This window comes from Ochlerotatus camptorhynchus, unplaced genomic scaffold (genome assembly GCF_037179485.1).
Source record: "Ochlerotatus camptorhynchus isolate MF236.1 unplaced genomic scaffold, CSIRO-AGI_Acam_v1.1 ptg000182l, whole genome shotgun sequence".
Lineage (NCBI taxonomy): Eukaryota > Metazoa > Arthropoda > Insecta > Diptera > Culicidae > Ochlerotatus > Ochlerotatus camptorhynchus.
The window spans coordinates 2062178-2350535 of NW_027040672.1; the positions used below are offsets into that span (position 1 = coordinate 2062178).

The 288358-nt window shown below is 39.1% G+C and overlaps 2 protein-coding genes across 3 annotated transcripts; one reads left to right on the forward strand and one right to left on the reverse strand.

Moving 5' to 3' along the window:
• The first annotated feature begins 103422 nt into the window (after positions 1-103422).
• On the forward strand, positions 103423-122399 carry LOC135702007 (smoothelin-like). Its single transcript, XM_065222955.1, has 3 exons — positions 103423-103852; positions 121424-121553; positions 122225-122399. Exons 1-3 carry the CDS (start codon positions 103423-103425, stop codon positions 122397-122399), a joined length of 735 nt encoding a protein of 244 aa, XP_065079027.1.
• An 18332-nt stretch (positions 122400-140731) lies between these two features.
• On the reverse strand, positions 140732-242636 carry LOC135702019 (uncharacterized). 2 transcript variants are annotated; one of them, XM_065222976.1, is made up of 4 exons: positions 241890-242636; positions 217658-217688; positions 195222-195253; positions 140732-147090 (listed from the first exon to the last, which is right to left on the reverse strand). In XM_065222976.1, exon 4 carries the CDS (start codon positions 146986-146988, stop codon positions 142000-142002), a length of 4989 nt encoding a protein of 1662 aa, XP_065079048.1. In that variant the 5' UTR covers positions 146989-147090; positions 195222-195253; positions 217658-217688; positions 241890-242636; the 3' UTR covers positions 140732-141999. The 2 variants fall into 2 exon arrangements, with proteins under 2 accessions (XP_065079048.1, XP_065079049.1); XM_065222977.1 differs by lacking the exons at positions 195222-195253; positions 217658-217688; positions 241890-242636 and adding an exon at positions 164179-165967.
• Between the last annotated feature and the right edge of the window lie 45722 nt (positions 242637-288358).

The window sequence follows — 288358 nt, forward strand, 5'->3', positions numbered from 1 at the left end:
ATGTTAGCCGGGTTTCAGGCTTGAATTGCAAAAAGGCGAATTAGCGGGCTTGTTGGTTACTTGGGTAGGTCGATCGTCGTTTATCCGAAACTGAATTTTCAGTCATACTTCGGCATATTTTTTTTTTACTAGTTCGTTTATTTACGAGGCTCAGTCGTGTGTGACACTTTGCGGAGCCAAAATCAGTAATGTTTGAATTTACATTTTAAATAGCAGTTGTTCTAGGTTAGTATTGGGTACCAATTAATCGTGGCAGGCTCGAGGTTAATGGGTAACAATTTCGATTGGAAGGAGCTAGGTAGGAAACTGGTTTCTGAAGCCTCCTTCAGATACTACTCTCGGACGGTTGACCAAATCCTGGCTGGGCAGGGGCAAGTAGCACAGGAACAGCAGGATAATAAGACTGGCACTCAATGGCGGGAAATTGTTTGGAAAGGAGGGGATGGTCACATCAAACTCTAACATAAGACAAACAAAGGAATTCGTAGATCACTTGCATGTAGGGAAGATCACGTGTTCCCAATACGTCTCTTACTTCACGGAAGGGTTGTCTACTTTGCGCCACAAGGGTATCCAACAGTCGTGCTCTGGAGGCGTCATTACCCGGGCAATACCAAACTGCGTGATCGATGTCATCATAACCGGTTCTGCACCTACATATATTGCTGTCAACGAGGTTTATTCTATAGAGATGTGCGTCTAGCGAGTAGTGGTTGGACATCACTTGAATGAATCCCCGACTTACATCCAGACCTTTGACCACGCTCTCGAAGAAACATTCGGAATAATGGAATGTAACCACCGCCCAAGAGAATTACTTGCCCAATCGTTTTGCCAACTTAAAAGAGAACTCTGACGTACTAATGGGAAAAATTCATCATGTGAAATTCTTCTATCATAAATCTCGCCTTGTTGTGCGCCCACCTTTGCGAGAGAGTCTGCCTTCTCATTGCCTGGGATTGCGCAATGTGAGGGGACCCTTACAAAGGTAATCATATATGATCTTTCGACCAGCAAACTCATCTGCTCCCTTACCTTTGAAAGGAAATAAGATGAGTGCCTACCTTGTTTCATCGACCGAATAGCCTCAATCGAACTGAGACTATCCGAGAAGATGAAGTAATGGTCTATGGGCATATCGGAAATCATCCCCAATGCGAAGTTGATTGCTGCTAGCTCAGCAACATAAACGGAACAAGGTTCCTGAAGTTTCCGAAAGGCGGTTGGGTATTCGTATTTGGCATATGTCATCGGTATTTTATGAATTTGTATAAAAATATAACATTTTTGTATATAATGTATCCAGGTTGCCAGAGCCTTTCAAAATTCTAGGGATTGTCTTCAAGTTAAAAGTTTTTTTCTAATCGTATTAAAATTAAGTTAGCTTTAAGTCTTACAATCCTCTGATTTTCCACTCCCGGATCTTTTTTATTTCCCTAGAAATCCCTTACAACATATTTTTTTTTAATTTTCCCAAGAATTTTCTTAGCAAAAAGTTTTAAGTCATCTCATTCAAATTATTTATAAAGATGACCAAAATTAATAATTAACCAGGGTGGAAAAGCGATAAATATTAATTGTTCAACGAATATTAAGCTTGCAAGAAATTCAGATACAAAGAATAGATTTATTAAGGTGTTTACAACCTCATGTTTTGCTCGATATCTGAGTGTTATTTTCACCAGACAGTGACAGATTTTTAAAATTCAGAGTCTAATATAATTTTAATTTTTTCCTGCTCGGGTAAATGTTGAGGACATCGAACATATTTTTTTTAACCTTATAAAGACTTATAAAGGATCATAACCTTGCAATACTAGTCCTTTTATTGATGTCTATATAATCAACTATAAACCATTAGCAGTAAGAAATTTTTACAATACTTTGTGACTCCGACAATTGAGCAAAGCAAAATGATAAATCATCTTTAGTATCCCTAATTTATTAAAATCTTCAAAATACGTATAATTATAAAGATGTTGAGTGTTTTTTTTTTGCATAAAAAGGATTTTAATATTCTAATAATAATAACTTCTGTTCAGGCTTTGTTCACACGAATCTGGAGAATTTATTCAACCACAACATTGAACTACTGGTGTTGTATAAGGTATGTCGAGAAGCTTTTATTCGACTTATATGAGTTGTAACAGAGTTTATACGATAAAATTTTTGATTATTCAGCGTTCAGTGATGTCTAACTGCATCTTTTTTTTTTAATTTATTAGGGAGATTTTTAGCCTTTGGCTAGTTCATCTCCACTAACTGCTTCCTTAAAAACAGTGATTCTTTGTATACGCTTGATTCTCATGTGAAGTAACGTTTAATTAGACATTATTATACATTTATTAAGCGATTATTCAACTGTGGGAAAATTAACACGAAAATAAGAGGACAGGACAGGGACAGGGACAGGTGTGTGTGTTTCTTAAGTGTATTGTATTTCAATATTTCTGACGTGGCTCGCACCACACAGATATTAGAAAATTTATACTCATACATGCCGTTGTATGGGATTCGAACCATGTACCTTCCGATCACCAGCTGCTTGTATTGTCATCTGAGATATCCTAGAATTCATCATATGGGCAACTCAATAATCTATCAAAGCTTGCATGAAAGTAAATACCTATCAGCACTTCCGATCGCAGCTCTAGCTCCTTCAAGGCCCTGTGGGAATGATTAATTCATTCATCGTTATTTTAAATGAGACCAATGTTGCCTCTTCACATCTCCAAGTCGAAAGAAAGGATGCTCGGTTATATTTTAAACTAGACCAATGCATTCATTATCGTGAGTCATGTGATCGATGATTCCTATTCAAATTAATTATGTTCTACACAAATTAAAAAAGGGTTGAGCTTGGGATTGAACTCACAACCTTCTAATTGGAAAGCGGAAACGGTAACCACTACTCTACTGATTTCGCCTTGTTGTAAGACTGAATCAGTGTTGTCGAATAATGAATTTAATACGTCATTTATAAAGCATTTCCAAATCATGTGATTGCAACATGGACGCATAGTGGTATGAGAGCTATTATGCTGACTGTATTCATCTTTATTCAGCAATATTGTAAAGTAATGCATTGAAATCTAATAAAGGAGCTGGAGAGCATTTATTAGACGTCTAATAAAGCATGTTATTAAATCAATTTAAAACAGTCGAATTAAAGTGTCAATGTATGTACAAATTACACTTATTCAGTTTGTTATTAGATCGAACTTCTGGCGTTGAATTGGAAAGCATTAAACACTTTTACAGCTTTTAATAAGTAAATTAATCAGATCAGAGCAAACAGTGGAACAGTGAGCTTTTTCAGCACATAATTCGACAGCTCTTTTTATTCAGCATTGTACACTGTTATACAACATTTATGCAATATATATCCTTATTTGTGACTTTGAATTGTTTGTTGGGTGGTATAAGAGCTATTTTGCTGAGTGTATTCATCTTTAAACAACAATATTGTTAAGCAATGCAATGAAATCTAGTAATGGAGCAAGAAAACATTTAAAAGACGTCAAATAAAGCATTTTATTCAATCAATTGAAAACAGCCGAATAAAAGCGACAATGTATGTGTAAACTACACTTATTCGGGTTGTTCTAGTTCTTAATAAGGAAGACAGTCAACGTTTATAAAGCTTTTCATAAGGAAATTAATCCTATCAGAGCAAACGGCGGAATAAAATCCCATCTATCGATCTCAATGAGCTTTGTTCAGCACATAATTCGATATCCTGTTTTATTCAGCACACTGTTATACAGCATTTATTCAATGTGCATGCTTATTTGTGACTTTGAATTGTTTGTTTGGCGTTCAATACTTCACGATTTCTTATTTTACCGAAGACATTCTCAATTTCTCATCTCATCTCATCCATTTATCTCTAACAACTTACAAAATTATGTTTGAAAACTTAGTCTCGGTAGAGATCTACCATTTTATTCGATAACAGTTTTTCAATAATCATCATTAAATTTAACATTTGTTAGAAACATTTTATTTTAGATTTTTATTAAAGTATGGGTTAAGATAAGATAAAATAAAAGGCATATATGAATATTTTTAGACCATCCTGGAATGAAGTTCAGAAAAGTCGCAAAAATCGACAATTTTATTTTATTTTCCACCCAATTGTGATGATTTAAAAAATATATATTCACAAGTAAAGTTTCTGAAACACTAGAAACAATTTGGATTCTAATTGAAATTCCCGTCAAACTTTCACCTTCTGCTGAAGTTTTTTGAATTTAACTCTCCAGTATTGTTGGTATTCTCATGAAGCCTCACACTTCAGTTTATTCTATGTATAAAATACTCTTGTTAAATTGATCACAGTTTCTTTGGTAATTTCTTCAGATTTACCTATTAGCATTTTTCAGAAACCTATTGAACTTCACCTCCGACCAGCTACTGAAGTATGCTAATATTTTTTTTTTAACTTTCCTCAGAACATTCCTGAAAATATCCTCAGAAAACTGTTGAAATTTTTCTTACAATGTTGCAAGGGTTTTCCTTGAAATTATCTCTCGAGCTAAACAAATATTTAGAATTCTAGCCAACATTGTCAATCTTTGGAGTGTCAGACTGTCGAAAAACAAGCTTATTAAAAGTTTAAAGATATTTGTCAGATCTCAGATTTTTTGGAAAGTTTTAGAGAAAATTCTAAGTTACATATTGGATTTACGGAACAATATATTTTAATATTTTAATATCTAAATAATAATACACACTCCTTGAACAAAATCAAAGAATCATGAGGATTTTCGTAGTCTGTATTTATCAAGAAAAAAAAAGAAGTAATAATAAACAAAAGTCAAAGTACATAACTCTGGATGGGAGCATACCATCAATTACTGTCATTGGTCGAAATGTACAGTAGCAGCACCTACCCCACCCGTGTCCCCTCGAGATCGTCAAGTCGACGATGACAGGAGCACATATCGTGGTAGGGGTAAACAATAGTTGCAATTTCCAAACCTACGACTGGATGCCTTCCTTCAAATAACAACTGAAGTGCGGTAAAAATCGGTAAAACTGTTTCAAACACACCGTTGGTACTTGAACGGTCGGCGTTCATCTCTTTTTGCCAGTGGTGGCGGGGGGACACACCCCTCACCATCCCTCTCCAAAGGGGGAGTTTGGTAAAGAGAGATGATAAAACCGATTTGTACCTTCCTAAAAAGTTGTCCTAGCTCACTATCTACTATCTATATGCAATTTTCACACTGCCGTACTCTAACGGAACTATCAACTCTATACTTTCACCTCCTCCATCTATTTATCGTATAAAAATTACCACTATAGTCTGTTATTTGAAATTAGCATCTTCAACTAAAGATAAGAAAGGTTTGCTGCTTTTTTTTTCGAGTTCACTAAAAAATAATTAATCTAACTTCAATCTGATTCGGAAACTCAAACAAATGTGGAAGATAAAAATTAAAAAAAAAGTTGACAAAAGCTAGTTAAACTATAAATTTAAACGTGTATCTATGAAATTAAAAAAAATATATTCTGCAGCTGAGTTAGGGGGGGGGGAAAATTTGCCCCCTGCCTTCTGGCTACGCCTATGACAGTTAAAATACGTCATAGGCGTAGCCAGAAGGCAGGGGAAAATTCCCCTCCCCCCTCTCCCCCCTAACTCAGCTACAAAATATATTTTTTAGATTCGACGAAGTTATAGTAAATTCTCTTTGATACGCTAAACATTTTTATGCTGAGCACAGTTATATTTTTAAAGTCTTCAACGTCTAGATAATTGTTGAGACTATTCGGACTTGGAAATCATTTTGAGAGAGCTCGGATTACGATTTCAATGTGCGACTCATGCTGAAAAAATCTTCATTTTCAAATTTTCAAATCTGAATAAATAAGAGAACATACAGTTAGAAAAACGTAGTGTAAATTTCCGTTCAGTATGATGCAGATAAAGGGAGCGTCACATATCATATAAGCTTACATCATATAACATGTAAAGTTCTGAGACATTTCATGCAATGTAGCAAATATTGTATACAAAAGCCCATTGTTGCAAACAACATTGTTTACAAGTTGCTCGGTTGCGTGAAATGAAATACAAGTTTACGTTAAAGAATGTTTACATCACTATTAAAATTCAGAATTTTTATCTGTGCGTATTTCAGAACTATTATTTCAAGGATACTTCTGGGGTACAATCAGGTATCATCTCTAATCGTCCTGAAAACTACGTATCCAGAATAATTCCGCGAGTTGAGTGAATAAGTAATCTATTCTTTCTTACGACCTTTGAGCTCAACGATAACAATTGGAATTTCACTCACCCCTTAAAACTTCTATTACAGCACTACCCTAAAGTAACCACTAATGCAACAAGTGCAATATAGTGCTAATATAAGATTAATATAAAATTTCAGCCATATGTTGCTGGGGCCTCCATTAGTTTAGTCGGCAAAGGCGCAACTACAAACCAAGATCATGCTGGAGGTGGCTGGGTACGATTCCCGGTCCGGACTAGGATTTTTTCGGGTTGGAAAATTTCTCGACTCCCCTGGGCACATGTGGAAGTGCATCTAGAACACTAAGTTGAGAGCACGCAATAAGCTAATATGCGATAAGGAATAAGCATGAAATGCGAGGAAGAAGCCAAGCCATAGGTTGCAAAAAGGGTCTTTGTCGGGTTATTAACGGGCTATTAACGGGCTTAGTGGTTACTTAGGTGTCTCAATATCTCAAAATGTCTGTGTAAAACCAAAATATATTGGAACTAAGCAAATATTAAAACTTTGCTTTCCAAGGTATCCAATTATTTGCCTTCTATGCAATCTGCTGAATAGAGGGTCCAATTTCCCGGGTCTAAAAAAATCCCGGGATTCGGGATTTATTTTTTTAATCCCGGGAAATCTTGATATGCTTTAAAAAAAAAACATTATTTTCCAAAAATTAACGCTTTTATTCAACTTTAAAACTTAACAATGAGTAAATGAATGAATGAATATAGACTCAAACATGTTATAATCAGTTGCTCCTCTTTAAATAAGATTTCAAGCAGCAAAGTTCATGGATACTTGCATCTGACAGTGATGATCTCTTTTTGGAACAGATGTTCGCCGAATCCGAAAAAACTCTCTCGCTATTCGTTGAAGTTGGCTTGATGGATTTGAGAGCAGTTAACAAGATTTTCAGACCAGCTGTTAGGTCTCCGGTCAACTCGTAACGAGAAATCTCTTTTTAGACGACCTTTTGAGCAATGTTTCCGCGATCGGATTTTTCTATCGTTGGCATGCTACTAGATCCAGCATGCTGTTGGATAATGGTTTCCAACTCGTCCTTCAAAGATTGATGTTGGTTCTTACTCGTGTCATCCACCGTTGCTTCATGTTGGTCGTCGGAAGTACATGTGAAAAAACGAGTACATTCTTCTTTGACGAACTTGAACAGCTGGTTGCGTGAAATCACAGGTAGCTCAACAGATGATGTTAAGGCAATGCTTTTCTGAAGAAATTTTAGAAGTGAAACCAATTTGATGTTACGCCTCTCATTGATTCTCTTCAGAACCGCCTCGTTGAGTTTCGTTGAAATAGGGTTGCCCATACTCTTAAGTTTTGATAACAAAAAGCTCAGACTACCTTCCGCCGTCAAAAACGTAGAATCTCGACGTCCTAAGGCTTCCGAAACGAGTCGTATTGGCTGCAAAGCTTCAAAGAGGGATCTGACCGAAATAAAATCTTCACTGGATACAAAGGAACTTTCTCCCAACTCTTCGAGTGCTTCCTCTACACAATCATGTAATTTGATATACCGCTCCAGCATTTTTTTCGGTGCTATTCCATCTGGTTTTTACGTCCAGCAAAAAGCTGAAGAGGTTCCTTGAATCTTCCAACAACTTTATTTTGCAGCACCGAGTGAATGACGAAACATCCGAACTACATTTCGGATCTGCTTAAGAGTTTTTCCAAATGTTTTGGTATTGTAGCAATCTGAAAAATAAATGACAAAATAATGTTAGAAAAATAGTAATATGAAAAACAAATAACAGAAGTTCATAGCGTACCGGATGAATAGAACTTTTCGTTATCAGAATAATCGTGTCGGTCTTCGTTGTCACTATCTTCGTCATCAAAATCCTGAATTTCAGAAGAAGAATGTTCTTCACTTGCCGTGGATTCGGATTCGTTGGAGTTCATTTGATTGATGACGTCTTGTACGGCAAGGTGCAATGCGTGGTTGTAGCATAGCTGGTGGAAATATGGCACGATTTTCCCAAATTTTACCATTACCGAAGCTGCGTCAGATGTTACGGCCGTTATAGAGCCAATGTCAATGCCGAAGTCCTTGATAACTTGTTCGATAGCATGGGCAATCTTTTCTGCTGGGAAAGATCCGTCAATCCGAGACAATCCTAGGTTGTAACATGAACCATCTGCGAAATGAACGTTAATGTTCAAGTATCGCTTGTTAGCAGAACTGGTCCACTCATCTGTTGTAAGACTGACGAGCTCCTTTTTTTCAACGATCCTGTCGTGAAATTCCTTCTTGGTCTGATTTTTATTTTCATCGTAGAACTCATGGATGCGTTTGATTATCGTGGATTTGGATGTTGGCAGTTTAAATCCTCTAGCTGACACAGACTCTCAAATAAACTTGCTCTTCGTAATGGCAGCAATCGATATCCCGTCCAATGCAGCTAGACGTGCAACAATCTCGCGAAGTGAACTTCATTTCAGAAACGGATCCAACGACGATTGCTTCACGGTTGAATTAACGGACAACTTGGGCTGCTTCGCCGGTACCGGAGTTGGTTCTGCACTTGGCAAATTATGCTTATTTTTTAGATGCCGCCACAAACCACTAGTTGAAGCACCTTTGCATAACAGAATTTGCGGACACTTCAAACACTGGGCACGCTCGTCGGGAAGTTTCTTAAAATGTTGCCACACGTCTGCCATAGCTTCTACAATTAATTTAAGACAAATCACGTAAGACCAACGCTTTGAGGATAAAAAAAAAACATTGTAATTACGACGCGAATCAGTATTTGTACCGGAAATATGGAACGTTATGCTTGCGAATGCAGTGAATCCAGGAGCCTCCTTTGTTATTGTTGTGTTTTTTTTTTCATTCCTTTTGTTTTCAAGCCTGTCACACACCAATGATGCTTATATAAGGTCTGGTGGCACGAACATTACGATGAAATCTCGACGAATATTGAAAATGGTCCTATCTGTTTATATCGATTCTTTTCACCTATTTTCTCTTTCACTAACCACAGAGATGTAAACACAATCTCGAATATGTTTGCATAAGAGATTGAAATAGAAAAAAATCGGGAAATCCCGGGATTCGAGTAAAAATCGCGGGATTCGGGATAATTGGACCCTCTACTGCTGAACAGCACTGTTTGTTCTTTTTGTTGATCAATGAGTCGAAATCATACCAACTGCAACTATACAACCAATTTCCACTAGTTAACGGCACCGGTGGTGTATTGGTAAGCGTGATTGCCTCTCAACCCAGCAGGCCTAGGTTCAGTCCCAGTCGGCGCCGCCGGGATGTTCTGAGGCATAACATCTCTGATCACAAGGGAAGTAAAGCCGTTGGCCCCCGGTTCATGAGTTGATGGCTCGATAGGAAGGGTCCAGGTGTGGAAACTGCCTTCCTGGCGTCGGTAGCATTGGTTGGGAAAAAAAATTCCACTAGTTGGGTGATAAAGTGAAATCTTCCTCATCAGAACTGTAAAGCAATCAGCGGACAGACGCGAAAACACCATATATTGATCTAGTAGGCCATTTAGTTAAAATCACCATGGAGATAAACTTGTCCACTCAATTCAATTAGAGCTAGGTAACACGTTTCTACAGTAGCAGCAAAGATGATTCGTTCACTCGATCCCACAAAGTTCCATCAGCACCGTAATCCATTATTAATCCTCTTGTAAGCAAATGAGGGAGACAATTTAGTGCTAACCATGTGGCAAATACGGTAGGAGTAAGTTTGGTAACATTTTCAACTTTCCCGACGAACAAATCCCGGATAGAGTGGATGAACGATGGTCAGTTGTTTCGCAAACAACTTTCCCGGTGCTGCCATGAGATATTTATCATGTAAACTTTGCCCTACGGAAATGGCCAACTTTCGACAGATTTTGTCTGCTCCGTCCGTGTAGCTATAGTTATGATCTAGTTGCCTTTGCACTCCACTTCCGGTGCAGAATATGTTATTGAATTGAAAGAATAATTAAAACCTAATTATTGAAATTTCAAAACAAAAAGTTTACGATGAAAGAGTAAAGTGCTCTGGCGAAAGTTGATAAGAAATTTTGATGTGATTACTTTGCAGAAAAATTAAATCAACATCATCATCACATAAAATTCAGCAGGGTTTAATGAACTTGATTTATTTCTGCAAGAGCATTTAAACAAGCCATATCGTTCTAGTTGTTTGCTTGAATTCTATCCTAGCAACCCAGTCATCTCCGGTCATTGTCATCACCAGCCTACTGCGATAGTCATAACCATCAAATGAAGGCACATTCACTTCTCGCAAAGTCTCAAATGAAGTGAAAACCCGAGTCGAATCTGAGATCATATCGGAAACAAAACTAGAGGTTGTGATGTTCTTGATATTTATTTCTCAGGTTGCTCTCATTTTGGTTGGGTTATCAGTTAATAATACAAAATTGAGAGCAAAACATTCCAGATCAAATTACTGATGTCAATGAAAGCAAAATGAAGACCCTTTTTTAAAAAAGAGAGTTAACGAAAAATAAAGCAAAATTATTATTTCAATTTGAAGCTAAAATCAAATAGTTATGTAAGCAACAAGTTGCGATAAGAAGACTTTATCAGCACGAGTAGTTGTTTATCCAACGAGGTTTGCTGAGTTGGTTGATTACGACGAGTGCTGAAAAATCGAATTTGCAACGAGTTGCATACAAAATGTTTTTGCAGTTTTGAAAAATAACCTTTGTGTTTTAATTATTTATATCTGTATAGAACGCAGTTCCAAGCGTAACAGCATATGATCGTTTTTCAAGCTCTCGGTCGCCTAGGGGCTATACCGTGGGCTATACTTAGAAAAAAAGTCTTTTCCGCACGCTTTTGAGTTTGGAATCGTAAAGGCCCAAGCGCAATGACAGCGGAAGCGAAAAGGCAGTGAAAAAGCCTGATATGAGTAAGCCAAATTGTCGGATTGAAAACTAGTTTGAACCAAATCGACTTCGGTTAAGCACCTTGATGTCATTTGTGACAACTGTCAAACATTACGTTTCCGTTCTGCTTCCACTCACATTGCGTTTGGGCCTTAACTATTGCGCACGCTTGTTTAAGTTAGGAATAGTAGGCCGTTATGTTACTCTACCGCGTGATGAAAAAAAAATAGGTATTATGATGCGATATTGCAAAAAATATTAACACTATGCTTGCATTCATTTTGATGCTCGACTTTTCTCGGGATGCTTGCGTATACAAGAGAAATATGTTGAAAAGGTGATGAAAACCCCTGCAGCAATTCATTCCCATCATCTTTTTTTTTTTTCCCTTTATTATAGAGATTTTTAGCCATAGGCTAGTTCATCTCTTATTCCCATCATCTGTCATGAACACTTGTGTTTTGAACCTAACAGCTCCGACACTCAGATGTACCATCGTTTTATCCTTTTAAGTGTTTAGTTTTGTTCTACTGAGCCATGTAGATGACGCGTCTTTTTTCAAACATGGAAACTATAAACGTCAATCAAATCACAGTTTAATCTTAAATCAGCTTGCATTGAATTCTAATTTCACGTTTTATAAACCAACTTTCCGATAATTTTCCGATCAATGAGCTCCAATCTGCATGCTTTAATTTTACTCTCATCAGTTTAAGTGTAGACTCAGGCTTAAAATGATTTCTTATGTTATCAATTCGACACAAAAACATATGAATAAGGAGAAATCAGGTGAAAGGTGAAAAATGGCAACGTTTGCTTCACTTCCAACGGTACGACATATTTCCTCAGATTTTCTTTTCCATTTACCCTCCTTTTACAAAACTCGAGGCGAACAAGTGGGAAAATCTTTTTCCATATGGTTTCTTGGCTGCACTCAACGGTTGAGTCCCAAATGAAAATTGACAGATTAATGTTTTTCTTTCGCGACTGTGACAAATGAGACGGTAAATGCAAATGAAATGGAATTCAGATCGGAGAATTGAATAAATTTATACGATCGAAAGTTTTTGGCGGTCGTCACAAGGACAATCAATAAAAAGTCACAGCCCACTTTGTCGTTGTCTGTTCTCTCTGGAGAAACTATGGAATGTAGCAGGTGCAAAGTAAGCGACGATGGTAGACTATGACGACGGGATGATTGTCGACAGAGGTGAGCATCGTTGCAACTCGAATTGGATAGTGAATTGAGCGACACAAATCAAATGCAAATGGTGTAGAAATTTGAAAAATGATTCAATTTGTTTGACCTTGAAGATTTTACTGCAGTAAAGTGTGGATTATGTTTATGTTAGACACATGAAAATTATGTGGAATTTGACATGAAAATTCGTCAGTAAAAATATGTCGAATTTTAGCAGCGTAGGATGAAGAACATCTTATTCTATGGAGTACCTAATCCAAGCAATCCGTGCTTTCATTTTTAGTCTTTTGTCACTTTTTGTTGCTACGTTGCCAAAACAGCAATTCTACTAAAAGTTGCATTGCTAATACCCACACGCTTTCGTTTCATTTGAAGATTAACCTGAAATGTGGTAGACTATTTACTTGGCACTTAACAGTTTGATTTTATGTTCAAAACTATATTCCAATGATAACCTATAAACCTTGTTTACACGTTGGTTTTATTTCTTTATAATATAGACTTTCAACCTTTGACTGGTTCGTCTCTTTTAAATTTAATTGGGTTCCTTAAGGGAGACTCCAAATTACCGAGTTGGCGTTAGAACTCCAAATGAGAATCGCCCGAAAAAAAAAAAACGGAGTGGTCGGGGTGGGGATTCCAGAGGGAGGTCCCCCATAATACAGAGTTTGGTACACAGAGTTATGAATTGAAGAGCAAAATATGGCACAATTGCTGTCGTGAAAGCTGGTAAGGTTTCTCAACATGTTAATAAATCCGGTTTCCATTATCGTAATTCAGTTTCTGGTGTCCTTCTGCGCGTTTTAATACTGATCGAAGTTCCAATCGTGTTCCTGGGCGCTGGCAAAGTTTAAGTAATGGGGTTGAGATGGTTCAAAGGTCGTGATACAATCCGGCGTCTGTAATGAAAAATAGGAGTGCGGCTTCGATGAACGAATCGTTTCTCAGGGCGTCCCGGAAACTAGATGGCATTTCATATACGTCCCGGATGCCCCGAAAAGCAGGGATAGCTGATCACTATGTGGTCCACGGTAATTGTAAATCCAAGGTGGGTGCACTTCCCATGTTATGTGTAACTCGTGTATGGCCGGAACACAAACGAGACATGACACATTGGGCCCACCAGTTTGGAACATCTTGTTGTTTCTCCCTTAAGCTTGCGGATAAATGACTCTGTTCAGGAAGCCCTCTAACTAGCCCAAGCTTCGAGAAGTATTGATTTACCCCACTCTTTTGCGTCCGGACCGGGGACGCTCGTTGTAACCATGTGACCTCCACGACCGCTGGTAGCGAGGTGATCTACTTCAATATTTTCCCTGATCCCACAAAGACCAGAGATCCAGAGGAAGATGCTATTCGGTGGGGCTGACTTTTGAATAACTTTAATCGATGGATGACGAGTTACCAGTGATTTCAATGCAAGAACACTGACGGAGTCAGTTAAAATACATAGAAATTTATCGGTACGAGTGGTGACCACGTGGTGAATCACCGAACACTGGTCTGGGAGCTGGAAGAAGGTATAACTACCGTACAGGTAGGTACAGTGTAGTGTAGGTTTCGTATCCTCCCGTTCAGCAGTTCCTGGCTATCGATGAGTCAATCCGGAGGCAAGAGGGGTCCCATTCTCTGGCTCCAATCCAGTGTACCTCAGCCACTGGGGGGAGCTCCTGATGGGTTAGGTTCCTGAGGATACTATTCCCCTCCTTGAGGAGAAAGACCTCGTTAGTCGCAGTCGCTTTCTCCATGTAGCTAATGGCCCTGCAGCATATAGTTTCCGCTACCTGGTATCTTAAAGGAAGGGTTCCCAGCTCAACACAGGTGGCGTCGGCCAGTGTCGAGGGCAAGAGACCCGCCACAATTCTGACGGTTTGGATATTTATGGGTGTCAGCCTGGAGGATAAGCAGTCGTTAGCAGCACATCTGATATCAACCCCATAAAAGAGCCTGCTATGAATGACCGCTTTGGCCACCTTAAGCAGGGTTTCGCGGTTGTTTCTCTGGTGCGGCTTAGAAATTGTCTGGAGTAGGTTCAGCTGAGTGATTACTCCAAGTATTGAAATCGTTTTCCTGAAAGGTATCGCACCGCATTTGATGGCTGTTCGTAGGGGACTGTGGGAGGAACGGCAGATGTAGGAGACCACACTTTTCAGGGCAGAGAGCACGAAGCCTACCTGTGTAGCCCATCTTTGGGTTGCTGAAACGGCTGCCTGTAGCTTTTTTTTGCAATGCATTAAGAGTGTGGCCATCGACACTGTCATCCGCGTAAACGAAAACATAAATAGCTTTGGGAAGAGCACTGAAGATTCCGTTTATAGCAACCAAGAAATGAGTGACGGCTATGACGGAACCCTGTGGTACCCCGGGTTCTTCCACCCTGATGGAGGGGTGGTGATCTCCGACTAGCACCTGGAAGGATCTGTTGAGGAGGAAATTTTTCAAAAAGTTCAGAATATGACCCCAGGCGGCAATTCGTTGAATAACACAAGACATTGGCCAAATTCAAGGATGCAGTAAATAGCAGTAAATACACGTAGGGTTTATCATAAGGTAAACCGAAAGCTTCGTTATATAAAAGTAAATCCATTGTCGTAGCTTTAATGTAACTCCCTTTATAATTGTTACTACAATTACTTATTTTCCATATTCTTCAAAATTGTTTGCTAATTGCCTACTTGAGAAGCTCGAAACATAAATTTAGAATCCCTCTCCCCCCTATGATTTTTCATTAGTTATGCCAATGAGTAAATGAACTTATGTTTTGAATCTGTATACATTGTTGGTTCGAGTGCTCTGCACCTAAAAACCTCCACTTCTGTTTATTATTTTCAAAAGTTATCCAGACAGTTGTTAGATAAATGGGCGTGATCAGATATCAGGTTTGCAATTACTAAAAAAATTGTGAGTTGACAGAATCAGTCTCTACCAAATAAAATTATCTATACATAATTCACTCGGAGCTTGTTTTCTGCTAAAAACACTGAAGAAAAAAAACATTGTAGAATATAGGGCTAAACTAATACTATGGAAATCAAAATTGTAACATCCGGAGGCGCATTCACCGTTTCCAACGCCGGAAACACAAAGCATAAAATGTGTACAATTCCCCTACCGCCGAGTAAAAGGGATGGGAAACTTGTTCTTATCAAAATTTAAATGACACTCGCTCCAGATACCTACGACGGTGACGGCTACCATAACGACAAAACTACAACGTGGTTGCTGCGATCAGCCAGCAGTTGGATTATTATTTTAAGGCTAGGTGCCCACTAGTGTGGTGGCGATCCGGTATAATAGAACATGTCCAAACTTCATGTCGATGTCGTGTGGTGTAAGGACATCGTTGAGATGATGCTTTGATATGCTAGTAGATGCCACCCCACCGCCATAACAGTGGGCGCCTAGCCTAAGTCTGTACAAAGTGTATGGATATGTAGTACAATTCTGCCGGCGAAGGATGGAATAATTAAACAACCACGTTTCCCATAGCTTGTAGCTTCCGTGAAGCAGGTTTTGAAGGTTCAGGAAGCGTAATCCGGGAGGAATAATGCTTCTACCTATTTCAATTATCCTGTGTTGATACTGATGATGTTTTTGACGTAGACTACGTCTTACGGGAAAGTACAGGGGGTTAAATGGAAATCTAAAATTACGACCGTCACGAGACCCGAGCAAAGCTGGAGATCAAATTGAAATCAGTATTTACTGTTATGATGTACCTAATTTTAAATACTCCAGTTGATCTCAGTTTTATAGACTTAACGCACAGCAAAAATGAAAGCAAAATGTTACACTGTTGAATCAAACGGAAAACTAATTCTTCTCTCAAAGAAATCAATTTGATTAATGATTTTGTATTCATAATATTAAACTGAATACGGGCCTGGCGTAATTGGCCCTGTCCAAGGATGAGGGGTTTGTTGATGATTTGTCAAGTGTAGCTTTGATTTTTTTTTGCAATTTGTTAAATTGTAGTTTTTCTCCAGTTCATTGATTTGAAAGGTTCAAGCGAGTTGATTTCATGGAGCCGTAAATTGTAGTTTTATCATAATTTTAATATTAGCATAAAATAAAATAGTAGATTTAAATTGTCTTTTGTAATTTTTTTTTTTTTTTTTGTTAATTACTTTATTTGTACAGGCTCATTCGAATAAACTTTACAGAGCCAAGTTATCATTTTCTTTATACATTATAAATGTCTTAAATCTAAAATTAAAGGATTGGAACCGATTACTCGCGGTCTTCTCGAGGTTAGTGGATGACAATTGTTTGGATCGGGAGAGGGAAAAGGAGATTTGGAATATGATTTATGATTAAAAAATGTCACTATTTCTAAAACATATACTTAATCCTATCGACGTTATATCAACTCTGTAATTATACAATTATTACAGAAACAAATCTACAAAAAAAAAATACACACACACACATACAAAACACAAACTAAACACAAGGTTAATTAAACTTACAATCTATGGTTAATATTCTTCAAGAAAACATATATGAGTTGCATAAACTCCAGATCGGGTCTAGCCAAAATATCCCGAACTGGAACATTAGGTTGTCTACCTCGAGCCCGAAGGGAATCGTACAACTCGGATCTGACTCCACGGTGCTCAGCACATGACCAAATAATGTGATCTGCGTCCTGGTAACCTTGTCCACATTCACAGAGATTACTGTCCCCCAGCTCAACACGGAACAAGTGAGCGTTTAATGAGTAGTGATTGGACATGAGGCGAGACATCATACGAATGAAGTCTCGACCCACATCCAACCCCTTAAACCAAGGACACTTCGACACCTTAGGGATAATTGAATACAACCATCGTCCCAAACTCCCTTCACTCCATTTATTTTGCCAGCTGGCGAGTGACTGTTGACGATAAATGAAGAAAAATTCGTCGTAGGCGATTTGTCGATCGTAAATATCGCCTTCCATAGCGCCCACCTTTGCAAGCGAGTCCGCCTTCTCATTGCCCGCAATTGAGCAATGAGATGGGACCCATGCAAAGGTGATGACAAAAGATCTTAAAGATAAACCACTTAAAAGCTCTCGTATTTTCATGAGAAAATACGAGGAGTGCTTTACCGGCCTCATGGATCGAATAGCCTCGACAGAACTGAGACTATCCGTAAAAATAAAATAATGATCTGGTGCAAGTGAGGCGATCGTTTCTAGCGTATAATGTATTGCCGCCAGTTCAGCAACATATACGGAACAAGGAGCATGAAGCATTCGAGAGGCGCTATGAAATTCGTTATAAATACCAAAACCAGCGGACGCCTCTATTAGTGATCCATCTGTGAAGAACGATCTTGCGGAATCAACTTGGCCAAACTTTGCAGCGAAAATTGACGGAGCAATCATGGAACGATGATGCTCTGGGATTCCGCGAATCTCTTGCGTCATTGATAAATCAAAATGAACAGAACTGTCGAAGTCGGAGAAGCAAACACGATAGGGATTATGCTGCGAAGGGCTGACATCCTGTGTTATGTACACGTAGTACAATGACATAAAACGAGTTTGATGGTTTAGCTCAAGAAGCTTCTCAAAGTTTGCAATCACCAGTGGGTTCATAATTTCACAACGGGTGAGGAGCCTGAGGGATAATTCCGAAAACCGATCAGAGAGTGGCAACATGCCCGCTAACACTTCGAGACTCATCGTATGAGTCGAGTGCATGCATCCTAATGCAATACGAAGACAGCGATACTGGATCCGTTCCAGTTTGATGATGTGCGTTTTAGCCGCCGACTGGAAGCAAAAACTACCGTACTCTAAAACCGATAAAATCGTTGTCCGGTACAACGTTAGAAGATCTTGCGGATGGGCTCCCCACCACGTTCCGGTAATTGTTCGGAGAAAATTGATCCTTTGTTGGCATTTCCGCTTCAGATACTCAATGTGGGATCTCCAGGTGCATTTTGAATCGAACCAGACCCCAAGATATTTGAAGGATATAGAATGAGCGATCGGTTTACCCAAAAGTTGAAGCTTTGGTTGTGCTGGGCTATGCTTCCTAGAAAAAACGACCAACTCAGTTTTCTCCGTGGAGAATTCGATACCTAGCTGGATAGCCCAAGTAGACAAATTGTCTAAGGTATCCTGTAAGGGTCCTTGCAGGTCGGCCTCTCTGGGTCCTGTCATAGACACTACTCCGTCATCTGCAAGTTGTCTCAACGTGCAGTTGTCCCTTAGACAATTGTCAATTTCTCTGACGTAGAAATTATACAGAAGGGGGCTTAAACATGAGCCCTGGGGGAGACCCATGTAGCTAAATCGTGAAGCTGTAGAGTTTCCATGAGAAAAGCTCATATTTTTCTCTGACAGCAAATTGTACAAAAAGTTATTAATTAATGGAGAAAGGCCACAAGCGTGGAGTTTGTCTGAAAGGACTTCAACCGATACTGAATCAAAAGCCCCCTTAATATCCAAGAAGACAGAAGCCATTTGCTCTTTATTAGCAAAAGCCAACTGAATTTCAGTGGAAAGCAACGCGAGACAGTCGTTCGTTCCCTTGCCCCTACGGAAACCAAATTGAGTATCTGAGAGTAGGTGGTTCAACTCAACCCATTTGTCCAGGCGAAAAAGGATCATTTTCTCCAACAATTTTCGAATACACGATAACATCGCAATGGGACGATACGAGTTGTGATCTGACGCGGATTTTCCAGGCTTTTTAATGGCTATAACTCTCACCCGCCTCCAATCATCCGGAACAATATTAAGCTCCAAGAACTGACCAAACAAGTTCAACATGCGCCTCTTAGCGACGTCTGGGAGGTTCTTCAACAAGTTGAACTTGATTCTATCAGCCCCCGGAGCCGAATTGCCACACGAAAGGAGCGCGAGTGAGAGCTCCAGCATTGAAAAAGGCTGGCTGATCTCGTCTACCGAATTCGTCGTTTCACGAGGAATCATCTGTGCCGGCACAGAATCAGGACATACTTTTCGCGCGAACTTGAGAATCCAACTATCCGAGTACTCCTCGCTCTCGTTGTTTGAAGACAGGTTACGCATCCTTCGCGCCGCATTCCAAAGCGTATTCATCGACGTTTCGCGCGATAATCCGTCCACGAATTGCCGCCAGTATCCGCGTTTCTTGCCTTTGATGAGGCTCTTGAGTTCGCGTTCAAGAGCCGAGTACGCTTCGAAATGTACGGGTGTTCCACGTTTCCGGAAAAGCTTAAACGCGTCGGACTTTTTACGATAAACCTCAGTGCATTGCTGGTCCCACCAAGGGGAAGGAGGTTTCCTACGGAAAGACGTTCCTGGAACCGGCCGAGTTTGAGCTTGAAGCGCGCTGTCCAAGATCAGATTGGAGAGGAAGTTATATTCCTCCAACGGTGGAAGCCCTTCTACCGACGTTAGGGCATCTTCTATCACATTCTTGAACTTTGTCCAATCGATATTACGGGTAAGATCGTACGCGACGTTAAAGGGTTCCGACGGATTGAACCCACTGGCAAGTGAAACTTTGATCGGCAAGTGATCACTACCGTGGGGATCTTGGATCACATTCCACGTGCAATCCAACGATAATGAGTTAGAGCAAAGTGTGAGGTCTAATCTACTTCCATTCGAGGATGGGCCAGCCAAACGTGTTACTTCTCCATTGTTAAGAATTGTCATATTAAAGCTGTCGCAGAGGTCATATATCAAAGTAGAACGGTTGTCATCATACAGTTCCCCCCAGCCTGTACCGTGGGAATTAAAATCTCCCATAATCAACCGTGGAGCAGGAAGTACTGAACATATATCTGAAAGTTGTTTTCGATTAACAACGGCTCTAGGAGGAATATAAACAGAAGCAATACAAAGACTCTTACCTTTAATAATAGCCTGACATGCGACAACTTCAATACCTGTAAATTGTGGAAGATTCACTCTATAGAAAGAATGGCACTTTTTGATCCCCAAAAGTACCCTTCCTCCACGCGAATCCTCACGATCCAGTCGAATAATGTTAAAATCATAAAAAGGAAGATCGATATCTGAAGAGAGCCAAGTTTCACAAACAGCAAATGCATCACAATCATTATTGTGAATTAAAAACTTAAAAGAATCTAATTTAGGAATGAGACTTCGACAATTCCACTGTAGAACAGTGATCAAATCCCCGACCTCGTTTGGAAAATTATCCATCGAAGGAAATGATTGCTGCAATGAGGGGCCACTTCAATGTCAACTGCTTCAAGAGGGTTTTCACAGTAGGAAGCATTGCCAGAACAATGCTTTTGAGAGGATCAGAAATATTGAGGTACTTGAGAATATCGTCCACAATTTTATCAAATGAGAACAACCCGGATGAAGAAGGGGTTTCTGTTCTTAAAAATGGGCCATCAGGGGTTTTTGATGTCCCCGGGAGAGATGGAAAGTTCTGGTTATAGTCAGTTCTGCGGAAACCAGGAGGAGTTGAAACTTCCTTTTTTCCATCACTCCTTGATTTGGGCAAGCTGATTTGGGGTTCCTTATCTGCAACTTTCCGCGAACGGATGCGTTTTCGTTTCCGTGCAGAACCTTCCGGAAAACTGAAAGAAACTCCCTCCTCAGCCAAGTCAGAGTCAGACTCGTCATCAGACAAAACAGCAAAGGGATTTTTGTCGTTGGTTGATGGTGTGGCTGTTTTTAGCATTGCTGCAAAAGACTGCCTGGAACGCTCCTTAAGAGAGCGTTCTAGTTTCTCCCCGCGTTGTTTGTACGCCGGGCACGATGAGAGACCATGAGGAGTTCCCTTACAGTTCACGCATTTTGGTGCAGTGACTGTGCAGGCGCCATCCTCGTGCTTCTCCCCGCATTTGGAACAGCGTGCCTTGCTGCCACAGTGAGAGGCCGTATGTCCCAACTGTTTGCAGTTTTGGCAGTTCATGACCCGAGGAACAAACAAACGCACAGGTAGCCGAAGTTTTCCCAACTCGATGTAGTGAGGAAGGGCTGAACCAGAAAAGGTCACTCGAAACGAGTCTGTGGGGGTAAAGCTCTTTTTACCCTCGCTGAAAGATACTGAGTTCAGCTTCTGGACTTCCAGTATCTCAACCGTGGGAAGCAAGGGGTTCTTGAAACGGCCAACCGCTTGCTTCGCCAAGATCTCGGGGGTCAGACTCGCTTCGGTGACCACACCTTCGATCTCCACATTACGAGCTGGGATGTACACTCTATACTCGAGTGTAAAGAGTTGGGAGGCAGCAATCTCGTTAGCTTGTTTCAGGTTAGAGACGACAACGCGATGTTTATTGTACCTCACCTTCGAGATTTCGGTCACGGCCGAGAACCGCTTCGTCAGATCATTAGTAATTTGCATTACATTCAAAGGTTTCTTTTTGGGCTGAAAGTAAACAACCCATGGGCCAGTCGAGTCTTCTGGGTAGGCTCGCGATCGGGGGCTTATCTGTCCCTGTCCATTACCAGACTGAGATGACGAAGCAGGGATGGCATCATCTGATTTCTGGGATGACAGACGTTTTCGACCCTTCTTGCTATCGCGTGGCAAAGTGGTGTCATCTTCCGACAAAACGTCCATTTCGTCTTCCGACAAAATGTCCATTTTGCCGTACTAGTGGGAGCGAAAAACGCTCTACCACTGCAACGATAATCAAAATTACTCGGACACAATACACGAGAAAAAAAAATACAAACACAGAAACACAAACTTAAAATTTAACTGATGGGAGAAAGAAAGAAACAAGAACAAAAACTTATCTGATAATCCTATACTACTACCACCGAGCGTTTACACAGCAGCAGCGGAGCGACGCGCAGCTTTGATGATCTTCGATCCGCGTGTGCGGGCGGTCTTCGTTGGTGTGTGCTTGTATGAAGCTCGGCACTCAGCTGAACACACGATGATGGATGAGCGGTTTGAATGTGGAGGCAGATGCTGACACTCGATGACGATGATCCGTGTGCACAGGTATGCGTGACCACGCACCGATGGTGCGCAAAATGGTTGGCGAATTGGCAATCGCAAAAACAATTTTCCTTCCGATGATGCCGAAAACACACTTTCTTCTCAGAAAAAAACTCACTTTTTGATAAATTTATCGGGAATTATGCCAGGAATCACTAAGCGAGAAAAAACTGATTATTTACGTCAGATAATAGCGAGAAAACTTCCAAATTAACGGAGCGCGAAACAAGTTGACCGTTCTTCTTGCTAGGACGCAGTGAGATCTATATATTATTATTTTTTCATATAAGTTGAAGAGCCAGCAACCAAAGTTATTAACTAAATGTTAATATACCATGTATTTAGAGGTTACTCACTCTGAGCCCTCTCCTTTCTTCGGAAATGAACTAGCCATAGGCTAAAAATCTCCTTAATAAAGAACTAAAAAAAAAAAAAAACTCTAACACTAACATGACCCCGAAACCAACGTTCATCCATTGCACTAATAGTTATAATGTAGTTGTACTTTCCTAATAACTAATCGAACACGCATTTGGCGGTCAATTTGAGTGTTTTTGGTTGGTGGTGCCGCCAGCTGTGGCGCGCACGGTCGGTTCCCTTGCGTTTGACGTCTGCACACTAGTGCCATCTGTTCAGCGTACTATCCATCACATGATACTGAACAGATGGCGTTAGTGTTTTAGTGACTATGTTTTGTGGAGATGAATATAAATGTGTTATTTCTGATTGTCTGTGCATCTATGTTTCTTTTTCGTTGTGTGTGTGTGTGTGGGGGGGGGGGGTCCTAATGTTACAAATAGAAATACCTTTGTTCTTTATTTGTTTTCTATATCACTTCACCATCACCCCATATCCCATCATCTTGACGATAGATGAGTTACTTGCATGGTGCACGCCCAAGTCGTACTACATGGTAATATGCCGAGAGTGGTTATATCACAAAAACCACGCAGGAACGAAAATCGATGCAGCTGAGGAATAATGAGGTAAATTATACACAGTATTTTAAAGGAGCCAACTCTAAGCAGGTAATATGTAATAGCAATTAATAATCAAACAAGCATAAAAAGGTAAGAATGAATTTATTTATTTTGAATACAGTAATGACCCGATTTTGTCAGCCCCTTCGCGCTTTAGACTTTTTTCCTTCAATAATTTCACATAACCATAAATCTAAATTTTTCTATTCATCGTTATGAGGGATATTTTAAGTATACTTTGGTGCAATAGGTTCAAGAAGATTACTGAACAGGGGCATGGGTTTTGTAGAACATTGGAAAACATTTTCAAAAGAGGGGGCTGACAAAATCAGGACATTACTGTATACCATTTACATTAACATGATTTATCACATATTTATGGACGTAATCTAATACACAGATTTGATCACAATACGAGCCTAAAAGCTGCAGTGAACTAGTGAGCACCATAGCTCGAGTCGTCTGTTAGTATTGTGTATCGCATGGAAAGCGCAACCAAGATGCTAGCCTATTAAGATTAAGACTACAGTTGGTCAACTCTCGAAAAAAAATGGAACGGGTCTGGCGTAATTGGTTAGCATCGATGCCTCTCACGCTTAAAGACTTGAGCTCAAATCTCACCCCGGACAAGAATGACCTAAAATGTTTCATACAAAACCAATAAATAATAATTGTTAGTTCAACGACAGATGCGCTTAAATTAAATTTTCAACAAGACTTTAACAGCAGAACTTGATGTTAAGTTACATTAATTTAAAAAAAACTCTTGAATGCAAAATAAAAACACAACTTATGTCGTGACAATTGAAATTTTATTATAGTCACTTTAACGCTCTTGGGTCATTCATGACTTGTCTGGGGGGTGAGATTTGAACTCGTGACTTTGGCATGAGAGGTATTGATGCTAACCATTACGCCGGGTTCGCCCCCTCATGATAGGATAGGATAGGATAGGATAGGATAGGATAGGAACTGCAAACTTTAATATTTAATTGCCATTATTTTGATAACGGACTTGCCACGGGAAAGGTGTTAAGTTTTGAACGCTTATAACTTTGTCATTTATAGATGAAATCTAAATCCAAATACACACTGTCGATAGGAAATGTCTCTACGAATCTGCTAATATAAGTTTTTTTTACAAAATTTCATAATAGACTTTAGAAAAATGTTCAAATAAAAAGTGACCTAAGCCAGTCATCATAATCGAGTTCCACTTGATTGCGCACCGTTCTGCTTGAACCTGTAAAGTTTTAAATGAGCGCTGCTGTTGCAATTCCGCTCATTTTTTCATCTCTCCTTGTGTACTGCATTTTAGCAAATGTGAAGTTCCAATTTCATTGTTGTATGTTTTGTGAGCGCTGATATTTGTGTTCTTGAAATTTTGAGGTGGTAATGAGGTTGAACAGAAAAAAAGGTTTCCACAGCGATTCATGGGGTACACAATTTTGCATCTATTTTATGCGACATTTCGTAATTGATCACGAATATCCCGGTTAGCCATAAATCCTTCCAAACAATTCTCGGCACATCTCTTAGCTACTAATAGGACTAAAATTTTTACTAAATATTACTGTTTTTTTTAGATTTCGTGCGTTTTCTGAACGCACATCCATTATTTTACATAAGAAAACGGGGTGTTTCTGTGGTGGGAAAAAAAGTGATTTCCCTATCACAGATTACAGATTTCAGTACCAAGCGCTGAAATTATCAGACGGTACTCTATTTATGCTTTTATATAAGCTTTGTGAGTACCACGTACCGATGAAAGGAGCACATACAGCCGTAGAGGTGACAACAGCTGCAATTTCCAAACCTATCGACTAGATGCTTACGTCACATGACGACCTGAGTGTGAAACAATCGATAGAACTGTTTCCGCACATCGAAGGTACGTGAGCAAATCGACGATCATCTATTTTGCCAGTGGTTGCGAGGGGAGATACCCTTCATCATCCCTTCCCAATTCATGCCTTCCTCACAATTGACCTTTGCTCGCTTTCTACTCTGTATATACAATTTCACACTGCCGTACTCTAACGAAACTATCAACTCTATTGTTCATCTCCTCATATTTCGTATAAAATGACTACTCTAAAGTCTGATATGTTATGTTAAGCATCTCCAACTATGTAAATTTTAAAGTGTTGATGGTACCTATTCCAGAAAAAAAAATGTATTTTTGATGAGCATACATACATTTTAAAATCTTACATGCACTCTTTTTGTTAACAATATTTTTAACAGGTTTTTTTTTAATTTTATTGGAAAATGTCGAATACGCCACTTTGAAAATTTAAGCGGGAAAAAAATAGCTAAATCCTAGCATGATTAATTGCCCCTAGTCAACAATTATGCGAAGTTTGTTGGAATTCGGAGAGGGAAAATAAAATTGATTCGTCGGTTTACATGGAACTGCTCAGTAGCAGTGCTGATAAAAAAAAACATTTCTTCTACACTCAACTTAGCTGAAAATGAAGACAACCTTAACAGATAGACCAACTACTTGCATGAATCTGAATTTTGACATTTTGACGACAACATTCTCTTGATAAAGGCTACCTCTGAGTATCGTAGTCTACATTTATTTTTCTTCATTCGTGGCTGGATGTTCATTATCGCCTCCGTTGTTGTCAATATTCGTCTTCATCTTGGTGGGGATGATTTTGAGGGTCAAATGCAAAATGATTATTTTCATTTTACACAAATATTGCGCTGAAGGACGTTTCGTGTTAGGTTTTGCACACAAACCGATGGCAAATTATTGCCTCATGCTGAATTGATGATAAAATCCCGGTTTTAGGCTCTGGAGTCAACAATATTCAAAATAATTATTTTGCCCAAAATGAATTTGAATATTTTGCTTTTGAGGATCATTTCTGATTTGGACAATTTCGGATTGGATAATCAAGTACTGGAGAACATCAACAAACGCGTATTTGTTGATGTATAATGAACTCATTTGTTCATTTCATTGGTATGTAACAGCGAAGATTTTCAAAACAAACACAATTCATCTACACTGGGTTGAAGCGTTACTCCTTGCGTGTGATGGTAAATGATAAAAACAGACACTGAGTCAATAGACACATTTTGGGACCAAACACCCGAGCACAGATTTATACCAAATTGATAACAAATTTTAATACCAGGTTATCAAGGTTTGATATCATTGTGGGTGAATAAACAGGCAACATAACAAAAAATATAACATAAATTGAAACTAATTTTGTAATTATTTAAATCCCCTGGTACTGGACTTCCTAAGTTGCTTTTTACTTTTATTATAAAGTTGATTCCAAACCAGACAATAGTGAGACAGATCAACATCAAGAATCAAAAAAGCCTAAACTCCATTTTGTAAACAAACCTTGTAAGGCAATTTTGTCGCGGAACGAAATCCTCCAACGCAAACCAACCAAATGAACAGGTAGAGGAAATTTTCCTCTATCCGATTGTGTTTTAGGTTTGCGAATGTAGATTTTGGTTCGCGAAAAAATGACCTTACAAGGTTTGTTTACAAAATGGAGTTCCGGCCTTTCAATTAATGGTCTTGATGAGTGCAAACCTCTAGATTAAAAAAAAAATGAATTTAGAGCTTTTACAGCAAATATGTAATGCCGAAATTCTTACATTGAAAACCTAAAGCAGCCACCTGAATAGGAATGTAGTCTCTGGTGGGACAAAAGTAATCAAATGTTGTCAACTCAGCAACGCCTTCGCTGTACGAAATATGAATCTTCTATCACTTCTTCCATCGGAAATTGAATAACGCTACCATATTTTTTTTTTTTTTTTTTCGTCGGATGTTCAGCTTATTCCAATATTCAAAAAGCTTTTAGCTAAGTGACTAGTGAAAAAATCGTATGTGAAGCCATCAATTCTAAAAATGAAATTATGTTTCCTTCAACAGTGATCAATCTCCATTCTGAGCCATTTCTTCATGGAGAACTTTCAAATACGGTCTCTAAAACTACTTCCGTCCTATTTTCACCATCGCAATTTCAACTGAGCATAAGAGACCCAGCAAGCTCAACCATCAGTGTGTCTCCGCTACCCGACATAAATAGGTTACCGCGATACCAATCACAATTTTCTTCCGACAATGTGGTGCCTTATGCCTATTTCATTCCTTCGCCAACATCGCCTACTGGCTGGTATCGCGCCAAACGAAGATGGAATGACGCCATCATCTGTTGATCGTCATAGCACCCTTCGAAATACTTGCTCTGTCTGTTATTCTCATGCTTCCATTTACGTACCTAGTTGTCAATGTCATTTTAGGAAGGGAAAAGGAGTAGCGTTGTAGCAATTGCAAAATACAATCCGTTCAGACTATTTTGATCAGTAAAAACTGATAACAGTTGTTTCTTTGAAATACTGGGCCCGTTAGCTGTATTTATCAACATATTTTTTTTAATACTCAAGTATTCTCGTTAATATTTAGAAATATGTTATGCTATTTTCAAAAATATCTAAGTTGTCTTGTCCCTTGATGGCAGCTTAATTAGATTTTCAATGACGTGGAAAATGCACTCCATGTCAGAAGTGAAAATTTCAATCCACTTAACATAAAATTCCGCCTGGGTCAAGCAAAACTAGGCAACAAATCAACTGATGAGAATGTTTCACCTGCTGAGGAAACAAAAGGGACAATTTGCATTATAGTTCCCACAATGAATCAAACCTTCTTACCCGGTACACAGATGCCCTGTGCATCTGAACCTTTTACGTCAAATTTGCATTTTTCACTACCGTCCAAGCTACCAAAGCAACGGTAAAGTACCATTATGATGTTGGCGCTTCCGTAGAAACTGCCTTTTCCCCATGGCATGCTATCTATCGACAGTTTTGTCGAATCCGAAGAGCGCAGCAGCTTCAATCGAAGAAGGCAAGTGGAAATTTATGCGCACATTAGGGCCAATTCCAGTGTTTCAGCAATAATTTTCCATCTCTTTTGATGGCAAAGTAGAATGTTCCAGTGCTTTTCGAAATCGAACAGTGCGGTTGCAAGACAGGACGTTTTTGTGTGAATCTGTGCATAATTTTCCATTCATTTACGTTTCTTGCATGATTGGAAAATAATGGCAAAATGAATCACTGGCTGTGGACACTAGGGTTGATCAAGAGAAAGACGTAGGAAGGTTTAATTTTAAAATTTAGATGCTATGAAGTGGTTGGTGAAAGGGTAAAAACTAACAACATCAACGACTGAATTTAAAAGTCTAGACACAACTTATTTCAAAGAACCTTGATTAATTCATCGTAGTAAATACAACTTCCATATCAAAAAAAAAATCCATTTAACGCAACACCTCACACAGTTGCTTTGCAAAAAACTCTTCGCTAATTCCAAAGACAACATATTTTGAAATGAAGTTTGTACTGTCCAGTGTCCGCATTGAGATTGTTACAGTCTGACCTAAAACACAAACAACCAAGACTAACAACTAGAGCAAACGTGTGTGCAATGCAGCAGAAAATGTGGAATACCCCATTCCCATCCACTGCAGTCCATATGCCAATAAATGATTCAAAGTTAGAAGGGCTACACTATTTACTTAGATGAGCAGAGGCTATGATATATGAAATATGTTTTCAACCCTAAGATTTGAAATTGTATGATTTGTTATTGTTTTTAGAATTCATGTTTTTTCGTTAAGAAATAAGTCGAACGGCTGCCAAATCAATTATTTAACAACCCTTCCCTTTATTGGGAACTCGGGATGGAAAGCCTGCCTCTGTTCAGGTAAAAGAAATAATTATTCAGGTGGAACATTCCCTGACCCTCGTATGCAAATTCACTGCACCTCTTGTACATCAGTCAAGATGGCTTCCAAGCCTAAAGGTAAATGATCCCTTGTCGTCTCAGCTGGACGATTCCCACACGCCGCTGGCCTTATAGTACGTTCAGACTACAGAGTTATAACATGTTATAGCGCTATCTTGATGGTGGTTTCTGTGTTGCAATTAGTTGACAACCGTTATAACATGTCCAGTCTGGACAGCGTTTTATGCCTTGTTCAGACTGGAGAGTTATAACATGTTATAACGGCTGTCAAATAATTGCAACACAGAGACCACCATCAAGATAGCGCTATAACATGTTATAACTTTGTACTCTGAACGTACTATTAGTCCTCAAGGTGGGCACCTTCTCAGCTCAACCAAGGTGGCCATGCCTCGGTCAGCCGATTTCCACCAAAGAAGGAAGACGACTGCCAGCCAAACGACCCAGCAACGCCTGCTATGTGGGTGACCGCCATTCTCCCAATTCAGCAACAAACCACAGATTGCAGCCCGCGTTACAAGTTTCCGGCCACACAGTAGTGCAAGAGCAATGTGAATGTGAATTTCCGTTGTATCGCGTCCCTTGATCACCCGGTAGGAAGCCGACTCTGAGACCCGGTTCGAGGAGTCTCTTGCTACCGCTGGACTGTCGGGTTAACTGTTGGGAATTAGCTAGTTACATCCATTTTAAATTTTTTAGGACTCACATTTCAAAACCATCATTGCTCGCAGTTCTAGTAGAAACAATTTCATAATATTGCTCCGTGGTAAAGTTCAAGTGATAGGAGATGTCATTTTGAATTGTTCGAATGATGTGATTACACTAACTTTTACGGGATTTTTGCCATCCGTATTTTTGATCGTGTGATTTCATATTGCACCCAAATTTGGTGCAGCAGTCTTAAAATGACGGGAAAAGTCTCCTCTTTCGAAAAGTGAATGTCTGAGCGCTTGTAAAAAAAACAGGTCCAAATGTGAGTTCAATGCAACATTTAGCTTTCACCGTTCAAATTCAAATTCACATCAAAATTGTAGGATGTCGTGTCACATTTTCATGAATGTCAATAAAATACTCATATCATTCAATGTAAAAAAATCACCAACAGAGGAAATCTTTTCATCCACAAATCGCATACACAGAAAGCAAATGCGAGAAACCATTCATCAAAGCAGTCGGGAAAATTATGCCACCATGCAAGCTTGAGAGAACACCTGCAATGAAGTGCGAGCTTTTTCATTTCGTAATTTCGAATAGCAACCCGGTGGCAGATGCCGTGCTCAGGGAAACGGCAAGTGCATTTCATCTGCCGTTTGCCCTACTGTGGTTTATGTGCTACCCTTCACAATGCAATAAAAAATGAGGAAACTCTTGATGGAAAGAGTTTAAAATGAAGTCTCTTATAAAAATAAAAATATATATATATTTATAGCTATTCGTTCTGACACGTTGTTGTGCCACTAATATGTTTATGTAAATCAGGTTATCTTATTCCCAACACATCAATTATGATTTTTTAATTGAAATGCAGTAACTTACCCTGCGTATACTCATAAGAACAATAACGTGCTCTGTGGATTCCCTCCAGTTCCCTCCCTGTTTATGCTTCTCTTCTCCATGTTCTGATTCCCTGAGGGACCTTTTTGGCGAGCATCAACGTTTATCTCGGCTCCTGCACTGATGATTTGCACTGCATTATGTTACGCAAGGAGCCAATTTAATCACAGCTAATGTTATATTTTACTCTGAGGCTGTCTATAAAATACTTAAATGGGTTTAAACCTCCACCCCCTCTGCCTTGCGTATCCAAATCTTCATCCAAATGTATCTACAATTTGTAACAACCGTAGACTCTCACTGGCCCCCTCCCTCTCTAAGCTGTCCATGCAGTTTATGAGCAGCCCCTCTGCTAAATCCCATTACGGTTGGAAAATTATGTTGCTCACAATGGCAACTGCGCGCAATGCATTTCCAGCCCGTGCCCTCTAACTATAATACTCAAATCTTATGCCGAGAAGTTGCCTATTCGGGCATTATTCCTATTCGGTCAATAGTCCAATTTCATATCGTAAATACAATAGAAGCTTACCATGATTAATACCCAGTAGTAAACTGATAAGACAAGGAACGTGTCAAGCTGTAGTCTCACAACTTAATTCTTCTTCGTGGTCTTTTATTTTTATTAAAGAGATAATATTTGATTCGATTGCCTTAGAGATCGAAGTGTGCCCTGCTTCTAAACGGACGCGAAAATATTCCGGTTGTCAAATTGTTCGTCTATATGTTCTTTCGTCGCGTTTCTAACTTCGATTTTTGGCCGGATAATATGTTTCTGGAGAAGATCGCTTGTGTGGGATTTTATGGCCGAGCTAAGAATATTTCCAGATAAGTTTTCAACGGGATTCTGGTCGTTGGAGCTGTGAATCGGGTTTCCGATGTTTTTGGTTTCATCGGAAGAGTAGTATTTTCTCCTGTATGAGCGGAATAGTTTGTCACAATGTTTCTCGCCATGTTTATCTTGGTGCGTTAGATGATCGAGTGATGTTCTGTGTACCTTTGAAGTAGGAGCGGAACTGCGATCGTTGTTGAGTTTCAATGCCAATTTGCAATCGACAGGATGCGATTAATGGGTATCATAGAAGATATCTGGTGAAACCTTTCTATTATTGTTATGTTTATGTCATGATTGGTGACATAGCGGCGCCGGTGGTGTAGTGGTAAGCGTGATTCCTTCTCACTCCAGCAGGCCTGGATTCAATCCTAGTAGGCGCCGCCGGGATGTTCTGAAGTAAAGCCGTTGGTCCCCGGTTCATGAGTTGATGGGTCGATAGGTTGGGTCCAGGTGTAGGAGCTGCTTCCCTGGTGTCGGTAGCATTGGTGCTCAGCACGGAAAACAAGATCAACGGAACACAAATCAAGGAAAAAAATATTGGTAACATATACTTCATTGAAACTCGGAGCGTTTTGTTCTGATTTTACCTTATTTAAAACTAGAGTGGTGCCGGTGATGTAGTGGTAACCGTGACTGATTTCTTACCCCAATGGGTCTGGGTTCAATCCCAGCCGAGGTCGGTGGGATTTTTCTGAGGCATAAAAATCTCAGGTAACGTCTTCCTTCGGAAGGGAAGTACCGCCGTTGGTCCCGGCCCATGTGTGTTTGAATGGGTGCGATATCCTACGCAGGTGTGGAAGCTACCTTCCTGCACATTCGATTGCCGTCAATGGATGGCAATCTATGTCCGTCGGTGATCGGCACTAGATTGCGGAACAGAGACCGACGTTAAATAAATGAAAGAAAGCAAAGAAGGCTAGAATGGCAGATTGTACTGACCTGCGCAAATTGAAGACATTTATATCAGGTTTATTTTAAGCATCACTATCAAAAGTTTTAAGAGCCAATCAAGAATTTTAGGTATTTTGGAAAAATTACCTAAAACGTCAACTGTATTATCCTGCGAAAGAGGAAATCAGTTTTGTAGAGTTCTGCCTTCCGGAGGAAAGAACTCCCACAACGGACACCAAACCACACCCTGGAACAATCGGACTTTCCTCCGGAAGGCGGAACTCCACAAATTTCATTCCATTCCTGATACTTTTTCCTCTAAGAAGGATTAATTTGATCAAGTTTCTTCAGCGAGAACAGTAGTTGTTGAATTTCAAGACATTTTTTGGTTTTTTTATCGCCAGTGTGCAGTGGCAAATAACGGTTCTCACTAGAAGGAATTGCATGAAACGTTAGTAAAAGTAAATATTAGATCTTAAAGTACAATTGTTGTTTTTTTTTTTAATGAAATTGAAGATCACCGTCAACTTAAATTAATATCAATTTCATAGAAATTCTAACAATTTTTTTTCGTGGTTTGTTTTCCGTCGATCATGTTTTCCATACTGAGTACCAATTTTACCGAGACCAAGAGCTCCAATACCTGTACCCTAGCTGTCGACCCATCAACTCATAGACCAGGGACCAACGGCTTTACTTCCCGTTATCAGAGATGTTATGCATCAGAAAATCCCTGTGGTGCTGACTGGGATTCAGTCCAGGCCCTTTGGGGTGAGAGGCAATCACGATTACCACTATACCACCGGCGCCGCTATTTTAACAAATTTTCGTTGGCAAGTTTCGAGGTTTACGATCCTCCAACTAAATTATCCTCACTCAAGAATTCCGGAAGATCATAACTGAATTTTCATTTTTGCATCAAAACCATTCATCAACGCCAACAAGATGCTTCCAATAACGGTGCAGAATAAAATTAGCTAACTGTGGATGACGAGTTAAAACATCTCAGATGAATAAGTTTATCAAAACATTAAAATAAGTGAAAATAGCACGGCACAAATTTCTGCTCTCAACGTTCTTTTTCACTACTAACTACCTCATTAGAAGCCTCCAAACAAATTGAAATTGATGCAATTCAATTTTCCTTCGCAAACGAATACAATTTATTCAAGCCGCAACTTGAAGCAAACGGTCCTTTTCTGATGCTGACTAACTACAATTTGGATCTTAATTGCTTTTCCTGTCAACTTCCCAGCCAATCGAAAAAGGAGTCAATTCGCAAGCTAGATCGGAAAGTTTTTAATTGGATTTAAATTTTACTCAACGATTATCTAGCGATTTGGCTCCATTCGATGTGATTCTCAACAGCTTTAAGGCTCATTGGATGATGTATTATGAGTAGTAACAATTTCTTATTTTTAACAATGCGATTTTGAATTAACCCAATCGAACTTAATTTCATCCCGAGTTGATAGAAATAACCAAATTCTGATATTACAAACATGAGTTCTGGTGAACTCGGTTTGATGAGGTAAAATATTATGAATCAGAAAGCCTACGAACTGAATAATAGCAATAGCAAATATTGGCATATGAACAGAGGTAGCTTCAAAACATCAAACCAATGCAAAAAGATCAAGTACACAAAAATAATCATAATTTTCTAAAGCCTGCATAACTGTCTCAAGTGTTGACAACTCAGCAATATCTTCTTGTATAAGATAGGGGGAAATATGATGATGAGTTTCCATGTTTATCAAGGGTATAATGATTCAGAGATAAAGAAAATAATGCAGAACGCGTGTCGCTTGATCTTTCAACAAAGGGTAAATTTCAAAAAGTTCAACAATATCTCTATCAATATTGTATTTAGCGTACGAGATATTATTATAATGAATGTAGTTGTTCGCAAATATGTTTATGCTGGAACTCTTTGTGAATTCTATGAAGTAACGGAATCTGCTTATTCCGGAAGAAGATCTGGGTAGCTGAGCAGAGTTGGATACCAAAATATTATCAAAATTATACCAAATTTTGTTTTTAAAAGCATCTCGAGCAGGAGAAAATAACTTATGAACACCAAATATAGGTATACAGGACTGAAAAAGTCACGTTGTGTTGATTATGTGGGTATATTAGAGAGTATTTACCTATAAACTTGTTTCTCTTCCGCAGCGTCTAAATAAAAACGGGTAAGTCTAACAGCTACAATATCTGAGAATGAATTGTTTGTTTTGTAATATGCAATCATGGACAACACATTCCGCTGCTGGACATCACGACTAACATTTGAAAATGGTATAATTAATGGTTATTTCTATTATTATTATTTCGCATTAACTTGCAAACGGCTGGACTTGCAAAAAAGTTATTTTTAAAACATTTATTGAAAATTATGTGCAAAACTCAAATAAATTATTATTTTACTTAAACTAATGCAATATCGTAATTATTAAAAAATAAGCAAAAAATTAAAAAGATATAATTTTTTTTAAAGCAAGCTACCAGCGTACAGTTTTCACCAAGTTTTAGAACATTTCTTCAGCCTTATTGATTAAAAAAATGTATTATGATAGAAAGGGGAGCTGTTTTGAGCTAATCAACGTTTTACATTTTTTTTTATATTAAATATTCCTTAAAAACGATTTAACTACCTACAACTTCTTTTCACATGTCATCTTGATCAGATCAATAGTTTCCATGTTATGATTTTTTGTAAAAATATAATCATTTTTTTAATACGCCCTTTTCAAAAGTTACTGTGAAGAAAAACATCGTATATATATTTATTTATTTTTATTTATTTATTTAACCACCATCTGTTTGAAGTGACTCAATCCTATTCTTCAAAAACTGGTCTACTTATATTAAAACCAAAAACATCACACACATCATTAAACAATCTGCAACATCTATCGAGAGGATTGTTATAACCGTAAGTAGTACGATGTCCGGGAGTCCACAGAAAGAAATAGTTACGGAGACGGCGAGCTGGAGTGTGGAAATTGATGTTCCCGAGCAAACAACTGCAGTCAATATGATTACTAATCATGTCAAATATGAACATCCTCTGGAGAAAGACTCGGCGATTTGTTAGTGTTTGCAGTCCTATAAGCGCACATCTATGCTCGTACGGAGGTAAGCTATCTGGATTTGTCCATGGCAGACGTCGTAATGCAAACTTTATAAACTGTTTCTGGATTCTCTCGACGCGCAGTACATGAACAGCATGATATGGAGCCCAAATTTTTACTCCATATTCAAGAACACTGCGGACCATAGAGCAATACAGCGCTTTCAGGGCGTACACGTCGTCGAATTGTGCAGTATTGCGGCGCAAAAATCCTAGCATGGAGTTGGCCTTTGCAACTGTCATGGATGTGCTCGTTAAACCGTAGTTTGCCAAGATGAGCCGAAGATCATTAATGGCATTAACCCTTTCCAGCGGCGATTGATTCATAGAGTAATCAAAAATGATCGGAGAGTGCATTTAGCAGCATTGGCTTGCATTCCATTCATCTGGCACCAGGATGACAATCGCTCTATATCAGCTTGTAGTGCGCAACAATCCACGATCGATTTGATCACACGGTACAGCTTAAGATCATCCGCATGTAGCAACTTACAGGAACTTAGCATATCACACACGTCGTTAATAAACAGAACGAAAATGAGAGGTCCTAGGTGACTCCCTTGTGGAACCCCCGATGGTATATGGAATACCTCGGATCTGGAATCACGTACCTTAACGAAAGCCTTCCTTGATGATAAGTATGATTTCAGCAAACAAACGATCCACGGTGGAAGACTAAGGCGGTTTAGCTTCATAATGGGTAGGTCGTGAGGGACTTTGTCAAAAGTCTTAGAGAAGTCGATGTAAACGTAGTCCACTTGCTGACGCTTCTCGATACTATATATGCGATACCTATAAGAGTGTTCGTGTAAGTCATCAAGTTAGAGACTGTCGAGCGCTTTTTCATGAATCCATGCTGAAACTCTGAGATTATGGGTTGAACATCTGGACACAACTTCTCATGCAGAAGACTTTCGAGAAATTTGGCCAAGCCAGGATCGAGATAGGTCGGTAATTTTCCACTTTGTGGAATGGCGTTTTGAAGACTGATGAATGATGACTTAGGCAAAGTGGTGACTCTTCTTAAGAATTCAAAACTCCACAGCGTACTGTTTTCGAGTTATATGGAATTACAGAAAAAATATGAAAATAAGTGTTTTAATTTTAAATATATTGTTTAAATGCATATAACTCGAAAACAGTAGGCTGTGGAGTTGTGACTTCTTCAGAAGAGTTGTTTATTTTATCAAGATAAACCACTTTGCCTAAGTCATCAAGTCTTCAAAACGCAATTCCACAAAGTGGAAAATTACCGACCTATCTCGATCCTGAACTGCTTGGCCAAAGTTTTCGAAAGTCTTCTGCATGAGAAGTTGTATCCAGCTGTAAGTCGTCAAGTCTTCAAAATGCCATTTCAATGCATTAAAAAAGTTATAGAAAAAAAATACATGCTCCACTAAAATGATGAAATCTCAAAAACACCAAAATATACCTCTCTTAAATTTTGATATTTTGTTTATCGAGCATTGCTTAATTTTTGCTGAAAATGTCAGATTGCGATTTTTTACGCTTTGGGAGATATGAAAGTTCCAAAACTATTTTTTTTTCCGGCTTTTCAACAATATCTTTAAAATTTTAAGCTTAAACCAGTATGTTTCTTGACAAAAGTTATTTATTAATTGCATTTGCATAAGAGAAAAATATGAAATTATATGGTTGTCACCAAAAAAAAAACGAAACAGATAGAAAAAACCACATTTTCGACATTTTTTCTTTAACTCGATATAACTCGGAACTAGTAGGCTGTGGAAATTTTACGTCTTCAAAAGAGTTGTTTATTTTGTCAAGGCAAACAACTTTGCCCAAGGCATCAAGTCTCCATAACGTCAGAGAAATAAGTTAGATTGTGGCGCCATCTTTGCGGAATAGATTTGAACTATTTGTTTATGTCAATAGATGTTCCTTATTATGATGAGAAACCTTACCGAAAACACCAAGTCGTGGAAATGCTTCGTTTCAGAGTTATTAATTTTGCTCCGCTAGATTGCATTTCTGGTCCAGTGTGCATTGGTAGCAGCAAAGATATGAGTAAAGTTTCATTGAAATCGGAAAAAAAAACTCATGTCCAACCGGTTTGTGTTTTGGGCTGGAAATGCTCATGCTGTCATCTCATTTGAAAATTGCGATGGCGTTTGCTTCGATGATGTTCGAGTGATGCTTGTAATAGATAGGGGAAATGGCTCTTATGTTGGCCTATGGATCTAAGATTGGGCCCATTGCTAAAGATCTGCTATTTATCAATTTAATCTATGAAGAGCTTTGAGTGGGTTGGTTTATTTCCTTTAAATTCCGTTATAATTGCTTATCTTTTGACAGATACGCGTATTTCGTCTACTACTAGCAGACTTTATCAGTGCCAAGTACTCAACACCACTGTACTCAAATCTGTCAAAAGATAAGCAATTATAACGGAATTTAAAGGAAATAAACCAACCCACTCAAAGCTCTTCATAAAGGGATTTCGTTAAGAGGTTCGACAAATTAAAAGGATTAATTTTATCTAGATGAACGTGTCATTGGGACGGTACATATAGATATTTTTGGTCGCTATTGAAAATTTAGTCGATTGCTGAATTTATGTATGGGCCCAAATTAGGGGCATTAAAGCTGACATAACATCCATTTCCCCTACAATATCAAACCAATACAACACAGGTATTCTTTTGGTAACCGAATATAACTTTTTGTTGTTTGAAAAGTATTTTGCATGCAATTCTGTGATATTTCCCTTTGGTATATTACCTCTTATGTCAAGCTGATCAACACCAAATTTTGGTATCTTCCCTATTCCCGGGATACAGATCATTTCCAATTCCCGGAAGCATTTTAGTTTCTATGGTCTCAATTCCACCCAGGTCTGCTAATCCTAAACTAGGGTATCACAATACTGGTACCACTGTTGGCAGGAGAAAAACCGTCGGCATCCGCCAATGTGGAAGCACCGGCACGAACACATTCTGGCAGAAGGCTCACCGGAAATGAGCTGTATGCGTACATTGCTGAAAGTTTCTAATTTGCATGAATGTTTGCTCGTCGTTTCGCATCATTACAGCGAAGGTAGTCATGGCACTCCATTAGCACATTAAATGAAACTCAACCATGCGTTCCGATGAAGGTTTCATTGGCGAGTTTGATGATGCGTGGTGGCTGCTTCGACGTGGATACTAAATATGAACCAAATTCAATGCTCGTTACATTTCGCTGCACATGAAAGGATACCTTGTATGGTTTTTTTTTCCTTGATTAGTTTTCCGTGCTGAGTACCAATGCTACCGACGCCAGGGAAGCAGCTCCCACACCTGAACCCTACACATCGACCGGGGACCAACGGCTTTACTTCCCTTTCGAAGGAAGGTGTGATCAGAGATTTTATGTCTCAGAAAATCCCAGCGGTGCCGACTGGGATTGAACCCTGGCCTGCTGGGGGTGAGAAGAAATCACGCTTACCGCTACACCACCGGTGCCGCTGACAAATTCAACACATGCAGTAGAAAGAGATAGCAAACTATACTTTCTCTTTCTAAGAAAACGAAGTGCAGTGGAATCATCTTTGTGTCGAGTCAACTCTCAGCTTGATTTTTGCACGTTGTGGATAGTCTCGCAATATCAAAGGAGCTTGTAAAATCAACATCAAGCATGATATTTTGTTCTAAAATCACGCGTGATATTGCGAGCGCATTAGAGCGGGAAAATATCAATTGATTTCTGATTTTGCCAACACTGCAAGCCACAAACTACCGATAATGAATGTACAATTGACCTCATGCGTAGACATAATGTAGAATGGTTGGAACACATTGAATATACTGTCAACTGTTTCTTGAGAAACTCATAAAGGCAATCATTGTAGTCTCAATCAAAATTTATCTTGATATCAATCACCAAAAACTGTATCGAAAACTGCAAGGCCTTATGATCAATTACACCCCGGTGGTCAATCTGCCCCCGCATTTTGGTATTTATGATACAGCAGCATATTTTTTTTTTTTTTTTTTTTTTATTCTTTATTAAAGAGATTTTTAGCCTTAGGCTAGTTCATCTCTAAGATACAGCAGCATTACGGTGAATACTTTTGGGCAGCAGAGAAGGGGCTTATAAAACGCATGCTTTCACACTTACTGCACCAACCAAAACAATCCCATAAAGGGTATTCTGTAAGTTAGCGCTAAATGCAATCATCACATTAGAATAACCAATTAGCTAGAACAAAGATGAAGAGCCAAAGGCTAATCAATTGAAATGTTAAACCAAATGTTGAAACATAAAAAACAGAAAATAAACGTAAATTTTACTACTACTACACTTGATGCACCACTATCGAGGCAAGCTGATCTGGATGAGGTACATTTGATTGATACTAGAATATTGCTCAGCAGGCTTTGCAAGCTGGTAGAAGCGCTAGAAGGCATTTCAAATGGAACCAGATCCAAATGATCGGTCTGAATTTCGAATTTCACGGCAAGCGTTTGGAAGAACGGCTTGTCGCACACACTACATATAATTAAATCACGAGAGATTAATCAGTTATGCTTGGATATTTAAGCGTGCAATATAAATAATTTATCGCTGATAATTTGACACACCAAATAAAATCTATTGCAAGCCTATTAATCTAAATTTTCATTCCTGCAACCTATAGTTTAATAATTTCAAAACAAACAAAGCTCATAAATTGAAATATAAACTCCCGGATGCAGTTCCACATCCATTCATTGCATTGAGCATGTAAAATACTCCATATCCCGCACGTAAATTAAATTTAGCAATCACCCGGTGCAACAAAACATGACTAATTGCTAAACGAAAACGGGGAAAACTCATATTTCGAATTTTATCTGCTTTATGTTTTCGTATCTCACATAGGTAAGGGTGGTTCAACATATCGATTTTGCTCCACCCACTCACTTGACTCTAAACGAAGACATCATATCAAGAAGAGTGGCAACTTTGCCAGAATCTAAGCGACAGATACATTAGATGGATGTAATCTTTGCTATCAAATACGTTCGAAGCATTTACCGTTGAGCGGCAGATGACGTGATTGTACCTGTCTCATAACATTTGTATGAGAAAATGGAAGAGTTGCCAGTCTTCTTGATTTGTTGTCTGCGCTCTGAAGCAGGTCCTGATAATTCTCCCAAAATTTGAGCTCATTTAGTTAACATTCTGATATAATCAATCGACTGCTTTCAGGGCAACACTGCTACTTCATCCATTCCATGGCAAAACAATATATGTAGTGGTTCTCTGAATTCATTTCAAATGACCATTTTTTTTTAATTTTTTTGATCGACCTTCTACGATTATGTTGAAACTTTGCACAGTTGTTCGTTATTGTCCAACATGCCATTTAACATATTTGGTTCCCTTGTTTTGTACACGATTAACATTTGAAAAGGGCTTATGCAAAAATTAAAAATTGAGTTACTTATCGTAAAATATTATTTTTTATTTTGTCATTAGGGTGGTTCGCAAAATAGATTTTTTTCAAAAATGACTTTTTCTTAAATTAACTTTTTAACCACTGAGCCGATTTCAAAGATCATAATATTAAATGAAAGGTAATTAAATATACTTATTAGCGAAATATAATTAAAGCATTTTTTGTTTTTGTTTTTTTTATGGCTTGCATGGTTTGTAGACAGAGAAATTTAGGCTTATCAGCTTTGTGTTTTTTTCGTTATTGAGTTTAATATTTTTTAAGTTATCAAATTTTGGGCTTTCGCTGACATGCAAAAGGACTCTATTTCAATTCTACTCAGTGACTGAGTAGAATTTTATGGTGCTCTTTCTCTTTCTCTCCTGGAAATATTAATCAGTTGTGGATCAAAATGAAACTTACCCTGTCACTGAGTAAACTATCTTTCGAACTGCAACTGAGTAAAATTTCCTTGACAGAAAAGAGAGCGCAATAATGTTCTACTTAGTCACTGAGTAGAACTGAAATAGAGTGATGGCATACACAGGTGTCTGATTTTCTTTTATTTATCATATACTTCACACCAAGTTAACCAATGTTGCCAATAAGCAGATAATGCTGCTCGTCAGATTTTTGTTTTTTTTTTCTTTTTTTTACGTAGACTACGTCTTACGGGAAGGTACTGGGGGTTAATCGAAAATCTAAAATTGCGACCGTCACGAAAAGGCGTCATTTTTTGAACGCTATAAGCTTTGTCATTTATAGATGAAATTAAAATCCGAATACACTAATCGATAGGAAATACCTTTCGTGGTGCAATATAAACTTTTTTTCAATTTTTCATAAAAAAAACTGTTTTAAAAATGGACAAATAAAAAGTGATAATTTTATCACTGTTTTCGTGAAATAAACGTTCTCCCCAAACCCAGTCCTCATAATCAAGTACAATTTGGTTGCACATCGTGCTGCTTGAATCAGAAAAGTTATAAAACAGCGCTGCTAATGTGCTTCAGCTCATATCACATTCGCTGCCAGACTGTTGAGCAGTTCAGTCGATTTGAATTCTCTCTAGTTTCGTTCGTTCGTTCGCAAGTCGAATTAGCTCCGCGTTGTGTAGTGACGCTCTCGCTGACCCAGCCATGGGTAAGAAATCGCGCGGTAACGCGAGTGCCGGTTTACCGGGAAAACAGACTCTCCCAGGAGACGGCGCGACCACCGAGCCAGCCCAGAAGAAGCAGAAGAAAACCCCATTGCCCATCCCGACAGGCGTTGCGGACCCGCAGCCGGGGCCTCCCGGAACTAAACGACCCAGACCTGAAGACAGCAGCGCCACCGTATCAGCAGCAAAAAAGCTACTGAGCAACAATCCGTTCTCCGCCCTGCAGAACGGAGCGCAGCCGCAGTCGGACCCTGAGACGGTGCCGAAAAAAGTTAAGTTGCCACCCTTCTATGTGAAGGGCTTCCCTCCCGGGCTATGGGAGCAGCTGGATTTCTACATTAAGCAGGGCCTTCGCTGCACCATTCAACGGTGCACGGAAGGCTACAAACTGATGGTCCCGGCCGAAAAACACTTCAACGCAGTTCAGGCCCTCTTGGACAGAATGAAGCTGGAGTACTTCTCCCACGACATCGAGGCCACCAAGCCGCTGAAAGTGGTGCTGCGCGGGCTCCACGACATGGACACCACCACCTTAATGGACTAGATTAAGGCGAACGGCCTCAAGCCGGTCGAAGTCCACAAGATGACCCGCAGCAAGGCCATCAAGTATCGTGACCAGCTCTACCTGGTCCATCTGGAGAAGAACTCCACAACCGTGAAGGATCTCCAGACGACACGCACACTGTTCCACATCGTAGTGAAGTGGGAGCGGTATAAACCCACCCACCGTGGCGTCACTCAGTGCTCGAACTGCCTATTGTTCGGGCACGGCACCAGGAATTGCCGCATGGCCAGCCGCTGCATCAAATGCGGCAAAAACCACAAGATCGACAACTGCGACAGCATCGAGGAAGCCACTCCCACATGCGCCAACTGCGGTGCCGCCCACAAGGCCACGAGTAAGGCCTGTCCGAAGCGGGCCGAATACGCCGAGATCCGGAAGAAGGCCTCGTCCAACAGCCAGCCCGGTCGCAAGAAGGTTCCAGAAAACAACGCGCAGAACTTTCCTCCGTTATCACCGGTCCAATCACGGCCAATTCCAGTGTTGCCGCCGCTCCCGCTCAACCAACAGTTGGCTGCCGCTGCAGTACCCGGTCAAGCCTCCGGCCCATCGACGGATCCCCCTGCTCCGGGATTGGCCGGTACAACCGGTGAAGCTACAGACGATTCTCCGCTGTCAACGGATGAGATCGTCACACTGTTGGCCCAGGCCATCATCATCAAGCGCACCTGCGCAACAAGAACACAACAGCTCCAAGCTATCATCTCCTTCGTCGCTAATTATGGACCGTGAACCCATAAAGATCGCCAACTGGAACGCTCGCTCCGTAGGGGCGAAAAACATTGAGCTTGCAGACTTCCTCCGCAAGCACGACATCGACGTGGGCCTTCTCACCGAGACCCACCTCAAGACCGGTGACAGCTTCTGGCTGCCCGACCACAGCATTGTCCGGCTTGATCGCACCAGCTCCAGGGGGGGCGGTGTCGCGGTCATCATCAAGAAAGGCATCAAGTACTGCACCCTACCCCACTACCGCACTTCCATCATCGAGGCCGTCGGCGTTGAGGTGGAAACATCGACCGGAAACGTCCGGTTCATCGTTGTCTACTGCCCCCGGCAATGTATCGTTAGCAATGGTACAGCACAGCAGTTCAAGAACGACCTTGCCATCATAACCCGCACCAATGCCCGCTTCGTAATCGGAGGGGACCTGAACGCCCGGCACGAGGCCTGGCGGAACTACCAGCAGAACCAGAACGGCCGCCTTGCTATTCGACCATTCCCAGCATGGTCTCTATTCCGTCTGGTTTCCGGACGAACCAACCTTCACATCACCGACGGGCAACCCATCGACGCTGGACCTGTTCTTGGCAAACACCAGATTAGCCAAGCCGGTTGCCGTCAACGACCTGAGTTCGGACCACCAACCGGTGCTGACCGAGCTGGGCTACAACGTGGCCCCTGCACCGTGCCAGCGGAAGGACTACCATCGAGTCAACTGGGTCCAGTTTCGACGCGTGGTCGACCGCCACATCGACGACAACCCACCGCTCGACACAGTGGATGACATCGACCGGGCCCTGGAGGGTCTCCATCAAGCCATATCCGTGGCTGACGAAGAGTGCGTTCGACGAGTTCCTGTGAGGGGTAAGTTTCAAGCAATTGATTCCCACACCAAATTCTTGATTCGGCTCAAAAATGTTCGTAGACGCCAGTTTCAGCGGACTGGGGATCTGCAGCGTAAATACGAAATGGTCGATCTGAATCGGCAGATCGCTTCCAGAATGGTCTCAATCCGGAACGAGAGTTTCGGGCGGCTCGTTCAGAACCTGGACGACCGTTCCAGACCATTCTGGAAGGTTGCCAAGGTGCTGAAGTCTCACCCCAAGCCCATTCCACCACTTAGAGTCAATGACGAACGGCTTATCACCAACGAAGAGAAGGCCAATGCAATTGGGGAGCACATTGCCCAGTCGCATTTGCTTGGCTCTACAATCCCAAGTCCACTCGAGAACCAGGTTGTGCAGTGCGTCCAGACGTTAGATGCCTCCCCTTGTGCCGTCCCTCCAGAAGAACGGATTACAGAGGAACAAATTTGCTCAGCGCTGAAACACAGTACGAACATGAAGGCTCCCGGGTTTGACGGAATATTCAACCTAGAGTTGAAAAATCTCAGCGCGAGGGTGCACTCGCTGCTGGCTGCCATCCTCAACAGATGCTTGGAGCTGCACTACTTTCCAAGCACAGATGCTTGGAAAGTAGTGCAGCTCCAAGCATCTGTTGAGGATGGCAGCCAGCAGCGAGTGCACCCTCGCGCTGAGATTTTTCAACTCTAGGTTGAATATTCCGTCAAACCCGGGAGCCTTCCAGAGAAGGTGGCAAAAATCATCCCGATCCGCAAACCTGGGAAAGACCCTTCACTACCGTCAAGCTACAGACCGATTAGCCTGCTCTCAGCGCTGAGCAAGCTGTTCGAAAAATTGATCCTCAGCCGACTAAACAAGTTTGTGGAGGAACATGACATTCTTCTTCCGGAACAGTTCGGGTTCCGTAAGGGGCATTCCACCAATCATCAGCTAGTGCGGGTGATGAATAACATCCGGAGTAACAAAGCTGTATCCAAGTCCACAGCCATGGCCTTGTTAGACGTCGAAAAGGCGTTTGACAATGTCTGGCACGACGGATTTATATACAAGCTTTGTAACTCCAACTTTCCACCATACCTTGTGAAAATCACCCGTAACTATCTCCAGCAAAGGTCGTTCAGGGTGTCGTTGAATAGTTCCCTTTCGGGACAATTTCCGATCCCAGCAGGTGTTCCGCAAGGGAGTCTGCTGGGACCACTGCTTTACAGCATCTACACGTCGGACATCCCTCCTCTAGGAGACGGTTGCGTGTTCTTTCTGTTTGCAGATGACACTGCGATAGCTGTCAAGGGTAGGATGCCTCGTGAAATTACGAACAAGCTCCAACGATGCCTTGACACCTTTACTGATTATGCCACCACGTGGAAAATCAAAATCAACGCCTCGAAAACCCAAGCGATCATGTTCCTTCACAGACAATCATTAAAACTTAAACCGTCTCCCTCCTGTACCGTAATAATGGATGGTACAAGGGTCGAGTGGTCCACTGATGTTACTTATCTCGGGATGTTGTTCGATGAGAAGCTCCTGTTCCGCTCGCACATAGAGAAAACCCTAGTTAAGTGCTCCGCCTTGGTTAGGTGTTTGTATCCGCTCATTTGCCGCAGATCCCGCCTCTCAAGGCAAAACAAACTGGCTGTTTACAAACAGATCATAGCCCCCGCGATCTTCTATGCCGCCCCGGTGTGGGAATCGTGCGCTCAGACCCACAGGAACAAAATCCAGGTTGCACAGAATAGAGTGTTGAGGATGATCCTAGATCGTCCATTCGACACAAGAATAGCAGACCTCCATCAAGAGGCAGAAATTCCCAAAGTAGATTCCAAAATTGATGATATGACAACTCAATTTATTCAAAAATGCAATCTTTCTGAACATGCTTTAATAAGCAATTTGTACATAGTAGGTTAAGTGTATATAGTAGAGTAGGTTAGTTTTAAGCTGTAAATAGTAGTATTAAGTAGTTTCTCTTCAAATTCTAAAAACAAAACAAACCAATCCCACCAAGGTGGTCGACCGTCTAGGACTAATTCTGTAAAACAAATTTTGAATTTTGCCCATACCTAAAGATGAAGAAAGCAATTAAATCACTTAGTAAAAATTTATATGGTAATCGTCCAAGTTAAACTAAAATAAAGATCATTTAAACTAAAAACTAACTGCTTCAGCTCATTTTCGCTTCGAACGGCGGGTAAACAGGTAGCAGCAGCAGCAGCAGCAGCAACAGCAGAAGCAGTAGGAAGGCGATTCCTGTCAAGCGCGCAGAGTTCGAGTTTTGCACCTGCCTACTACTACTACTACTGCCTCAACTCATTTTCGCTTCGGACGGCGGGTAAGCAGGTAGCAGAAGCAGTAGTAGTAGCAGCAGTAGGAAGGCGGTTCCTGTCAAGCGCGCAGAGTTCGAGTTTTGCACCTCGAACTTTGCGCGTCGCTCCCGTCGAGATCATTGGCTGCTGGTACCGGCGTCGCCTCGATGGCGCAAGCGCTCCTTGCCTGAATGATAACTACAAATCTCGATTACTTTTCGGAAGGACATATCAGCTTTTGTAAACAACGCATTTTATCGTCGGTTTCGCATAACTAATAGCTCGCCCCACATACTAACACCGTTAACAGGTTGGGAAAACTTTCCCCTATCTGATGGTAGTACTAGCATGCGTGGGCGAGCTACCAGTTACGCCAAATCGACGATCAAATGCGTTGTTTACAAAAGCTGATACGGTCCTTCGAAAAATTAATCGAGAAATACTTCTTGGGCTGTGAACCAATGGATCATTGAAGATGCTGATATTTTACATTGGTTCGTCCGTATACAATAGCGCCAAATGAAAGCTGTGGTGGTTTCAAAACTCAGCCATCTAAAATGATCCATTGACGAGTTACATTTAACTCGTGGTTTAACGTGACATTTCGTAAGTTATTTTCAATGTTCGAAAATGCCGGAAATTGATCAGTTTTCAAACAGAAGTCAGCCACGGTTACCTAAATTTAACTTCTAGTCGGTCCGAAATAACTACGCTCGTATAGCAGGGTTATTCGATAACTCATCTGTCACTTTTAACCACTCGCCCATTGCGACACAGCCTTGGAAGTAAAATTAGGGCCATCCATAAATTACGTATATTTTTGACCAATTAACCCCTCTTCGTCGGAGCGTGTTTTGCAATACACCTAATACATGGAAGGTCCCAACTTCTGAAACCCCCCTCCTCCCTCAACTACTACGTTATTAATGAAAGTTCCCTAATCATTGAGCAACACTGAAAATCAGCAGCTCACACCACACAAAATGGGTTGGACATTTATGCGAAATTTCGGTATTGCTCATGAATATTTGGCGATCAGAACATTTTAGCTTGAAATCCCTCCATTTAATTATCAGTACATCTTTAATCTATTGATTGAATTAAAAAAAATCTTGATATGGTTTTTTAAGATTTCGTGCGTTTTGTGAACGCACATTCATTCACCCCTATGCTGTATTCCGTTTCGAACGAAATTCTCACACAAGAAAATATTATGATTATTTTGCATAAGAAAACGGGAACGGGGTGTTTCTGTGGTGATAAGAAGGATTTTCCTACACAGATTGCAGTTTTCTGTTCCAAGCACTGAAATTATCAGACAGTTCCTCTATTTATGCTTTTAGATTAGCTATGAAAGTCCCTCCTACTTGGAAAATTATGCTATAGAACGGTTTATACAACCCCAGTTTTTTTTTTTTTTTTTTTACTGATAGGGTGAGGCATAGCCAGCCATTCAACTGCATAATTCTTCAAGTAGGAGGGACTTGCAATGCTTATCTCTTAGCATAAATGGAGGCGAACCAGCCCAGGCTGAAAGCCTCCCTAATAAAGATAAATCAATCAATCAATCTTAGCATAAATAGAGGTACCCCCAAGTAACCCTAGGCTCGTTATTTCGCCTTTTTGGCTATATACAGCTGAACAACGACTAGACCAGTGTTTGTAAGTTCTGATGACGCCCGTATATAGCCAAAAAAGCGAAATAACGTGCCTATGGTTACTTGGGCCGTCGAGTTTTTTCAGTGCTAGGTTCTGAAATTCGAAAGTGAGCGTTCAAAAGGGCCTACTTGTAATGTTCGATTCTCTTCGTCGATTTTCTGTTTAAATTGCTACAGCTAAGCAAAACAATTCAATCTGAACATTTCATTAGGTCCTAAGTAACACTGACAAGATTCTCTTCTTCGACTTTCTCCTTGAATCCACTCGGCCCAGGTATTTTCAGCACACATATCGATAAAAGAAGATTTTATCTCGCATCTAATACAACAAACACAACAAGAAACGATTCTGTGCTCAAGCTATTAAGGCTGTGTTCCATTTGGTGAATGTTTACTTAAATTTGACTGATGAAAAATTTTCAAATAAACCTGCTTATCCAGCAGACTTATTTCTGACAGACAAGGAATCAAGTGTGACAGACGCTTTCTCGAAAATCGGCCGATCAACAATAGGGATTTTCGAACATCTTAATTTATTTTCGAAGTGTCAAATCTAAGTGAAAATTTTCCAAATGGAACACAGCCAACAATCACAGGAACAGTCGGTAGATAAAAGATGTACCGAGAACTTATTGGATGGTTTCATGGCTAATTGATATCCCGATCAACTATGAAATGTTGCATAACATTGGTGCAAAATGGTGCACTTCGTTTAGCGTTTTGAAGTTGAATCACTGAGGAAACCTTATTTCTGATCATTCTCATTACCACATCAAAATTTCAAGAGTACAGATATCAGCTCTCACAAAACTTATAACAAAGATACTGGAACTTCACGTTTGTTGCAGTCCAGTACACAAGAAGTTTCAATTTCATGAGTGATGTCACAACCGTCCAAGATTTATGTCCCAGAAATCTTGAAGTGATAGGGAATATCAGCTATCATGACAGTCATTGTTGGACGCTTCAATGAATCACCTGAAGAAAGCCTAACTCATATCTGATTGTTATTTAGGAACCAAATGAAATAGAATATGTATTCGCATTTTTATGAAGTCCTGAATTTAACCAAGAAATCCAAAATATGTACATAGGACCGAAATCATAGGTTACTTCTACTGTATTTTAAATCAATATCTAGAAAAACGCACGAGAATTTCACTAAACAGCTTAACGTAGTCTACGTCAACCATGCGGTCGTGTCTTGTACACAACCCCACCAATTTTTTTTTTGCATCCTTAAGCCCTCTAAAATATTGTGTCAAAATGCCAATTCGATACAAAAAATCGTTACAAAGATAAAGCGAGAATTAGGGACCTTGTCCAACGCACTTAAATGTAAGCTCAAATCTTTTAACGCGTTTTTCTGGAATCCGTATATTTTGTCTTGCGAGACAGGGATCTCGGAGACTATTCGATAAATTTAGCTTATTCTTCTGTCCGTGATGTAAAAATGAATAACAGGGAATACTCAAAATAACTAGGATAGGCAAATTTTTGGTCAAATTTTGGTTTGGAGTGTTGTAACTTCGTCAAATATAGTCCGATTTTAATTCTTCCAAAAACATTCGATTGCAAAACTAATAAAGTGTGTAGCCACGAATATAATCAGCTACTACCGGATATATTCCGGGTTTCAAGTGGGCTTGTGATGAGATTTTCTTTGGATGCCAAGAAGATATTTTTAATGCATATACAACCGTTTTTAAAGCAAAGAACTAAGCCAAGAACTAAAATCGGCTTATAATCAACCGAGATATGGCCATTTCCCTGGAATCGGTTCTGAATGCGGTCAGATCTTTTAATCACTGAAAACATACCGGGCGACAGCTCATTCTTCATATTGTTTCATGAATCGGCTTTCCACCAACTTTAAATTAAACCCTGCGCTTTGATCAGATAGCGTATAGGGCGTCGTTGTGCCAATTTGGTCGTGGTACATTTCGAGTATGAGAGAGTGAAGTGCCTGATTAAAATGCAAGTACTTTCGATGATTACGTTGTTACAGTGAAGATATATACCCATATTCTCGTTTACATCTGGACGTGTTTGTCATACAGAAACATTTTTATTTGATTTTGTGTGGTGGATGGGTTTCGGGCGTGGACGGGCATGTGGGTGATAATATTAAGCTTACGTTAGGATAACGGTGAAAAATTGAGAAATGTATCGCTTCAGTTTGAGAAGCACTTCACTTCGCAACCGATGAACCATTCTGACGGCCCACATTACCGTGTGTTGGCAGGGTCCAATATTGGACAGTTTAATGTTTATAAAGTACCATCAGTTAAAACTGTATTTTGAGTTTATCTCTATACATTCTTAGGTGTTTCTTAGAAGATTATCATGTTGGTGTACGCTGATTCAAAAAGGAAATGGTATTAACATTGAGCTGTCCATAATTGGGCGTTGTTGAACATGTGGTATTTGCACAATATTTCATGTGAGTACCAAAGTAACCATATAATCACAAAATAACTTTTAATGTAGGTTCAGAGTGAGAAAATGTCACTGAGATATGGTTAGTTGGGTATTCAGATGACTATTACTTTAAAAACTAATCCTGGTTGTATCTCTTTTTCGTTTGCATATAACACTGTTTAATATTACTAACCGCACCGAGCCTTCATTCCAGGTGTTGAGCGAACCTGAAGAAGAAGAAGATGACCATGAACCCCTTCTCGGAATGAGTGTATTGTTGACGGACCTGGCCTACGATTCAAGATTGGTTTCTGTAATGATAAGTATCACGATCTTCATCGAAATGTAAGTATTATTGACAATAATCATAACAATCAACTCGTATATACATTGAAATACATTTTAAAAGGGAAGGGACGGTCCAACAGGGCACCCGATTGAAGCGATTTGGACGGGGAAAGTGGGAATGCCAACTCCCTGTTGATAACATTTCGTGGATAAAGGGCGGGCTCTTCTCCCCACTCATTGGGGCATCTTCCTGTTTGGGGGCTTGTCTTTTTGACCAATTGGCTAATCAAGTTGCTGGAAGGAGATTCTTTATTGTTCCGTAGACGCGTATAGGCGACTTTGCCTATCGATCTACCCAATCCGTTTTTGGCCCTTCATACAGTGACATTTTGAGGACAATCAGAGGTTATTAAGCTTGATCAAGATAAACAGAGCAGAGAGCCTACTGCTGTCGGACTTAGTTTCCGTACTACAATGGGTGGTAAACCACTATCATCACATCATCATATCATCCATCAACTTTAAATTAATCATTGACCACATTGACTTCTCTTGGAGCCACGGGAACATGTAGCCGGGACAATTGCATTTTTACACCAAAACATGCCGTGTGATAGCTCTTTCTTTATGGTTGGTTGCCGAAAATGCACGAAAGAAATTCAATTTTTTTTTTTTTTTTCAAACCCATTAACAGGTGTCCCCTCTTAATAGGCTAAAAGTCTCTCTCAGTCTTGTAAGCGGTCACGGTAGTCGACACATTTTCTGTGATAATTGACTGCCTTTGCCTCCGACACTTGCAAAACAAGCTATCATAGTACAGTACCAAACTAAAATGTCATATGAAAGGCTCTGTCATACGACACTGTCGCCGAAGACCGTCACGAATGTATGTTTTTTAGTTTTACTCATAATAAGAGCTGCTGATGGTGTGCTTGTGTGAATTCTGAAAATAGCAAGCAATGATGTCCTAGTAATAATACTTCTGATCAGAAATGGTTTGATTTACACCAAATTGAGGAATTACAACGAAATCACACATGTCATATGATAGCTATTTTGATAATTTTCTTTTAGCTCGAATGTTATTCTACCGCTCGTGTTGTGTGAGAGAGACGACGGTAGAGCATGAGTGTTCGAATACAAAAAGACTGTCGCGCACGACAACGAAGCGAGTGTAGTAAAAAACGTCAACTGTTTCAACCCCTGGTCTCTCTAAAAAAGCAAAACAAATTAACAAATATTGTCAATGGGATTCAAAGACAATAATTAAATGTATACGTTATAATAAAATTTAAAACTACAACAAACCAGTCGAGATAGTTTTTTGACTGGGTCATGAATTGCAACTCTCACTAGGGTGAAAAACAACACAGTACAGATGAGTCTAACCCTGGTGGAAAATCAACCAACTGCCAACAAACATTTCCGTTCAGTGTTTACTGAGTGGAAAGTGCAGTTGCAGCTCACGGACATCCAGCAGTGGAATAAGTTTCATTTCGATTTTCCTCTACTAGCCCTTTGAAGGTGTTTGTATCAACCTAATGAAAACATATAGCGAGTTAAGTAAACAAATTCGTTCATTTCGCATGAAAGCTCTTCGAAGTTTAGAAATAAAAAATAAAAAATGGTTGCTAGAAATCGCACTGTGCCATGGAAATCAAGTTGATTCCAAGTATATTATGTGTTCGGGTCTACCTTTGAGTGATATTGAGTGCAAAATTTGTTTCCCAGTACCGAAACGTACACAATAAACCAAATCTGGGCCTCAACCATGAGTCTAACGAACCACACAACCAAATTTTCTCCAAACTGTGCGGTTGGGTGAGTCGAAAGAAAAGGAAGTAAGTAGGAGCTCGCAGCAGGCCTTGCTTACCGAGAGTTTATATTTTTAGCTAGCGGTTCATCTACATGCGGCTGGGTGGAAAATTGTGCCACTTTCTGGTGTACCGCATAAGAGACATCCAGGACGGGTCCTTCACAGGTGTAGAAAATGTTTCCACTCGAGGGAATAATGGCGAAGGCATCATCTTCAGTGTGAGGATACAGGAGGAGTTGTGAAGCAAGGGGAACTGTCAGCGGTTGCGATTTATGCGAACTTCGGAATGATTTATTGTGTGAAATATTAGTTTGTCTGTGCTGAAATGCTTTATTTTACTATTTGGGAAAATGAGATCTCTTAGAATTTTTCGTTATCCCTCAACCCACATTATTGGAGGTCGAAGCGTGCCCTGCTTCTAAACGGGCGCGAAAAATTTCCGGTTGTCAAACGTCTATGTATCGCAGGCTGCGACGTTTCAAAAAAAAATCTATCGCATCATGCACGCTCAAACGAGAAAATTAGAAATATGACTAATGTAGTTCACCCTGACAAGAGCAAACACTTGATTTACCATGTTGCCTTGTACAATTTGTTTCATTTTATCAACAGCAAGTTAAATTCCCAGATGAATTTCAGGAAGTATTTTGTTTGAATTAGTTGAACAGTTCCTTCGCAAATTAATTCATATACAAACAGAGTAGTATTTTCTGAAGAATTAAAACTTGGCTCTCTATTTATCTGTCTGCTGTTGCGGTTTAAGGAAAGTTATCCGGTAGCATCTGGCACAAGTCAGCTGGATTTTCAGTTGATGCAACTTTTCTTCCATTCCTTGGATTAAACTCGTGAAACTTTGTGTGTTATTCAAATAAAAGTGCGAAACAAAGTGTGCTAACTTGGTCCAATAAAACAACATTTGCACAATGCCTACATTCACATTTACCAGGTTTCAAACTGTGTTTTAATTTAAAAATTCTATGTTTTCATGCACTGCAATACATTGTAAAAGGTTATAGATTCGCTTCTATGACAGCATTATAGAATGGTTACTGTGTGCGTGCCAAATTCCATGGCCAACATAGATTGCAGATTCTCTACAGCAAGCATAAAAACTTGACAACACCATTGATGGTGCCACTTGACCAGTTACGATCTCTGACCACTCATCAGACAAAAGTGCCACTTTTCACTCATGGGTTACTATCACATTTTCCGGTAGAGATAGGAAAGGATTCAGTAAGGCTAACTATCCTGCTAACAGCTCAAATACCATGGCTCTTTTTTTCCACTAGCTTTCTACGCTTCAAAGGAACCGTAAATATCTTCCATCACGTACGAAATAAATATGGTACACCGTTCGAAAAATTCATGTAAATTTCTGCGATATATAGCGCACATAAAATTAACACTAGAATTGGCATAAGTTCACGCGATATTTCGTGTTAATTTCAGCGCAATATCGCATAAATTAGCAATATTGTATGCAAGCTTGTAAACGATTTCGCTGTTTATGCCAAGGAAAGCTCGAAATTAAACGAAGGGAGATTTTACGCGATAGTTAAAATCCAGATTTTTTTTCTGTGTAGAGTTAGTGTATATTCGGCATATAATGTCATGCACAAAAATTCATCTACATAGAAAAACAAAAAGTTGTCGGTATAAAATTAATTTCGTCTCCACAAACCAGCTAACGTTTGACTCCAGTGTTCCTTCTCGATGACAAAAGAGCAAACAAAACCGTCGAGGAAGATCAGGAGAAAGTTTACGCCCGACTAGGAGGCGCCCAATATTCAACAGAAAGCATAAAAATAATCGCTCTCTCCTTCCAGCTAAGCAAGATAGTCGTTGGGTTTATCCGTCCCCAGCTTAATTGCTCGTTTTCCAGAGCAATCTATTTTGCTTGGTGATGTCATCTGCACGGCTGATTTACCATCAAAGCACTCCGTTTATCGTTTTAGCTAATGGACAACGTCATTGCGCAGTAGGCGGGTTGTGGCAATAATTTATTATGGTCACTTTAACACTCTTGCGTTATTCGTGACTTGTCCGGGTATGAGATTTGAACTCGTGACTTTGGCGTGAGAGGCATGTTTGTTAACCACTTCGCCGGGGCCGTCCTCCGGCAATTATTGTTGACACGGATAAGAGACCGAAATTCAGTCAGACACTGGAATGTGAAATTTGTATTCAATGCTGGAGTCGGCTGTTGATTTGCTGGATCGGTGTCACTATTTTGCTATTATGTGGGTTTGTTTATTATTGCTTATCTACAATTTCTAATGAAATTAGACTTAATTTTCAATTATGTTTATTAAGAGTAGATAATACCCAATCTTGTCAAGAACAATTCTTACGTGACTGGACAGCCGATTGACATAACTGTGAACCGTTGTGTTTAGCTGGGATTAGCAGGAATAAATAGTTTTTAATCATTAATATAAGATAAACAGTTTCTTCGAGAAGTTCCTCAATTTATTTGAGCCAATATTTTGATGTAAGAGAAATAAGGAGTAAACATACGATTAAGGTAACGTTTATTGCGTAAGATTGCACTTTAGGGAGATAAGGTCTCATTTTTGATTTGACATCAAAAAGCTCAGCTCCATAAAATTTACCAAATTGGTGACTATCAGCCAAATTGTTCACCGTAGTACTTCCGCTATTTGGTGTTGCTGGGGCGTTGAATAGGACACACAAAGCATGGCTACTATTTCACACTGCAAAATACAGTGTTGCCTACAGAGCAGCTGCTGGATCATGTCATAAGTTAACCAATCTCTTAAATAATTAATAACTTTTTCCTGTCTCGTTTTACATAGAAACAATCTTCAGCAAAGTTGTAGTTGAGAAAATTTCAAAACTGTTTCGCAGCTCAATATGGAAAAAGAGTAGAAGGCAATGAACAAAAAGTTGAAATTTCCCATAGTAATTTACATGTAAACTTCAAATGGCTTGTGTGAAGTCTGTTTCTAACCATATGTGTTGTAACTTTGAGAGGCTAATCAGGACCCGATTTGAAACCATTTAAGCACTGTGGAGCGAAAAAGTCAAAATTTGCATCTGTCCAGTGCGATATCCTACGCAGGTGTGGAAACTGCCTTCCTGCACATTCGGTTGCCGTCAATGGATGGCAATCGATGTCCGTCGGTGATTGGCACTAGATTGCGGAACAGAGACCGACGTTAAATAAAGGAAAGAAGTACTACGGTATGAGCTATAGGTAACGTGCATGCAAAGAAAACCAAGGCATTGTATGCCCAGGTGAAACGGGAACCTTATTTGTACGATGGTGCAAACATTATCACGCATTCGGTTAAACACATTTTCGAAGACACTTTGTACCTAAAACTAATGATTTAGGCACAATCAATTTATTCCCCCTAAAATTTTGTGAACCACTGTGCACTGTGCACTATTCTACCACTGATAAAAATTCGAATGTCTGGGTATTGAGTCTGGTAACTACTGTAACTTAGATACAAACCTGTAATTAATGTTTTAAGTTATTCGCAACAAGAGAAGATTCCACCATTTGCAGCATGGGTGCGGTCGATTATGCTGGTACCCGCTTTCCGCGGTGACAATGCACATCATGATCTTCTCAAACTTTCCATTGACAGATGTGGTGACAGTAAAGACAAAAACAAGTACGACTTTCACACGAGTATGCTTTTATCTCCTCCCATAACGTCATGACGCCAACATCTCCGGCTTGTTTGAAAAATACAACCCACCTTTTCCACCCAATGTTTGTTTTTCGACATCAAATTGAGCTTTCTCGTTTGTACGGTAAACGCAAAATACTCAATAATTACTATAAAGTACACACTAATGACTACAAAGTATGCAATTTTGAGGGAAAATGAGACTACCAATTGAAAGAGTAATTTTTAAACCCATTTATGACTAATTGTCACTCTCATTCCTATTGTAAAAATTACTCATTTATGGGTAAAATCTTACTCTTTGAATAGGTAGTCCCATTTCTTTTAAAAATTGCACACATTATATTCATTATTGAGTATTTTTCGGCTACCGTGTGCGGTCAGAGTTGCAGGAAAAGTGCGAATAAACGGGGAAGAAGACATTTCCGGCATACGATACACTGTCGCGCTTTCGCCGTCGTTTGGTCGTGGCTGTTGTTTTTGTCTACCATCAATTTTGTGCAGTATTTCAAGTGACGATGACGACGACTATCCTTTTTTGCGGGCATGATGACACCAACAACAACGTAGCAGGCTGATGCTACACAAAACAGCACAAGCTTGCTACGTTCGAGGAGGTTGAGCCGCGATACACTCAGAGTGGGTAAAAGGAAAGGATTGTCATTTTCACTTCGTGGAGCATGAAAATGGGCTAAATGCGTGTTGATGTATCACAATTTGGTGGTTGATAGGAGTGATGGAAGCGGAACAAACAGTGAAACTTATCGTTTTCATCTTTTGATACATTTTATGCCGTTTAATATTTGAAAGAGGCAATTTGGTATGGTATTTTTTAACTTCATTATTTAAGAATTTTCAAAAAATATTAATACATGTAAAAGATAGAGGTTTTGTTTGTTTGTTCTATGGATACTTCAAATATCATAAATTATTTCGATATATTCAGCCAAGTTGCACCGCCTCATGAACATTTCCAATTATGTCACAAAAGAACAGTATTCTTCTAAGAATACTGTTCTTTTGTGACCAGGGATGCCAAATATGAAAACATATCTTCATTTTGAAGACATTTGAAATCCTCCCGCCGACAATTCGACGACACTTGAACAATTGACAAATGAAGAATTTTGCTACAGAAACGATGATTTTGACTTCATATTTAATACTCCTTTTTGAAAACTATTGAATATGAAAAATGTAATCAAAATTAGATTTCACTGAACTTTTCGGTCATCTGGATATCTTTTGAATACTTTTTGATCATGCGTCTAGGACGAATATCATCATTTGATTTTTTTAAGGGTTGATGGTCTTCAGAATAATACTAGGGTTAACGCACCAGTTTTGGCCAAAGGTTCATATTTTGGTCGTGCCTCACCGATTGAGTCACAATTTTCGTGCGTTTAGACGGCGATATGTATATGTATTCATCGGGGTGAATATGGTTTGCATGTTTGGCATACACAGTTGTACACACTGCTCATTTGTTAATAACTTTTCACTCAGTTGTTGAAATTTGTTTTTATTTAAAGTAATTGATAGATTAGGATCATAGTTTACTATAGATATGCAAAGAGTAGGTAAATCATAACATTTGCATCAATGCTAATGATTTTTTACACTTAAAGTACGAGATGTGCAGCGAGCATTTCTCACTTCATTTTTACAACGCAAAAAAAAATACAGTTCATTACTAGAATTTAAATCTACTTGTTTTTACGTATCTATAACAAGCTTAAACTCTATTCTATCTACTGCTTAAAAAAGAACTATATTACGTCAACTGTGTGCGAAGTTATTAGCAAATGAGTATTTCCCAACTAACAAGTTTTGCTGCAAATTAGCTAATACAGCCAACAATTGCCTTAAAAAGCTAATTATTGCCTGTATAAGCTAGTCTACAGTTAAAATTGTTTATTGGGTTGGTGTGTACAACTGTGTATGCCAAGTATGATGATTTAAATCAACAATCTTAACAGAACTCAAGACCTCGAAAAAAAATTGAAAATCGCCGACACATGGCAAAAATAGGATCATGGCGAAGACTACAAATCAAGAAGACTGGCAACTCTGCCAAAAATCAGGAGACAGTAACGGCAACGCCTCTTCTGAGCAAAAGTGGAACCTGTGTATGATGGTGTGTATTAATTCACGAGTGCATTCACACACATAGGTAGAAATAATTAGCTGTCAATTATTGGGTTTGTTATGATTGTCGTAAAAAGTGAAACGTTTCTTTCTTTGCTTTATGCTGACAACGAGTTATTTTTTTTTTTTTTTTTTTTTTGTGTGTTATAGTCACTTTAACACTCTTGGGTCATTCGCGACTTGTCCGGGGGTGAGATTTGAACTCGTGACTTTGGCGTGAGAGGTATGGATGTTAACCACTACGCCGGGGTCGCCCCCCACAACGAGTTAAAAATCCAGCTGAAACTGAACAGATGCGTATGTAAATTTTTTTTGAAAATTAAAACTATGGCAAAGATTCCATTCACAATGATGATGGGACCTTCCTCGATCATTAATTTGCTATCTCAGAATTATCTTCCACTTTTCCTAAGCCCTTTAGTGATGCATTTATGGGCATTCGTATGGTGCATTAGTAAAATACATGCCCGTTCCGCATGGCTTTGGCACTTGGCCACAACGGGGGGAGTTAAGTTGTGACGCTCGGCAACTTGGCACAGTACTCACTGGCCAATCCGACACTGTTGTTATCATTCTATGGAAGGGGTTGGTCGATTCCAACATTTGTTAAAGCATACAGAGGATCGCTATTCGGTGGTTTCATGTTCTGACAGCATCTATATATGGAAATATATTCTTTATCAATACGTACCGTTTGGGATTGTATTCCTTCAACCTTTCATTTTCATTTTCTCCAACATTAGATCATGCTACGCCTTCCGTTGGATCGTGACGCAGGTACCGGATATTTCTTCTTTTCGAATCCATGAATTTTCAGCAGCTTTAGAATGACGGTGCCAATTCCTTATATTTGATTGCTTCCAACAAGCAAAGTAAACAATATTTCGGTTCATCGTACACAAGTAACAGTTACTTTCACTAGGTATCGATCCGAGTTTCAATCCTCTACTTGATCCAACATGACAAGTTTTTCGGTTTGGAGTTGGAAAACAACCGGCTTGCTGTGATTAGGATACAAATTGCCGTGAAATTGTGTAGAGCATAATAAAAAAAACGAGTAGGGTTAACTATCCCATTTCCGGCCTATTAAGCACAACCCGCACTTAGTATTTCTTAATATAGCGTAGTTTAGCACCAAACGGAATGTTATTATTACTGATGGCTTCCAAATGTATTCACCATTCCATATGTACCGTTAGATTTGATAAAGAGAAACCAATCGTTGAGATATTGTCAAAAGTCTAACACTACTTTTTGACGCTAATCTCGGCCTACGGATTCTAAACTCGGCCTAACATTTAAGAGATGAACTAGCCTATGGCTAAAAATCTCTTTAATATAGAAAAAAAAAAACTCGGCCTAACGCATTGAAACGCTATTGAAACACCAATGAATTCACTTCGGCCTATCGGATGAAGATAAAAAATGATTCGGTCGGAGCGCTTCTTTTGTTTTTGGGAATAATGGGTGCAAACCTTCATATCACACGTTATTATTGACTTCTTTCCGTAGCTTATAAACTAAAGTATCGTACCAAACGCATGATTGATTTGTTAACTCTGAAATCATGGATTTATTTGAAGTTTTCTGCTCGATAGGCCCAAAATGGGTGATTAAGCCGAAGTAGTTCTCTACCCTACCGTGTCACTGTTAATGAGCAGTCTCACTAACACTTGTGCTTCAAAGTTCCACCTTTGATTGTCAGAGGCGCTGTTATCAGTGACGTTTGACATTTGTATGGGAGAAGGGAACAGTTGTCAGTCTTCTTGATTTGTAGACTTCGATCATGGTCAATATAGGAACGATTCCCCTTGAATTCTTGAAAAAATATATAAACATGGGATTTTAGTGATTTTCTATCGAGATATTTTAAATACATACTGACCAACCTGACATCTTAGCGGCGCCGGTGGTGTAGTGGTACTGAGTTCCAATGCTACTAACGCCATGGAGACTGGACCCAACCCAAGGTGTGATCAGAGATTTTATACTTTAGAAAATCCCGGTGGCGCCGACTGGGATTGAACCCAGACCTGCATCACCGGCACCGCTGTAAATTGTTTTAGATTAGTTAAATTAACTCTAATACCTTGATCGAACTAAGAGCTGTAACGTGTTATGTTATAAGTTGATTTTAAGATACCAGACAATTGTGATACATTATTCTAAAGAGCCTAAACATTGTATAAAAGTTATCTCATTTTCAACATCTTTGAAAATGTATTAGATTTAATGATTTCTTATGAAATATTTCGATAGTCCTCAGCTGACTCATCATTTTGAGTCCCTTGGGGGCATATTTAGTAAGAATTGAAAAAATGTATAGCCTACCCTACAAAACTTAACTCAACATAACGTTCTAGATCTAGAGTAAAAAATCCAGTCACGCCATTTTTGAAGATCACACTTGAATTTTATTTTTTTTTTAATTTGACGTTTCAGAAAATACGTTTCAATAACATGATGGCATATCACGTGCCCATATTGCCCATAGAGGCTATTTTCCTGAGTGCTTTGTTCATTACATGCAGCTCGGTCGGTCGGTGTAGCAAATTAAATTTGATAATGTCTGGAGTTAAGGACAGGAACACGTTCGTTTTGACTTTCAAAAAAAAATGCGGAACCGTCATTGGGTAAAATTTCCAATATCTTCAAGATGCTGGATGAGAATGCTGCTGAAATGGAAGCAAGCTGTTGGATATCGGAGGAGAAAGCCCGATTTATCAAGTTTATTGTTTCAGTTCCAATTTCTTTAAGGTAGATTTTACGGAACTTTGTTAGAATTAAGCTATAATAGTATAAAAACAGACAAATGTTCAGAAAAATGCTTTTTGGGATAGTCTAGGACGTACAAATTATTCTGTGTTTAGTCCTTTATCTTTAGAAGATCAACAAAGACTCAAAAGAGATGGTCTGCAAAGAAGTTTTCAAAAATGCTCGTAAATCCCAACACATCGTATGAAATCAAGAACAGCAAATATGTGGTATAATAAGATCATAAACCATACTTAAGAATTGATCTTGAACTACAACATGCTCAAAAAAGTTTTTCTCGATGTTCCATCATTATGTATGACTCCAGAGAGCATTGTAAGAGTTCATTACATCAGATAGAGGATATATTTATGATAACAAAATATCTAAGATTTTCCAAATCATCCTGGAGTTCAGGTCTTGATGCTCTACAGACTTAAAGAGATGTACGATGCTCCGGCTAAATTTTAGCATCCGTAGAGCCCCGTTGAAATGACAAGATGATGGTTTATGATAATTAGTGATCTGTTTTTCAACATTGCGAAGAGATACTTTTCTTTTGACATACATGTAAACAATATCAATAAATCATATTCAGAATTATCATGAAATTATTTTCAATGTGAAAGGGGGTGTCATTAATTTAAAAAAAAAAATCAATAGGGAAACGCTCCTATAGTTGCGGTACATTAGAAGCGTTAGGTTCCTATAGTTGTGCATAAAGACTCAATGCACAACTATAGGAACCTAACGCTTCTAACGTACCGAAACTATAGGAGCGTTTACCCTACCAGAATTACGTTCATGAAAATGTGTTCATTGCATTCTACTTACCTACCGAAACATAGAGAACTCATTTTCATTGACAGAATTCTAGTTTTAAACAAAAAACTGTTTCTGATTTTCCAAAAACTAATGACCCCATTCCACTAAGACTTACTAGTAAATTCCCTAGCTTCGATCTATGAAATAACCTTGGGATTAGCTTTGGAATTCCTTAAAATTTTTCTTAATAATTACCTTGGAATCCTTCTTAAAATTCCTTTACAACTACATGTTTCAATAGTTAAATTCCTTTGAAATTATTTTCATTTTTTTAACTAATAATGTTCATCCAAAATTCTTTGGAATTATCATCGGAAATCCCTTGGAATTTCCTTCTGAATTTTTCTGAAATATAAATCTTAAAGTCTCTTCTGAATAACAGAGGAATTCAATCCAGAACTTTCTATCCTCACCCTCTTGGAATTCAACTCATTATTTCTTAGAACTATACATCAAAATTATCTTGCAATTATGGATAGAGCTTCTTAAGAATATTACCATTGATTTTTAAGGAATCGACCACAACATTTTCTTTGAATTATAAAATACTGTTGGAGCAGGTTCGTGATTTCTGTTAACGGGAAAATCAAATGTGCACTGTAATTATGCTGAGTGGAGGTGTGAGCATCGGATAACACTCCAGTTGATTATTGCAACGAACTTTTAGGTTTGCGACCACCACTAGGAGTCACTTCTTCTTTTTAAAGGAAACACCTTGCAACCTTGGATTATAAATTATTAAGTATTAAATTGGGATACACTTTAGGTCTGGTTTTCTTTTTTATATCTCTGTTTGGATTAATGAATTACTAAACATTCAATTAACTCTTAACCTAATTTGCTACTACTACTAACGTAATTAATTTTTATTCTACTTATTTCCAGTACTACTACATTTCTTCTTTCCTTTATTTAACGTCGGTCTCTGTTCCGCAATCTAGTGCCAATCACCGACGGACATCGATTACCATCCATTGACGGCAATCGAATGTGCAGGAAGGCAGCTTCCACACCTGCGTAGGATATCGCACCCATTCAAACACACATGGGCCGGGACCAACGGCTTTACTTCCCTTCCGAAGGAAGACGTGACCAGAGATTTTTATGCCTCCGAAAAATCCCACCGACCTCGACTGGGATTGAACCCAGACCCATCGGGGTGTTATAAAGCAGTCACGCTTACCACTACACCACCGGCGCCAGCTACCACTGCATTTGTATAGCACTCATTTGTAGTACCAGAATGGTGGGTTTGGCGCGAATCAAAAATTAAATTTAGAAACTGGTTGAGAACAAACAAATACTTTAAGCCTTTTTAAATTTCCCCTACAATTTCATAGAAAATGATTAAATTGTCAAATCCCGGAAAGTTCTTACAAGTTCCAAAGCCTAGAAAATTTGTCAGGAGGGAAATCTGGGATCTTGAATTTTTTCCAAATCCCACATTTTGAATATTCCCTCAGTCCCGGATTGATTTGTTCTTATGTCGAAAACAGTCTTGAAATTTTTTTTAAATCCCAAATATACTGAATACTTTCATTTTCTTATATATATTAACAACCGGGAAATTGTTGAGGTTTGCACCGGGAAAATTTAAAATTCACTGGCCACCCTCGATATTTTTAAGAAGATCTGCGTTTTGTAAATCACTGGTCTTTGATGTTTTGGATTGCATTTCTCAATGCACAACTTTACCCAAGAAACCATAGGACGCTCAATTGAAAAGATAGAATGAAGTGCCTTCTAGCGGCGCACAGTGGGATGAAATTAAAAATACTGGTACATGGATATGGACACGAAACTATTAAGTGTAGCATTTTGATGTCTTTTAGAATATTTCTTTATTTTTTGAGAACTTTTATTGAGAAGTGAATAATTTTACTAAGGGGGGTATACACTAAGATAAAAAAAAATAACTTTTTTATGTCTTGTTGAAACTGATGAACATCTATGGAAACATTGTAGATGAAGGCATTTTAAAAAACTTTATCCAAAACGTCAATTTTCTATCTCTCAAGTGGATGAAGTTAAAGGGTGAAAATGGAGTACTAACGCTAGTACCACCTTTAAAACTTTTTCACCATAACTTTTTAGTTTGAATTTTTCAATTTTTTCAATGTTCTACAAAGTTGTTAGTGCTCTAAAAATGCACATTTTCTCTTTAAGAAGCAAATCGCTATATCTTCATGTAAAGGATTTTTATACGTATTTATAATTTTTCAATACTAACTTTAAAGGGGTGTATCTTGCAGGTTAGCAGGTATTAGCAGCTAAGCTCGACGTAATTTCGTTCGGAAACTTATACCCTACTATTACATAAACAAATCATATGGGATTCAAAGGGATGCCTAATGAATTTCCTAATATAGTACCTCATACGTTTTCCTGTTTTCATGACAATTTTTCCAAGTATGTACATTAGAGTGGATTGTACCTTCGATAAAGTTGTTTGGTATAGTATTCTCAATCTAAGTCCGAGTTTTGATGAAATTTGAGCAATATTTGGATTTTTGGTAAGCAAATAAATAGGATCGGTCCGTTTCCCATACAAAATTTAAAATTCTCCCGCAAATCGAGAAATGGGAAACCTACTCTAATGTAAACACTTGGAAAAATGGTCGTGAAAACAGCAAAACGTAACAAAACATTCAGGTACTTTTTAGAAAATTTATTATGCATCCCCTTGGATCACCTCATGAATTGTATATGGAACAGAACACTAGAAGATGCTGAACAAAATAACGTTGAGATTAGCTGCTAATACCTACTAACCTGCAAGACACACACCCTTACAGATAGTGTTAAAAAATATAAAAGGGACTTAAACCCTTTAAAATCAAAGAGATAGCAATTTTGTTTTGCAGCAAAAATGTGCAGCTTTAGAGCACTTACAACTTTATCTAGAAGACATCAAAATGTTACACTCAATAGTTTCGTCGCAAATGGCCATATTTCCTCTTACAAAGTTTTCTGAACGTCTATAACATTTGCTGCCATTCTAGAAAGTTCAACGCAGTTCCTTAAACATCTACGAAGTTCCTTGAAGTTGTACGAAGTTTCCTGAAGATCTACTATGATCCCCGAAATCAAATGAAGTTCCTTTAGCTTTCCTGGATTTCTGCAAAGATTCAGTTTTATAAATCTGAAATATTGAAAATACGCCTCAGCTCCCCTCCCCTCTTAAATTGTAAAAGTAGTGATGAAGACATTTCATTCATCTCGTTGAAGATTTCTTCTAAGTACACTTGGCATCCCTGTTGTGGTGTAACTACACCAGAACTGCATCGCTTTACACCAATAAGTCCCTTCGAAAAAACAGTCGACAAATGATGATGAATTGTCAATAAGCTTCATAAATATTGAGATTTGTAACACTTGCAATGTATTACAACAAAAAAGGACTTTACAAGGAAAAACCAATTTTAAAATTCACTTCCCTTATTGAAATGGTCCTCTACCCCAAGGCGAAGTGATCCTTTGAGTCACAGACATTAGCAGATTAGTTGAAATATTTCTGTCAATAAATCAATCTACATTTAAATTTAACAATAGCTCGCTTATAGGTTCTTGAAATTTCATATTGATACTAGCGTGTTTTCAAATTGTAAATCAAAATGTTTGAATTCATCTGTATGCTTGATGAATGTGGGGAAAATTATTGGAGATTCCATGAAAATCTTCCGTCAACTGTCATTTATAAATCATCACTGCCATTAAACAGGTAAGAGTCCAACGTCAAACCGGGAGGTGATTGATTTGAAAATCTGGAATCGATCGATCTTCTTCAATTAATTTCGCTTAGATTAAGCCCGAAAGCATGAACTAATTACTGACAATTGTTTTTCAATTAAGGTTGACAGGAGATTTTTTTTTTAATTTGTATCTAAATTAACAAATTCAATGGGAAATGCTTTTTCAGCAGAATTATTCAGGAAAGAGAAAATCGATGAAGAGAATCGTCGAACAAACAATTTTGCAGCAGGTAAAAATTAACTCGACAGTGAGCATTCATAAGGGCGTATACGCGATGATCGATTCTCTTCATCGATTTTCTCTTTTGTTAATAACTCGCTAGATTTAACGTTTGTCGGTACGTTTGCTGTTGCTTTTGATAGCCAATACAACCTGTTACAACTCTACATTGACCAAATTCTACAAAATTGTTTCGCTTAGCTGTAGCAATGCAAAGAGAAAATCGATAAAGAGAATCGATCATCGCGTATACGCCCTTATGCATGCTCACTGTCGAACTGCGTAAGCTAGATACCAAAAACAAGTTCGATCATGCAGTGTTTGAGTCTTGGCCTTATTTTATAAACAATGCGAATACAGAATATTTGAAGTGTCTGTTTTATAATTTGTGTAGTATTTTTAACACACTTATGGTCATTCGTTATCTGGGGATGAGTATTGAACTCATGTATATCAGCGGGAGATGCTAACCAGTACTCAGGGTCCGTTCTTAGGTGGAGTGTTCCTCCCGACATCTTCAATATTAAACAGGAAAGCACCTTAATCGGATTATTTCCGAACCTGAATCACCATTTATCAGCAACCTACCGATTTTCAGAACCGAAGAAAGGAGGTTTTCCTAAGCAGTCGAGCGCATTCGCATTCAAGAGGATATTCAGCCTCACTACTGTGGCCAATTTTTAATCTGTTATTGTCGTTGCCACCGTACAATAATGCCGAACGGAAGAGGTGGAAACCCTGAACTGCTATGGAAAATTATACGTTCGAATCGGACTGAGCACCTTCGAATGTCAGCTCTGTTTTAAGATATCCTGATTTGTGTTTTGCAACATCGATAGATGCAGTAAACTGTGCGTCAATTTGCATATCCGGTGAAAGAAAGCACACTAGTAGTAGTAGGCTACGACAAACAGATTAGCAATGTTTGCTGAGCTCTTGAGCAAATTGTTCGTTTTCTTAGTTAAATTGAGTGGCATTGATAGGGTTATAAGTCTACAGAAATTGGTGAGCAATTAAACTGAAAATTAAAGCTAATTTTTCTTTTGCCTATAATGAGTTTTGCATAAGAATTTCTGCACCACAGTTCATAATGCGGATAATGCCAATATTGTAAATAACTGAAACAAAAGTATGAATTGAATACGTTTCAAACATTGAATTCTAATTCCGTATTTGAATTATTCAGGCTCATAAAATCGTTCCAATTAAATTTGTATGAAGCTCGCGTAATATTTAAAAAGGGCTGATCAGCATTTTTAAGCAAAACTTGAAATGTTTTTTTTTGCGTGACACATCACCATCAAGTAAAGGAAATTACCCCTTATTTAAAAACAAGGTTGATGGAATCCACAAATAGCCGCTATCATGACTGATTTTACAAACCAAATCAACGGCCATTTGTGGATTCTAAATGCTGATAGGTCCTTTTCAAATGTAACGCGAAATAATGTTTCCCACACAATTATGAATACTTTATGACTACCCCAGGTTACCCACACGTACCAAAACGCAGGAATCGGTTCTCGTAATTGACACACGGAATAAAGTTGACTTTAATAGGATCCGATGTGCGATCCATGAATTAAGCCCATCACACAAATGGCCAGATATTCACTAGAAAGCATACCATCAATAATTCACCATCTACCAGATGGGTTGACGCTCACCTATTGCAATACTCACCAAACTGATTTTACATTGTGGTTGGCACATTTTCCCCCTCTCCATCTGAGTTTTCTCCGTGTCTTCATTTTGAAGCTATCAAAAATTTACGAATAGATTTTGCTGCTCCGTTGAGGATTGTACAGAAGATAAGAACAATTCGCTTTTAACAAAGATATGAATTTTCCAATTAGTGTGTCATGCCTCTAATGACCATGCAGTAGGCAAAAAAGTGATATAACTTTTGCAAACATTTGGTACTATATCTTACCTCAAGAAGCGATTAGCTTTCAAAGTTAAATTCAAAATCACACTAACCCAGCTGTACAGCACCATCCTCTTTCACTAGGTGATGAGCTGGAATAAATTATGAGCCTATAACTCCAAAGCATTTTGGTTTAATTGCACCACCATGACACTTTCCCTCGATAGCAATTCTTGGCTTTCTGGGATTCAGTTCATTCGCGTGCCGGTGCAATTGCAACGGAGGCGAACAGAGATCATAAATTCTAATTAATTCGATCACAGCATGCTGTGAGGTATTTAAAGGAGTTCTGCACACAAGTGACGTTTTTGTGTTTTGCTGAGGAGTTTCCATGCCAAAATATTAAAACTCTACATTTCAAATACTCCCTGAAATGTCAGAAATTTAACAAAATTTCCCTTATTATACAACAGTTTGTTCATAAATTAAACTTCCCCGGAATCAACGGTATTTCTTTTCATTCCTTGATACTTCTTCCAACAATGTTAGTAAACCACCTTGATGTTGTCTAATCTTTCCAGAAGTTCATGCTACTTTTCTGATGATTTGCCCTGAAATTAATGAAGCAGCCTTAAGTTATCAAAATGTTCCCACAATTTTTCAGATGTTTATGGAACTTAACTGAAGCTCTCAGAGTTTTTTTGTGAATCCGTGCACCTACCTTATTTTTTATATGCATTAAGATCTTTTATAGTTCTTGATTATTATCTTTTTAATCAATGGAATGTAGTTTTCTAATCTCAATCTAAGTTCCTGAAATTCGTGGAAGTATTATGAAGACTTTGGAACTTTCCCTTAACGATCTTTGAACTTCTCTAAGTTATGGACATTTTTGTTGTTCTAGGAACATTCCAGAATTTTTTAAACTTGTATAAATGTTTCGGATATTCCCAAAAAAAATATTGGAATATACCTGAAGTTTTTAAAATTTCTACAAGAGCTCTGAACTTCTCTGATACTTTCTGAACTTCCCTGAATTTCTTAAAGATTCTATGATTTATTTGTAATTTTCCTGACGCTGATGAAACTGTTTTGAAGTTCTCTGATAAATATGTACCATGTAAATAGGACGACCAAAACTAACAAGTGAAAATATTTTTATCAAATATACCTATTTACCAAGCGTTAGTTTTGATCACTAGGGGCGAAGCAATATTTTTTTCCATTCCGAGAGCGCCTAGTAGACATTTAAAATAAATCCTTAATGCCTTTGAAAATTTAGGTACCTGTCTTTACCGCAGTGCGTGAACATTCATAAGGCGGCCCAAATAAAATCAAACTGTTAGTATCTGATGAGCGCAAAAATGTTCCTAGCACATCTGAAGATACATTTGTTAATGAATTTCCAATATTTTAACTCGAGTTTTAAAGACACTGATTGAATCCATGTTTTTTAAGGTGCGATTGCAGTGGAATTTTGATCATATGAGCGTTCAGTAAAAGGTGGGCATCCAAAAGTTTCCACAGCTTTTAAAAGAGAAGCGCATGTAGATCGATATTTCAGCGTATTTTCGGAGCTGGTTACTTATCGTTACACCATGACAGACTGCTTGGTACTGTTAATTAGGAATGATTTCAACATGACTTCGAAGGCAGCGGAAATAAGGGGCGGTCCTTTAAATATTCCACGCTATAACGAGAGAAGGAAGCTTACCATGATGTGTCATGCAATGTATAAGGTAGAAGAACCGTGACAAAGTGTATGGATCGCCCCTAAACGATAACGAATGCTTATGAATATGAAAATACCTCACCGAAACGCTCTGACAGGGTAAACGAAAAACCAAGGGATCCAGCGGTGATTAGTCACCTTGAAAGGTTATTCCCAGCTTCATTAGACATGCAAATGGAATATTAGTTTATTCTAGCACCCGGAGCTACGGTGAAAACATACGGGTTTCATTTGTGCTGAATATTTCATCACTCTGAATCTGACGAGCACTTATACCTTAATCAGAAAGGAATTAATCAAATCTACACCATGTTAAAGGTTGTCACGTGTGTTCTCGGCTGCTATGTTTGTAATCAAGAGAGAAAAAACGTGAGTTTGATACAAATTAAGCCTGCTTTGATGAGTTTTCCCTTACCCACGTGTACACAGTGCGTTCGATAATATTATCTCAACTTCTCCTGACGTAGACAAAGAGTATCAATGTGATTGCTACACTTTGAATAAATTGTAATACTTGTACGGGTTTAGAAATCTCACATTCATCAACAGTAAAATTGCTCAAACATCACTATGTTGAGAGCCAGCGGTGAAGTTTAAATTCGATTTGAGAATTTAAGATGAGAAAGAATAAGCTGGATTTAAGTCCTATTATTTTTTACTGTACGCAAACTCATTCCATCTACTGAATCAATTCGCCCGTTTACATGGTTTTTATTCTGTCAAATTGTAGTTACCAAGTAACAACAATGTAATGTGAAGGTACAATGTTTTGACGGGATAACCACTTTTTAGATTGATCACCACCAAATTAACGAACTCCTAACTAAAAAGCGACCTGACGACAAAACCTCTAATGACCGAATAATGCCTGTGGCAGCAAAGTGACTATGGCTAATTTTCGATTTTTTCATTCGACCATCCTAGGGAAGTTTGTTCTACGAACGTCACTTTGTAACAAAATGTCGATTTGTTATCTCGTTTTTGCAGCAAAATGACATTCGTAGAAAACAATTAAAAAAAATAAGATTGATTTATCCTGGTGTTTGCTTGCATTAAGAGGTCCATTACGGACAGCCTAATATAGGGTTATAATCATCAATTGAAATCAAAAGAACGATCGAAGTAGGCCGTGCAGTGGAAATGACGTGAATTGTTTTTTACTTTATTTTTCACAAATGTTGCTTAGTGTTTAGTGAAAATTTAGTTAAAAATATGTAAAACTCCCTCAGATGGAGGATTTATGACCAACGGAAACTTTTTCAATAATATACCCACCGGATTTCAAAACTTCCCGTTTTGAAATCTGTAAGTGTGTTGGAATACCATTATCCATATAATAGCGGTAGTGTTTACATGCGGGGCTTGTTGCATGTGAAAGTGACCTCGGAATGGACATGAATTACCAGGAATTCTGAAATGGGTTGATGGAACTGCAGTAGAACTATCCCCGGACTAAATCTGCTTTCAATTGTCACTTCAAAGATTATTACTAGCAGTTTTCTTCCATAATACAACTGCCGGCCGGTGGGGGTTAGAGATACATCGCACATACACTCACATAATCACCAATTGAAAACAAACTGTGGCGCAAATTTACCTATGTATGGGAAAATGGCTCTAATGTTGGCCAATGGATCTAAAGATGGAGCTTATCGATAAAAATCTCCTGTTCTTCAATTTTTCGTAGAACAATGAACAATTCAAATATAAACTTTTGCATTCTCTGAAAAACAATGGTGGTTTTTGTTTACTCTGATTCATCATGCATAAGAGATAAAGATTTGAACAAGTTCACAAAAACTGTAGCTAATGTCAAAACCTACAAGCTCGTCTTATGGATTTAGAATCAAGAAGCAGTGTTATATTTTCACAAAATATAAACAATTTGTAATTCTTTATCAAAGCCAATGATATATATGGAAAGGGGAATAAATTTAGAAGTTATTGCACTTGTTTTATTCCATTTGTTGCACGAGTCCGTTCGAAAAAGAATGGAAAAGCGAGGGTTGTGCTTAGTAGGCCGGAAATTAGATCAAAAACGTTATTTATGATTTGCACCCCAAGTAGCATACTTGTTGCAAAATTGTTTAGTAACTTCTATGCAACTTATTTTAAACAAAATCATGTTGCTACAATTTTTCTGACTGACTGAAGTGAACTACTTGAGCCCCCCATGACCTATTTGAGTGATGTCAGACATACAATAAAAATAATATTTGCATCAGCCTTATACCATTAATTCTAATCAATCATGATTTCAGCAAACTTCATTTTTTTCTTGATTAGTTTTCCGTCGATCTTGTTTTCCGTGCTGAGCAGCTCCCACACCTGGACCCTAACTATCGACCCATCAACTCATAAACCGGGGACCAACGGCTTTACTTTCCTTCCGAAGGAGAGATGTTTTGCCTCAGACCATCCTGGCGGTGCTGACTGGGATTGAACCCAGGCCTACTGGGGTGCGAGGTAATCACGCTAGCGAACTTCATTGTTTCATTAAAACTAAAAGCTAAAATGTTATTTTCGGATTTATGAAGCTATGCGATATTTTAATGATAATTCTTATTAACAAGATGCTTTACTAACTACAGTTCCCCCTTTGACTATGATCTCTCCATGAAACAGGCTATTCAAGGGAGTTCCAGATCAACATCGACCTATCTCAATTCCCCGTATTTTTGCTGAAATGTACCAACAAGTCAATTGCAATAGAAGATTTTTCATTGATGGATCACGCATTGATGGATCCACTGGCTTCGGTGTCTTCGATGAATACTCAACCGCCTTCCGGAAACTTCAGGAATTTTGTTCCGTTTATGTTGCTGAACTAGCAGCAATCAACTTTGTGGGGATGATTTTCGACATGCCCACAGACCATTACTTCATCTTCTCGGATAGTCTCAGTTTGATTGAGGCTATTCGGTCGATGAAACAAGGTAGGCACTCATCTTATTTCCTTTCAAAGAAGGGAGCAGATGAGTTTGCTGGTCGAAAGATCATATATGATTACCTTTGTATGGGTCCCCTCACATTGCTCAATCCCAGACAATGAGAAGGCAGACTCTCTTGCAAAGGTGGGCGCACAACAAGGCGAGATTTATGATAGAAGAATTTCACATGATGAATTTTTCCCATTAGTACGTCAGAGTTCTCTTAAGTTGGCAAAACGATTGGACAAATAATTCTCTTGGGCGGTGGTTACATTCCATTATTCCAAATGTTTCTTCGAGAGCGTGGTACAAAGGTCTGGATGTAAGTCGGGGATTCATTCGAGTGATGTCAAGACTTATGTCCAACCACTACTCGCTAGACGCACATCTCTATAGAATAAATCTCGTTGACAGCAATATATCAGTGCCAACATTTCAAAGGGGCGTAATTGCTTTTGTAAATAAAGGCTTTAGCCGTCGATTTCTCGCAAATAAAAGCTCACTCCTCCAAATTAACAATGCTAGCTGGAAGAGGAAACATTCCTCTACCTGTTGGTGCAATCAATTTTCATGAGTGAGCTTTTATTTGCGAGAAATCAACGGCTAAAGACAATGTTTACAAATGCAATTACGCCCCTTTGAAATGTTGGCACTGATATGTAGGTGCAGAACCGGTTATGATGGCATCGATCACGCAGTTTGGTATTGCCCGGGTAATAATGACGCCTTCAGAGCACGACTGTTGGATACCCTTGTGACCCAAGGTAGACAACCCTTCCGTGAAGTAAGAGATGTATTGGGAGCCAATGATCTTCCCTACATGCAGGCGGTCTATGAATCCCTTTGTTTGTCTGATGTTAGAGCTTGATGTAAGCATTCCTTCCTTTCCAAACAATTTCCAGCCATTGTGTCCCAGGCTTATTATCTTTCTGTTTCTGTGCTACTTGCCCCTGCCCAGCCAACATTTCGTCAACCGTCCGAGAGTTCTGAAGGAGGCTTTAGAAACCAGTTTCTTACCTAGATCCTTCCAATCAACCCATTTACCTCGAGCCCGCCACGAGTAAAAGGTACTAACCTAGAACTACTGATGTTTAAACGTAAATTCAAGCATTACTGATTTTTGACTCCGCAAAGTGTCACACACGACTGAGCCTAGTAAATAAACGAACTAGTTAAAAAAAGAAGAGAAGGTAAAGTGTGTGTACATCACACATAAAACCTGTCAATTTACCTTTCAGAGGGTCACAATAGCCTCCCTTATCTCAGTCGGTAAAGGCGCAGCTACAAAGCAAGACCATGCTGGAGGTGGCTGGGTTCAATTTCCGGTCCGGTCTAGGAATTTTTCGGGTTGGAAAATTTCTCGACTTCCCTGGACATAGAAGTATGATTGGACTTGCCACACAATTATACCAATGCAAAAATGGTACAGGCATCGAAAGCTCTCATTTGATAACTGTGGAAGTGCATCTAGAACACAAAGTTTAGAGCACGCAATAAGCTAATATGCGATATGCAATAAGCTTGAAATGCGAAGAAGAAGAAGAAGGGTCACAATAGCGGTTAACTGTAACGATGAACAACGCGATGAGCGAACAATCAGCGATCATAAAATCGCTAGTTGTGACCTTCTGAAAGCAAAATTTAAAAATTTTAACCGTCATACACAAACTTAACTACCTCTTCTTGCTTCCTACAAATAAAAATTTTCATTTTAGTATCCCATCGTTTCATAATTACGAAAAATATCATTTTAGCTGTAATGAGCAATTGCAAGCCTGGTTTTCATTTTTTTACATAAGTCACAATCACTTCCACGGCATCTAGAATACCTAAAAGATGAACTAGCCTATGGCTAAAAATCTCTATAATAAAGTAAAAAAAAAAAAAAAATCTAGAATACCTGGAACGATTTTGAATTTGACAAATACCTTAAATGAATTTCATTAAAATCCAAGTTATAGATTCACCTCGCTGGATTAATTTTTCACTGGCAATCTAAATTCGATTTGCATTGTTTAATTTATTGCTGGATTTCCCTGCATTACTTTCTTCGTTATTCGTGTCATAAAGTTCCATGAAAAAGAACTGACGCGTAAGATGCATCTTTCTGCTTTCAAATGCACAATCAAATTTCGACAAATGTATGCTGAGCAAGCAAGATTTCGTTGACATTTATCTAGCATTTCCAGGTAGGGGACAATGGTATACAACGCACCCCCTGAGCAGAACGCACCAGCTGATTTTCATTTTTGTTTTTCATGGCTTTGACGTAGCTGTTTTGTTGCCTTATCAAGCAGCACTTCTAGCATAGCATCTGAAATCAAAATTCTGAATGACAAATCCTAGAAATGGATTCAAAATCCTAAGAAAATCTCAAAACAAAATGAAAAAGTGCGTCCTACCCCGGGGGTGCGTTATGTACCGTACTCCCCTAGTTCCAATTGTCCCGTGCAAAAGGGGGGCAAATGCATCTGATCTGTCGATATCTATTTTGGAAGCATGGCTCTGTCCAAACGAGCATTTTCCGAAATGCTTTTTCTCCATTAAATCTGTGATACCGGCAAGGCCACTGGAAACGTTGAAGACGAATCGATGCAGAGATATTTTTTATCACTCCCTAGCCTCCAGTTTGTTATGGATTGAATCATAGTGGAGCATGAATTTGATCACCTTTCAGGAGAATCTTTTAAATGCTATGCCCATACAAAAAAGATTGTTAAAAGAAATGATTGAAAAATGTAGTGTTTATTGCCTTGACAATTACTGGGAGATATTTAGAATACACGAAACCGTTGTTGTCGATTCGAATAACCAGGTTACTTATTTTGTTTTGTAATTTTAAGGAAGATTTATAAACTTGATACGATGCATGAATTCATAAAAATTTCATTTATTGATCCCATATGAATTTCCAACGTCATTTAATGCACATTAGACTGATTTAAATTTTGACATTTTCGCTCCACAGTGCTCATACGGTTCCAAATCGGGTCCTGATTAGTCTCCCAAAATTTGAACTCATTTGCAAAGAAACTGACTTGGCACAAACCATTTGAAGTTTATATGGAAATTACTATGGGAAATCAAAACTTTTTGTTCGTTGTCTTCTTACCTTTTTCCATATTGCACTGTTCTGCAAATTTGTAGAGATGGGAAAACAATGATGGAGAATGAAAGTATCCATGGTGCTCAGAAGGTTGATGATTAACACACTACGCCTACTATGATGCTGTGCATGAAAATGATCCCCGTTGTTGGAATTCTTCGACGTGTAAATATTTACATGATTGACAAATCTCAGGTAATCATGACATTTTGATCTTTGAAAACAACGCGCATTAGAAAAAGAAACCTACTGCGTCAGGATCTGTCATGATTATCTGAGTTTTGTCAAAAAATCGTAATTATTTACGTTGTGTGCAGTGAAGAATATCGAGGGGGACGACTCTATCTACGATGCAAAAAAGATTGTGTTTTGCTGTGGCTAGCTGTGCGCAAGCTGAGTAGATAGAAAAAAGATTGATGACGATTCTGAAGATTTCCTGCAAAAAGATGATGAGCGATGCAAGTAGATGCGACAAATTAAAGAAGATTTTTCGAAGATTGATTCGCTAGTGTGAGATTTGTTGAGCATCTAAACTTGAGATTTAGATGTGTCGCCCCCCTCGAAGAATATCCATCTTGGCGTTAAGGGTTGAACACAATGATAGCGGCATAGCGGATAGCGCATATTTTCCAATACACTGAAATCCGTTCGACAACCCACAATGAGGCGTTGCGGCAAAAGTGGCATTGTTCTTAAAGCTCGTTTTTTTTTTCTTCAAACATTTGGAAAAACGCTGTGCGGTTGAGCGGCAACCTGAGAAGTGTTCAATGTTTTCAGATGTATTGTTTGTAATTTTGAATTAACCAGAAACTTCAAGACGTGAACCAAATAATCATCCAAGGTAGTAAGTAAGTAGTCAGAAAAATGTTGGCCGCATCCGGACATGTTCTGGGTACTCCCGGTCAGTTTCTTCTTGAACCAACACCCTCATGCGACACATAAAACTACATCAGAATTTAAAAATAAGATTATTGGTGGCCATATTAAGTACTCAGGATCACGTTGCACAGTGGTTCCTGGCTGGCCAAAAACTCAAAAATTATAGTTGTTATTTTTTTAATTCAATATTTTTTGATCATTTTTACATATCAAGAGTATCTTAAATTGAATAATTTGTGCAGTTCTGTTGATTACATATTTTTTTTTAAGGTTGTTACTGTTTTGCTCGAATATAGCAAAAAATAATGTGTTTATCAACATGATTGCTTGAGAAGAAATGTTTCTCGGTTTATTTCACGTCAAATGGAAGGTAAAAAAGGGTGTCTGCACTGTTTTAAGTGACAGTTTAAATTAAAAAAAAAGCAAATATATACTTTTTTTCATAATTAGACTAAGCAAAACATATGACGGACACATTCGCCCACTATCTTTTAGTAGTTAAAAGATAGCAAAAAAAGTTAGCTTTCAGATAGGTTTTAATGTGTTTTGCGATTTTTTGCGAAAGTTGTTGAAATTAAGAATAACAAGTAAAGTGTTCTTTGGAAAATATCCGTTTCTTAGTTTTATAATCTGCGGTGTATGCTGTAGCAAGCTTCACAATGCCTTTTTCAAAGCACACCAACACGCACACACATACACACACGCACCATATATCTATCTCTTATGGTTCATGAGTTATGATTTTTTTAAACAATCAGGTTAGGGTGCCCCCCTGACGGCGTTCTTTGAATATCGTTTTATACGATCATTCCTCGTGAAATTTTTATACTAGACACTTTAAGAGCTACTCCAAACCTTGTGTTCTCAATCCCTACCCTGCCATCCATTTGTTACAACTTGTTACTCCTAACCTCGAGATTGCCGCGAGTAATCGGCCCCCGCTTTACTAACGTTAGTTTTAAGTAATTTTGTTATTTAAACAATGAATATCGACTCCACAAAACTACAGCAAATGAGCCTGGAAAAATAAATGAATCATTAAAAAAAAACCTTTAAGAACTTTTTATGAGACATATTGTTGCTAAATTGTTATCTCTTTTATTTGAAAAGTTATGGCTAGTTTTTGCTGAAAAATATTACTTTTTTTTAAATTAAATTAAATGCTTTAAACAGAAAATAGCTTTTGCAGTTTTTTACTACAAATAAAGAAAAAATGATGTTTCCAATGAAATTAAAAGTTTGAAAATCTGGAGCATATTGACAATTGAAAAGAGCCATTTTTTTCGAAGAAAATAGCCTTTAACTTTCTAATCAAAAAAAGATAGTAACCTAGTTCTTGAGCAAAAATATGCGTCATCAAAAGTTCTAAATGTAATCAGAACAATGTTTTCACGAAAAATTAACGCATGAGAAGATATTAAAAGAAAACCGATTTTAGTGGCCACCCTAACCTGCTTGTTTAAAAAAATCATAATTCATGACCCATAAGAGATAAAAACGTTGTGTCTTCAACAAAGTTGCTTTGAATTGATTGTTCTACAACTGTTCGGAACACTGCTTCGGTTTATCTCAAATAATATAAAAGTTTGTATTTTTAATTCACAAGACAAACATGTTTGTCTTCCTAAATACATCTTTGGGACCATTGTGTATTGGTTTTGGTTCTACTATACTCCTTTTTGTAACGTCTTGATTGTCAAGTTTTCTTCGTACGGCTAAAAAACATCTATTTCAACTATTTTTTGCCTATTTGCAACAATTTTGAAGTTTTGGGGAGTCCCGGGGAGTTTCAAAACTTTTCTGAAATTTTCCTGAGGTCAATGGAACTTATCTGAAGTTCTCAGAAATTCCCTGAAATTCTCTTCAGAACTACTCTGAAGGTCTCCTCAAAACTACTCTGAAGTTCTCCTCAGAACTACTCTATAACTCTCCACATAACTACTCTGAACTTCTCGTCAGAACTACTTTTGACTTCTCCTCAGAACTACACTGAAGCTCCTTCAGAATTACTTTGAACTTCTCCTCAAAACTACTCTTAAGTTCTCCTCAGAACTACTCTGAAGTTCTCCTAAACATACTCTAGATCTTCTAAGAAGTTTTCAACATTTTCCTGAAATATACGAAGTTGTCTGAATATTCTCATCAAGTTTTTTGAAATTTCCTGATAGGGACTTCTCTAAAGAAATCGTTACTCCCCAAAGTTCTTTAAACTTCTCAATCAATTAGAGTTCTTTGAACTTCCCTAAGATTCATGGAACTTTCCTAAAGCTCTCGAACAGGGGTTGAAACAGTTGACGTTTTTTACTACACTCGCTTCGTTGTCGTGCGCGACAGTCTGTTTGTATTCGAACATCAATGCTCTACCGTCGTCTCTCTCACACAACACGAGCAGTAGAATAACATTCGAGCTAAAAGAAAATTATCAAAATAGCTATCATTTGACATGTGTGATTTCGTTGCAATTCCTCAATTTGGTGTAAATCAAACCATTTCTGATCAGAAATATTATTACTGGGACATCATTGTTTGCTATTTTCAGAATTCACACAAGCACAACATCAGCAGCTCTTATTATTAGAAAAACTAAAATACATACATTGGTGATGGTCTTCGGCGACAGTGTCGTATGACAGAGCCTGTCATATGACATTTTAGTTTGGTACTGTACTATGATAGCTTGTTTTGCAAGTGTCGAAGGCAAAGGCAGTCAATTATCACAGAAAATGTGTCGACTACCGTGACCGCTTACAAGACTGCTCTCGAAGATTTCCTAATATTCATAATTCTTCTGCAAAATCCTAATAAAAAATACCATAGAAGAATGATAACCCAAATGATAGAACTATTCCACAAATGGTTTGCATAATACCCGTAACACGTCGTGAAGCAAAATAACCGTAACATTTTTATTAGGGAGCTCTTGATATTTCTCCGCGGTTCATGGTACTTCTTCAAAATGCTCCCAAATTGTTTGAAGTTAATGCAAATTCACTGATCACTGAACTTTGGAGAAATAAATAGATTTTGCGCGCATGCATTGTGGGTAGAAATGCAGCAAAGCGGCAGCGGTACAGCGGTTAGCGCAATTTTAGTACATTGCACGTTTGCCGCTGTACCACTATGTCGCTATGCCGCTGTCACACGCATAACTATAATTATTCCATTCCTTTTTTAAACATTTCTACATTTGTGGGATCTGCCATAGCTGAATCGGTAAAAGTGCAGCTATAAAGCAAGACCATGCTGGAAGCGGCTGGATTCGATTCTCGCTCCGGTTGAAACATTTCTCGACTTCCCTGAGCATAGAGTATGGTTGTACTTGTCACTAATGCGAGGATGTTAAAGGCTTGGAAAGATCTCGATTAACAACTGTGGAAGTTCTCAAAGAACACTAAGTAGAGAGCAAGCAGTAAATTATTAAATTTAAAGTTTCAAATAATATGAGTAGATTGTTTATTGATGGTAAATGGATATGCCAGACAATGCTCGACGACGCACTGGAAGACCAATGCAACTTTTACTATCAAATTAGCTCTATTTCATAATTGCTATTTAAAATGAAATCTCTGGTTGTTTTGTTACCTCATATCTTCTTCTTCTTCTTTTTTTTCTATTTCCATTGACCACAAAATTTCTCCATTCCAATATCAAAGTTTTAAATCAAATCGCTGCAAATCAACAGAATGCCTTCATCAATGAACACTTTTTCTTTTATTCAAGGATATCCTGTTACTCAATGATATTCTGTTGAACAAAAGTCATCAATGAAACTACCAGTAATATTACACCATACAATATTTCAAACCGGTATTGGAAAACATCACGCGTACTGCAAATAATTGTTTTAGGAAAAAAAAATTTTTCAAAATCAATTTGATTGATATCCACACGCAACGTTTGATTCAATTAGCTTTTACCATTTACTTCATTATTTCTAAATATCTATTACAAGCACCACCCGTACAAATTCTCATCAATCGAAGCAAACGCCATCGCAGTTTTCAAATGAGTGATAGCATTTCAATTTATGGCGCCTACTTGTCTAGTCAGTTTGTTTGTTTTTTTCGAAAAATTAAAATCAAAAGTATCATCAAATGACATCATCATGGAATGCGGACCACTAGTCACTAATGACCTTGTTTGCACTAGAGAGGGCCTAGTATAAGAGAGGAGCTGGTTTTGAACCAAACGAACTTTTGAATCCACAGTCAATTGAGCAGCGCCTATGCAAGCAATGTGTTGCTAGTAATAACCTAGCCATAGGTTTCCAAGGCAGATTATTTTGAATCCGCTTCTCTCTTATACTAGACCCTCTCTAGTTCGCACCACAACGCTAGCAACATGTTATCACACTTAGTTTTTTCTACCGATCTCGGCTGTGCAAATTTCGGCAAAAAAAAGTTTCACTGAGATCTCAGCAAAAGTAACATTTGATTGCTGAGTCTCGGATAATGCTTAGCTGAAACTCAGCAAACAAATTAAATATTTGCTGAGATCTCAGTAAAACTCTTTTTTTTTACCGAGATTTGCACAGCCGAGCTCGGTAGAAAAAACTAAGTGTGTATAATAATTGTCGACAAGAAAAATGTCATCAAGATAACCTTATAAATAGTCTGAGCAGAACATAAATGTATTTGATTCATCAAGTAAAGGCCCAAGCGCAATGTGGGCGGAAGCGGAACGGAAACGGAAAGTTTGACAGTTGTCCCAAATGACATCAAGATGCCTAACCGAAGTCGATTTGATTCTAACTAGTTTTCAATCCGACAAGTAGGCTTACTCAGATCGGGCTTTTCCACTGCCGCTGCCGTTCCGCTTCCGCTGTCAGTGCGCTTGGGCCTAAACAGTAAGTAGGGGACCATCCATAAATGACGTAGCATATTTTAACCCTCCCTTTCGTAGTGCATATTTCATAATGATACGTCATTTATGCATGTTTCTAAGGATTGTTTGGAGCTATTGGTGCAGATAATATTTTTTTTAATTCTTTATTTAAGAGATTTTTAGCCGAAGGCTAGTTAATCTCTAGGTGCAGATAATCACTATTCATAAAACATGCAGTTATTGAGCGGTTTGGCTAACACCATGAAAATCACCCACAATTGTTTCCATTCGAATGGGAAAAATGCTTTCAACACTTTCTTCGTCAACTTTAATAACAACGCTGGCTCAATATGCCTCAAATTGGTATCATATGTCAGTTGCAGTTCTCGTAGAGAGCTGAAATATTCATTACACACTCCCAAATGGGAAACGTCCATCATGTGCGGTGCGTTTTTTTTTACCTACACTGACACATAACAGCATCAGCATTCCAGGAATCTTTCTTTACGCAAGGCTTTTCTCGATTTATCAATGTTCTAGTAAAAAAATAAAACGTTGAAAGCCAAATGTATGCCCATAAAATCCTAGCTGCTAGCAAGACGATAAATCAAAAACCAGTGATGAAAGTGTCGGTTGAATATTTTTTTTTGCTACGCTCATCCATCACCAACATGTCTCCACAGTTTTCCATCCAATTTTCTACAGTGTCAGCGTTTGCAAGCAAAATTCTTCACATGCACGCTTTTGAGGATGCCTTTTGATTCCAACGTGTCACAATTACCTTCACCCCATCCTAGCAATCGATGATTTTCTCATTACCACGCAACGGATACGCGCGCAACATCTTCAAGAAATTTTCATCGAGTTACAAATAGGTTGTTATTGTCGGGTATGTTTTCTGAATTCCGGTTTTAAGGAATGGAAGATTTAATACCGGTGAAACCGGTTATGGACAAAATAATCATAAATGGAAAATGCTACTCTTAATCATAAAATACGTAATATTTCTTCTATAAGTTATGCACCCGAGCGGCGCCGGTGGTGTAGTGGTAAGCGTGATTACCTCTCACCCCAACAGGCCTGGGTTCAATCCCAGTAGGCGCCGCCGGGATGTTCTGAGGTATAACATCTCTGATCACGCCTTCCTTCGAAAGGGAATTAAAGCCGTTGGTCTCCGGTTCATGAGTCGATGGGTCGATAGGTAGGTACCAGGTGTGGGAGCTGCCTCCCTGGCTTCGGTAGCATTGGTGCTCAGCACGGAAAACAAGGTCGACGGAAAACAAATAAAGGAAAAAAAAAGTTATGCACCCGAAATGATTGAGTCCTTGTAGCATATCCGAAGTCATCAACAAGCCCACTAATTACTTAAAGCAGCTCCTGAAATGATTGATGAACAAAAACTGCATTTACCAGATGTTATAAGTGATATATTCAAAACATTCAGCAATACAAGCAGTATTGCACGAAAAGATAGATTACTAGCGATAGGCATGGAAATTCAAGCTTTCAGTTGAATAGCTCGAAGTGATTTGATTTTCATCAAAAAGATATTAAGTAAATCATTGAAAAAAACATGAAATACACAAAAGATGGTTTATGAAAAGATGCGAAATTGAAGCAAGGCTCTGTCTAGAGTAAGAGAGAAGTGGATTCAAAAAAAACTTCCTTGATAACCTATGGTAGTTTCTAACAACACTGTCAATGATTGGTGATACTCGATTGGCTTTGGTTTTAGCAGTTCGTGTGGTTTAAAATTGGTCAGACCCTTATCTAGTGAAATAACTTTACACTTCATATTTTTGGATTGATTTAATTTGATACTTGTAGATTGTTAGAGGCAAATAGAATTGAATAAAACCTCATAATTGCTCCAATTGAACTAATACACACTACACACGAATCATTGGGTATAAAAATTCCCGAAATTACCGGTTTTCAAAAGGATAAAAACCAATTTTTCGGTATAACAGAAAGGCACGGAATTACCGGTAAAACCGACTCAGTAGGGTTACATATGCAAAATTAATTGGATTATATCAGTTTTAGTCAATAAATCAGTGCCAGCATTTCGAAAGGGTTGTAATTGCATTTGTAAACAATGGCTTTAGTCGTCGATTTCTCGGGAATGAAAGCTCACTCATGAAAATCAATGACACCAGCACTTGGAGGAATGTTTCCTGTATCAGCTAGCATTTGTAATTTGGAGGGGTGGGTTTTTATTTGCGATAAATCAACGTCTAAAGCCATTGTTTACAAAAGCAATTGGGCCCCTTTGAAATGTTATCTAATCTAATCTAATCTAATCTAATCTAACACCAACACAGCCAGTTCTTGAAAGCATCCATCATTTTTCTTGTCTATTTGATATATGTTTCACATCAAAGATGCGTCAGACGTATCAAAACGGCCAGGCCTACTGTGCAGCATTTAAGGGGCAAGATGATTCAGAAAACATCGGGCCTGTTTAAATCGAAGATTTAAACACGATGCTTCAGAATTCAATAAATGGATGAAACGTGGACATCTCGTACCGTACGTTCCGATTTTGGTAATTATATGATTGGTTGGTTGTTGGAAGCATCAAGGCTAGAAAGGTTGAGTGATGCTCTATTTTCTTCTGACGGTTGGGACATGAGCACTAACTCTTGTCCTAACCTTTTTATGGCTTATGGCTATAGCGCCATTACTCGCTTTCTGAAAAGAGAATAGGAAAAGGAAAAGAAGAAGGACAAAGGGAAAAGGATTATGTAGACTCTATGAACATAAACAATATTTTTGATTTGAAATATACAATATAGAAATGTATAACGGCGGTGGTCACTACCCGAGTCTTGTCACTATTATGAAGTCATAAAAAGTAACAAGGACTAAAATGTGATCCTTTGATCACTGGAAAATCCTAATTCTCTAGTTTGAAGTTGTCACGACTAGGGTTCAGTCGTAGATCTTATACCAGTAACGCACCACAAAAAGGTGATATTCCAACGTTACTGGTTTGAAAAGATAAAAATTTACAGAATGGAACGAAATCACCAAGTTTAGCCAAATGAACCTGAAGGCTGCTTGACATGTGTTGATGTAGAAGTCCAAATTGTAGACGAAGCTTGACGAAGATCAACATGAACTAGTCCGGTTTGTGGTAGTTGCGCGGAATGTCTTCCTTCGATTTGAGATAAACAAATGTTTGGATGTTTGTAGTCGGTTTTTGATGCGCAAAGGCAAGTCTTTTTGTGGCCAATGGTCAGTTTCAACACTGCGACTCAACGAATGATGGGATGAATGATGAAACGCCTCATGGAGGTTCTACTTGTCTTAGGGACAGCTTCTCAGCGGGAAATAGCAGGGTATAGAACTAGATACAATGAGCTGCAGCTCTCGCAGGGCTTCTTCTGTCTTAGTGAACTCACTGAGGAACTAGAAATCGTCTCCTGGGCCTGGTTTTGGCCAGATCAGAAACCGATTAGAGATAAAAAAAAACTCCACGGAAAAAAAACAAACGTCAGGTTCGATCCCAATTACGCCCCTTTGAAATGTTGGCACTGAAATATTGAATATACACCATTATGTACCGCTCTAAGGGGAGAGAGGTAGATTCGAAATTAGTGACAAGCAATGCATAAGATATAGGATGAAGCATGTCGAATGGGGGACAAGTGGAAGTGAAGATATTTTTCTAGTAAACCTACTTTGCAGCTACTTTGGAGAGGCAGCAAAAGAGCCTTATTGAATATTTGTTTCGCAATCACAACATCGCAACTCACAGCATTGCTGTATTTTTCAACTGAAACTGATAACTCGATTATCACCAGTGGTTTTCACTTCGCCATACTGTAAAAAAATGATGTAGGATAAGTGAACCAGTTATGGAACAATCCCATATACGAATGAGTACCAGTTTTTGGTCCAACCCATTTAAACCCCATAAGCTATGACTGGTACATACCGAAGCTAGGGATTTTTTTTATGTAGTGCCATTTTTGTGCCAATATTATCAATATCAATATTTATTACCAATAGATATGATTGCTTCGTTGAATCATGAACGGATGCAACTTATTTATTTTAAGACTAACAGTTGGTCTAATAAATTTTATACTTATATTCCCGCTTCGACCCCAAGTTGCATTAAAATTAAATTCTATGCCTCATTCAATTAAACATACTGCAAGAAGAACCCATATTATTAAAAAAAAATTAGTACATTCAATGTGTGCCTGCCATGGCAACAGCAGCGCTTGCTGCTGTTGGAAATGATTTCGGTCCGACCAAATATTACTACTCCCAGTTTCTGCACGTATTACGCAGCTGTAATGTTTTTGATCTAGAGCAAACAAACGAAACCATCTGAAATCACAACGTGTACTTGTGAAATTTGATTGCATTATGGGTTGTAATTTTCGTGGAGTAAAAACTTTTAGCAAAACCAAGAAAACCATACAAAAAAAAATTTACAGGGTAATAAGCATGATACACATTTTTAAATCAAAGGATGAGAAATTAATCCAGAGCTGCTAGAAAATATGTTCCGTCAGTAATATAATGTGGATTGAGGGTTGCTTCATGGGTATGGGCTTGAAGAATTTGAAGTTTCAATTTCAATTTCCATTTTAATGAAACCATCATCAATAAACTTCATACATATATCAATGACCGCATAATTACGCCCAAAGAGGACAACGTTTTTCAATTGCAATCGGAAACGAACAAAAGTGCAACAGAATCAAAAACCCTTCATCTTAACATCATCAATGGAAAAGGAAAGGCCGGAAGTTGCACATTATCACAGGGTCACAGTAGGGTAGCTGTGCATTTCTTTATTAGGGTGTGTTCCAATTGTAGCTTATGGATTTCCCATATGCCGTGACTGAAATACACCATGATACTCTATAGAATTTTACAATTTGTGGGCGACAATGTGGTGTCCTGCTTTTGTTCTTTTTCACTCCAAGTGCTTGTCTTCCTAACAAGGATTATAAACGAATCGAAGAAGGGATTATGTCGTTATCTGTTGATCGCAGCACTCTTGGGAGAAAATATGCCGTCTTCGTTGGGCTTTGCTTTTAAGGATGATGTTACTATGGTTTCTTAGCTGTCGATGCTTGCTACGATTGTAATATCAAGATAAGCTGGAAAGCATGTTCGTTCTGTACGTCAACAATGTAAACAGGAGAATTGATATGAGTTTCTTTGAATCAAATTTAATCTGAGGAGGTGAGAAGCTTGTCACTGGTGCACCCGCAATCCAGATCATTCAAAATATTTCTTAAGTTATCAAAAACAAACACAGCAGCCTTACATACTAATGCAGACCTTGGCTGGCTGGTAATTGCTTAACAACAGAACTGATTGATAATAGTTTAAAAATCTGTGAAAAATTTCAATAATATAAAATTTATAAATAATATTCCTAATTTCTTGATGCTTACGAAGTTTTCGGAACATTCATAGCATTCTAGGAATATCCCATTATACCACGGAAGTTCTTGTGAGTAACTGCAAATTTCCTTAATTAAATGGGATTGCTCTCAAGCATTCTCGATGTACTCGGGACTTCACTGAACATCACGATACTTTAAAGTTTATATTTTTTATGGTCCCTGGCATTTCTTGAAGATTTTGCATTTTTAAATAAATGGAACTGCCTTGAAGTTATCTAATCAACTTAGTTAAATTTTCGATAACTGTTGTAATTCTTGGAATTTTCATGATAACCATATACAATTCCTTAACTATTTTCACATTTTCCTAATGTTAATTTAACTCTCTTTACATTCTAGAAACTCTCTCGGAGCTTTGCTGAAGATTCCGGAATGTCTCTGAGTTTCTCGAAACTTGTGTAAACTTTCTTCAATTTCCTTGAAATTATTCCTGAAACTCACAATTTTCTTACATCTTGGTTCTGTTCTCAAATAAATGGAACTCACCTAAACTGTCGTTCTACGGATATCTGCCCAATGTTCTAACAGTAGCATCTGTGAAAATCACGAAAAATGTTTCGAATTATTTCTGCTCATTGGAAGAAATGTTATTACGAATACAACTTACAGTTGCGAGTTTAATAAAAAAAAACATTTATTCTATTCATTCAAATCTACTTTAGGCTACGCTCCTAGAATGTGGTCGTTTAAAAAAACATAATTTTCCAACAGGAGGTAGCATCCAGCATATGTACAAAGTTCATTTCAAACCGAAGAGGGTCCCAATCGAAATGTTCTTTACTCAATCTTTTAGTATACACACATTTAATTTTTTTCGCCGAGGTTCCAACAGCCGAGTAGTTCTGCAATTTATTTAGCTGAGATTCAGTAAAACAATTGCCGAGACTCAGCTAAAGTAAATGCCGAGGTAATCGGCTGTTGGAGATTTTACCGAGCTAGATTAAGTGTGCACGTAAACAGAGTAAAATTCACAGATTTTCAAAATTTCTATACACTTTATGTGAAACACATTTCCTGCTTTCGTAAATCCATCCTCATGAAAATCAGCTGTTCTATTGGCACTCAATAAACTATCTGTGTCCGTGGCACTCAATTTCCCGAACAATGCGTTCATTACGAACTCCTCATCCTCAACACCCCCGGGAACGAACGGAACAAAACCCCCAACCGGGAACGAATGGAAAATGCAATCATGAACCCAACTGTCGGCACAGCCAAGCAACGCGACGCAATACCTCCAAGCCATGCTCCAGTCTCGGATGGTTGTTCGTTTGGTTCGGATCAGAAGAGGAAAACAAATGGAAAACTCGGTCTTACTTCTACACCACATTGAAGTTAACGCGAGCGAGCGTAAAACCGTTCCCCATCAGGGTGGTACTGAATGGCTAATGTTTTCGATTTTATGATGTTTACATTCATTGTATGATGTTGTGATACCGGAACGCTTAGATACTTGACCTATTTCAGTGATGTCAGACATACAATATTATTTTTTTTTTCCTTGATTAGTTTTCCGTGCTGAGCACCAATGCCACCGACGCCAGGGAGGCAGCTCCCACACCTAGACCCTTCCTATCGACCCATCAACTCATGAACCGGGGACCAACGGCTTTACTTCCCTTGCGAAGAAAGGCGTGATCAGAAATGTTATGGCTCAGAACATCCCGCCAATTAATCCAACTCTATGCACTGACATATGGAAAATAAGTGTTGACATAATACAAGAAGGAAATACAACAAAAACTAGCAAAGCGAAACGAAGGCAAACAGTCAATGGAGAATGTATTGCAATTATAAATTCATTTTTCTTTATTCGGATATTTGAAGTGGTACAACACAGACAACTCAAGATTACCATGATTTGGAGGCATTTCGGACTCTAACATTCAACTTTGGGCAATGCAAACGCAGACGACGTCCCTGACCTCGACGGAGAAAATACCTTCGAACTAGAAGTGTCACACCGCTCTGTTCTTATCTCATTTATGCAGTGGGAAACAAGGAAAAATTAAATTCAAACCGGCAGACTTGTGTCGCAACGGAAGAAAAGCAAAAACATGTCAGAAAACATGCAACTGGATCCGTCTCAAGGTCATTCAACAATGAGCATATAGAAAAAAAAATTATACTTCAAATTTTAACACTGACATGAGCCATTGTGATTGAGATGTGTGAAGTCGTCAATATAAGGTAAATGCGCCTCAGAAAGCTTGACTGCTTTATGTGGCCTACTTGGATGCACTTGCTATATGGCCAGTGACATTCTAACGGAAAACAACATTCACAATGCAGTGGAAAGCAAAAGAGAAGAACGATTAATTGCAGATGAAGCCAAAGCCGTCACTTCCTCTTACAATCTGATGATTGATCGTAATTTGATGTGGCAGAAAATCGTCCCGGTTTTGGTCGTATTTTTAGCTCCTCTGTACGATTTCGCAGAAGATAACGAGTCCTGATTGATGGAATGGGGAAACGAATGGTTTGCAATAGAAAGCAAAGCGTAATTTGATTGTCAATTGGATTATCGTTAGAGGCATTTTTTTCTTCTTCTGATGAATCAGAAATTTAAGGCGTTATTTTGAACAGCTTATGTTTTTTTAATTAATTGTCTTTTTTTTCATTTAATACTCACCGTTTTCTCTTCAGAACTAGTTCTCCAATCCTAGCACCTTATGTTCTACCTCAATACAAAAGGTTCATAGCAAGCTTGAGGCCGCTCAGTATCGGAATGCCTCCCGGCATTCGGCACATTCCATACGATACCTTTCCCGGAAAGTGGCCTGCTTCGTTAAACTTTTCCATTCTAGAAACACGGCTTATGTTAACCTATTCAGTGGGGGCCTTGAGCAAAATGCAAACACAACAACCGCATCGTTGTTGGCTGTATAGCGTAACCATGGAAAATATCGTACTGACTTGGCCTCAGGAATCCGAGTAACCAGCGTTCGAGTTTGGAGAAACGAAAATATTTATGATCTGCCTGTATACGTTCTACGGTGAAATCAAAACCACAAATGGCAGCAATTTATCCCACCTACATTTTTGGTTTTGCTCCGGTGAGAGAACAAAGCTTGAGACAAAATTCTAACGAAAGTGTGATAAATTACACAGCTTTGCATCGATTCAGTTCGGAACTCTTACCTTTAGAGCGAAATATTGGTTGGGAACCTGATAGCAGAGATTATATCTATTGATGAATTATTCAACCACACCTGGAGAAGCAATAGGCTAAATAATGTTGTGATAGAATATATCACATCTACCGAGCGAAGCATGCACTACGCTACCAATATCTAAAGAGAGCCTTATTTACTTTTCATCTCTCGTCTTTCGTCCTTATAGGTACCGTGAAACGTAGTAGCTTTGATAGTTTTTAAATGTATATTCTAAATATTTTTACAGCTTGAAATGATTTTAAATTTTTATTAGTTTTAACAAGTACTAGAGTACTGATTTGGGACTACTTTGAAATGCTCGATGAATGTAGAAAAACATGCGTGAAACTCAAAAATTAAGTTCAAGATATATGAAACTACGAATGAGTAAATAATCAAAAGACATCATAATCAATAAGAAGACAACATTGAATTTATGATGGTTATATAGAACATGTATTCCATAAGTGAACGCTTGAGTGCATTTTCAAACAACTGAAAACAAAGGGCAAGCCAGCTGGACTAAGAGTTAATATTTTTGTAATGAGTAAATATAAGTAACTCATAATTACTCAAAATTGATCCAAGCAGTCGCACATTCATTATCAAATAGTAATCGAAAATTCTTTGAAGAATACTTCATTTAAAGCACATTACCGTGATTATCTTGAAAATATGGTATGAGCAGGTAGTGTGACTTTACGATTATCCAAGCCAAATCGATCCATCCACAAACATAATTTTTCTATCGCTATGCATTAGACTGATGCAAATTTTGAAATTTTCGCTCCACAGTGCTCATACGGTTTCAAATCGTGTCCTGATTAGCCTCCCAAAATTTGAACTCATTTGCAAAGAAACTGACTTGGCACAAATCATTTGAAGTTTATATGGAAATAACTATGGGAAATCAAAATTTTTTGTTCATTGTCTTCTTACCTTTTTCCATATTGCGCTGTTCAAAAATTCAAAAACTATACTTATGGAAAATTTTCTCAGCGTCAACTTAGCAGAATATAGTTGTTGAGCCAAACGTCAAATAAAATAGTTATTAATTGTTTAAAAGATTGATAATCTTATGGCATGATCAAGTAGCTGTTTTGTGAGCAACACTGTATCTTGCAGTGTGACATAGTAGCCATGATTTTTGTGCTTTATTCCAAGCGCCAGAAACACCAATGTTGCCTGCTGAACAGTTGATTGAGCATAATCGTAAGACATTAGTGGCTTGAATTATTGATAACTTTTGATGCTTACATTATATTGAAAAGTGGTTAAGGACAAAGTTGTAGCTGAGAAAATTTTCTTCGAGCTCAGTTATCATTTTTTAAAGCAGAGCGATATGGTAAATTGTTAGATGGATATGAACAAAACATTTGGTTTTCCTATAGTAATTTCCATATAAACTTCAAATGGTTTGTGCCAAGTCAGTTTCTTATCGAATGAGTTCAAATTTTGGGAGACTAATCAGGACCCAATTTGGAACCGTTTGAGCACTGTGGAGCGAAAATGTCAAAATTTGCATCAGTCTACTATGCATCCGTGTTAAGTTCTGTAAAATTGGGTGAGGGTCGCTACTGTATATTTAGCTTGGACTCGATGATTAATTTGGAAGCTGGAAGCCTTTGGGTATAAGTGGTCAATAAGATATAACACGAAACAGATTCGGAGGAGATGCCATTAACAGTGAAATCGTTGTCGAAACATCCATTATGATGGGTCATTTCACATTTCCAGCAAATTAGAGGTCTATTATTGCAAATTTATTCAAGGTCTATTATTCATTAATTCAAGAAGGTTACGTAATTTATTTGTTTTGACCGAGCATAAAGAGCATGTAACTAGACGATGAAAAGCTTCTTTTTCAAACTTACTAGAAAATGGAAATTATTTTAATCAATATTCCAGAAAACCAAGGGGTGAGACAGGTTTACTCTGAGTTGCTTTTTTGCAGCGAGTAGCTCGCGAGTAACTCAATGTACCTCAATATTTGCTCTGCCCCCTCCGTTTACTCATTTTAGACGTCAGTTTTGTTTGTAAATAAAGTAATCCCAAGTGTATTCTGAGCCTTTCGAATAAGCGGAATATTGTGGAAGAACATGTGCAGGTGCCTGCTTAGTACCACTAACAACCTACACTTCCAACCAGCTTTAAGGTTCAATTTACTTTGATGCATTTTCGAAAAAATCAAAAGCAGTTTTTTTCGACGCATTATTTCAGATTGCTAAAAGCTCGCGTCATTTTGTGTAGAATAGCAAAAGGAATCGAATAGTGCGAGCATTTTGCAATCTGAACTAATGCGTCGAAAAAAGCTGCTCTTGAATTTTTCGAAAAAGCATCAAAGTAAATTGAACCTTAAGGGTTGTTCTTCCTTCTTAGTCGTCACTCCGAAAGGATCATCTCCGATCAAAAAACTCTCCAATATTTTTCTAAACATCTGAAATTCCACCTATAATGCAGCGATCCCATCATCTTCGATTTCTCCAGTCGTAACAGCAGTCCCATTGGAAAAGGCATCACCAGTCAATGTAGTAATAACTAACTTCGATCCCCTTTCGACTAACATTCCCGTTGGCACCATGGCAAACATAGAGTAGTGAGTAATATTTCAACCATGGCCCCTCCAACGGCACCGGCCGCCACAGTTTCCGGTATAGAAAATATCTCCCGGGTGGGGCAACAACCGATTAACACCCAATTCCAGCTCCGAAGGCAACACTACAAACCATTACCCCTTGAAATGTTCAGCCAGAGCATCAGTGCAGCCGCTGCCACTGTCGCAGTCGAAGAGGAGAAGGACGATGAAGAAGCTGCTGTTTCCGGTGAGTGCGATCCTCGTTTGAACTTCAAACCCATTAACGATCTACCGGACGAAACCGAAGTGAAAACCCGCCAGGAAGACACAGCACAAATCAAGATGACAGATTCTCTTCGTCGACTTTGTCCTGGAGACTTCGGTCGACGGCCGCAGAAAAATCTCAGTGGTGTATAGCAAAAACGGGAGCGAATCACGTCCATCCGGAAGGCCCAGCAAAAGCACCAAAAGCAGGGATGGATGTCCTCCGTCAGCAGAACGGCACCGTGGTAATTCAGAGCTCGGTTCGCAGTTCCATCCAACGGCAGTTTTTCAAGCGATGGGACGGAATTGCTTCGACAAGTATCGATTTTGAGTATTTGGTAGGCAGATTGGGTTTTTCTACCACATCAACCAGATAAGCATTCGACCATCGTAAGTGTAAGGTTGCAACAGGTTCCCTTCACGTTCACGGTTGGTAAGGATCGAGTTCCGCTTTTATTGTTGTTTTGTTTGACAGCAGCTTTTCGGCTTTGCATGAAGGTGCACCTTCATATGTTGCTGTGATGCGAAAAGTGAGAAAGCAAATGACATCGAGCTTGCTCACTGAGCAATGTGAGTTACTCGAGGTGCCTCAAAAGCAACTCTGAAATTGCTCATGATTAGGAGCTGTCTTGCCCCTTGCAGAAAACCGTGTGAATCAGGCATTCCTTAATTAATACAAAGGTTATTTTCTTTGTACCACTAAGCTATAGTGGTGATGATTCCACTTGGGAGCCGATTATTCGCGGTTGGCTCGAGGTTAGGAGTAACAATTGTTAAACAGGAGGATGAAGAGCTATGAACTGAGAACACAAGGTTTGGGGATGCACTATGGTGGTTAGACTGATGCAAAATTTGACTTTTTCGCTCCACAGTGCTTAAATGGTTTCAAATCGGGTCCTGATTAGCCTCCCAAAGTTACAACTCATTTGATTAGAAACAGACTTCGCACAAGCCATTTGAAGTTTACATGTAAATTACTATGGGAAATCTCAACATTTTGTTCATTGCCTTCTAGTTTTTTTTTTCCATATTGAGCTGCGAAACAGTTCGATAGCCATTATTGAAGAAAATTTTCTCAGCTACAACTTTGCTGAAGATCGTTTCTATGTAAAACGAGACAGGACAAATTTATTAATTATTTAAGAGACACTGTATTTTGCAGTGTGACATAGTAGCCATGATTTTTGTGTCCTATTCAGCGCCCCAGAAACACCAATGTTGCCTGCTGAGCAGTTGATTGAGCATGATCATTAGACATCAGCGCATTGAACCATTGATAACTTTCGATCCTTGCATTTAATCAAAAAGTGGTCTTGGGCAAAGTTGTAGCTGGGAAAATTTCCTACAAGTACAGTTGAAAGCTTTTAAAGCAGACTAATATGGTGAATTATAAGATAGACAAGAACAAAAATCTTGGTTTTACCATAGTAATTCCCATACAAACTTCAAATGGTTTGTGCCATCTCAGTTTCTCACCAAAGGGGTTCAAAATTTGAGAGGTCAGTAAGAATCCGATTTGGAATCGTTTAAGTATTGTGGAGCGAAAAAGTCAAATTTTGCATCAGTCTAATGGTGGTGTTTGAGTAAGAGCTCAGGAAGCGGACGGATGAAAAATTTACCGAAACACAAAAGACGGACTATTGTGTAACACCGACAGTTGCTGTTCTACCGTGCATTCGATAATGAGCAACTCGAGCTGCTCAGAATAATTCAAAATTAACTCCAATATTACTCAGGATCAAAAGCTGTCTTACCCCTAGGCTGAAAAGCAGGAAATTTTTTGATTTTTTTTTTTTATATTTGGAAAAATGTTTTTTATATTGATTGATTGCAATTCATTTCATCATGCCAGGAGAATAAGAAAGTGATTCTATTTTACTGCTCGAAAATGATTCGGGCCCGAGTGGAACGTGGTAGATTCTGGTTTTTCAATTGTGTTCGTTTGTTAATGCTTTAGCATCGCCGCCAACAAGATCGGTTTGTAAGGAAAAAAAATGCGGCAGCAATCAAAGTTGGAAAAACAATAACCTATTCAAAAGGGGAAATGGCAACGAGAATTCAATTCCTCACTGGGACGATTGTTTTTACGCTGCGTTTGCACACCACTCATGTATTTGAACACTTTAAAAAAGATCTGTTTTTTTTTAACTTCATTCTTGCTAGAAGACATTCACTCGGTGACTGATGCCCATCCATACTATAACGAGTGGCCTTTATACTCTACTTCACTCCGTTGTCATCGTTTCTGTACCATCTGAACAAGTTCTGCAGGTTCATAGCCTACTGGTTTAACAGCTGCAAAAGGAATCGCTTCGCTCCGCAAAAGTAGAATCTCACGCAAAAGTAGAGCTCGATTGTAAAACAAAAAAGGAGTCCGATAGGCGTGGGTGGCGGGTAGGGTGCTTCATTTTGAAAAAAAGTGTTAGATTTCTTCACCCACCAGTTTGATTCATAACCTTTAAGGGGGTATTCCCAATCTTTTGCCTTTTTTCGGCCTGTTTTTCAATTAATTTTTTTTCAAGGAAAATGAATAGTAATGCGCCTAACTCTTTGGGATTCTTGTTTATTGAACATTAAAGTTTACAAATAAATTTTTTTCGACATAAAAAAAGACATTATTGACGTCACAAAATGGCGGCAAACAGACCCCTGTTCGCCGCAAACGCCTGGACGGGCGAAGACTTTTCTCTGGAACGGCTTCATCTGAAACAGATTTCGTGATGAAATTAATAATCTGATAAGATTCTCTGGAGCTTCTCCCGTTGGCAGCAAAAAATCTTGAAAATTAACAAAATGGCGGCCATATGAAAAAACAGGCGATTTTTAGCCCGCTTTTTTGCAGCTTTAAGGTGCTTCAAACAATGTTAAATGTTAATATTTTTGGCTGAAAGTGGGAGAAGCTCCAAAAAATTTAATAAGGAACAAAATGCGCAAAGATTCAAGTCAATATCTCTTATAGTTTCGGAGAAAAATCTTCGCCCGATAAAAAAAATGTGGTTTCGAGAAAAACGCGTTTAAAGTTTTGACTTTAGTTAAAACCATTTGGGGGTTCTTACCATTAGTCAGCTATGCCTGGACACCGAATTCGCTGATCGGAAAACGGCTTGGGGGGATGAAAGTATATAGTCTAAAGTACAAAAAAACGTGAAAAAAAAAATTTGATTTTTTTAAAAAAAAGATCGGGAATACCCCCTTAAATATGAGTCAGTACTTAAAATGGTAATCAATGATGAAGGTTTAGAGGTCACGCAAATGGTTTGTAATTTGTATGAGAATTCCTATGGAAGCATTTTAATTTCACTTATATCGCTCTAACTTTGGTTTCAACGTTTTGACAACTACACACTTAGAAATAACTAATTTTACACGTGACGGAATCCATCTTTGACACAAAGGATGAGACGTAAACAAACATGTCATGTAAAATTAAGTGCTCCGAGACTGAAAAGTTCGATACTCGACGAAAAGTACGTTTGATTGAACTGAATTGTGTGTTTATTAAGACTCAATTTTATGTCAAAATTGACGCTCGTATATGTCACTCTCAGAGCACCTAAATTAACATGATTTTTTCTAAGTGTGTAGTGAAATTCAATCATTTCCCATAATGATTCGCCTAAATTTCCAAATAAACTTCAAACCAGTTGCGTGACCTTCATCAATTCAGACTCATATTTTGGAGCAATGAATCAAACTGGAGGGTGGCCTATAATAAATCTACCACTTTTTAAAAATGAAGCACCCTAGTGTAGGGTAAAGTAGAGACGAGCCGGGCCAGTAGAACAGGGAGTACTACCTACTTGACTTGTTATTTCTACTTCACTGGCGAGATACTCGCATTTCTTTCACTACCTTGAGTTGAAACACTCTTTACGATGCAGTTTTCCGTTTTACTATTTCAGGATGGAACTTTATTTATTCATTACCTTGAGCCAGGACTTGTTTTTCATTCACAGATGGGACAGACTTTATTTCAAGATAAAGTGAACTTTTGTCAACATCAGCTGGATAACGAAAAAATGAAGATTGTGTAATTACAAATTCAAGCAGTTCATTAAATGTTCGCAATATTTTAATTAAACATTTTCCTATCATTTAAAAATTAAAACACTTTTGACGCACATTGTGCCAAACTCCTACTCCTTCGCTGTTGATTTATTCCCAATTATTATTGGTTGTCGATTGTGAGTGTTCGACGTGGCCGCATGTTCCAACTTTGTCAATAAATTGTGTTGATAAATAATATGATTTTCCATTAAACAAGTCAAAATACCAGCTCCACTTCAAGCCAATCATCGCCGTCATTAACTGCCGTAATTTCCAAGGTCCAAGGTGACTACATATAGGTGTTTCAATTCTAGGGTCATCCCACTCTAAACTTTGTATTTCTCGCTATGTGCATAAAAAGTTTAAACTGATATCTAAGATATCTGAAAATACTTAAAAATACTTAATAAATATTAACTTACTTACTTAAGGGTCCTGGGCACCACCAGCGGTGCAAAGGGCCAACGTGAAAGACTTCCATCCTGGGTGGCTGCTCGCTTTTGCCTTGACCCAGGTCAGGTCCAGGTCAGATTCCTATCGACTTGCTCTATTTCCTTATTGAGGCTCCGCCGCCATGAGCCCCTGGGTCTGCCTCTGCTGCGATGTCCTGCCGGATTCCAATTCAGCGCTTGCTTGCAGATTTCGTTTCCGCCCCGTCGAAGTGTGTGGCCGACCCACCTCCACTTTCGCTCTCGAATTTCTGTTGCTATCGGCTTCTGATGACATCGACGATGGAGCTCGGCATTCGAGATCCAGTTGTGAGGCCACCAGGCATGAATTATATACCGCAGGCATCGGTTGATGAGGACCTGCAGCTTTTTTTGAGTGTTCTCCGCTGATATTTACACACCACGTTCCGCTGGCGTATAACTTGGATCTCCATACGTTTCGAAAACTCGCAAAGGCAGCCCTAGCCTTCTTGATTCGTGCACCTATGTCGCTCTTGGTCCCGCCGTCTGACGCTATTTGGCTGCCAAGATATTGGAAACTTTCGACCTTCTCCACTGCTTGCCCCGCTACCGTAAAGTTGGAAGAGTTGCCCGTGTTGATATCCAACGATTTGGTCTTGTTGACGTTGATGGTGAGACCCACCGCAGAGGAGCGTTCGGCTAGGTCATTGAGCTTACTCTGCATATCAGAGCGCCGTTGTGCTAGTAGAGCAACATTATCAGCCAAATCGAAGTCGTTGAGATTCTCCATGGTGATAGGCTGCCAAAGCAGCCCACGGTTCGGTACACGGTCAATTGCACCTACCATGATCTCGTCGATTACGATGAGAAACAGTAGCGGTGATAGTATACATCCTTGTCTCACACCAGCGACTACCCAGATAGGGTCGGACAAGGCTCCGTTATCCAGAACTCTGCACGTGAAAGCCTCATGCTGCGCTTCGATGAGGTTGACTATTTTATCCGAGACTCCCTTGCGTCTCAGGGCGCCCCACAGATTCTCGTGATTGAGACGGTCGAAAGCTTTTTCGTAGTCAATGAATACCAAATAAGGGGACTCTTGGAATTCATTGACCTGCTCCAGGATGATGCGGAGCGTGACAATATGGTCCACACAAGATCTTCCGGCACGGGATCCTGCCTGCTGCCGTCGGAGAGTCGCGTCGATCTTCTCCTGTATCCGATTCAGGATAACTTTACACAGAACTTTGAGAACAATACACAGTAACATGATGCCTCGCCAATTGTCGCACACAGTCAGATCCCCCTTCTTTGGGACCTTCACTAAGATGCCCTGCATCCAGTCGGCCGTAAATATTTAGTGTCAGTTTATTACCATCATCGCTAGACAAGTTTAATTTGTTTGTTTATATAATGTCTGGGATTTTGTGTGAAAATGTGAAGCGTACTCATCCTTTTCTAAATATCTTCTCTTTATACCTACTTCTACCTTTAAGGCACATGTAATGTGATGATGGCTACTATTTTGGAGCTAATTGAATGATGTCACGCATTCTGCTTGTACTTTCAAGCAGTCCACGCCTTGGTTGAATTATATCACTAACCGTGATCCGTTTACCATGTTACAGGGATCAGTATATCTGATAGCCATGCGAATCTTCTACTCGTTGCTTGTTTATTTCAATTGGATCTTTGTGTTTAGGTGCATATCTTGACCAGGGAACTTAATGTGCTGATAGTCCGCAGGCCTGAAATTCTTCAACATTTCGAAGTTGGTGGCGAACCAGCCCCAGTCTGAAAGCCTCCCTAATAAAGATAAATCAATCAATCAATCAACATTTCGAATAACACGCTCCCAAAAAAAAAACGTTGCAAGGGTTGTATACTAGATACGACCGCAGGGTTGGCGTTGGATAACGTCTGTTATGTGTTGTACTTAATTGTGTATATTATATTTTAGGAATATTCCTTAATAACTCTTTTGCGAAAGTTTGGTGGCCCTGAAAAGGGCCGTTTTGTTGGGCTGATGTTGTTGACAATGATGGAACGGGTGACCTTGTTAGACGCTTATATAGTATAACAGAAAATATCAGAGGTGTCAGATACTCGCATCTGATGTCTCGGTTGGAGAAAGTATAAGAATTTAAAAAATCAATCGATTTTCACCATCTTTAGACAATGGTTTACTTTTAACCATTTTTCAATAGTTTACAGAATGAAATCAAAAGTTTTGAAACATTCAGCAAATTGCTAGAATTATTTCCAATCGATTGATGCCATTATCTCGTAAATCTATTGAGAGACGGTTGAGTTATTATCGTTCAAAATCTTTTAATTTTTCGTAACGCATCCAAAATGACTGTTTTCAATTTTGTACCCCCGTATGTTGCCGAAAGACGTTATCCAACGTCAAAAGAATCTTGATCGTGTGACGATAACTGAAGTGATTTAGGCTGATCGAAGCTGAATCAGGCTTTCCACACCATCCGCCCTGTACTTTTTGTTCCCGGAGAGCCACATCTCTTTGCTTCCTGCCGAACGTGTTTATCTAGAAGTGGACTACAATTCCTCTGATTGAGATCGGAACGAATTATCCCGTTTTGTTACTATTGGAAACGTTCTAACATTGATTCTAAAAGCCCTTGGTTTTCAGATCGTGCTCCGTGAACAACATGGGTTCCGTGTATACCAACAGGCGTATGTGAGATAAGCGAGCTTGTGAGACAGTGGATCTCCGTGGTCTGAAAAACACAAGTTATCAGAAACTGTTGTGATATTTTGAAATATCAATAAGGACTGTTTTGAGTGAATGGCTTGAAATAAATTAATGATAATAACATTGGATTTGCATAACGGCGCCGGTGGTGTAGTGGTAAGCGTGATTACCTCTCACCCCAGTAGGCCTGGGTTCAATCCCAGTCGGCGCCGCCGGGATGTTCTGAGGCATAACATCTCTGATCACGCCTTCCTTTGGATGGGAAGTAAAGCCGTTGGTCCCCGGTTCATGAGTTGATGGGTCGATAGGTAGGGTCCAGGTGTGGGAGCTGCCTTCCTGGCACGTCGGTAGCATTGGTGCTCGCACGGAAAACAAGATTGACGGAAAAAACAAAACAAAGGAAAAAATTGGATTTGCTTGTAATCAACCAGCTTTACAAATAGGTCCACCAACCGAACAATCTGCTGTAGATGTAATTGGTACACTTCGCCGTCATGGCTCTCTGGTAAATGACTAGCGTTGCTCTAGCATCCTTAACCATCTTTATGGGGTATTTTCATCTGTGCGGATTTGCTAGCGCTAGTGTACTAGCACTGTGCAAAAAAATAGCCAGCATAATGTCAACAGGGCATCAGCGTCTACTAGCAAGAGATTTCAGGAGCAACTCCGCACAGAAACACCCCATTAACATCTACGATTCTCAGCAAAAAATCATGTCCAAACTACTCTTAGCCTTTGACGGACGGACGGGCGTGATGAAGATCAGTTTGACGTTCTTCAATGACTCCGGAGGACGTTTCTTCTCTGAAAATTAAATTTTTTTTTAATAAACCTTAGTCTGCATGGCTTCCACGGTTTTGACACTTGTTAACTGTCATAATTCTGCCTCTTGCATGAAATGTCTCGTATTTTCCCGAGAAACCAAAAACGTCTCTGCAATGGCGTCCAAATATTTCGTAGTGCATTGAACAGTTAGTATAAAATTGCAACAAATAGTATGAATTCTTCAATTGGTTAGCGAAAATTAGTTTAATTGTTACAGAATTCTTACTCTTCAATCTGATTACAAACTTAATTTCAATTAAATCAGCACAGCAAAAAAATAATTTTGATATCACGTCAAAGTGGATGCACTACAATCATGTCGAAAATATGGTGTAATATTACTTGCTAAAAAGGACAAAATTATCATTAATACAATGCATGAACTGACATTACGGTGCTTTCACATGAAATTTTCGACATGATTGTAGTGCATCCACTTTGATGTGATATCAACATTATTTTTTTGCTGTGAGATTAAAATTACTATAACAATTAAATACGCCACAAATAATCGTAAATCGGTCGGTCAGCAACCGGTCACTACGACGAAAGTAAACCAAGATTGAAAATACTTAAAAATACTTATGACATATTTTAAAATATTTATTATATTGGACCTTAAGTTTAGAGTGGGATGCCCTAGTTCTAGATTGTCAAATTCATTATTCAGCCATGTTGGATTTTTGTGTGGGACAGCGACCGAGTTTGTTTACAATTTTCTCTAAAACCGCACTTGCCTATATAGTGACAAAGGTGTATCACCATGCTATACCCACCATGTGCGTATCGATGCGCCTGAACGTTGCTGAAAAGCGAGTTTGTTGCAGGTTCGGTATTAAGACTGTCAACATCGTTAGTGACTAGAGCTCTCTCGATTCACTACTTGATTTTCTTCCATAACAATTACCATTTCACGTGACCCAGATCCATACAAACTTCCATCTTCAATGATAACATGACATCACCAGCAGAGCAGTACTACCTATATATCGATTGGCGTTGTCTAACCAACGCCCTGCACTTTGAACTTTCACATCAACTATCACATGCTCTGGATACGAATGAGGGAAGCGAAAGTTTTGTCAAAGGTTGCTCCCACTCACTACGGAATTATGAAATCATTAGATAGGGAGAATGTCCATAATTTCCAACTAAGTGTCCCTAATATTGGGCCCATACACACTGATCTCGCACGGGCGGGATCCCTACGTTGTGTTTATGATCGTTGTGATAGCTACAGAGATGAAATTAATAAAACACACAGTTTGCTTGATCGTCCTGCCATGGCGGATGTATTCGAGATACTGATATACATATTGTTTATTTGTATTTATAGTGGGTGTAGATAACGTTGCACAAACACACACATTTTGCCGGAAATCATTTATTGGCTATGATATACTAACCAAAACATCCGCAATACTTCGAATGATTATTGCATTGCTCGAGCCCTTTAACAATATGCATTCGAATTTTGGATGATTTTCTTATGGTTGAATTCGTCGTCAGATGATAAACATCCATATGACTGCCATCCAAATACAGGATGATTTTCGTTTGAAAATTAGCTGTAAAACATACGGCAAACATTTAAGAATAGTATGACATGCAAGTGCTTTTAATAAGATTTATAATTTGATTATCTACATTTCCATACTGCATAAATAGCCATAATAAGCCATTCCATTATGGATACAAAATTTTTTCGTGGTGGAGAAAACCTCCTCCACCACGAATTAGCCAAACATTGGTTTTCATCCTTTACCTATGTTTGTAACAGCTCTGATAGCGATGCATATGCTTCTACCTCGCTTATCAGCTCAGATCAGCAAATGACATTCTATAGAATTATTAACATCATCGTTTTGAATGATTTGCGTTATGGGGCTGAACCAATACCATATGCATTTCCATTTAGTATGACAGTCATTCTGCAAAGAGCATTACGCACTTCAACTGAAGGCCCTATCCCTTCTCATAACAATTTTCATCCTGTATTCGAGAGGAAAATCATCTGATTTCAAAACAACCGTCATCCGGTTGCAGCTATCATTCGAAAAAGCGATTTCGGTGTTTTGTTTTGAATGGTCTGAAGTTTTATTCGATCAGAGGATGATGTTTGTGTACAGTGTAGAAGCTAGGATATAGGAGTGAAGGCTGCCTACGATCGGGGGCGGATGGAGAGAAACGCAACACCACGGTCAATGAGAAGAGGTAAGAGAGAGCCCGACGGTCAGTAGATTTAGGCAGTAAGTCGTGAGCCCTCGTAGAAGTGATAATGAAAGTTTGTTGCGTGTGGTGTGAAATTTGAGTCACCTTCGCCATCGGTCCAAGCCACGCGGTGGGAGAACGCTTTTGTTTTCTGGACCGCTAGGAGACCTGACCATCACCCGTTCCCCGGCCAAGTCGAACCGCTTGTTATTCTGTCCGACGACTTTCGACGCCGTACTGCCACTCCAGTTTAAATCGATACCCGGCTTCACGGTCAACCCACCATTAGTCGCCCCTGGCTTATTCTATAGTCGGCCGAATCAACCTGGCACCGGCCAAGTTACCCGGATATTCACGAATCTGCCCGGTCAGTCCGCCAGCTTGCCAGTCGATCATCAGTCGGACATCAATCGCCACCGCATTGCGGACAGTCAATGCTTCGTAAATGGCCCGCCATTGTTTGCCGTCGGCCCCTGCAGGTTGACTACCCGGCAAAGCCCAGATCACCCCGACCATTCAAGTCCTCACGTTGCCCACCCGGCAGCCGGTCAGCACCCGAAATACCTCCCGGGCTACCTTCGTCGCCGTTTAGAGCCAGGATTACCGGCAAACCCACACGGGCGTCTACCATCGCCGTATCCCGGCCAGGGTCGCCCGGACCACCTGCTGACATCAGCGCTTCCCGGCCAGTTTCGACCGAACCCCCAGCCGATCACCTTTCGATACCATCGTCGTTTCCCGGCCAGGGTCTGCCGAACCACCTGCTATCATCACCGCTTCCGGCCCAGAGTCAGCCGAACCACCAGCCGAGCACCGTTCGATACTGTCCCGCCCCACTGTCATCGCTGGCTTATAAAGTGCAAGGTAATAAAAAAAAAAAAGTAGAAGGGTCTGTGCCTAGGGGCACGCACGGAAGCTTGACGTAGGATCGCTAGTGGACGGAATAAATGTGAAGATCATTTAGTTCTTTTAATTGATCAATTATCTATTATCTCAACTCTTTCCGTTTTTGAATTGTAGGCGCATCAAATTTGTAGTAATTTTTTTCAAAGAGAAAGTTGATTAAGAGAGTCAATCAAAATCACTTGCATCCCTGCTTCCAAGTTTGGTTACAAGATTACAACTCTGGAGAGCATTTTGTGCGGTCGTTGGGGCTTGTGGTTCTAAATATGGACAAACAAGCACCAGATAAATTCTATTCCAACTCTTAACTGATGTAAGCTTGATGACCCTGAAAAGGGCCGTTTTATTGAAGAGGACATCCATGGCCACTTACGCTTGGCGTGTTTAGTGTAGGTGACATCATCACGGACCTCATTTTCCAGGAACACCTTCAGCACACCTCGTAGATCAGACCGGAGTTACGTTTGACACCACCACGGCGAGCCAGACGACCGATGGCGGTTATCTCGAAGAACTTTGCGATGACGCTTGGCGCCTCCTTTACCAGACCTTTTCCTCCTTTGCCACGACCAGTCAATTGTTGCTTGTTAGGTGTGAAGGAGTGGACTAGCCACCACCTTCCTACTGCTGCTATTGCTGTTCACCACGCCGTCCGAAGCGAAATGAGCTAATGCCATACAGAAGCGCTCTTTTATATATTTTCAGGTTAGAGCAGAATGATGTGCAACCAAGTGGTATAAAAGCTACAAAGACTCCTCCCATTATGAGTAGTTTGCTATCAAGTAGCGACACTGGCTCTTTTCCTTTTGCGTACACGGCGAATGAGAACGACCCAAATTTGAGTTTAGTTCACTCATAATCGCCAAAAGTGCAGGAACTATGCGATGAGTAAATTTGTCTCATGGTTTCCTGTGGGAAACTTAAAAAATCTGCCAGAAAATGAGGAAATTGACGAAAATTTCATTCAGTCTCGGAGTAGTACCAATAGACTGAGTGAATCCAATCTTTACTTCTCAAATTCGGGAATTTTTCCCTGAAAAATCCTGGAAAAATCTGGGAAAACATGAGGCAAATTTACTCATCGCTGAGTTCCTGCACTTTATTTTCTATTTCTGAGATAATCAAACTCAAATTTGGGTCGTTCTCATTCGCCGTGATATAACCTTGAAAGATATCGGCGCCGGTGGTTAGCGTTACCTCTCACCCCAGCAACAGGGTTACCAAAACTACAGATAAATCTGTTTTTCTACAGATTTTTCAGAGTTTTTAAAACCAAGATTTTGTATTCACAGATTACAGATTTCTAGGATTTTAACAGAATACACAGATTTTTTTTAAATATGAGCAAACATTTTATAAATTAAACTTGAGATGTTTAATAACAACACATAGTGAAAATTCAGTGTAATTTTATCATCACAAACTTTTATATCTATGCATGCTTTTTTGCGGAATGAAAAAGGAGAATGAGAACTGTCAGAGGTATTCTTTTTTGCCAATTTATCCTGCATATATTTTTATCTATTTTTTGTCTCTACCAGAAAAATTGCTCAATCACTTTTCAAATGCCATTTTTTAAGGATTCAATTAAAAAATTATCAACACAGATATCATCACCGATTTTCTGGACAAAAACTAAGATGAAAAGATTTTTTGAACAAAAAAACAGATTTCCTTTTGGCAACCCTGCCCAGCAGGCCTGGGTCCAATCTAAGTCGGCGCCACAGGCATGTTCTAAGCATAACATCTCTGATCACGCCTTCCTTCGGGAAGTAAAGCCATTGGTCCCCGGTTGAGTTGATGGGTCGATTGGTAGGGTCCAGGTGTGGGAGCTGCCTTCCTGGCGTCGGTAGCATTGGAGCTCAATACGGAAAACAAATCTCGCGTCACTTTTCAATAGGTCCTATCTACATTGATCGATTCCCTTCATAGACACTCTCTTTCGTAAATAACTCGGCTTCACAAATGTTTCCTGCCGTCTTCGTCGAATTAGATGCTAGATTGTTGCTTCTTCCATCGAAAATATCCAGCCGTGGCGATTCAAGGTTGATCAACATAATTTGTACCCCTGCTTCCAGTTTGATTACATGAGCATTTTGTGTGATCGTTGGTTCTGAATATTTACAAACAGGCAGATGAATTCTATTCCTACTCTTTACTGTAATAAGCTTGGTGGTCCTGAAAAGAGCCGTCTTGTTGCCAAAGTTGGTGATGACTTAACCTCCGAAACCAAAGAGAGATCTCATTTTTCAGAAACACCTTCAGGACACCTCGTAAATCAGACCGGAGATACGTCAGACACCGCCACGGCGAGCCAGACGACGGATGGTGGTTATCTCGAAGAATTTGCGTTTGGTTCTGAATATGGCGATGAGTGTGCAAAATATTACGCAATTCCATCCACCCTATTCGCACGCGCCCGAGGATCGGAGGCGAATGTCACTTCGACTTGTTTCGTCTACTTACTACTCTCTGACGACTGTGCTGGGGAAGCAGCATATGCATGTAGGTAATTGGTGGATTTGTTAGTTAATTCGTCGCTTTTGGACAATGCTGGACATTTACCAGTTTTTCAATAGTTTCTTGCTGAAAATCAACAATTTTGAGCATTGTTATCGATGCGTAGCCATATTTCTGATCGATTGGTGATAAAATTATTGAAATTGGACTAGGGGCAGCTGAGTTATTAACGTTCAAAATCTCTCTTAATTTGTTACATGTTCCATTTTCAGTTTTCACAAAGTGTACCCCCATATAGAAATCAAAGAAGTAGTCCTACGTCAAAAAAAAACATAATTTCAGGTCTCCTCATATCCGAAAACTCTCCCACGCCAATACGCCCTGAGACCCGGAACCTACAAGGGACTGTAGTGCCCACCCCGGGAGTTGCCGTTGGTTAAGACCAGCAGCTTGGGGCTTTAGGGAGTTCCCTTCAGTGGTTCCGGGGCGGAAAGTAGTCTTATACTGCAAAAAGGTGGAGAGCGATGCAAGTAGATGGATTTAGATGCAAAAGATGAAAAAGTAAGAGGTTGTATCCAAGACCGACGATAGAATTACGTGCTCGGTATCAATATTCGGCGACTGTGTTAGAGAAACCAATTTTTCCCATCACGGAAACGCCTCGTTTTCTGAAGACAAAACTACGCATTTTCATGCACAAAACGCATGGAATTTTTGGTTTATTCAATAGATAATAAAAAAAGAAAAAATGATTGGAGGAATTTCTAGGTCAGATGTTATATTCGCGATCAATCAAGTAACCGTTGGTTCCCAGTTTATACTTGTTGGCTCCTCCACAAGTCCTAGAAACCTTCCCCTAATACCTTTTAATACGTCCTTTTCCACAGTTAATACTAATAACATTAGAACAGCTGGCACTCACATGTTGGCTTGCGTGTGGGTGAGCCCCAGGCGAGTAAGAGAGGTGACACAGTCGGAAGAAGTGTTAGTTTGTTTACTAAAATGAACCATGCCCATTTTGTTATGGCATGTTTGCTATAAGATAAGATTATTAGCGAAATTCACATCAAAGATTGATTAATTGCGTAGGCAATCAGTTTGGCACGGCATTTGTGACCAGCATACACCTTCCGGTCGTATGAAACAGGTCAAAAACTGTCCAAATCCGCAGATAAAATTTTTTGTTTTGAATTTCTGTATGGCAAAATAGTGAACTTTTCGTGAACATTAACGGCAAAGAACTCACCAACACTGGGAGACCGTGAGTTCCTGCCCACCTGTCATTTTCGATCTCGGGGTGAGCCTATTCCACTTCACGATTACTCTAGTATGAGTGGTGGTTGCTCATTTCGAGTAGTATGAGCACCGTGGGCAAAACACTATAACCATAGAGGTAACTCTAAGACCACTGGGTCCCGAAGAAAATCATTATTATTTTTGGCTCACTCAGTACCAGAACAACGGTCCCAAGCAGTCCCAAGCTATTTCACTCACCCCTGCATGTTCTGCATGAATCCACACACCCCTGATGTTATCTGTCAAACTTTCATAGCGAATCAAAACAAACATAGTGTAGTAATAAAATTTCAACTAGAATAGGGTACGTTCATCGTTTGCTTGGGACCAATAGGCTACTAAAGTGGTGAGCCAATTTAAAATCGTTAGTTTCGTATTGATTGTTGCTATAACCCCCTTGATAGTTGGAACCGTCACTCACAGATGGAGTATCGGTATATTCACAAGTTAGGCAAACAAAAATATACACACTGAAAAAGAATCACAAATTGCCTGCAAAAATTAATAAATGTGCGTTCTTTGATTTATTTATTGGCACTTTCTTAGTGCCCAAATTGGTGTTTGTATTGTTACATAAGATTTATGATGGAGAATTTTTCAATTATTTATGGAACACTCAAGATTTTCCACAACTCAAACATATGTTTTTTATTGTTACTTTTCAATTTTCTGTAGCAAATTTTTAATTTATTTTTTTGGTTTTACAGATGAAAAAAAATATCTATTGTATTTTTTTAGATGTCACTTGGTACTAGCCAGTCTATTGCTCAGCCGAAATCCGTTTACAAAAGTGCACTATCCAATGGAGCGTACACACTAAGAAATGATTACCGACTTCTGTAATGTTTATCGAACTTTCAACAGCTGAACTGTTCGGTAAAAATCAGGCATTTTAATTCATAAGGCTTCAAAACTAGGAAAACTTCAGCACAATGGCAAGACTCGATTATTTATACAAGACTGACAGTATATTGACAAGTTTTCACACTGCCGTAACTATCAATTCTATACTTTCATCTCCTCCTCATCTATCGTATAAAAATTACCACTTCAGTCAGTTATTCGAAATTAGCATCTTCAACTAAGTAATCCATGTAGTGAAACAGCTTTTGAAATGAGGGTCAAAGTTTCACCGAACGTTCAGCTGTTGAAAGTTCGGAAAAAATTACCGAAGTCAGTAATAATTTCTTAGTGTGTATAACATAAGATTTACCGTTCGCTTAAAAGTTCACTGAGCAAGTATTTTCCATTTCTCCTTCTTTCTTCGTAGAATCCTGCATCTAGGGTAACCACACGCTGGACAGTGAGAAGGTTAACAAAGGCAGTACAGCGTCCAAAACTTCGGTGAACCATCCCCCGGCTTCTAATTTGTAATACGAGTGTGATGCTTAAGTTGATTGCACGGACAGTATAAAAAATAATGGAAGATTGAATTAATGAAGTTGCGAGCACGGCTATGCGTACAGGATCAGTCACCAACTAGAAAACATCAGAAGAAATCACTACACTGCTTTCGAAACAGTGATTTTTATTACAATAATGTAATTGGTTTTGAAGACTTACGGCTCCGTAAAGCTTTATGGAAGCAGTTAAACCCTCTCAAATTAACAAATTAAAGCAAAAAACCCCACGGCTACCAGCCCTCAATCTAACCCCAGACGATGAGATGGCACACTTTGTCAACCAGTTCCGAATGACGTCTTGCAGTTTCCCAGACCCGGACTGAAACTGAAATCACGCAAAGGTTGAGTTCGGTGGTTCCCTTGTGCTCGTCTTCGTTGTCTATCTTCCGAGCCGGATCGGGGCAAATGGACCTCCAAAGCGGACAACATTAGGTATGTGCACGCAGATGACTTCATAATTGTGGTGGCCCCGATTTTTCAATCCGTTCATAAATCGTCAATGTTTCCGATTTTAAACGGGAATAATTTTTTTCAACTCTATTCGTTCGATGTTTCCAACAAAGGTCCTCATTACTCATTCATGTCTTGCAGAGCCAATCTCATTCAGGGACACCAACGCTGTGCAAACGGTGGTCACAGATAAGAATGCCACCTTCCTGTGCGAAGTGAGAGGACACGCAGAGCCATCAGTTTCGTGGTACGCCAACGGCCAGCAATTGTTCTGTGAGTATTATTGTTAGAAAGAGAGAGAGAAATTGGAATGCTTTTGTTAACCTCCTGGCTGCTGCTGCTATCCAGGAGATGTATTTTTTTTTCACCTGACCTTTCGTTAAGCCATTGTCCTGTCTCACCTCGTCTGTTTTCCATTGGCAACTTTTCACTCTGATGAATTTTTCTAGTAGAAAATGCTTTGATCCGGATTGTCCGGGATGTGCTTGGTACGGCTTTATAAGCTTTGTATTTTTCTTCAGGCAATGAACTTCACATGAACTTTCTTTTAGATTCAATGTACGTTCAAAATAATAACTGTATGCATCGCAATATTTTGCATGTTTCTTGGTGCCATTAATTGCCAACAGAGATCAATCAATCAATAGAGTTTGAATAATATTTTTGATTCTAAAAACTGGTTGAATTTGAGAAGCATACCAGAAATAAAAGTGACTGAATTTCTATTTGATTACAATACAAAAATCGGATTGGATTTTTTAGATATAATCCTTAATAGGACCTAGATTATTTAATACTCTAGTAACCTCAAGGCCGTGCTCTGTCACAATGTTTCATTGTGATTAATCCACACTCAAATGGGTAAAATACCAAATTTGGGGTGAATTTGAACGAAAGGGAACTTGGAGTGTAGAGCGCACTGCCCACTGGACGATTCTGAAGCCTGGCCAAGTGAGTGGGGTATGGGTTTATTGATTGAACGTCATTTCCAATTTATAGGGGAAATGGATGTAATGTCGGCGTAAATGCCAAATAATTTGGGCGGGGGCGACCCCGACGTACCTCTCACGCCAAAGTCACGAGTTCAAATCTCACCCCCGGACAAGTCACGAATGACCCAAGAGTGTTAAAGTGACTATAATAAAAAAAAAAAATAATAATAATAATTTGGGCCCATACATAAATTCAGCATTCGACTTTCAATAGCGACCAAAAATATCCATTAGTATGGTCCCAATGACGTCATCTATATAAAATTTATAAATAGTAGATTTTTAGCGATGGAATCTTTGATCCGTAGGCCAACATTAGAGCCATTTCCCCTATATTGATACATTCAAACCATTGGCATTTGGTATTTGAGATTAGACAGAGATAGGATGCTGAATTATTATTAAATAGTTCAGATAGGCTAAAAATGACAGAATTCATAGTAAGAGGATGTACCATATGGTGTCCATTCACAAAATCAGAGTCACATCGTCAGTCTCTGCCCATGAATAAGGGGATTGACGATGTTTTGTCGAGTTTTATTTTGCATTTGCATATAATTGTAATTTTAATTTTGTTTTTATAATTATGGGAAATGTATGTAATGTCGGCCTAAATGCCCCATAATTTGGGCCCATACATAAATTCAGCAATCGACTAAATTTTCAATATCCATCAGTACCGTCCCAATGACGCGTTCATCTAGATAAAATTGATAAATATCAGATTTTAAGCGATGGGCTTAATCTTAGATCCATAGGCCAACATTAGAGCCATTTCCCCTATAAGATAAATAGTTTACCTCAATTGAAACATTGAGTTGTATAAACTTGACGAATCAAACATCTAAGTTACAGTGTCGCATGATTTAACAGCCACTACCTGCAACTAATGTTGGAGGGTCCGGCAGGGCTAATTACGGATCAAAACTAGCATAACTCTAACACTAAAATTATCCCGAAACTAATGCTCATTCATTGCCCTTTAAGTCATAAAATAGTTTTATTTATTTTCGGTGGACTTTGCCCAAAATTGGATTTTTTATATAAATGTAATCCTAAAAAGGACCTAGATTATTTAATAGTCTAGTAACCTCAAGTCCGCGTTCGGTCACAATTTTTTGATAAACATTTCAAAAGGTTCTATCTAGATTTGTACTGTGATTAATCAACACTCAATGGGTAAAGTATGAAATTTGCGATGAATGTGAAACAAAGGGAACTTGGAGTGTAGAGTGCACTGCCCACCGGTTGATGCTGAAGTCTGGTCAAGCAAGTACGTTAGGGTCTAATGATGTCTGATTGGACAATACAGTGCATGTGGATATTTTATTTTATACTCTCTATGTTATACTCTTTGAATCAGTTTAACGGTTTTGGGTTATAGAGGCAGAACGCGGAGGGACCGCTTGGGAAAGCAAAATGTTCATAGTTTGTAGTTTGACGTTCCTCTCAAAACCAATTTGGCTCTAGAACAATTTTAAACTTGTTTTGCATTATTCACATGTTGCAATGATTGAAAAGAACTCGATATAAAGTAGCTTAATACAATTAAATAGAAATGCCAAAATCTTACCGAGTAGTTTAGCTGTTCTGATTTCGGCATGATTTGTTGAGATCGGGTATAGTTTCTGAGTATATTGTTTGTTGAGTCCCATTTTGAAATGACTCAGATCAGCACAGAGTAATGAGTCCTGTTTCGAACCCCTTCGGATACGGTTGTGTTGTAAATTTGCTCTCTGTTTTGTGCGTGCGTTTGCTATCATAGTTCTCGGGTGCTTTTGCCTGATTAGCGCTGGCACTCTGCCTCCCGGACGGTTATACGTGTGTGATTAGTGGAAGTTTTAGAATCGAGAAAGAAAACGTGTTTGCAAGGATCAGAAGAGATGTCGTCATCTACGTTGTTTGTTTTTTTTTTCTTCGCTTGTGCTACCGGAACAGAAATTTGAGGCATCGCAAGGGATAGTTTTTAATTTCAGAGAAAAAGAATGGCAAACATACTTTTGGATATAAAAACCAATATATGATCCATAAAATATTGGAAAACGTTCCATAAAAAACATCCAAATGATCCCTAAAACATCGGAGAAAATACTTTAAAAAGTGTGAATGATCCATAAAAAATATCAATATGATCCATATTTTATGTCAAATTTAGCAACAGAATTGTAAAAATGTACCGCTAAATTTCTAAAAAATGAGCATTGGAATTGTACGAATTACCCATAAACATATTGCAAATGATCCATAACACATTCAGCAGTAAACCTTAAACTAAAGAAAGTGAACCATGAAAAATCAAGTTTGCACACTTAAAAATATAGCCATGTTCGGATTAATGAAAGCAACTTCCTCAGAGCAGTCTCGTTTTGGACAGCATAAAGCTAAAATAGGTTTTATTAAACTAATATAAAATCTAAATCAATCTTAATACTTACAAAAAAAACCTATTTCCGCTTCAAGCTGTCTAGAACGAGGAAATTGCTTTCATTAATCCGAACATTATTGAAGAACAACATTGGATATAACCTCAAAATGTCAGAGGAATCAACACCACCGTTGAGTGAAGAACAGAACAGCGATCGAAACTGTACGCTTTGTGAAGGCCATGACCACGTAGATGATATGGTCCAGTGTGATGTCTACGATTTCTGCACCCATTATAGTTGTGCTGGTAAGACAACAGCTGTAAAGGAGGTTCCGTAAACGTGTTCGAAGTGCACAAATATGCTTAAGGTGCCGAAAGGAACCAAGAAGTCTGTCCCAAAAAAACCACCTAGCAGAAAGAATAGTGCGAGGAGTGATGCCGGATCTGAATCTGAAAAAGTAAGTACCAATGTGGTCAGCCTGGAGGAATCCCTAGACCTGTTGCAGTAGGAGAAAAGCGCAAAGGGAAAATGTTGGAGGAAGACAAATCCCTCCATGAAAAGCGATGGGAGGCTGAGCGAGAGATTTTTCAATCTGAGAGTTATATTCTGTCACTCTTTCAACAAAGATTTGGCTAGATTTAGGATTTAGAGATTTAATTATTATTTTAGTTAGGCACGTAAACGATGTAGAATGAGCTACCTACTTAGGGTAAATCAAGTATATAGTGTTTAGGAACAAATTGTAGGTTACCTGATTTTAGGATCAAATTGTAGTGTCTAGATTAAGCAAATTTAGGATTATTGAATTCAATATGTTCACGAAATCCACCTGCCACTAACCTAGTTCAGTAGCTAGTTCACTACAAATCAATACAATTTAATTAAACGATAGGTATAGTAACAAATTTAGGCAATTAACATAATTTAGCTGAAAAACGTGTTCTAGATGGTTTGGAATTGTACCTTCTTTTCCTCTTTTTTTCTCGTTCTTACTCTGACCTATATAAACTCACAATTCCGTTGAACCAAACCTGACGCCTGTAATGACACCATTCGGATCTGACAGCGACCGTTACCGTAGCTCTCCGAATCTCCCACAAGGTTGTCGCTGGGCTTAGCGGTACAGGGTTATCCCGACATTCCGACATTATTCTCGTTTTGGACACTATATTATTAATTTTGATCCATAAACCATGAAAAATTGCTCCATTACTACGTAACTACTTAAATTTACTGTCCTGTCGTGGTTTTTTAGGTAGAGGTGTGGAGCGATGGTCAAGCGTCTAGAATTAGCTTACAAAAGAAGCTTCTATAATAATCTTCTTTTGAAAATATGAAAATAATTGTTAATTTTATCGATCATACCTAGGGTAGGTGTTCCAGTTATTGGTAGACGTTCTTCGGGAAAAAATCCTATCTCCGAAATGAGAAAAATGACTCATGATTTCATGAACAAAGCGAATGAAAATATATATTAAGAAAATACACCATGAATAATATTCATGATATCATGAGCAACTTTTGCGTAACGCAGCAAACATTCCCAAAATCATGAATCATCCGAGTTGAAATCATGATCTAAATTCATGGGTTTAACTTTTAATCAAAAAATGTAAAAAGAATAAAATAAAGTTTTTTTTTTTTCTTTATTAGAGATTTTTAGCCATAGGCTAGTTCATCTCTTAATAAAATAAAGTATCAGATTGGATTCGAACCAAGAACCTTGAGATCATTAAACCCATTCTTTGACCACTAGACTATCAGTACTTGTATAAGAAGGAAGACAAAAGGCGTATAACATATACCTATGTAGTGCGGTTTATGAACACGGTTTGTCAAGTACGTGTAACGCATGTAGCGGTCTTGATTCAACTGCAACACCATGAATTTCCATTACGAAATTATGAATGATTGTTACGATTTCATGGGATGACAAGTTTCATGATTTTTTATTCATGAAAATGGATTCGGATTTGTTTCCGTGTAGAGGATGACACACACACACACAATACAAAAATCGCTATTAATTTCAATCCATTCGAATGCACAGTGATTGGAAAATGCAATCCATGTTCCACTCCGCAAACACATCAATTCACGATAACTGTCAAATGATGCTGTCCAAATAACAACATAAATCAATATATACAAACAGCGAACATTTATCGCGAACCAAACGGCATACTGGGATGAACTCCCTTCGTGACATAAAGCCAATAAAATTGGACCAGATTTAAACAAAGGCCTGTTGCAGTTTGCTGATGCCATTTTGTCCATGGAAGTGTAATAATAATACTGCTCCTTTGCTTTTATGACACGTGCAAAAAGGATAAATCATACTGCGAAAGTACGAAAAACCGGCAGCATTTCAGGATCATGTTTCTCTCGTTTACTCACCATGTGGTACATAGCCGATAGAATTATTGCATCATTTCGAGGACCAAAAAAGATTGGAATAATTTAAACAATAAACAAATGCATTCGGGGGCACCAAACAGAATGCAATGCGCATTTTCTTTGTATCTCTCATCACTTTCACTGCAGCCCAACTTGGGAGCTCAAAGCCTACTGAGATCCTTTTATTTCGCGTTACCCGAGCAGGAGAAATTAACTGATAAATACCTAATTCTGTTCCCGATTATTAAAATTTGTTGTTGATCAACCTGACATAAGAGGTAAAATACCAAAGAATAATACCATCGAGATATTCGTTCCTGCTCGGGTTACCTTACTATAGTATCGAGGAAAAACAACTAAGTTTTTCGCTGTCCCTCGCCAAACATTGCAACCGGTTTTCCCATCTATCCAATTATGTTGGCGCAAATTGAGGAAAGTGAAAAACTAGCGCGCAGAGACTGTGGGTACCGGTGGAACGTACATACCTACGTACATCATCAACCAATTTAATGTATGTTTCAATGCATCACATGCTTCTGCAGTGCCGCACTGCACTGTAGTAGTCGCTGGATGCACGCGTCATTGCTGAACGAACGAAAAATGCAATTTATCATCATTTCGGATGCACACAGGCTCTCTCACATGCATCTCAAATGGGTGACAGCGCGGTTTGATGGTAGCGATCCATTATTTCCCACCACCACCGCCAGTCGCTTTATATCCTTTCAGTATTATCAAATATTATATAAGCTCAAAAAAAATTATTCTCAAAATCTATTCAAATCTGCATATTTTTCAAAAAACAAAAATGAATTTATTTAGGTATTACGAATTCTTTATCGAAAATATTCTAAGAATATGTACCACTCTATAAAATTCTTGACATGTGGAACTGACAGTAGGTCCTTAGTTTTTTTTTAAATGACCTCACAAGCACAGCAACGCACAGTGGAGCACCTGATCAAAATTAAATTACCAGCAACCTCACTAATTTTACTTTTCCATCACCATCAGTCTACTTAGATTGTATTCAAAAAATTAAACCAGTCTACTAGAAATCACGTAAACAAGTCCTATTTCCTCTCGTAATTCACCACTATTTATCGCTGGCTAAAAGGAGGAGCTATTTTATTAAAGTCAAGCTCAAGTAAAAGTCAATTTCAAATGGGGTTGGCATTTTTCCATTTTGGGATTTCTGGTTTGATTTCCGAGTGTCAGAAATCGTATCTACGTAAGAGAAACATCGAGTGCATTGCCTTCGGCGTCCAAATGTATGTGTGCTAGTGTAGTGGACAAAACCAAGCGCATTCCATTGGAGATTGCTTTGATTCGTTTTGCTAAAGGAGACAGAAAGTGACTCCCTCGCTCGTTTGATGGTGCATTTCCTGTCACAATGTGAGAATCTTTGCCCATTTCCGTTCATGCAGGAATTTCATCGGTTTCGTTGATGGAGTTTGTTATAGGATTAGAGCTGAATGCGATTTTCTGATTTTGTGCAATGTACTATTGTGAAAAACTATGCCTAAAAATTGCATGTGAAGTCATAGTTTTTTTTACATTGGGTATTCAAATGAAAAATAAAACTATCTGCATCCGGCAGGTGCTGCGAGGATCCCAACACAATTTTTATATAGCATCGTGCTCCATTAAGAGCCTCTGGTCAAGCTTTTCATGTAAACAGCTCTTCTGTGTCACTCTGACATGACAAAAGCAGAAATCACACTGCCGACATGTGATAATATTGAGGTACATACATCGAAGTAAGCTGCTGCAAAATAGTGTAAAAATATACTCTCCACGGCGTGCTTGGTAGGAAAGGAACACTCGGCAATGAGTAACCAAAACCAGGACAGGCTGAGCGCTGTATGGCCTACTAGATGGTGTTGAAAAGGAAAACAACACAAAAGGGAGGAAATGTGTTGTTTTGTATATTATATAAATAAAGTGCAGGATTCAAACTTTATTGTTTCGTCTCACCCGAAGCTACATACAATGCGTATTGAAAGCTCGTTGTATGAACTGGTAGAATATTGCAAAATTTAGCTTTATTTCCATGTAGAGTGGAGAATGGCTTTGACACTCCCTGGACCATATTTCAAGCATGGGGTAAACAATAACTTCAAACTGCAGTATGATACTTCACATTATAGAGCATATTTTGGATGGATGGAGAAACAGTTCCTAACACAATTCAGGCTAGCCGAAAAATCTTGTCATTTACAAATGAGTTACTGGAATGTTGACCTGCAATAACATGATATTAGAGAAATGCCAACGTTCTCACATGACCTCAATTTGAATATTGTAATGCACAGTTAAACGTATCATTTTGCTAGCATCATAATGAATGTGTCATCGTCTCGCCCGATATGGTTTCGATGACGGGGAAAGTATTTTCCCCTTGTAGTATAAGTTACTAGTTACTTCATCAATATTCAATGAAGCTCCGCTCATCACTTTTGCATCTTTTATTCATAGAAGATACTGATTTATTCATCGGGTGGTAAAATTCCATCCTTGAAATTCCTATGCCAGCACCTGACTTTTAGAGCACTTTTCAGACCGATACAGCAGCAAGCTTTGGACCAAACAAGTAATTATTCGGTAAATTAATTCAGTGAGAAAATTTTTGAATTCAATAAATATAAATAAAAATAACGCATACAAGAAAAGCACATCTAATAGACCATACATTCTAAGTATTTCGTACAGTAAAAAATTGACAGTCTGCTTCGTATGGAATTGACTTAATACATGGTGTCGGAAGTACACGCCATTTCCATGTCACTACTTAATTTTCCCTCCTTCAACTGAGAGTGCTTTGCTTCCACAAATTGGTAGTGAAAAGAGCCAGTGTGCAAAGCAAGCTATGGCAAACGTTATCGCCTGCTGACGCCAAAGGAAAAATGCAAATTTTGAATAAGTGCATAGAAGCAGAATCTTCTGCTAGCTGTGGTGGTGCAAGTAAAGAGAAAACGTCGTCTGCTAGTCTGATGCCTGATAAAAGACTCTCAGAAAGCTTCCCCATCTGCCACTGTCTTGGCTGACATCGTCGTCGTCCTCGACGTCAGTTTGACAATGTATTCAAAGTTTACTCTGTGTGGACCGAGCGTGACCGGAAGAAGCCGGGACTTTGACACTGATTCCGGACACGAAGTGAGCAAGCTGAGCAGATTAGACTGCCAGAAGGTGGCAGACGACAGTGGCGAATTTGTGGTAAATAAAGATGATTGCGCAATTGCATCGGTCTTTATTTTAAATGTTAAAGGAGTAAATTTTTCATTTAATGTTCACGCAACTTCATGGAAAGCAGTTGGAATTCGACCACAGTCAACTTAGAAACTGTATGCCATTGTCAACTGTCATGCGACCTCTCATAGTCATCATGGCCTGCTTTATGTAGGATTGTTTTCTATTTCGCAGCATGCATTCTCTCGTTTTCCCATAAGGTCCATAGCAAGTAGGCGGGTATCTGCAGTGCAGCCTTGGATATCTCGAGTACATATAACGAATGCATCCATTATGTAAACCATAGCAGCGAATATCTCCTTCACTGAAAACGACAACTCCTAACAAGTGGAATTTCATTTCAAGGATTCAAAATGATACGTACTTACAGTTTGTGTTGATTCTGGAAGGGGGAAATGGTGTAAAACGTGCCGGCAGGGTTATGTCGCGTCACCAGAAGCCATTTTGATTAAACTTTTATTTAAAATTACTCCCAAAATATTACAACAATACAAGTTTATTTCAATGTGTTTGTTGAATTTTCATAGGCAAAAATAAGAGCATTCATAACTCATGATATATGAATCAACTTGCTACATTAGCATCTTCTTGATTACAGAAAACAGAATGGTTTCCGATACCAAATAAGTGTTTTTAATTAATAAAGTTCTGAGTTGAGGGTAGGGCAATATGCGCCATGTAGAGATGAACTAGCCGTAGGCTAAAAATCTGTAAAATAAAGACTTAAAAAAAAATTAAAAATATATACATATGCGCTATGTGGCTTGGTAGCTCCTAAACAGCCGTTGACGTTTAAATTGCTGTTATGAGCTACCGTAATCCAGGGGAAAATTAAACACCGGGGTGAAATTGATCAATATGCGTTGAACTTTTAATTGTCACGTATAACATCTTCGGTGCTAGATATCAAGCGAAATCTTAAAAACATATCATCATGAGACTCCAATGATTGTTCTGATGTGTTTTTCAATACACAAATTGTATTTTATTGCATGTTATAGAGCTGACGTTAAGTAGCATATAATATCAGCATCCAAACAAACGATCATAGGACTGCAACGATTGATGTCATTACCATTCAAGTAGCATTTTTTACTAAAATAAGTGTCAATCAGTGTCTCTGCATCACCAAATTATTTAATAAATTTCGGTAGAATATTTCAAATGTAAAGAAATCCAGGGTATTTATCAAAATTTCCAGTGATTTTTAATTAAATTATGTACATATAGCCGCCACTATGCATTTAAGACGTCTTTTTTTGTTGGCATTTCTGCTAAAAATACTTTCCACGCAAGGGTTTTAGGATCAGGAATCAGGGAACGTAGAATCAAGTGAGCGTGAAGCGTGATAGTTCGCATGTAAACAGAATCTCATTGGTTAGAGAATTTTGATAGGTTAGCAGGTATAAATATGAAGTACCTAAGCTCGTTGAAGTCATCCCGATCCGCAAACCTGGGAAAGACCCTTCACTACCGTCAAGCTACAGACCGATTAGCCTGCTCTCAGCGCTGAGCAAGCTGTTCGAAAAATTGATCCTCAGCCGACTAAACAAGTTTGTGGAGGAACATGACATTCTTCTTCCGGAACAGTTCGGGTTCCGTAAGGGGCATTCCACCAATCATCAGCTAGTGCGGGTGATGAATAACATCCGGAGTAACAAAGCTGTATCCAAGTCCACAGCCATGGCCTTGTTAGACGTCGAAAAGGCGTTTGACAATGTCTGGCACGACGGACTTATATACAAGCTTTGTAACTCCAACTTTCCACCATACCTTGTGAAAATCACCCGTAACTATCTCCAGCAAAGGTCGTTCAGGGTGTCGTTGAATAGTTCCCTTTCGGGACAATTTCCGATCCCAGCAGGTGTTCCGCAAGGGAGTCTGCTGGGACCACTGCTTTACAGCATCTACACGTCGGACATCCCTCCTCTAGGAGACGGTTGCGTGTTCTTTCTGTTTGCAGATGACACCGCGATAGCCGTCAAGGGTAGGATGCCTCGTGAAATTACGAACAAGCTCCAACGATGCCTTGACACCTTTACTGATTATGCCACCACGTGGAAAATCAAAATCAACGCCTCGAAAACCCAAGCGATCATGTTCCTTCACAGACAATCATTAAAACTTAAACCGTCTCCCTCCTGTACCGTAATAATGGATGGTACAAGGGTCGAGTGGTCCACTGATGTTACTTATCTCGGGATGTTGTTCGATGAGAAGCTCCTGTTCCGCTCGCACATAGAGAAAACCCTAGTTAAGTGCTCCGCCTTGGTTAGGTGTTTGTATCCGCTCATTTGCCGCAGATCCCGCCTCTCAAGGCAAAACAAACTGGCTGTTTACAAACAGATCATAGCCCCCGCGATCTTCTATGCCGCCCCGGTGTGGGAATCGTGCGCTCAGACCCACAGGAACAAAATCCAGGTTGCACAGAATAGAGTGTTGAGGATGATCCTAGATCGTCCATTCGACACAAGAATAGCAGACCTCCATCAAGAGGCAGAAATTCCCAAAGTAGATTCCAAAATTGATGATATGACAACTAAATTTATTCAAAAATGCAATCTTTCTGAACATGCTTTAATAAGCAATTTGTACATAGTAGGTTAAGTGTATATAGTAGAGTAGGTTAGTTTTAAGCTGTAAATAGTAGTATTAAGTAGTTTCTCTTCAAATTCTAAAAACAAAACAAACCAATCCCACCAAGGTGGTCGACCGTGTACTAAGTCTAGGACTAATTCTGTAAAACAAATTTTGAATTTTGCCCATACCTAAAGATGAAGAAAGCAATTAAATCACTTAGTAAAAATTTATATGGTAATCGTCCAAGTTAAACTAAAATAAAGATCATTTAAACTAAAAAAAAAAAAAAACTCGTTGAAGTCATTCTTGTAACGAATTTTGGAGGTGACTGACCACCAGCAGCAGCAGAAACAGCAGCAACAGAAATAGCAGCAGCAGCAGCAATAGAAGCAGCCGGAGCCGTGGGACCTGCATCGCTGGTTCGTATAGCCATGGCCGGAAACCTCGGTCCGGTCACGATAATGGCGCAGTTGGTACGATAGTGTAAGTATAGTGGAATGACTAAAGAACTGAAGAATTATTTTGAAAAAATTTCCATGACCCGAAGGATGGTAGATAGAATTACCATGACCTGATGGATGGTAGATAGAATTACCATGACCTGATGGATGGTAGAAAGAATTACCATGAACTGATGGATGGTAGATAGAATTGCCATGACCTGATGGATGGTAGATAGAATTACCATGACCTGGTAATTCTGGGACGGATGGTAGATAAAAATTTCCATTACCTGATGGATGGACTGAAGAAATTTAGAATTAGTTAGAATTGCCATGACTTCATGGATGGACTGAGGAAATTTTTAAATAGTTAGAATTGCCATGACCTGATGGATGAAATATCTCTGAGATGGTAGATGAAAGTCCCCCAAGAGGGTAGATAAAATTCCCCTAAATGGGTGGATATAATGCCCCCCTTCCTCAATTAAGGAAAGTAGAAGAGGGGAAGAATGTAGTAGATAGAGTTAGTGTTGAATAAATAATGAGTAGAATCAAGTGAGCGTGAAGCGTGATAGTTCGCATGTAAACAGAATCTCATTGGTTAGAGAATTTTGATAGGTTAGCAGGTATAAATATGAAGTACCTAAGCTCGTTGAAGTCATTCTTGTAACGAATTTTGGAGGTGACTGACCACCAGCAGCAGCAGAAACAGTAGCAACAGAAATAGCAGCAGCAGCAGCAGCAGCAGCAGCAGCAGTAGCAGCAGCAGCAGTAGCAATAGAAGCAGCCGCACCCGTGAGAGCTGCATCGCTAATTCGTGTTGCCGTGGCCGAGGCTGGAAACCTCGGTCCGGTCACGACACAAGCCATTAGGGATTTTCCTTATTAGAGAGTTATATAGATTTTTCTCCTTTAGCTCACTTAAATCTTTGGGTTTTATTAGTTAGGTAGGTTCCGATTCAACACATTGTAGTTTCATGTTTATACCTATGATCTTGACTTTTTTACCTAGGGGATGAGTACTTAAGGGGGTTAGATTTTGATAAGTTCTTTAGTGGGAATGACACTGATGAAGACTGCACATTGTAGTCGAAATACGTATCTGTCATGGATACCATGGATACCATGGACTTGATCAATTGACTTGCCCTGTCTAAACCCAGCTTAAGAGATGAGCGGACGCGAACTGGCTGGTTTTGAGCCGAACGAACTGTCAAAGCCAGAGCCATACGAGCAGCGCCTATCTTGATAACATTGGCAGTGTTGCTGACCCTCTCATAGTCTGCATGCTTCAATCAGATTCGTGAAGTAACCCACAATAAAAACACACCAATATTTAATGTAACAATAATTTTTATTGCAATAGAGTTGTTCATTATTGTTCATGATCGAACCATATTAACAATAAAATAAATGAAAAATACGATAAAAATCATTGTAACAACATTTTATTATGTACATTCATTGTACAGTTAGGTATCAGTTTTGCCGTTTTCGGAAGGGTACAACAATATAACAATAATTTTTATTATCGACAATAAATGTTAATGTTAGAGCATTGCTTCCACTGAAAATTTCACTGTTATTTTTTTTTTTCGGGAAAACATGTCGCAATTGTGAGCGCAAATCTCACCCAAAGCAACGCTGCTCCGATGTGGCTGCAGCAACAGCAGCAGCAACAGCAGCAGCAAACGAAGACAATACTCTCAGTAGCAGCACCAACAACAACTACGTTAACATCAAGAACAAGAACAACAACAATGCACACAAACTTCCATCAAACGCAGCCAACAGTAAGCAGTGGCCCTCGCTCCCGAAATCGATACCAAATGCAGACCAACAGCAAAACAACAAAACCGAAATGAAACGCCAGCGATCAGTCGACACCACAAACAATGCAACCAAAAAATTGAACGCAAATGACTCAGGCGAAAGTGATAGCAGCCTGATCTCTGTGAGTGGCGATATTTGTCCATATACGCAGCGCCCATATACGACCCCAGATCTTTCGCATATTGACGATCCTGAAGAACGGTGTGCATTGATCGAGGAAAGCAAGAAGAGGATTGGTGCCATATATTTAGAGTAAATTGAAAATAAGAAAAAGAACAAGAATGTTTTTTAACTATGATTTTTTGTATTTGGATAGACCTCGGCTCCGTAAAGTTTAACGATATTTGAGGCTAACAAATAAACGAACAGTTAAATGCTCCTTTACTTTCAAACAGTATCCTAAATACGGTTCGAACGAAACCAAGAGTATGAGCAAAACAAATATTTCACAATATCCTAAATCGCATCAAAATACTAATTTAATGTCGCTACAAACGGAAATCATACCAACACGACAAGTGAATTTATACAGAAATGTGGAATTCCGTATTATTTCGATACATTTACTGCCCGATTTTTTTTCAATGCGTTTTTTTTTTCCTTTATTTACAAGGCTTTCAGCCATTGGCTGGTTCGCCTTGGGAAAACTTTTCAATTCGTGACATTTAGAAGTAATATCATTTATTAGACGTGTTTCCTTCACCATGGACGGTAGTGAAGCAAAGGGTTATTTTTAATTTCTTTATATTTGCAACGATGATGATTTCCCATAGTGACACACAGGGCTACTTCCACTCACTTGCTATAAAAAATGTTTATTGGAATTATAAAATCATGAATTGGTATAGTGTATCAAACACCCGCCCTTCAATCTCATCCCATATCTAACAAGTACAAATCTCCATTACAACATTTGTTCTGTATACAGAGGATCGGGAAGGCTTATTAGAAACTTCTCACTAATAAATTAATACTCTTCTAGTAAATTTTGCATATCATTTTATTAAAATTTTATTTCAATTAGCATAAAATTTTGGTTACAGTCAATTAGCATTAGCATACGATACAAGAGATTTAATATTACTTGCTCGTGTTTGTTTCTTGTACTATTACTTAACTTTGAACAGTTTTATTTATTTTTTTTTTCATGTGATGGATTTCCCAGTTTGGTTAGAAGTTTCGAAGCTAACGCATGTCCACAGGTCTAATAGAAAGTAAGGTAGAAAAAGTGTATCATGAAGAAAGGCTGCGCGCAGGGTTGCTTCCACTCACTTGCTATAGAGGAGTGATTTTCGGAGTTTTGAGTTCGTTAGATATCGTAATTGAGATTTGTACTTGTTGGATACGGGATAAGATTGAAGGACACAAGGGTGTTTGACCCATAAGACCCGTCAATTTCGCTTTCAGAGTGTCGCAATCAGCGATTTTATGATTCGTGAGCGTTCACTCAGAGTGAATTGATTTTGACTATCTGCAAGTAGATTTAACAGGTTTTATGTATAATGAGAGAGAGAAGGATTAGTATTTTCCATTTAATTCCACTACTTTATTTGCTTATCCTTGACAGATACGCGTATTTCGTCTACAATGTGCAGACTTCTTCAGTGTCTTGTACTAATACTCGACTGAAGAAAAACATCGCATTTACCGAATATATATTAACACATGTACATTTTCACTTAGAAACTAGGTAAACTTAAATTTAATTTTCTATAGGAACAGGTACTCCACTGCTTACTCGTTGATGTGTCCTAGGTAGTAACTTGAAAAGCCATGTGTGTCCGTTTCCTTGATCCCTGTTGAGTAAAGTTGAATTACGTTGTTTGTTGATCTCGAGGCTTTGTGCAACATCCAATTTCCATGGTGTGATGTCCTCCGTCGAGAAAGGAGCCCCAATGGGAAACCCCCTATCCCCCTTCTTGTGTGAACTTTTCATGGCCAACTTGGAGACAATCCTGAAGGAGAAAGGACTATTACCAAACCGTTGGTGGAGGTTTGTTGACGATATCTTCAGCGTAGTTAAACGGGAAGCCCTTCCACAAATTTTAGATGAGATCAACAGAATTCATAAGGATATCAAATTCACTCACGAGGTAGAAAAAGACGGGAAACTCGCATTTCTCGATCTTCTAGTCATCAGGGAATCGTCATCATCTTCCTCGCTTGAATACGAAATTTACAGGAAACCAACAAGCACCAAAAGAGTTATCCCCTATACTTCCAACCATTCGTTCCAGCAGAAAATGGCCGCCTTTCACCACATGATTCACCGAATGCAGACTCTTCCACTTAGCGATACAGGAAACGTTAAGGAATTACAGTACATCTTCGAAACAGCAAGACTCAACGGATACAAGGAGACCACAATCCAGGCAATCATCGATAAAAAAGCGAGAATTCTACAAAGGAGATTATTTACAACCCTCACCTGAACCATTGAAACGAGTGTCCGTTCCATTTGATCAAGATATTACTTGTAAACTAAGACCACAGTTAAAACAATTCGGATTAGATTTAGTTTTCACCAGTAGACATAACCAGTTGAAATCATTGTTAGGATCCACTAAAGACCCAGTTAATGTTTTAGGTAAAGCAGGTGTATATAAAATAAGCTGTAATCATTGTAACAAAGTATATGTAGGACAAACCAAGAGAAATTTAGCAACTAGATTTAAAGAACATATAGCGGAGGTTAATAAGGCCAAAAAGCAAGAGGAAAAAGGCCTAACATATGATTTCAAATCAAAGGTTGCAGAACACATCTTCACAGAGGACCACCAACTATCGACGGAGGACATCACGATTTTACGAACCGTATCTACACCATGGAAATTGGATGTTGCAGAAAGCCTCGAGATCAACAAACAACGTAATTCAACTTTACTCAACAGGGATCAAGGAAACGGATACACATGGCTTTTCAAGTTACTACCTAGGACACATCAACGAGTAAGCAGTGGAGTACCTGTTCCTATAGAAAATTAAATTTAAGTTTACCTAGTTTCTAAGTGAAAATGTACCTGTGTTAATATATATTCGGTAAATGCGATGTTTTTCTTCAGTCGAGTATTAGTACAAGACACTGAAGAAGTCTGCACATTGTAGACGAAATACGCGTATCTGTCAAGGATAAGCAAATAAAGTAGTGGAATTAAATGGAAAATACTAATCCTTCTCTCTCTCATTATACAGGTATTCCACTAAGACGCCCACATTCATCAGGAGGTTTTATGTGTCAGACACTTACCTTCTGGCCTCTTTTTGTGTCTACCATGTATAAGGTATCATTGTAGCATCTGATGGTTTCGGGATTCCGAGGATCATTTTTTTTGTGGCGGGTGAGTGGAGTCAGGTCTGGTTGCGTAAAATACATTTGTGAGCAGTGTCCGGAAAATCACTCTCAAATCTCATTCATGGAGTCTCCCTGCGAGAATAAACTCGCGTGCGAATGTGGCAAGCAAAATTCATGCTTGAGATTCTCATGCATATTCACGCACTCACACTCACAACGTCGAACAATCATACCAGCTTTAAACTCATAAAAACCACTCAAACGTCAATTGATAGCATGCTTATGCATGTTGTATTAGTTTCCGAACCCCTGCTGCACAAACAAGAGTAATTAATAGCGCCGACATATGAAGAAATGAATTTTTGAACCTGAAAACTCAGCGGTGATTTTTGCGACGTTCCATTTTGGCTGGCAAAACTCTAGGCGCATAAACTCATGCATGAGAATTGAGTGTTTGAGTTTTTTCGAACACTGTTTGTGAGAATATCATTTTGAGTTTTCAGTAGTCACGTTTTGTTTGTAGTTTAAATTTCATTTCTTTCATGTTGTTATCGTAAATAATAGTTATTCAATAATAGATCATTCATCCATATATTCAACAATAAATTCAACGAATGACTATAATTTGGATACCTACCAATTGGACAGAATCAGTAGCAAGAATAGGTTGCGGAGTGTTCGCCTTCAAAAATATCAATATGTTTTTCAGGCTTGTAGTTTTGGATTTCATGAGTGGTCTGGCTCTGGCTGTGAACGATTAAGGTAGCTTTTTGAGATAACTACTAAGCTTTTAGCATAACTTTGCTTCTACGAATCCACAAAAGACATTGAATTGGAGGCGAATTCTGGTTTTGAAATACAGGCTGCTATTTTGAGCAATTTATCGTTATAAAATTAAAAATGGCATTTAGGTATTAGTCAAAAAACGTGGATTGTAAGTTAAGCATGTTATGGTAAGAACTATTGCAACGTTTTTTGTTTGCTTTTGTTTTAGTTAATTATTCTTGAACGCCGTTTAAACTCGGAGATGAGGAAGAAATATAATCATTTGGTAATAATACATAAACACACACACAATGAAAAATACTTCCACGGATACTTTCAATACTGTCATTGACAAGAACTTATACATTGAGAAAACACCTATAATGACAATGGCAACTGACAAACGTAAAGACATCGACAAAGACAATGGCGTTGACTGACACTGATTCTCAAAAAATTTCATGCTTAAGAAGGTAATGCAAAACATGCTATGTACATTTACTTTCCAACTGTTACTCCGACTATTCCCTACTTGAAACACTATTCCTCCCTATCCGGCATCTTAACCAGCATTCACTTGATCCCTGTGATTATTATTCGGTAGTGCCAAATCTTTACCTCTACCCTTGTGCTGTATGGACAGTGATGTTTCACCTATGACCCCCTTCTGTGCTTGAAAATGAAAATGAAAATATCATATTTTTGACGTGTTTCAAGTACATCGTCTTTGATGTGACAGTAGTTTTTATTTTTTTTTTTGCTGTTGGGATGCATCAAAATACTTATTTGATTTTACCGTATTTATCCGTGCAACAAACATTTTTCAGCTCAAATCTCTTTATAATTGTCATGTATTAGTTCCCGTAAAAAAAGTCTAAATATTTGATGATATTTACAACTATATTTAAGCTGCCTTGCATCCTGAAGCAACTGGCTTTACAAACTCATTGAGATATATAATCAACCGTTTTTCTGCCCTACATCAAAGTGACCGATGAAGCAAGATTTTTTTTTTACGAGTATTTCCCATGGCACACTCTGATGATGGCACGTAGTTGAAATAAGTGTACCAAGAGCAAACCAATCGATAAACGACGTTGATGGTTCGTCATACCGTTTTTCCAGCATCGAGATGGCTCCCTTGGGATCAATTGGATGGATTTGGATCACCGGTTAAAGTCTCTTATACAAACGATGGTTTGATACAACAAAGTATGCTAGTGCCCGTTGACTTACCACCTGGTTGACAATTGTGATGTATCACAAAGAGTGTTTTCTTTTTTTTTCCTTTGGTTTGTTTTTTCCGTCGATCTTGTTTTCCGTGCTGAGCACCAATGCTACCGACGTGCCAGGAAGGCAGCTCCCACACCTGGACCCTACCTATCGACCCATCAACTCATGAACCGGGGACCAACGGCTTTACTTCCCATCCGAAGGAAGGCGTGATCAGAGATGTTATGCCTCAGAACATCCCGGCGGCGCCGACTGGTATTGAACCCAGGCCTGCTGAGGTGAGAGGTAATCACGCTTACCACTACACCACCGGCGCCGTTAAGAGTGTTTTCTTCTATCGACAATTTTCTGATACAGAAAGATCCAACCAACAAACTGTGATTGAAATGATTTGAACTAATCTAAAATGGAGAATTTCCAGATGTAAGCATGCATGACATTTGTGATAGACCTAATCCAACCAATTTCGAGCTGTCAAATAAAACCAATTTTTAACTCTTCTGGTGTGACAAAACGAATATAAATATTACAATTCATCAATATTAAAAATGTTCAAGCTTACCTCAAACCATTCTATCCAATAGTTCTTCGACAGATCTGAGAATTCATGGTCAAGATAAGAGAACTTCAGGGCAGTCAACATCAATTGTAGGAATGCAAGGAAAAACCGAAGATTTTTAAATGCCCACGGAAGTGGAAAACAGTTCCAACCCGAAAGATTTCCTCGACCGTACTGGGAATCGAACCCGCCGTGGCCTCCTTGTTGGTAATACCGTGCCTTTACTGACTAGGCCATATGAGGCCTTTAGAAGAATGATACATAATAAGAAATCTCGCGTCACTTTTCAAATAGACCAATGTAACATATCCACCATTTTGAGAAAATCGAAGTTGAAGTTCGACAGTTTATTATTTTAACTGTTTAAAAACAATACATTTTGCAATACTATTTTTAATGTAGTCAGTGTATAATAACGTTGAAAATTCAGAAGAAACGGTAAAATCACAATTTTACTTTGAATGTCATGCTACAACATAGAAAAAACCACATAGGACGTTTTGACAAGTCGTGTTGTACATTGGACATGTTACAGGACGATTTTTCTCATTGACATAATCAATGAGTGTTTTGTCTACATGATACTAGATTCCCTTTCACAGATTTCAGAGTATAGTACCTAACTTTAGATTGGCCCCGCCTTTGGAAAATGAGCACCAATCATGTTAGGCAGTCCGAATGACCGAAGTAACAACCCATCATTTCAAACTGTACAATGGACAATTTTTGATCAATGAATATCTTAAATAAATGAAAGTAAATTTGGATGGATGTTTTTGTATCACATACAATGGTTGAAGAGCAATAGTTTGTATCGCTTAACTCGATTTGTTTACATTTGTTACATTGGTCTATTTGAAAAGTGACGCGAGAAATGTTTGGCAATTGACACTGTTAATCACAGACCAACAGACAAAAAGTCAAAAAGTCATAGTTCATTGAAACAGGTGGTGGGGAGAACATTAGTCGTTTTTGGACATGAACAAGCTAGTGGCTAAAAATCTCCTTAATAAATTATTTAAAAAAAATAACATTAGTCGTTTGAATCGCTCATTGATTGCTAAGCCAGAAAATCTCCTTCCGAAATCAAATACCCAAACAACCCCACAGCACATTCCAGGAATGAATGGAAGCAATTGAACAAATTATGAACCATCGTAATAAAAATAAGCACATCCACGGAACATTACCATGTTCATCAAGCGTATTCATCTGCTTTGTCCCGCCTTGATTACCATCATGAGTATCCTACCTATTTCTGAATATAAGTGCCACGTTGTCGTCGAACGCAAATTGGAGGTTAATTTAATTTAATCAATTCCACCCACACGTCGAGAATCGCAACTACGGCAATGAAATGGTAGAATCAAGGAAAGTGTGCGTATGCAGCCCCTGCCGAGCCTATATGTACACGCGTAATTCAATTTGACACTCATGAGATTTTATTAGCATTCGGTGCGTAGCAGTGCATAAAATATCATTGTGAAGCTTCTGGTTCCATAAAACATTACAAATTTAAAAGAAAATCCCTCCTTGAGCTAAAATTTATTCGGAGTATACCAGTGCGTTAAATTCGAAATTTATTTTACAGAAAATTAGTCTCAATACTGTTCTTGCCTACGTTGAAAAAAAAAATGGAAAAGCTTAAGATGAACTTACTCTCATAACTGGCTCATATCCCCTATGTCGACTACGAGAATCATGTAAAAGAAAAGTTTTTTTCAGGGTTACTAAGATAGTCGCTTTAATTTTCTCCTGTTCCACATTTCGATTATTTTTTTGCTATATGTCGCTAGCTCCTTCGACTTCAATATAGAATCAAGGAGGGTTCACATAAAAACAAATCACCATAACGCTACATAAAGCTTTACCAAGCATGTGAACTTTCCACTTTTATCCTAAAAGCTTTCCATAGTATCGTAATATGATGTGTCGTACACACAGCCATTGAACACGACTCAAAATTGAGTTCTATTCGTAGTACACTGAGTAAAATTTTCCTCGATTTTCCACTTCACGGTCAATGAGAGTACCGTAATCTGAGGGAAAATTGTTCATCGGGATGGAATTGTTCATTATGGGGTGCGTTTTTAGTAGTCACGTAGAAATTTTTCGCAACTATAGGGTAAACGCTCCTATAGTTGCGGAACGTTAGAAGCGTTAGGTTCCTATAGTTGTGTATTGAGTCTCCATGCACAACTATAGGAACCAAACGCTTCTAACGTACCGCAACTATAGGAGCGTTTCCCCTAATAGATATCATTTTGTCATGCGACTCCAATGATTATTACTCTTCAATTTCTCATAAAAAAAAGTAGATTTCACTGCATAAATTTCAACGTTATTTAGCTGATGTTCAATACCTTGAAGGGAGAAGCAGATAGCACACACGGAATTTATTTTATAGTTGTTCTTCTTGTCATGAAAATTTGAGCCAAAAAATTCAAATCAAAATAAGCGAAGCAAAATAGCCTGTTTTGTTTTAAGCGTGTAGTAATTGTTTGAGATTGTTCAGTGTGACATTTCGTGACAGCTTGACTCTGGCTCCTTTTGACGTTCATATTTTTTAAGTCTGCTTCTCCCTCCCAATGCAATACCATTTAAACAAACGGTCGTAATTTGGGAACGATTGTCACCAACAAACAATTTGAGTTTATTAAAGGCTGAATAAGCTAGTTTTTAGTTTAATAAGTATATTTTCGTCTGAATAAGCTCTTATTCTGCTTCCAATGTTTGTTGGGTTGTCATTAACTTGGTATTTTTTCGTTTAGTTAAGTGTCTATAAATCTAAATTATTTAATAAAATTACTATAAAATGTTTCCTATATTGATAAATCAATGGCTTGCTGTGAAATTCACAGTGGTTTTTAAATAAATTTCCTACATTTAGGCACAGCTATGCACTTTATGGAAACCTTTCTGTTGCTAAAAATTCACTTCGCACAAGGAATCAAGAAACGGATTTGGATTCAAAGAACCCAAATAATAATAACACACACACTAAGATTTTCTTTTCTTGTACGGTAAATTTTACCGAAATCAGAACAGTTCGGTAAAACTTTGACCTTCATTTAAAAGGTTATTGAATTTGAAAATATGTTCAAAACATGTTCAACCTTGGTTAAATGATCAAATCTTGTTATTTTAGTGGAGTTTTAGTTTCAAAGTAGCTGAAAAGAAATTGAATTGAATTGCATAAATTTTACCGAACAGTTCAGCTGTTCAGATTTCGGTAAAAATTACCGAAGTCAGCGATAATTTTTAAGTGTGCAATTAGTAGAAATTTACTCGAACGTTATTTGAAGGGTGGATCACTTTCACCCCATATCCATGTTTTCAAATTCGAAGTTTAAAAAAGTTTCCTTAAAATAAACAAAAAACTCAATATGCTAAGTAATCATGCAATATATTAGTAACTCATAAATACCGTTTATAAAACCATAAGTTTGTCAATGTTGAAGGTAGAAATTTACATAAATGTTTACATTATTAGGTGAACAATTTGCTCCCGGATTATGGTAACGAATTTTACTCAAAATTGCAAAAAGTGGGTTTACACAGTGCATGAGTAAATGTGTCCTAGATTTCAATGAAAAACTTTTTGAATATGAGGAAAATCAAAAAATAGTTCATCAAGACTATTAGAATACTCCTAGACTAGAGCAAATGTTCGTCAATTTCAACCAGTTTTTTTTTCCTGGGAAGCGAGGAAAAATTTCCACATTCACTCAGTAACCCCACTGTAGTGAATGAGATGAGGACTATGAGATAAGCTCATTTGATAAGAATGATTGATAAGCTTTCACAGTCTAGATTGTTTAAAAATGAGTCAATGCATTATGAAAAGAAATCAATACCTAATGTTATTCAGTGCTTCTTGTTTCGTGTAAAAAGATAAACATTGCAATGAAATACGAACACCACTAAACATTTGCACATTTCACTAACACCAATAAGCCTGTTGGCCCGGACCTTAAATAAACGTCATTGGGATAGAACAGCACGGCGAATGAGAACGACTCAAATTTGAGTTTAGTTCACTCATAATCGCCAAAAGTGCAGGAACTCAGCGATGAGTTAATTTGCCTCATGTTTTCCCAGGTTTTTCCAGGATTTTCCAGGGGAAAATTCCCGAATTTGAGAAAAGTAAAGATTGGATTCACTCAGTCTATTGGTACTACTCAGAGACTGAATAAAATTTTCGTCAATTTCCTCATTTTCCGGCTGATTTTTTAGGTTTTCCACAGGAAACCATGAGACAAATTTTACTCATCGCTGAGTTCCTGCACTTTTGGCGATTATGAGTGAACTAAACTCAAATTTGAGTCGTTCTCATTCGCCGTGAGGACTAAGGTTGTGCCGGCATTCTGTTGCCTATTGTTGAGACGGTTATGTGCTTTCAGAAATCGTGCTCGGTCACTAGACCCACTTTTTGCAATTTTAAATCGAATTCGACTCAGTTGGTCGTTTGCTTGATTACAAGTTTTTTTTTTTTTAAGTTTATTTAAGAGAACTTGATTACAAGGAAAATCGAGGAAAATTTAATTCAATCTACGGGTACACTCAGTCTATGAGCATTGTCCAGAACTTTCCTCATATTTGAGCAGATTTTTGAGGAAAATCGAGAAAATTTTCTCAACTTATGTCACACGGCGAATGAGAACGACCCACATTTGAGTTTAGTTCACTCATAATCGCCAAAAATGCAGGAACTCAGCGATGAGTAAATTTGTCTCATGGTTTCCTGTGGAAAATCTAAAAAATCTGCAGGAAAATGAGGAAATTGATAAAAAAAATTATCCAATCCAATCTTTACTTTTCTCAAATTCGCGAATTTTTCCCTGGAAAATCCTGGAACAAACCTGGGAAAACATGAGACACATATTACTCATCGCCGAGTTCCTGCACTTTTGGCGATTATAAGTGAACTAAACTCAAATTTGGGTCGTTCTTATTCGCCGTGCATCTATGTTTCAGAAACAAAGTCGATTTTTTCCCACTTTTCCGGGAAATACTACTTGAATTGAAGGAAATTCGACCAAAATATCATTCAATCTAGATGTATGTCTATAAACTGAGTGAAATATCTCTTCATTTTCCTCGTATTCAAGAAGTTTTTCCTGAAAATCTCAGGCTCGTCACCTTCCTTGCAATTTTTCACTATGCCACATTCTATCCCCAATTGCTATTATAAATGTGCCAGCAGCGTTTACCGATCGTATCCTATGGCATTATCCTTCTCACTAACAAACCTCCAAACTCCTGTGACACTTATGAGAGGTCGTAGAGTTCTCTGCATCTCTCTTTAGTAAGTGTCCAAATAACAATCCTTCCCATCCCCAGCAGTTGCTAGGACATGGCCAGGACAGTATGCGACTGTTGTAGATAGTGCTACTTCCTTCTAAGAGGCCGAGATCAATCCCACATCTCGGTAAATACGATAACGGATGGAGGTGGCAATCCTCTAAAACAGTCTAGGACTTATACCACCTACGAATTTGTGCGACTTGCTTTTTTTTAATCAAGGACTTTTTCTGAAAATCGACGAGAAGTTTACATATTCAATGAGTAACCCCACTTTCAGCAATTTTGGGTTATATTCGACTTAATTATGAGAAATTCTCAGTGGCCGTGCATGCAAGAGTTGTAGACAAGATTTTTTTAGCGCAGTGCTTGTATGAAACCTTGTGTTGAAGTTGCAGCGAACTGTATTACGCACAGTCGTAGAATTCAACTCTAATTTTAGTTACGTTTATTCAAATTCACAAAATCGCAGATCATTCATAGACTGAGTAAATTCTGCATGATTTTCCTCAAAAGTCTACACGGCATTGGAGAACGACCCAAATTTGAGTATAGTTAACTCATAATCGCCAAAAATGCAGGAACTCAGCGATGAGGAAATTTGCCTCACATTTTCTTGTGGAAATCCTCAAAAATCTGCCGGAAATGAGGAAAATTGACAAAACTCAACTGAGTGAATCTAATCTTGACTTTTCTCATATACTGGAATTTTTTCTTGGGCGAACCTGGAAAAACATAAGGCAAATTTACTCATCGCTGAGTTCCTGCACTTTATGCGATTTATGAGTTAACCAAAGACAAATTTGGGTTTTTCTCATTGGATGTGTATTTAAATATAAGGAAAACCAAAGACAACTTTACTCATGCTGTGCTCCTTATGGCGAATTTTCACTTAAATAAGACAGGGGATTTTTTTCCCAAACAACCCACCAGACCTAGGGGCATCCCACTCTAAACTATAGCTCTAGTATCAATTAAGTATTTCCAAGTATCTGATAAGTATTCTTAAGTATTTTTAAGTATTTAAAGATTTGGATTTTTTAATCGTAGTGACCGGTTACTATTGTAGTTGTTTGTTGTTGTATATTCCGTCAATGATTACTTTTAATCACGTATTAAAGCATAATAATACTAGTTTCAATATGTTTTAAATTAAATGAAGTAGTGTGATCATGTTTATAAGTAAGTATTGTCACGCTCTTGTTAAATTATCATTTGATGACGGTCGAAGCGCGCCATTCATAAGCGCGATGCAACCCCGCCCATAAGGATTCTACACAGGTGTGTAACTTAGATAGTATTTTATGGCAGCGGCTTGAGGAGCAAATCCTGGATTAAGAGCCGCTGTATGTTAAATCAATGGGCGCAGTCGTACGGCTATAAACAGAGAACAGTTATAATCCCATTTTGAGAAATTATCCTGCCACACACAATATTTCAATTCTAGTTATGAAATTGTTCATCTAAAACATTTTACTTTCAGCGAACCAGTTAGAGCAGGGATAGCGAATTATTTATGATTTCGAACTGGCTGTTTAGTACGATATCAAACTTTTGAATTATATTGCTTAGCTGGAGGTTAATGGTGCCGTTGTCGTTCGAACTCGTACACTCCCGATCATAAGTTTAAGGACACCCCCAAAAAAGCATGACAAATTTGTTATGTTCATATCTCTGTCATGTTACGTCCGATTTTCATTCTCTTTAGATCATTTGAAAGGAACTTTCCTCGTAGGCAAATGGTTTAATATAATTTTCAAATTTTGTGTGCTAAAAGTTCACCCAAAGTTACAATATTTTTCAAAATTTACTCTGAAGAATCGTGACTAATTTTCTCAGAATTGGGTTGGCCAAATTTTGGAATAAAAGTAGTAGTAGAACACTTATGCTATACCATTCATACCATCAAACCTTTGGAGATCGAATATTGAACGTAAAATGAGAGATCATTGAACAAAACATATTTGCATGGTTTTTTTGGGGTGTCCTTAATCTTATGATCGGTAGTGTAACTAGATTTCAAACTGAACTGCCAAAATAAAAGCGTATGTTGAATGTCAATTCGGCTAAGAACTATCAGCAAGGTTCATGATTATGAAATTTTTTACTTCAAGCCGGCCAAGGATGCTAGGACTACACTGGTTATTTGCCAGAGGCCAATGAAGCATAACTACCAGCAATTCGTTGTGCTGGTGGGCTCGAAGTTGAACTAATTGCAATTGCCACTGGTGGTCGTATAGTACCGCGTTTTGATAAATTTACATCGGTAAAGATGAGTTATGACGGACTGGTGAGGGAGTTGAGTGAGTATCCTGATAGCAACCGAAGGCTTTATGTGAAATCAACATGAATTTCTCACTTTTACCAGTAAGTAAGGATAACAAAAATATTAATATGTTCTGAAATTATAATTTATAACAAACCATTGATATACCAAATAAAACGATTTAGTTCCAACAAGTTACTTATGTGTACCAATTTCATGTAAAATAATTCTAAGTTAAAATGTATGAATTTATTTCAAAACATTCCCCAAACAGTCCAAATTGAAGTTTTAACACATAGCCGTTTCTGATGAATGATAGAATCAATGGATCACATCATTCGAGCAGTTTAAAATGACGTTTCCTACCACTCGAACTTTAACGTGGAACAATATTTTAATATCTTTTCTTCTACAACCTCGAAAAAATAGGGTCTTATTTGTAAAATGCTTGAAAAAGCTGGAATTGATTGTTTCATTTCTGTAAAATCGCTGGTAGAAGGTCGTCCCAAAACTGCTCGACAATATGATTAATTAGTGAATGGATCTGAGATTAACACGGAGCGAATATGTTGGTTTGACCATGTCCAGCGTTATTATGGCTTAGATCTTATTTTGGGCCTAGTAAGCACAACCCGCCCTTTACCTCTATTTTAAGAATGAAGTTTTTCACAAAATGGAATATTCTCACTGCAGATGCTTTCCAAATTTATTGAACTTTCCGTACGTATCGTAAGATTTGATAAAGAGAAACAAATTGTGGAGATATTGTTAAAAACCTAACACTGCTTCTTGACGCCAAACTCAGCCTTCGGATTCTAAACTCGGCCTAACGCAGTGAAACGCCATTCAAGCGCAATTGAGTTTACTCTTTTGTTTTTTGAAAATAATGGGTGCAAACATTCATATCACACTTTCTTATTGACTTCGTTCGGTAGATTTGGAACAGAAGTATCGTACCAAACGCATAATTGACTTGTTAACGCCGTAATCATGGTTTGATTTGATGTTTTCTGCTAAATAGGCCCAAAATGGGTGAATAGGCCGAAGTAGCTATCTACCCTAATAAGCCTTAAGCAGGAGAGCATCGAAGGTTCCAAATCCGAGGAAATGTGATTCTCTTCTTATTCAGCGGCAATCTATAGGAGATGTGGCTTTGCGGATGGTGCAGAAAGCTTTCGAAACATCTTATTCAGCTTCAATCAGCGTAAAGGTCTGAAGTTATCGTCCAACGGTCAAGAACCTAATGAACGAAAAATCCATCTTTATGGAGACATGGTTTTGGGATAGAAACATTTGCTTAGGGAATTTGATTCCACACGCAGTTTCTTCCACAGTAACTTTCCAAATAGTTCGTTATTCTTGCTTTGAATCACATGTGAATCGGTTTGGCAATGTAATATTCCTTGAATCAAAATGGTCTCCTCCTCGATTCCTACAAAAAAGGAATAAATTAAAAAATAATACTTGATTTTTCTAAATACGCACACACAAATTCTCGGAAGACACCGGGTAAATAATCGAATGAAATCTGTCTAGCAACGGAGGTAACAAACTAGCGCTAAATATTTCTTAAGTATTTTTTAAGTATTTGCAGGTATCTTAGATATCAGTAAGAACTTTCTGAGTATAATGCGAGAAATACAAAGTTTAGAGTGGGATGCCCCTAGCACCAGACTTATTTATGCTAGACATAGGCGTAATTAGTATTTTTGGCTGACCCTAGCTGACAAGAATATACTTCGGTAGTATAGGGCGGGGCATTATCCAAGTAACCAAAAGTTCCGCATTCAAGGATTAAAATCACTTCCAAGTTCCATAAAGTTCAAATAAAGTTCCGACAGAACTTTCAAGCCACATGAAGCAATCCGCACAAGTCTTTATTAGTAACAAAATTTAATGTACGTAAGTATGAAATGATCAGTGGCCCGAATAAATCATAATTCTTATAGTTATGCAGTGTGAGAAGTGTTAGAACCCCATGCCGGCAAACACCAATTTGAAATTCATCAAGGTGTTGTCTTTCGTATTCAACAAGTCAGTCAGCTGGCACTGAAAACTCCAACAGTAGGCGGGAAAACAGCTCACCTTAATATATCTCAGATGACGTAAAAATTTGTGCTGGGGCACTCACGGAGAAGGACTGGGTTTAATTCTTCAAACAGCTCTAATTCTCTACTTACTAATGCTGTTGTTAAATCAATACACATTAATACCTGCCTTAAGAAATAACTTTCATAAAAGTGCGAACTTAATATAGAATTGCGGTGTAGAGGACAAAAACCTTTTTTAATTTATTTTCTAAAATTTCCGTTCAAGTCTCGCCAGAAGCTGCTTAGAATGCTCTTCAATTATGGTACCGGAACTTTCAAGTTCTTATAACAATTGAATAGATTTTTGTTATCTTTCTGCTAATTAGGAGCAAATATTTTTTGGAGATAAAATATATGTTAGGACTGAGTGCCAAATTAAATTCCCTCCATAGGGCCTTGTTTCAATCCCAGTCGGCGTTGCTCAATATTTGAACACATTAGGTAAGAAACTGACTAGGCACAAACCATTTGAAGTTTATATGGAAATTACTATATGTAAATATGGTTGGTAAGAATCAAACTAATAAAAACTTCTAACTTAATTTGATCTACTCGCCCATGAAGATTTGCATCGGTTTGTAAACTCTGAAAATCAAGATTTCGTCAGCAAAGTCATTCGACACCTTAAGGAATTCGATTTTAACAAATGCGATACGTTCGAGATGACCATTCTACACAAGGTCGTGAATTGCGGTAGCTTGAAGGCGGTACTTGGTGGAAGAGCAGAAGGTTGATCCAAGTCGAATATACTCGAATTGCAATAACGTTATCCACGCAGCTGCCAGCTACAATCGAGGTAGAATACTGAACTATCTGCTAACGATTCCGGGTATGCTTAAACTCGTGAACTATACAAACCTGGTTAAGAATACTCCACTAAACATAGCCTGCAAGGAGGGCTATCTTTCAATTGTCAAAACACTTCTCAAGCACGGGGTCTGCACAGACACCTGCGGGGAATACGAATTGAATGCCCTAGCATTCGCCATGTAAATTTGTGAATCCAGAACCATTGTAAGGAAATGTATAGACATGTTTACCTCAATATGACGTAACTGAGTAGGCTCTGTTCACGAACGTTTGGTTTTGTTTTCGTCGTAAATCAGTGTGTTTTCCACATAATTTTCAACTAGTACCAAACCAAAACTACCATCGTTATTGCGTGTGCAAAAGTGGAAATGGAGTTCTATTTAATTAATATTGTATTTATTGCGAAAATTCCTAGACAAGACTTTGGATCGAGTAGCCTCGGCGTCGCATTAGTCGGGTTGTGTTTCGGTCAAGGTTTATCGTTTTTTTTTTTTTTTTCGTTTCTTGGTGATGTGAATAAAGATGTTGTGTTAGGTTTAAAAAAAAACTGAAAGGATTTTATAGATTACCGCGAGTGAACAAACCGGTGCTATTTTGGAGGTGGAATTTGTTGAGATCTATCTATATATAAATCTATTATAAATGGCTTTTCCAAATACGTGCTGGATTTCTTGTTTCGAAATCTGGAACTGGGTTTGCAATACCATTATCCATATAATAACGGCAGTGTTTGTATACGGGCTATTTGTATGTGAAAGGGACTTCGGAATGGACGTGAATTACCAGGCATTCTGGAATGGATTGCTGAATCTGAAGTAGATGTAACATCTTCTAACTTCCGGACTAAAGTTCCTTTCAAATGCCACATTAAGGATTGTTGCTAGCAAATTTGTTCCATAATACCGCTCCCGGCCACACGATTCTATTCAACGATAGAAGACAAAAGTGACAGTAACGTTATATTGAGGTACACCTGTATATTGTTCAAAAAAACCGATCAGTGAATCAAAAACCAAAACCATATTAAAACAACTGTATTATAATGCGCAAAAAATACATTTTATTTGTACCATTTACATGACAAAGTACGTGTTTTTATGTTCTGCAGCTTATCTGCTTTTTTTTTTAATTAATTTAAGTTATGCCTCAATTTTGTGCAAGTTTTTTCCATTTTATTTGGTTTGCTTTTACAAACAGTTTCAAGTTATGCCGAAAATCCATCCAATTGGTTTAAAATTGCTTAGAAAAACACATCCACTATTTTCATTACTTTTACTACTTATGTTGTGGTATGGACTTTCATACAGTGCAGTTTTGATTCTATCTTCTTATTCTGTTGATGCTGTTATTAAATGTTAATGAAAAAGGTACATAAGATTTGAACTGCTTTACTGAACTAATTTTAAACCTATTTGTATCGATAGCACACGGTTGGCTTCTTGGGTTGTTTGTTGTTGTGAGAATAGAAATTGATACGGCACAGTTGAATGAATTGCATCTGTGTTTGGCTGGTGGTCGTTTAAAAATACAGAAATCAACTAACTTAAAACTAAGCACCACGCTGAACAGATTGCTGATAAAATAATCTGGGTAGCAGCTTAAAACAAATTGGCACGTGTTCCTTCACCATTACATTGCATTGCTTGTCACGGGGGGATTGTTTACTACTATGAACAAAAAAAAATCGGTGAAATCTTGGCGTTTTTGCCCAGAAAGATACCTCCAGTGTCTGGAGGCTATTTTTATCGAATCGATTTGCCTTCACACGTCATTAGATTTGATATTTCAATGGGTCAAGTACTATTTTGAACTGTTTGCTGGAATGTCTAAGACAAATCGATTCCGTTTGTTTTGTTCATTCCGTTTTCTGTTTTCAAAACATCGATAACCTAACCATTTTTTATTTATCCGACTATTTACAGTTTCTAACTTGTCCTAACACGCCTAAGGTGAGTATTGTTTTCTCCGTACACGGGGTAATTTACAGTTTTTCATTTTATTTTGAAATTAAAGTTATACCAAATCACAACTAGGCTTCACAGAGTATCTTACAGGCTAACAGAGCATTCATCATCTAGGATGATTCATTCACAAATATCGACGACATTTTCCTACACTCCTTTCAGACGGGAAAATATAAAACAAAACAAAAACAAAACCGAATCTCTTACAGATATGGCACATTAAATTGATTTCTTGTCCTTTTATCTATAATAAATACTTGGCGTGACACTAAAAAAAATAAACAAATTCTCAAATAAATAGTGCTAAACAATTAGGTTATATCATATGTCAAACTAAAAAAAAAAACAATTGGCCTACTATTCTTCAGCTACGCGAGACTCCAGGAAGCTAAAGATCTCCTTGTACTCCTTAACTCGGGCGATCATCAGGGGTGTCAGTTTCTTGTTGTTGATAGGATTAGTCTTCACGTGGTACTTGTCAACGAGCAGCTTCACAATGTTGATATGATTGCGTTGCGTAGCAACATACAGCAGCGAGTTTCCATAGGCGTCCTGTTCGTCCGCATTGAACTGATAATGTTCAAGCAAGTGATCCAGAATATCCTCGTAATTCTCCTGCACCAGATAGAGCAAGACCGGAGGTTCACTGTTTCGCAACCGTTCCACGCTGGCACCGTTGTTGAGCAAGGTTTTTACTATATCTAAATTATTGCACACGACCGACTTGATCAGTGACGTTTCGCCATGATAGTTAAGCTCGTCCACCGAGCACTTGTTGTCCAGCAGCATTCGGACGAATCGCACGTTCCCTTTGGTCACCGCTAGATGCAGCGGAGTTGTTCCGGAGCGGTTTTTTGCATTGATGTCCGCCCCGTGCCGTATCAATTCACGAGCGATTTCATATTCGTCACGATCCGCGCACAGATGCAGTGCCGTTTGGCAGAATTCATCCTTATGATTAATATGTTTGGATCCAGCGCCTACTAGAATACGCACGACCTCCTTCGATTGGGCGTAAACGGCGTTGATGAAGCACAAGGGGGCACAACTGACGTCGACGCCATTTTTCAGCAAGAAGTTCAGCATCGGGATGTTTCGGTTCAGAATAGCCATGTTGATTGGCTGAAAGTCCGAGCTTAGAGGATAGCTGATTTTGGCACCATGTTTGAAGAGGAGTTTCATCAGTTTGAAGCTGTTTGTGTACATGGCGAATGCTAGGGCATTCAATCCATATTCTCCGCAGGTGTCTGTGCAGACCCCGTGCTTGAGAAGTGTTTTGACAATTGAAAGATAGCCCTCTTTGCAGGCTATGTTTAGTGGAGTATTCTTCACAAGGTTTGTATTGTTCACGAGTTTGAGCATGCCCGGAATCGTTAGCAGATAGTTCAGTATTCTACCTCGATTGTAGCTGGCAGCTGCGTGGATAACGTTATTGCAATTCGAGTATATTCGACTTGGATCAACCTTCTGCTCTTCCACCAAGTAGCGAACAACGTTCAAATTATCGAACTCGATCGCTTTGTGTAACAAGCATAGCTCGCTGGAAAACGACGTCAATTCCGTACTGGAATCGATCCCCAAGCCAACAACTTCCTGTGCGCTTTGATACTGTATCAACCAGAACACTGGAAGTTTTTCATCTTCGCTCATCATGTTGACATCTGCCCCAGACTTGGTGAGAACCTTAACAATGTCCAGCAAGTTCAACCTGCTTGCCAAGTTCAGTGCCGAGTATCGCAGACCACTCACAGCGTCCAGATCTACTTCACCAATTTGGGTCAGCGCCTCTACCGCCTTCAAGTTACCGCAATTCACGACCTTGTGTAAAATGGTCATCCCGGACGTATCGCATTTGTTAAAATCGAATTCCTTAAGATGTCGAATGACCTTGCTGACGAAATCTTGATTTTCAGAGTTTACAAACAGATGCAAATCTTCATGGGCATCGTATCGCTCCAGATTCTTGAGAAACACGTGTACGTCTCCCAAGAACATGGACAAATACAGCACTAACATCTTGCGATCTTCCGGTGTTAGCTTGCAGTATTGTCCGACAAGGAAGTGAGACTTTACCGTTCGTCTTAGCAAGTACTCAAGAAGTTGCTTCCTGCTTTCGCTTATATCATCGTAGTCTCGATTGAGCATATCGATCATATCCTTGAAGCTGTTTGCGATGGCACAGTCTATCAGACTATAATGGCACAGCTCGTTCAGCACCAGTGGACCAAATCGCTTTCCACGCATATCCGAACCGTTACTCACATTCTCCTTCAGTAGCCTCAAATCGCCCTGCCGAACCGACTCGTACAAAATTTCCTGCATCTCGAACCACTTCCAACGTTCCTTGAATCTGTCCTCAAATGTAACCACCTCCATGGGAGCTTCCTGTACCTGCACTCCTCCTCCATATAGTCGAAATCCAAAATCCTTAAATACCAACGCATTTAAGAACACAGTCGCATTCGAATTGAAGACCAACAGATCCATCACCAAGGAATCCTCCATCAGGTAGCTCCTCAAACTCCTTCCACTCAACACTGGTGCACTCCCTCGCATTATCCCGACTCCGCCACCCAATCCATTCACCGACACCAATATCTCCAACAGTTCCAACAGACTATACTCCAATGCTATCTGTACAAAAGTCGGAAGCTCACCAACCGACTCCAGCAATCCATCCACACTGTAGCATTCAAACTTCTCCAGAACCGCAATCATATCATTAACCTTCGCATCAAACAACTCCTGCAGCATCTCTTCATCCCGCTCCCGGTAGCCTGCCAGCATCTTTGCATCCACCTGAATACCACGTTGACGGAAGAACTCCTGCATCACCTTGTACCGATTTTGCAGCAGGAATATGTTCTCATAGTACGTCCTCTTCAACTTCTCGTGCAGTTGCTCAAAGTCTTCGTCGTTCAATTGTAGTCCCATTTCCTTCACGATCTTCCTTGTAAATTGATGATACTTCCCACCCGTTTCCGTCGCTCGATGTCTCCTCCGAACTGGATTGATTCCGAACAGCCGATCCGGATCCATCAGCTCCTGAAGCTGTTCCAGATGCTTCACAACCATCAGCGTTTCCTCGTTCTCACCGATGCTGCTGTACGGCCGGAGCAGTTCCTTCAGTGCCAGGGTGGAGTCCGAAATGGAAATCGACTTGGAAATGTCATACTTCTGGTAGCTCTGATGCAGATAGGAATGGAGCAGTTTCCGTGCGCTGTCGAAGCAAGGGTTTGCCCGTAGTGCCCGGTACACTACGGCAAAATTACTCAGTGTTACTCGGAGACGGGTCTGGTGGTACTGCATATGGTAAAAGCGGAAATGAATGTTCTTCTCGATGAAGGATAGGAGTTTCAGTTCGTTGGACATGCCGATGTACATCTTTTTCAGTTCGTAGATGATGCCGGCGGTTTCGTCTTCGTTGTAGAATACGTGATCGAACTTGATGTGACTGAGAGTGTGAAGATTGTGATCGCCAATGTACTTGGCGTAGGATTTGACTTGGGTGAGGTTGGTTAGACAGTAAGCCGTCCCGAGGAAGGTTTTGTAAGCCTCGATCAGTTGAATGTTGATGACGTACAGGAAGAATCGGTACACCGAACGGAGACTATCCTGCATCAGCTTGTAGTGACCCATGTCCAAGGATTTGTTGATGAAGTACTTGGCGAGGGAGTATTTTTGGGAGAAGAAATCTCGGATGTCTTTGTTCTTGTGGGAAGCTTCTACCGAAGTAAGAACGTGATCCAGGATATTATCCAGCATTCTCACGAAAGCTGGATGTTGATGGCAACTGCTTATCGATTCACTTATCAGATGGAGAACTCGCTTAATCGCAAGAATGCAAAGCGACTCATTCGCCAAATCGTCCATATCAATCACGATGGCGTTCTCGACATAATAGGCGATCTTTTTGACTGTGTACATTTGTTTTATTTGATTGAAGGTTGTTTGTATTCGCCGAAAGATGATTCGATTCCGTCGGCTTACGGTTCGACTGAGAGATTGAAATTCACGCGAGCTCACTTCCTTCTCGACCAGTTTCATTTTATTTTTACTCAACTCATGGACGGTGCGAGATTTGAGTTTGCTCAACTCTTTTCGGCTGACCACAAACTGCACCTGTCGCTTCTGGAGGCGGAGCTTCGGATGTCGCTGATGCCAAAGTGCCACGATTGTTTTTCGCTCGCATCTGAGATAGCTAACAAATTCCGCCACACACCATTTGCCATCGTCTAGCACGCCCTCTCCTAGTGCTTGGAATTCTTTACGCCGAATTTCATCCATTACCAACTGTTGATCAACCTGACATAGTTCACTAGCAGCATCCCGCATCGCAGCAATCCGTTCCAATGATCCATTGAGTCGTTTTCGCTGTGACACGTATCGTAGTAGGCGCTCCTCCCGGATGCACGCAATGAGATCCAGGAACAGCTGTGACGTCCATGGAAATTGATAGTTTTGCCGTCTTCTGTCTCCCAGCGTTGTCACCCGCAACTCCTCGCACACTGCCTCCAAATACGACATAATCATATTTTTATTAATAACAAGCTTATAAATTTCGAACCCGACGTGCTTCTCCAAGATTGCTAAAAATACCCCAATCAAGTAGGTAATCTCCGAAAGGGGTACGTGCTTGTATAGTTTTCGCTCCCGTCTCCGCTCGATGTCCTCCAGAAAGTAGCAACACTCACAAATCATTCTCAGCCTCAGAACGAACCTGTCATCGAGATCGTTCAAATCATCTCCGCTGTAGTTCTCCTTCAAATATTTGGTATAGCTCAGCATCAACTCCACTCGCTTCTCAGCCTCTTGATCACCACCGCTCTCCTTCTCCTTTCCCTTTCTTGCCCCGTACCGATAGCTGTACTCCACCAGCTGATATTCCAGAAACACCTTCATCTTCTCTCCCATCGTCACTCCCTTCACGCCTAGCTCCTCCACCACCCGCAGAATCAGTTTCATCTTCGTGTGGATATCGAACGCTCTCTTTTCGAGATAGATCTTCAGCAGTTCTACAGTCCCTCTCCGCACCAGTCTATAAACCGCTCGATCATCCATCACCCCTTCAAACTCCTTCCGGACCATGAATTCCGCCACACTGCGGCATCCGACCTCTAGTGCCAACTCGGATGCGGTCAACCCATCGCGATTCTTCAGATCACAATCCGCACCGCCAGCGCTGATGAGCAGCTCGATCAGCTTGGTGCGGTTTCGCTTGGCCGTGACAGCCACGTGCAGGGCACTGTTGGCCATCTTCTCATCCTGATAGTCGATGTCAACCTTTGCCAGAGCAGCGCGGACCGCTTCGAAGTGACCGTTCTGGACTGCCTTCAGGAAGTCCATCGTTGGTTGATAACGGGTTGGTTTTCCTAATCGAATGACATCAGTTCATTTTCTTCCGTCGGGATTTATTTCCGATCTAGTGTTCCTCGTGCTAGTAGAGATCTGAAAGAAATTAAGAGAAAGAGTAAATGAAAAACACAATTTAAGTAAATCAATTCAAATGAGACTTATAATCTGACGTGAAATATAATAATTTGCACTAAAAATTAACAATTAAATATGTACACTACAATTATTCAATCAAAGTGACATCCATAAATATCAAAATGTGCCATTTCATTCCCATCATCACAGGAAACCATGCGTCTCCAGTTACTTGTGGTCGAAAATAGTCACATATTCGTCTTCCTTTCGCTTTCTTTAGCATAATGCACGCTCCTCCGAATTGCTCGCCATCGCGTTTCGTATATACAAGAACTACTCCACCGACTTCAAAAACCCCAAACCAACGAACTGCGCTGTAGCTGTTAAGCCACTTAATTTCATTCATAAGTCACCAACCGCGGAGGGATCAACACCAAACATGAACATTTCATTCAACAGTCGTTTGCTAAATTTAACCACTTTCCTTCATTTCGCACTTGGAAAATCATTCGTACCGCCGCACAGCAATTACCCAAAATAAGATGAAAAAGGAATAAAACAAAATATTTCATAACACGCATACAGCCATGAGTCTCGCAGTGCGACAGACCACGCACAGCCTAGTGTGAATCCAGCCAAACGGTGCAAATAACTGTACCGGTTGTAGTAGGCCACGAGGAGAAGTGCTGCTATGCAACACAGCGAGGAAGAAATTGCACTTTGCAGGGATTTTAACTGCACGAAGCATCGTAAAAATAACAACATCAATGAAAACTGAATGAACTCGGGAACGCCTTCGGTCGCTAGGAAGAGATTATGCTGCCCAGCCTTTCTCTCTTTCTCCGACTTTTGCCTCTTGGTCAGCTCTCCTGATTATGTTGCGACAATCGCTCGGCTACTATGTTTTCTCTTCGCCTACTTGAGCTTGAGAAGCTCCACGCTGAGAGAATGCGTGAATGAGGCTTTCGCAATAGCCTACTGCTACTGCGGCTTTAGCAGTCAACGAACGCACGTCGTCGTTGCGCCCTCAGGGGAGCAAATTGCATAAAATGCGATCGCTTCTGGTTTCCAGTTTCGCTCGTTTCGCTGTGGTTTGGTGCTTGTTGTTCGCATTTTCCCTCAACTGGCTTAAAGGGAAAATGCAATTGCACTCGAACAATGTGAAAAGCGGATGTCGTAGATCACAGCGCATCTGGCGCGCTGTAGTGATTCATTGCACCGCTGCTTCTTTAAAAATATTTTAATCCGCAAAAAATATGCATAACAATACTGAGTTCATTCACCTAAAAGTGACACCATTGGCGACAAAATTCCATTAAGCATTTGTCATTTTGACCTAAAACAGTCACGAGTATCGGCATGTGAGTCTTCTATTCCGTACGATTCACAAAGATGACAGCCACGGGAGACATTGCAGGGAGCTAGCAGAAGATGCAAAACATACAACATTCAAATAACAAACATCTGTTTTATTTATACTTAACTTTTTCCCGAAAAATATTTTCCCCCTACCCATCGATCGTTGCCTTTCCTTTTGCACAACGCTTTCGCACTCATTGCATTCTTTTGTCTTATTTCTGCTGTCATCTCAGACGACAACAACAGCGGCGGCGGCGGAAAGCCATCCGCCACCGCCGCCTACTTCACACCCCACGCATACGATGGGTAAACACACATGCTCCAGCATCACCGTATGGGTAGCAGTAGCAGGCCATGGTGGGAAGCCGTCGGCAAATTTGCGATCGCGACTCAAACTTGTTATTATTAGTGCTGTTATTGTTATTGTTGTTACTTCTGGCGATTGCCGCGCGCTGCTTGTGAACCAAGTGTTTGTTTGACATTTTAAATATGTTCTCTTTCTCTATACATCGCGGAAAGATGAAGAAAATGAAGAAGTAAGGGAAAACAATGAACACAAATTTCCTTTGTAGTGCCAGTACAATACGTATACAACGTTCAGCTATTGTAATTTTTGAACTGATTCCATGTGCCACATTAAATTTTGCTAATTTAATGAACTTTCGAACCGTGTAAAATGGGAATTTTCCCTCATACACCGGTATCACAACCCACTACGGTACCATTGGCACCATTTGTAACTAACTACTGGGAAACCAGCGCAGCTTCTCCTACAGTCACGGGATGCGAAACAAGTGCGGCACTGCAAAGCCGAGCGGACGCAACGCAGTTCACATAGCGGAGAAGAATCAAAAATAAAACAATAATCGGTACATTGTTTGACGCCGCCTGCACTTACTCACACGAGGGATTCACTTTGTACTTGACTTGCGAAACCGTTTGTCAGTACTCCCATGTGGACAGGACGGGAGTAGGTAGTAGGCGACGATCGTCGTCGCTTGGCAAAATATATGATTGTTTGAAAGCCGGACGACGGCTTGGATTGTGATGGGATAAATGGAACGGATTGCTTGCTTTGATCCGCGGAGGACGATGTGCCCACCGGATGAGTTCATAAATCAGGATTTTGCAGCAATGAACCACGGTCATTGTTTTATTATTTGTAAACCTTTTCCAAGCTACATAGATTCATAAGAAAATTAAGGCAAACATCTGATGAAACCAGCTCATGACGTATTACATTGTTTAATGAATCCCTGAAATGTTTAGGATTGTCTATTTTATATATAATTTAACGAAAGCATAAAGGAGTCAATTGGTAAACAAAACATAAAAGTATAGGTATATAGGAAAAAACGAGTCGACGGGTCTCATAACTTTACTGCCTAAAATTAGAGATTATGGTTATATGAAGGGAAAAAATATCCAAACTTTTGGGGTGGTCATTATTCCCTGAAAATAATAGTTGAAGATATCAGATTTTCCATCATATTCCATAAGTTGAAAATTCAACATTCATGAACCGATTTAAGACAAACAGTTAATGAAAATAAATTATATCAGCAATCCATAAAAGCAAATGTTCCACAGTGGAGTGGAATTGCATACACGCTCGTCCGAATTTACTCTAAAGCTGAGTTTAGACAGGGCAAGTCAATTGATCAATTCAGTTGAATTCAACTGACTTGAACGCGAATTGAACGTGTAAACCATTCCATTCAATTGACTTGATCAACTCACTTGAATTGAAAAAAGTTGAACCAGGTTCAACTTTTCAAGCCAATTGAATTCAACTGAGTTGATCAATTGACTTGCCCTGACTAAACCAAGCTTAAAGCGAGTAAAATTCCCCTCACTTTCGTTAAAAGTTGAACTACCCTAACGTGAGTAGCCCCATGTTTACTGAGTTTTAAGTAATGTACGTATCTGTCAAAATCTGAGTAGCATTTACTCAATTGCGGTTTTCGCAATATAAACTCAACTGATCAAAAGTTACTCAGTTTTGACATTTTGACAGGAAATTTTGTATAGAAGCCAAATAACAACGATTTACTTTATTACAACAGAATTATTTCAAAGATTAGATTTTATAAACACTGATCAACATATTTAAATCTGCTCATTAAGCGATTTCACTGAAAACCACTGCAGCTAGCATGGTGTCATCTTCAGGTGGTTTTTCGATCCGGGAATTAACACATTGTTCATCTATAGATCTTGATATGCACTAAACTGTCTGGCACAACTTACGGATCAGTTTCTCAGCATTATTTTTGTCTGAAAATGAAATACTGTTTGAAAATATTGCTCTTTCCCAATTTTCTCATAAAACTTACTTACAATCCTATCATAGTGAACTTTCCTTGAGATCGAGCTTCGGATTCTGAAGATCACAACCAGAAGTTCATAAAAACGTGACCTGCGTAAATTTGGACTGAAATGAAGATTATCTCAGAAGAAAAACACTTCCATAGTAAATTTCCATATTTTATTATTAGAGCAAAGGCTACTCACTTTGCTAAATTGATGTTACTTAGTTTTTGACATTTAGCATACAAATACACAACTGAGTAAAAGTTACAAATCAGACGAGCTTCTACATAGCCAATGAAAAAACTGAGAGCGAGGTTCACTTCTACTCAGTATGAAACATTTATCAAAACTATAGGTACTCAGTGCTAAGTTCCTGCACTTTTTGAAATTTCCACAACTAAAAAAAAACTTAAGAACTGCTCTTAAAATATTGCATACGAGTCTTCATATGTGTTAAATTATTAAATATTGTATCCAGCATGGCGCTCACTTTTCGATCTATTTTATTTTGATAAATCGACAACCGTCATACGCCATCTGGTGTTGTTTTTACGGAGATGAACTCAGGGGACACATGTCAGAAGGGTCTAACTCGAAACGTTAACAATGACTTGGATCGTCGGTTCTTTTACGAATAACAACACACCCACTCGAACTAACTAAATCTTCTGACAGAGCAATGTTTGTTCTTTGAGCTGGTGTAGTTAGATTCCGTGGGTGTGTGGTCATTCAAGAGAAATCGACGTTCAAAGTCATTGTTTACGTTTCGACTTATACCCTTCTCAGAGGTTTCCCCTGAACTAGCCAAAGGCTAAAAATCTCCATAATAAATAATTTAAAAAAGTTAAGGGTTGTGTCCAAAGCACGACCGCATTGTTGACGTAGAACTACGAGATTGTTTTTGATGCTCCATTCACTAGTATATTAATAACAAAATAAATGGTTTAAAAACTTAACTCCAAAATGAACAATTCATTATTCAAATTTTTAAAATTGAGCGGGTATTGAATAAATCCTAAAATAAGGATTACTTTTGACCGCTTTCTTGTTGGCTCGACACAATCGAACGCGTTCAGCAACGATTCGCGTCTGTTTCGCAGGTTTCCCAGCCTCCTTGTCTCTCACACGCATCCAATAATCGCGGAGATATTTTGCAGCCATGTGTTGAGACATTTTGAAGGTTTTTACAGAATTTCTCAATAAACACTTGATTCACTTCGAATATTAACTCTATCCAACGCGGGGTGTAAACACTGAAGTACTTACTGTACCAATTTGAATATACAGAGAGTGCTACAATGCATAATCACGATGGTGTTTCAATATGATGTCTGTGTTTGGGAAATTTTGATTGCCTTTCTTTTTGCACACGCTGGTAAGCTAAACAGACTCCTCCCATCATGAGTAGTTTACTATCAAGTAGCGACACTCTCCCTTTGCGTAGTTTGTCAATGTCAATACTTCAAAGCAAAGGGCAATTAACGAGTTATTAAATAAACATGAAAAGAATCGATCAAAATCACTTGCACCCCTGCTTCCAAGTTTGGTTACAAGATTACAACTCTGCAGAGCATCTTGTGTGGTCGTTGGGGGTGTGTGGTTCTGAATATGGACAAACAGGCACAGATAAATTATATTCCAATTCTTTACTGTAATAAACTTGTTGGCCCTGAAAAGGGCCTTTTTATTGCCAAAGTTGGTGATGGGTTAACCAACAATCAATACGAAACTAACGATTTTAAATTGGCTCACTACTTGACTAGCCTATTGGTCCCAAGCAAATCGATTAACGTATCCCATTCTTGTCAAAATTCTAGTACTACACAATGTTTGTTTTGATTCGCTATGAAAGTTTGACAGATAACATCAGGGGTGTGTGGATTCATGCAGAACATGCAGGGGTGAGTGAAATAGCTTGGGACTGCTTGGGACCGTTGTTCTGGTACTGAGTGAGCCAAAAATAATAATGATTTTCTTCGGGACCCAGTGGTCTTAGAGTTACCTCTATGGGTTAACCTCCTTCCTACTGCTGCTATTGCTTGAGTTGAGGCTAGACAGCAGCGCTCTTTTATATATTTTCAGGTTAAATCAGAATGATGTGCAACCAAGTGGTACTCGATTATGACGACTGGGTTTGGGAAGAACGTTTATTTCATGAAAACAGTGACCACATTACCACATTACCACCTTTTCAATAGTTTCTTGTTTAAAAATTATCAGTCGTAAGCATTGCTATTGATGCGTAGACATATTTCTTATTGGTTGGTGATAAAATTATTGAAATTGGTCTAGGGGCAGCTGAGTTATTAATGTTCAAAACCTTTCATAATTTTGTTACATGTTCCATTTTCGGTTTTCACAAAGTATACCTTCATATAGAAATCACCGACGTAGTCCTACGTCAAAAAAAAACGCCATCTAGTGCGCCATGTTTTTTTTTAAAGCTTTATTAAAGAGATTTTTAGCCTTAGGCTAGTTTATCTCTTAAGTGCGCCATGTTTTCTCTTCTGTTTCTCTGACGTAAGGTGAATTTAAAAGGTTTCAGACGAAAATATTTGTTCTCACCCCAGCGTTTGGGTTCAACCCTAGCCGAGGTCGTTAAATTTTTTCCTAGGGCGAAAAAAATCTCTTTCGGAAGGGAGGTAAAGCCGTCGGTGTGGAAGCCGCCTCCCTGGCAATTCGATTGCCTTCAATGGATGGCAATAGATTACCATCGGTTATTGCCGAACAAAGACCGACGCTAAATAAATGAATCAATAAGAAGAAGAAATTGAACGAAATAAAACGTCGATTTCATCTTTGAATTGAAGAAACTTAAATTTGTTCATTCACACAGAGTTTAGATTACTGAAGTCAGTAAATTTAACTGGGTCTTCAAACAGCTCAGTTTTCAGTAATCCACCCAGTAGATTTTAATTTAACTGAAAACTCCGTAAATCGCAGAATCTCTGAACTGTCGAAAATTACTGTTTGAGTCAGTAAAGAAATTGCTGTCTATTTCAGCAATTTATTTGTTTACATTTGTTTTTGCTGAGTTTTTCAGTATTTTGTAGAATAAGTCAGTCAATTCATCAAAAAAGTTTATTTACTGGTAGGATTAAAATGCTTCTAATTTGTTACGATTTTTGTTTCGGGACTGATATTAACATGTTTAGCGCTTCCTAGTGGTTCGGCCGGTTGGTGGCTCTCTTCGTGCGCCGGATTGTGTGGCCATGTCTGGAGCTCAACAACAGGCAATGTTAGTGAATTGTTCAGCTTCAAAATCAGTGAAATATCTGGTGTATTCCGTGTCAGTTTCTACACTCTTGCGTTGGCTTCCAGATGTTTAATTTTTTTCACAAAGATTTTCTATTATCACACAGATTTTCAAACAAGTTGACTTACTGGTGAGCTCAGCAATTATGGAATTTCGAAACATAATGGAAACTGTAAACTCGGTACTCTATTTCACTGAGTTTTAGACATTAACCGTAAAGCTGTCATTTTACGGAAAATTCAGTACTTGCTATTTAAGTATTCCGTAGTTTGTCACAAAAGCTACTGAACATCAGTAGTTTTATTGAAAGTATCTAAATTAATTTCTAAAATCTAATTTTTTTTACTCTGTTTGGGACATAACACCACTGCGACCAGTAATTTGATCTATTGTAGTATATCCCGTGTTCTTCGTTTAGTGTACGTCGTATTACTCCATCGCTATTGAGAAATGATGAAGTATTTGACTTTTTGTCATTCTCGCATTTATCACAAAGATCCGACTCTAATTGTAAAGTTCCGCTATTTATACCCTTCGGAGCGTTGAAACACCCTCCAAAGCGTGCCCCTTTGTCAGTCAAAATTGGATTCCTTAGCAATAAAATTAAGGAATGGCACCGGTAATGACCATGCATCAGAACCCTAGTCTTAACCACTTCAAACTAGGGAACAACGAATAGAAGATTAAGAATCACATAAATGAAGATTAACTAACTCATTTTTCCCTTGTTTCAAGATCATCCTCGGTGGACAAAGCCGAGTCTTCTCACTATCCACACGGCATAAAAAGTAACAAGGACTAAGATGTGTTGCTTGGTTTACTGAAAAATCCTGTTCCCCTAGTTTGAAGTAGTCAGGACTAGGAATCGGTGGTAGATCTTACATCCCGTAACGTACCACGAAAAGGTGATCTACCCACGTTACGGGGCCTGATAAGAATACTGACGGATATGAATAAATGCTGGACGAGTCAGTCAAAGTGGAAGCTTTTTATAATGATAATTACGATTAAAAATATTTTTATTTTTATAAATCATTTAGATAATTTCAAAGTGATGCACCCCTTGAGAATAACCTTTTTCAGCGGGGCCAAAGGGGTATTTTCGGACGACCATCCAATTACATAAGGTATAATTGGGATTAAATTAGTAACCTTTTAAATTTAGAATAACAAATTCAAAAGCAAACTACTACTATTACATTCTTGGTGATTTCTCAAAGTTGAGTAAGTCGATTAATATGCGATGCTAATATTTTGTTCCATAATGAGCATTAGCAATATTGTACAAGTGTTAGGGTTGGTAATAAAACTGTAACATACTTTTAATCGTTAGCAAAAATGCTTTCAAATAAAATATTGACATCTTGTGCTGCTTAAGTTTTCATGATAAAGATTATTGATAAAACAACTGTATTCAGCATCTCAAAAAAATGTGGTCTTTTTCTGCGCATGTTTTCGCTAAAGCCTAAAGAAATAGGGGAAATGACGGCTTCGGCATGACAGACTATTTTCGGCAACCCAAATTGAAACACTATTTTCACTGGATTTTCTTACGAAAACACTTCGCTGAATGTATGCAAACGATGCTTTATGCTTTCAGCTTCAATTTGACTATATTTGACTAGCAAGGTTTTCTTGAAATGCAACACACGCACTACAAATTGTAGCTGATTTCGAGTTGCCGATAATAGAACAGCAGATTTACATGCAGTTCAAATGGAACGGTTGCCGAAGAAAAACTGGTTGCCGACAATACTCGCTCTCACTAGAGAAGATTGAAGCTTTGTAAAAGCGTTTCAAAACAGTTTTTGACAATTCTTTCGACTGAAATTGTTAGAGCAGCTGTCAGCAAAAGATTATAAACAAACCAATACTGCATATGTGTGCGTTCCTTAGAGAAAAAGGCTATAGAAAGAAGGTCGCTGCTTAGGTTGCCGAGAATACGTAAATTCCCCTATGTTTTCTACATGTCATCAGATAGTAATAAATGGGGATCAAAGCATGCTGTGCATGGAGATGGAAGTGAGCTAAGTGTTTGTTTTGCTTTTTTTTAGTTATTCAATCTTTTAGGCGAAGAATTTGGCAGAAAGATTTTGGATTCGTTAAAGCAGATTTAGCAAGCGCCAATTGATTGATTCGTCGATTTAGTATTTTTGATTAGTTGGGGAGAATAGAATACTTTAAAAAAGGGGGAGAAGTTCTGACCCGGTGAATTAAGAACGGATGGAGGAGGGGAAGAGATGAAAGAAGTTTAAGAGAAATATTTCTGAAGTGCGTTTATGGTGATGGGAGTGAAAGTTCAATTCATGCTAGGGTGATTAGGGGTATAACACGCACACGGGATGAAATGAGCACTCAAAATTTAAATAAAACTATATAATCTTAGGCTGTGTTTCATTTGGTTAATTTCACTTAAATTTGACGCTTCGAAAATAAATTAAGATATTCGAATATCCCTCTGTTGTTGATCGACCAATTTTCGAGAAAGTGTCTGTCAGAAATAAGTCTACTGGAAACACAGGTTTATTTGAAAATTCTCCATCCGTCAAATTTAAGTGAAAATTCAACAAATGGAACACAGCTTTAAACTTAATATGAAATGCAAAACTAAAGAATATATTTTTCAATAGAACCGTTTATTACTTTTTACAAATATGGAAATATATTGAAAAATGAAACTTGATGCTCAGGTGATGAAATGATTATAATTTAAGAACATCACTAATAAGCTTCCATTTCTGTCCACGTTTCATCCATTCGTTGGATTCTGAGGCAAAGTGTTTATATCTTTGATTTAAACAGGTCCAATATTTTATGAATCAACTCGCCTCTTAAATACCACACAGTAGGCCTTGCCATGTTGGTATGTGTGACGCATCCTTGATGTCAAACATATATCAAATAGTCATAAAAAATAATGGAGGCATATCCAACATTTTACAGGGTGCTTTCAGGAACTGGCTGTGTTGGTGTTAGATTATATTAGATTAGATGTCATCTGATAGAAATAATTTGAATGTACCCTTATTGAAATTTGATGTCAAAAAGCACTTCCAAAAATTTGAGTATAAAAAATTAATCAAAGGTGCAGAGACGGTGCAAACAATGACTTCAAATTGGAGTTATAGCTTTCCTATGATTTTATATTTAATGGAAAAAATATATGTTATCATGATTAGGTGACGAACAGGTACTTGAATTTCCAAAATCGAATATATGCAGATTGCGTGAGACGGCCAAGAGGAATACCTCTTCATTCATTCATTCATTCATAGACTTCATTCGGGACATTCCGTGCAAGCTTTATCATAAACCGGATTACCCCGTGAAGCGAACCGTATACAATTGCAACTTCTCCTCTAACACATCAAACCAGCTTGTTAAGTTCACTTGGCCAGATTTGGTGAGTTCGTTCCATTTTGTCCTTTATAATATTTTCATACTTAATTTCCGAGTACTAGTACTAGTGATACTACAAACATTTCCAGCTCATTAAATACGCTGTCACATTCTAGCTCCCAGATTTAAGGGGGATTTCCGGTTCAATTGACCTAAACTTTGGATTTTTTTTCCAGGGAACTGGTAAGAGTTAGAGACCTGAGTTTTTTATCAAATCTTTATTCATTCTTGCTCTACAACTGGGAATTTTTTCAAGTCCAAAAATCCAAAATGGCGTCCAATATGGCGGCTGCCCGGCGGGTGCTTCCCAAAACTGCGAGCAGCCTAGAGGTCGCAAATCGTCACCTAGAAAGAAAATCGGCTCAGTTTCTTGAAGAGTATAGTTCAGAGAATGGAATGAACTAGAATCTTTGAAAAATCTCAAAATTTGACAAAATGGCGGGCATTTGAAAAAAGTCATATACCTAGTTACCGCCATTTTGTCAAATTTTGAGATTTTTCAAAGATTCTAATTCATTCCATTCTCTGAACTATACTCTATTGGACGCCATTTTGGATTTTTGGACTTGAAAAAATTCCCAGTTGTAGAGCAAGAATGAATAAAGATTTGACAAAAAACTCAGGTCTCTAACTCTTACCAGTTCCCTGGAAAAAAATCCAAAGTTTAGGTCAATTGAACCGGAAACCCCCCTTAAGCTTCTTGCAATTATTTATATAAAAATGGTTGCAAAAGGATTCCATCCATAATGCCACTACCAGTCAGTGGGAGTTGGATTGTAAATACACACACACATCACTTCCATTTGATTAACACGCTATAATTACTGACCCATAATTGATGTTAACTGATCCATAATTGTGGGGTCAGTGTACATTAGACATTGAAATTTTCGCTCCACAGTGTTCAAACGGTTTCAAATCGGGTCCTGATTAGCCTCCGAAAGTTTAAACTCATTTGATAAGAAACTGACTTGGCACAAACCATTTGAAGTTTATATGGAAATTACTATGGGAAAACAAATCTTTTTGTTCATTGTCTTCTAGCCTTTTTACATATTGTACGGTTAACAAATTCTATTACTGTTCTTATGGGCATTTTTATCAGCTACAACTTAGCAGAAAATCGTTTTTCAGCCAAACGTCAAATTAAATAGTTATTAATTGTTTAAGAGATTTATAATCTTATGGCAAGATTAAGCAACTGTATTGCGGGCAACACTGTATTCTGCAGTGTGACATAGTAGCCATGATTTTTGTCCTCTATTCTACGCGCCATAAACACCAATTTTGCCTGCTAAACAGTTGATTGAGCATAATCATAAGACATCAGTGACTTGAATAATTAATAATTTTTGTTCCTTACATTTGATCGAAAAGTTGTTTTGAACAAAGTTGTAGTTGAGGAAATTTTCAATAAACTCAGCTATCATTTTTTAAAGTAGAGTGAACTGGTGAATTTTGAGATCGATATGAACCGAAATTATGGTTTCTCCATAGTAATTCCCATATAAACTTCAAATGGTTTGTGCCAAGTCAGTTTCTCACTAAATGAGTTCAAATTTTGGGAGGCTAATCAGGGCCTAATGTGGACCCGTTTGAGCTCTGTGAAGTGAACATTTCAAATTTTGCATCAGTCTAGTGTACATGGTTAATTGTTAGCTTTTCCCAAACTAATTTCAATTGGATTGTGCACAGCCAGCTTTTAACTAAAGGAGTTCAAATTTAGGGTGCATGATATGGAACCGTTGGTGCACTGAGGAGCAAAATTTCATTACTCAATTGTAAGACAATTTTTGCATCACTTTACTCTGCGATAAATTTTGATATTTTTTCATGGACAGAATAGTTTAATGGTCCCTTTAGTTTAAGTCAAGAATATATGTATGCCCTAAGGGGCAATTCAAATATGACACAGTTTTTTGATTTTTTATGTCTATAGCTCGGAAGCCTGAGTCGTAGAATTTAGAAAAAAAAATTAAGACCCAATATTTGTAAAATAAAATCAATATATCTCGATTACTTTTTCGAAGGGACGTATCTGCTTTTGTAAGCAATGTATTTGATCATCGATATGGCGCAACTGAAAGTTCGCACACGTATACTAACACAACTGTCAGGTAGGGGAACATTTACCCTATCTGATGGTAGTGTTAACATGCGGGGGCGAGCTACCAGCTAGGCCAAATCGACGATCAAATGCATTGTTTACAAAAGCTGATACGTCCTTTCGAAAAAGTAATCGAGATTTACATAGTTGAAGATGCTCATTTCAAATAACAGACTAAAGTGGTAATTTTTATACGATAGATGAGGAGATGAAAGTATAGAGTTGATAGTTCCTTTAGAGTACGGCAGTGTGAATTGTATATAGAGAGTAGAAAGCAAGCCAGGACAACTTTTTAGGAAGGTACAAACAGGCATGGCAAATCATTTACATTCATTTCGTGCATTCATTTACATTCATATGCCTCTAACTTTTTTCATCAACAGAATTCCATGAAATGATGTATGAAGCTTTTGTAGGTTTCGATATAAGCTACAATCTTTTTAAATAACTCAAATCTGTATATCTTATGCATGATGAACTGGGGCGAACAGAACTTACCTTTGTTATTCAGTGAATAGTAACAAGTTCTGTCCGCTCTAGTTCGTCATGCATAAGAGATACAGATTGGGGTTTTTGACAAAAGTTGTAGTTAATATCAAAACGTACAAATGTTTGATACATCATTTAACGGAATTCTGTTGATGGAAAAAGTTAGAGGCAAATGAATGTAAATGAATGCACGAAATGAATGTAAATGATTTGCCATGCCTGACCCTATCTGATGGTAGTGTTAACATGCGGGGGCGAGCTACCAGCTAGGCCAAATCGACGATCAAATGCATTGTTTACAAAAGCTGATACGTCCATTCGAAAAAGTAATCGAGATTTACATAGTTGAAGCTGCTAATTTCAAATAACAGACTAAAGTGGTAATTTATATACGATAGATGAGGAGATGAAAGTATAGAGTTGATAGTTCCGACAGAGTACGGCAGTTTGAAAATTTAGGTAGCGAGCTAGGACAACTTTTTAAGAAGGTACAAATTGGTTTTATCATCTCTCTTTACCAAACTCCCCTGTTGGTGAGGGATGGTGAGGGGTATTCTCCCCCCGCCACCACTGGCAAAAAGATCATCGCCGACTCGCTCATGTACCGACAATGTGTTTGAAACAATTCTATCGACTTTACCGCACTCAAGTTGTTATTTGAAGAAAGGCTTCCAGTCGTAGGTTTGGAAATTGCAGCTATTGTTACCTCTACCACGGTATGTGGTAAAAAATCAAGATTTGTTGATATTTAAAAAAATCGGAACTTATAAATCTGCAAGAACATCAATTGGAAATATTTTGGCGATCTTGAATTGTCTCATATTCCTCACCATTTTTGCTATCTAATATTTTATGATATAGGGTTTTAATAATTATAATACGTTGAAATGCTCTAGAAGAAGCTCATTCTAGACGCATGCCCGTCGCTTTGCTCCTCTCACTACGCAGTAAAAGTGCGTTTTTCCCAGGTTTAATATAACGTTTCCATAGCTGCCAATATTTATTGTAATTTTCCGTCTGAATTTGAACTGCTATCTTTACTCCATTTAACCAAATCTAAATAGAGTTAGAATAACAAACAATACCTTCGCTCGAGGATTTCTAGGAATTCAAGACACTGTCATTCAAATCAATCCTTTACCTACCCGATGACGATGTTGGTTTGCGTGGGTGTGTCATGAATTTCTACACAGTTCGAAAAAGTAGTGTAAATTTCTGTTCTATATGGTGCACATAAAAGGAGCGTCACATATCATATAAACCGTCTAAAGTTCTGAGACATGTCATGAAATGATAGAAATTACAATAGCAATATACAATATACATAAGTATTAAAAAAGAGCTTTTGAAATTTATTTTAGCCGTAAACTGCCGCTCTTCGCAAGTCGGATCCATTTGCATTTTTGTTAAAACTAAGTTTCCCAATGTGAATTGTAGCCATATTTTCATAATATTGTATGAACTCAACAACTTTGTTCTGGAAAGGTTTGGAAAAACAGCAAAACCGGTTGTCTCATAGCGTTAGAAGCAATGTTACGAAGCAAACTTAAGATGCGTTTTTCTCGGCTTGCTGGTTTATGATATGGGACGGACTTGCCATGAGCGGAGTATATCAGCATTATATTGCACAAATGACAATTACCGGGCTTGATGTTTACTTGGATATGCTTCGCAGAGCACGATCTGAAAATTCCTGTCTTAGGTCATCATTTGCAGTAAATTAAATGATATTATTTAGTTTCGTAATATTGGTTAGGTTGTCAATTTTGAGAATAAACGTAAATCTGGTAAAATTGGCATCATTTTCAGTTCCTCAATGTTTCATCATCAGAGAATAAATTATGTTTACGCGCATTTTTTGCATAAGAATGCAGTAAGCTCCCAAATGTCAATTGGCTAAAGTTTGACCACTGAAGGACTTTCATGGACCCTGGAAATAATTTGTCTAGCATTCACAGTCAAAAGAACCAATTTCCCGAAACATTTCCGTATCAATACAGTTTATTAAAATAGTTGTATTAGTTTAAAAAAAAAACAACAACCAGTGCACTCGATCACTGATTCTGAACGCTAGATGTATAAAAAGTAAGGAAGGGTCAAAACACTCTATATATAAAAGTGGATCAAAATATCGGATAATCACCAACGTGAACAAAACACGAGTGCTGACCGGTAGGCATGAGTTCACATCCAGCTCAAATTTTGGGAGAATCACCAGGGCCTGATTTTAAATCAGTTGAGCTCGGAGCTTGGTTGAGATCCAAGCTCCGAGCTCAATTGATTTAAAATCAGGTCCTGGTAATTCTCCCAAAATTTGAGCTGTAGGCGAACTCATACCAACCGGTCAGCACTCGTGTTTTGTTCTCGATGCTTGGGGACGTAATTTGTGATTAGCCCCGGTCCCTTTCAAATTATCTCATTATTTATAAACGGTCCTTATATTTGAAATGACGTTTAACATTCATCTAGTGATGTTCGATTTTTATTCGAATAATCGCTAAATCGATTAACGAACCGAAAAGTAAAATATTTGTAATCGGTTATCTCACGTCAAAGACGCATTAACTTCTCCAAAAGAGCATCTTCCATCGTTTCAAACTCTTATTGGTGGGAAAATTACAGCACAGTGAACAAAAAATATCGAGTAATTCAAAAATAGGACATCACTGATATTTGGTGTGATTTGGTTTCGATTAAAAAAAAAGCGCTAAACGTCAACTCTACCGATGGGGCAACATAACCACAAAAATACCTTACATATGGAGGGTATTCATGCACGGAAGAGACCGTGAAAGAGGCAATTAAAATAGAAAGCTTTTTAATCCGACTGTACCGAGCTACGGATAAGTTTTCTATCTGTACTAATGTGAAATTTTGTCATCAGAAACTTTGCTGAAGATCAAGCTTAAATTTAACATCAGGATAGTTACTTATTAATTAATTAGGAATGTGATAATCTTCTGACATGCTCCATAAACTACTCAGGTTAAAAATCCAGGCTACTATGTCATAAGTGCATTTTGGCCTTAAAAGCATTTGATTAATCATATGAGAAAGTTATCAGCTTCAAAATAAATTAATAACTAATTTCCTGAAAGTCTTCTCAAAACATGATATTCAGCATAGTCACATATGTGCATATTACCCGTAAATCATTATGGCGAAGTGCGTTCTATTAGAACAAAAAAAAAATCACTTTTGACACAGTAATTCCCATATAAACTTTAACACTCTGAACACGATGCCTCCGGTAAAATATGTAACGGCAAACTTGCAATGTTTGAAAAACCATAACTCAGTCATTTATTGACAAATTTCAAATCTATTGGCGACATTTAAAGCTACAGACTTTAAATAATTTTTTCGGTTGAAATAGATGTAAAATCGATTTATAAATTGCTGAACAATGATTTTTAAAATATTGCCAATTTCTCAGTATGAATGAGTCTGTATCAAAATATACTCAAAAATATTCTAAATACCAGATTCAGACTAGATTGAGCCTGGTGAAGCTGGTGGTTGATATTTTGAATCACCCTACTATATATATTTTCGATAAATTTGATCGTTTAAATTTTGATTTTTTGGGAAATTTAGTGAAACTTATCAATTCAATAAATTCTGCGTCAAAGTACAATGATTTGTAGAATTCATAATGTTAGCATTTGTTTTAATGTTATGAACATTGTAAATTTTGTAATTTTTTAAAAAATAGTCGATGCTGCTCCAGAACATTGAAAAGATGGAAGAACTGTAGACAAGTATATAGATAAAATAAGCAAAATTTGGTAACTATCTTCTAAGTTTTTCACGCTTCTATTGCGAGTGATTATCCGCCTCACACCTTAGTGTTTAAGATGCACTTCCACAGTTATTAATTGAAAGCTTTCAATGCCAACCAATTTGTATACATGTATATTTTTTATACAAATCTGTGAAAAAATTTTACATTTCTCGGATAGGTGTATTCAGGAACGTTAAAATGCTACCAATCATACAAGCAAATTGTATATGATTGTCACCCAGCACATCCTATGCATCATGAGTATCATTAACGAACGTCATCGAAAATATCAACTGATTCCAGACATCCGTCTGCGATAAACAACCACCTGGCACCTAATTCCAAAAAAGTGCAATCACTTAAGCACCATTTAATCAAACAAGATTGGCATAAAATTACCGTCGGCAAAAATCAATTTCCTCTCCGGATGCACCGAACCATTTCTCAGTATATCATCGCCAGAGAAGCACCTTCGTCATTTTCGTCGGCAATCCAGTAGTGTGTCGTTCGGACGTTTCGCTCTAATCCATTTACCGGGTCTGGACTTTCGTCTTCTTCTCCAAAAATATTCACACCATCAACGATGCAATCCAAATCTGCACGATTCGATAGTAATCACATCACCATCTACCACCACATTTATCATCACTTCTTGCACCTTTCTTCATCGGTATCAGGTGGTCACGAATGGTTTGATTATCACTCAATCACGACTACTGCTTCCGTGAATCGGTGTTTATGATTGCTTCCAATTCCCACTACGTACACCCGCACTTGTTCAAAACGGAAATCTCAAATTGTCATCGACACACGAAACGGGGCACTTCCTGAACCTATAGGGAGTTCTGCCTGTTTAGTTGGTATCGATGCCATCACTTCACTCTACGGATCATTTGCTTCAAACGAACTATCCACTAACGGAACACAAATTATTCCATACTCCGCCGGAACCAGGCGCACTTTGATGATGATTATAATCCTGATCGTTGCACGCAGTAGACCATCGATGCGAGCACGACAACTCCAACTCAAGTCAGTCAGTGAACGAACGAACCACCGAGACGACGGTGGAAGACGAGAAAATACCCAACCGTCTTTGATATCTATTCGCGTACACTTCAGCGAGTCGAATGAGCGCAGTATCACAATGCGAGCGCCACCAGAGTCCCCCACAAAAGGCAACCGCACACATGGACTCCTCAAGATACTCGCGAGAGAAACCAAACTAACCATAAAACGACGAAAATCAACAAAAAGAAAAGCAGCCAGTTGATCTTCAAACGCGATCCCTTTCCCCACCTTCGCTTGAGGATGGCATAACGGACGAACTACGCAGAGAATCACAACAAGAAACCACGCTCGTGAGATCAAACAATGTGCTCCATTGTGCCTCCTCATCAACTCGCGGATTTTGTTACTCTCACTCGCTAAGTTGCTCTCTCCTGCGATGAACCGCGAACTCTCTTTCACTCTCTCACACACCTTCCGCACGGTCGCTAAGATACCAACCCGTAAGTACCTTCGCTGAATAATATCGAAAATAGCATAAAACTAAGCACACATTCTCCGCATTAGCAAATGCACCGGACAAACACATACACATATTTTGCCGTCAGCCACCAGAAAGAGACAACCAACAACGGCCAATTGGCTAATCCCTCCAAGCTCCATTCCGTCCTATTGAACCGTCATTACCATCATCGAGACCCCGCCGACAACAGCCTCTTCGCACTCGTGATCATATGAGGCAATCCGCTTAGGCAAGGGGGGTGGTCGATCTGCAGCACAATCGACGAGATGCGATCGAATGAGTGGCGGATCGGGTGAGACTGGTGTTTGGTCGAGTGAGCGTGGTGTTGGCATGAACAAAAGCAGCTCTATACTTGTCGCGCATCTGTACTCGGTACATGAGGACGATTGTTATAGCTTCGTAGGTCGCTTATCATCGGATGGCGAAGAAGAGCATAAAGATATTGCTTTAATTGCTTTTGGGTGGGATCGGGATCTCTTTTCATTATTCATTCAAGCAGGAGGTGTAAAATTGGATGATGGGTGGATGGATGCTTGAATGTAGTTCAACAGTAACTGAAGAGAACCGTGCACGAGACTGGGACCGATCGTTGAACAACGATAAATATTAATGACATATTAATAAATATGTTCTAAGATACTACGATTAGAGCTGTAAATTTTCATTAGGTTTTTCTCTTTCAGATAAAACTACCTCTCATGATCAAACATAATGTTTTTTTTTTTGTCATTTGTCACTGACACATGACATTGACATTGATGTTCAAAATTTGATGAGATAAAACTTTAAGAGCTGAATGGCCTATTAAAATCATGATTCATTAAGCATTATCTATCAATAAAGGGTGGGGTTTGATTCTAAAAACTGCACAAACAAATTCACTCTTGTTGTCTAACGTTTAAATTATGGGGAGGATTTCTTAAATTAAGAAAAATTTTTCTTGAATTGGATTTTTCTAAAAATATTGGCGAAAGATATCAGAGATCCAAACAAACAATGTTTTCTTTAGATTCTTGAGCAAGTTAACATTAAAACATATTTTAGCTATTACGTAATGAACTTCAAACAAAACCAAAAGGTAGATTTTTGCGATTTTTTGAGTCCCACAAAATTTCTATTTTTCCCGGTTTTCCTTGCACGAATCTAAATATATTCCTAGTTTTTAATGCGCATTAAAATCGAAAGTTTGAAAAAACAAAAACATTTTTTAAATCGTGGCCACGAGACAAGTTATTTCTTGGTAAAACATCTTCCATAGCAAAACTTCATACAGGAGCATTGTATTAAAGCTGAAAGAATCTTCAACGGAATGGGTCACTTGATATATTCAAAAATAAAAATACTCAATATAAGGGATTGAAATCAAAACCTAGATCACAGAATTTTGGATTTTGTGGAAAATTTGTATAGAAGTTTTGTGTCAATTTCAAACATAGTTTTGAGATTAAACCCTAAGAAACTCTGAGATCAAATCCAAGGAATGAAAATTGTGAAAAGAAGAGCAGATGAATTTTAAGGAAGATTTCAGAAATTCTAATCTGAATTCAAAAAGCATTATATGTTCTGAAAAGCATTGGGTGTTCTGAGGATAATTTCAAAATAATGCTGAGAGAGAGAGAGTGATCTTCAACGGGAATCCAGAAAAAAAGATCTTCACCGGGTATCCAGAAAAAATCAAAGCAATCGTATTCTGGCGAAAGCTAAAAAAATTAAGGAACGAAATTGAAAAAAAAAATCAGAACAAAATTTTAAGGATTTCTGCGAACTTAAAACTTCAAGGAAAATGTTAAGAATCTAATCCTCATGAAGCTTGAGCTTGAGCTTGCTTGACCGCCCACGGTTGCTACTCTGTTATTGCCAGATCAGCTGTAATTACACAGAGAACCAATAGACGATGCTTGGGACTAGCAATCATCCTCAATGTGTAAAAACTGGTGAACTTAAATTAGGCAATACCAGCGCCGGCCGCGCCCGAACACAGGTCAAGAAAGGAATGGGAAGGATTGTGTTGACATGACACTCGCTTTGATGGAAGCCGAGAACACCTCTGCACTTCCACGAGGAATCACTGGGATGTTGGATAAGAGGGTTGGGTTTGCAGCAGGGTTCGTTTTGGTAAACGATAAGCTGAATTGATTTCCTAACGATCATATAACGCGAAGGAGCTTGGGACTAAACCCACGGTCTTCTGCTCAGTAAGCAAAAACGTTTGCCACTAGGCAGACGAGCACCTTTTTAATCACCGAGTTGCTGTTATTACCATGTAGTCATATTAACAAATAAAACGATTGACGAATCTTGAATGTGGATGGGCCTGAGATTAGACTCATGATGTTCTGCTCAGTAAGCCCCTAATATCACATAATACCGTTGCTCAAATTATTGTATCCATTCAAACCCGGAACCAACGACAACAACGAGTTTCGCAAAATACACGATACACAAGCGATTTTACCATAAATCTCTTTGATATGTAAGGACCTGGGACCGCGTTTTTCTGCTCAGTAAGCAGGCCACTGTAACCGACGATCTTTCAAATCCGAAAACTAAAAACTACGAAAAAGTACTTAGGCCTTCATTAAGTTCCACTTTCACGCGACGTTCAATGACAGGGTCCTATCCAGGATTACATCTGAAAAATCCAAATCTGGCCAACGCCCACCTAAACCTGTTCTAATCCACCTGAAATGACTAACGAATGGAAGACTTTGACTACCCAGCCATGCAATAGTCTCATTCCGTGCCTTATGGCAACTTGATGATTCTATTGCGCTCATTAAGAATCTAATCCTCATGAAATATATAAAGGATTTTTAAGAAGGATTTCAAGTATTGGAGAGTTTAAAGGGAATTCAAATGACAATTCCATGATAGTTATGAAGGGAGTTTGAGTGGAATTTTCTAGGAAGTTTAAGGAGAATTTCATGATAATTCTGAATGTGTAATATTTACATGTGAAAAGTACAGTTACTCTTAGCAATGTTGAAGAATGAAACACTCATAGACATAAATCTCCAAATTTACAACATTAGATTAAATTAATTCCAAATGCTAAGAAGCTTTTTTTTTCTTCGATTTGTTTTTCGTGCTGAGCACCAATGCTACCGACGCCAGGAAGGCAGCTCCCACACCCGGACCCTACCTATCGACCCCTCAACTCATGAACCGAGGACCAACTGCTTTACTTCCCGGCGACGCCGACTGGGATTGAACCCAGGCCTGTTGAGGTGAGAGGTAAACACGCTTACCACTACACCACCAGCGCCGCTATATTATGCTTATTGTAAGACCATTGCTCCAGTCTTCCTTCTTACCATAGGTCATTGCTCGAACTTTTCATCGTACACGGCCCATCATCTTTTTCACGAGTCCTGTTTCCACGGGTTGGCTGCCATATTCCATTTCCGTTTGAAATCCTTCAGGTCAATTGCAGTTCCACCCTTTTTCTTCAGTATGTGCTCCACAATTGACCAGTATTCCTCAATTGGCCTTAGTTCCGGAGTATTGGTCGAATTCATCTCCTTGGGAAACACTGTGATGCCATTTTCGCTGTACCACTGTTTGGTGGAATTTGAGTAGTGGCAGCTTGCCAAGTCCGGCCAGAAAAGGCATGTTGCTTCAGAAGTCTCTTCCGTAAGCACTCCTCCTGGTAAATTTGCTGGTTCATGGTCCCAGAAGTAACGAAAGCTTCGCTTTTCAGCCCACAACTGCAGATTGCTTGCCAGACAAAGAACTATTGGGCGAATTTCATCTTCTTTTTGATTTTACATTCTTCCGGGGCACTCTTCCGGTCAACCGAGGTATAAAATGTCTGTTCTGGAATTTGATTGGAAACTGCCAGGAGCAGATACACTGGCATTTTCGATTCGAGCGTGCATGATCGAATCGTGACGTGCTTGTTCCGGTGAAGCCATGATGTAAACAAATGAACTAATCCTGAAAATCAATGCCTACTGTGATAATATACCCTCTTAGCTTGATTTAGAGAAATTAAAAAAAAAAAATACTCAAAAAAGGCTGACGTGACGTTTTAAATGTGTCCGGATTTTTCCATGCTCAACCAATTCTACCCAATTCTCCAACTCCGTAGTACTTATGAGGGTGTCACTAAGTAAGTACAACATCAACAGGTATGGCCGGGAATAGCAACAGTCATGTTTATGGTATGCTTATTTGGATTGGAAATAATGTTTACTCCACAGCATTATTCCTAGTGGCGCCGGTGGTGTAGTGGTAAGCGTGATTACCTCTCACCCCAGCAGGCCTGGGTTCAATCCCAGTCGGCACCGCCGGGATGTTCTGAGGCATAACATCTCTGGTCACGAAGTGAACAATAAAATGGTTTAAAATATAATAAAATGATCAGTGCAAGATCAGTGCGACAAAAAGCATATTGTTGTTTTTTTTTAGGGACTTGAGAATAAACCCACGATAGTACTGGATTAATGAAATTAATTTAAAACATAATCGTAACATAAATAAATAAATAAAAAGGAAAAGATGTTTGTTTGAAAACCGATTAAAAATAACAAAATAAAAACAAACAGCACCAAAATAAAAACACACGACCTACTCCGATCCTCTCAAATTTAAGCTGAAAATTGTATAATAGAAACTTTCAAGCTTTTTGAGACTCTTATGACCATTTCAAACTAGGGAATAAAATTTTATGAGGTGTTTACAAGATATTGAATTTTAGCGAAAAAAAAATGGCGGCAATTATTTGTGATCTGCCGAGATCTTGTAACATAAATATATTGAGTAAAAATACACAAATCTTACACAAAACGAATAAAAAATAAATGCTTTTACTGACCTCAACGTTTGCAAGAAATTTTAAAGACCGTTTTTGTTTTGCTAGTCTTGAAGATTTGTGTATACAATTTGATTAATGAGAAGGAGCTTTGAATTTAGAGAAGTGGAGTAGCCTTTAAAATGTATTACTTTATTTTTAACTTGATTCACGTTAACAACTTTCTGCATTGAGAAGCCGCTAAAGGTCAAAATGTTACTTATTAATTTAACGTTTTATCATTTACTAAAAATATATGATTCTTAGAACATGATGTCAAATAACACTAGTTTACAGCATTTTTGAACTCGGTAAGGTGATGATCATTTCCAATGCAAAATCCTATGCTGAATTCAATACCGTGGTCAGAAAAAATAAAAGTAGAGCCATTTTTGAGATATACAAAAATTTTGATTTTTTGAATTTTGAGCAAAAGTACGATTACTAAAATGTCAATATCTTTGGAACTAGTGCACCAATTTTAAATCGTTTTTTATGAAAATGAAGCTAAATAAGTTTGCTATCGTTCACTTGAATATTATGTCTTAATTAAAAATTTAATTTTGAAGTCATTTAAAAATTTACAGCATTTTTTTTTATTTTTCCTGCGAATTTTCCATAAAAATCTTGTTTTAATCAACATTTTTAATGGGATCAAAAGATTTAAAAAATCATTCCATAATTTATTCTTAAAGTCCATTCAAAACCGGAGAAAATGAGCCTTTAATGAATGAAATCGGTTGGAAATTGTCGAAGTTATGAGCATTTTTGTAAAACACTTAAAAATGTTGCTGAAATACAACAGCTTTAGAGTTCCTTTTCTAGGTGTCGTTGTAAGCATCCAAATCGCATGTAAAGTTTTCATGGGAGATTCTTTTCTCTACATATCAATTTGATTAAGGCATATCAGGATTTAAAACCGAGTTGATACAAAAGAAATTAGTTTTATTAAAAATGATTGAGAATCGAATGACTTTGTCTTCGATGTTTTGAACTTGTTTCTCGAATCAGAAACCAACAATAGTCACCCATCATTGCTTCATCCCAAAACCCTTGGTAACAACGTTCCATCATCTTCATTTGTTGGTGAAAACGTTCGCCGTGCTCATCGCTCTCGTCACCAAGATTTTCCGGGAAAAAATCCATGTGAGAATGTACGAAATGTATCTTCAAAGACATATTCACACCTGTGTTCAGTGAAATAAAAGGATTTGAAATTAATTATATGTAACAAACACAATATCGATGAATAAACGCCATTCAGCTGGATCATATGGCTCACCAAACTCTTCAAACAAGCCGTTTACGTCATGGCAAAAACATGCCTTGTCCTTTGTAGAATAATATTTGTCAAATTTCTTGTGACGATTCCTGTGACAAGAAATTTTGACCTCCTTGCTCAGCATGTTGTGTTCTTTCAAGCGTGATGCCAGCAATTCGGATTTCTCCTTCGATAAGTCGAGATCTCGCACCAAATCATTAAATTCGGATTGTGTAAACAGTTTTGGGTTTCTTTCCAATTCCACCTCGAAGTCTTCCTCGCATTCCTCCTTGAATTCCTCCTCACTTTTTGTAATGGTCGATTCAACAGAGGGCGCTCGTTTCCGCTTAGGATAAACAGGATACGGGACCGAACTTGAATGTGGAACAGGTTTTGTCATAGAAGCCACTTGTGGATACTCAACTGTTTTGTGACGTCCTTGTTGCTTAACTTTTGTCAAGCAGAAATAACAATCCGTTGCATGACAAAACGGTCGACGCCATATGGTGGGCATGTCGAAGGACAAATAGCGACTGACAGATAACAAATAAGTGAGTTAGTAAGTAAGACATTAACACTTATCAAAAATAGTTGAAGTAAGATAAGGTCGATCAGTAAAGAACAAAGCACTACCATGCTGTACATAAATTGTTTATATGAAAGTTATTCAAAAAATCAATGTACCTTGCGCCTGACATCCACCTAGCCAAGCACGTTTTGCACGAACTACATAATACTTTTGGAATCCACGGTTCGTCGAAGTCTCCAGGATCAATTTTAAAATAAAGCCTGTATGCAGTTTGCAACGAAGCAGTGAAATTGACCGATTTTGTAAATATATAGTTGCCACACGCGTAACAAAACTTTTGAGGATCATTTTTACACTTGAATTCACGTTTTGTCGTATACATCGTTAAGCAATGTTAAAGAAAGAAAGCTGTCAAATTGAGTTGGTTGTGTTAGGTTCTCGCCGAGCGGTCTCACAAACACTAGCGTAAATTATATTGTTGAAAATATCCCATTTAATTTTGCGTGACAGCTGGTAGTGTTAGTGAAATGCACCGTATGCGTACACGTCCGCAGAAAGGCTTACTGGAAGTGGTGCATGAACCTAGGAGCGGGACAACGGCCAATCTTGGAACATTCAATTTCCATGATTTTACAAAAAATTTCATAACTTCGACAATTTCCAATCGATTTCATCCATTAAAGGCTCATTTTCTCCAGTTTTCAATGGACTTTAAGAATAAATTATGGAATGATTTTTTGAATCTTTTTATCCCATTAAAAATGTTGATTAAAACAAGATTTTTAAGGAAAATTCGCAGGAAAAATAAAAAAATAAAGCTGTAAATTTTTAAATGACTTTAAAATTAAATTTTTAATTAAGACATAATATTCTAGTGCACGATAGCAAACTTTTTTAGCTTCATTTTCATAAAAAAAAGATTTAAAATTGATGCACTAGTTCCAAAGAATGGCTCTACTTTAATTTTTTTCTGACCACGGCATTGAATTCAGCGTAAGATTTTGCATTAGAAACGTTGGTCAACCACTAAAGTTCACACTTTTTATGTTGTTTTGTAAACTAGTGTCATTATAAAAATATAATAAAAGAATATTTTTGAGGAGTTGGAGTTGTTTTATATTTTGGTCAGCTAGAATGGAAAAAATGTCCCACTGTGCGTTGATTGCTCACGAATCACGCTAACTAACTTCTTTTGTTATATTACGTCTTGGGACTTTACGCCGACACTCAATTAGTTAGTTTTGTGAAATCCAACAAGCGTTTTTGTTACAATTTGTATTATTTTGGCAGTTTATTCGACCTCATTGGTAACATATTCAGTTATCAAACTTAGATAACCTGGTATGATAACTAGTTATCAATTTGACATAAATCGGGTAGCGAAACGCTTTCAAGAATATATTCCGTCTAATAAACAGCACAAATCTAGCTCTCTATACTGATCAACAACAACAACAAAATATTCATTTGCAACCAAATGTTTCTCCAGGGCACGCTGGAAACTGAATTCAGCTGCAAGTCGGCGGGCCACTTGTTTTCACCAAACGGTCACTTTCAGCGCGGTTCCAACTCCAGTCGGGGCCATCCGCATCAGCGATAAGATCTAGATTTGTATTATGTTCCCGTTCGCCAACATGCATGTTACGGTACGCCGTATGTTCGCCAAGAAAATGTGCGTTTGTAATATTTTCACCTCCTCCCAGCGCCTCCTGCGCCTTTATTGATGTCGTTGTCATGCGTAGACTGCCCAGTGCATACCGCAGTAGGCCGTGGTGGATGCTGTAACAAACGGCAGCAGTGTTGTGTCTTGTCGCTTGTGGCGGGTAACCAAGACGACGGACAGGGTTTCACCAAGTAGAGATAAGCAGTTTGTTTCATGCAATGGCAACAACAGCAACAACAACATCAAAAATAGCAATCATCATAACGACGAATCATTTCGAGGACCCGCGGAGATTGCGAGAAGTTGAGGCAAGTGCAGTAATAATAAAAATAATAATAATAATAATATGAAAAATTATGGAAAAATCAGTTCCCAGTGCAGTCCGTTCACCTACATGTCTGGTCGAGTGAAGTTCCTGCTATGCCGGTAAATACATGAAGGGATCTAACTGTGATTTTATGTTACAGCTTAATGGCTTGTACTGAACCCATAAAAATTAGCAGAAGCATAACTTTTATTCAGTGCAGATATGTTGACGAAGATACCATGAAAATTACTAGAACACGCTTTTTATTATCACAACCGTTTTGAGGCTATGTAGCAGTTATTATTTTTGTGTCTACATGTATGGAAAAGTTAAAACAACTTCAAACGATTGCAAAAAAAAACATAACCCAAGAAAAAGATAATGCAAACCACCTTTCTCAAGCTCTCGGTGCAAGATAAATGAATTAGGTGAATAGAAACAAGTTCTTCTTACATAAATTTAAAGCCCTGTCAGAGAAGCGAAACGTGCGCAATGCAAAACCCCAAAGAATACAAGTATCGAAGAAAGACATGGCATGCTATGACGATGCCCCAACTGAGAAGCCTAACCATCGCATCGCATCGCATCGCAGCCTGCTGAGCTTAGTTAGCTGAGTGGCGTGGCAGCGACGCAGCGAGCAACTTGTCGAATCGCGCCGCCGTGCGTGCGTTTGAAATCAACTTGTATGTAATGTGGCTCACTTTTCCACCCCCTTTCTAGCGAAGGAAGGGAAGCGAGTGGCCAAAGAAACCTGACCATCGTCGTCGCCGTCTTGGTCGTCAGAACTGGATGCTGCGCAATCCTGCGATTTCACAAGGTATCTACAACAAATAAAATAAAGCAAAAATTAAAACCGATGCGAACAACAAACGCAACTGACTTAAGCCATCCATCGTGCGCGCATCGTCTCGTGGCTGACTGGTGAGGCTTGCTGCGTTCAGCTGAGCCTGATTTTAATATGCTCGAGGTTTTTGCGCTCTGCACTAATAAAAATTGCCACTATCAAGTTGGTAAGGTTGCCTCCCTGGCAAGTCGCAAACGAACGGACAGAAAAATTATTAAAAGCTCAAGAAATGCATTTAACGCGAAATGAGGCGTATTATTGTAGACTTTATTTGCACTACCGTGCGATCGTCGATGGGTGGAATATCAGGCAAAGCAACAGAGAGAAGGAGGGGGGGGGGGTTAAATAAGAAACAACTCGAGATGCCTTGGAGCGGTTCGATGTGCGCGAGTACATGGATTCGGGTTTCGAAGCCGTTAAAGCCTGGTAGTGACTGAAGTAGCAGTTGGATGATAGTAGCCTGCACCTGGCACTACTTCATTAGGACCCCGAGGTGACTGATGAAAATCTTCTTGCTACTGCTATCCCAGGTTAGACAGGAGTCTCATAAGGTATAAGGCGTCTTTGGGATGGGAATTTTCTATCTTTCGTAGTGGGCGATAGAATTTTCGTTATCTTCAAGAACATTTAGATGAGAAAAAGGAAATTGAACAAGGATTTTCGACAAAATGAGATGCGACTTCTTAAAAATTCATCCATGAAATAAAAACTGCGCATGTCGTACCACATTAGGCTCCTATTAACTTATAATTTCGAATGCATTAGGCTAAAAATCTCTGAAATAAAGATTTAAAAAAAATATATATAGGGTTACGGTATGTAATGTGGGTCTAGTCCTTTCATTCGGCCTATCACGCAAATAAATAATTAATTAAGGAATATTACACAAAAAATAAGGAAAATATTGATCACTGATGATTGATAAATGTGTACCACACACAAATCAATTTATATCACAACATTTCAATACATTTTCAGCTCTCGTAAGTAATAAAACTGGTTGAGAATATCACTCTGTTCGGAGTTTTTAGCCGCCATGACTTCTAAGGTTAAGATGGGAAGGTTGCACTGACGATCATCAAATGGCCTGATTATGGCATTTATTGAATGGAATTACCTGATAATACACACTAGACGTAAAACTCACAGTTACTGTTTGAATATTTTATGTTTATTTTAATTGTTTAACAACGTTTTCACAAGTAAATCATGGACCAAACTTTAGGGACACATTTCTTTTCTATGTTCCTAACTTTGGCCCATGAAATTCATTTGACAGCATATAGCAATAAGAGTAACGTCAACAATGTGGTTTGCATTTGGATGATAAGGAACGAACAGGAAGGGAGATTTTTTCTGCCAAATCTGTATAATGAACATCACAATGTTTTGATTTAGATATTCTGCGGTCGAAAGACGATAAGCGAAATTTTTAATTTTTAATTTTTAACTTGAGTGATTTAATGTAGTTTTCGTAAAATTTTCTCTAAGAAATGTTTTGAGGAATGAAGAGTATTAAGTTAACAGTGATAGTGATAAAAAAAAATACATAAGAAAACGTTACCAAGAGCGTTTTTTTTGAGAATCAAACAGGATAGGACGAAGTTGCATCCATAAATAGACCCAATTTGGGGACAATAGACCGATATTACATACATTTCCCTGGTGAGTTTTTGTCTTAAAAAAAGTAAGTTTTTCAACTTTTTGCGGTTCCTGATAGCAAACGACATGATAAGCATATCTAAGCATACCATTTAGCAGTAGAATATCGTTTGCAGGTAAATTAATTGATGAGTTATGATTAAAAACGTAATCTATGGCTGCATATTAGACCGAGGTTAGGGACGTATACCCTAATTTCGAATCATATTTTACAAACAGTATCAAAAATTTAAAATTGCATGACATTTTTTATTAAAAGTGTCAAAAACGCTATCACTAAAACTCCAAAGAACTGATTACGTTTAATCTAATGTAATCTAATATAATCCAACACCCACACAGCCAGGTCATGAAATCATCCTGTAAAATGATAGACATACCTCCATAATTTTACTTGTCTACTGTGCAGCATTTAAGGGGCAAGATGATTCAGAAACGCCGGACCTGTTTAAATCAAAGAAGCAAGCACAATGCTTCAGAATCCAGTAAATAAATGAAACGTAGACATCTCGTAACGTTCGTTGGTCGGCTTATGGTTATAGCTCCATTACTCGCTTTGTGAAAAGAGAATAATGGATGAAAAGGACGTAGGAGAAGGGAGAAGGAGTAAGGAACCCTAGTTCTTTCATCTCTCTATGAAAACTGAGAAAAAGCGGGTATTGTTTAGAGAACAGGAAAAGTTCAGGAAAACTCAAAAAATAGAATAGAAATTTTCCAACGCTATACATAAAAGTTAGAACTAGGTTCCAGTAGAGAGAACAAAAATTAATTATAAATGTAAACCACATACAAATGAAATAAACAAGAGATCTCATCCAATTTCATATTTGCGTACAGTAGTTACTTTCAAAGACTTTTCCGGGCTATTTCCAAACTATTTCCAAACGTCATGATCACAAATAAAGGAACTTCCAAGAATGAAAACATCACTGTAGACATCAAACGTCTAAAACCAGTAACAAAAGCACTTGCCGAATGAATTAATGGGAAAATCTGTGTTGGAACTTGACCATTCACACTCGTTCCCAACCTTTGAAAATAGCGCACCTAAGACAAAGTTGTAGAAATCTGATAAAAGGTACCGAAACAGGTTAATAAATAAACACGAACGGATCAAATGGACGATGGTTTGCCCGTGAAGCAAACTTGAAAGACTGTTGCATCTCCTAATTCAAGCTCAACATTTCACAACATTCCATCGGAACTTCACAAAAACTATTGCTCAATCTGGCTCCAATCAGAACCATCGAGCCAGTCTGCCAATCACCTAATAACAATTCTGAAGAAAAGGATGCTGATAACAAAAATAAACAATATACTTTGGAATGCATTTTACCGCATCACTTGCACTTTCATTTCTATTTCTAGAACTATGTTATCGAGGGGCACATTTTCTCGAGCAATGCGAAGAGAAAATCAATTCCAGAAATAAATAAAACCGAAAATTTGACACTCGGAAATTGTTTGCGTCCGTACAGAAGCAGAGCACACTTCGATCTCATAGAACTTATCACGTCAAAAGAAAAATTGAATTCAATTTTGATTCCCCAATATTATTTAGAATACATCTCTAAAATATTTTCCAAAGCACTTCGCAGAGTCAAAAATGACACACGTATGAAAATAATCAAAGGGGTAAAAAATAACGAGAATTTCGACTAAAAAAACACGACATTAAGTAGCCAATGAGCTAAAAATTTCGTTAACAATAAATAAAAAGTTAAAAAACTGCTTATGTTTATCAGAAGAAAAAATCTCCTTCGAATGATTTCTAACTAATTTTCGGCATTCTGTGCTTCGTGGTTGGCAACGTCACCTGTCGTTCTAACATCTTGTGACTGCCTTAAAAAGAGGGTTTGTTTGCATCCCACTCCAGTTGGTGAAATTATTCGTAAAATAGAATTTTCCTTCCAGTGGATATCAGGGCTGATAATCGATAACCACCGATTACGTCTGCTATGCAAATTCACCAGAAACTGCTTTTGCATGATGATATTTGAACACCTAACCTTCAGCGAGAGAGGCTTGGATGCTACCCATTAAGCTGAACCTATTTAAAGTTCAAAGTCTTTGGCAACCTTAGAGAAGCTCAAAACAACTTTGGAGAAATTTAGAAGAGCGTCATAGTAATTCAGAGCACTGCATGTAAACACAGAGCTCTTCATAAATTTTGATGGAACCTCAGTTAAGCTTTGGATACCTTTAATAAAACTAGGGAATCTCAAGGTAAGAAAACGTCAGAGGACTTCAGGAAGCCTCAGTGACTTCATGGACTTCAAATTAATTCTTAGAATCTCAGTGAAGGTCAGTATACTCAAGAGAAATTAAAATAACTCAACAAAATCAGGGAATCTTTCATAAGTTTAGAAAATTTTCATTAAGAAATATGTAATAAGCTAATCATACAACAAATTCATGGAATTTCAGAGATCTTAAGAAACTAAAACACGTTTTAGACCTCTTCTTCTTCGTCTGCGCATTTCTTTTTTTTTATTCTTTATTTTAGAGATTTTTAGCCGAAGGCTAGTTCACCTCTAAAGTTCGCATTTCAAGCTTATTGCTTATCGCATATTAACTTATTACGTGCTCTCTACTTAGTGTTCTTGATGATGATGATGATGATGATGGTCCCACCCCTACAAAGGTTTGAGCTGGACGATTTATCTTTAAGATAATTAAATATGACATTTTAACCAGGTTGGCAAACAAAATCGAACTGGTTTCAGTTACAGATATAAATTCCCTCTAGAGTTTACAGTTGCTTCACAGCGATATAAATGTGGGGGGGAGAGGTAGCTCATCGATTCTTCCGGTTCGCCTCCTAGCATCGTGCTATAAGGTACCAGGCGATAACCAGGGTAGTTGATCGATAGCTTGATGACGTCATTTCGTTGGCGTCTGCAATGGGAAATTCTCATAGCAGGCGTTGACGATGGGACGTTGTCGAGTTGTTGAATAGCAACTATCGTGGTAACTCACCGATTACCTGTCGATCTGCCAAATTTGGAAAGACGTCTGCATTGAATTGTCTCATATAATAATATTCCGCCCACTATATCACAAGAAATTGCGAGTAGCTGAGTGGAATGGAGATAAGTTAAGCATTGGGCACAGGACCAAGTCTCCCCTGGGTGGTGCCAGAAGATGAGCACAATAGAATCATCAAGTTGCCATAAGGCACGGAATGAGACTATGGCATGGCTGGGTAGTCAAAGTCTTCCATTCGTTAGTCATTTCAGGTGGATTAGAACAGGTTTAGGTGGGCGTTGGCCAGATTTGGATTTTTCAGATGTAATCCTGGATAGGACCCTGTCATTGAACGTCGCGTGAAAGTGGAACTTAATGAAGGCCTAAGTACTTTTTCGTAGTTTTTAGTTTTCGGATTTGAAAGATCGTCGGTTACAGTGGCCTGCTTACTGAGCAGAAAAACGCGGTCCCAGGTCCTTACATATCAAAGAGATTTATGGTAAAATCGCTTGTGTATCGTGTATTTTGCGAAACTCGTTGTTGTCGTTGGTTCCGGGTTTGAATGGATACACAAATTTGAGCAACGGTATTATGTGATATGAGGGGATCGGTGGCTTTAGAGCCACCGTTTTTGCTTACTGAGCAGAACATCATGAGTCTAATCTCAGGCCCATCCACATTCAAGATTCGTCAATCGTTTTATTTGTTAATATGACTACATGGTAATAACAGCAACTCGTTGATTAAAAAGGTGCTCGTCTGCCTAGTGGCAAACGTTTTTGCTTACTGAGCAGAAGACCGTTTTTAGTCCCAAGCTCCTTCGCGTTATATGATCGTTAGGACATCAATTCAGCTTATCGTTTACCAAAACGAACCCTGCTGCAAACCCAACCCTCTTATCCAACATCCCAGTGATTCCTCGTGGAAGTGCAGAGGTGTTCTCGGCTTCCATCAAAGCGAGTGTCATGTCAACACAATCCTTCCCATTCCTTTCTTGAGCTGTGTTCGGGCGCGGCCGGCGCTGGTATTGCCTAATTTAAGATCACCAGTTTTTACACATTGAGGATGATTGCTAGTCCCAAGCATCGTCTATTGGTTCTCTGTGTAATTACAGCTGATCTGGCAGTAACAGAGTAGCAACCGTGGGCGGTCAATCAAGCTCAAGCTCAAGCTCAAGCTCAAGCTTCACAGCGATATAAATGTGGAAAAGCTCAGGCGTCCACCTCTTAGTTCGCCTTTTTGTCCACCTAAAATATTCATAAGTATTACAAGCAATCAAGAGTTAATGAACAATCAACAAAGCATCCTATTATACTAGCAACCCCACAATCTGATGCTATCATAATTTTCAGCAATGTCAGGAATGCACACGAACCCCCAACATTTTCCAGAAAACTTACTACTAACTCAAGGTATCTTCCAAATAAGCTTCAAAATTGTATTTTTTTTTATCAAATGTTAAATTCAGTCCTCTATATCCGTAATACGCGCGCGAGGCTCAAATATTAAAAATCCATCATCACCCTCGTGGCGAACAGAAATAGTTTTTGCACTTCCACAGTTATTAATTGAGAGCTTTCGATGTACGAACCATTTTTTCATTAGTATAATTGTGTGGCAAATACAGGCATACCTTATGCCCAGGGAATCCGAGAAATTTTACAACCCGAAAAATTCCTGTACCAGACGGTTAGTCGAACCCAGCCCCTTCCAGCATGGTCTTGCTTTGTAGCTGCGCCTCGGTTAAGGTTTCAGACCTCAGAAGTCTTAACAAATAAATAATCAGAGAGTCTCAGTGAAACGTTGAACATCTTAAATAAAATTTAAAAAAAAACATAAGAATACTTCAGAGATGTCCTGAATAGATTTGAAGTACTTTGGAGATCTATTGAAGCATCTGGGAGACATTACAAGGTACTACAGAGAAAATCAGAACACTTCATAAATGTTCAGGGGATCTCAGAAAAGCTTTAATAAAATCAAAAAAACATAAACATTATCAATGATCCTTTAAAAATATTAGAATACCTCCGATAAGCTTCGTAAAAAAAATAAGCGTGCATCAGAGAATATCAATTCACTTCTTTTTCTTTGGCGTCTACGACCTCTCTGGGACTTTACGCCGGCTCTCAATTTAGTGTTCTTTGGGCACTTCAAAAGTTATTAATTGAGATGTTTCTAAGCGTTGACCACTTTTGCATTAGAACTATTGTATGGTAAATAATGATACTCTATGACCAAGAAAGTCTAGAAATTTTTCAATCCGAAAAATTCTTAGATCGGGCCGGGATTCAAGCCCCCTTAATTTATAGCTGCGCCATCACCGAATGATCTAAGGGAAGCCCCTATGATTGTATGCATCAATATTGCACATAGTTCAGGTCGCGAAATAGTAAACGAAAAGAGCTAATCAATTTTTCAATCAATGAAAGAAGATAGAACCTTTACAAGAATCAATCAAGACTTTTGAGCACTCCCTGGCTACTTAGATCAGCCATTCTACTGTTTGAATAGTTGTCATTCTTAATTTGAATACCAAATTTCATCCACAAATGGATTATTTAGGATCGTATAGATCAATATTAAGAACATCTACTCTGCATGAAAAACTTAGGCAAAAATTGAAAAAAGCAATTGAAATTTTCTTCAATAAACTTTTACAACGTGTGGCATGAAGTGCAAATAGAGCTATTAAAAACACCGACAACAGCCTCATCAATCGAAGCGAACCACTCACCATTGGAATCAAAACTGCCGTCCGCCATGCCGTCCCGCCGCAAAGCCCAACTCTGACTCAATCCAAATGTCCTCAAATGCAACATTGCAACCAACCAGCCTAGCCAAGCATGCAACCAAATGCAGCCACAACAACTATATCGGGCCTGGGCGAAAGCGAGAGACTGCATAAAACAGTTTGCCGTTTGGAGACAATTGCATCATACACTTGATTGTGCTAGCAGTCAGCAGTGGCAGCAGGTTTTTTTTTCTTTCACAAATTTGCTTCAATCTAAGCATCCTGTGCTTGCTGTTGGTTGCAGAGTCTCCTTCGCGGACACAATTAATAGTGAGAAGTAATGTGAGGAATTGCACGATGACGTCTCTCTTGAATAGAATTGTGCAATTTGCAAAAGAAGCAGGCCAACCAGCTTCGGAGCGTTTGTAGAAAAAATGTTAAATTCTACTTCTAGAAAACTCTGAAGGTGATACTGTAAAAATGATTCCAGTGCAATTTCGCCATTGGGAAAGCGGAAATCTCAGCAGTATCATTGTTTACCTTTTGTGTAACGTTTCCTATCGCTAGCCATCATCAGCAGTAGAAATTGCCGACAACATCGAGTTAGCATTGCGTATTCAGTCCATATCTGCGCAGATAACTACCGAACGCACAAACAAGTGTGTCCCAGCCATCTTTGACCGTTGCTATGGCTCTACCTATACTGCCAACGGGGACCATAGTAGAAAAATAATAGAAACACTCCAAGCCCTGCTCGGCTCGGTGCTTGTCGCTTTTGCCATTCGGATAATAACAAATGGAAAAAAGAAACCTATTCATTTTGGCTTGGCTGCCTTGCAATTGTGTGACCACAACTGTCTTTACTCTATCGCGCAAAAAAGGGGCTTCCCCGCAATTGGTCGACAGACCTAAACCTAACGGAGTACGGTCAAGACACGGAAAAAATGGAGTCAACTTTCTCTTTCACGCAATAATTTTCGTTGTTTAGATCTTTGCTATTCATATGTAATTATAGGCTTAATTGAGCGCGTATCTCAAGGAAAGACTGCTTGCTTGTTTGCCCGGCCAGCTTGGATCGCGCGACAAGAGACCAACAACTATTATAAGATACCCTCTCCCGCGTTGAACACCGTCGGACGCTTGGACACTTTAAGGCTTCGAACAAAGTAAGAAAAGACACTGATTATGGACTCCATCGCGCCAACAACCGACCAACGCTTCAGGATGGATCAGCTTTGAACCAGAGCTGGCAAATGCGGTTTTCTAGTATTCAAAGTGTCTAAAATCTCATCCGATAAACAATTGGCAGCACTGCTGTGCAAAATTACCACAGCAGAAAAGTTGTCCCTCATTACGGGTATTTTTTTCCATCAACTCTTCCACGACACAGTTCGCTTAAGAAACCATTTGCAATGACCATTTGTCTTGCACGCAATTGACAACGGACGCAACTTTTCCCAACCCCCTCTCACCTCATCTAAATTGGCTGAGCTGAGAACATAGCCGACGAGCAACGGTGTGGATTTATCTCCCTTCACTGTCATCCGATACAAAGTATAGCCCTGCAACGATTTGGCTTTCTCCTCACTCACCAGCGCCAGTCTAATCAGTTTCAAAGCACCACCGATGGACGGTATAAATGGTTTTTAATTAAAGCTTTGTTTCTCTTCCCTATCGTAGATGGGGGCGCTGAGCCTGCTTGGATGCGGTGTCGATTCCCATTCTTCCCGGGTCCGTTTGCTGATTTTTTATGGCATCGATTTATCGGTTTGCTGCGTTTTTGTTTTTATTATTTTTGTCTCGTCCACCTTCTTCAAGCATCGCGCGCTTGCTGTGCTGATATGTTGAATGTTTTCTACTTCTTCAAAAGGAATACGTACGCGAACGTACGGATGTCAGAGATTGTGCTTTTTCCACACTCTGTTGTTGTGGGGAGTTTTTTTTTCTGGATCGAGATTCTTTTTTCATTAGCTGTCTTTATTTTTATTATTCGCCATTCTTTCTCTTTTATTATTATTTGCAACGAACGAGTTGATCCGCCTGGACTGGAAGACAATATCTTCACGATGGTCATATAACAAAGAAATAATCTGGTTTCGTTTCTGAAAACCATGGACGTACGCAGGCTACTATTTGCCTTAAATGGTTTAATTCGATGTACTGAAATAACAGAACATTGGCATAAGGTTGATATATCCAGATAAAAAATTTCCTGCAGCCCTCTCCTTTTGCTGCCTATGCACACGTCAGTGTTGAACGGAAAGAACAAGAAGCACAAGTAATCTGCATACGCACTGATAGCTGTTGCGGTTGAAAAGGATATGCCTCAAAAGTTCATGCACCTTTTATGCTTGGTAAAAATCAAGCGGATATCATTTGAACGAATGAGGACTTTTATCTTGAACTTACAAAATTAGGCATTGAAAACAATACTCACAAGAACATAAAGATAAACGCATTTTCAATTAACCGAGTCCAAGACTGAGATTCCGGTCCAGAAGCTGCATTATTTTCACAAACCTAGGCCAGGGGGAATTCTATTAACTGTAACGCATCAGGGCCCAAGCCAAGCGCCAACAGTTCCCACAGAAGATGAATCCGAGTACATACCCGTGATTGCATCCGTGTCGCACCCGGTAAAAGCCTACTTTGGTAACGAGAACTCCGGCACAAAGACAAAGACTAATTCCAACCTGCCTACCAGCCTGCTTGGGTCTTGAGAGACTCTAGTTGAGTGCTATCATTTATTTTTGTTTTATGGCCTGCTATCTTTTTACGCCGCGCTGCTGTGTCGGACTTGGTCTCCAGTTTATTTCAATAAAAAATAAAATTCTTTTGTTGTTTTGATGTAGCAAGTTGCATTTCCCCTCGTCCGCGTTGTGAGATAACTCTACTTTTCAGTACATTGGGTTGACTGCTGCTTCTGATGATGATGATGACGCTGGACACATCTCCAAGCGGTCAGAAATCAGGTCTTGTAAGCGCATTTTACATATTTTTTACTCTTCCTCGCCCCCAAAGGTTGCTGAGACCCTTCGGACGACTGGGGGAGGGAACTAATGTCCCTTGGTAGCGTCGCAGTTACGTGGCGCACCAAGGGCGGCTGCGAGAAAGGTAGAAATTAAGTACACCTCGACATATCGTGTTGCAAACGTTCCTCGCATTCCTCTTTTGTTGTTTATTTTTATGTATTTATTTTTTATGGCTCCATCTCCTCTTTCCCGCGCGAATCTTGAGGCTCGCGTTTTTATTATTTTTATGCGCACCAGTTTGAATCGCTGGAACCTGCGCGATGCTTGGACGTGAAACAAAAAAAAAAGACAAAAACTGGAATCCTAATTAGAAAGATACATTGGACATAAAGTGAGAGATGGGTCGGTCGTTTCGTTATTCTTATCCCATCTTGACTCTTTTTCCAGCTTTGCTTTTAGTGCCAGGTCTCATGTGTCTCTTTTTATGGGCCGTTTTGCATACAATTTGATGCCCGAGGGCCCGACTTAGCGCCTGCAAAAGGCTTTCAAAAGGATTATGCTCTTTCTACTGCAGAACAATTAAATTTTGACGAGAGACGAATTAGCTCTTCTTTTCGCAGCAGTAGCTGACACCATTCGCCACTTTTGCCATTATCGCCAAACTCACGCACTTGTACACGCGCACGGCGAGAGGGGGTGTCAAGAAAAAGGCAAAGCCTACTTCATGTGTTCCTTCTTTTTTTTTTTTGTAGGTAAAATTGAGTGCGAAAGATAAATGCCTCCACAGCCTGCTGTTCCGCTTGTTGTTCGGACCTCGAGCCATATCAGCAGGTGAAGTCCAAACCGTGCGAGTTGTCTTTTACCAGGGTCCAGTGCAGACAGGGCCTCGCCTGGATTAGGAACCGGAGAGTCCATGCGGCGCGAGGCAAAAGGAAAACAACAACAAAACAGAAAATGCATTTTTCTGCTTTTATAAATAGATAATCATTTCGCTCTGTGAACGGGATTATTTCATGACAAGACGATGGATTAGATCCTGGGCTTGGATAAACGCCGTTGTTGGGGCAGGTTTTGCTCTTCCTTCTCCTCGCTGTGGAGTTTCAACCCTCAACGGCTAGGGCCTACGGAATGGACGCAGCATGCAGATTTCGTTGAACTCATTTCGCAACATTTAAATGTGATGAAGTTACGGACGGTGGGCAGGTGTGAGTGAGGAAACCGAGGCACAAGAAGGAATGCAGCAATTGTTGTTGCGGGTCTCTGAGTAGGATGAGTCTTGGGCTAATGAGAACTTGTTTATTGCCAGCTTTCCAGAGCTCGTTAAGCGATGAGCCACTTTGCCACTCGGATCCGAAGGGAAAATGGAGGGTTAGGAAGCATAATTGAAACGTATTAATGAGAAAGAGAGAAAGAAGGCTTCGCTTTACGGAATGCTTTTGTGCGAATGGGACATTAGAGAAGAGGTGGCTTTGGGTTTTTTGAATGCGGATTTGATAAATAAATCGCACTTTTTTAATATAGTAGCTTTAACACTCTTGTGTCATTCGTGACGAGTCCGGGGATGAGATTTGATCTCGTGAATTTGGCTTGAGAGATAAGGATGTGAGCCACTTCTCCGGGGCCGTCTCCAAATCGTATTGTTTTCAACTCACTAAGGGCTGTAACTTTTTTTTTCAGATTTACATAACTATAGCAGAATTTGTTTTAATCTATTTGCAATTTTTTTCAAGAAATCTACTCGACATTTTCTGAAGAAGATCGTGACTGCGATGATTGTGCATTTTATCCAGAATTTTCAAGGGACATTGGTCTGAATCAACTTCGAGTACAGGATATTTTGCAGACTTTAAAAAATTTAGACGCCTCAAGGTCTATGACCTGATGGAATTACTCCAGTATTTATGAAAAGTCTAGCAATGGAACTCACTGCTCCACTGTCTTGGCTTTTTAATATCTCCCTGGAATCCGGAACTTTCCCAAAAAATTGGAGAAAAAAAAAACTCATTTCTAGTGCCTATTTTTAAATATGGCCGAAAATCTGACGTACGTAATTATCGTGGAATAGCCATCATCTCTTGCATTCCTAAACTTTTCGAAGCAATTGTCAACGAAAAATTATTTTTCCAAATCAAAAATAGAATAACTGACATGCAACACGGCATCTTCAAGGGTCGTTCGACCTCGACAAATTTACTTGAATTTATAGACTATTCATTGAATGCAATGGACACCACGTAGAAGCTCTCTTTACAGACTTTAGTAAGGCATTTGGCCGCATTGACATACCAATGCTACTCTCCAAATTGAAAAAAAAAAATTAATTGAGTCAGGAATCTTTTTTTTTTTCCTTTGGTTTGTTTTTTCCGTCGATCTTGTTTTCCGTGCTGAGCACCAATGCTACCGACGTGCCAGGGAGGCAGCTCCCACACCTGGACCCTACATATCGACCCATCAACTCATGAACCGGGGACCAACAGCTTTACTTCCCATCCGAAGGAAGGCGTGATCAGAGATGTTATGCCTCAGAACATTCCGGAGGCGCCGACTGGAGTTTGAACCCAGCGCCGCTATGGTTTCATGTTCAAACGATATCGTTTCGCAACGCATTGACTCAACAAAACTTTTTTCAATATTAAATTTCGAATTAAACTCCGCAATCGTAATTTATTTGCCATAAACCACCATCGCACAAATTACGCAAAATTTGGACCATCAAATCCCATGATGGCCTTTTACAATCAATCCTGCGAGTTTACAATGTCTCGGCATAATCTAAAACAATATTTTAACTCCATACGGAATTATAATTCATAAGAAGAAAAATAGGTAAGCAAACACTGCTTGATTTCCATTTTGAACAAAGTTGTTCTATTAACTTTTTCTTTGAAAGAATTTATTTTTTTTATTCAAGAAAACAAAAACTGTATATGTATTTGTACTAGTCTACGTTGGTTGACAAAATAAATAAATTAATTAATTTAAAAAAAAATATTTTAAAACATGTTCAACCTTGTTTAAATCATCAAATCTTGATATTTTAGTCGAGGTTTAGTTTCAAAGTAACTGAAATAATAATAACAATAATAATAATAATAAAATTCAAAGTAACTGAAAAGCAATTGGATTGAACTGCATAAATTTTACCTGTTCAAATTTCGGTAAACATTACCAAAGTTGGTGATAATTTCTAAGTGTGTATGATTCGTATGGTTGAAAACTGATGTTGAATGCTATTGGACGTCAATTTAATAAAAGTGAAAATTATCCATAAAAATCTATTCTTTTGCAAAGATAAACTCGTCAAAGCTACCAATGTACTCTATCACTTCAATTTTTTTTTTCAAGGCTTTATTAAAGAGATTTTTAGCCTTAGGCTAGTTCATCTCTATATCATTTCAAAATATTTCTATTGAAAATTGCACAATTGTGCAACTGTTTCTATGATAATTAAAATTATCACCGATTGCCTGCGAAAAGTGAGTTCCCTAACACAGATTTCCAAGTTGAATTCCATCCGGTCTCACCATACGGTGTTTATTCAATCACCGAGTGGTGAGTTGTGGTGTTCTCCAGTACACAACAAAAGGCTCCCCGCAAGCAGCTCTCAAGGCCAGGCATGGAAAATCATTTGCATTGATTTCGTGCATTCATTTCTATTCATTTGCCCCTAACTTTTTTCATCAACAGAATTCCGCAAAATGATGTATGAAGCTTTTGGCTTTGTTATTAACTACAACTTTTGTTAAGAACTCAAATCCGTTTCTCTTATGCATGACGAACCAGAGCAAACAGAATCCACTACTGTTTTTCAGTGAATGTATTTTACATTCACTTAAAAACAGTAACGAGTTCTGCCCACTCTAATTCGTGATGCATAAGAGATACAGATTTGAGTTATGGGCAAAAGTTGTAGTTAATAACAAAACCTACTACTCTATATGTCATTTTGTGGAATGCTGTTGATGAAAAAAGTTAGAGGCAAAGTAATGTAAATGAATGTAAATGATTTTCCAAGCCTGCTCAAGGCTGCCCACAACCGCTGATCGAATTCACTTCCAATCACCGTGTGTGGTGGTGTCCGGTCTTCGGCATCAGCAGCAGCAGCAACAGTAGTACATGGCGTTGACATTGTTCTCCAGTACACAACGAAAGGCTACCGGCAAACAGTTAGCTGGAAACCACATGAGCATCCATAGAAGGAGGCAGACGCCGCACCGCTATTGATCGCAATCAGTAGCTCTTCGTGAGTCGCTGTCGGCCATCTATGTCAAGCGCGTCATACAAAATAGTATAAACAGAGAGAACCCCGCTCATATTCCTATTCCTACACAAAACACAATCTCCTGCTGCAGTTAACAAATAAGATTTATTATATAAGACCACGCAGTCCTACGTCACCATTGCGTACAACCCCATAGGGATGTCCCTTGTAGTTTTTTGCATACAATTGTATAATGTTATATTTTCTCTTATGCAAATGCATTAAATAAATAACTTTTGTACATACTGGTTTAAGCTTCAAATTTTAAAGATATTGTTGAAAAACGATTTTTTTTTTGTTGAACTTTAGTATCTCCCAAAGCGCAAAAAATTGAAACCTGACATTTTCAAAGAGGTATATTTTGGTGTTTTTGAGATGTCTTCATTTTAGTGGAACATGTTTTTTCTAAAATAACTTTTTTAAATGGCGTTTTCAAGATTTGAAGGCGTAGGCAAAGTTGTTCATCACGATAAAATCATAAAATCATCAGTTGATAAACAACTCTTCTGAAGAAGTGCAAACTCCTGTTTTTGAGTTATTGCTTGCTCAAAATATTCTATAAATGACGGACGATCCTCAATATTTACACAATGTCTTTAGTCAAAAAATCAAATTCATATTTTTTGGCATCAATTATGATCAAATTTCTTGCTACATAAGACGATGCTAGTTCTCCAAACTTATATCGCTCAATCAACTGTGACAATGTGTCTAGCAGGAAAATGTGTCCAAACAGAATTCTAAAGTAAATGCGCCCAATTTAAAACCGTTTTCCATGGATATCAGATGCTCTAGGTTCTCAAAACTCAACTCAATTGATCTACTAGGTTGATCACGACTGGAACAATGTACCAACCAGTGAAACATTTGCATTAGTCATTGAAAAAAACATTTACAAAAAATGTCTATGTTATCAAAAGTTCACGATTCTACTAATCACGTTGGATTTAAAATCATTCCGTCAAAAACAATTTCTGTAGTGTACCCACTTCCTTCAAGTTCAACTAAAACTTGGAAAATGTCTATACACAGAAAAAATCTGAGTTTTAACTATCGCGTAAAATCTCTCTTCGTTTAATTTTGAGCTACACTTTGCATAAACAGCGTACAAATCGTTTGCAAGCTTGCATATAATATTGCTAATTTATGCGATATTGCCCTTAAATTTACACGAAATATCGCGTATATGTATGCCAATTTATATGTAAATTTATGCGAGATATAGCGCACATAAAATTAACGCTAGATTTGGCATACATTTACACGATATTTCGTGTACATTTAAGCGCAAAATCGTATAAATTAGCCTAAGAAGATTGTTCCAGCCAGAGCTGTCATCTGATCACTCAATGTGCGCAATGAACTGAATTTCTGAAATAAACAAAGTGAGAATCAAGCAAACACAAAGTTTGCTTGTCTTTCATCCTGTGCAAGTGTACAGCAGCGGAGAAGAGAAGACAGACACACATCCAGAAATAACGAAAGCTCAATGTGTAGCCGTCGCTCCGACAGCTCCGACGGCTCCGACGCAGTTTAGGGTTGCAAATGGGAAACCCAGTAAAAAGACAAAATTCTTCTTCGTTATGCTCTTCTTCATCTCCTATGCATGCAGTCGTGGTAAGCAAAGTTTGCAAATAATTCAAAGAAGACATTAGCGCTTGTTGTATTATATTCGCTCCCTGCGTCGCACGGAATGTACCGCTCATTGTGTGGATCGCTTTCTCACAGATTAGTTGGAAAAGAGTGTGCGAAGTAAATGGGAGAACCACACACTCTTTGTCGAGTGTTGTGAGATGCATGCACAAAGTTGATTTGCTAACGCTCTGAGGTGCTTTCCAGCCCTGGTTCCAGCCATGATTGACCTAGTAGATCGTTTGATACTGAACTCCAAGATGATTTATAAAACCTAGTTCATCTTATAGACAAGGAAATCAAAAGTGAATAATCTAATTTAATCCAATATAATTTAGTGAAAACTGCAGCCAGTACGAGCAAGCATCCTGAAAAATAATTAGCTTAGATAACGCCCAATCATTTTTCATTTCAATATTGATGTTTGCCGCAAATCTGAGATATGACACAAACATCGAAACGGCCAGCCAACTGCGTGGTATTTGCCGCAAAAATAATGCATGGAAATGATTCGAGTTCAAATAAAAATATTCAATTACAACGAAACATTTCTTGAATCCAAAGGGGTCGAGGGTACGGAAGAAGTTTAAATTGCAGTTAGAATTAACCTCGTTGAATTGCGCTGTGAATGAAAGCTTTCTATCAATCCGGACACCAAGAATGCGCATGGTGTTGCAGTATAGAACCGTCTCGTCGATTATTCACAAGGGGGCTACTGATATGTCGATGGTTGTGTGAACATATGTGGGTATATAAGCTCTTTTCCGCTGAGATTATAAATAAAACCCGCAGATGAAACCCATCGGAAAACCGCTCTCATATTTCACGCAAGAACTTCTGGTTTATGTTATTTTATTATTTTTCTAGAGAGCCTCAAAATTCAACTTAAGGGGTTAGGCCAGTGTAGAAACAGAAACACTTTAAAAGAATGCGGTTTTCAGCATTTCATAGAAAATATTTTAAATAACATTTTCCCAAATTTTGGTTTTCGAAATGCGAAGCGAGGTGGCGCTGCAGTTGTCTAAGTTATGGCATTCCTTGCGTGAAGCGGTTCGCGGGCGAAAAAGATTTGCAGCTGGGGGTAGTCCTAGAACAAAATGGATTAAATTTTACTTAAACTAGAATGTTTAAAGTAGTGAATACTTGTACATATATTGATTTTTGACAAAATGGCTTGCGTTTGAAAAAAGTAGTCTGATTTTCGGGCAAAAATATCAAATATAATTGTTAGTTACAATAAAAATCAAGTCGATTAATCAATTCGTTTCCGCCCGACATGAAAAACATGGTTTCGATAAACACGTGATTAAAGATAAATTTCATGCCGGGAGCGCGCAGATAGTCTCCTAGTCTCCACCCCAAAATATTGTGAAAAAAGTGTTCCCGGGTATGAAACTAATTGTTCCGTATTCTTTAAACTCTAAACTATCATTTAAGACCCAAAAAAAAACAATTTTTTAACGCGCTACCAGTGACCTAACCCCTTTAAAAAAAACCGTTCCAACAAGCGCCGGTGTACTTTACATATAAATCAATCAGAAAAGATACGCATCGTATCCATAATACTGTGTGGACACGTTTCTTTCATCTGATCTCAAGAATGATTTGGGAACCATCTAATTCTTCTAACTTTTTTCGTTTCTGTAGCTAGCGTTTTCTCCAGCTCTCAACTTAGTATTCTAGTTCCACGGATAACTTTCTATTGTAGCACCAATACGCTCTGCTCAGATAAGTCGAGAAAATCTCCAACCGGAAAGATTTCCTCGACCGAACCGTGAATCTAACCTGCTCTCCGGCTTGGTAATACCGCACCTTTACTGACTCTGTTATTCGAGGTACCCCTTTAAGTAACAGTTTCAAAATGACGACATTTTTACCGATTAAATCATCATAATTCTGATAACGTAAACGAATGAAGGGGTAAAAGATACTTCGATTGAAATGAATGTGGGATAAATTGATTGGAGTTTTCATTAGCAAACACACAAAAAAGTCAATTTTTCATTTTACCCGCTATGATCATTTTACACCCACTTCCCCAAAAAATATTTGCTATGTAAATTGCACTCATAGTAATTGGTTATTGAAACAATTATAAAGCTGAAAATAAGACCCGAGTATCAGAATAGGAAGCTCTCTAATTATGAAAACTATCCGCCAGACGAACAGCACTCTCATCAAACGCACTGCTCACATCGAAGCGACCTCATCATCATTGCATTGGCGGTAAACATGAAACAGATCGGTTTCCCATAGGCAATTATAAGTGTTTAAAAATTAATCCTATCAATTCCATTCTTTTGCGCGACTTCTTCAGCCTTCTGCACAGCGGCAGTGCAATCAATTCGTTTCACTCCATTCACTCACATTCACTGTATACAGCGAGGATTGTCCCCAGAGCAATGCCTCCATACTTCCAGAACACACAAAGGAAGCCGCCGCCATCCGTGGATTTGCGGATTTGGTTCGAGGGTGATTGTCAACTCGGATCGATTCTTGTGACTTCAAGAAGCTTTCCCGTAGATTGACCCGCCTCCCTTCCATATCATCCCATTGACCATCGTCGTCGTCGTCGTCGCCATCGTCAGATAGACAATAAACAATGTACTGCCGACTGGTTGTCTCTTAAATCGTTCAAGCAGCGCTTAGCCCCAGCGTGACGTCACGCGGAAAACGAAATAACCTCCCCAACACTTCAATCGCTCCCAATCCACAGAGAAAAAAACAAATGATAACAATAATTCAAGCCTTTGTCATACCAAAAAAATGAACCGCCTTTACACCGTAAACAAACAAACAAACACATGAAATCAGTTTCAGAGGCGAAAGTCACGCTCCAAGTAGGCCTTGTGTGCTTGTACTCACTCATATATGCGATTTGCGACTGGCCGCCGGAAAGAGCAAAAACACAAGATTTGCCGCCGCACCTCGCGAAGACAGCTCCGGAGACAACACACGAGATTTGCCGCCCCGTGTCGCGGCCTGCTTTGAGTGAGGGGGTGGGAAAACACAGAGACCCTTTTTGTAATAATAGCAGCCGCCTAATGGACATGTGTATAGCCATAAAACATTGATACATCATGTTTCCAATTATACAAAAAGGTAAATTATAATAAAAACACACAATACAATGCATTCATCATTCAATAATTGAATTGAATTTAATTGAAGTAAATAAAAATCTGCTGCCAAACAGCACCCACTGCCCGGTGCAGTAGGCCGGGGGAGGGAGCCTTGTTTTCTTTTTTCGCGAATCGATGCGATGGTGACGTAGGTAGTGGAAGATTCATCGGTTGCAGCCCAGAGAGTAAAAACCGCAACACCGAACAAAAGACTCGAAAAAAAAATCTTGTTGGGGACAGATATAAAAAAAGAGAGAATATGCGCGCACGAGAACAAGAAATCAAACGATATGCTCCCTTGATCCAACGGAAGACGCAGACGAAAAAGAAAACATCAAAGAGCCGCCCAGAAAGCCGCCCAGAAAGCTTCCGCAGGCACCCATCTGCCAGCCGCCACTTGTTGCAATCTATGAACACCCCCTGTCCCAGCGATTATGGATTTCTACACGGTTCAATATATAGTATGCAAATGGAGCCCGATCGGTGCGGAACAGAGCAAGGCACCGCCACACACGGGTGACAACGGCTACCAACTATGGTCTGATGGGGTGACGGATGAATTGAGATCCCCGCGTCTCTACTTTTCCTGTGTGTGGATAGGTTGTGAATTCCCTTCCTGAACCATCACAGACCAGGAGTCTTGAGATCATTGGCGTAGGTCCTTGATATAGTGGGTGTAGCAGTAATCAAAAACATAATTTCAACTATTCAACAATGATTGTCCGCTGACCAATCAAATCTTAGGATGCGCTATCCAAGTAAGCATTTCCATCTGATGGTAGGAAAGGCCGTACCGTTTCACTCTTATCTTCCGCCTGCTAGATTGCCATTGCCTATTTTGTAAATAAATTAACAAGCCGACAGTTGACAGTTGAATGATTTTTAGTTGGTTAATCTATCTAACAACAAAGCAAAGCGAGTGAAGTTGTTGACGGAGCTTTGGGAAGGTATTTCAATGAGCGGCAATTTTACCATTCTGTGCCGTGCCGTCCTTCCTGATGGCAAATGATTGAGTGATTTGAAAAGTGATTGGATGATAATGAGAGAATCGGTTGATATGGTCTTTTCGGTTAATAGGTGAATTATTTTTAATGAATTCATGAATGAAACGGAAAGTTATTGGGCTTAATTTTACAAACTATAGTCACCGCTCAATTAAACATACCTTTTTTAAAATATCCAGATTGGCTTCAAATCCTGCAAGAAAGAAAAAAAACTGATTACATGAGAATCTTTACATATAAAATATCTTTACATAGAAATTATCAGTCTTATAATGAAAGAGAGAAGGATTTGTAATTTCCATTTAATTCCACTACACCCATCCGGGAAACGTAAGATTCTATTACAGATTTGCATGAAAATTAGGCAGGATTTGCAATGTGTCGCAACATGAACCGATTCTGTAATGTGGTCGCCGGAAGGTTGTTAATATAATTTTGCAAATGTTATGTTAAAATGTATATAGTTTTATGGTGCAGCCACGGAAATACCTAATGTCCCCCGATACCGGAGATATTCCGGCTTTCCAGAGGGGATGTCTATCTTGCTACATTTGTGATGAGATTTTTTTTAATGCCGATTGAAACTCTATATTCTGTATAAATACACAAAAATAAGAATCAATTCCAAAGCGAAAAATGCACCAAGAGCATTTGCAGCTATCGGAACCCCCGAAATGCCCCCGGAGGAACATGTATCAAGGGACAATTGCATTTTTACTCTAACCCATCCCATTCAGCAGCTCTTTCTTCATGGTTACGCGCAAGTTACCATAGAAAATTTCCCCACTTTCGCCCAAATTGATGCAAAAAATGTGTTTCAGACTCGACCTTCTCGAATTAGCATGAAAATTTGCATAATTATTTGTTATTGTTAATCATTCATATTTGAGCTATAATTCAGACACAATCATCTCCGGTTTGCATGAAACTTTACATAATTGTTTGTTATGCTTATCATTCACATTTAAGCTCTTCGGCGTATTCGATATTTTTCAAAAAAACATAACTTGAAAACGTCCAATCAAAATTACGTCGGAGCAAAAGTTGTAGAACAAAATAATTACTTTTCAGGAAAACTATACACGGTTTAGAAAAATATCAAATAGTTTTGGGTAAAAATCACTAAAAAGTGATGAAAAGTTAAAGAACATAAATTGACACCCTTCAGGGGAAGTTCAACTTGCCGAAACAAAAAATTTCGTTTCGATTTTTCTAAAAATAAGATATCAAAAATCTAAAAAAAAATCACATTTTTTCTCATTTTCTAAAGAAAAATAAGGTAAAAAATTACATGGCATAAAGTTGGACTCAAAAAACCACAAAACATCGACTTTTCGGTTTTGCTGAGAGTCCAATTTGTTTTCATGATAAGATAGAAAAAATATGATTACATGTAATTTTTGTCAAGAATCTTAGGAAGAAACTGATTTTCTTGGATTTTTGATAATTTTCCCCAGTACTTTTAGAAAAATAAAATCGTGCCAAAACTAAATTTTTATTTTCGTGCCGGTAAACTTAAATATTCTTTTATTATTTTTCATTTAAAATATTATAAAATATGCTATCCTCTGAGGTATTGTCCAATTTGACACTTCCAAAATTCATAAAAAAGCAACCTTTTGTAAAATTTTTGAACTTTTTGTTTTTTTTTTTAATTTTACACAAATTTATTGAAAAAAAAACTTCAGAAATTTGTCCAAAAATTGTTGTTTTACATTTTTTGAAAGGTTTTTAATGAAAATCATTCAACAAACAGTTAGGGGGTAACTTTTTGATACCATGAACCCCTGGTAATGTGGACACTTTTTGTATTGAACCCCACTAATCTGCACGTCGTGCAAACTAAAGATTGCTCACACGTCATTTAGCACATGGAATGGAGAAAAGCGAAATGGAACGATGCAAAACCGAACGCAGAATCAAAACAAAACGACAAATAAGGCTACCAGAAACTCGCTTTTCTGATGGTCTGATGGTTCTAGACGTTCAAATTAAAAATGAACCCCGTTAATATGCACGAAGTGTGGTTCAGATTAACGGGGTCCACTTGATTATTACTCAAACCTTTTAACCGTGTCTATTTTTCCTGAAAGAAATTTATTTTTTCTACTACATTTGGTAAAAATTATGCAAAGTTTAATGCAAATTGGAGAAGCATGAGTCTGAAATTCATTTTTTTTTATGTTTGGCCTAGAAACGCTCAATGTCAGGTACTCAATTTTGGAGTCTGTGAAAGGGATTTCTAGGTTTTTTAACCACACTGTCCTCTGTTAAAAACTAACGAAAAACAGTTTATGCGAGATTTCCCATAGGCGAGCATTTCCCTTCAAACAACAGCAATGATATATTTTTTAGGATTAATGTGTGTCGTTCGAGGCTTAAGAGGATTGATGAAGCTACACTTAAACCTAGAGTTTCCGTTTTAGTCATATCAAAAACAGCATCAAATTATTATTTTCCGCTAAGATATATGCTACTCCCCCTTACTCATTCTTACGTTCATCTTATCACCAGTAAAAATCGGAAATTATATCTCTTCAGCATGAAATTCAAATACATTTTTTTCCTTGATTTGTTTTTCTTCGATCTTGTTTTTTTTTTGTACTGAGTACCAATGCTACCGACGGCAAGGAGGCAGCTCCCATACCTGGACCCTACCTATCGATCCATCAACTCATGGACCGGGGACCAACGGCTTTACTTCCCTTCCGAAGGGAAGAAATTTGATGCATCTGGCGCCGACTGGGAGCCAATCACGCTTACAACTACACCACAAGCGCCGCTGGTTAAATCATTTATGCGCTAGAAAAAAAAACCTCCAGGATAAAACGCAGAGTAAATCTAAAAAAGAAAATATATCCATCTTAGAAATTTTCTTTAATTTTTCGATGGCTGAATGTCTATAAATTGTAATTTCAAATTGTTTCTAACTATAATTTAATACATTTAAGAGTCATGAAAATGCTTCCAAGTCCCAAAATTTTGTGTAAAATACTTACTACAGAATCTTGATATTTTTTCTAAGCATTTTTTCCCTTAATCTTATTTATTTTAAAACAAATGTTTCTAGATCAAGTATTAATTTAAATTTTACATTTTCCAAAATTGTGGCTAATGGTTTCGGATCAAGGATGATTTCTTTGTTCAAATGTCTAATGAGAATCATATTAATTCAAAACAAAAATCCAATTTGATAATGAGTGGCGTTGAAATTAATAATACCATCATGTTTTGCTTGGGGAATGGAGGTGAGAAACCCACCATGGGCGAAATTGCTTATTTTGTTCCGCTATCTTGCATTCCAAAATGGCGGTGAATGTTGATTTTTCGCTTCAACTCATCAAGCCCAGATACCCATATTGCATGGGTTTAGATGCATATTCGTAATCCGGAGGCCGCCATATTGGATTTTGGTCCGCCATCCAGAATTCCACTTATACTCATCGAGCCCATTCTGTAGATACCCACATTGCATAGGTTTAGATGCATATACGTTGTTTAGAGGCCGAATCGTGGTAGGCCGCGGAGAAAAGTTGACGTGTTTTGTTTTTGCAGCTGTATTTTTTTCGAATGAAGTTTTATGATTTTATGCAATTTTCTATATTCTAATATAAATAGTAAGTGATGATTTCAAAGGTGTTTTTAAGTGTTCGTGATTCAGACAAAAATCTTTTAAAATGTGTCCCTGTCGAGGGGACCCACTTCCGAAAAATTAATTTTTAAAGCATGCTGCTTGTGTTTGTCGAGGAGAAAACGTTATTTCTCTGAGGGAATCTTCCGGAACCGATTCGTGGCCAAAACAAGTACCTCTAGAGTGCTTGAAAAACCTGGGTGAAGTGCCTTAAGAAATTTTAGAAGAAGAGTGAAAATAGCGCATACTCGCAAAGAATGAGAGAAGGAAGTTTGGTGACGGCTTTGGATAATATTGAGCAATGGTGGAGTCTGGGGATACTTTTCCATTTGGATTTCTATACAATTTTTGAAACAATTTTAATGAACTGAAATCGAATACGGGGATTCAAGAAGAGATACGAAAAACATTGAAATGTGATAGAGAAAGAGAGAGAAGAGTATTCCACTACAGATGCGGATGATTCAACAGGACTCAACGAGAATCAAGATGACAAAGATTCAGCAGCAAAGACACAATACATAAGCGGTGATTACAACTAGATATAAAACTATGAAATGCATCCTACTAAATACGTGCCATCTATAAAGCAGGACTTGCTTGGAAGATGGAAGTGTACACGCAGTACCAATTTTCATTTTATATCGATACTACGTGTACGCGGCGCTTGTTGTAAGTGAAAGTATCCTCGGAATGGACGTGAGTGACCAGCCATTCTGAAATGGGTTACTGAATCTCAACAGAGATATCACCTTTCAACTTCCGGGCTAAAATTGTTTGCAATGGGATCAGTATAAGATAATAAAAGATTATATTGCAAACATTTTTCTTCCATAAAAACACTGCCGGACAGTGGAAGTTGGATTTTATATACATACATACAAACAAATACGTTGTTCAGAGGCCACCATCTTGAAATCCAAAATGGCGGTGGATGTTGATTTGATATTGGATATTGCATGGGTAAAGATGCATATTCGCTGTCAGGAGGTCGCTATATTGGATTTTGGTCCGCCATCTTGGATTTTTGAAACCCATCTTGGGTTGAAATCCACCATTTTAATTTCATCCGGAATGCTGACTTGAATTTCAGAACGTCTCGACTCTATAATTTAACATAACTTCTAAACCTATGCTTGATGCTGGTTGATTTTGGGAATCAAAAATCACAGCTGATATCGTTCGAAAATCACGGGGGATTTTCGTGGTGATTATGCTTATGATATTGGTGCCTGTGATTTTAGGTGATATTGATCTTGAAAGATAGCTAATTTTGATTTTCTGATCTTGATTTTAGCCAACACTGGTAAAGAGTGTCATCCGGAAAAATATCCTAGCTGAGCTGTGCTTCAACATGTACACTGGCGTACGTGGTGTATATATGGAGGTGAAAAAGGAAATTCCCAGCTCGTTGCATGTCCTCATTCATAAGGAGACCAAGGAAACAAAAACATATGTTTTTTGTGTACGCTGGAGGGGCACCAGATGAATTCCTGTCCCATCCGGATGGCTTGGAAGCAGCTAGAGAAGCAACAACAGGGCGAAGGACGAAAGTAGGATTAAGATAACTGCGAATATCGATCTGGTAGCCGTTTGAATAGTAGCTCGTACGCTTGTATGGTAGCCGAAGGTGTGAAAGCAATTGAAGAAGTGATGACAATCGACGAGATGACCCCGAAGGCTGAAGAGTTGAAAAGTAGGTCAAGCGAGCCGAAAGGAGCTGTTGAACCAGTAACAATGCAGGGAAGAAAGGAAAACCGAAGAAAGAAGAAAGTTTCTTGCGAGGGAGACAGTAAGCAGAAAGCAATCGCGTCCCAGGAAAAAATAAACTCAAACACCGACCCTCCATTTTATTTTTAAATCTCTGTCTAGTTTTGTAAACATTTGAGACCAAAATAAATAAATAAATACAGCCCACACCGGCCAGGAAATCATTCCTGGAAATTTTATTTTGTATAGAACTATTAATTGACATGGAAACTTTTTGGAGAGGTTGGAAAGAACTTCCTGGGAAGTCTGGAAAAACTTCCGAAAAAAGTTGAAGGAAACTTCCAAAGAGCTGACCTGAAGCTGATGGGAGATAATCATCCAGGAAAAGTCCAGGCAAATTCGAACATTCAGGGAAAGTGTATAGAAATATCCAGAAGAAGTCAGCTGTCTTTTCCGGGGCATGTCAGCTTGACTTCTGAGGAAATTCGGAATGAGCTTCCTTGAGAAATCGTTAGAATCGTTCGGAGACGTTCAGAACAAAATTTCTGCACAAATCTGGAAAGAAAATCCCAGAATATGTCGAAAGAAACTTCAGGAGAAAGCCAGAAGTACTTCTGGGGGAAACCAAAAAAAACTTTCAGGCGTAGTTGCAGGAATTTTAAGGTGGAAATCATATGAAACTTCCTGGGCAAGTCAGAAAAACCATCCACCGAAAGTCGTGAAAAGCATCAAAATTAATTTGGAACAAGCTTCCGACGAGAGATGAAAGGAAGTTCCGGGGAAAATTCCAAGAAAAGCCAGAAGAAAATTCTGAAAGTAGACTCAAGAAACCCTCAGGGTGATAATTTGCATAAATCATCCGGAGGAAGTTAAAAAAATACTTCCGGAGGATGTCTGAAGAATTTTTGATATAAAATCAGGAGAAACATCCGGAGCTACTTGATAGAAACTCCAGAGGAAAGTCAGATGAAATAAAAAATTAATGAAAAAAATCCAGAAAAGAAATTCAAGAACTCATGAAGTTTCATCCAACCCAAGGGCGTAGCCAGGTTTCGAGCTAGGGAGGGGCTAAAAAAAATCTATTGAAAATTTGACCGAATGCCATTTCACCGAAAGCCTTTATGTTGCTGGGTTTAATGAGGGCAGTTGACCTCCCTGCCCCCTCTACCTACGCCTATGATCCAACCTCTTGAACTAGTCGTAAAAAATACGTTAAGAGGAGTCGGAGGAGAAGCATTGTTATGCAGAAATTCACAATTAAACATTTTGTAACTTATGAAAAAACTAAAACTTATGAGCCAAAAAATATAAACGGATATTCAAAGTCATTTCCTTTCGGCTTAAATCATACCACGGTGTTACAGTAAAATAAATACAAAAAATCTAGATTACTGATTTTTTTTTCATCGGGGGCATATTTTTATAGCTATTTTCATACAAAAGGATTGAACGAAATGTGTTCTATAGCCTAAAATGCCACAATTGATTCACATTGTGTGCATAGGAAAAAATGTAAAGTTTTTTTTTTATAATTCATTTATTGGTCAAGACTAAAAATTGCGGTATATGTAAAAGTTGACTCTGGGGGGAAGGGGTTGATCTCAACTACCCTTCGCTTTGCTGCACCAGTGAAAACTCTTAGGTGTCCATAATCCACATTACAGAATCTGTATATGCTAATAATAAGTTATAGATTTTGCATTTATTTTGTGAAAAACTGTCAGAAAATTTCACCTCTCCCAGTTTAGTGAACCTAATCATTAACTACGCTCATAAAAAATAAAAATAACTTCATACCAAAAACTCTGGGGTGCTGATTCCATCAAAATCAAATAAATTGAAGATTTTACTCAAACAAATTGACCTGAAACTTGCATCCAGATAAGAGTGTAAAACAATTTTGCTCCCTGCATGAGAAAATTTAAACGCACTTCTAGTGAACAAATCAATTACCAACTCACCAAACCGGAAAAGATTAAGACATTTTGAAATAGTAGTGCCTACCCAGCGCACTACCAACCGGCAGCAGGTGGCATTTCCGTGGATTTTTCCAGATTCAAGATACAAACTGACCTCCGCATACTTCCAGAGGCAACTTTAAACAGTGTCACGAACCCCAATGAAGCCTACTGTGATTGCCGTGGTTGCTGTAGCAACGGACTAGTCAAAGATACACAGACACACAGAAAACTGATAATTTTGAAATAACCACTCAACTCCTCGCATTAATTAGCAGCAATAACAATTTCAACTGAAAAGAAAAAAAATGTTAGGCTTCATTCATTTAATTTATATTTTAACGACACTACTAACCGATGGACGAAAGGAGCAATGGATAAGAAGAAACTAGTTTTTCATTAACCGTCATCTTGCAGCAGCGGAGTGACTCCCGAAGCCAATAAGGTGGAAATTACTGAGGCCATTTAAATACACATTATGAACCGCATCGCAAACGCTGAAGATAGGAGGGAAAAATGAACTCACTATTTTCTGTTTTGTGTGTAATTTCAACCGCAAGATCTAGGCCTAGCATTTGAACATCTCGGTCGCCACGATTACAAAAGCCCCGGTCACCAAGGAGACGTGACAAAGCTATGCAAAAATCGAATGATAAAACTCGTCCTAGCAGGCTACGGATAAATAAAAATAACTCGTTTCAGTACGTTTTTCTGCTCTCTATTCGCATAATAAAGAAACTAAAATAATTAAAATATTTTTCTAAGCATCTCTACTGATAATGCAAACGAATGTGCACTGAAAATGGCAAGAGGAAAAACCGGACTCCTTTCGAACGCATTGCATACGTACTTTTACAATTATAAATGATCGCGCAGCACTACAACATGACCCTTTCTCCTGCTCCTCCTCCTTCCTTTGGCTGTAGATTAGAAACCATGGCGACGACGCATCGGAGGAGGCTAATTTCCACCCAGTGATCCAGAGTTTACCGACTGCAGTGCAGACGAAGCAAAAGGCAAAGCATAATAACATAGAAATCAGGAAGAGATTGATGCTGGTGTGGAAAAGTCCCTTCTCCGGCCGGTTGGCGTGAAGAAGAAGAAGAAGAAGCTGGAAAAGTCACTTCGGTACATTGTTATAACAAATGATGAAGAAACAATAAATTTTACTGTACATGCACGAACACGCTGGACTAGAGAGATAGTAAGGAAGGCAGCGAAAAACAACTTTTCCTCGCCCGCCCCTCTCACATTCATTATTGTGAGCATCGCTTAAAGAAAAGGGGAAAGGAACCCCATGACGAGGGGAGGGTGTGATAAGTGTTACCCTTATATTGAGCCTCTTCTCTCATTCACACAGTGCGATCAACTGCGGGTCCAAATGCAGCCGAGCAGGCTGTCAGGTTATTGTACAAGTTCGCATGCATGCATGCATGCGAAGCGATTGCGAATAATAGCAGTTATAATAAATAGGATATGCAGCAACTCGCGGAGCCTCGCTGCGTTCCGCGCGCTCACAGTGTGCCATGACCAAAGTGGAATAGAGCATCTCCGCGGTAACAATATCCAATGGTAGGCAATAATAGCAACGGTGGCGGCAGCAGCAGCAGCAATAGGAGGCTGTGGCAGAAGCTACAACAGCTTTAGTAGTGGATCCCAGCAGGCTCTGCCTGATGGTGACGATGAAGCAGTTTCCTATTCGAGTCGTACCTACTTGCTGTCTCTTAGCAGCAGTAGTGTGTATCCCGAGAGTGATTGTAGATAACAACGAGTGTCATAAACAGTAGAAAATAAAAATTAAAAAATTATGAAGACCACATCAAAAGCTAAACCAAAGCTTTGATGAAATTTTTTTTGACATGACAATTTTCAAAAAAAAATCTTCAAATGAGTATTTATTCCGACTCGGATCTCACTAGCCTGCGGGCAGAAACCGCGTATGCTTCTGCGTTAATAGAAAACCGCTTGTAACTATTATCAACCAAGAGGGAGAATGGAAAACTGGCTTCCAGCGAGCGCAGAGCCCTCGTCCAAACGCAGTGTGGTAAGAAAAGGTAGACGATCGCAAAAGCGCCAAGCAAACGGTGCTCGCGGGATGCGAACTATTCACCGTTCACACATAGCCAATTTCAAAAACAAGTGTACATTAATGATAACAATGTGAGGTGTAATTATTATTATTCGAGATTTTTGCCTTCTTTATTCCATGCGTACGTTTATTAACTCATTTTTCATCCTACTCACTGGGCTGGCCCTTGCACCATCCTTGTTGTGCACTCACTCACGTGTGCCTCCGATGCTGTGATAAGGAATTTGCCAGCCTGCTACGATGTGTGTTGCGTGATCGTGCGTGAGTGGGGAAAGTGAGCTCCCCCATGCTAAGCCTGGCTTGCTTGGATTAAGAAATTGGAGACACGCAGCAGCAGCAGCAGCGGTGAGATAGATAAAGCAAAGTGGTCTGCTTGGATCTTTGCAATGGGTGTCTGGTTGTTTTCTTTTGTGGCGCGGGTAAACTTTTCCGCATATAATCGTTTCTGGCAAGCTGCAAGAAAGCAGGAAAAGTGCCGCCCCTCGCGCTTACCAGAATCCGGCTTTGTTCGATGCGTTCGTTGGGATGGAAGGGAGCGTTCCGTGTAATTTAAGCTCTCTTTCGTCGTAGCCGTGGTCAGTAGCATTGTGAGATAGTGCCAAGGGATAGGAGGAGGTTTGAAGTCTGAGGAAAATGCCGTTTTTCTGCGCAATATCTCTATCTAGGATTTAGCGAAATAATGTATTCAAATTGTAAGAGGAGGAAGATTTGCAAGCATCGGTGAAGAGTGCTTGATTAATGGATGGGTAGCTCTTAATCCTCGTGACGTACGCTAATGCTGCTTGGACTACTCGTAGGTTAATGTGTTGCTTTTTATGAAGCTTGTTACAAAGTGTGCAACACCATGCATGTTTAACCATTGCCTTTCCTTAATGTTTCAGGTTTACGAGCTCACCGGGATATCGGAAATGGTACGTCTTGATGACCGTACTGAATGTGCTTTGCTCAATTCTCTTTTAACTTTGAAGGAATGGTTCAATAATTTTTGTTTTAATTTATAAAAAAAACTAATAAAATTTCAACATTAACTATAAGACATATTTTTAAACTACAAAAGATACCATCATTAATTCTCCTAATTGCATAATTCAAATTATTAATATTGAAATTTAGAACTACTCATCACAAGGCCTACCTTTCTTCCACTCAGTCAATCGTTAATCCGATAGATTCGTAACAACAAAAACAGCCGAGATTGTCATGACAACAACGAGGGCATGCTAACCTTCTCCTCACGTTTGACCAACAAGCAAACAACCTGTTTCAAGTTCAAGTCTGTGAGGACCCAACCGTCCTTGCGGGAGTCGAACAAGAACCCAAGAGACCTTTTCTCACAGCACCATGTAGAAGTCGAAAAAACGGTGCAGAAACGAGATCTTTTATTCTGGACAAACACACGCCACTCTATCTCCAGCCAGGGCAACAAACGGACAACAAACGGACCTTTTCCTCTCCGGTGCTGGTGAAGGTGTACCCGTGGAATGTTAGACCTCTGGTTACCCCTCCCATACTCCTCGTTCAGGAGAGGGATGTCGCTGGCAGCAAGATAAAACCTCAAGCTGCCTCGAGTGGAGAGCAGATCGAGCATTACATAAATAATGTAAACATACACATTAATCAATTAAAAACCGAAGCAAATGCAAGTGGAATACCCCTCGTTTGTTGGCCAGGGCGCGCGCGTGAGCAACGTGAACACAGCGCATCAGACTCGTACGGTCGGTGGTTGCAGTTGCAGCGAAAGAAATAAATTATTTCCTTTTCAAAACAGGCGAAAATTAAAAGCGCTGAGTCTCTGGAGCTGGAATGAGCTTGCCCCCTCGGCACTCCCAACTCTATACTTCTCCTCTTGTGTATGTGACGTGTGCGAGTGCAGAGTGGTTGCAAATGATATCGCGAATCGATCTTCCTCGTCCTCCTCGGTTCAGGTTTAATACTTTGTCCTTTTGTGTTGTTTTGTTGTGTGCTGATGCAAATCATGTCTCCTCTTCTCGCTGGAACGGGTGAGAGCAACGGCAGAAGTAGCAGGTTGTGTGAGGAAGATGAATTGACAGCCCTCTTCTTGTACTGTTCAACTGATAATGGATAACGGGGAAGCATAGGTTAAAAATTAACATGATGAACTCTAACTTTTAGACTAGACAATCAACGAAAATATATTCGCTGAAATCGCTCACAATGCCTTTGTTTGAGCAACAAAAGAACCCACCCCATCCGATTGCACCTCCTCATCGTACATCTAGCACCCCATCCAAGACGGCCTTGCCAAGGAAGAACGCATTCATTATGCACTCACAGATTGCTGAGTTTTCTTTCTTCCTTCTCTGCGAACACATTTCTCCATCCACCAAAGCATCGCAGCAAGCCATGTGCCCTTTTCTACTTCCTTCTTCGGTGCTCTCTTTGCACCTGTTTCATTCAGCTCTTTTCCTCCGGCTGACTCGTTCGAAGTATGCTCCCATTCCTCGCGCGCGCGAGCAGCATATCTCGTTTAGAGTTCAGCAGCCTTTCGGTACCCTTCAGCCCGCGCTCCACGTGAACCCTTTCCAGCATCCACACATCTACACGTCTGTTGCATCTAGCTAGTATCCGCACTCAACACGACACGAGAGCAAATAAAGCCAAACGGCACACACGTTTAGCTCGCTTCGCTCTGCATTATATGGTAATGTGTATGTTGCAATCATCATCCCGGCAATCGAACAACGATGGCAAGTGGGTCGGCGTGGTCGAGGTGCCCCCTCAGGGGGTGTCTCGTTTTCATGTAACGCTGATGAAACTCGGCGTGAGCTTTTCTCAAACTTGAGAGCGCGCACATGCAACCCGCTTTGCTAGTTTTCTATTAACTGAGCATACAAACAAGCAACGACTGCTATACATTCCTTGCAATTGTTCGTTATCCACCTGTTTTCCCATTTTTCCTCTCAAATCAACTTTTCTCACTTTAATGAGGTGAATAATCTTATTTGTGAACACTCTCGCTCCCATCATCACAGCAGGCGATGACTACTCTCTGTTTATGAATTTCGCTACTCTCTCTCTCTCTCTCTCTCACACACACTCTCTTTCCCAAGGCAACTTGTTTCGGGAGGGGAATTTTATGTATTCCATCTCGCAGGCGACAACGAAAGGTTCGGTATATCCATTCAAAACCCAACACATGCAAAGCCATCGGTGCTCTCGCTCTCGCCCATCGTTCTCTCCCCCCTTGGAACCAATGTGAGGGGGAAACCTACATAATAGCTCCCATTGTAAACAACAAAACCCACCGAAAGCCAAAAGAGACCGCCTCTCCTCTCGCGCGTGGAGCATTGTGGGAGTGTGGAACAATATTATCCATTCTTGTTCGGTTTCCCCACTGTCCAACGGGTTGCTTGGATTGGAGGGGAAATCCCCACTCGCAGTATTTTCCACAACAGAAGGGGAAAATTCGCTTTTCTCTTCCGTGAAATCGGCTTTGTTTACATAGAATTGTGTGTATTATTTGCTCGTTCGTTGGGCAGGAGAGGGAGGAAGATGCATCAGTCGTTATCCATTCTCGTATACACTCACACACAACTGTGATTGTTGTGTGTTTCAGGGTGTGCGGGAACTTGAGCGGGGGACAAACTCAACCCCTCGGCATGGATGGCCGGGCCCACCACAATGGGGTTGTTGATATGGATGGGGTGGTGATGTTGGTGAAAATCTCATTCTTCTGCACACGAACCCATTCCCGTTTTGTCTGGTTATTTTTGGTGAAAAAGATTGGAATGGTGCTTTTTTTTGCGCTGCATGCTCTGGGATGATGTGCATTGAGATTTTGTGCAACGTTGGAAAATCGATCTTTTGCGGTAAGCTTAGTAGAATAGAGCTGGAAATGTTTAATGCATGCATTCACAAGTTTAGCAATACTTATCTTTTCTCAATTATTATTGTATGGTATGCAGAAAATTCTCGAGCTAAACGAGCACAATTTGAAGTATGTAGAATGAATTCTTGTTTTTTTTTCCCTTTGATTGGTTTTCCGTTGATCTTGTTTTCCGTGCTGAGCACCAATGCTACCGACGCTAGGGAGACAGCTCCCACACCTGGACCCTACAGATCGACCCATCAATTCATGAACCGGGGACCAACGGCTTTTCTTCCCTTCCGAAGGAAGGTGTCATCAGAGATGTTATGCCTCAGAACATCCCGGCGGCGCCGACTGGCATTGAACTCAGGCCTGCTGAGGTGAGAGGTAATCACGCTTACCACTACACCAGCAGTGCCGCTGTGAATTCTTGGGTGCTGGATTTTCAAATATTTATCGATTATCGGAATGGTATTGGGTTTATTTGGTTGACTGTTTAAGAAGATACGGTATTTAAAAAAAAAAAGCTAAAACAATTTAATTTCCTTGAAACGAATAATTTCCATTGTTATCATATTAAATTTGTTTATATGTGGCTGACTCTACACAAATTCATCTAATACAAAAACATTAAAAATCAAGCGTTATACATACTCTGCCAGCTAAGTTCAAGCCCAGTAACGCCTGGTAGATTACCTTTTCGTTGTGCGTTACTGGCATTAAGATCTACCACCAAAGCCCAGTAAGAACTAGAGCCCTATAAGAGAGAGAAAATAAAATAACTGGCAACATGACGATATTTTTCACAAGAACTAGCAACACCTTGCATGACTTACCGCTTTCGTTGTGTATTGTTGTTATTCGAAAGAATTAAAGTTTGAGGTCAAACGTTACTGAGGATATGTTAGCGATGATTCCTGATTGATTTTCATATGTTCTAATTAATCTCCTTACAATATACCGAGCCATAGTGCTAGTCCTATTCAAGATGGTTTCATTTTATTAAAATATTGTCGTATTATTTTTCAGGAGATAGCAATACTGCAATCTGATCAGAATTTGTTTCTACCCACTGCACTTAAATATGCGACAGATCAATTGGTTGCAGATACGACTTCTGCTAGGTAAAAATGTGAAGGGGGATGAGTACTTAAAAGGGGTTAGGTTTTTAATAAGTCTTCAGTGGGAACGACACTGATGAAGACTGCACATTGTAGTCGAAATACGTATCTGTCATGGTTACCAAAATTAATTAAATGGAATTAAATGAAAGATAACCTTTTTTGCTGTTTTATTTAAGCATTCCGCAATCAACCCAATTTCATTACTTCACGTTTGAAGTGCTTTTTCCTGGTTGTGCAACAACACACAGCATAAAGCATGGCCGGTCCAAAAACTTGTTTAAATATTATAAGTTTATTCGTCAGGCAAAGTTTGGATTTCCTGTTTATAAGAGGATACTAACATTTTATATATTTGTTACATTTGACTTGAATGCCCTATAATCTTTTATTCGCTGTTCTCTAGTTTGAAGTGGTCATCACTAGGATTCTGATGCATAGTCATTATCGCTGTTCCAACACTTCGAAGGGTATAAAGAGAAGGACCTTACAATAACAGTCGGATTCTTGCGATAAAGGCAAGAATGACAACTGTATCAAAACCTAAGATTTAATCATTTCTCAATAGTGATGGAGTATTACTACATGCACTTAATTAAAGACACGAGGTATATCATAACAGTTCGCAGTGGATATATGTCCTGAACAGCGGAAAAAATAAAGTTCATATCTACTTATTTACAGGGTTTCAAAATGTTGTCAAGTTCAGGAGAAAATTTTCACATAAAAAGAGTGTATCGTGGGAATCGAACCCTCACCATCACTCTGCAGCACATTGCGGCTTAACGAGTCACGCCGTCAGACACTAGGTCATGAAGCCCTGAATCAAAAAATTTCCCGTACACCTCAATCAGGGCTGTTGACAGTCCTGTCTTCGGCAAAGTTGTTCCAATAGTGAACATTTTTGTTGGGAATTGACTCACTAGGTGGCGTTAGAGTATAAATATAGTTCTTCTAGTGATTACTCAGGATCAAGTCCAGATAGAAGTTACCTGTCTTCAGCAAATTTGTTCAAATGGATGAGACACGTTCAGTACGAAACAGTTTAGATGGAAATTGACTCACTATGTGGCACTAGAGTTCAAATAAAATGGACGAATGAAAGATACCCGTTCTGCAGTAAACATTTGAATTGCGAACTTACTGGTTAGAGATTGAAAGAAAGATTTTTGTAGAATTTTTCTTTTGATGATAAATCACGAGCCTGACCAGATTGATTTGACGGTTTAGTTGGGAATTGGCTTGCGAGGTGACGCCAGTGTAGGAATATAATTATTTTAGTGATAACTTGGAATCACCACCCGATAAACGTTTTCTGCCATTGAACGTGATTAGTAGTGATTAGTTTAGATTGGAATTGATTCCTTAGTACAGAAATTGTTCTTCTAGTGATAACTTGTGATTTAGATCAGATAGAAGATTTCTTTCTTAGGAAAAGTTGTTAAAATTGGGTAGAGCCGTATAATAGTTAACAGTTTAGTTCATTAGGTTGCACCAAAGAGTGATAAATGTTATTCAATTGATAACTTCAGATCGCGACAAGATATAAGTTTTGTTTCCTCATACATTTTCAATGGACAATTCCCATTTAATAGCAAACAGATTTGATCGGATTTGACCCACAGAGTTGTTGTTATTACAATAACGTATGATCATGACCAAGTTGAAGCTTCTTGTCATAAGCAACGTTGTTGATATGATAAATCTGATGCCTTATGTCCTGCCTTGGGCAAAGTTGATTAGCTGGACAAGATCCATCGAACAGCGGACTGTTAACTTTGAACTAGATTCAATGCTATTTTACGTCCTTTACGCTAGTTTAGTAATAATCTCTTTATATCGGAGGTGACTTACTAAATGGAGCGTTTAAACTGAAAGAAATAGATATACATTTATGAATTTAGCAAACTACAGTATTGAACTTTAAAAATTATATATCGTGATTTTTTGACTTTCTATCGAAGTTTAAAGAGCTGGTACTTTTCAATTTGTGTAAGATTTCTAAAATTTTGGCTGCTGGTTGATGAAGTATTCAAAAATGTTTCACCATAAATTGCGACTTGATCGCTAAAGCTTCGCACTTCGCGTTTGGCTTTCAACGATAGCAATTCAACTCGTGCTCTGTGTGTGAATTTTTTTCCTCCCTTGCTTGCTGCGTGCTGGCGTTCCGCCTCCCGGACTAAATGTGCTTGTCAAATGTTGTCGTCGTCGTGTTTGTGCGTTGAGGTTGTGTTTCAGAAATGCAATCAAAGTATGCCATGGCCGCCAGTAGACACGTTTGTTTTTGGTCGCTGCAGATTTCGGTTTTTTACTTCGGCGTTGGACGCGAGTTTATTCGGCCGGTGAGGAGCTGCCGTTGCGTCTTACAGACTACAGTATTTCGGGGATGTTGGGGTATACGAGGAACGAAAAGCCAGAGTGCTGTTTTTAACACCGGTTGAAGAAGTAGCGGCAGCATACCTATGGGAGCTCTTCGAAATTGTCAACTCCCTGTTGTGAACATCTCGTGGGGTTTCCTTCTGTCAAACGGCTCGGTTTTTGACCAATTATATGATCATGTGGCTGGAAGGAGATTCTCTATCATCCCGTGGAGGCGTATAGGTGAATTTATCTATCTATACAACAAAACCATTTTTGGCCCTTCATACAGTGACATGTTGAGGACAATCAGAGGCTATTAAGCTTGATCAAATCAAACAGTGAGGAGCGCCCACTGCTATCGAACTTAGTTTCCGTGTTACAATGAATGGTAGACAATTATCATCATATCATCATGATCGTTAAAGCCAAATTAGAGGAATTTAAGTAATTAATTTATTATTCATTTTTCAATCTGTTGTTTTTCCAAGGGTGCAACTCTATCTAATATGCAAGGAAGATTTTGTTTTGCTGTCTTGAGATACGGTAGAAAAAAAATTAAAAAACGATTTAGTAAAATCACTCTAACTTCAGACCAAGAAAATTAAGTCACAAATTATACATATAATCCTTGAGTACTTCATCAACCAGGACCTCACCAGGAACTTCCAGGTTATCGAAAATCTTCATAAAATCCTCTTGATATTGTTGTGATCAAGAGTGGGGTAGCAGGAATTATTGTGAAGATCTCTAACCATTCAGCAATTCAAATCTGTGACACTGAATTTACAGACAGAATTCCAAAAATATAACTCAATTATGGCACTAAACCAGCTTCACCATGACGATCTAAATAAATCGCGCCCTTGTCTCCACATTGTGTTAACTACACTTGCCTGAATGTTGTCACCAGTCACCAGTTGTTGTTTACAATTCTGCATTACTGTATAATACTCTTCCGGTTGCTGTTTATCATCTTAAATTTTACGTGTTTCAAGTTAATGATCATACCTTTTGCCACACATATGCTTAAGTGGTCCAGTAGGTATGATTAATGCCTGTGAATCAGCGACTGCCGGTTCGAATCCCAAAATCCAAAGGTAATTTATAGACTAATAATAAACTATATAAATAAAAATGAATTTCTGTCTGTCTGACCCTTATAGACTCGGAAACTACTGAAACGATCGGCGTGAAAATTTGAATGCAGGGGTTTTTTGGGCCGAGAAAGGTTCTCATGATAGTTCGAGACCCCTCTCTCCTCTGTAAGGGGGGGGGGATCCCATACAAATGAATCAGAAATTTCTGCATAACTCAAGACCTAATCAAGCAAATGGAACCAATTTTGGCATGTGGAGGTCAAAGGGGGTAGCTCCTTAGATAGGAGGGAGGCTACGTACAATATAGCAAGGCCGGGCACACTCAACTAGTAACAATATAAATATGTATCTCCAATTAGTTTGTGAGCACCTTGTTGCAGTCCCATAAAAATATATAAGATATGAAGCAGTCTTCAATTATTTATTTATTTATTTATTTTTTTCTAAATAAAACGAGAAGTCTGAACAAGGGTTGGAAAAGATTGTTATTTAATGCCTTAAAAAGCTCATAATCTATATAACTAATAAGCTTTTGGCTGATTGAAATCACCAGATTTAGATGTTTAAAAGCTCAACAAAGGTTAACATGGTCTATGTACAAGAATAATTCAAACTAAAGCTGATTTAAAATCGATTGAACAACACTTATTAAGCATCAAATTGTTCCTGGGTCTGGATATTATTTTTTAATTTTTCTGGTTCATCCAGTTTTTATTCAAAGTAACAACAACATCAGTTCCCCGTATCATCTATATTAAGGCCGAGTTTCTGGAACCTGGTATTGTTTGAAACTGCCAATAATCACTTTCACATATCTCACTTTTCCTAGAATGCCTGGAACATGTCCGAGTACAACTAATGTGGTCCTGCTTTTACCTGGCCGACAATGATCTTGTTTTTGAATCGAACTGTTATTTAATTTTTCACATAATGCCTTTTGTCTTGTCGGGTCCGATTAAATTTGTCTAAAGGCATAAATTAAAGCCAAAATAGTGTTTCTATTTGAGGGGGCACGATTTTTCTCCTAAATAAAAGAGTGCAAAAACAAATTTAACTGGGTAACCGGTTCCAAATTTATCATTATATCCCTATTGTAGTCCCCATTTGCTTTTCGAATATCGTTTACTTAGAAATCTTTTGATTTTAGCAAGAATTTTGTTTAATCGACTAGCCTCACTCAAACCTCCTCTAGGGCAAACATACTTTTGAACATAAAAACAAATAAATGATCCATAACAAATTGAAAAACGTTCAATAAAAAACATCCAAATGATCCATAAAACTTCGGAGAAAATCCTTAGAAAAGTGTGAATGATCCATAAAAAATATCAATATGATCCATATTTAATGTAAAATTCAGCAACACAATTGTAAAAATGTACTGCTAAATTTCTAAGCAATGAGCATTGAAATTGTACGAATTACCCATAAACATATTGCAATTGATCCATAATACATTCAGCAGTGAACCTTAAACTAAAGAAAGTGATCCATAAAAAAATCATGTTTGCGCACTTAAAAATATAGCCATGTTCGTATTAATGAAAGCAACTTCCTCAGAGCAGTCTCGTTTTGGACAGCTTGAAGCTGAAATAGGTTTTATTAAACTAATATAAAATCAAAACCAATCTTAATGCTTATAATAAAATCTTTTTCAGCTTCAAGCTGTCCAAAACGAGACTGCTCTGAGGAAGTTGCTTTCATTAATCCGAACATTATTGAAGAACAACATTGGATATAACCTCAAAATGTCAGAGGAATCAACACCACCGTTGAGTGAAGAACAGAACAGCGATCGAAACTGTACGCTTTGTGAAGGCCATGACCACGTAGATGATATGGTCCAGTGTGATGTCTGCAATTTCTGGACCCATTATAGTTGTGCTGGTAAGACAACAGCTGTAAAGGAGGTTCCGTAGACGTGCTCTAAGTGCACAAATATGCTGAAGGTGGCAAAAGGAACCAAGAAGTATGTCCCAAAGAAACCACCTAGCAGAAATAATAGAGCGAGGAGTGATGCCGCAACCGAATCTGGAAAAGGATGTACTAATGAGGTCAGCCTGGAAGAATCTCTAGACCAGTTGCTGCAGGAGAAAAGCGCAAATAAGAAAGCGCTGGAGGAAGAGAAATTCCTTCATGAAAAGCGATAGGAGGCTGAGCGGGAGATTTTCAAACCGAGAGTTATCTTCCGTCACTCTTTCAACAAAGATTTGGCTAGATTTAGCATTTAGGGATTCAATTATTATTTAAGTTATAAGCACGCAAACGATGTAGAATGAGCTACTTACTAGTTACTTAGGGTAAATCATGTATATAGCGTTTAGGAACAAATTGTAGGTTACCAGATTTTAGGATCAAATTGTAGTATCTAGATTAAGCAAATATAGGGTTATTAAATTCAATATTTGCACGAATTCCACCCTCAACTAACCTACTTCAGTAGATACATAGAGGTAACTTTAAGACCAGAAGGTCCCGAAGAAATGTGCTCAACTTTTTGGCTAAGCTCTGGTACTATCTTCGGTCCCAAGCTTATCGATGCACCCCTATAAAACACGAGAAAATCCACGAACCCCTCATTTTACCTGTCAAACTTTCAAAGCGAATCAAAACAAACATTGTGTAGTACTAGAATTTTGACTAGAATGGGGTACGTTAATCGATTTGCTTGGGACCAATAGGCAAGTCAAGTAGTGAGCCAATTTAAAATCGTTAGTTTCGTATTGATTGTTGGTAGCTAGTTCACTACAAATAACTACAATTTAATTAAACGATAGGTATATTAACAAATTTAGTCAATTAAAATAATTTAGCTGTAAAACGTTTTTTAGATGGTTTGGAATTGGAATTTTCCTCTTTTTTTCTCGTTCATACTCCGACCTATCAAAGGTTTGATTCAACGGAACTGTGAGTTACCTCTATGGTTGAACCAAACCTGACGTCTGTCATTTCTGACAGCGACCGTTACCGTAGCTCTCTGAATCTCCCACAGGGTTGTCACTGGGTTTGGCGGTACAGGGTTATCCCGATATTCCGAACAGTCATGATCCATAAATTAGACGTATATAATTCACGTTTTGGACACTGTATTATTAATTTTGATTCATAAACCATGGAAAATTGCTTCATTACTGCTTAACTACTTAGATTTACTGTTCTGCCGTGTTTTTAGGTAGATGTGCGAGCAATGGTCAAGCGTCTAGAATTAGCTTCCAAAAGAAGCTTCTATAATAATCTATAAAAAATGAAAAATAAATGTTAATTTTATGGATCATACCTAGGGTAGGTGTTCCAGTTGTTGGTAGACGTGCTTATTTTTAGTGTGTTCCAATTAAAGTCTATATCGAGGGGGACGACACATCCAAATCTCAATTCTAGATGCTCAACAGATCTACCACTAGCGAATGAATCTTCGAAAAATATTCTTTCATTTCTCGCATCTACTTGCATCGCGCCTCATCTTTTTACAGGAAATCTTCAGAATCGTCATCAATCTTCTTTCTATCTACTCAGCGTGCGCGGAGCTATCCGAAACAAAACACAGTTTTTCCTGCATCGTAGCTAGAGTCGCTCCCCTCGGTCTATATACATATGTTTTTTAATTTGATCAATAAACTTGGAAAATTGCTACATTACTGCGTAGCTACTCAGGTTTACTGTTCTGCCCGTGTTTTTTTTTTGTCAGAAGAGCAGAACGATGGGCGAGCGTCTAGAATAAGCTTCTTAAAAAGTTTCTAAATGAAGCTTCCATAGGAAGCTTCTTAAGAATATTATTATAGAATCTTCTTTTGGAAGCTAATTCTAGACGCTTGCCCGTCGCTTCGCACATCTACCTTAAATACACGGGCAGGACAGTAAATATAAGTAGATAAGCAGTGGAGCAATTTTTCAAGTTTTCTGGATCAAAATTTAAAAAAAAATAGTGTCCTAAACATGAATAATATACGTCTAATTTATGGATCATGCCTATATTTTTAAGTGTGCAAACTTCATTTTCTATGGATCACTTTCTTTAGTTTAAGGTTTATTACTGAATGTTTTATGGATCAATTGTAATATGTTTATGGGTAATTCGTGCAATTTCAATGCTCATTTTATAGAAATTTAGCGGTACATTTTTACAATTGTGTTGATAAATTTTACATAAAATATGGATCATATTGATATTTTTTAAGGATCATTCACACTTTTTATTAGATTTCCTGCGGTGTTTTATGGATTATTCGGATGTTTTTAATGGAACGTTTTATCAATTCTAAAGGTGCAAACTTAGGGCTGCCCTCCTCTAGTAGTACCGCAAGGGGCAAGTTTCATCGTAAGCTTCAATTCTAGAAGACGATGTGATATCAACGGTATCATCCAAGTCATTTGGAGTTTCCATAGTAGGAGAGTATCCATGGAATTTGGTTGCTAGTAGTTCAGAATAGAGATCCCAGTTTGTTGAACGAGGATTTCTAAAGGTCATGGTCTATGAAGTAACATTCAAGTGTTCTAAGTTTATGTATCTATGATCAGATAAAGATTCTTCATCTGCTACATGCCAATTATCCAGCTCATAGCTGATTCGATTTGTGCAGAGTGTAACGTCTAGCATTTATTCTCTACAAGATACCGATTGACTGTTTTCAAAAATGCAAGATTTGCACTATTCAAGTATTCTATCAAAGTGGAGCCTCTCGTATCACTGCAATATTTTCTGGGTTCACATTTTGGAGTAAAAGTCATTCTGATGGAATCATTTTGGTTGGTATGTAATTTAGCCGGTTTTCTTGAGGTACTTGATGTTGGTAGTGCAACTTACCCATCCAGAAAACGCCTTTGGCTATCCACGCCTGTAAATATAGAAAGAAAACAAAATTTAATGCATTCATTGGTTTAGAAGCAATCATGTTTCAATTTACAAGTAACCAACAAGCTCAAACATTACGGTTAATATAAAGTTCGGAAACCCTACAATAGCCATGTACCCTGTAATGCAAAAACGCGAATAAGGGGGCTTATTGGTTACTTGGATGTGTATATTATTCACACCTTCAAACGAAAGTCTAGAAATTTATTATCTATATGTCTACCATGAACACTATTCTTTAGTCAAGAATCCTTTCCTTCATCCTCCCAAAAACAACCATCCTCCATGATTCCATCTGGGAAGCGGAACCACTTTAAAAAATTGATGAAGCTAAATAATAGCATAGCGGGAAGGCAGTCAGTCAAAAAGAAATCAGCCTGAGTGGCCCAAAACAACCGAAAACCAAACCGATAGGGATGCGGACGAATGGGGCTCCAAACAACTCAGATGATACACAACGGGAAAATAATGAAAATCGATAAACCGTCCGCCCGACCGACCGGCCGACCATCCGACGGGTGGTCCACCCTCAAGTGCGCTCACCCTCCGCCCTCGAGCTGACACAAACAACTGCACAGCCTCCTGCGATGATCATGATGATGATGATGATGATGATGATGATGATGGTGTTTGGCGCGTGGAGAAAGGGGCAAATGAAAATTGTATGAAGTAGCGCTCAGGAGCCAGCGGCAAGAATACACACCGAAAAAAAGATAATCGTAAATTATTAGGGTAAATGGAAATGGATTACGAAATACATGTGCTGCCAATGGGACTCATCTGTGTTAGTATGGGCTCCATTTTTTTTCTTGCCTTTATGGGTCAGGCAGCGAGAAGAGCAGCCATCAGTGCAAGGACAAACATATAGCAAACACGAAAAAAATTCTGAACAGTAAGCGGCAATAGCAAACAGAAACAAAATAACATATTTTTTCTTCAAACCCTTCCCTTACAGTAGGTTTTCCCAGCGAGACCGACAACCTATGTAACCGGTGGTCGTTGTTGGTAGGTCCGGAAAAACAAGAGGAAAGCGAGCTGTACAGCTGGAAAATGATTGCCTTGGTGGGTGTTGTTTCGGGGAGAGTTCACGCATTTTACACACTATCGACATGGACAGGACGGCCAACAAAAAATGATGACCATCGTCGTCGTCATCGTCGTCGTCGCCCTAGAGTGTCACAGCAACGAGGGGATGGCATTTTTATGATGTATCGAGAGCAGATGGAAATGGATGATTGAATGGACGATAAGAATCAGAGCACGGCCACTCTTCGCTTCGTGGACTTAATTAACAATTTAAATGGGCATTTAGCGGTGGAAATGTTTCTTGTTCTATAATAACGGGGATACCGTGGCGGTACTTGTGAGAGGTTGCAGTCATTCAAGCGAGGAACACCTGTCGATGTTTGGTGACCCGGTGTCGCTGGTGATCATTTGTTATAATTGATAAATGGAGGACTGTCCTCAGACACTTTTTGTGGAATGTATTAATCTGAAGATGGAAGCTGAATACCGAAATTTGTAAGTTCTGTGTATGAGAAAATAGGAAGGTTTCTTCCACAGCCAGCCCAAGATAAAAAAAAAAAACTATCAGCTTTTGTATAAAAAATCTTCTTATACATACAGGGGAATTTACGTATTCTCGTCAATCTAAGCAGCAAACTCATATGAGTTTGGCTCTCAGCTTCTTTTTCATCGGCAACCATTTGAAGTGCGTGTTCCAGTTAATTTTTTATAATTTTTTTTTTATTTTTACAACAAGAAAACAAGAGCACAAGTAATCTACTAATGATTATAAGAGTAGAAGCTACTATTATACTTATTTATTTATTTACTTATTTACTACCATACCGATCCAATTGAAATGCAGCAATTACAAGTGCTTAAACTTTGTAAAAGTTCTCGCTGTCTTGCATTACCTCGGTAAGTCATTCCATTCATGAGTCGATCGGTTGCGAAATGCGTTATCATTCTACAAATATCAAGAGGTTATGGGCTCAGTGCAACAAATGCCATCGCTTCGTATTATCGAAATTTATGAAACACCTCGGACTTCTTTTTGAGAGGATATACCACTGGTTCTTCTGCCATTCATGTTACCATATAATGTTTTACGAGTGCCTGTAGGTTCTTGCTTCCCAGATGACCAAGATGACGATGCCATAGATTAACGCTCACAGTTCCACACATGTTTACCGCCGCAGTATTCGTTAGCAAATCGAGCTCGTAAAAATCACTACGCCTTGGACACTATCAGTTCATTACGGTGTTGTTAAGGTTTGCTTTCGCCATCTTCATCATGGATAAGCAATTTGCTTGAAGTTCGGACACGTACAGAACATCATTGAGATTTACTTGAACACCCATAATAGTACCTTGCTGCCAAGAAATAAGTGATTCATTGTCTTTCGCCACTCATTCTATGTCCTTCAAATATCTTGGGGTCTGGTTCGATCTGGAGATCCCACATTGAGTATCTGAAGCGGAAATGCCAACAAAGGATCAATTTTCTCCGTACAATTACCGGAACGTGGTGGGGAGCCCATCCGCAAGATCTTCTAACGTTGTACCGGACAACGATTTTATCGGTTTTAGAGTACGGTAGTTTTTGCTTCCAGTCGGCGGCTAAAACGCACATCATCAAACTGGAACGGATCCAGTATCGCTGTCTTCGTATCGCGTTAGGATGCATGCACTCGACTCATACGATGAGTCTCGAAGTGTTAGCGGCAGTCTTGTAAGCGGTCACGGTAGTCGACACATTTTCTGTGATAATTGACTGTCTTGCCTCCGACACTTGCAAAACAAGCTATCATAGTACAGTACCAAACTAAAATGTCATATGACAGGCTCTGTCATACGACACTGTCGCCGAAGACCGTCACGAATGTATGTATTTTAGTTTTTCTCATAATAAGAGCTGCTGATGGTGTGCTTGTGTGAATTCTGAAAATAGCAAGCAATGATGTCCTAGTAATAATATTTCTGATCAGAAATGGTTTGATTTACATCAAATTGAGGAATTACAACGAAATCACACATGTCATATGATAGCTATTTTGATCATTTTCTTTTAGCTCGAATGTTATTCTACCGCTCTTGTTGTGTGAGAGAGGCGACGGTAGAGCATGAGTGTTCGAATACAAACAGACTGTCACGCACGACAACGAAGCGAGTGTAGTAAAAAACGTCAACTGTTTCAACCGCTGGTTAGCGGGCATTTTGCCACTCTCTGATCGGTTTTCAGAATTATCCCTCAGGCTCCTCACCCGTTGTGAAATTATGAACCCACTGGTGATTGCAAACTTTGAGAAGCTTCTTGAGCTAAACCCTCAAACTCGTTTTATGTCATTGTACTACGTGTACATAACACAGGATGTCAGCCCTTCCCGGCATAATCCCTATCGTGTTTGCTTCTCCGACTTCGGCAATTCTGTTTATTTTGATTTATCCATGGCGCAAGAGATTTGCGGAATCCCAGAGCATCATCGTTCCATGATTGCTCCGATTCCACAAGATCGTTCTGCACAGATGGATCACTAATAGAGGCGTCCGCTGGTTTTGATATTTATAACGAATTTCATAGTGCCTCTCGAATGCTTCATGCTCCTTGTTCCGTATCACTAGCACCAGATCAATATTTTATTTTTACGGATAGTCTCAGTTCTGTCGAGGCTATTCGCTCCATGAGGCCGGTAAAGCACTCCTCGTATTTTATCATGAAAATACGAGAGCTGCTAAGTGCTTTATCCTTAAGATCTTTTGTCATCACCTTTGCATGAGTCCCATCTCATTGCTCGAATCCGGGCAATGAGAAGGCGGACTCGCTTGCAAATGTGGGCGCTATGGAAGGCAATATTTACGATCGACATCTACGACGAATTTTTCTTCATTTATCGTCAACAGTCACTCAACAGCTGGCAAAATAAATGGAGTGAAGGGAGTTTGGGACGATGGTTTTATTCAATCATCCCTAAGGTGTCGAAGTGTTATTGGTTCAAAGGTTTGGAGGTGGGTCGAGACTTCATTCGTATGATGTCTCGCCTCATGTTCAATCACTATTCGCTAAGCGCTCACTTGTTTCGTGTTGGGCTGGTGGACAGTAATCTCTGTGAATGTGGACAAGGTTACCAGGACGCAGATCACATTATTTGGTTATGTGGAGTCAGATCCGAATTGTAAGATTCCCTTTGGGCTCGAGGTAGACAACCTAATGTCCCAGTTCGGGATATTTTAGCTAGACGTGATCTTGAGTTTATGCAACTCATATATGTTTTATTTAAGAATATTAACGATAGATTGTAAGTTTGATTAACCTTGTGTTAATTTTTTATTTTGTGTGTGTGTGAAGGCCACCGCTGTACCATCACAAGCAGCATTAGCTTCCGCCTTTATCTTCACACGACAATCCTTTGCCTTGTGTCCATTTTTATGGCAACAGTTGCACTTCCCTGTGAACTTGTCCTGCTTCTTTTTCGACCTGGAAAAGGCTGTAGGTTTTTCTTGGCAAGAATCTGATACCCGGTAAGTTTTCTTGAGTTCTTCAGCGAGAAGGCACTCTCAAAGAAACAGTTTCAGGTTTTCTTCTCCAAGATTTTCCAAGGTGGTTTACGAGGGGATCGAACGACTCGGGAAAAGTCACAATGAGCTGAGATACGGCATCATTTTCTTCTTGCTTCGCTCCGGCCAACTTTAGTTATCGTACCAAGTCGTCAAAAGTCTTCATGTGATTTCTCATCGACTAACCTTCAACCATGTTCAACTTCTCAAGTTGCTTCCTGACCAGAGTTTGAACTTCATCCAGCAAATTGTCATTGATGACAGAGGTCAGCAAGTACGCAGCTTTTCTGTCCTTCTCCTGGAAGTTCGTCAATTCAGGTGCTACCGCCGGTGGATCCTTCTTAATAGAATCCTGCAGATCCACAGACTTCGTGTCCTGGACGAGCCGAAAGCAACAAACCGTTGCATTATCATCACGTGAGGCTGATTATGCTGCTTTAAGCTTGGCTGCTTCCGAAGGCCTATGGCTTAAAATAATCCTCGATTACCTGAAGCAAATGCAACCTGATAAGGCCTTCAAGATATTTGAAGACAATCGTGAAGCACATCGATGTCAAACACCATTTTCTGAGAGACAATATTGCACAAGGAAGACCCCAGATTGCAACAATCGGAACAGCAAACCAGCTAGCGGATGCGATTTATTTGGAGGGAAAAGCCCACACTAGTGGGCGCAAAACCTTATCATTTCAGTACCAACAGATAACATGGAATCCTACAGATACATTTGCTTGAACTAAGTCCTAAACATATAAAAAGATATTAATGATAACATAATTAACTTAATTTAAATACAGAAAACAAATACTGTCAGGAAGTAAAAAGAACATTATAAAACAGATTCTTAAGCCCAACACGGGAGATATTAAAATCAAAGCAGTTATAACATTTGTTGAAAATCTTGCACATGCTAGTTAAAGACGCATTAGCGCCGTAGTTTGTGCGAGAAGCCAGGATATTGAAAAAATAATAAGAACGTAAATTTACACGTCTGATATTGACATTCAACTGCTGCAGAAGTGAACCGCAATTAATGTCCGATCGAAGGAGATCAGCGATGAAGGTAGCCTTAGAGACGCCTCGGTGAACACTAAGTAATTGTAGGGACATCAAATTACAGCGACTTTCATAACTAGGGAGATTGAAAGGATCACTCCAGGATAGTCAACGAAGGGCGAGACGTACAAATCTTTGCTGAATGGCCTCAATACGATTCATCCCGTTGTTGTAAAAAAGGATAACATACTACGGAAGAGTACTCTTTGTAAGAGATGAACTAGCCTATGGCTAAAAATCTCTATAATAAAGTATTAAAAAAAAAAAAAAAAGGAAGAGTACTCTAATATGGAGCGAACTAGCGAACAATAGAGTGTTTTTAAACAGAATATGTCCCTAAAGTCTTTGGCGAAACGAAAAATGAAATCAAGTTGAGAAGACGCCTTAGCGTATATTTCCACACAGCAAAAAAATAATTTTGATATCACGTCAAAGTGGATGCACTACAATCATTTCGAAAATATGGTGTAATATTACTTGCTAAAAAGAACAAAATTATCATTAATACAATGCATGAACTGACATTACGCTACTTTTACTGCATTTGTTTATTTATGTGGTCATAAAAATTACATGAAATTTTCGACATGATTGTAGTGCATCCACTTTGATGTGATATCAAAATTATTTTTTTGCTGTGCACAGCTACATGGTGCTTGAAGGTGAGTTGTGAATCAAGTAGGACGCCTAAGTCTTTAATGGTAGATTCACGGCTTAATATTTTCTCCTACAGGCTGTAAGCATAACAGATAGGTGATTTTTTCCTGGAAAACGTTATAATGGCACATTTAGAAGCATGTAATACCATCCTGTTCTTGTCACACCAAACAGTAAAAACTTCCAGCTGCTGCTGAAGAAACAATGCACCACTTCGATATTTGATGACAATGTATAGTTTGAAATCGTCAGCATAAGACAGCTACAGGCAACGGATCGAAAAGTGAACGTCATTCAGATACAATAAAAATATGAACGGTCCCAGATGACTGCCTTGAGGTACACCAGAAGAAACAGCGAACGGTTGAGAAAAATGATCTCCAATCTTCACTGACCTCACCGGTCGACATCCCAAGTAACATTGCAAGGTTTATAGCGGTTTTATAGCATTTTACAAGCCTAAATCATGGTCTACAGAACCCTCATAAAACCAAAATTGTTACTTGGAATGTCGACCGGTGAGGTATGAGCGAAGCCAATGAAGAAGGGAACCATGAAAACCAAGTCGCTCTAGTTTGGCCACTGCAATCTCGTGATTTATCAAAATCAGCAGAAAGATCGGTGTGGATAGCACCCACTTGATGACCTCTTTCCATCTCGCGTATGATTGATGATGTGTATTGAAGGAAATTTGTAGCGGTCGACCTCTTCGGTATAAATCCGTGTTGTTCAGTCACGATGTCACTAGAGCATCCCGAGCAGGAGAAAATAACTAATGAATACCTAATTCTGATCTGATACCATAATTTGGTATTGACCAGTATGACATAAGAGGTAAAATACCAAAGACAAATACCAAAAAATTGCTTGCAAAATACTTTGTGAATACCAAAAATTGATATTTGGATACCAAAAGAATACCTAGGTGGTATTGTGTTGGTATTGCATTATCATAATTTGGCATTGGAGTGGTATTGTGGGAACATTTTTTTGGTATTATTGTTTGGTATCTTACCTCTTATGTCAGGCTCATCCATACCAATTTAAGGTATCGAGATATTCGTTCCTGCTCAGGATGTGTGTTTTAAATAATCTAGCACCAATTCTTAAAAGCTTTGGAAATTAGATTTCTCCGAGAATTAAGGACTCTCCTAGGACTAACCGATTCAGGGGGATGCAATCCTTCTTTTCACCTACCGCAACGTTACCATGGCCGTACTAACAAACGCATAAACGCAGATGAAACTTCTAATGTTTCCATCAGCTGTCAAAAGCAGACGTATAATCGAACCTTCAAGCAACTTCAAGCAAAGTGTTCTTGGATGAGTTTTGTGCCACCGAAGTGGGGGGATGTTGGAATAATCGGTATCCCAGTAAGCGACTGACTAACGGAGCAACCGAAGTTATCCTAAATAAACAAACTGTTGGCGAGTTCATGCCAGCGCACTGCCACTGTAGTTCGGTGTCGACCACCACGCAGCGACTGCAGTTTGGTTTCGACCATAGCAAACCTGATGCGCACAGGTCTTGACCGTTGTTATTGTATTGCAGTAGTGTAGGAAGAAAGATGAAAATTGAAAAAAATAGGAAGCGTAAAACATAGCAGGAAAAATGATAAATTGAAATTATCTAAAGGACACTTAATCAGAATCTCGTGCTGCAATTAATGAGACCAGACTTTCATTATATCCTTAAGCTTATCAGGTAACACCTAAAGTGAATTGCAACCTACGCAGCGTTGAACCTGACTATTGGCCACGAAAAGGCTTGCCAATGCACATCTAAAATCGACTACATACATCCGAACATTTGTTTATCTCAAATCGAAGGAAGACATTCCGCGCAACTACCATAAACCGGACTAGTTCATATTGATCTTCGTCAAGCGTCGTCTACAATTTAGACTTCAACATCAACACATGTCAGGCAGCCTTCAGGTTCAATTGGATAAACTTCGTGAGTTCGTTCTATTTTGAAATTTTTTATCTTTTCGAACCAGTAACGTTCGGAGATCACCTTTTTGTGGTGCGCTACTGGTATAAGATCTACCATCGAACCCTAGTCGTGACAACTTCAAACTTGGGAATCAGGATTTTCCAGTAATCAAATGATCACATTTTAGTCCTTGTTACTTTTTATGACTTGATAATAGTGACAAGACTCGGGTAGTGACCGCCGTTATGCATTTCTATATTGTATATTTCAAATCAAAAATATTGTTTATGTTCATAGATTTCACATAATCATTTTCCCGTTGTCCTTCTCCTTTTCCTTTCCCTCTTCTCTTTTCAGAAAGCGAGTAATGGCGCTATAGCCATAAGTCATAAAAGGCTAGGACAAGAGCTAGTGCTCATGCCCCAACCGTCAGAAGAAAATGGAGCATCACTTAACCTTTCTAGCATTGATGCTTTCAACGACCAACCAATCATATAATTATTAAAATCGGAACGTACGGTACGAGATGTCCACGTTTCATCCATTTATTGGATTCTGAAGCATCGTATTTAAATCTTCTATTTAAACAGGCCCAATGTTTTCTGAATCATCTTGTCCCTTAAATGCTCCACAGTAGGCCTGGCCGTTTTGATATGTGTGACACATATTTGATGTGAAACATATATCAAAGAGACAAGAAAAATGATCTTCTTCTTCTTCTTGTTCGCATTTCAATCTTATTGCTTGTAGCCGCATATTAGCTAATTGCGTGCTCTCAACTTAGTGTTCTAAATGCACTTCCACAGTTATTAATTGAGAGCTTTCGATGCCAATACCAATGCATGAATTTGTATATTGTGTGGCAAGCACAATGATACTCTATATGCCCAAGGAAATCGAGAAAATTTCCAAACCGAAAGATTCCCTCGACCGGACCGGGAATCGAACCCGCCGCCTCCGGCTTGGTAATACCGTGCCTTTACTGACTAGGCTATGAGGCCTTACTGACTAGGCTATGAGCCCCAAGAAAAATTATGTAAGTATATATATCATTTTCCAGGATGCTTTCAAGAACTGGCTGTGTTGGTGTTAGATTAGATTAGAATAAATCCGGTCATGTCAAGTCGAAGTTTACGGTCGAAACAGTCGGGCAAGTCTGGTGACGTGATAAGTGCGAATGGTTGTGTGCAAACGCTGGTTACGGAAGATCCGGACTAGTCCCGGTCATACATGTCAGGTGTGCCGAGGAGAAGACACAAACGACATGGTGAGATGTGACGATTGCCTAAAATGGCATAACTTTCAATGTGTCGGAGTCACGCAGGAGGTTGAGAATTATCTCTGGAGCTGTACCAAATGCAAAACCGCAACAGGTGTACAGGCAACGAGTTCAACTTCTGGTGCAGTCGATCTGTTAAGTGGTGGTCGTAAGAAGCAGTCGTCGGAACCAGACGTCAGCAGGGATTTACCATCAACACTACCAGAGCAGCAACAAGGTAGTCACCGAACCAGGAAGACCAAATCAATAGATGTATCAGTACCAACAGACTTTTCCCGGCGCAGTTCATACCAACGTTCGTATGTCACCGATCCAGTTCTATGCGTTATAGCTATCGAGTTGGAAGTCAGCAAAAAGAAGAATACATCAATTGCATCGATTCGCTCTTCACAAGCCCTTGCAAGACTGAAGCTTCAGAAGCTGGAGGACTTGAGGGCTATTGAGCTGCGAGAAGCGGAACTACAGCGAACTGAAGCGGCAAGAATGGAAAAGGCCTATCCAGAACAGAAATATCAGCTGCTGGAGGAAGCTTCAAGTGAGCATAATTCAGTTAGCGGTGTATCCATGAATCGATTGAAGGAATGGGTAGAAACTGCCATCTATCAACAGGAAGAACCTTTAGATCTAGAGCAGGATCCGGAAGTGGAAGTCAGTTTGAACCCAATGTCCATTCGAGTAAAACATAACATGGAGATCATACTACATCGCAAGTCGGCAGCGATACAAGCAGTAGACACTGAATGACCGCGGGAGATCCGGAGCCAGGGTTTCTGAAACCATTTTCTGTACCGGAGTCTATGAAATCGTGCAATCCATAATTTTAGTTCTCTTCATTCTTAAAGTAGTTAGAGAGAATACATATACCGATCTGGGTTAATCCTACTTAAATTAAGGTAGTTTTGAAATACCGTGCAGTTCGTAAGAAGTGGATTGAGCGAGAAATAAATGACTGAGTGAGTGAGAAGTGATTAAATTAGATTAGATTAGCATAGAAATCACGAGGCTGAGTCAACAATGAGAAGTGAGTTATAATATTAATGCATCTAATTTTCCCGGGGGCTATCCAACTAATTTATATAATGATGAGTAGAAAAGCATTTGCGCTACAACATACGAGTCAAACAGTTTAACTTGTAGGAAATATGAATCTTCACGCAGCATTTCGCAAAGACCACCTGCCAACACTGCCGCAGTTCATTACCACACTGCCGACAATCGGTATCACCGCCACCACCACCACAAGGCAAACCACTCGAAGGAATTGGATGAAAAATTCTTAATCGCAACCCTTTAACCCTCATTAAAAAGCATTTAAAAGTGCAATCACTCGCGTTCGTTTTGGGTTTGCACTCCCGAAGTATCCGCGAGCACGGCGTCGATACGTTTGCAGCAGAGCAGAGTTGGTTGGATGCAAATTTACATAAATTACCGAATCGTAAAATGTCGCCATTTTCGGCTCGGCGCCTTTCCTTCAATGAGATGGGAAAAGAAAGAGGAAAAATGTGTCCAAAACACTTTGCGTTTGCATATAGGTAGGCCTACAGTATACAGACAGAGCAGAAGGACGGTGACAACAACGTCAGAGTCGGAGCGTGATAATCGTAAAATGTTTTGTTACCTTGCCTTGTGGTGCCTCTTTTAGGGCCTTTGTGTGCAAGAAGTTTTAATTATCGCATCGCTTTTAGTGCTACAAATTTCTGCTCTTGAGAAGCAACATCAGCGTGTATGTTTATATTTGTTTGGCGAGTGACACAAAAGCAGTGTAGGGCAATTAAAAAATGCTGCTTTTTGCTAAGATTGCTCGGAAAATTTTGCATAAAAACGTACCTTCAACGCTTAGTGTGTAACGAGGTGCTGATAATAATAAAAACCTGAGTTCATGGCACACTTTAAGGAAACAGAGTTCGCTACTAACCGCCCGAAGGTAATCGGAGAAATCTCAGTTTGCTTTGATTGTTACTCGTTTCGCTTCTACCACGCACAAAAGTGAACGGCATTCCAGCACATCAACAAATGTCCCGTTGACCAATCCGAGCGGTGGTGGGACCCTTGAGGTCACAAACCCGATCGAGCTGCGTGCAATCTGCCCTCGATGAGTCCAGAAAGAAAAGCGATAAACGAGAAACAATTAAAACAATTGATGAATCTGCATGCTGAAATTTACCTTGCCTCTTAAGTTTATCGCTTCGTCCACAGAGATACTTAAGCAGCACCTGCGCTTCCTCCCCCGTCCACCCGAGGGTGTCGATCCGTTTCGTATGCTTTTATGTGTTTTAATGTAATTTCATTTCATTCCCGCTTCGTTTTTGTTTCATTTGTTTTATTATCATAATATGTTGAAATCTCATTCCCGGGCTCTACCTCGCATCGGGTTAGCAAACAACAAACGAGCGAGATCATTTGCCTCATCGTTTATATGGACTGTTCACTGGTCAAAGAGTGCCTTGACTTCATTTTTGCCGTTGTTGTCGCTGTTGTCGTCGTCGTCGTGGTCGTCATTGGTTGCTGAGATAATGCTCGATCTCACATCTAAATGGGTTCTCCACTCCGGTCCTCTTCGCATCTCCCCTCCCCTTTCACGAGATGACTCAGATCTATAAGAGCAATTATTCGCATTTTTGTTCGTTTGTCAACTTGTTCGCACGCCAACGAAACAGTGGAATTGAGGGGATGTCCCGGTGTGGGTGTAGGAAAGTGGAGAAGGGAAGAAAATATGAAGATGGGGTTATGTGTGATGCTCGTTGGGAGGCTCTGTAGGCAAATGAGCTTAGATTAATTTGCAACTTATCACTTTTTATGTCGATTCTCTTCGCATGGGACTTTAACGAACCGGAGAAAAGTATTGTAATCGTGTGTAGAGGATAAAAATAATGCATTGTTTAAATATGGAGTAATTTTTCTGACAACATGAGAAAAGGGTAGCAAACGCGATGAGTGACTAAATCAAATCGTTTCTAATCCATTGCGCGCATTTTAACATTAAATATCTACATTGTTTTTTTTTCCTGCGGCCAATTCCGAAACTCAACAGTGTTGTTGTCAGACCGCTGCCGACAGACGGAAGGTTTAGGCAAATCAGTCTTAAAACAAAGACTTTACTTATGCTGACATGCGTCTCGCTCATTTAGAGCCCCTCAGTGCGATCAGCTCCATCGTTCATAACAAAGCAGGCCGTGGGGGAATTGAGAAATGTTTTCTCGTCCCGGATCAGCCTAAGTGGACTCCGTTGAGCTGGTTTCTTTAAGTTATCTGTTCTTTTTTACTGTCGCTTTTTTCATCACTATCATCATCATCATCATCATCGTTGTCTTCGTCGTGATGATCTCTTGTGAGTTCGAGGGGCATTCTGGGGTTTATTGCCTACCAGTTCTTTTTGACTGTGCAGTTCTGCTTACATTCCAGATTTTGAATTAATGCAAATGCAAAAGAATGGCATTTTGCTCGGATGATGAGAACAAAGGTAAAAGGAAATGAGGCGGGATGGAAACAAATCTGTGATAAATTCTAGACGAACATGTGAGAAGGTTCAATGAGCCAAATGTAAATACAGTCAACTCTCCACAATTCAATGTCCACTAATATCGATATAGAGTTATATAACCATAGTAAACATTGATTTCATGGCTACTGTGATAGCGATTTTGTATGGAATTGTTATTCTATAACTCGATAATTCTATAAATCGATGGTCCCTGCAATATCGAGGTGTAGAGAGTTCGCTTTAATTACATTTGTCGTCGAACGCAGCAATCCATGACAAAATTCACTGCCTGATGTGGAGACGCAAGGTATGTCGTTAGACTATCCCAGCCAACCTAGAAACGGTCAGCTTTGATTTGCTTTCATATCAGGCATACGACCTACCATCGTTTGCCGTACGGCCTGCTTGGTCTTCTCTTCTCGCAGATATTACGACAGGACCTGCTGTATCTAAGTGCGCGCGTCGTTTGCTGCTTGCAAAATATCTTTACTTTTATTACTTTTAAAGTAAAGAGTGTGTAAGTAAATAAGAGATGGATGTCGCAATTGACTTGGCTCATATTAAACGCATAGTTAATGTGATAGCTCATTACCGCAGAACTGGTAGGGTGTCCCTTCCATCCAGCCATGCATCCATCGACAGACCGGTGAGGTAGGTTAGCTGCTAGTTTAAATTTTATTTTTATTTTCAGTATAAAACCACATTCAGTTGGTGACGGGGCGAAAATCTATTCAATCTTCACAAGAAGGCTCCTAAATGGCTCGCATTTGGTTATCACCTGTCGAGGCTTTCAGCCCAGTTCGTCCGCTTGTGAGAGCATGAAAAAGTGGCTTATCTCATAAAAATGGCAATTAAACTGAGAATAAGTGCCCCTCGTTTTCTGCTTGGAATTTGTTGGCCTGTTTGCAGACGTAAATGATACATCACTGTTTGTTTTGCATAAACAATTGCTTGAGGGCTAACCACAAGTACTTACTGATAAAAACATCACCGACTTCGAAAGCATTCATACAAATGCCTACTGCGATAAACTAAAATGAACCCATCGTGAAGCAAGTGTCGTATTTTGAAAGTGTTCTTTATTTCACAAAACACAAAACTTCTTGCATGTTTGTTGCTATTTCTTTTCCCTAAGCAGAAGTGAAATGTTTCTTCCTTTCACTAAAACATCATACTTCAGGAGTTTAAAAAAATGATTCGTTCTATCATTCAAAACATTTCCCCACTTTTCCATCGCTCTGCTGTCCAACATAAAACGCTTCGAAATTTGGTAGAATAAAAAATCTCTCAAGCTAAACGGAATGAAACGCGTGCCGTCGAAGAGTGGTTCATATTTCCAAACAATCAATTTTCACTTGCCATAAAATGTTCTTGTCGATATTAGAAAAACAACACCAACAACAACAACGTTATTAGCTCTAACACGCAGCGGGAAGTACTGAAATCGAACCACGTCGGGAGTGGAAAACGCAGCCCAATGTTTACGCAATGCCGAATCAAAGAAGGCCATGAGAGGGAGATGAAGAGGAAAACAGCGCTGTATAAAAATATGATGTAACAGGCAATTAAAAGTGGAAAATATTGTACTCCTCTTCTTGTCGATCCTCACCTTTCCCGAAGCCGTCATCTGTCTGTGATGTTGTTGTTGTTGTTGTTGTTGTTCTTGTTTCGTCGTTATTGTTGGGGAAAATCGGAGTGGAAATCTAAAATGTTTCCCGTCCGGAAAAGTGTGATTCCAGAGGAAACAACGGCGTCAATCCGAGGAGGAAAATGAGGCGGAAAAAAATCCGAAGCCACCGTCGTCGTCGTAAATTAAAACTCTTCGATCATATCGTCAGGCCCAGCGTAACATTTGAACGGGGGTTATCTGCGCTAACCAAAAACAATATCGGGAAGAGGAGAATTTCACCTATCCGGTGGTGTTGTTGGATTGATTCGCTTGAAAGGGGCCGAACAGATTTTGTTTACAAACGCTGATAGGCGCTTTTCAAATATTACACAAGAAGTTTTTTTTTCGGGGAGCATCTTCCTTTTTTTCTTGAAGGAAAACTGAAAAAGAAAGGAAGTGGAAAGGTGAGGGGCTTAACAACACCACTGACGGCGCACTGAGTAACTGTCTGATTGGAGTGATGTAAGCGATGGGTGAAACGAGCCGGGCGTAGAAAAGCATAAACAGTAATGGACCGTTCCGGGTTTCCTGTATTCCTGTGTGGTGGATTTGGGAAAGTGCTAGCAATGTGGTGGAAAAAGTTCGGCATCTGTGAACATCTCTCATTGTTAACTATGCGAAAGGAAAACTCGTTGTAAATGCAAGTATAACATGAATGTCACCATAATTTTGCAAAATTGGTTTAGCGCTGATGCAGATTGAAGAATATTTTTTTCTGTAATTACACTAAGTATTGTAATATGGGTCCATTGGGTCGTAAGAATAATAAGTATGTAGTTGAATAATTTATTTGCATCGCAAATTTTTCAACCGGTAACTATGTTAAAAAATGACTTTACCGTAGTAGTGATTTCAAAGATGCTACACACAGAGTGGCAACTACCTGTAATTATCAGGGAATTTAAAAATGCCTGGAAAAATCTGGAAGTATCAGGGAATTTGGCCATCAATCATGGAATCCTCAAACTATATTCGGAGATGAACTAGCCCGTGGCTAAAAATGCCCAAAATGAAAATTTAAAAAAATCACAAACTATTAGTTTTACTGAGTTGTTGAGTTCTATTTGCTGTTTATTAAATAATTATATTTTCATGTCCCTGAGTCTTACAAGACCATGATTGTGTATATTACTTTAATCTTCATAAGACTTTGGAGTCAAATTAACCCGAAGCGCAACTTCGAAGTACCATATCTATTTAATTTTTGAACGCTGAAATCTTCTGATTTTTAATATTTTATGGAATCCAGAATATATTTCCCATGTAAATAATATTTTAAATGTTTCAAATTTCTCAGGTAAATAATATTTTAACGTTGTGTTTAACGTAGTTGCAACCGACACACAATGTTTAAACCTCATTTGAAAGGTAAGACAATTAAAAATGCATTGGTGAGTGGAAAAACCGTTCCTGTTACACTGGCCACGGAGAATCTGCTACAAAGGAGGTTTTGGTATGGATGTGTGGGAATAAGTATATACAAAGGCATTATTTCACTCATAAAATCACACCAATTCAATGGTTTTCGATCATATATATACTCGAATATAAGTTGTTTTTACCAAGGCAGATACCGTGGACAGTACCTGATACGGAAATTCCGGAATCCGGTTCCATTTCAAATAACTGATTTTTACGCCAAGCAAAATCACATTTCAGCCTGGTTGTAGAGAGTTGCCATCTTCCTCAAAGTTGATCATTCATCTCTTACAAAGTTGATCAGTATATCAAAGTGCATCATCCAAGATCAGTTCAAGATCGTGCCGTAGAGATTGCACTGTAATCTATCTTTGCGGAATGAAGCTTCTGAGAGCTACGGTGTTCGAAGTTGTTCAGTATGTGAAATGCTGGTATTTGACATTATCAGATTAGATCAAGGTTAAGCCTCAGAGATGGGCTGTAGTCTATTTATGTGAAAGAGAGTTGTGGTCTTCGGCAAAGTTGTTCAGTATGTAAAATTCTATTATTTGGCAATATCAAATTTGTTTCAGGTCGTGCCGCAGAGATGGAGATGTAATCTATCGTTGCGAAAATAAGCTCTAAAGAGATGCGGTCAATTCTGTCATTTAACATTATCAAAACTATCAGTGTTCACTGAGAGGCCACTCTCAATGTATGCCACGCGATCGTTTGTTTTCTCGGCAGCAACCATTGTGTGGTCCTCCTCATTGTTCTTCATCAGCAGTTCTTTCGGTCGATGCGTCGTCGACTTTGGAAAGCAACCGTTTCGTGATGAGTGTGTGAGTGCTGACCACGTTTTGCGTGCATTGCTGCAATGGAAGCACTTTGCCCCACGATGGCGTAACTGCCATACAATGAAACCACTGGAAGCGGCTCCAGTTCTGATGGAGGAGGCTTTTTGGATAGCGGAAGATAAAGTGTTTATTGTGTTGTACCTCTTGACTATAGTTTGAAGATGTATTGTATAGTGACCAAGAATCCTCGGCTCTGTAAAGTTAATTGGGTTGAGCCTTATCAAATAAATTAATGAACAATAGACTGAGAATCTAACACTGTGTCATTGCTATATATGGTATCGGAGGCTCCATATGATCCACAGGTAGTTAATAATTCATTGAAAATCGCAAGATAGCGCAATTAACAATGCAAGTTTCATAGAGGTTTTGAAAAATTACATAAGTCCAGGGCTGGCAAATGTCATTTTCAATGAAAGATCTCGCGCGATATTTACAGAGATACTTCTGTCACTATCATTGAATGAGAAAACGATGACAGAGATTTTCTTCAAAATCTCATCGAATTTTTAGTCATGACAGAACGTGACAGTGATATGACCATCCTAATTACTAGCACATTTATTGCTATGAAAGCTACTTGTACAGAGAAAATCTTTAAACTATATTCACTCTACCGATTACATACGGTTGTTTGCTTAAATTCATTTAAATCAGTTAGAAATGTTGATGTCAAAACCATATAAGAATTATTCTCATGAGTGCTTGATCATTGAACAGTGACAAGAAAGCTAATGATAGGTGGTTTCGTCTCGTGATGGTGAGAGGACCTGTTTTCTCATCGTCACATGACGGCCGTGATATTTACCAGCTCTGCATAAGTCCATATCATGGTCTACAAAATTATGATAATATCCATATTGTTACTGGGAGGTTTATGTATTTGTATATTTTTCTATACGTGTCCACTTTTGCTGGAGCGCAGCACTACTTGGATTAGAGATCAGCATACGACATTTCAAATATGTTTCATGGAATTCATCAAATTTGTATTTAGGAAAAACTTAAATGATTCAAACGAAGAAATCAGCTTCAAAATTCTACTTTCAGAGATAATCATAAAAATTGCTGAACAAAATTGTTCATGAAATGATATTTACCACGAACGTGTCATAGAAAATCAAAAATATAGAATATGATTTTCATTGACACTTCATGACTATGGAAGCATAAACTCGTATTGAAGATAATACATACCATTTTGAGTAGGATAACATAACTCGCTTTATTGTCCTTATACAATGTCCTGATTTTTAAAATCGTATATTTTCATGCAACCTAATAACACATAATTCTGATAGCAATATCTTAGGTTGTAGAAAATTATCCTCCATTCGATATAAAAAATGAATTTCTGAATAATTAAATCATTAATATATAATCATTAATATAATCTAATATTGCCAAATAACAGAATTTTATACACTGAGCATCTTTGCCGAAGACCACAACTCTCGAGAGCTTAATTTCATAGAGTTAGACTACAGCGCCATCACTGCGCAATAAACTTGATCTAATCTGGTAATGTCAAATACCAGCATTTTACAAGCATAATAACTATGTTGTAAACCACAGCTCTCTAAAGCTTCATTTTGAAAGAAGCTTTCGCAAAGATAGACTACAGTGCAATCTCTGTGGCACGATCTGGAACTAATCTGATAATGTTAGATGACGGTCTTTGACATACTGAACAACTTTGCGCAAGGCGGAAACTCTCTACAACTAAGCTGAAATGGGATAATGCTTGGCGCAAAAATCAGCTATTTCCAAATGAAACCGGAATCCAGAATTTCTGTATCAGATACTGTCCAGGGTATCTGCCTTGGCCAAGGTCACTTATATTCGAGTATTTATGATCGAGAACCATTGAATTGGGGTGATTTTATGAGTGAAATTATACCTTTGTGTATACTTATTCCCACCATCCATACTTCCCTTTATAGCTGATTCTTTGTGGCCAATGTACCGATTTTTTCACTCCGCAATACATTTTTACACCACACAATTTTTTTATCTATCCACATATCTGCACTACGCGGTGAATGAGGGAGCACACTGCTGGAATTCATTGACTTTCTCGGAGAGCGTAAAAGCACACAAGTAAAAGCTAACTGCCCACAGCAAAACTTAAAAGCCTTCATTTTTCACTATGATTTTGTGGTTTTTCGCAAAAAGCTACTCTAAATTTGATCGAAAATTTTAAACTACATGATCAAAACAGAGTGTCAAGTAACCAATGATTAACAATCAACTAAAATGTCTGCAGGGTTGCTTCCACTCACTTGCTATAAAAACATATTTTTCGGAATTATGCAATAATTAGATTATATAATGATATGTTTTACTTGTAATTGTAAGTAACAAGAAAAGGGTTTAAAGTATGTGTTTGACTCATAAAACCTATCAATTTTGTTCTCAGAGCGTCACAATAAGCGATCTTATGATTCGTAAGCGTTCACTCAGAGTGAGGACTGACGAGTCGTAAAATCGCTGATTGTGACGCACTGAAAGCAATATTGACAGATTTTATGTATGAAACACATACTTCACGTCCTCATCTTGTAACTTACAAGTACTAATTATCACTTTACCATCTCATGATTTCATAATTCTGATAAACATTTTTTTATAGCAAGTGAGTTGAAGTAACCCTGAATGTCTGTATATAAACTTTTTTGGCATCAATCGTTAATCATAACTACTTAATTGTGAGACGGATAAAGATAAGTAATACCGTGAGACGGGGTGACATTGGGCCAAAATCGAAAACTAACCAGTCCGAGGCGGAAAATCTCTTCAATAAAGTAATATTCCTCTTTTAACTCATCACATCCAGCCAACCGCACCAACCGAACAATAGGTCATACGCAATCGAGGTCATAAAGGATAACAACAAAAATGTGAGAGCACACAAAGCATCATTGCAGCAGCAGGATGTAAGATTTGCTTACAATAATGAGGGATTCATCATCGCAGGATGTTAGTGGATACCGCATAAACGGAGGATGCGATATACCAAGCTGAATGAGGCTTCCAAAATAAATTTCTAAAGATCTTTTAAGCTTTATTAGCGAGATTTGTAGCTCACTCATCTCGAGTATCTAAACAAGATTCTTAAAGAATCTTATTAAAAAAGCATGCCGGCGCCGGTGGTGTAGTGGTAAGCGTGACTGCTTTCTAACACCCCAATGGATCTGGGTTCAATCCCAGTCGAGGTCGGTGGGATTTTTCTGAGGCATAAAAATCTCTGGTCACGTCTTCCTTCGGAAGGGAAGTAAAACCATTGGTCCCGGCCCATGTGTGTGAATGGGTGCGATATCCTACGCAGGTGTGGAAACTGCCTTCCTGCACATTCGATTGCCGTCAATGGATGGCAATCGATGTTCGTCGGTGATTGGCACTAGATTGCGGAACAGAGACCGACGTTAAATAAAAGAAGAAGAAGATATTAAAAAAGCTCATTCTAGATGCTTGCCCGTCACTCCGCTCCTCAGACTAAAAAACACGCGCAGGACAGTAAATCTGAGTAGCTACGCAGTAAAAGAGCAATTTCCAAGGTTTAAGGTTTCATTTAATCGTTTCAATATTTCGTTTTCACAGGCTTTAACGATGACTCCTAAATTTGTATGATGTTCTTTGAACTTATTAGAAGATCATTCTCGGGTCTTCGAAGCTGTTCTGAGTTTACATTATTTTGCTCTATTCATGGTGTGTATAATATTCCAGAAATCCACTAAAATTCTTCTGGAATGCACTGATATTCCGATGGAATTTCACAGGAATCTTCTTAAAATCTGCTAAATGCCTCTGAAATACCTTGAATCTGGCTAAGGTTTCCTAGACTTCATCGAAGTTCAGGGAAGTTCTTTAAAGTTCGATAAATTTCTCTGAAATTTTTGCTCGTTTAAAATTTACTGAGCATTGCCAGTACATAAACCTGAATAGCTTTAAATGTTTCATGAATCTAAATCTGGCAGGACATCGCAGCAGAGGCAGACCTTGGAGCTCATGTTGGAGGATCATCAACAAGCAAATAAAGCAAGTCCAAAAAAGACTACCCCGAGTAGCAAACTTCCGTCACGTAAAGTGAAACAAGTTTGTGACTGAAATAAGTCAAGGGATTAGTTGTAGAGTACAATTCAGCCAATCATCGATAAAATGGAGAGAATTCTACAAAGAAAATCCCATACAACTCTCCCAAGCAACATTAAACATTTTATAGAGGTTTTAAAGTATTCTTCACGTCTAAATCGTAGTCCATCAAGTTAATCCTTTACTAGGGCTCACTGCGGTTAAACAAATTCGGCTTCGATTCAGTTTTCACTAGTAGACAAAACCAGCTGATCAGTTGAAATAGATGCTTTAAGCAGAGCAGATGTTTATACAATAAGTTCTAAACATTGTAACCAACTAGGAGAACTTTAAAAACTAGATTTCAGGAATAGAGGTAAACAAGGCAACAAGAGAAGGGCCTGTCACATAATTTCAAATCAATGGTTGCAGAACACATCTTCACCGAAGGCCACCAAACGACGACGGAGGGCATCAAACTCTTACGAACATGTATCTATTTTTATCTCGTGTCCTTAGTTTAGTGCATGTCACGATTCCGATGAGATATTGGCATTTCAAATTGAGATAATTGTTTTCGAACACAGCTTTATCATAAATTGAAAAGCAAATATCTAAATAACACGAACTTGAATCGAGATACAGCCTTGAGCAAAATTGTTTCTTATTGTTTAAGCTACAAGCTTGAGTAATTATAATGAACCAATTCTAAGATAGAAACAGTGAAAGGGTGTCATTTTATAATTAATACCTCTGTAAACTTTGAATCACAAATGACCGTGTTACAACCCAATGTGCTGAAATTTTCAGCAAGATGTTTTCTCAACTAAAGTCAAATTGTGGAGGCTGCCAAGATGAAAAAGTTGAAACATAATCCTCCCATATACATTCAGGCCAGTCTACTCTTTACAGAAATTACCCGATTCTGTTAGCCGCTCCCCACATCAGACTTTTATACTTCAATAATTTCACATTAGTAACCGGTATTCCACATCTTTCTCATTCATCTTAAAGATGGATGCTAAGGACCACTGAATAATCGCATGGGTTTCGTAGAACACAAATTTTTTTTTTGTATTACTGCCATTTTACCAAGATATTAATAATGATTTGATACTACCGTGGACTCTGGGTAATCTGGCCGTTTTTAATCTGAAAATTATTTAGTTTGAACCCCGAACGCAGAATCAAAACAAAACAGCACATAAGGTTACCAGAAACTCGCCTTTCTGATGCTCTTAGCGTTACTAGAAGTTTAAATTAAAAATGAATCCCGTTAATATGCACGACATGTCGTACATATTAACGGAGGTCCACGGTAGTACCAAAACGTGCAGAACCAACCTACGGCTAAAAGTCACGATAATAAAGACAAAAAAAAAAACAGCCACGTGGAGGATTTGCACCCCTCGTTAATCCGACACAATCGTGAAGGGACAATCGGGCGAACTGTTTTAATCCGACGCTGTCAAACTGTACGGAATAAATTAATAAACAGCCAAATTCCTAAGAAGAAAAAACACTCCAACATGTTGATATACAGAGATTTTCGTCGTTTAAGCGGAGCACATTACTGCATCGTCCAAACCGATGAAGTGCAAGCAAGAGGGAAAAAGATTAGTAGGAAAACAATTAATCCATTTATCCTCGTGTGCTAGATAGAGAAGAACTATTAACCGTCAAAAAGCTCTATGGCCTGCTAGGAATCAGTTTTTGTACTGGATCAATGTATGTCTTGTGGGTGCATTTTAGCCCAGCACTGTCGGATTTCAGCAGGGTTACATTCACTCACTTTCTATAAAAAATGTTTTTGGGACATCTCGTGCAACACGAGAAAAGGGCCTATCATTGCTGATCGATTCTCTTAATCGATTTTCTCTTTAGCGAATAACCCAACTGCAAATTAATTTTCCATTGAGTGTGTTGTTTCAGGCGCAATCTAACATCATCTTCTGTCGAACTGTGCTGCGAACTTAGCGAGAAATTCGTTTATGTAGCCGTGGTAAAGCAACTAGAAGCTCGATGAAGAGAATCGATCAACGAGGATAGGCCCTTTTAAAATGTTACGCGAGAAATATGAAATCATTAGATGTTAAAATAAAAATTAGTACTTATAAGTTACAAGAAGAGGTTGTAAAGTATGTGCTTGGCACAAAAAAGATGCCAAAATTGCTTTGCAACTATTTGTTTTAACTTACAAACAGGGATGGATCGCTCTTTCGGGACTTTTTCATTATTTTTTAAATATAGAATGCGTGTGTTAAATCCAACTGAATTTCCAATCAACCCATCTTAAAATAGATAGTTTAGTGCTATTAGTTTACCTAACGAAATGCTAAATTTCCGCACCGTAGAGCCCCACTCTGTTTTCACTGAAGGTACACTCGAGAGCGCTCTCAAGTGTACCTTCAGTAAAACACAGAGTGTAGGTCTACGGAGCGGAAATGTAGGGAGACTAATAGCACTAAACTATCGTTCTTAAGATGGGTTAAGTGAATATTCAATTGGATGTAACGGAAGTATTATATATTAAAAAATAATGAAAAAGTCCCAAAAGATCCATCACTGCAGTTACAAGTACTAAATATCATTATAAATTATTAAAAGCAAATTAGCGCTGGAATAAATTTTCAAAAATGTCGTTGAAGAAATGTTACATAATTCTTTGATTTAAGTTAGTTTCTATAAAAGTGATAACTTGGTCAATTCCAATGTATAAAGAAAAATATGCTCTGTTTTTATAAATTCCAGCTCCAATGCTGTGTCCACAACTGAATGAAATTAATTCAACCACACATAATCATTTTTCTAAAACAATAACTGCTGCAAAATACCAGCACTCAAATCACATCCGCCCGTTATCAATATCTGGAACAATACATCGTTGCATACAAAAGTTCTAGCTAAATCGAGTTCGACTGACCTTCCGAGGTCATTCTTAATCATTGTTCGAAACTCAATCATCCCCGTACAATTGCCCGCTTTGTTGTGATTAGTCCATTTGCGTCGCTGCACTCTTCGCTCGTACACACTGATAACCAAAATTACGAAGTTGCAGCCGTCTATTCCATGGGACATTTCCTTAATTTATTCGTCAAGCAAGCGAACCGATCCAGTTGTAAAACAAAAATCCCACTTAAATCACCGCCCCAACAAGAAAAACCACATAAACAACACCAAGACAATAAAAATAATTCTAAATAAAAGAAAACCGCACCCACCACTTGTTACTGCTGGCCTACTGAGATGTGCCGAAGCAGGAAGCCGCTTTCCTTCTGTTTTTCGTCGTTTTTCACGTGCCGCCGTCGCCTACTGCCACTTCTACCTCGGCCGTTTTTTTTTTCTCTCTTCTGTTGTTGATGAATCCGCTTTCTGCTACTGTGTGCCGCCCGCCACTGTGTTTCAGAACCAATTATCATAACAATTCATTTTCTCTCCCCTCAAATCGGAATGGACCACAGCATAACCAAACAACACACCACACCAGAACAACAACAAAAAACTCCCACACCGCACTACTGGGCCCAGCACACGGCAGACACCTTTTGATCTCTTAATCTGAAACGCTACTTCGGCTCGTTTGTGTCTTCCTCAATCACCAGAATAGCGCTCCGTTTCACTTTGATGAAAATTTATTTATACACTGAATGGCTTTTGTTTTTCCACTTGTATCGGTCACTTTCGATTTAAGGAATATTGTTTGTTGCCTTCACTTTTCTAAGCTCCTCGGGAGTATAATTAGTTTTCCTCTAGAAATCAATTTTCCATCCCATTATTGGATCGATCAAGTGTGCCAGAAAATGAGCGCACTCACAAAAAAAAGAACGATCCGTTTGTTGCACTCGATGAGTTCTCCGAAACGACAACCGAACAGCAACTACACAGAATACCGTCTATCTCGTCGGATCGTAGCCAGCATCCTCCTCAAAGAAGCGTCAGCGTCGAGTAACACAAAACGACTACGAAAGAATGAAAAACCATCCGTCCGTCCGGGAGTAGTAGCATCACGAAAATGCTCCTCCATCCATCGACTGCACTCGCTCACTGCCTGCGTCTCACCTTGCTCTCACTCACTCTCTCACTCGATGCAAGGCACGCCAACACACACAATGGGGCATTGATAATACAAACAATGACATCGTGTGTAGCGAAAACTTCACCGATCCGCGAGCCGTAGCGTGTTTTCTCTCTCTCGGGTGGTGCGGGTGAGGAAAACCCCACAATACATTCAAGCTCGTGAGCACGAGAAATCGATCCAGGAGGAGAGCGAGAGACAATTTTCCCACAATGCAACGCAGAGAGCCAAGAGAAGAACGAGAAGGAAAATCTCTTCCCCGCGGAAGCGACAAGTGAGCTCGAGCGTGACAACCATAGCGAACTGCATTTGCCTCGCCGCACCATGCCGCGATCACTCGCAGCATTTAGAAAACGGCAACGCATACTATGATGAAGCTTATCTTCTTCATAGGATGATTTCCGTGTGGAAGAACTTCATCATCATCATCGTCATCATCATTATCGTCATCGACGTTGTCGTCAAGCAGTGGTCGGTGCATTACGATCAGGAAGACACGGAAACGCTTAGGACTCTTAGGAGTAAGATGATTAGGCATGCGATAAAAGGACAGTAAAGGTAATATGCACCTGAGGGGCAAGATGCACTTCCTTCGTTTTAAGCTGAAAATACATTTTATCAACATAAATTTGCTTTAAACACCGTATCAATTTGGCAGCCCTACGCACTTAGAGCACCCGCACCAATGCGTTGCTATTCGGCCTGCTAGTTTGACAACTTTAGCCATTGCTATTTTAGTTAGCAACTTGTTTACCCACCGGTCGTTACTATCACGATTGTGAATTTACGTTTTCGGCTTCGCACCGATAGTTGCTATACTTATCGTCGATTTTTGAACTGAAATTCATCACAGAGTTCCTAGTTTTTCTTTTACAATATTGATATAACTAACCATGAACACTGAATATTGAGGTTAAGATCCAACTACAGACCCAGGTACTCAAGAAACGGTCTTCCGGAAGATCCAAAACACCCGTGAAGTTTATCAATTTGCAATTTGCAACATAGCCCAGCGATTTTTTGTTAAATCGCTTGTTGTGATGCACATTAATGAATTTGAATCTGGGAACAGTTCCGGGACTGGTGGTCACGGAACTGTTCTCTGGGAGATCCGGAACATCCATAACAGTGGTCAATTCGTAAAAATGATCGAAATATTGATCTTCGTATGCTCCTCTTATAAAAGTTGCGCACCAAAATGCATAAAGGCATTTTCGGATGCCCATCTGGGTTACTTCTTCTTCTTCTTCTTCTTCTTCTTCTTCTTCTTCTTCTTCTTCTTCTTCTTCTTCTTTGTCTTCTTCTTCTTCTTCTTCTTCGCATTTCAAGCTTATTGCATATCGCATATTAGCTTATTGCGTGCTCTCAACTTAGTGTTCTAGATGCACTTCCACAGTTATTAATTGAGAGCTTTCGATGCCTGTACCATTTTTGCATTGGTATAATTGTGTGGCAAGTCCAATCATACTTCTATGCCCAGGGAAGTCGAGAAATTTTCCAACCCGAAAAATTCCTAGACCGGACCGGGAATCGAACCCAGCCACCTCCAGCATGGTCTTGCTTGGTAGCTGCGCCTTTACCGGCTGAACCTAAGGGAGGCCCCGGGTTACTAGATTACATATTTTAGCTTGTGAATGTATAAAGCTCGGTTGGTCGAATTTAATACGGTAGATTAATTAACACCAGAAAAAAAAATTTAACCTTTAAGAAGTTCTGATCGATTGAAATTTGGGAAAGACCTTTAAGGGTAAGTTTCGACAACACCAAGGCAATCTAACAGATTTCAGGAAAATTTACTTCAGTGAAGATCAAGCGCTTCAGGGCAGTTCCACTAAATTCAGGAAAATTTAATGAGTAAGTTTCGTGAACTTCGGGTAAGTTCTGAATATGTTAGGGCAGTTCCATGAATATCAGAAAAACTGTGAGAACTTTGTGGACGTTCCTAAAACTTTAGGTTAGTTTCGACAACTTTATGGAAGTTCCATTTATTTCAGCAAAATAAAGGGAACCATCAGAAGTTCCATGTTTAAAGGGAAGTTTAAAGATATTCTGGACAGTTCCATTAAAATTCCAAAAAAGGCAGGAACTTCGGAAGCTGATCATTTTCGTAGAATATCTCTTTGCAATGTGGCTTATAAAGTGTATGCTAAATGGATAGGCAACCAGCTTCGAAAATTCACAGGAGATCCAGGGTTCCATCAAGCAGCATTTACAAGAAGTACATCAACAGATGATCATATATTCATTGCTAGGCGAGTCATGGAAGAATATTGGAATGCAGGAAAAGAGCTAATTGTTTTAGCGTTGAATATCAGTAAGGCATTTGATAAAGTAAATGTGAAGGGTTTAAGAGAAGTTTAACTTAATTTAAATGTTCCATCTAGATTAGTTTACAGGGTATTATTATGTGTTAAGGATGAACTCACTAGAGTTTTATGACAAAACCAATTTTCTAAAGAATTCAAAAGAGGTAAGGGAATTAAACAAGGATGTCCCCTATCACCTCAACTTTTCAATTATTTAATACAAGATGTTCTTAAAAACGTGGTAAGAGATATTCCTCAATTCCTGACAAAGAAAAATTAAAAAATAAAGTGGAAGAAATTTATAAGAATGAGGATAGCGAAATTTCAGATAGTGTATCTGGAAGAAAAAAGGATAAGACAGAGAATGTGTACCAAAATAAAAAAAAATAAAAACAAAACAAATAAAAACAAACTAATCTAGGTTGTATCTCTTTTTCGTTTGCATGCATTCCGGGTGGTGAGCGAACATGATGAAGAAGATTATCACACAGCCCCGTCTCAGAACGAGTGTATTGTTGAACGACATGGTCTACGATTCAAGATTGGTTTCTGTAATGATAAGTATCACGTTCTTCATCGAAATGTAAGTATTATTGACACTAATCATAACAATCAACTCGTATATACATTGAAATACATAAATAAAAAGGAAGGGATGGTCCAACAGGGCACCCGATTGAAGTGATTTAGACGGGAGAGTGGGAATGCCAACTCCCTGTTGATAACATTTCGTGGATCTTCTCCCCACTCATTGGAGTATCTTCCTGTTTGAGGGCTTGTCTTTTTGACCAATTGGCTGATAAAGTTGCTGGAAGGAGATGCGTATAGGTGACTTTGCCTATCGATCTACCCAATCCGTTTTTGACCCTTCATACAGCGACATGTTGAGGGCAATCAGAGGTTATTAAGCTTGATCAAGACAAATAGAGAAGAGAGCCCACTGCTGTCGGACTTAGTTTCCGTGCTACAATGGGTGGTAAACCACTATCATGCATCATATCATTCTGGGCAGTTCCATTAATTTCTGAATAATTCCAGGAACATCATCAGAAGCACATGAGGGAAGTTCCGTAAACTTCAGGAAGCATTAGAGATCTTCAGGAGAGTCTGAGGAATGAAAAGAAGTACTGAGAATTTCAGGGAAGTTTCATAGGCAAACTGCGGGAACAAAAGGGAAGTTCAGAAAACCTCTGGAAATGTTTGTGAAGCTCAGGCAAACTTCAGGAATTTCACGAACAGCATGAACTTTTAAGAAAATTTGAGAAATTCAGGGATATCTAGAGAACTCCAGGGAAGTCCAAATAATATCAGATATGTGGAGATGTGGAGATAACTTGAGAAAATTGAAATTTCAAAGAATTTCCAAGTACTTAAAATAAGTTAGACTAGAAAGCTTTAGGGAATTTACGAGAAATTACTGGCACTTTCAATAAGTTCATAACTTCAAGAAATTCCCGATCTTTTAAAATGTTCAGAAATCTTCAAGAAAGTCTAGAGACCTTCAGAGAAGTATATCGATTTTTTGGTTGTTTAATTATATTTTGGGAATTGATTAGAGATCTTCATAGAAGTTTCCTTTATTTAAGGGAAATTGCAGAATATTTCAAGGAATTCAAAGGAATTATGAGATTTAGGAATTTCATGAATTTTGCGATGCTTCAGAACGTGGAGCTCTGGAATATTTTTTTACGTATTGATCGCTTTTAATCATGATCCAGACCTCCCGAAAGACCGATTCGTGGCCAGCAGAGTGCATATACTGGTTTCAAATTCAAATTCATCCATGCAGCATAACAACAAGTTGATTTAAAAATTTAGATCCTTTTTTACTAATTTTCCACATTTACGGATGTTCCGGGTCTTCCAGAGGAATGCTTTGCTGTCCCTTGGGTCCACATTTTTGTCCCAGATCCAAATTCATTCATATATGGTCCGCCATCTTGGATTTGTGGAAGGACATCGTCGTGATTGTGCGCTGCTAAATTTGTCGATTTTTTATCATACGGACTATCGTTATTCGTTTTTTTCCGTTCGGTATACCTGTAATATTGTACTGGTTGTTAGTGGAAAGTGCAGTTCGTTGCGATAATAGTCTAATTAGAGCATATTTTGTGTTGTGAAAACAGTGAAAAAGTTATCCAATCAGACATATTGTAGTGTATACTGTTTAGCATTGGGCGATCTTCAGAATCCAATTCCTCTTTGCGTATTAGAGCATCTCCACCGCTGTTTCTAAAACTCTTTTGGAAACTGAGTCAGCATGACTTCCGCCTGTGACCAATGCGCTAAACCAGTTAAAGGCGATGAAGAATCCATCTCCTGCATGGCTTTTTTGCGACAGGATGATTCACCTAAAGTGCGGGTGCAGTTTCGAACGCCTTTGGATACGGTTGTGTTTTAAGTATGTTCTCTGTTTTGTGCGTGCGTTCGCGTTCATAGTTTTCGGCTGTATTTGCCGGATTATCGCTGGCGCTCTGCCTCCCGGACGTTTATACGTGTGTGATTGGCGGTTTTCTCGCTTTCCGGGAAGTTTTGGAATAGAGAAAGAAAACGTGATTCAACATGTTTGCAAGCATCAGAAGAGATGTCGCGATCTGCGTGGTCTGATTTTCTTCCGGACCAGAAATTAGTGGCATCGCGAGTGATAATTTTTAATTTCAGTATATTTACGCGCTGCAAGGTACGTGAAAGAGCTCGGCATAATCAGTGTTGATGTTGGCTCGCTTGCAACTTTTTTTGTGTTTTCGAAAGAAATTGATTGAAATTGTACCAAAAGTGCTTCTGAACGTGTTTCGCAGTTGGGTGTGGAGAAGTTCGTGAATTCGCGGTTTATGTTCAGTGAAAATTCCGTGTCACAAAATTGCTCATCGAGTTTCCTTTTTTTGCCGTTCGACGACGACGGGTTTGCGAGAGAAAAATAAGCATGGGGAATTTGCTCCCGGATGTATTGATTTGGTGAGTACGTTCCAGTTGAAGATTGTTCTTATACATATCTCGATTGCATTTTCGAGGGGACGTTCGGAGAGCTTTGAGATTTAGGCGTTGTTGTTTTTGCGGGCAGATGAGTTGGTCGCCGGTAAAGGCCAATAAGTGCTGATAGCAGATGAATCAAGAGGTATTCGAAACAAAATTGATAAGAAATGTTCATTCAAATCGATTTAATACAGTTGAACAAATTTCAAAACTATATACGTGCCAGATTTGGAAATAATATTTTTTTGAATCTGGAAGTGTGTTTATGATACCATTATCCATTTGATAAAGGTGAACATGCGGGGCTTATTGTAAGTAAAAGTGACCTCGGAGTGGTCGTGAATTACCAGGCATTCTGAAATGGGTCACTGGAGCTGCAATAGAGCTAACACCTTCTAACTCCCGGACTAAACCTGCTTTAATTTAAGGGTAATAAAAAGCAGTTTTCTTCCATAATAACACTGCCGGACAGTGGAGGTTAGATTGTACACACACACACACACACAGATCCAAATTCATTCATATGTCACAATGTTCAAATGAAAAACAAAACAAACATTTCATAGACAGCAACGCTTGGGTCGGTTGCTATCGCGCTGCTATATTTGTCAACCGGCTATTCACCGAGAGGCAGATTGTTATTTCCCGCACTTGAATAGCAACCCTCAGTGCGGTTACTGCGTTATGGTGGAGGTTACTAAAATAGCTTTTGCAACGCATTGGTGCGGGTGCTCTTAGAAATACCTAATCTTACACGTGATGGGATCCACCTTTGACATAAAGAATGAGACGTAAACAAACATGTCATGTAAAATTAAGTGGTTGAGTTGGTTGTCTTTATTAAGAAGATTTTCAGCCAGACGCTGGTTCATCCCCGAGAACCCCTGATGGTTTCCCCAAAGCAAGAATTAAAAAATTGAAAAAAGTGTCCGGAGGGGGCACTTCTGAAAGATGGGAGAGGCTCCAGAAGGGAGTCCCTTTAATATGGAATACTTATGTGTAAAATTGAGTGCTCCGAGACTGAAAAGTTAGAAAGTATGTTTGATTGAACTGAATTTCGCGTCAAAATTGACGCTCGGATATGTCAGTCTCAGAGTACCTAAATGTACATCATTTTTTTCTGAGTGTATATGTTATCAGTTAATGTGCATAACACATAAACCAGTTTGAATTGAATATAGTGTAATTTCGTCCTCCGCTAAGATTTTATTAGCTAAAATAGGTTGTGAATATTATACAAAACAACTTTGTCCAAGAATGCAAATCGATTTGATCTTTGTACAAAACATACTAATCTTTCACTTTCGACAAAGTGTTCAACACGTACCTACAAGCCATATATAAGGCTGGGCGGAGCAATAGGTCTAAATTAATAAAATAATAACTTTTTTTTCCAGAAGTCTAATCGATTTGCAGTCTTCGACAAAGTTGTATCGTTGTCCTGCATAGCATTCCCAATCTATTTTCGAGGTTTGGTGGAATTTGAGAAATATTGAATTTTCGGTACATAAACAGGATACATAAATAGTATACACAGCAAACAAATAATTTTGATATCACATCAAAGTGGATGCACTACAATCATGTCGAAAATTTCATGTAATTTTTATGACCACATGAATAAACAAATGCAGTAAAAGCAGCGTAATGTCAGTTCATGCATTGTATTAATGATAATTTTGTCCTTTTTAGCAAGTAATATTACACCATATTTTCGACATGATTGTAGTGCATCCACTTTGACGTGATATCAAAAATTTTTTTTGCTGTGTATGAATAGGTTCGTTTCGCTCAGCATAAATATTTTAAAATTCTCCCACAGATCCAGATCATAACCAAATTCGTTCAAATTTGTCACCGTTGTTGGGGACCTCCATACACATCGAAAGAACATTGGGGAACTGGGGTTCCACCATACAAACTTGATCCACACAGCTAAAAAAAAGTAGTGTAAATTTCCGTTACTATGATGCACATAAATGGAGCGTCATATATCATACAAGTTTAGATTATAGATCGTGTAAATTTATGAGACATGTCATGCAATATTCCATATATTGTATGCAACTGTCCACTTTTGTTTGCAACATTTCTTGCAAGCTGCTAGTTTACGTGTAAAGGAAGTATGTATCAATGTTTGCATGCATGGATGTATACTAGAGTGATGCAAAATTTGAAATTTTTGCTCCTCAATACTTAAACGATTCCAAATCGGATCCTGACTGACCTCTCAAAATTTGAACCCATTTGGTGAGAAACTGAGATCGCACAAACCATTTGAAGTTTGTATGGGAATTACTATGGTAAAACCAAGAGTTTTGTTCATGTCTATCTAATAATTCACCATATCGGTCTGCTTCAAAAGCTTTCAACTGTACTTGTAGGAAACTTTCCCAGCTACAACTTTGCTGAAAATCACTTTTTGATTAAATGCAAGGATCGAAAGTTATCAATGGTTCAATGCGCTGATGTCTTATGATCATGCTCAGTCAACTGCTCAGCATGCAACATTGGTGTTTCTGGGGCGTTGAATAGGACACAAAAATCATGGCTACTATGTCACACTGCAAAATACAGTGTTGCCTACAGAGCAGCTGCTTGATCATGTCATAAGTTTACCAATCTCTTAAATAATTAATAACTTTTTCCTGTCTCGTTTTACATAGAAACAATTTTCAGCAAAGTTGTAGCTGAGAAAATTTTCTATAAGAATGGCTATCAAACTGTTTTTCAGCTCAATATGGAAAAAAGACTAGAAGGCAATGAACAAAAAGTTGAGATTTCCCATAGTAATTTTCATGCAAACTTCAAATGGCTTGTGCGAAGTCTGTTCCTAACCAAATGAGTTGTAACTTTGGGAGGCTAATCAGGACCCAATTTGAAACCATTTAAGCACTGTGGAGCGAAAAAGTCAAATTTTGCATCAGTCTAATGTATACATCGCCACTAAAATTCAGAATTTTTTGGTGTGCACCCCAATGTATTTGGTATGTAGTAAAAAACGAAGAGATGTCATGACCGGTCAAACCTGTTTTTTAAGCATTGCGAAAATTTATTTTGTACCCAAAATACGTTACCCTGAACACAAATTTACATTTATTTGTACAACATCACATTTAAGATAAGACATAATCAACAATAGTACGCCACAATACTCGGTTTGCGGCTGCCGCTCTCCATCCTCGGTCATGCCCAATGCTCGCTAGATCTTGCTCTACCTGGTCCGCCCATCGTGCTCTCTGCGCTCCACGCCTTCTTGTGCCAACCGGGGGTTGTTGCAGGGTTGTTGTCCGGCATTATTGCAACATGCCCTGCCCACCGCATCCTTCCGACTTTGGCCACCTTCTGGATGCTGGGTTCGCCGTAGCAGCGAGCTCGTGGTTCATTCTTCGCCGCCACTCACCGTTCTCCTGCACACCGCCGAAGATCGTCCTTAGCACACGTCGCTCGAAAACTCCGAGTGCTTGCAGGTCCTCCTCGAGCATAGTCCATGTCTCGTGTCCATAGAGGACCACCGGTCTTATTAGCGTTCTGTACATGGTACATTTGGTGCGGGGGTTAATCTTTTTTGACCGTAGTTTCTTCTGGAGCGCGTAGTAGGTACGATTTCCACTGATGATGCGCCTTCGTATTTCACGACTCACATTGTTGTCAGGCGTCATTAAGGATCCAAGGTAAACGAATTCCTCCACTACCTTGAAAGTATCCCCGTCTATCGGGACATTACTTCCTAGACGAATCCTGTCATGTTCGGTTCCGCCTACTAGCATGTACTTTGTTTTTGACGCACTCACCACCAGTCCGACTGCTGCTTCGTGTTTCAGGCGGCTGTATAGTTCTGCCACCGTTCCAAATGTTCTTGCGATAATGTCCATGTCGTCCGCAAAACACACAAATTGACCGGATTTCGTGAAAATCGTACCCCGGCTGTTGAGCCCGGCTCGTCGCATTACACCTTCTAGAGCAATGTTGAAGAGTAGGCATGAGAGTCCGTCACCTTGGCGCAGTCCCCGGCGAGATTCGAATGAACTGGATAGTTCACCCGAAACCCTTACGCAGTTTTGCACACCATCCATCGTTGCTTTGATCAGTCTGAACAGCTTCCCAGGAAAGCCATTCTCGTCCATGATTTTCCATAGCTCTGTGCGGTCGATACTGTCGTATGCCGCCTTAAAGTCGATGAACAAATGATGCGTTGGGACCTGGTATTCACGGCAATTCTGGAGGATTTGCCGTACGGTGAAGATCTGGTCCGTTGTCGATCGGCCGTCAATGAAGCCGGCTTGATAACTTCCCACGAACTCGGTCATTTTAGGTGATAGACGACGGAAGATGATCTGGGAAAGCACTTTGTAGGCGGCATTAAAAATGGTGATCGCTCTGAAGTTCTCACATTCCAAATAGTCGCCTTTCTTGTGAATGGGGCAGATTACCCCCTCCTTCCACTCCTCCGGTAGCTGTTCTGTTTCCCAGATCCTGACTATCATCCGGTGCAGGCAGGTGGCCAACTTTTCTGGGCCCATCTTGATGAGCTCGGCTGCAATACCATCCTTACCAGCTGCTTTGTTGTTTTTGAGCTGCTGAATGGAGTCCTTAACTTCCCTCAGCGTGGGAGTTGGGTCAGTTCTGTCCTCTGCTGCACTGACGTAGTCGTTTCCTCCATTGCGCTGGTCTCCCGTGCCTACGTTCTCCTCACCATTCAGGTGCACATCGAAGTGCTGCTTCCACCTTTCAATCACCTCACGTCCGTCTGTCAAGAGGCTCCCGTCCTTATCCTTGCACATTTTGGCTCGCGGCACGAAGCCGTTGCGGGATGCGTTGAGCTTCTGGTAGAACTTACGTGTTTCTTGAGAACGGCACAGCAGTTCCATTTCCTCGCACTCCGCTTCTTCCAGGCGGCGGTTGTTTTCCCGAAAGATGCGTGTCTGCTGTTTCTGCTTCTGTTTATACCGTTCCACGTACTGTCGGGTTCCATGCTGCAGCATTACCGCCCGCGCTGCGTTCTTCTCCTCCAAAATCGCTCTGCACTCCTCGTCGAACCATTCATTCCGTCGACTTCTTTCCACGTACCCGATGGTGCTCTCGGCTGCGTCGGTGATGGCTGCTTTTACTGTACTCCAGCAGTCCTCTAGAGGGGGCACATCAAGCTCGCCCTCCTCTGGCAACGCTGCCTCGAGATTCTGCGCGTATGCTAAGGCGACATCCGGTTGCTTCAGTCGCTCTAGGTTGTACCGTGGCGGGCGTCGGTACCGTACATTGTTGATGACGGAAAGTTTTGGGCGCAGTTTGACCATCACCAGGTAGTGGTCAGAGTCGATGTTAGCGCCACTATAGGTCCTGACGTCGATAATGTCGGAGAAGTGCCGTCCATCAATCAGAACGTGGTCGATTTGCGATTTCGTCTGCTGTGGTGATCTCCAGGTGTAACGATAGGGGAGGTGGTGTTGGAAGAAGTTCCCGTTCGTCAGCTGGTGGGCGCTGAACTTTCCAATCGTCGGTCTGAATTCCTCCTCCTGGCCTACCTGATCGTTTAGGTCTCCTATGATGATCTTGACGTCGTGGCTTGGGCAGCGATCGTACTCGCGGTCGAGCTGCGCGTAAAATGCGTCCTTGTCATCATCAGTGCTTCCGGAGTGAGGGTTGTGCACGTTGATTATGCTAAAGTTGAAGAATCGGCCCTTGATCCTCAACCTGCACATTTTTTCGTCGATCGGCCACCAACCGATCACGATTTCGCCCATCACGATGAAAGCTGTGCCCAGCTCGCGTGTGTTGCCGCAACTCTGGTAGATGGTATGATTACCTCTGAACATTCGCACCATGGATCCTGTCCAACACACCTCCTGCAGCGCTACGGTGCCGAATCTGCGGTCCTTCAGTAGATTGGCGAGTATTCGGGTGCTCCCGATGAAATTGAGAGATCGATAGTTCCACGTGCCGAGTTTCCAATCGCAAGTCCTATTTCGTCGCTGGGGTCGTTGCCGTTGGTCTCGGTTCGTATTCCTCTGTTGCTGATTTTCCGTTGGAATGCTTAGTTGAAGATGCTAATTTCAAATAACAGACTAAAGTGGTAATTTTTATACGATAGATGAGGAGATGCAAGCATAGAGTTGATAGTTTCGTTAGAATACGGCAGTGTGAAAATTGTATTTAAAGAGTAGAAAGCGAGCAAGGACAACTTTTATGAATGTACAAATCGGTTTGATCATCTCTCTGTACCAAACTCCCCCGTTGGAGAGGGATGGTGATCCCCCTTCCTGTGTGAACTTTTCATGCCCAACTTGGAGACAATTCTGAAAAGGACTATTACCAAACCGTCAGCGTAGTTAAACGGGAAGCCCTTCCACAAATTTTAGATGAGATCAACCGAATTCACAAGGATATCAAATTCACTCACGAGGTAGAAAAAGCCGGGAAACTCGCATTACTCGATCTTCTAGCCTTCAGGGAATCCTCATCATCTTCTTCGCTAAAGCGAAATTCAAATACGAAATTTACAGGAAACCAACAAGCACCAAAAGAGTTATCCCCTATACTGGAACCAGGCATGGAAAATCATTTGCATTCATTTCATACATTCATTTACATTCATTTGCCTCTAACTTTTGTCATCAACAGCATTCCACAAAATGATGTGTATAGCTTTTATAGGTACTGTTATTAGCTACAACTTTTGTTAACAAGTCAAATCCATATCTCTGATGCATGACGAACAAGAACGAACAGAAGCCACTACTGTTTTTCAGTGAATGTATTTTACATTCACTGAAAAACAGTAACAAGTTCTGCCCGCTCTAGTTCGTGATGCATAAGAGATACAGATTTGAGTTATGAGCAAAAGTTGTAGCTAATAAGAAAACCTACAAAAACGCTATACATCATTTTGCAAAATGCGGTTGATGACAACAGTTAGAGGCAAATGAATGTAAATGAATGTATGAAATGAATGCAAATGATTTTCCATGCCTGACTGGAACGAATGGTTCCAGCAGAAAATGGCCGCCTTCCACGACATGATTGATCGGATGCAGACTCTTCCACTCAGTGATACAGGAAAGATTAAGGAAATACAGTACATCTTCGAAACAGCGAGATTCAACGGATACAAGGAGACTACAATCCAGGCAATCATCGATAAAAAAAGCGAAAATTCTACAAAAGAGATTATTTACAACCCGCGCCGCAGCATCTGAGCCCTTGAAACGAGTGCCCGTTCCATTTGATCAAGATATTACTTGTAAGCTAAGAACACAGCTAAAACAATTCGGATTAGGTTTAGTTTTCATCAGTAGACATAACCAGTTGAAATCATTGATAGAATCCACTAAAGACCCAATTAATGTTTAAGGTAAAGCAGGTGTATATAAAATAAGCTGTAATCATTGTAACAAAGTATATCCTGCTATTGTACCAGACTTATTTCTGACAGATCAGGAATCAGTTTTGACAAACAACTTTTCGAAAATCGGAAGTTAAAAATCAGAGGGATTTTCGAAAATTATAATTTATTTTCGAGGTGTCAAATTTAAGTGAAAATTCATCGAACGGAACGCAGCCGTAAAATAGTTCCAGTTGATGATATTTTGGATTTCGGTTCCATTACGGTTTTGCAGATTACGCATATGTATTTACCTCAATACCTCTGAAGAACTTAATAATCACACTTTAAATAAAAAATTAGGTCGTCAATTTCAGGCTTATTAAAACAGGACTTCAATTTCAGGCTTATTAAAAGGATTAATTCATTAAACGCTGCGTTTGTCCGAATTGGTTATTACCAATCAACCATTCACGCATGTAATATGCAAATGAAGAAATCAAATTCAGGTATTAATTAAACTTTGGAAACACCGTTCAACATTTGAAAGACTTGCTTATATTTTCCTAACATTTCTACTCTACCGTACCTGTCCGCGTGCTCGGTACAACTCACGACAAAAGTAAATAGCAAACATCAACAGTTCCCTTCCATTCCATCAGCTCTCGCATAAAGGTGGTAGCATAAAGTCGTTAAATCTTCATCTCTCGTCATCTTTCCCTGTCATCTTCTCTCCTACCTTCTGCCGAGGGATTCACACAACAAGAAAGCATTTTCCTGCTGCTTCACGGGCGCAAAAATTCCTTGATTCTCCTGAGCTGGAAATGTGTTTACTCACCGGGGATGGAGATGCCCTCAAGCGGAAGAAGCACACCACGCGATGGAAGGGGAAGGTAGACTGTGCTACAATTCTTTGATGATTCTCAAAACTCCCAACAACAAACGAACTGTCGAAAGGAAAGTACTCCACCCGCTCGGCATTAGAGACAAACACGACAAATCCGCGCACCGTTATTTCGTGCACAGTTGGGCCTCCTGACTGGAGTGAAGAATAATTATTGTATAAATAAACCTCTGACAAGAAAAGGAAAGAAGACTCCCGTGCGTATAATTATAGATTATAAATTGAGAGAAAGATTTGTGCAAATATAATTTAGAGAAGAATAATAAAGCAAACAGAGCCATGAGGATCTGTGCGGTGAGTTTGCGAATGAATGGGTGGATGGATGGATGGATGGATGGATGGATGAGGCCTGATGGAAGTGCTTTGCATATAGCGACACTACTTAAGTAGAGGAGTGCTGTGTCAGTGCTGAAGAAGGGCTGCCAAAATGAGAATTTTTCGTCATATTTATATGTTTTCGTTAAACAAATACAATATCCGAACGACAACACAAATGATAGAACTATTCCATAAATGGTTTGGATGATACGCTGAACACGTCGTTATGTAAAAGAACCATACAAATTTTATTAGGGATAGGCAATCGGCACCTGTAGAAGACTCTGAGTTTATGCTCTTGAATTGACTATCAACTCAACACGGAATTGTTCAATAATAACTTCTCTTTAAGCAAAACAAAAATCGGATCAAATCAATTATACAGCATGTTGCCAAAAAAAAATGGGTGATACCATGGTTCTACCCAGCAGATAGGAAATCATCCTCTCTACTCCGATCTCGACAAATGATGAGTGAAAAATGTCGCTTCACCTGTCGTGTTCAGTTGTCCCGGTACGTCTGGCTATCTCATTTCCTTTTCACAGCTCTGCGATGATGCTTTGCAATGACCACTCGGATCCCATGCACTCCCTATCTATCCATCTATCTCTCATTTTTGGCACACATCACATCCCCATGGCAGTGGCTTTCTCCTTCTATACAATATATTTATTGTGTCATCTACCGGAAACAATCATTTACACGTTTTAATATATTTTGACAAGTGAAATTATTTGCACTGCGTTCGGTGCAGTATTTCTCGTCCGTCGTGTCGTGGTCGAACAGCAAGGAGAGTGAAATTTATTCTAGATTTTATTTATAGATTCTATAATTCATGTACTCTTTCGGTGGCTTGCCGTGCATAGAAGTCGACAAGTCATTTTTGCGGGCAATTTTCCCCAAAGAACAACGTCTCCAAAGCGGACGAATTATCGGGAATCGGTCTAGTGTCTGGCTGCTGCCATCAACATCAGTGTCGCCCTAGTTCTTCTTTGGGGTGTGGTTCTCTTGTGCTTCTCCTTAGAAACTCGAACCAACTCAACTAGAAGTAATTATCTTAATGAATCGGGAATGAAAAGGCAAAGGTTAGATTTCCTTGTAATGCTGATTGGAAAAGCGAAGAACCAAACCGAGGACAAGGGGTGGGATGGTCTATTTACCATCCATCGTCAAAGAAATCGCTTGGAAGGAAGAGGAACTCACTCTACCGAACAACGCAGAATCCTTTTTAGTTTATTAATCCCATCCACATTCTAGCAAAAAGATAAACATTCGCTCTCATACGTGGTAATGTCAATGTGTACTGCTGTTTCCACTTTTTCCTCCGTGGGATCTCAAGAGAAGGGTGGAGAAAATCGAGTATCGAAACACAAATACAACGCAAAATAAATAAAAATCGTTGATAAATTATTCATCCGTTGAAATTTCTTTTGCTTGTGCGCTTCAGAAAGCCTTCTTACTTCTGTCCTAGCCACTCACAATCGGCTTCATCCTTCCTGCCACATATTTTCCACCTGTTTCATCTTTCCTTGACAACATCGTCTCATCATCGGCGCACGTCTTGTATCCTTTATTCAATCAGTTTTTGTTCTCATTATCATCCCTTCTTTCTCGCAGTTCATCACACACACAGTAAGGGGAAACAGTCCATAATGCACCCTGGCGTAAAATACCCGATGCAGTTTTCCACCCTTGATTCGTTTATATGACGAACAGTATTCCTTAGCACAAAAATGGCACGAATTAGGAATAGAAAACCTATGGCAGCGGGCTTTTTACTCCAGGATTCATTTTACCTGTTTTACCCTATTCTGCCCCTCTGTCATTGGTCTTGCTTTTCATCATCATCGTAGTGATCCTTGGAATGTTTCGCTCACCGAAGTCGCAGCGTAGCCTACTCGGATGGTGATGATGTTTATTTTCTTAGAGTGAGTACCGTCTTTTGTAGGTGGCTTGATACCTATGATACCAGCTTTGATCTAGGACTATCGGCTCCACTTCACGGTGACGGCAGCAGTGGGAGATCGAAAAGCAGACTACTCCAAAGCAAATGAGTTTTGTATTTAATTCAACCTACAGACGTCGTCATAAAGTGTCTTAATTGTCGTTGTTACGACAGAATGTAAGTGTTGGTGTTGATTTTTTTGCTACGATGGAATGATTATAATATCCTCAATACAGGGGAAGATGGGATAATAAAAGACTTGCGAGATTCATAACTCAGTCATTATTTTAACAGTTCAGTCAGTTTTATTATATATTGTTAATCATAATCATAAGCACAGGTGTGCAACATATTACAGCATGTATAGGCTAATGGAAAATAAGAAGGAATTATCTGTGTCCATGAGAACGATCTGCTTCTTATTTTCCAAGATGGGAATAGACACAATTTATTAAAAATATTCAAACTTAAGAAATGTAATGTCATGAAGATTCTCAAATTTGTAGTTTATGTTATATTTATTCTCAAAAAAAATTAAGCAGGTTAACAAAAATATAATTTGGAAAATTGAAATGGGTTATCAATGTCTCCCAGAATCTTTTATTGTAACTTTTTTTTATTACATTTAGAGGAGTGTTCAACTGTAGTTTGGAAGCTTTTGGAAATATTTCGCTATTTCAGTCTATATCATTAAAAATTAAGGGTTTGAGTCTACTTCAGGGAAGGATTTTTTTTCATTTGGCATTGAACATATAGCTGTTAGTGTTGTACTTTATTATTCGTGCATCTGTACAATGAAAAAAAGTCATTAATTGTAATATAATTTTCTCAAACTGTCACAGCATAACTCTTTCCTACCTGGTGAATGAAGTAATTGTTTACAAAAACAGTTACCCAGAAGTCTCAAATCAGTCCAAACATAATGGTTCTGAAGCATCTATGTTTGCTGTGGTTTATTTTGAGGCTACTTAACTTTTGTGCTTTTTTCCCCTCTGTTCGAGACCAAACACCACTGCGACCAGTAATTTGATTCATTTAGGCGTATTGTGAGTGCCACGAAGTGAGGGTTTGATTCCCGCTCCAGCCGGTGCAAATTTTGTCAACCTGAAAATTTCCCACTGGTCTAATGGGTATGGTGTGTTGTCCGCTGTCTAGTGTTAAATATTCAGTCTGTGCAACCTCTGGTTGAAGACGGTGTCAATTGTTGGAGATTTGTGTCAATAAAGGAAATACAATCCGGAAGAGAAATCATGGAAAATTTATATAATGAAACTTAAGGAGTATGCTGATACGAATCGTGAGAATAATTTCAATGGAATTCTGTCCAATGTTTCTGTGGAGATTAATTTTAATGAAATTTTAAGCGCAATTTCTGGGAGACTTTCAAAACCCTGTTGGAAAAGTACTTGAGTACTTAGGTAATACTGAAAAGGATTTCAAAAAAATCTGACCTTACCTACAAAACAGTTCAAAGGGAATTGTCGGATAAGTCTGAGAAGAGTGTGATCTGAAGAGTGTACCAAGTAAATTGTTATGAATATTTTAAGAATTTCATAGAGAAAATTGAGCCAATTCTCGGGAATTATTACCAGTTTGAGGGATTTGTGGAAGTGGAGAGTGATTTTTAAGATAATACAAGAGCTAACGCTAAGAACTCTTGGAATGTTACTGGAAAAGATAGAGATATTTTCAAGATTATTTTAGGGTAATATAGAAAAGAAATATTATGGAAAAAACGCAGTAGGCTAACGGCGCCGGTGGTGTAGTGGTAAGCGTGATTACCTCTCACCCCAACAGGCCTGGGTTCAATCCCAGTCGGCGCCGCCGGGATGTTCTGAGGCATAACATCTCTGATCACGCCTTCCTTCGGATGGGAAGTAAAGCCGTTGGTCCCCGGTTCATGAGTTGATGGGTCGATAGGTAGGGTCCAGGTGTGGGAGCTGCCTTCCTGGCACGTCGGTAGCATTGGTGCTCAGCACGGAAAACAAGATCGACGGAAAAAACAAACCAAAGGAAAAAAAAAAACGCAGCAGGCTCTGCCCGCGAACGGTTGGTTTTGTTTTCGCTAGCGCTGATTTCATCTGTTTTTCGCATATTTTTTAATTGTACCAAATCAAACAAATATTAGTTTTCGCGCGTGGATAAGTGTAAATTAAGATCTATCACGTTTTAAGAAGTTTTTTTTTGTGATATTGTAATTAATTGAAAAATCTGGGACAAGAATTTGTTTCGAGTAGCTGTGTTGCTGTGGAGCCGCGTCGGTTGGTTTTTCATTTCGTTTGTTTTTGGTGCTTTGCCTCCGTCCCAAGAAGAGTTTCACCGGTTTTTTTTTCTTGATGCTGGCGTTCTGCCTTCCGGAGGATGCACGCGAATGAGGTGTCAAGCGAAAATTCGGTGCAAATAAAAAACTTCGAATGTGATTCAAAATGTCGTGTTGGGTTGTAAAAACAACGCGGAAGAATTTTTCGATTACCGCGAGTGAACAAACCGGTCCTTTTTTGGAGGCAGAATTTGGTGAGATCCATCTGATTTATAATCAATCATAAATGCATATTTCCAAATATGCTAAATATGCGCCAGATTTCGAAACATCACATTTCGAAATCTGGAAGTGTGTTTGCAGTACCATTATTCATATGATAACGGTAGTGTTTACATGCGGGGCTTATTGTATGTGAAAGTAACCTCAGAATGGACGTGAATTACCAGGCATTCTGAAATGGGTTGCTGAATCTGCTTCAAATTATAACATCAAGGATTGTTGTAAGCAAATTTCTTCCATAATACCACTACCGGCCAGTGGGGGTTAGATTGAATACACACACACTCATATAGAAAAGAAATATTATGGAATTCTAGGATGATGGAATTCTAGGATGATTCAAATTGAACCAATGAAAGACGAAGATATCCTGTGAAGAGTTCCAAGTAAATTCAGATTAACAAAAATATTCATGATATGATCCTGAGACTTCAAAAATGAAGCTATCAGACTTTCATTTTAGTAATTTTTTTTTCTTTTGATGTTTTCGATCGATCTTGTTTTCCGTGCTGAGCACCAATGCTACCGACGCCAGAGAGGCCGCTCCCACACCTGGACCCTACATATTGACCAATCAACTCATGAACCGGGGACCAACGGCTTTACTTCCCTTCCGAAGGAAGGCGTGATCAGAGATGCATTGTAAATGGTATGTCGGTTAAAGGGTTATACGGTCAAAATTTGGTCAATATCAACTTGACGTATTTCTTTCAATTTTGCATTTAAAAAACCTGAACACCCCTCATTTTGAAGGTGTGTGTGTGTAGAATGTTGCTCCTATTTTGATTTTGGAATTCACTCTTCAGTTGTCAAAATGCCGTCCAAGCAAGAAGAGCAGCGTATCAAAATTTTGCTCGCGCATCGCGAAAATCCGAGCTACTCGCACGCAAAGTTGGCAAAATCGCTAAAAGTTGCCAAATCAACGTTGTCAAATGTAATTAAACTGTTTGGGGAACATTTGTCGACAGCCAGGAAGTCTGGATCGGGGGGAAATCGAAAACCGGAAGCCGCTGAGACGACAAAGAGAGTTGCCGGTAGTTTCAAGCCCTAACCTCTCTCTCCGAGATGCCGCAAATAAGCTGGGTGTATCGTCTACAACCGTGCATCGAGCCAAAAAACGAGCCGGACTATCGACTTACAAGAAGGTAGTGACTCCAAATCGCGATGATAAACAAAATACGACGGCCAAAGCGCGATCCCGGAGGCTGTACACGACGATGCTGACGAAGTTTGACTGCGTGGTAATGGACGACGAAACCTACGTCAAAGCCGACTACAAGCAGCTTCCGGGACAGGAGTTTTATACGGCAAAAGGAAGGGGAAAGGTAGCAGATGTTTTCAAGCACATGAAACTGTCTGGTTTGGCAAGCCATCTGTACCTGTGGCTTGAAAAGCAGCATTTTCATAGCTTCCGGGACTGTCAACCAAGAAATTTACGTGAAAGAGTGTTTGAATAAACGTCTGCTGCCTTTCCTGAAGAAACACGGTTGTTCCGTACTGTTTTGGCCGGATTTGGCATCTTGCCATTACGGTAAAAAGGCCATGGAGTGGTACGCTGCCAACAACGTGCAGGTGGTTCCCAAGGACAAGAACCCTCCCAACACGCCAGAGCTCCGCCCAATTGAGAAATACTGGGCTATTGTCAAGCGGAACCTAAAGAAGACCAAAAAAACTGCTAAGGGCGAGCAGCAGTTCAAGGCAAACTGGCTTTCTGCGGCGAAGAAGGTGGACAAGGTGGCTGTACAAAATCTGATGGCAGGGGTCAAGCGTAAGGCCCGGCAATTCGGATTTGGAAAAGCGGAAGCCTAACTGAATATTTTTCCTGAATTTTATACTAATTGAACTTGAAAAAGAAATTTAATTTGATTTTTTAAATAAACGATTTCACCGATTTACACGCGTTTTCCCTTGACCAAATTTTGACCGTATCACCCTTTAGTATTAACAAGTGTAAAACTATTTCGTTCACCAAACTTCCATCGGAAATGAGTACTACATGAATGATGTTGCTCTTGAACGTAAAGATTCAATCCGTGACTTGGGAGTGATTGTGGACAGCAAGCTTCGTTTCAATGGTCACACTTCCACGATCACGGCCAAAGCGTTTGCTGTCCTAGGATCAGACGCAACACGGTAGGATTCGACGATGTATACACACTAAAAGCTCAATTGTTCGGAGTGTTCTGGAATATGCCTGTCCCAGCGCCGTACCATACCTGTCAAGACTTGCATATTGAAAGGATGCAGATAAGCTTCATTAGATACGCTTTGCAACAGCTGCCGTCAAGAGATGAACTAGCCTATGGCTAAAAATCTCTCAAATAAAGAAAAAAAAAAACAGCTGCCGTGACGTGATCCACTTAACCTACTAGAGTACCCAACGCGATGTAAACTAATTAATTTTGAAACGCTCTCCAACAGAATGGTCAGTATAAGAAGGTTGTTCATTCGCGATCTATTGACAGGCGTAAAATTAAATACAAACACACAGTACAATTTTGCCCGTGGATGTTTTGCCAATGAGTTCATAAAGGACGAATTGGTGACAAAAAGGTACAGGGCGCTTCAGAACAGTCCAGTATAAGTTCTAGAATCCACGAGAATTACGAGGATGCTGATATGCGTGAGACAAGTCAAAAGTACAGAAGCTAGCTAGCCGGTTTGTGCAGGAAAAACTTTCCGAATATGAGAAAAGTTAAGATGGAATTTACTCCTAAAATGAGAACAGTTTTCATCAATATTTCTCATTTTCTCCGCTTGACAAAGGCCAACATGAACTAGTTCGGTTTGTGGTAGAGCTTGCACGAAATGTCTTCCCTTGGCTTGAGATAAAAGATGTTCGGATGTAGTCGATTTTTGATGTGCATTGGCGAGCCTTTCGTGCTCATCAGTCAGGTTCAGCGCTGTGACTCAATAATGGGACGAATTATGTGACAAATGATGGGATGTCTAGGGCCCTTTGGAGGAAGTTCTTGACGGAACAGCTTATCAGTGGCAAATAACAGGGCCGTATGACTAGATAGAATGAGATGCAGCTGCATGAGTTCCTCTGTGTTAGTGAACTCACTGAGGAACTGGAAATCGTATCCTGGACCTGGTTTTGACCAGATCACAAACCTATTATAGAAAAAAAAAAACTCCACGTTAAAAAAACAAATGTCACGTTCGATCATACGCACAACCTACTCTCTGTTGAAAAAAAAAAACAATAAAATATGTATATTTACACAAACAGCCACAGAAAAAAGTCCCAGCTGATACCGTTGTGAAAATTTTACAAGATTTATGTCAAATATCTTACTTTTCATTAGAATTATTTATTTTGCGCGAATAGTGCAATTGAGAGATTTTAAAATTTTAATATCTTCTATTTTGATCTTTTTTTGCACGTAAACTTCAAAATCGTTGACAAAAGTATTAATGAAGTTTTACAAAATTTTAAGTTTGATCTACGTTTTCACAAAAAAAAAATTTAAACAAAATAAACCTCTCTTATACTAGCTCCTCTCTAGTTTCAACTATATTTAATGCTGTAGTTCTGCAAACTTAACTAAAACTCCACATACTTAAACTGTTTCGACTTCTTCAGCATCTTTCTTCAACGTAATCTCGGAACTATAAGCTTTCTCCAAAACATTCAAAGCACTTAGGACATAATTAGTCCCAGCCGGTGTTGAACTCACTGTTCATCTGAAGCAATTTCCACATAAATAGTACCCAGCCCGAGCACCGCTGCTTCCAGTCATAAATAACTTCGTCTTGTAAATTACCAATTATTACACCATCATCCACGTAACTATGAATTAGATCACAGCCATAAGTGCACCCCATCGTGAGTGAAAAACTGTCCACCCAAAGTCCATCCATCTATCCCGGCCCCTATCTTTTGCGACCAACTCTTCGGAATGTTGATTTGCCACCTTTCCGTCATCGACGCACAACCGGCACGGTGGAAGGGTCTCCCTCCCATCAAAGATGCGGAAACGTCTTCATCCCACCGAAACAAAATGTCATCGGAATCAAGCCGTCAACCGGTGGAAATCCACGCTGGATTTTCTCGGTTGTAGAATTTTAATGGGGGAAATAAATTTCAAACTCTTTCCCATTTGTCTCCATGGAACACACGCACAAAAACCATCAGCATACGGTGAATAGAGTCGCTTCTATTGCCATTCACCCATATCGGCCCACTTCGATGCGTTACAGTCGCAGCCTGCTGCCATAGACGTTAGAATATAGAAATTTAATTATCGTTTCATTGCTCTCCATCACACCACCCAAATGACCAACTAGACAGCATAATAACGTGCCACGGTGGACAGGTTGAAAAATTGACATGTTTTAATGTGTAATATTTCTGCCCCAGTGTTTTGCTCATATTTCTTATCGATCCGGAATGAGAAATAGACGCGAGCATTTTGTATTGACGCAATTCTACTCGGATGAATGCGAGGGTGAATCGAAGCATTCACGGGCATCTTAAAACAAAATCTCATTGACGTCGGAGCATTTTCCGGTTCACAATTTTTGCTGGCTGACTAAGAGGACGATTTTGCTCAAGTCGAAGAATAGGACAGTAATCTGTCAGCTTGCCTCGTAAAATTTCCAAAATTATATTAGAAAGAGACCCCCCCAGACACACACTAGCTAGATGAGTAGGGACGTTCCGTGCCATAAAAGAACACAAATGGATTCCTGACGTTCATTGGCTGTTTTCGTTATTTTATTCCGCCCGGTGGCCTTCCCACCCAGTAGGCGGGAGGAATAGGAAAACGAGAAAAATCAAATGTTCCTTTACCCTCCCACAACACCTAAGCAACCCGCGACAACACGGCCATCGTCGTCGCTACCAATGAGTAATGGGTTGATGGCTCGAAACCACTTTTGGCAGCAACTCTTTCATTCTTAATATTTTTATGACAACTGGTACAATCAACAGACGCGTTGTGTATTATTTTTTTTAGTTCGTTCGCATTTTCGTACGTCACTTTACAGAACGAAGTCGGTTTCGTGTCGGATCGAGGGAGGAGAAATGCGCAATAAAGTAAGTCAACGATAAAAATTAATCTGTCCATTCGAAATTTATCCAATATTATTATGTTGTTCGGGAGTTTTATTTTTCCTTCACCTCGTTCTCACAGCGTTCTAGCGCCCAAAGACTATAAAAACGTTCAGTTATTAATGTGGATATGTTTTCCACTCTTAGCGGGTGAATGTAAAGATTTTTCGTGACTTTCTCACTAGCCAAGGCACACTAGGATCCAGCGAGAATCGCAACTTGTTTTCCAAAGTGTTTAAATGTCACTTGATTTTTCTTATTTTTCTTTTATATAGGAAATACGACCTCGTCCGGTGTTTTGCGTAGCTCAAATGCTTCTCCATCTATTCCAGAAGGTAGATGCGTGCAAGAGGAGGACCAACAAACATGGAAGCACGCATGGAAAAATGGAAAACAACCTCGGATCGACCCGAAGAAAGTGTGTGTGGGTGTGTGAGTGTGTGAGTGTGTAGAATTATGAAAAATACCTTTGAAAACATGTTTTGATTTATGGCCGGTGAATGTGTTGTGTTTATGAGACAACTCGCTCGAAATTACAAGAAAATAACATGGAACAATGCCATCTCGCCGCTTGTCGCGTTTCATCTTTCCGTATGTGCGTGGTGCATAGGCGATGTGATCGGAGGAGGCGCGGCTGGCTCGCTCCTTCCCGGCCTACTGCGCGAGTGCGTTGGAGCAAGCTGATCGGAGTGCTCCTCGCGACGAGTATGAATAACATAATGTTGTCAGCTGCTGGCCTTTGGCACTCGCCACACGTTGCTGGTGTTGAAAAGGAGCAAATGATATAGGAGTATGAGAATGGAAGTGAGATGGAGGTGACTGGGGGGACGAAGCACTCATAAATGCTGTTTATAATACCGATGATTGAACACTGCAGCGGGTGGCATAAGCAGGTGGGAGTCATTTAGCTGAAAAGGGTTACAGTGGCAAAGCGACAGGAAAAGCACGCCCACCTTCATGCGGACGTAGTAGTGGTAGCTGTTGTTGTTGTTTTTATTGCTGCTGCCATCAACTCTGCGAGGTGTCATATGGTTTGGAAATTTTATCGACTTTTAACATAATTACGACTGCGAAACGACACACGGCAAAAGGTTTGGAATGCTGGAACAAATGTAGAAAAAAAATACGCCTACTTCGATTTTATTTATTCAGATGTTGACATTTTTTAAGGACTTGAATTGTAAAAACGAAGGCGCCTATCTTTTTGAATCGCAGTTCTTATCAAGAAACTTGTCGTTTCAATACTAGTGAGGAAACAATTGTGACCAATTTCACCACAATTCCAAATCCCGGATTTCGTAATACTCTCACCTATTACCGTCAGAGGGTGTTTAGTCCTTGAGTGCTCAAATTTGGACAATCGATGCCAATTGGTAGTCAATTCATTCCCTAATTATTTTTTTTAATTAGTATCTGTTTCACAAATCAAAAGAATTCTTATAATCCCTTCTTCTATTTATAAATTCGAGTTCGAGCTTCCGACAGTCAAATTTTACTGAGATCTTAACATATGTGGCGTTTTATAACTGATTTCCTGAAATATGTCAAAGGATCTCAGCAAGGGAGATCGAAGTGTGCCCTGCTTCTAAACGGAGGCGAAAATTTTTCTGTTGTCAAATTGCACGTCTATTTCTTTTTATCACCGTGTTTTTTCCGAGTTTCATCTAGCGACGGTTTTCCAGCTTTGCCAGTCGAAAACACTCTTGGTATAATTTGTCACCTGTTTAATGGAGTATTTAGATGTCATAATCATTCAGCTACCGGTTTTATATTGTTCTAATATCAGTAGCTTGCAACCGACTGGACGGAATAACTGGAATTACTGTTAATAACGAAAACAAAACTAACCCTCTATATAATATCGAGATAAAACATATTGTGTATCCCACTTTTAAGTGTAAAATCACAAATCTTATACATTTTATGAATATTTGAAACCATGACCGCTTGAAAATTGGCGAAAATTGGAGAACAACTTTTGGTAATATTTTTAACCTTCTTATTAGCAATCTTTGTTATGTAATTTTCGCACGATTAAGAATATCTCAAAAATTATTTCATGTGTGGAAATTGCACAAAAAAAATTAACTAGAAAAAGTTCAAAAATTTTACAAAAAGTCTTGTTCTACGATGTTTGTCAATTTTCAAGTGTTTAACAAATTTGAATTTTTAAACATTCGTTTTAATTTTTACTCAAAAATACAAAAAAAAATATAACTATGCGCATTTTTCCAAAGAGACTTTAATTTTCGATCAGAAGTGGCGTTGTCATGCTAAAATTTATTGAAAAAATGATAAAGACGCCTTTTGCGTTTCACTCTTGGTTTTACTAGTATCTTTCATTTTATTTGTTTATCCCTAAAAGTGTCAAATGAAGGGCAAATCTAGACAATCCCCATGCAGCAGAAGAATGCTTGCATGCAAAGTTGCGTCTAAAGCTTTAGTGCGGCAATACAGAAGAGTTGTTGCGAACACTGTGTGTAATTGTATTCTGTTTTGTATTTTTCGTTAAACAGGATTATGTGTAGATTAAAAGACGATTGTTAAGACATAATATAAAAACCCCATGACAAACTGAAAATATAACGCATTTGAAGCCCGAACTGAACGTATGCCTTCCCGACTTCCGGCTCGTCAGACTTGATCGCATCTGCTCTGGAGGTGGAGGAGTGGCCATCGCTGCAAGACGGAACATCAGTTGCCGGCTGCTACCAAAGTTCCAGCTGAAAACAATTGAAGCCATCGGAGTGGAGGTGAGCACATCACTTGGCCCAATCACCATCATCGCGGCCTACTGCCCCAAGCAAACCAACATCAGGGACGGGTCGTCAGTGGCCCTCCGGAAAGACATCATCAAACTCACCCGGAGGAGCGGGAACTTTATCATCGCTGGCGATCTGAACGCAAAACACCAAGCTTGGGGCAACGGTCGGAGCAATAGAAACGGCATCATCCTCAATGAAGACCAGCAAGAGGGCCACTATACCATCTTGGCCCCGGACTCACCCACCCGGTTGAGTCGGTCTGGGGTCCATGCGACCATCGACATCTTCGTAAGCAACATGGGACACAACATCTCGCAACCTGTGGCATTCCAGCAGCTGAGCACGGACCACTACCCGGTGGTGGCTGAAGTTGGATCCTCGGTTAACCAATTTGAAGCTACCCGGCGCAACTACCATTGAGTCAACTGGGCGCAATATCAACACTGCGTCGACACAACCATCGATTACGATGTCCAACCGGGGACGTCCGAAGATGCTGACCGATGTCTACAAACCATCGAGGAGGCGATTTCCCGGGCCAGGGAACAACACGTCCCAGTATCCAGACAGGTGAGTAACGCTCTGAACCTTGACAGCCCTACCAAAGATCTCATTAGATACCGTAACACCATTTGTAGCCAGCGTACTGGCCTGCCTAACTTGAAGATCAATTGTAATCGATTAACAAAGATCATTCAGGCCAGGATGGTGGATCATTCAGGCCAGGATGGTGGTAAGATCCGCTCTCTCCCAGATTGTGCTGAGCCCTTCTGGAAACTTACAAAAATTCTTAAAAACAAGCCTAGGCCCATTCCCCCACTGACCCCACTGGATCATCCCGGCGACCCAAAGGTTCATCTGATAACTCCTGGAGAGAAGGCTGCCGCGATAGGTCAACACTTCGTCAGCTCCCATAATCTCGGACAAAACATCGTCAGCCCTCATGAATCTAAGGTTGCTGAAAATGCAACCAATCTTCTTCAGATTCCTACCATTTTTCCAGAGGAGTCCGAGATTACGGCTGACGAACTGTTGGCCTATATCAAATCATCTAAAAACATGAAGGCCCTAGGTTTCGACAATATCCTGAATCAGGAACTCAAACACTTGAGTTCCAGATTCTACAACCATCTGGTACTGATTTTTAATCAGTGTCTCAGACTTGCCTACTTCCCCTCGTGTTGGAAGTCAGCTAAAGTCATGCCCATCTGGAAACCTGGGAAAGATCCGTCCTCTCCTTCAAATTATCGACCAATCAGCCTTCTCTCAGGGTTATCAAAACTGTTCGAAAGAGCAGTCTACCACCGACTCCTAACATCTGCCGAACAAAACAACATCTTACTCGAGGAACAGTTTGGTTATCGGAAAGGTCGTTCGACCGTCCACCAGCTGACTCGAGTGACAAACATTCTCAGACGGAACAAGTCTGTTTCGAAAACATCTGCCATGGCGTTGTTGGACGTTGAAAAGGCGTTCGACAATGTCTGGCATGATGGCCTGGTGTTCAAATTGCAGCAGTACGGTCTTTCAATCTTCCTAGTGAAGATAATAAACAACTATCTATCAGACAGGACGTTCCGAGTCTCTCTGAATGGCATCACATCGGATGCTTTCAACATCGGTGCCGGGGTTCCACAAGGAAGCATCCTTGGTCCCATCCTATTCAACCTGTTCATCTCCGATATTCCGGCTCTCCCTGATGGTGGATCGTTGTCTCTGTTCGCAGATGACACATCCATCGTCTACAAGGGTAGGGTCATCGGAGCTCTGACTGCCAAACTTCAGAGAGGCCTGGACGTCCTGTCTGCATATTTCAACAGCTGGAATATCCGTATCAATGCGGCAAAGACCCAGGTCATTATCTTTCCACACTCTAAATCTCCCAGACTTGTTCCGTCGGAGAATAACAAGATCTGCCTGAACGGCAGTGGAATGGTCCAAAGAGGTCGTGTACCTCGGGCTAACACTAGACAGCAAGCTTCTTTTCAGGGAGCACGTTGACAAAACGAAAACCAAGTGCAACATTTTGATGGGGCCTCCCTTAGCTCAGTCGGTAAAGGCGCAGCTACAAAGCAAGACCATGCTGGAGGTGGCTGGGTTCGATTCCCGGTCAGGTCTAGGAATTTTTCGGGTTGGAAAATTTCTCGACTTCCCTGGGCATAGAAGTATGATTGGACTTGCCATACAATTATATCAATGCAAAAATGGTACAGGCATCGAAAGCTCTCAATTAATAACTGTGGAAGTGCATATAGAACACTAAGTTGAGAGCACGCAATAAGCTAATATGCGATTAGCAATAAGCTTGAAATGCGAAGAAGAAGAAGAAGAAGAAGAAGATCTTGATAAGATCATCGTTGTTATCCACTTATCAACAGGAAGTCAACCCTGTCCCTGGAAAATAAGCTTGCTGTCTACAAACAAATCATCGTTCCTGTAATCGAGTACGGTATGCCAATATGGGAGAGTTGCGCAAAATGCCATCACCTTAAACTCCGAAGGATCCAGAACAAGATCCTTAGGATGGTCCTAAACAATCCCCCGCGGACTAGAAATTCTGAGATCCACCTCCTGGCTGGAATTCAGACATTAGAAGAACGGAGAGTATTCATCCTGGAAAGGTTCAGAGACACCTGTCTGAGATCAAATCATCAGATCATACGTGATCTAGTACGTAAGGTTAAGTTATACTCGTAGTTAGGTAGGTTATCACTTTTTTTAATTCAAACAAAACACATCCCCAAAAGGGTATTCTGTAAACTAGTTGAAAAACGTAAATATTAAATTAGAATATCAAATTAAACAAAGATGAAGAGCCAGGTAGGCTAATCAATTAAAATGATGAATCCATTTACTACCATAATCAACAGAAATAAACATAATTTTACTACTACTACTACTGAAAATATACACAGTTGAATTCAAATCTCCGAGTAGGCACGCTGCCTCTCGGAGTGCAGTTAATCTGAAATTTTACTTCGTCCTATTGCATCCCGATTATCGAGTATCCATTACCGTCACCCTGTTTGGAGTAGATCCTTCGAACTGCCAATGAATCACAACGTATGGTCCTGATCTACCGCTGGACGAAACAACACCATTTTGAGAAAAAAAATACAAAATCCAAAATGGCTGAATTTTTGCAAAAATGTGAATGATTGCCCATCACACAACAATTATGCATAATTTTATGCAAATTGAAGAAGGTCGAGTTCTTCCGATTCGTCATTTGGCGTGGAACTACTCAGCTAGACAATTATTATGATAATGCCAAAATTCTTGGAGAGGAAATCTAGGAAAGATTCTAAAGGAACTCTGTGGAGAACACCAATGGAATTTTACTAGAAATTTCAGTTAATTTTGCGACGTATCTCATGGACACATTACAAGGTAAAGGCCTAGGTTGTTCTGAAGAGACTATTATAGGAATTATGATTATAATTCTAGGGAACTCTAAAACAAATCGAGAGGAATTTCAGTGAGCACTCTAAGGGAGGTCGGAGTCTCTTTCTTTCAAAGAAATTTAACTCTACGACAAACTTCACTACGTGACTACAATCATAAAACTACGGCTGAAAAGCTCGTTAATATTGATCAACCAATTAATAAAAGAGCAATTTTTAAGGAGGTAAGGATAATAATTCCTTGGAAATCTAATCCATAACCGGAAATGAAGCAACCCAGAGCTAAAAATCTCCCAAATAAAGAAATCCAATCAAATCGAAAATCTTAAAATAGCTCATACAATAATTTGCAGAATTTCATGCGGAGGACCCCTAAAAAGATTTATAAGAATTTTGAGGGAATTTTAAAGGAGTTTTCGAGAGGGTTTGACAAGACACGTTGATCATATTTCCTAAGAAACTATAAGTAGTAATCCAAAAGAAGCTGAAGAAACGTTTAAGGGAATACTAAGGAGAGTTTCAAGAGAATTCCACGATAATTCCAACCGGTCCTATTGAGGGCATTTTGAGAAGAATTCTGAAGTGATATCCTTGGAAAATTTGGAAGAATACATTTCATAACTCTAAATGGCATACCAAGGAGATATCCGAGGAATAATTCAAGTGAAATCTAAGGAAAATTATGGAGAGAAATTAATCAAATTCTCACAAGAATTATTAAGAATGCGTCAATAATTTAGAAATGAATTTCAAGAGTTTTCTGGAAGGAATTCCACACAGAATTACGAGCGTGTTCTGAAGAAAATATCTAGGGAAAACTGGACGGGATCATAAGGTTATTGATGGAATTCTTGAAAATAAAATAATTATGATGAATTTTTGGAGTGATTAGTAAATTGAAAAATTGTCATGATTCCAAAACTGTTTAAGATTGTGGAGCTGGCAATTTAAGAAAAGTGCAAAAATGCGCTATGGATGTGCATTCAATCTTCTATCTTCTATATATATAAAAATGAATTTCTGTCTGTCTGTCTGTCTGTCTGTCTGTCTGTCTGTCTGTCTGTCTGTCTGTCTGTCTGTCTGTCTGTCTGTCTGTCTGTCTGTCTGTCTGTCTGTCTGTCTGTCTGTCTGTCTGTCTGTCTGTCTGTCTGTCTGTCTGTCTGTCTGTCTGTCTGTCTGTCTGTCTGTCTGTCTGTCTGTCTGTCTGTCTGTCTGTCTGTCTGTCTGTCTGTCTGTCTGTCTGTCTGTCTGTCTGTCTGTCTGTCTGTCTGTCTGTCTGTCTGTCTGTCTGTCTGTCTGTCTGTCTGTCTGTCTGTCTGTCTGTCTGTCTGTCTGTCTGTCTGACCCTTATAGACTCGGAAACTACTGAACCGATTGGCGTGAAAATTTGTATACAGGGGTTTTTGGGGCCGTGGAAGGTTATTATGATGGTTCGAGACCCCTCCCCTTCTGCAAGGGGGGGGCTCCCATACAAATGAAACAGAAATTTCTGCATAACTCGAGAACTAATCAAGCAAATGGAACCAAATTAGGCATGTGGGGGCGAGTGTGGGGGTATAAGGAGATAATCATAGGGGGTAGCCCCTTAGATAATAGGGGGGGGGCTACGTACAATATAGCATGCTTTTTTTTAAATCCGCGCATAAACTCAAGCTAATATTGAATCCCGAGCAAGACCGGGCACACTCAGCTAGTATAACATAAAAAAAGACATTTTCTAAAATTTGTTACATGAAAAGGTATCAAAAAGATTCAAAATGCCAGACTGAATCGGAATCTCGAAAAGGGTTACGGCAAAGTGATGGCCTTTCGTGTCTAAGGTCACTTCACCAAAAGTCATTTCTCCGCATAGGCCACCGAAAAAAACTTTCAACGGATTTCATTTATGAACAATTATAAGCAATCAAGAGGCAATAGCCCAACAAACAATTTGAGTTGATCAACAGCTGAATAAGCTATTTTTTAGCTGAAGATGCTTACGTTTGCCTGAATAAGCTCTTATTCAACATTCAATGTTTGTTGGGAGGTCTGTTCCCGTGTACTTGCTTTTCTGTAAAATTCTGTACATCAAAAAACAAAAGTGTTTTCTCGTAATTCCTGCACCATATTAATTTCGTACAGCAACTTACAGAAAGCAGCAGCAACTTTCAGCAAAAGCAAAAAAGCAAGTATTGGAACAGCCCTAATGTCGATAACGAATAAATAATCAAGCGAACTAAGGATATTGCAACTATCTATTCAATTTTTTTTAAATTTTTATTAGGGAGATTTTTAACCTAGCTAGTTCATCTCCTAATCTACTCAAATCATTATTGCAGCTATGCAAAAAACAACTCCTTTCAAAAGAAGCCTGTAATAACAAAAACAATTAATTAGAAAGAACTGCATATGTTTAAGAGAAGGATTTTTTTTTCCTTTATTAGAGAGACTTTTAGCCGTGGGATGGTTCGTCTCTGATATAAAAGAAGAAAAAATTTCCTACCAACATCAAATTTGGATGAAAAAAATTTAAACAAAATAACGAGCAAAGGTAAAAAATAAGCAAACTTTTAAATCCATGTTTTCAAAAGGGTTCACAATCATAACGTATCCTGGAGGAACGGCTCATGTTTAAAAGAAAGGATAATAAAGTATTTGGCCGCTTCTTTTTAATTACTGTAGCGTCTCTAGTTGTCGTAGCAAGAAACTATTGACAGCGTTTTGATCCGGAAAGATTGTTTATTTAGTAGTGAAAATTTCATCAGGATTCATATACTTGTTCAAAAGTTATCGAAGATGGAACGTGACAGACGTAAAAAAAAAGTCTGCACACTCACGTGGTCACGTGCAAAATCCAACGTGGTTTTTCACAAATTTCCAAAATCGACTATAAATACTGTGCTTAAAATTTACCGGGAAACACTAGCGTTGGATCGTGCAAAACAAAACAAACGTAGAAGTGGAATACATATGACCGAAAACTACGAGCAGAGGTCATAAGGGCAGTCCAAAACAATCCTGGGATCTGGTCGTGATTTGGCTCAGGTTCAGTGCGGCACACAGTACAGTTCGGCGAATCTGTATGCCAGATGGTTTCCGGTCGTACCATGCCCACAAACATTCCAACATGACGCTGAAACAAAACCTGGTTGCCAAAAACCGTGCAAGGAAGCTGTACGAGCAAGTTCTGACCAATTATAACAGATGTATTTTGATGGACGATGAAACTTACGTAAAACCGGACTTTGGACAAATCCCGGGCTAAACATTTTACTTTGCTAAACGTAAGGGGGATGCTCCAGATAAATTAAAATTTGTCTTTGCAGATAAATTCGCTCGCAAAAAAAGCATACTATATTGTACGTAGCCTCCCCCTCTTATCTAAGGGGCTACTCCCTACTACCATCTCCTTATACCTCCACATACCAAATTTGGTTGCATTTGTTTGATTAGTTCACGAGTTATGCAGAAATTTCTGTTTCATTTGTATTGGAGCCCCCCTTACAGAAGGGGGAGGGGTCTCAAACCATCATAAGAACCTTCCCCGGCCCCAAAAACCCCTGCATACAAAGTTTCACGCCGATCGGTTTAGTAGTTTCCGAGTCTATAAGGGTCAGACAGACAGACAGACAGAAATTCATTTATATATATATATAGATAGATTTCCTTCACAATTGACCAGCATTTCTCAATTGGTCTTAATTCCGGAGTATGGCCGAATTCATCTCCTTGAAAACCACTGTGACGCTATTTCCGCTGTACCACTTTTTGGTGGAATTTGAGTAGTGGCAGCTTTCCAAGTCCGGCTAGATTAAGCAATCCACCTCATGCTGCTCTAGAAAAGGCAGTAGTCTCTTCCGTAGGCACGCCTCCTGATAAATTTGCTGGTTCATAGTCCCAGAAGTAACGAAAGTTTCGCTTTTCAGCCCACAACTGCAGATTGCTTGCCAAACAAAGAACTTTTTGGGGAATTTCGACTTCTTTTTTATTTTACATTCTTCCGGGACACTCTTCTATTCAATCGAGATATAAAATTCCTGCTCAGGAATTTAATCGAAAACTGCCAGGAGTGGATGAACTGGGATTTTTTGTTTCGAGCGATCGGATCAGATCGTGTCGTGCTGGAGAAGCCATGATGTAAATAAATGAACTTAACCTGACAACCAATGCCTACTATCATTGATAGGTCAAATTTGGTAATTTTACTTGAATTTACGTGCACGACCACGCGTCTCCATTGAGTAGCTCAAAGGGTTTTTTCTTTGGTTCTGCTTAGTTCGTTTTGCTATAGTTTAATGGTGTAAAATTGGGTCCCGTTAATGTTTAACCTGGTTTGGATTCCAAAGAGTTTATAGGGGCAAATTCTAGTGAGTTGGGAAAACAGCACGCCCAGAGAAGAGAGTCATAAGGACATTAGCAGTACCACCTTCATTTTGAAGGTGGTGCTTAAGTCACTGGTAACCCGTAGACACCCACTTTAGCTAGTTCTTTTGAACTTGGGAAATAAAATCGATTTTTTAGCACAATCATTCACAGTTATATTGGTAGCGCTTCACTTCCCAGCATGCACCCCTAACCAGTCCTTCAATATAACACCAATAACGATACTTTCTGAATTTAATCATGCGCGGATAAGATTCACTTAATACCAATTTATCGTCCAAATACATATAACTTCTTCTTCTTCTTCGCATTTCAAGCTTATTGCATATCGCATATTAGCTTATTGCGTGCTCTCAACTTAGTGTTCTAGAAGGCACTTCCACAGTTATTAATTGAGAGCTTTCGATGCCTGTACCATTTTTGCATTGATATGATTGTGTGGCAATACATATAACGCATTTTTTATTAAAAAAACTGGTTTGAACTTTGAAAATCAATCCGCGGAAAAACAGTTAAATTCGTAACAGCTCATGAAAACCCAACCGTCCGTGGGCAGAGCTAACTGTGATCAGCAGAAGAAACTTCTGGAAGAAGTCTGAAAAAAAACTCACAGAAGATGTCGGATGAACCCTAACCACCAAATTATTGATTTTCTAAACATAGGGTAAAATGGTATATTACGTCCGGTTTTTCAACACTTTTTCGTTCGTCATTGTGAGGTTTTTCTATGCAGAAATGGCAGCAATTTTACCCCAGAGTATTATACCATTTTACCCTGCTTATAATATTCAAAACAAAAATAACCGAAGAACAAAGCAGGCCACCCAAAAGCAACCAGGAAACATCGCCACAATCAACGCCAACTAAAATTACATCACTTCGCCCGAACCAGCGACAATTTCGCGTCCGCTACATTAGGATACACGCCACCATCGATCTACTATTCATCTTTCTCCTCGCCTTCTCATTCTCCTCAGCCACCTCATCGCAAGCACCGTGCGGGTGACTCGGAAGCGAACAGTTCGTTCCATTTTTCCTTTGAATTATTTTGCATGTAACGACCGTTCATCATTCATTTCGAGGCAATGATTAAAAATATTTTCGTTCGACTTCCTTCTCACGCTGCTAACTGCTGCTGCTTGGGTTTTCTTCCGCGAGCGCAGATAATCCAAACCATCGCATCGCTTCACTCGTCGTCACCCGAATAGAAGAATCATGTACTCACAGAAGCATGAAAAACCTGAATTATGAATGTGTGTACGAAAACCTCCTGGCAAACGCAATGGAGCGAAATTTGTCGAAAGCGAGCGCGCGGAGAACAAAACGGAAAACAGGTGTGGTTGTATATTTAGAAATTGATCCAATTAAAAGTATCTTTTTTAATGTTCTCCCCCTTGGCCGCACTCATCGCCTACCGTGCAGCATCCGCTGCAACGACAATAGTGCATCGCGCACATCGACGACATATACAATTACGCGCAGTGCACCGAACCGATAGGGTGAGCGAACACTGACTGGGCTCGCTCGGTAAGACACTCTTCTGCACAACCCAAGCAGGCCACGACGACGCGACACGGGAGAGCGATAGAGTGAGAGTAATGAATGAAAATCTTGCACATCTTTTCCAGGCAGGCGTGCACTATATCAATCGTGGACAGCTTACCATCGTAGTTTCATTTCAGCTGAAGCTACAACCCGCAGAAGAAACTTGTTTCACTTGACCGTTTGTTTTGGCCTTTTTGAATGTAGGTACCAACATACATACGTCCAATGAGACGATAGAGGCGGCCAAGTCTCACACAGAGGACGTTCAACAGTTCGTTCATGTTGCGGCTGAAAAAAATTAACGCGGCCAGATTTGTCAAGACCTTTTATATCCGGGTTGGCATGCAGTACGATGCACTGGTTGCTTGGATTGAGTATGGATAGAAACCGTTGGTGCATACCACCCTTCCAAAGTGCGCATATCACAGCACCCGGTGTACTTTTGCCATCGTTGCGTGCATGTTACGCAGTTGAAGTGCTCCTTTTTTTTCAACAAAAACGCACATTTGGACTGTAGCTGTTGCCGAATGCAAATTACAACTGAGTGAAAGTCGCGGATAGAAAAAAGGAGAGCATCATCGCCGTGTTATACATAGATAATTAAATGACATTTCCGGTTCAAGCGGACTGTGAATTATATGAATGGTGAATGAACATCGCCGCGGCCATCGCATCGTGATCCCACAGTGACGATCATCGAGCCGGCCCAGAATGGCCATCGAGTCTACCACTCTCAGTGCGTGTTCTGTGTTGAGTGATATTTCGGTGCAATAGTGCGTGTTGGACCAAGAACGCCGACGACAACGACGAATGCACCATCAACGGCACCGGCAGATATGTAGGTACTTATGTACGGACGGATGCACTGGACCATCGGTTGGCGGCTGCCGCGATGATGTTATGCTTACGCGGGAATAAATTGCAATCAGCGCAATTTGGATTATTAAAGCGTTTAGCCGTCATGCGGCGTGACCAATTCGATTAATCAAAATTTCGTGGCGGAAATTAGGTCGATCTAGCGTGCAACGGAGCACTCCCAACCCGGTCAACCCGTCTCATGGGAGAAGTCTTGTGAATGGAATATGCTTCGCCGCACTTTCTGAGGCCAGTCAGTCACGTGGTTTCTGCACGATGCGGCGGTTGAAGATGATGGAAAACATCCTTTGGAGTGTGTTGCGAACATGAATGAACGAACGACATTGTAGCAGTATGGCATTGGTAGTCCACGAAAGGTTGTTTCGTTCGTATTATTGAGTCTTCGACTATATCATACCTTCACACTGCGAAGCTAGTTAAAATTCGTTCTATGATATTCCCAACAATAACAGAGACGAACCAGCCGATGGACAGTGTTTTTTTTTTTCCTTGATTTGTTTTCCGTACTGAGTACCAGTGCTACCGACTCTACCTATCGACCCATCAACTCATGAACGGCTTTACTTCCCTTCATGATTTCATGATCAGAGATTTCATGCCTCAGAAAATTTCAGTGGCGCCGACTGGGATTGAACCCAGGCCTTTTGGGGTGAGATACAATCACGCTTACCACTACACCACCGGCGCCGCTATGCACAGTGCTTTAAAAGCGCTAAATCGTGAATTTTGTTATTTACGTGAAAATGAATTATTGTAGGCATACAGCGTCTTTGGAATAGTTTGACTTCATGATAAGCTCGTTCTTTTGAACCCAACTTTTCTGTGATTAATCACCCTAGCAAAGAGATGGAAACCCGAAGTAGAGTTAGTAAGGTGGCTCCTAAAAATTAATGCGTTATCATTTTTTTAGTGGTAGGGAAAGTGCGTCAACAAACTTTTTGTGAATTTATAATGACTACCAAGCCTATGGGACTGTTTAATTATTAGGGAGTTGTATAGGTTTTTCTTCATTACTTTACTTAATTCTTGTTTTTTTTTTTAGTTAGGAAGGTTCCGATCAACACGTTTTCGTAGTTTCATTTTTATACCTGTGATCTTGACATTCTTACCTAGGAGATGAGTACTTAAGGGGGTTAGATTTTGATGTCTTTAGTGGGAATGACACTGATGAAGACTGCACATTCTAGTCGAAATACGCATCTGTCATAGATACCAAAACTAATTTAGTGGAATTAAATGGAAACTAACCTTTTTTGCTGTTTTATAAACTTTTTTGTATAATATAGATACGCCATTTTGTCTTTGGAAGTAAGTTTCTATCTTATAAATTTTATGAGTTATTTATGGTTTTGACCCACAACGATCACTTTTTCTGAGACAAGCAATTCAAAGTGTGGGTCAACCAATTGAAAGTAGAACTAAAGCACTGCTTAATCTATATAAAATCATTAGATTCCCATAGTTTTCTCCATCGATATGGATTGGGTAACGCTTTGGTTCTCTTTTGAAATACAATTAGTGTAGCTTGCCCAATATTGCCCGGCGTTGAGTTGTTGGTTTTAAAAAAGTGCTATTTTCAAAACTATGTTTAACTCATAAAATAAAAGTAGATACTCAATGTCTAATATAATCCTTTTTCGCGTGCATAATAAAACGCAGGGGGGTGACACATCTAAATCTCAATTCTTTATGCTCAACAAATCTCACAAATCTCAATCTTCGGAACATCTTCTTTAATTTCTCGCATCTACTTGTATCGCGCATCACCTTTTTGCAGGAAATCTTCAGAATCGTCATCAATCTTCTTTCTATCTACTCAGCGTGCGCGCAGCTAACCACAGCAAAACATTTTTTTTCCTGCATCGTAGATAGAGTCACCGCCCTCGTGTTAAACCACTGTGCTATGGCTAAAAGTCTCTTTAATAAAGAAAGAAATAATGAGAAATTTTTTATATTTTTTTATTAAATAATTCATTCAATCGAGCATCCAAAAAACCTGAACACCCCTCATTTTGTAGGCGTATGCGTGCAGAATGATGCCTCTATTTTTATTTTGACATTTGCTTTGCTCTTCAGTTATCAAAATAGCGTCCAAGCAAGAGGAGCAACGTATTAATATTTTGCCGGCGCTTCGCGAAAATCCGAGCTACTCGCACGCCGAGTTAGCAAGATCGGTAAAAGTGGCCAAGTCAACTATCACCAACGTAATAAAAGTGTTCCGGGAACGTCTGTCAACAGCCAGGAAGCCTGGATCGGGGGGAAATCGAAAGCCGGAAGCCATAGCGACGACAAAAAGAGTGACCAGAAGTTTCAAGCGGAACCCCAACCTCTCCGTTCGAGCTGTCTACAACCATGCATCGAGCTAAAACTCGAGCCGGACAGTCCACTTATAAAAAAGTAGTGACTCCAAATCGAGACGATAAACAAAACAAGACGACCAAATCACGATTCCGGAAGCTGTACATGAACTGAAAAAGTTAGATTGCGTGGTAATGGACGTCGAAACCTACGTCAAGGCAGACTTCAAACAGCTTCCTGGGCAAAAGTTTTATACGGCAACCGGAAGGGGAAAGGTTGCAGATATTTTCAAGCTTGTGAAACTGTCGAAGTTCACTAAGGAATGCCTGGTTTGGCAGGCTATCTGTACCTGTGACTTGAAATGCAGGACAAGAACTCTTCCAACACTCCAAAGTTCCGCCCAATCGAAAAATATTGGGGTATCGTCTAGCGGGACCTGAGGAAGACCCAAAAAACTGTTGGAAGCAGATTCGGTCAACCGAACGCTTAGCAGAAAATTTTTACTGAATTTTATACTAATCGAACCTAAAATAGAAAAATAATTTGAATTTGTTATTGAAAAAAATCAATTTACACGGATTCTTGAATGACCAAATTTTGATCATAACACCAATTACCAGTAATAGACCGGTAGGAGAAAATACACTCCCAACAACTTAACAGCAGCAGTGACAAAGTCGGACATTTCAGGGTCAGTTGTTTATAAACAGTTGCTATCGCGACGTCAACGTGTGCGCTGGCTTGGTGCGCGGTGCTTCGCGAAAACTCAAAGTAAACAAAAACATCGTATATCAAGACCAACAATTGAAAAGGCCTCAACTCCATTTTCTTGTAAGGCCATTTTCTCGCGAACCGAAGTCCGCAAAGGCAAACAGCTTAAAGCGAATTCGTTTATTATCGGGGTTAACACCAGTTCCAACCCAGTGCGAAACAGAACTTTTTGTCAGTGTGAACCTCAACCTGAGCTAGGTTTTAAAAACAAACGAGCAAACTGACGTTTGTCAGAAAACAAGCAGACCCAATCTTGATACACGATCCAGGTTGGAACTGAATAATAAACGAATTCGCTATTAATGAACAGGTAGGGGAAATTCTCATCTACCCGATTGTGGTTTAGGTTTGCGATTATAGGTTTCGGTTCGCGAGAACCGGTTTTTTTACAAAATGTTTTAGAGTTTAAGTAACCAGTTCATGTATAAAAGGTTTCAACGAATAAAGAATCGTGTGAGTTGCTCTGATGAGCTAATTTATTCGAGGTTTGCCAGGTGCAGATGACCACAGTTCCAACATTGGAATAAATTATCATCTAGATCATTTTTAAAAGGTAGTGATCGCGCACGGATAGGACCCAAATTGCACGTTGTGTGATAGTTAAAAATAAAGACTTACGTTCGATTCACTGACCGTTCTGCCATGGTGGAGGTAAAAGTACTACAGACTTTTATTTATTGTAACATAACAAGAACAGTACATAATTAGCAATGACAATGATACAGGGACAAGTGATGACATCTATGAGTAGGTACAGTAGCTATTTCATGTTAAGGATAAAGGCAGTAGTAGTCGTCTGCACGAACAGGTAGCTTTAGATTCATACTGTTGATCATTTCCCTTAAAATCAGCTAACAATTTCCTGGTGTTCATGATTCTTTCCCAAAATTTCCCGGAACTTCTTTAAATTCCTGCAATTTTCTTAAAAAGTTGAACTGCCTTTATAAATTCTTTGATTTATCTTAATGATCTCGCAGTGCGGAGGTGAACCAGCCCCCATATGAAAGCCTCCCTAATCAAGAAATCTTACCTTACCTGATCTCGCAGCATCCTGCGAGTTCTCTCAATTTTCCAGAAGCTCTTGGAACTTCCCAGAAATAGACGGAACTGTCCTATAATCTTTTCTGATGTACCCTTAGTTTCTTTGAAGATCCCTAGTTTTTCAATGAAATTTTCTAAAGTTCTCCGGAGATATCAGGACTGCTTTGATATTCTCGGAACTTTTTTAGGGTTCTCAAAACTTTTCTGAAGCTCGTGGAACTGTTCTGAATTTATCGGAACTCTGTCTGTTCTGTCTACATTTCCCTCCCCATGGACATGGAGGTTGACGGTACTGAAGCAAAGGTTTATGTTTAATTTCTTTATATTTGCAACGATGATGATTTCCTATAGTGACACATATCACCTTCTTAATGCTTGAGTATGCCTCAAACGATTAATTCTTGGTTGTTAATAGAACTTCCTTGATGAAATCGGCTGCTTCATGCAGACTGAGCAATTCTGATTATAATATCAGATTTGTTCTGTATACAGAGGAACTGGGAGGGCTTATTAGAAGCTTCTCACCAATAAAATAATGATCTTCTAGTAAATTTTGCACATTTTTTTTGTGGTCTTAAAATTTTCCCAGTTTGGTTAGAAGTTTCAAAGCTAACGCATGTCCACAGGCCTAATAGAAAGATAGGCAGAAAAAGTGAAGAATGGTTGCATGCAGGGTTGCTTCCACTCACTTGCTATAGATGAGTGATTTTCAGAGTTTTGAATTCGTTAGATGTTGTAATGGAGATTTGTGTTAATGGATGCGGGAGGGGATTGAAGGGCGGGTGTTTGACGCATAGAGCTTATCAATTTCGCTTTCAGAGTGTCGCAGTCAGCGGTTTTATGATTCGTGAGCGCTCGCGATTCGTAGAATCGTTGATTGTGACTGCAAGTGGATTTGGCGGGTTTTGTGTGTCGGACGCTTGCTTTTTGGCCTCTTTTTGTGTCTAACATGTGCAGAGTATCATTATAGCGTCTAATGGTTTTGAGATTCCTGGTTGCGTGAAATACATTTGTGAGAATATCTTTTTGAGATTTAGTAGTCACGTTTTGTTTGTAGTTTATATTTTATTTCTTTCATGTAATTATGGTAAATAATAGTTATTCAATAATAGATAGTTCATCCATATATTCGTACCTTGACGCGAAACGCTGTGGATTATGAGATGCCCGATGACCCTGGAGGGATCGATTTTGCTTACTGAGCAGAAAATCATGGATTTAACCCCAAGCTCTTCCACAGCACAATAAGTCGCCACCATCATTTGTATATTTGATATTGAACATTAACCTCGGAAACTATTTGCATATTAAGCGAAAACGCAGTCCTGTATTGTCGCGAAGCGTTATAGTTCTGAGATGCTCGATGACCCTGGAGGGATCGTTTTTGCTTACTGAGCAGAAAATCATGGGTTTAATCCCAAGCTCTCCGTCATGACTCTTAAAATCGATGATCACTAAACAAAATGAATATATTCTTTCGATAGCCGGCTATCGAGAGATTAAATAAACAACAAATAAACAATACATCCTTTTGGTTGCATCGCCAACTTGAGGTGAATCCTAACCGATTACCCTACCCAACCCTCCAACTCCGTAGCACTTATGAGGGTGTCGCTAAGTCGGTGGCCTCTCGTTAAGTAAGTACTATATCAACATTTCCTTCCCTATCCCTAGTTATGGTAAAGATGGGCGTGGCCGGGAATAGCGACAGTCATGCTTCTGTTACTCTTGTTTAGATTGGAACCAATGTTTACTCCCCAACATTATTCCTGAAAGTAGTCTAACTGAGGATTTCAGAAGAGACGTGAGTGTCGCTAGTATCCAATCTACGAAGTATACCATAACAACGCTAACGCTAACGCTAACTCTGTCTGTTCTGTCTACATTTCTGAAGTTCTCTGGATATTCCTGAAGTTATCAGAAATGCAGTTTTCCTGAAGCAAATGGAACCACCTTGAAGCTCGTTAAGCTCCGCTAAAGTTTCCAAAGTATTGCAGAATTTTTCGGAGCTTCCAGTAGTTCCTCGCAGTTTATTTATGAATCTTCTTTGAAATTATAAGCATTTCTATTTTAATTCCTCAGAACTTCCTGAATGATCCATGATTTTAGCTGAAGTTAATGAGACTGCCCTAATGTTTCTTGAAATTCGAGAAGCTACCCTTAAGTTCTCTCTAATTTACTGATGACAATCTGGAATTGACACAAAGCTCAATGCTACACGTTGTTGCCATACCTGCAATAGTTACTAAATCAAAGGCTTCTCAACCATGATGAATCGTTTGCTGAAATATAATAGATGAAAACAATTCTATTTCTAACTCTTCTTCGTTATTAATTTAAGCTCTAAACATGTGTAAGTCAAGAAAAGGTGGACGGAATGTGTCAGAATAATGAAGGAAATGTTTCGTGTTATGCTTATTCGATTCGAGCTTACCAGAGCTCATTACTTTGATTTACTGATTTCCTCAATCGGTGGTCAGTCGAAGATCAAGAGAGTTTGTTTTTCTTTTGGGATTTTTTTCCTCCACCTCTCCGTTAATGTGTATTGTGTTTATTTAGAAGCCGATGGAAAAGATAAAAATGCGATTCAATCAATTGTAGCGCAATTGAGGTTAGGTTGGTTTCTGATCCCGTCCGTTCCTAAGTAAATCGAAGAATCCATCAACTCAGTTTTAAATAATTCACGCATCTCCATTGCCTATACGACCGAATAAACCAACTCAAATTTGAGTTTCGTTCACTCAAATTCGCACAAACGTGGGTCACTCATAGACTGAGTAAAATTTTCTTTGATTTTGCAGGAAAAACTCTTCGAATATTAAGAACAAGAATATTACTCGAGAGATTTTTGAGGAAAAGCGAGTTAAATTTTACTCAATTTTGAGTTGATCTCATCGGCCGAGTACTGCTGCCTGCCGTTACCGGAAACGTCCCGGGAAAACAAAACGAAAAACAACAGACGCAGAGATGAAACACAGCTTACTCTGCCCGAGCGTTTGCAGCGAAGAAGTCAGACGCGCCGTGATCCATCATTCCATCGTTTTGCGCACTTTCTCTTGCAAAAAGAAACAAGAAACGAATAAAACGACGACAAAATTTATTGTTCTCTTTGAATGATGCTCCATCCTCACGGCTCAGAGAGCATCAAAGTACGTCGAGGTTTTTGTTGTTGTTGTTGTTTTTACTCGTTGCAACCCAGTCAATCCAAGTAGCGAGTGATCGGTTGAGCAGGCGGGTTGAGGAAAATGGAGCTAGGGCAGCACTTTTCCGATGGAAACATGTGTGATCTTAAATTTATCTCCGACTCTTTTCTTCTCTTTAATCTCTTGCACTCGCGCGCACTGGATACTGGATGCTCCACTAGACCGACTAGGACCGGGCCGGGACACGAGCACGCGGGGTTCGGTTTTGTTCTTCTCACTGGGCCTTCACTTGGTGGTAAATATATTTACTTAAGTAGATTGATTATAACAATAAATTAAGTTTATATCTGTTTCGTTGTAACCAGTGGTTTTTGAAGTTCCTCTTCGAATGATTTGAGAGACTGTGGCGTGTGTATAGTTTTTTTTTTATCTCTCGATAGAAACAGCTTCCTGGTTCGGATGTAAGGTGAAAGGGTGCCCGGAATGTGCGTGTTGTTTAGAATTGGTGTTGTTTGGAAGTACTCCAACCTGAAAGGAGCAGAAAGAGCAGGTTGAGTGTTTTGTTCTCTGTTTCCATGGGGATCGAAGCGGGATCTCGGTTTGGCTGATCGGTATATGTGTGTGGTGCGGATTGAAACAAGTCAAGATTTATTTGTTTCGTCTTCACTTTGCTTGCTCACTTAATCATTCGCATCATGCGGGACTGCGGCGGTTGTTGGTTAAAAAGAATGCGCGCACTACTTTGAGCAGATGATTGATTGAAGCGGCTTAGCGAGTGCAGTACCGCAACTTTCTGGAATGGAAGGGCAATGAGTCGTGTTTATTTAAATAATCGAAAGAGTAAAAACAACAGGAATTTCGATGATTCCGAATTGGTTTCCAGAGTATCCATTGAACAATTCAGTATTAGATATAATATAATCGTATTATTATAAATTTCCTGTAGATTCTGTCAAACATGGATTGAGCTCGGAATTAAGATTGATTTTGGAACCCTGAGACAAGGTTTCTTCCACACACTTCACTTAAAAAAAATGGTTTTCGGAATTATTTTGTACTTTTAAGTTAGAATAATAGGTTGTGCAAAATATTTTCGACACATAAAACCTACCAAACTAGCATTCAGAGAGTTGCCATTAGTGATTATGATTCGTGACCTCACGAATTGAAAAATCGTTCACTCTCTGAAAGCAAAATTGACAGCTTTTAGAGGCTGTTCATTAACTACGTAGACAGTTAAGGGGTTGTTGGCAATTATCTACGGCCCATACAAATTTTAAAAATTGTGTATGGACAATTGTCTACGCAGAGGGAGGGCGCTACAAAAAACTGTCTACGTAGTTAATGAACAGCCCATTAGTTCTAAGGACTTTCAGTTAACTTCAAGGAAGTTCAGAAAATATAAGCACTTTGAGGAAGTCTAGAGAATTTTACAAATGTTTACAGATTTTTAGTATCGAAATGATGCTCAAACTCATAGTAAAGGGTGTTCCACATCAAATTGCATCACGAAAAAAACGCTTAATTCCACTCATTAGGTTCTGTACAACATCTGGCTGCAGCTTCTTCTGTACGGAAACCCACTTTTTCTTCATGTCTTCCTCAGATTTAACCTCCTTGGGATGCTTCCGTAGTACCTGCTTCATAATAACCCAGTATTTTTCGATGCGCCTTACGAAAGTGACCACGTTGGCTTCGTACCACTCCAAGACACAATTTGAATAAAGACACGAAGCTAGATCCGGCCAGAAGATCGTAGGACCTTCCTGTTGCTTCAACAGAGGAAGCAGACGCTTCTGTAGACACTCCTTGAGGTAGATCTCCCCGTTTACAGTCTCGGTAGTCACGAACGGCGCACTCCGTTTGCCACATGAGCAAATCGCTTGCCAAATCATGTATTTTTTTGGCAAACTTTGAAAGTTTCTGCTTCCTTACTTTCTCCGGAACACCCAACTTGTGCTGGGCGGTGAAGAATAGTAGCTCCGGAAGCTGCCGAAAGTCCACCTTGACGTAAGTCTCATCATCCGTTATGAGACAATGAGGCT

Coding starts and splice junctions, on each gene's coding strand:
- LOC135702019 (XM_065222976.1), bottom strand. CDS start 146,988: ATGGACTTCCTGAAGGCAGTCCAGAACGGTCACTTCGAAGCGGTCCGC.
- LOC135702007 (XM_065222955.1), top strand. CDS start 103,423: ATGCTTCGTAAATGGCCCGCCATTGTTTGCCGTCGGCCCCTGCAGGTT. Junction 103,853..121,423: donor GCTGGCTTATAAAGTGCAAG/GTAATAAAAAAA, acceptor ACTGACCACCAG/CAGCAGCAGAAACAGCAGCA. Junction 121,554..122,224: donor CCGGTCACGATAATGGCGCA/GTTGGTACGATA, acceptor ACTGACCACCAG/CAGCAGCAGAAACAGTAGCA.